This window comes from Corvus hawaiiensis, chromosome 2 (assembly GCF_020740725.1).
Source record: "Corvus hawaiiensis isolate bCorHaw1 chromosome 2, bCorHaw1.pri.cur, whole genome shotgun sequence".
Lineage (NCBI taxonomy): Eukaryota > Metazoa > Chordata > Aves > Passeriformes > Corvidae > Corvus > Corvus hawaiiensis.
Genome location: NC_063214.1, coordinates 5,310,053 through 5,553,845, shown reverse-complemented (window position 1 = coordinate 5,553,845; position 243,793 = coordinate 5,310,053). Strand labels below are relative to the sequence as shown.

At 49.9% G+C, this 243,793-nt stretch overlaps 3 protein-coding genes and 2 long non-coding RNA genes across 7 annotated transcripts; 1 reads left to right on the top strand and 4 right to left on the bottom strand.

Annotated features, from left to right (window-relative positions):
- The first annotated feature begins 7,334 nt into the window (after window positions 1–7,334).
- On the top strand, window positions 7,335–16,579 carry ADPRH (ADP-ribosylarginine hydrolase). Its single transcript, XM_048293660.1, has 4 exons — window positions 7,335–7,834; window positions 8,577–8,923; window positions 14,311–14,671; window positions 15,362–16,579. Exons 1-4 carry the CDS (start codon window positions 7,419–7,421, stop codon window positions 15,747–15,749), a joined length of 1,512 nt encoding a protein of 503 aa, XP_048149617.1. The 5' UTR covers window positions 7,335–7,418; the 3' UTR covers window positions 15,750–16,579.
- A 252-nt stretch (window positions 16,580–16,831) lies between these two features.
- Window positions 16,832–111,583, bottom strand: IGSF3 (immunoglobulin superfamily member 3). Of its 2 annotated transcripts, XM_048293657.1 has the most exons (10): window positions 111,484–111,583; window positions 83,891–84,268; window positions 49,882–50,292; window positions 48,692–49,081; window positions 46,596–46,997; window positions 42,659–43,063; window positions 26,519–26,929; window positions 24,488–24,895; window positions 20,522–20,950; window positions 16,832–19,804 (listed from the first exon to the last, which is right to left on the bottom strand). In XM_048293657.1, the coding sequence occupies exons 1-10, from the start codon at window positions 111,524–111,526 to the stop codon at window positions 19,554–19,556; spliced, it is 3,528 nt and encodes a 1,175-aa protein (XP_048149614.1). In that variant the 5' UTR covers window positions 111,527–111,583; the 3' UTR covers window positions 16,832–19,553. The 2 variants fall into 2 exon arrangements, with proteins under 2 accessions (XP_048149614.1, XP_048149615.1); XM_048293658.1 differs by lacking the exon at window positions 46,596–46,997.
- A 36,265-nt stretch (window positions 111,584–147,848) lies between these two features.
- LOC125321742 lies at window positions 147,849–168,985 on the bottom strand. The gene is made up of 4 exons (XR_007201665.1): window positions 168,860–168,985; window positions 151,536–151,644; window positions 151,220–151,442; window positions 147,849–148,723 (listed from the first exon to the last, which is right to left on the bottom strand). It is a non-coding gene; the product is annotated as an uncharacterized LOC125321742 (long non-coding RNA).
- A 6,182-nt stretch (window positions 168,986–175,167) lies between these two features.
- LOC125322133 lies at window positions 175,168–176,370 on the bottom strand. The gene is made up of 3 exons (XR_007201859.1): window positions 175,945–176,370; window positions 175,558–175,620; window positions 175,168–175,463 (listed from the first exon to the last, which is right to left on the bottom strand). It is a non-coding gene; the product is annotated as an uncharacterized LOC125322133 (long non-coding RNA).
- A 44,766-nt stretch (window positions 176,371–221,136) lies between these two features.
- CD101 (CD101 molecule) lies at window positions 221,137–237,298 on the bottom strand. Of its 2 annotated transcripts, XM_048295489.1 has the most exons (9): window positions 237,142–237,298; window positions 235,831–236,208; window positions 234,580–234,996; window positions 231,514–231,897; window positions 230,364–230,747; window positions 229,027–229,428; window positions 224,252–224,653; window positions 223,021–223,416; window positions 221,137–221,469 (listed from the first exon to the last, which is right to left on the bottom strand). In XM_048295489.1, exons 1-9 carry the CDS (start codon window positions 237,191–237,193, stop codon window positions 221,273–221,275), a joined length of 3,012 nt encoding a protein of 1,003 aa, XP_048151446.1. In that variant the 5' UTR covers window positions 237,194–237,298; the 3' UTR covers window positions 221,137–221,272. The 2 variants fall into 2 exon arrangements, with proteins under 2 accessions (XP_048151446.1, XP_048151447.1); XM_048295490.1 differs by lacking the exon at window positions 223,021–223,416.
- Between the last annotated feature and the right edge of the window lie 6,495 nt (window positions 237,299–243,793).

Here is a 243,793-nt window from a genome sequence, read left to right as displayed (position 1 = left end):
ATAGTCAATTATCTTATCAAAATAAACCTACTAAGATATCCAGGCATGAGATAGCCTTGGTAAACTCATTTTGCACTTGATCTCATTTCCCATTTACTGAAGTCAGCTAGTTGGCTGCTTGGGGATCCCAGCTTACACGGCTCTCCAGCCTTAATTTCTTAATGATGGCAATGACCTTTGTTACTTGTAGAAAGTCTCACCACTGGACTGTGTTTCCACATGCCAGTTCCTGAAAGGGGCAATTATGTTGCCCCTCATTTCCCCTTACCACCACCCACATCCTTTTCAGCAAGGAGCACGAGCAGCTCTTCTGGTTTGCTTCCTCCTGACCACAGCCCAAGGCTCTGAGGGGTTCCTCATACCCAGCCTTGTTTACGGCTGGACACAGTAATGCCAGTCCAAGCGTGGCCTCACAGGTTTCACTATCATAGCCAAAACAACTCCAGCCACGCATGAGTAGGTTACATCAAAGTGGTCAGCATGTCAGGGATACTCAGTGGAAGAAAATGAGAAGGCTCTGGGGACTGAGGACAGGATAAGCAACATTTCACTTCCTAAGCGCTGGTCCCAGTGCAAGCAGGTGACTGAACAGCATGAACAGCATGCAAAAAGATCTCACACTCCTCTGCCTCTTACAGCTCCCCAGCTACTCCGGTGTGGTGGCGGTGCTGACAGACCGGAGACCAACACACTGCCCACACCCAGCAAATGCCTGTGCTGACACAAAGCCGGAGCCCTGGGCTCATGCTCTTGTCACATCCATGTCAAACAAGGAGCTGTCCTGTGCTCCTGCTGCTCTGGGGCTGGGGTAGAGCACAGGGATGGGGTCTTTGATACAGGATGAAAGCGCCAGTGTGATTTTCTCCTCTGCTCCAAGCAGAAGTGACAGCTCAGAGGTGGGGCAGAGCTACTGCCATCGGAGAGGTAGGGATCACAGCAATTCTGAACCTACAAGAAGGGCAGCATCCACATTTCCCATGCCTCTCTCTGTCTCCTGGAGTTATTTTCTTAACTTTCGACAACATGTGGTCTGACACCACATCAAATATGCTTGTTTTTTTCCCCAAACCAGATTCTCTTACACTGTCTTGCAGCTTTGTGCAGCCACATATGTGGCAGATCAGTGATGGACCATGTCCTCCTAGACCTCAAGCGCTGTCTCAGTTTTAAGAACAAGAGGTTCACAGTAAGCAGCTTCCTTCGCTTAGTGATTGCTGTCGGGAGCTTGCCTGTCCCTTCTGCTGGGCCAGGCTCATCCTGGGAACACACCAGGGGACTGACCACAGCACCAGTGTCTTTGGTGGCCTCCTCTAAAGCCTTCATTGCCCTGCGGGTTCGGGGACGTGCACAGGGTGAGGGTTAAGCTGGAAGAGCGGATGCCACTGTCAGTGTCCTTGCTCCTCCTTCCAGGAGGACTTTTCCATGCATCAAAACAATGTCACCATTGAATTGCATCACACAAAGCACATAAATACAGAAAGGAAACATAACCAGATATTTTTAAGCCTTGTCAGACCAATGGATGAAACAGAACATTCAGTGATGTTGCTCCCATGTTCCCCTTCCGTCACAAACCTGTACTTCCCAATTCTCTGAAATTCAACTCATGAAGAACCAAATGCAGAAGTAACTTTTCAAATGTTGAGTTTTTTGCTATTCCTAAGCCCTTTCTCATGAATTCTCATACTCCTTTGTTCTTTTGGTGTATGTTCAAAAACAGGAGTCATTCCCAAGAACAGCACTGTTACAGAGGGAGCTGGTGAAGCAATAGCCACAAGAGAAAGACAAGAAAGAAGGCCCTGGTCACAACCCAGCATCAAAGAAATCCCTCATGGTGGAATATAACCACCCCATCAAGTAACTCAAAGCTACCACAGGGCTTTTCCTAACCTATCATAGCTACAATTTTGCCTACTCTCAGTTTAAATCATTCAAGCTGAGGAAAGTCATCCTGCAGCCTGGCAGGTCCTGGTACTATAAGCCCTCCCCAATAAGCTAATAGGAATTTCTGAGTATCATTCCCATCCACCTGCTTTCCCAGACTTCAACTACTGCCTCCAACTCTCCCTCTGTCAAGCTTAGCTCTTGTGCCTGTACACAACCCATGATTTCCTTAGACATCTTGAACACACTTGCAACTTGCTGGCAGAAGGGAAGCCCTTACTCACCAACCTTGTTCCTTTCTCATCCTTATTTTTATACTACTTCTATCCTTGCAAAACCAGGAGCCTCAGCAGAGCTTTGGCTGGGATTGTGCTTTCTGTCCTAGGAGACTGAGCTCCCTCTCCTGCAGCTGTTCTTCATATTCCTCACACTTGGCACATCTTTTGTACACTGTGGACTGCAATTATGTTTCCCAGACTGTCTCTTTTCCCACAGAAAGGAGAAACCTGCTCTCAAAGCGGAAAGCACATTTAACACTTCAAACCTCACTGCTTGCACAATGCAGGAAGAGCATCACTGTTTCAAAACCTACAGCATGACGAAACCTTCTCCCCTCCCATTGCTAAGCACCACATCCCATTAGGGTTTATTTTCATTGGCAAGCACCAAGGACCTCCAAGTTTAGCCTGCTGGTGCTGTAGGGTGAGTTGAGAGGGGTTGTAAGGCAGGATTGATGGGCCCCTCTGCTTGCAGGCACGGCACACCTCTGATGGGCTCCCCTCCACCCTGATACTCTCAGAAAGGATGGGGACACAATTGCCAGCAGCTCCTGCAAAGAAAGCACCTGAAGGGACAACAATGAAGGCACTCAGACACTGCCACCATGCAAGTGGGGAACACAGTGCCAGCACACAATCCAAAATGAAAATGTCACTTGATTCACAGCAAGGAACAACCAGCCTGTCAGCCTTGGAGCTTCAGATCCACCACTGGAGCCAAATACCAGCTCCAAAAGAGCTGTCTGGGATTGCTTCACTGATCAGTCACTGATCAAGTCCCCAGGCTTGAAAGCAGGATTTGGAGTGTACTAGGGGGGTCTCTGCCCACACTCTCCCATTTACCAACATGTCAGTTATGAACCTGATGAAGGGGCAGTAAAGATGAGTTTGCAGTTCCCTTTCCTCGATGGGGACTATGGGAAAGGTGATCACACCCCAGGAGATGTTCCCCGTGTCCCTGACCTTGCTGGTTGTCCCAAGCTGGCATTGCAGTGCCTCTCTCTGTGGTAAAGCAATTACCCTGCTTATCTTCTACCCTGCAGAATTATGGTGATTTGAAACAGTTAGACTCTGTTGTATTTATAAAATTTTTGTTTTTAAATCCGTGTTAAAGATGGCTTTTGGAAGCATCCCAAGGAGAGCGGTAGGCGCCACAATGAACGGCTCACACTGATTTTCCACCATTTCTCTTTCGCCCTGGAGAGTGAGCTGGGCCTCCTCTTGGACAGTTTGTGGAAGAAGACAAACCTGGAAAGAACAAGACTGATATTTCTGCAAAGAACTCTGGTTTCTTCAATAAGAGACCAAAATCCAGTATTCCCTAGAGCCCAGTTTCCCAGAGGGACCTCTTCTTCTGCTGCCATGTCCAGAATTTGCTTCAGCCAAGCACTCCAAAACCTCTATTACTATTCCCCACACAATCCCATGTGTAGGCAAAACCTTCTGGCATCGTCCAGGCATAGGCTGTGCTTGCAGCCAAGGCTCCCAGCACCTGTTTCAGCTGTGCTACCCAAGACAGCACAGAGGGAGGCGAGCCCCCCCTTCATTACCACAGGAAGTCAGGCAAGAAGTGAGGGTCACCACCCCACCAGGTGGAGAAAGCAAAGCCCTGTCCTGCCCGGGGCAAAGGAAGCACAGAGCCAGCCTGCTGCCCGTTCCCTGCTGCAAACATCCAGCCCGAGGGAGCACAGGAGCCCTGAGGATCGTGCCAGGGCATCCTGCAAGGGTGAGTGCTTCCCTCGCACAGGCAGGCGGGGTCACGCACCGCTGCCCTGCCGGGACTCTGCCCGGGCTCACCACAGACATCCAGATGGGTCCCCAGAAGACCTCACATGGCACTTGCTGCCCCTGCTTTGAATGCCCCTGTCACAGAGCATTGTTATGTACCGGCCAGTGACTGAAATGCACGTGGGGACTGCGAACTTGGGCAAGCCCAGAAATATTCCCCACTCAAAAACAAAATGGAAAAAAAAAAGCCTGCTGTTGTTACAGAGAAAAAGGTGCTATTAAAAGAATGAGAGACTGGTAAGAGTTTGATGCTGGTCCAAAATGAACATATTTTTAGGGCTCCAAAAGATCCTGTGGAAAGTCTGGGGGGGGAGAAAGCGAAGATGGATAGGGGAGGTGAAAAACGAGAATTCCAGACGTGCCTTTGCAGTCCCGTTTTGGGAAGAGCTGTAGGATCGAGAACAGGGACACTTCTGTGTTTAAAAGCACCACACATTTTTAATGGTCACCTTTTTTCCAACTCTGGGCCTGAAGGCCTCATGTAGTTCTGAGGAAATGTCCTAAAGGCTCTCAACCAGTTTGCAGCTCCAGGGCTGCAGTGCTACCCTTCACAGCCCCATCGAACAGGAGCCCTCAACCCTGAGCTCATCTAGAAAGGCCAATTTTTTTAGTCAGAAAGAATTACCCTTTTTTTCCAGATGAAGGTGAAGGAAAATTCTGAGTCTAAGTGAGTGCTAACCACAGTGTCCAACACACAGCAGGGGCAGGTCCACAAGCTGCTCCAACATGGTACTTTCCAGAAGGCATAACCTGGCTGTAGGTCCACAGAAGCCTAAATTTTCATTAATACAAGATACAACAAACCCCCCAGAATGGTGCAGCATGGTGAGTCTTTAACTCTTTGCAGTGCTCAGCATCAGAAGGCCATTGTTGCAAAGGAGGAGAATTGTGCCCACCTCCCCATGCCGCAGTCTGAGCCAGGGCAATGCTTCCCTGCAACATCTTGGAGATGGAGGTGCTCCCTGATGGAGAATGCTCTCCTCACCCACTTGTGGACATCCCATGGGACTCACACACAGAGATCCCTCTGGGATCAATGCATCCCTCTGAGCCTGAAGACTGCTGCTCCCCCCACCCTTGGTTTGCAGCCTCCTGCTGATGTCCTGCAGGTTCCTCCTGCTGTCGTCATCTGCTTTCTGTCTGCAAGGAGTCCTCAACACTTTTCTCTGACATCTCTTGGATGTCACTTAACTGCATTACACATCCTGTTTTCATTTTTTAGGGAGCTGAGAATTCAGGGAACTGGAAGAAATTATGAGAACCAAACATCTCAGTGCCACGGGCAATTTTTTGCCAACCTAGAGATGTTGTCCCATCTTCCTTCTCTGTTTGAGGAGCCCTGCGACTTTCCACTCCTCTGCCCTTCAGGCTGGAGCAGAAGCCATTCCTCACAGACTGCAAGACAAAAGCAGGAGGGGTTTTCCCTCTCACAGGCTCAAACCTTAGGAGAGAAAAACCCCACTTTGCTTTTGAGCACTGCACCAACCTGGGTAAATTCAGAGCTGTTCTACAGAAAACAAAATGAAGCAGAGAAGCAGAAAAGGTCAGCAGGCACTGCTGGCAGTGTTGGAACATTGGCAGCTTCTTTTACCACTTCCTTTTCTTTTGCTATTTTCTGTGCTCAATGCTTCTCAAACTCCACATTTGCAGCGGGGCACAGAGGAGGAGTAGATCTAGGAATGGGCATGGCTTGATGAACCACCAAGGCCACCAGAGCTGATGTTCCCACGCAGCCCTGCACTCTCACGGCTACCTGAATTCCCCCAGGGCCCCCTCCAGCCCCCCACTCTGACTTGCCCCCAAATTCCCCAGGGACTCTGCTCTGACCCAGAGCTACATTTGTGATTGCCCTGAAATCCCCCAGGGCTGCAGCTCAAAAACTACCACTGCTTTCTCCCATAAGCATCAAGGGGGGAATTTTTGTTTTCCCTCCATGTAAGAGGTGCTGGTACCTTCTGGGGTGAACGAGGGCTCTGGAGACCTGGTGTGCAGGTGACCGCCAGCTGGTAAAAATGTTCAGCTTCCACAAAGTGCAATCCCAGCCATGCTCAGTCCTGTTTCTTGCTCCTGTGTCACGCTCCTATCCCTTCCTCATCCACTGACTAGACTCCTTCAGCTGCCTAACCACTACCAAAAAATAAAAGTAAAGGATAAAGCAAGGCAATGGGATCACCAGGCACCTCAGGACACTAGGTAAAACAGCACTGCTGGACAAAGCAAAGGTCAGCCCTGGATTGGGAGGGGTTGAGGTCACCAGGGAGCTGATCTGGGCCATGCTGGGGCTGTGAGGAAAGCTTTGTCCCGAAATATTGAAGGAAGTTGTCTAGAGAAGAGGAGGCTCAGGGGTGACCTCACTGGTCTCCACAGCTACCTCTTCCACAGTCTCTTCTACCATGCCTACAGGAAACAGCCTTAATCTGAGACAGGGGAGATTTAGACTAGGTATCAGAAAGGGTTCTTCACTATTAGGATGGTCAGGCACTGGAATAGGTTGCCCAGGGAGGTGGTGGAGTCACCACCGCTGGCAGTGTTCAAGAGGTGTCTGGATGTGGTGCTGGATGCTGGTTCAGTGGTTTAGGGGTTAAAGTGATAGTGCTGGGTGAATGGTTGGACTTGGTGATCTTGAAAGTCTCTTCCAACCCTGATGATTCTGTTGGAAATTATACAACTTAAAGTTTTTTTAATGTAACTTTAGTCAGGGATTTGTTTGCCTTTGCCCAGGGAGAGGGAATTGAAGCTCCTCTTCAAAAGACTCTGTTCACTGAAGTTGGGTGAGGCATGATGAGTTAACATCTACAGATTGGGAGTAGCCAGAAGATATAGAGGACATAAACGAGCATTAACGAAAATTATGCCCTGGTGTGGTTGGAGACACCTGGTCTGGGAAAAAAACCAGAGGGAGGACCTAATTAGCATCGAAGGCAAAGAGATCAATAACCAACAGGAGATCGAATACTAAGAATTTTGTAATTTAGGACCAATGAACATGAATGTCTTTAGAGATTTTTATGTATAAATAGGTGAAAAGTCTAGTAAAGAACCATGTATGGTGGAATGATTTTCACTGCACAACACAGGAAAGTGTGGATGAAATAATTTCTATTGCACATCCTGGCTGAAATAACATCCCAGCCAGAATAAAGGAATGCCGTGATTCTCTAACATTGAAAAGATGTTGTTGGAAGTTTCTGTTTTTCCTGCAGTTTCAGTGTCAATTCTATGGTTCTTTAAGGGGGCAGGCAGATGGGAGAAAGGTCCCCGGAAAAGGCTGGAGCCTCTCCTCAGGCTGCAGCAAGGAGGGGAAATATAAACCAAGGCTAAGCAAAACTCTCCCAAGATCTGTCTGCAGCGCAGACACTGAGTGGGACCCTGCTCAGCCAGGAGGAGGGCAGGGGCGGTTGTTCACGCAAAGGAACTGCTGAAAGCGCCTTTTTTTTCCCTCTTTTTTTTAGGAAACATTTCGTTTCCATGCGTCGCCTTCATTTCCCACGTGCCCGTTTCGATTCCGAGGGTTCCCCCCGGCGCTCCCTGCCCCAAGGCAGCCCCGAAAATGAAAGCAAGCCCGAGCCGCCTCCGCCTGCGCCACGCCGAGCCGGCCGCGGCCGGGGGGCTGCCAGGGAGGGCTCGGGGGCTGCCAGGGAGGGCCCACCAAAGAGGGCCCGGGGGGCTGGCGAGGAGGAGCCGTGCCCGGTGACACCGCCCCGGGAGGCCGCGGGAGGACGGGCCGAGGGCAGCGGCCCGGGACGGGTTAAACAGGCCGGGCCTCCGGCTGCGGAGGCCCAGCCGCGCCCCATGGCGTGGGGCGGGCCCCTGTGGGCTCCTCGCAGTCTGCTCGAGGTGGTGGCCGTGCTCGCCGGGCTGGCAGCCGTCGGGGGGCTCGCCGTGTAAGTACCCGCGGGGCCCCGGCTCGGGTAGGCCCGCCGGCCTTCCCCGCTTCCGCTTCTCACAAGCGAAAGGGAAACGCACACCCAGAGTTGGGGAGGGTTTTTGGGCGAGGGCGTGGTTGATATTTCATGGTTGAAGTAGCCGCGGGGTGGGAGCGCTGCCTGTGCGAGCACACGCTGTTGTAGCCTGCCCGAGAAGCAGGGCCAGGTGTCACCGCCATTGCCTGGCCCTGCCAAAGCTGAGCAGCTCAGCCAAACCTTACCCCATACCCCTTACTTCTGTACCTCTGAGGGTCAGCCTCGCCTTAGCCCAGGGTACAAAAGCCTCTGGGCGCTGATCTGAGCTTGTTCATGCACTCAGAAGGGTGGAGAACATGGCTGTGGTCACATACCCTGCACATGGTTCAGCCCTTGGGTTTTGGTCTTTGAACCGGGTACAGTATGCAGCGTTGTCCCGGGCTGCTGCCAGTGTCCCAGCAGGACATGTCCAGCTGCCCCTGGCCCGGGGCTGGGCTGCACGGGAGCTGCCACACACTTACTCATGGTAGGTGCACAGGGTCCATGCGCTATGAAGAAACACATCGTCTGAGTGAGACTCGTGTGCCAGGCAGGGTGTCCAGCCTGCTGGAGCTTAGCAGTACAAGCCCATACTGGACTGGGAAAAATTTAATTTTTATTCTCCTTCTCTTTTTTTTTTTTTTTTTTTTTTTTTTTTTTGTTTTTTGTTTTTTGTTTTTTGTAGTGTCTTCTACATTGAAGTAGTCATGGGACAAAAAATATGTCCTAAGGAGAGAGAAAACTATGTGGCATCCTTAGTGCTGAGTGCAGTTGGTGACACGCTGGGCTATTACAATGGGAGGTGGGAGTTCCAGAAGAGTGGCCCAGTCATCCACAAGGAGCTGGCAGAGATGGGGGGACTGGGCAACTTCAGCATCCAAGGCTGGAGAGTCAGCGATGATACCGTGATGCACTTGGCCACGGCCGAAGCCCTGGTAGCTGCCGGGAAAAACCCAAGCTTACCACATCTCTACACTCTGCTTGCAAAGAACTACAAGGAGTGCATGAATGACATGGAGGGCAGAGCTCCAGGTAACCCCTCCATCCATCGTACTGTTTGGGTAGAGCTGTGCTGGCGCTCGTGTCTCTCTTGCAGCTTGCAGCTGGGGTTGGCCCTGGCTCTGCTTTTGGCTGTTCAGAGTGTTAACTGTGTTTTATGTAAAAGCAAAACCACACTCAGTGCCTGTTTCAGGATGAGCTAAAGAGAACAGAAGGCGGCAAGGTGAAGTGGTTTGGGCTTCTCTGAACTAGATGAAAAAGATACTGTTTTGCCCACATTTAGAAAACACTCTTACAGGTGTTTTTGAGGCCTGGCCTTGAACTCGGGAAGGGTGATGGGTTTTGCACTTGGGATTCCTACATTCAGTGCATAAAAAATGCACATTCAATCAGTATAATGCACTGATTATAATGCACTGAGATGCTGTGTTAAAGCAACACATTTAAACAGAATTAATACAGAATTTCTCATCATAAATGCAACAAATTACATGTAAAATATATTTAAAGGCACAGAGATCCTTGCTTGGAATAATCACATATTAAATATTAAACCCAAAGTCTGCTTGTGGTTAGCTCTGCATGCCTGCTTTCTGCAACAGGACAGTCAGGCCACAATCTTCTATTCTGAACCCTGTACTTCCACCATCTCTCTTTTCTCTGCACAGACACAGTGGTGCTGAGTTTGTGTCACAGGCAGTGGGCCTGGCAGTATTCAGGAAGGGCACCTTGATGCCTACAGTAGCCAAGACATGTACAACATATCCCTTTGGTTCCTAGTTCACCCAGCCCTCCTCACCCAGCTCTTCCCCGAGGATTCCATCTGTCTCTGTGCTCGTGGCCCAGGCCATTCTGGATGCTTGGATTACATTTAAACTGGAGCTGCTTTGGCTGGGCCTCTAATTTGACCAGTGCAGGAAGTTTGAAGTATCCAGGAAACACTCAAATTCAGCAGTCTTGTGCAAAGTTTATACATTAAAATTGTATGTAGGCTTAGACATGCTTATTTGGAGTGGCCAGAGTATGTCAGGAGTGTTCTGTCTTGACATTAAACATGGGAAAGGCCAAGTCTTGCCACTGAGCATAGTGTATTAGAGCTGTGCATTTCCAAAAGAAACCAGGTTGGAAACCTGAACAGGAATTTATTCTACATACCTTTCCATAGTGGTCTCCTATCCTTGTGTCAAGAACTAAATTACCAGTCTTCTTTAACACCCGTAAATCCCAGTTGTTGAAGTGGCCTAATCAATAAAATATTTAGGAAGGAGTAATGATACTTGTCAGGATAGCAAAAGCTGGCAGATCACACTTCCAAGAGATTCACTGCAGTTTTGGTGAAGCAGCATCGTTTAGTTCCCCCAGCCAAGGTGGACTAACCACAGCTGGCAGTGAGACAGTACCTGGAAGGTATTTTCACCCTCTAAGCTTGGTGACGAAAACCTAAGATGAAAAGGAGAAGAACCTAAATTTTAAATGTTAGTAAATTTAAATGTTAGTGCTGCATTCCTTCTGTGACTGAGCTGTAATATGCCCACAAGAAGTTCCCATTTTGAAGTGAAGAATTTGAAAGCAAATTTGCTATGGACGCCAAGAGGAGTGACAAGGAAAGGTCAGATTGTCTAGGTAAAAAAAGAAACACCCATTGTTTAGAGGGTCCAAAACCAATTTAACGTCGAAAAATCTGAATTGCTCCTGCTGCAGCCACAGGAAAGGTATTCTAGCTCTGAGAGCTTAAATCCTGACCCTTAGCAGTTTAATTCTCACTGAAGGGAATACCTAATCCATACCCTGAAAAGCTGTCTGCTGTCTGGAGTCTCCATGCCATATTGGTAAGTCCTAATGATAAAAGCTGCATGCCACTAACTTCTTTTGGCAGTTCAGAGTAAGTGGATTTTAACTGAGAACATAACCCAGGGTCGTGCTGTTCTGGCCTAAGTACTCACCAGGGAATTGCAGCCCTGAAGGCTGAGAATGGAAAGTTATTGTTGGAACTTTTCACCCAACACAGAAGAGATTTCCTTAGAACAGTGGGGGAAAGTCACATTGATGGCTCACATGAAGGAGTCCAGACCTGAAAGCGCAAAGGTGCGGTAACAAAGGGATTCCCACAACGTTCTGAGTCACAGGACAGCCGCAGCAGGGTCCCTCAGGGACGCAGCCCCAGGAGAGAACTCACCGCGGTAATTCAATGACAAGGTAACCCCTACATCTATTATTGCTATTCGTGATGTGCCACAGCCCCAAATTCATTGTTCTTTGCAGATTACAAAGCCACTGAATTAAGCTACTCAAGCTTAGACACGCGTCTTTTTTCACAGTATAACTACAGTGCCTCTCCAGGAAATCTGTTTCAAAACTCTTTTGGTCCAAGTTCTCTCCCTTTGGAATTATTTACCACTATGTAGTTTTTTTATCTCACCTTTTTTTATATGTACTGATTGATCCCAAGCAACTGTTACTGTCTGTGCTCATGAAGAGTCTAGAGAAGTGGAATATTCCAAAAATAGGGTCCAGCTGTTCTTGAAACTTTTTCAGGTTGCCTGAATTCACACACGACTTTTTCCTTGTATTTGTTCTTCCCTTAGACTGTCGGGCTCTCGTCGCCCCGCCATGGCGCAGCCCCGGGCGAGGGGCCGTGAGGGCGGCACGGGGTTTCCCCAGCCCCTGCTCAGCCTCGCTCCCATTGGCTGCTCTGTGCTCCCTGCGCGGGAAGGAGCCTCGGGCCGGGACTGGGAGAGTTCCTGGGCAGAGCCCCGGCCGCGGCTGGGGAAATGAGCAGCTCTCAAACACCTACCAACAGTCCCTCCCTAGAGATTGCCTTTCCACCGAACTCCTGGTTTGGTATAGGTGTGTTACAGTATCCCCACTGTAACATTAGACCAGTACCATGGTTAGGTGACTTCTAGTTTCCTGTAGTACAAAGGATTCCTAACCAGGATGTGAAGGATTTCCAAAACAATTTCCTAATTCAGAAACTCCCTACAGCAGTTTTTTAAAAAAAAGACCTGGTGTGATTCCAGCTTTGTCTTCCTAAATTGGCTTTCCAATGTTTTAATATTTTAATTGTTTCAAAGCCTGAGGATAATACTTACAATACTTCATAAATGCTAGGAGTCTTAGCTGTTATACACTGGTTTGTTTTACACAATTTTTTCCACTTCCAAGTTATCAGTAGTCATCTCCTAAAATAATACGCACAGGCGTAAAGCTGCAAGCAAATTGTATTGCAAAATAACCAGTCTTTCTTTCCATTTAAAGCCTTGTCATCTTCCTTTTTCTTTTAACTACAATTAGTGCAAGAACAACCTCACTTTTTAATGAAGAACTGAGGTGTGTGGTCTCATCCTGCCCATACATGTCCTGCAGAAATGTTTTTCTCGAAGTTTCAGCAAGAGTAATCTTTGGTTTTGTTATGCAGATTTTGATTTTAAGCTACCTTAGTCCCTGTGCTCTCTCCCCTCCTCCCTGTCTTCCTGGAAGTTCTCTTTTACCAGAATATACAAATAGAGTAGTTAGCACATCTTTTTAAGAATGTGGCTTTGTTTGACAGGTTCATTTTAATGTCCTGTTACAGGTCATTAAGTACAATGCTTGGTGAGATTTTTAGAAAATTGCCTCAATTTTCTTTTAGTCATCATGAAGCTGGAAATGATACTGATATCCCTCTTAACAATTTTGATACACAGCAGCCAGCGCCGAATTAGTAAACTACACAAAAAGCAGATTTAGAAGCCTGAACATGTTCCCACGTTGAGACATCCTAAAAGCAAACTCACAGGCACTTCAGTCAGAGACTAGTCCCAGTAGAGCTAAAGACACTTGGCCCAGCACGTGACATTATTCCTGACAGAGGCCAGCTGCTAGTTATTTTCAGTGTATGTCCAGAAGCTAGTCTTAAAGCTGTGCATGGATCTGGAGATATTTCACTTACAAGGGTGCTGTACATGCAGGTAAAACAGGCTGCCATAAACCAAACCCTACTGCCAAACATGTACACGAAAGTGCAGAAGCCAAGAGCTCTGCAGGGGACTTAGTGCAGTGCCTTGCTGTGATTAGCAAGGTAACGGATCATGGTGACTGAGTTGCACCAAAGTGAGGTGAAGTTGCTTGACCAGGCTTCCTCCTTGCTACTCTGTTCTATTTAGTTTGACTTCCCAAGTAACAGAGCACCTGCAAGTTCATCAGCTACCTGTGCCAGTGAGGGAACAAAGTGTAGGAGCAACAGTCTAGTTTTGGGGGTGTGGTAACAGCCAGCTGCTGGTTGACCCTGTGTGTCTGAGAGAGGACTGAGCACACTGGGGTTTGTGGGGTCCACCTTTGCCGTTGTCCAACACGTCAAAACTTTAATGAAGCTGCTTGAAACCTGCCTTGATTTACCCTCCTGTTGGAAAAGAAGTATTTCAGATTGGGCCAGAAGGGAAGACTAGGAGAAAAAGGCAAGGTAGAAGAGAATCAAAGGTAATTTAATATTCCAAATCTGTTTCTTCTTCACACACGAGAATTTGGGCTTAACTCTCAAAACATTCCACTGTCTTGGCTGGGCTCTGAAATTTGGGTGTGTTTTTTTGTCCTATGAATGTGTTGGACAAGTGTTAGTCTGAAGCAGCAGCACTGGAAGAAGCAGAGTAATTTCTTCAAAAAGTAAATAGCAGAAATATGAAAGAGATGGAGGTGGGCTTGCCTCATTTTGTATAGTCTTTCTGTAGTTACCCTTTAGTGGCAGTGTTTGGAGATGAACTAATGGGCTGGACAAACCTTTGGTGTCACCTAGTACGCTTGTTCTTCAGCTTATGGAAGAGGAGTACAGTAAAGCCAGTTATGCAGACCATGTTGAGGTGAGGGAGGTGCTACACTCGAGGCTTTCTGACAAACGTAAACTGCAGCAAGGGAGAGCTGGAAAACATTTTCTGTCAGTACATTTTCTATTAGTGAGGCAATAGAAAGATTCCTGAGGAGTTTGTGGGGTCTCTGCCTTTGAAAGTCCTGTAAAAAGGCTAAACTGAAAAAGCAGTTACCTAGACTTGCCTTTTGTCAGAGATCCTACAAACCTTTCTGTTTACAGGGACACATATCTAAGTATATGTGTATATATCTATTAGTATATATGTTTTATGGATAACATGAAATGTAAATATAAATAATGTCAGTAACTCAGCAGCAAAGTGTTTCCTACCCCCTAGACCTTTTAATTACTTTCACAAACAAAAATTATCAGGTCTGCTGGGGAGGATGCAGGATGCTCCAGCAGTTTCAGGCAGGATATGTATGTGAGCAGACAACTTATGCTTTTAAAGGGAAGCTCCAATGCAGAGCAGTGCTTTCTTCCCCACTGCCCTGCCTGTCTTCCCCTGTTCCCGAGCTGTCTCCTGCTGATGTTTCTGTTTCTTCTTTCTCTTGGGCTTTGTGGCTGCTGTCTCCAGGCGCCATGTCTCTGGAAAGCACCATGAAGCTGGACCCGGGGCGGCCGGACGGCTGGAGGATCCCGTTCAGCCCCCGGGCGGGAGGCTGCGGGGGTGCCATGCGCGCCATGTGCATCGGGCTGCGTTTCTACGACCCCGCTCAGCTGGAAACCCTTGTGAAAGTCAGCATCGAGAGCGGCCGCATGACCCACCACCACCCCACCGGCTACCTGGGGGCCCTGGCCTCGGCCCTCTTCACGGCTTATGCAGTGAACAGCGTACCCCCCCCGGCCTGGGGGAAGGGGCTGATGGACGTGCTGCCCCAGGCAAAAGCCTACGTGCAGGACTCCGGCTTCTTCGTGAAGGAGAACATGGAGCACTGGTGAGCTGCACTCCCTGCACTGCCATTTCTTAAAGCCGTCGTACGACAGGGCGAGCTCTGCTCATACTAAAGTTTCAGTAATCACATTATGGTAAACTCCTAGGGCAGCACTCGCCTGCCATAGGATTAAATCAATTCAGAATACCTTAGCTTGGGTGAAAAAAAAAAGGCAAGTTGTGTTTGGGTCTTGTAGTTGTGACCGTTTTTTGGATCCACTATGAAGTGGGTGGACTGGTCATCTCACACAACTTTGATCTTATGAAAGATGGGAAGCAGGGCTGGGGAACAGTACTAGGCTTAGGGCTGAGCTCAGTTTGAAAGTTATAACCAAATGTGACTGCATATTCACTGCAGCTCTGTGTGCAGGGGCACACACAGAGAGGTAGAACTGCTCTGAATTTGGGAGGATGACTCAGTTCTCACTCTGAGCCTTTGAATCCTGCAGGTGTTGGGCTGCCTTCTCCCATGTGGCTGGAGGGAGGGGAAATCTAACTCACTGAAACATGTCCCTGTGCCTCTTACTGTAAATCATGTCCCTTTTGACAAATGGGGGCCGCCTGCCATTTTGCTGAGCCCTCGCTTCGGGCTCTTGACGTGGCGCGTTTTCCGCTGGTGCCTGCGTGGCGCTCGGGTGTGTGCTGCTGCCCTGGGACAACTTAGAGCCGCTCCATCCCATCCCCTGTTTGGCAGGTATTACTTCGAAGAGCAGTGGAGAAAATACCTGGAGGAGAGAGGCATCGCGGACGGGGTCTCGCCGCCCACGTTCCCGCCCAAGTACGGCGTGGAAGAGAGAGACTCGTTCTACACCTCGCTCAGCTACAGCGGCTGGGCGGGCAGCAGCGGGCACGACGCGCCCATGATCGCCTACGACGCCCTGCTGGGCGCGGGGGACTCCTGGACGGAGCTGGCCCACCGCGCCTTCTTCCACGGGGGCGACAGCGACTCCACTGCTGCCATCGCCGCCAGCTGGTGGGGCGTCATTCACGGCTTCCAGGGCGTTCCCCCCTCCCTCTACGCCCACCTGGAGTACAAGGACCGCCTGGAGAAGGTAGCCAAGGGCTTGTACAGCATCATCTAGGCAGGAGATGGCAGGGCAGCCCACGGGCACACTTACCACCGGCTGTGCCATGCTCTCTCGCTTGGATTGCAAACCCACTGGATTAAATCTCATGAGTGTGAGCCAGAACCTTTTCTCTGTGTGTTGGCTTCAGGGGAAGCCACATTGGCGTTAGTTTGGGGCTGGTGGTTTGATGGGAGCACACAATGGTCCCCTGAGGCATCCCTCCTGTGCTGCAGGGTGGCTGCACATTGTCTGGTCCTCAAGTGGAGCAGGAGCACACCCACTGCAGCCCTGCTAGTCAGGCAGCAAACCCCACTCAGGCTGCCCCAAACTAGCATCCTGCCCCTGCAAGGGGATCAGGGGGCACAAGCAGCCCGTTGTGTTTGGGGACAACAAACCTTTCTTACAAAATTATTTTAGCAGAGGATATTTTTTTGTTTTAAATCAATGTGGAAAAAAACCCCAAATCCAGCCTCAAAGGTGTGTAAGCAGCACATTTCACCCAGTTCCACACCACTTCTGCGATACAGGTAGGAATGCAGCATGCTACTTCCCTATTCCAGGGAATGTGGGAATTCTAGACTCCTGATCAAATCCTTACTTAAAGCAAAAGTGGGTAATGAGAATTAACAGGTTGCATTTTACATCAGCTTCAGTAGTGAATTATATTCTGCTTTCATCAAGGTTACTAAAGGTAATTTGCTTAACATTTGCTATGCATAATTCTATTAAAATAAGGGTTTTCTTCAAATCCAGACGATGACACAGTAAAGTACTTACTGCTTGCAGAACAATTTCAAAAACAGTGTTTCCCATTCAATAAAAAGACCTGACAGGCCTCTGTTAAATGTGATATTCTATTATGGCATGGGTTAAGGGATGGAAGGGCTATGAAATCAGAGAGTGCCAGGTGTCTACAAGCTCCAGCTGCAAGAAAGACGAGATGTGCTACCAATGGTAGGGAAAGAAGTTACTGCATCCAGGAATAGGGGCAGTGGGAGAGGCTTCCCAAGAAGAGGGCCTCAGCACACCCTTATGCAGGGAGTGCAGATAAAGGCAAAATAAAAGCCCAAATCTGACAAAAACCAGCAGCAATAGGATTCACAATTTCAACACAGTTTACTACAGCTCTTGGGTGTGTTGTATAAAACATGTTTTAGTGCAACATAGTACAAAGTTTTTGTTGGTTTTTTTTTTCTTTTTTCTTTTTTTAAAAATCCCAAACATTATTTCCACATCATGCATGGACAGGGTCTCTCTCTTTCTTCTTGGATTCATTACAGAAAGTTACCGCAGAGAGAGTGGTTTGAAAAGCTTTGTGTTAAAACTCGTTACAGGAAGAGTCTGCCTTATAAAAACAGAGAGAAGTTTGAGACTGGGCAACACACTGCCAGAGCAATGGAGAAATGTCACCAGCAAAGTACATTCAGGGACCACCACGGGAGCCACTTCCCAGGAAAGCCTGGGCTCTGTGCAGGAACCGCAGGGCTGGGAAGGGACCCCATCCACCCAGAGGGACAGGGCCATGGGGCAGGCCTCCAGGAGAGCCCTGCTCTGAGGCAGACAGGGTGGTGAGGAGGAGGGTGGCTCAGGTGCAGAGCAGAGCTCTCCCAGGAAAGAACGGCTCCCGCTGACTTCATTTTCTCTTCTTCCTTAAAGCTGAAGTGAGTCGTGGTTCCTGCCCGGGAGCAGTACATACAGGAGATAGCACAGTCAGGAAACAATACCCACTGGCTGCAGCTGCAGCTGTTTGCACCTCGATTCTTCATTTCCATTCACTCGTCATCCCACTCCTCTCTTTGCAGACGTCTTAGCCAGAAAGGGAAGACAAGTGTGCGGGTGTGCGATACATACAGATATAGGAGTGTGGTTTTATGCATATGCTGGGGCCAGTAAGCAGTTATGTCTTGAGGAGGCAGACTTCACAGAGGGACGAGTGAAACTGGGGCTTCCCAGCAAAAGAAGAAACCAGTGCTGTTCTGGTGGAGGTGCAGAGGTGGCCAACTTCAAATGCCTTAGCACGAGACTATCTGCAGCCATGTGGGTCCTCTCCCAGACAGGAGCAAGGCTTCATGGTGCAGATCTCCTACCTGAAGCTTCACCACCTCTGAAACATCAAGGCATCAGGGTCTAACTGACTGAGTGCTACAGAGCATCTGCTGAGGTCCCCTCTGCTCCCAAAGAGCAGTCTGACCCTCCGGAGAGGACAACGGCTGTGGGTATGGCACCTCTCACACGTGAGGCAGGGGGGTCTTGCGGCTGTGCCCATCCGCCCCGGTTGGCTTCAGCCACGCTGCAAAAAAAGAAATGGCCGGATTTGCCAGGAAGACATCAAGGAAGACAACAAAAGGCCATTTTTGGCAAACATTTTCTTCCGCCAGACATAACACTTGTGGGGGAGGAGGCGGTTTCCTCCCACAGGACAGGGCAGGGGTTCTTGGCATTAGGGGGTGCAGGAGGTCAGGTGCCCCACGTGGCAAGAGCCCTGGTTTGGTTCACGAGAGCCATATCTTTCACAGAAAGAACAGCATTTCCTGCCACAGCGACTCTTACAAGAGCAGGTGACTTTGCCAGGAGTGGGAGTTTCTGGAGAAATGGATTCTCTTCCTCAAGTCTCAGAAACAAAAGGCAGATGCACATACACACACGCAGGGGGAAGATTTCTCCTGGCCAAGGGGACAGGAAGTCCCCAGGGTGCTGATGTCCAGCAGGTTCCTTGCTTTGTCCAGGCTCACACTGGGAAGTAGTGCAGCCACAGGAAAACTCGTGACACGTGGTGGTTATAACTGCACATTCCCCCTATGTGGCATGTTTGCTACTGGGCTCTGTGGCTGAACCATCCAGGGACTGTGAACCCGACCTGTGGAGCTTATCCTTTCCTCCTTCTTAGAGTCATTACTTTGGTCATGTTGAAGCCTTCAGAGACTGGATCAAGCCTCCCATTCCCAAATGACTGGGGCACAGAGGAGATCCGCCTTGTCAGAGGTGGCAGCATGGACACCAGGGAGGAGCATGACTCTGGTGAGACCACACAAGGACCCTCTTTGCTACAACATAGGGCTTTCAGGTGTCCTCCTTCCTTTCCCCCCTTCAGTTCCTTGAGACAAACTAAACTGCTTTTGTCCTGACCACAAACATGCTCAATATTCAATCTCTCCAAGACCTGGGAACACTCCCAAAAGGTGAATTGCTCCCTCCTGAGAAAACAAGATGGAGGCAAGAAGATGCTGAGGCTACAGCCAGTCTTTGAAATGGACCTCCTGAGAGACAGCCCAGTTAACCCCTCTGGGGACAGACCTGGCTTTGTCTGGTTTGGAAGAGGAAGGAGCTAGCTCAGTGCACCTTAGGAAAAGACCTTCTTCACTCTGGCACTGAGTCCAAGAAGGAAAACCAGTTTGTTTTGGAAAACATATACATTTACTTCCAAAGAGATCATCCCAGGACCAGCTACCCCCTGGGAACTCCACACTGTGTGGAGGGCAGGGGAAGTCTACAGTTCTTTGAGTGACCAAAAAAGAAACAATAAAAAAGTAACAGCCCAAAAGACAGGAACTGATGTGAGTCAAATTAGTCCAAGAGGAACATCCGCTATGTACAGCAAGTGCCTCTGTCCATGGGGGGTGAGGGGGAACGTTCCCACAGGTGCTGGAAGAAGCCTTGAACCTTCCTGCTCCCGCTGGCTGGGCAGAGCTCAGCCACTGCATCAAAGCACAGAACACTGAAACAAAAGAAACAAGAACAACAAACCCCACTGTGTTCCTCAGGGTTCCCGGTGTATCTGCTTCTCTCCCTCTGTGCGTCCCTACAGGTGTCTCTGCCTCTTTAGTCTATGGTTCCTGGGTGGATGCTGAGGACTGGTGGCTCTAGGCAAGTGGGAGAGTAGTTGAGGTGAGGCTCTTTGATCCACAGCAAGGGGACCCCGTTCTTGCCCTCCGAGTTCTTGCTGGAGTTTCGGCTCTTGAACCGCACCAGGAGGATGGTGATGATCAAGATGCCAAAGATGGGGAAGGGGTAGAAGAACACAAAGTAGAAGAGGGCATCATTGGAGCAGATGACAGACTGCAGGGTGGAGCCTGGAAAGAGACACAGGGTGGTCACATTTCATGGCTTCTCTGTAATCAGGGCATGCAAACTCCGTCAGAAACATAAAAAACCTCAGATGCTCATTATTCTATGTCAGTGCAGGAGGTGGAGCTCTGGGAAAAATGTACCAGTGTTAGAACAGAAGAAAGTTGTAACAGGGCACATTTCAGCTTTATCCCCCCAAGAGTTACATGAGTGATAAGAGTCCTCCCTGGTGGAGATTTTATAGTATCTTATAAAGCAGGGAGACTTGCAAAGCCTGCATTCTCTCAGTGGTGCTACACAAAGGCAGCAGCACCCCAGAATCTCTATCTCCCTTAGATCTCATGATCTCAGTTACCTTCGGGGCCTCTAAACCATCCAACAGCTTCAAGAGTTGTGAGGAGACCTGCCTGCCACAGCCTGCACCCTTGTGCAGAGCTAATCCAACTTACTCCCAAATGGGAGGGTTAAATCCCAGTGGGTGGCAAGGTCTGTCCTCACTGACTTGAGACACACCAGCTGGTAAATGCTGTGGGTGAGCAGCCCCAGCACAGAGCTGAGTGCAGTGTAGATACTCCAGCAAAGCAAGAGCTGGCAAGAGCCATTGAGCTGACTGGAAAAGTACCAGCACCACAGACTCGCCCCAGTGCCATGCACTCCTTGGTTAAACCAAAGACACAGGGAATGCCAGGCCATGGCCCCAGACAGTCGTCACCTCTCCTCACCTGCATCCTGCACGTGCACAGCGACCACCCCCGACTCCTCCTCGGCCAGCCGGTACCAGAGGCCGTTGGGATCTGCCAGCCACTCCTCCACTCGGCACGAGTAGTTGCCCGTGTCGGCACCGCCAGCCTGCAGCACCGTCAGCCGGAAAAGCACCGCCGAGAGCCTCTGGAAGCGCAGGCGGCCCTCCCAGCGACCAGCCTCGGGGCTGAAGATGGCGTCAGGGCCCACACTCAGCACTGCTTCCCTCTCCTCCTCCTCCTCCCCCTCCTCCGCGCGGTCGCCCGCCTCTTTGGCCCGCAGGCTGTACCACGTCACTGCAAAGTGGGACTCGGGGCTGGAGCGGGACAGGATGCTGCAGTCCAGCGGGAAGGACTCCTTCTCCTGCACCGTGAGGTTGGCGGTGGCGGTGTCCACCTGCAAGGTAGGATCTGAGATGACAAAAATTAAGAGGTGAGCGCTGAGCAAAATGCTATGATCAAAACCATCCTGCTTCAGCACAGTCTGTCGTGACTCTGGTGCTGGGCATGATCCAAGCAAAACGCAAAGCTTGATGCAGCCTGACAAGACTCACAGGTACCTCTGTGGCCAACCCTGCAGGCACAGCATCCACACCTCACCACACACTGTCTAGCACAGGGTCAAACAGGCGCTGGCCGCAAGCACCACCCTACCTGTGCCCACCCTCACCCCAACTAAGGGACGAGAGGAGAAAGCTGCTGCAGCTCATCCAGATGTGCTACGGGAATGTGTCAGGATACCAAGGTTTGGTGCATGTGCTGAGGAGCAATGTGCTACTCTTCCTCAGCTAGTGCTGTACGGAACATTGCATTCCCTGCTTTTTATTTCTTTGAGAGTGCTCAAAGGACTTGAAAATCATTATGACAGAAGAGAAGAAGACCTTTTCCAGCAGCTTGGAAAGTTATTTAGATAAGAGATTCCTCCATGGAGGTGGCCTCAACACTGATTCAGCAATGACACTCCAAGTCTTCCTCTTAAATTTTTTTTTCCCTCTAGTGCTTGCTGCAAGGCTAAAGAGATGTTTTTACCTAACTGAGACAGAGTGGCCAGAACCCACGATGAGTTGATTAAAGGCTGACTTCAAGAGCAATTAACATTTGGTTTAGTCATCTTGCCAGGGAGCACATACTCCAGGCATCACAATCAATCTGGGTCTAAGCTTTCCTTTAAAGATTAAAAAGCCCTTTCCAAGGCAGGAGCTGAGCAGGAAGGGCAAGTCGATAGCTCACCAAAGAAAGAAGCACTTTCTCCTCCAGCAAGGAGAGCTGGGCAAGCCCTCCCTTGTGCAGACCCTGGGTCTCCCTGCAGGAGGGGGCTGCTGTCCCCCAGCTCTTGTTAGCCATAGGGCTGCTGTGCCTAGTGGGCTTCTCATTACAGCACCAGCCCAACACTTTTTAAATGGTCCCATGAGGAAAACCTTCATTAAGGCCAGAGCTCTTCAGGCCATAAGCAATGTAAGTATTTTCAGTTCACATCGTCCCAAGGAAGACTCCTGAGCAGAAACAGGAATGAGTTAAGTCCTGAGATTTTGGGGACTACTAAGGTAAGAAGAAGGAAGGGAAGGAAATGGCTGGTCAAAACTAACACAAAGCCTCCCTCACCTTCAGCAGGTTAAGCAGAAAGAGGAGAACTGATGTCTGAAGGTGCTAAGAGGTTCCCCCCCCACCCTTGCTGATGATTATAGCCCTGACAGATGAGGCTGGAGATCCTCACTAATGAGACATGAGTCACAAGCATGATTAGTCATTTTGTTAAGTACTGACTGCTATGAAACAAAAACAAACAACAACAAAGCACTTTTAGAAAAAAAAATTATCTTCAATTAGCGCACTCCCAAATCCCTCTCTTCTTCCCACTCCACATTCTTCTGCAATTCAAGAGGAGCCTCAGAGATTTTTCCTGCTGTTCATTATCCCCTCCATCAGGCCTGGCAATTAGCACAATGGATGGAGAGCTGTACTGACAACCCAGCAGGGCACAGGGATTGCCTGGGGAGATGTCTTTGCTCAAGCCACTTTGGCCAGCAAAACTTCCCAAGCAAAGACGTGGCAGATAAGAGCTCTGCTGTCTCCTGAGAATGCTCCTCCTCCACAGTACAAATCTCTGCCAGGAATGACCACTAAAATCTTTCCAGGACGTCATGCTTTTGCCAGCTCCACTGCAGTTACGAAGCTGACAACTTGCTGGAATGGGCAGGCATGAAGCACTGCAGAACATGCAGAGGGATTGCTTTAGAAGCTGGAAAGTACTCAGTGGAGTACTGTACAGTTTTTTGACCTACAGCCTTTAAGACATTTAATCTTGAGCCACATGCCTCAAAAAATAGGGAATCTGTATTTGCCAAGGTAAACTGCCTTTGCATCCTATCTGTTGTTAAAACAGGCAAAACTTAGCAGAGTACTCTGGGAATCCGCTTTTGAGGGTTTAGGAGTCCATCAGTGCTGGTCAGTCTTAAGAACCACCTTTTGGGAGCACAGGAGCAGGCAACTCCACTGTGTCCTAAGTCAAGCAACGTTGGCTGAACAGCAACTCCTTGTGGAGCTCAAGAGGAGAAAGAAATTGTATGATCAAAGTCAGGCTCTGCAGGAAGATTACAGAGCTGTAGTTCATATATACAGGGAGAAGAAACAAAAGGTCAAAGCTCAATTCGAGGTGAAATTGGCCAGTGTTGTGTCAGCTAACAAGAAGGGCTTTTTAAAGGATGGTAACAGCAAGATGTCTGAAGAAAATGTTGGGAGTGATACTTGTTGAAGATTGTCACCTGATTAATAGGGATGAAGAAAATGCAGAGGCATTCGATGGTTTTTTGCCTCAGTCTTTAATAATACTATATAATAATAAATTATATATATATAAAATATATATATAATAAATAATAGACCTTGGACTGCCCAGTCCTGTGAGTCAGAGGACTACGACTGCAGAACAGTCACTTTCCATCCACAGACATTGGGAGGCATCAGCTGTCTCAGCTGAGTATCCACAAATCCATGGGGCCTGATGGGATTCATCCCAGCATACTGATGGAGCTGGCAGGTGTTATGGCAGGACCCCTCTTGAACATCATCCAAAGGCCCTGGGAGTCTGGGAAGGCGCCTGCTGGCTGGAAGCTGGCCAGTATTATTCCAATTTACAAGAAGGGCGTGAGGGAAGACCCAGGAAACTACAGACCCGTTAGTCTAACCTCAGTTCCTGGAAAAGTTACAGAGAAGATTATCCTGGGTACTACTGAAAGGCATTTAAAGAAAAATGGAAGATCTGGATACAGGAGTTGAACGCACCATTAGCAAGTTTGCTGACCATAGCAAACTGGGAGCTCCCGCTGACTCTCTTGAGGGACAAGAGGCCTCACAAAGTGATCTAGATAGATTGGAGCTCTGGACTTTGATTAATGGAATGAAAATTCACAAGTTGAAACGCCTGGATTTTGCACCTAGGTCAAAGTAACACCATGCACAAGAACTGGGAGAGGAGTGGCTGGAGAGCAGCCCTGCAGAAAGGGATCTATCTGGGGGTGCTGCTGGTTGATAGCAAGCTCGGTAAGAATCAGCAGTGTGCCTCTGCTGCCCTCTTTTCATGAAAGGACCTTGCCCCTGGGGCACACACCTGGGAATCACAGGTAGCTTCTTCCATCCTGTTCTCAATGAAAATGTGAGTAAAATCAGGAGCCTGTGCTATTCAATCTGCCAAAAGTGATGAAAAAAAGTAAATTGCAGATGCAAGATGCAGTGACAAAATCCCAGGCCCATCTAGTTGTGTTTGCAGGACTTGCTCTACACTCCTTCCAGAAAAGCAAGGGTGCAATCAAGAAGACAAGGAAAAAGGAATCAGCATGGTCTGTCCTGTGATCCTGCCCTCCGCCCACACCCTCACAGACAAATGGTGACTCATGTTTGCCCCAGAGGGCACAAGGCTGCTCAAGGCAGATGGCACCAGACCCTCCTCACCTGGCTGCTTGACCGTGAGGGTGATGAGCCCGGAGAGGTCCTCTGCCCGCTTGTACCAGCGGTCGCTGGGGTCCAGCAGCCACTCCTCCACGCGGCAGCTGTAGGCCCCGCTGTCCCGCACGGTGGAGTTCTGGATGGAGAGCAGGTAGAGGCCCGGGGCCGGGCTCTCCAGGTGCAGCCGGCTCCGCAGGTCGCCCAGCGCCGCTGGCTCCCCGTAGTGCAGCGTGCTCTGCCGGCTCAGCCAGGCCACCACCTCCTTGTCGGCGCGGCCCGGCCGCCACACCGACCACTCCACCGACAGCTGGGATGAGGGGCTGGTCCGGTTGCTCACCAGGCACTCCAGGGTCACCCACTCGTTCTCCAGCACCGTGATGTTCTTGTGGGTCTGGTTGACCTGCAGGCGGTTATCTATGAGAAAAGGCCATTAGAAATGCAACGTGACCGAGGGCTGCAAGGGTCCTTTTGTCTCCCCAAAAGCCTTTCCTACATGGCCACAATCCTGGGGTGTGACAAAAGAAATAAGGAAGTAGAGGAAAAAATAAGGGAGAAAGGAGAGGACAAAAAAAAAGGGGAGGAGAAGAAAATAGGGCTTGTGTTTTTTAGGGTCTTCTGAAAATCTCAGGCTAGCCACCAACAATGACCCATTCAGTGCAGGGAACTGCAAACCCACAATCTCCCGGTAGGACCTGGGAGGTCCTAAGTGCACACACACCTAATCAAGGGAGATCACACCTCAATCTTTTCTTGTTCTCCTCCTAGGATGAGGCAGTAGCCTGATCACACCCCAAGCACTAAGCCTCCCTGTTATGGAAAAAGGAAAAAAAAAAGCAAGGTGGAGAACAGACAGCTGATTACAGGGAACCCCCACTGCAAAACGAGAAGTGGCATGAGGGCAAAATCACATGCAGTGTTTTGCTGCCTTGGGAATGTCCCTGGTTTTTGCTCCACAATTTCATTGATACAGGAGGGTGACTGGAATCAGCTCTTTTATGCGAAATGACGTGTTGTACACTCCTAAATCCCTCACGATTCTTTCCAGGGGCAGCCTGGACTTCCCTGGTACTGCTGCTGCAGCAAGCACTGTACTTCCCAGAGAGAGGTGGGCAGTGCAAAGGAGGGGGCAGTCAGAGCTCCCCCGTCCCTGGCCACCCCTCAGCCACCTCGGGACTTTGCTGACAGAAACGAGGAGCTGGCACTGGCAGCAGGCCATGGCCTGCTGCGCTGTCTGCGTGCGTGGCCAGGCAAAGCTGCACTGGGGACCATATCCAATATCCCTCTTGCACCCTCGTCCACAGAACTTGTGCCTAGCCAGCCAAATCCAGACAGAGAAAATGCACTGAGCACCCTACTCCAGCCCTGATATCCAACTGCATCCATCCTGCCTGAGGGATTTTATCTTCCAGACACAGGCAGCTGGAGCAAGCAAGGACAAGGCAGGCTTCCCCATGAAGTACCAATGCTGTGGGACAGTACTTGCCTGCCTGCCTCTCCCCTTTGCCCTTTGTCCCAGGTTGGGGGGCCATATTTAGCTCCTCCACCACCTCACCTTCATCAGTGTCGTCCACTGCCTCAGAAACCACCCACAGAGAAGATTCCTCCTTTCCTGGCAGCCAGCTCCCCACCTCATTAAACTTGTTATTCCCATCTCATGTGCATAGGGAAAAGAGACAAGACTTCCTGTGCCTGTCAGGATACAGGCAGAGAGTAAAATTAAACTGTGTGCAAGACATAAAAATGCTTTCCCAGGCAGGCACACAGGGGTTCTCTCTCAGCAGGCCGCTAGTTGACACTCTTGCTACGTGATGCTCTCAAGGAGAATGAAACCTGGCTGGATGCAGGGGCCCTACGGACTATGTGGGATGGACAACCTTCATGTGGGGACACTGAAAGGCACCCAGGCTCAGCCTGGAGAGAGACAAGAGTCACATCAAAGGAGCGAAAACCCTCTTTCCACACAGGGATGTGCAGGCATGAGGACGGGGTGGCAATCTCACAGGCCGAGCACAGGAGGCAATGCCAAGAGGACCCCACCTGGCTGCTTGACGGTGACCTCGGTGCGCCCTGACACCTCCTCTGCCAGCTTGTACCAGGCATGGTTGGGGCTGAGCAGCCACTCCTCCACGTGGCAGTAGTAGCTGCCGCTGTCCCGCACCTCTGCCCGCTGCACCGTGAGGCTGAAGAGCCCGCCCGAGGCGGAGCGCTCGAACTGCAGCCGGCCCCGCAGCCCCTCCTCCTCCGCGTAGGTGCCGTACTCGAAGGCCGAGCTGTGGGTGGTCTTCAGGATGAGCTTTCCGTCAGCGTCCGAGGGCTTGTGCACGTACCACAGCACGGCGAAGTGGGAGTCGGGGCTGGTCTGGGATTTCACCGAGCAGTTCAGGGGGATGGGCCGGTTCTCCACCAGAGTGATGCTCCGCTTCGACTTGCTCACCTGCAGCTTGGTCACTGGGGGGGGGAATGGAGAAGGATGAAGAGAGGTGGGTCGTTAACACAGGAAAGAAACTCACCTGATTGGGGGTGGACCGGAGAGTCCCCTCTTGCCTGGGTCCCACTTGTCTTTAAGACATTTAGATATTCTACCAAATCTCTCCTTTCAAAGCCTATCTACTCCTGGATCCTCCTACTGTGTCCCTCAGCAACAGAGGTGGCTTTTTCACAGTCTGACCTTTAAAAGACTTTTTAATTCATAGTGGTCTAAGGCACCAGACTTAGCAAGAAGACTACACCCAAACTCAGTGGTTTTTCTCATGGTGACATCACACCACTTGCACCTCAGGGCAATGAACTGTTGACCAGTTCCAGAGAAAACCACTTCTGAGAAAGTGAATTAAGCAAGACCCCACTGCTGTCACATGCCAGCCATCTCAGAGAGATGTAACCCATAGCTAGGGGAGGAAATGCAGGCACAACTGGAAAAGGAGAAGGAGCACCAGACTGGAAGGGATCAGTAGGGAGCAAGCTCTGCTCCCACAGAAAGGAGATCTGGCTCCAAGTCCATCACAAACTGCACAGCCTAGAACAAGCCACAGGCACACCACCTCCCTTGGCTTCCCAGGCACAAGTGCAGTTCCCACGCTGTAGCCAGGCGGTCACACGGTGTTGAGGATGATACAGCAGAATCATTAGCTCTAGTTCCTGTAAGGAGAGACACACGGATCCTAATTCCCCTCTCCCTGTACGATCACAAGACACAGCCTCCGCTGCTGCAGCGTGCGCTCAGACTGTGCTGTCACCTGAGCCCTGAGCCAGGCCATTCCTGTGGGCAGGGAGGACACAAAGCGCCCTCCTGTGACACTTGTGCTTGGTGTGCCCCGGAGCCCCTCTGGCTACAGACGGGGGAGAGGGGCAGCTCCCACCCAGCCGGACACACCACTCCTCCCAGCAGCTCTGCCACCATGGCCCTCCCCTCCTTCACCTCTCCTCACACAGCTGCTCCCCTCTGAAAGGGGGAATGCTGCCTTGCTGCCAGGTGAAGGGACTTCGCTCACAAGCTACAAATCTCTTCAATAAAACCTAAAGAGCGCATGGGTACAAGTAGCACGACAAAAGTGTGGCACCACAGGCATGAACAGCTGAGGGCTGCCAGGGGACCTGTGCCCATCCACACCCTGCAAACACATCCCACGCATCCTGTGTTTGTGAGGAAGCAGTGTTGTCTTCTCTCTCTCACCAAGGCATGGGCTCCTTGCTTTGCATCACACTTTGCTTCCAGCTTCCCTTGGGCACCAGGGCCTCGGATGCCTGTCGGCACAAGCGATGAGTGACAGTGCCCAGGGAGAGGATGGGCACAAACAACTTCAAATGGGAGGAACTCCCACCACAGCAGCGCTTTCTGCTCTATCACATCTGAGATAGGCATCCTGGTATCACATCAGACATTCCCCTGGAGCCTGGATTGCCCGTGGCTTTGATCAGTATGCTAATAAAGGCTCAGTGGCTGTGGTATGGCATGCAGCCACTGGAGGAAGGAAAGGACGGAAATTGTGCTTGTTTTTCCTCCCTAGGGACTTTAACCTAATGGAAAGAGTCAGTGTCACCCTGTTGTGTTTCTGTCAGAAGCATTCCTTCCCCTTTGTCTCACTTCAGGACAACAGCCTTAGCCACCACACCCACCCTCATCCCACCTTTTTGGCTCACGATTGGTTAAGAATGGTTATTTCGAGTATTAATCAATCTTCCAAGTCCCTGGGAGATGAACCAATAAAGGAGAAGGTGGTTCTCAGCAGTTTCTTTTCTCCCCAGCCCCCTTTCCAAACAGTTTATTTTTAATTGGTACTGGATTATTTTCTGCAACCGTTACTACGGAAACCTCGGTTACTATAGCAACCGTGTATGTTAAGTCAGTAGCCCTATATCTATTAAAATGCAGTATATACACACGCTGCGTGTGGTGGGTTGCTCGATATCAACACACACACACAGACAAAGGCAGGGTACACGCAGACCAGAGCTGTTGAGAGGCAAGCACCCCTCTCAGTGCTCTTCCCACACCGTGGCACCTCCAGGAGATGAAAATGAGGATGACTGACACGGAGTAATTTTAACCTTAGTGTTTGGGGCAACAGACCTGCACCTTGTACATGACAGATGTTTTCCACTGAAGCAGTGAGGGCTTGTTCCCAGACAGTAATCACAGTAATTGTCACTGTGTACAAACAGCACAGACCCCTGAGGTCATCCAAGGACTCTTAGATGGCCTCTTTGCAGCTTTACCTGCTTTTATTCTTTTTTGAGAGTGATGGGGATGCAAACTTATTAACTCTGGCAAAAATGAGATCTTAAATTACACGCATACATGCCCCTCCAGCCCTCCAAGCTGTCCTTGGCAGCCACTGCAGCCAGCAGTCAGGGATGTGCCCACATTTGCACTGAGTCCCCAAGATATTGATGAGATGAGCGCTTCTACAGTTGCTACCAGCTGGAGCAGCAAGCCCTGGCAGGGAATTACAGGTCTTCCCTTTGCCAGACAGCACTCTTGCAGAGGTTCGTAACACTGTGCACGAAGTTTCCTCTAGATTAGAGGTATCAGTGATATGTAATGACATACCTGCCAATGCACTTTTCATCAAACATGAATTATTTTCCTAAGGGAGGCACACCACAGAAGATGCAAGTGCAGGTTTTGTTTCCCTCCCACAGAATTAGACAGGACATTCTCAGTCTTTTCCAATTCTGTGAATGCCAAACACTTCCACGTCCTGGTACTGGCTCCTGCATAGTATACACGCACCCACCTCTTCTTCATAACCTTTTGCAGATCCTGTAGGAATAACTCACGGCTTTTACGGACCACAGGCTGATAACTGCTAAGCTGGAAATGCTGTGGCAATCAGGTTACCTTGGGGCAGCTTCACCCTCAGGCTGGTGGCTGGTTTGCTTGTCTGTGCATGGCAGAGATCCTGGTTAAGACACGGGAAGCTTTGTGGGATAACTCATACTTCTGCTCTCCCATGGGGCTGACCATCAGCCACTGTTCACAGATAAGCAAACGAATCCACAAAGCTCATTTTGCATTTCGGAAAAATTACTTAATAAGGGGAAAACAGATTAATATTGAAGTTCGTGGTCCAGGGTAATGGGAAAGGTATGGTAAAACACCAGGGAGTCCATCTATCTCTTCTCCCATTCTGGTGGTATAAGCCTATTCCAGCGCAAACTTGAGTCTCTCCATGCCATGTACAGCTTGCCAGGTCATGTTTAAAGATGCTGCCATGACATGGAAATGGTTGTAGCTCCTGGTGCACGAGTGAGGTTGCGAGAAGTCTGACACCCGAGGCACCGAGCCAGCAAAACCTCCGCCCTATTGACAAGGGGGAAACTCCCTTTCCTGGCTTGAGGATTTGCCTGGGCAGAGAGCCAGGAAAGGGCTCGGCCTTCAAACGGTGAATTGATCCGGTGTGCCCCAGGGGCTGGGGCTTCGGTGAGGCAGGGCAGGGCAGCTCCAGCCCTGTGCCAGGCAGTGGAGGTGGTGGGTGCAGTGCTGTGAACAGACACGGTTACACGGCGTTTTCTGCTGCGCTGTCAAGAGGCTGATGTTCTCTTAACAGCCTCCCGAACAGCTGCTCAGTGAGAGGAACAGGTGCCTGTGTCTAGGTGAAGTTATCGTGCGTATCATCTGCAAACCATAATCCTGTTGCCACAATGTCTCCTGGCTCCCTGGAGAGTGCCAGTAAAGAGGATTTCATACCTTAATGTACTGTAATTGGCCCTACACAGGCTATTAAGGCTTTCAATTTACACTGGCAACAAGTCATGGTTAAAACCCTCTTAGTTTTTTTTAAGGCAGCATGGTCTCCCAGCCCCTGTGAAGCCACACAACCTCTGTGTGAATAGTGTAGGTGCTGAGCCCTGTAAGTGGTGCTTGGGCAGGGCCCTGCAGGCAGCACCAGAACAGGGACAGCCCTCTGAGGGCATCCTAATCCAACTGCTGGAGGAGCTCCAGGAGGTTCAGTGGGTGGTGGCTCAAGCCAGAGCCTGACCAGGACATGAGGGATGGATATTACATGCTTGTTGGGGTGGAGAGGCTGGCAAAGATATTCAGTGTCCTCAACAAGCTCACACACGTACTAGACACCTCACCTCACCTCAGAGACAGTCCTCCAGCATCACATCCCTCTGCACTAACTCCCAGGCCAAGGAAAATGTCCCCGCTCACTTTCAGGGACATGCATTACCTCAGGATGCCTGTGGCAACTTCTGGTCCTCAAAGCTTGCATGTCTGGTCCTCCCAGCTTGCTCCCTGGCTGGGAGCTCAGGTCAGACACACCTTACAACCACAGCAGGCTATGACACAGCCAGGTCCTCTACAAGCTGATATATCTAAGTAGGGATTTTCTACACACCATCAAGCAGGCAGTCAGTCTCCTCAAGCTGAGCATGTGGTAAGCACAGTTATACAAATATTTGGGGGAAGGGAAAGCAGTCATCAGAGGAGGAGGACAGAGACAGTGATATGATTCATGGCTTTTCTGCTGACTTGCTGCCTCTTGGCTCCCTCCCCTCTGTTTCCTAATCACCAAGCTGGGGTTACAACACTTAACTTTAGCAAAGCACTTTGCAACCTGTACCTAAAAATGCTGTGATAAGAAGATGCTCCGTCTCAGACACCTTACATCATTTTTGCCTTGTAGGCAGCAAGAAAATACAACAGCAGGAGTTTACTTCCCACCTGGGAGCCACCATTACCAAGTCCTGGGAATGGCAACGTTTAATTGCAGCTGAAGATACTGTTTTCCCAAAACAGCCCCATACAAAACCCCAGAACGTTGCTCCTGCAGCAAAGGAGGAGGGGGTCATCCGCTGGGGAAAGAGCCAGCTCCGCATGAGCCAGCAGCTGTGGCACAGAAGGGGGGGCAGGAGGATGGACACTACCACCCCAGAGAGTCCCCAGAAAGCCCTGTCACCGCAGCAGGGAGGTAGTGTCCCACTTTGGAGGCTGCTGCTCTCTGGGGAGAGCTCCTCCAGAGAACGCTCTTGCTTGGAGAGAACTGGTGAAGTGTTGCAAAAAGTTTTCTGGGGGAATGTCCTACTTTTAAAAGCCTCCACTGAGATTTGATTGTGCTGAAGTGTGTGTGCAGGGGGAGCAGAAACGAGGCCAGCCCAACCTGAATCCAGCCCTGGTTTAACACCATACAGTGGGTTTAGCAGGCCGATCAGGAGAGATTCTTTTCCTGGAGCATAACCCCATGGTGACTTCCTACAAGGAACCCATCTCTCCCAGCACACTCAGTGTACAACCCTGAAGGGCACTGGCCAGGCCTTTGGCACAAACTCAGCCATCCCCTCAGCCTGTGGTCACAGCCCAGAGGTGCTTCATCATTCCCTCACCAGGGCCTGAAAAGCACTCAGTGCCTGAATTCCTCCCGGGGATGTTTGCCTGGGATTCAAGAGACAAGTGTCCACGTTACTGGCACAGGCTTAGACACGTACTAGCATTCAGACCTCTGCCAGCTCTTCTCCCGTCCACAAAGCAGGGCTGAGGAGCCTCGTCCACCTCCCCAGACACTGCAAGGACTCCTGCTTTAATGACTGAAGGAGTCAAGCAAGTACACGCCAGCCTTCTGACTCAGCATGGCAAGAGCTGGATGACTCACGTTTATAAGGTTAGTTGAAAGCAAACCAGTGCTCAAAAGGGAAAGATGTGCAAGCCCTTTTGGAGAAGAGGCATCAGAAGAAAGGTATTTGCAGAAGGGAAGAAAACGAGATGCTCCTAGGAGGACTGTGCTCATTAAGCTTAACCATGGCATAGAAATCACAGCAAAGTAAAGACAAAGGCTTCCAGCACCGGGGCAACCTCCCCAGAGAAGGCGGGAACATGGCAGCACAGCTCCCGACTCCGGCTATTCTCTTTTAACTGAACACAATTCCTCCTGAAACTGGATTAGTGAGGTTGCAAATTGCATTAGCCAACATGGGAGGCTGCTGGTGCAACAGGAGCAGCAGAAAGGGAAATAGCATTAGACTTTGCCTGCCATTATTACTGCCATTATTAACTTGTCACTTTACTGTAGTGTTCCTATAACAATGAATTATTGCCTGCAAACAGGCTGACATGATTGAATTACTGGGAGAGCAGCTCTATGGGAAGGAAAGACAATGTTAACCCTTTCCTGAGGAAGGCTCAGCTTCAGCCCCCTCCCACGTGGCCAGACAAAAGAGCGAGGCTGTGACTGAACACCACCAAGTGACCTGCATTTCAACGTGTTCAGCAAGTTGCTGCAAAGTCCACAGCCCAGCAGGCAGCCCAGACACTCCCCAGCCTCACAGCTGCTGCTGCAGCAAAACCAGCCAGGTATTTAAGTAGCCATGCCTGTCCATGCTGACCATCTCCCATCCAACAGCCCTGCCCAGCACTCAGCCCCGAACACAGGCACAGGACTGAAGGACACTGTGCTACTGCAGTCTGGGGAGCAGAGTTTGATGCTCTCAAAATGGTGCCAGAGGGTGCTGTGGCAAAGCAAAACAGGAACTTCTCCTCAAACCCTGTGGTGGATCCACTTGCTCATCCACACCCACTCCAGCCCCACAGAAAGTGAGTGTGGCATCATCCCAATGTACCTACAAGTGGCCCCATGCCCTGCCCCTCCCCAAAAGCAGCACAGCCAGACTGCAGACCCACCAAACACCAGGGGAGCGGGTCAAGCCCATGGCTGCATGTGAAGACTGCAGGCAGTGACAAGGACATCTGCTCGGCCAGGGAACAGCCTGGGATTACCAGCCGTGCTGGAGGCCTGTGGAGCAGCTAACAAAGTAGCAGGTAACCAAGTGGGGCCTCGGGGAGGAATGCATGTGTGACCCAGAAAGGCTCTTTGAAGCCCAGAAGCCATGCATCTGCCAGCACATACAGAAAAGGCCGTGTGTGTAGCTGCAAGGATGGAAAAAGCTGGGAAGCTCACAGCCTCCCAGGTCCAGTCAAGGATAAGGCAGAGACCACCAGCTGGGATGTGCCACTGGCCTGAAAAAAGCAGGACTTTCCCCAAGAAACAGAAACCATGTTACTGTAAAGAACAGCAAGAAACAAATATACCTCAAAGCAAAATGCCTCACAAACCTAAAACCAGAAACTTTCCTGCAAAACCCTGAAATGCACGTAAAAGTTCTGCATGAGAGAGAGGAGGGGAGGGAGGAATAAAAGATTCCCAGCATGAGTTGTGCCTGCTGTCAGAAAACAACATACGGCCCACTGATCACTTGTAAATTAAAATATGGAGATAGGATCACTGGAAGATAAATTCAGTACCAAGCTACAGCCACTGAGGATAAAGAAAGAAAAAATAACATACCGAGATATTTAATCAACTCCTCGTCAGAAAGATTTCAAACAAAGGAGCGCTCCGTCAATTAGGAAAAAAAAGTAATTAAAGGCACCTGAAGAGCAAGTTGTAACACACACAGCAGCACCACTCACCAACTCCCATGCCATGCTGGAGGCTGGATTTCCTGAGACATTTTCTCCCTCACAAAAATACCCGTCAGTTTTGTGCAGCTGCATGCTCAGAGCACAAATGCACCCTGTAGTGCACGGCTGACTTTCGCACGCGCTGTGTTTGACTCGGGCATTTTCAGCAGCTCCTGCTGAAAAACTGAGTGCTGGGCAGACAGAGATGAGCTGCTTAGGGTGGTGTGAAATGTCATTTTCCTGCCATCCAGAGAGCAAGCTCTCCAGACAGACCTCAAGCACGATCAGGAGATCTTCTGGATACTGCCCACACCAGCCCTGAGAGTGTCAGGTGCTGCTCTCCATGCAAAGAGAAGTCCCCTGAGAAGGACCCAGCCGAATCCATCCAAGATTAGCTCACTCCACTCACCTTTAACTGTTCCTTTCCACAGGGCTAGCTTTCTGCAGGTGTATTAAACTGAGCTGGTGCACAGCAGGATCACTGCTGGCACAAGGAAAGGGACGGGACCATGCAACCAGCAGCATGCACTGGGGATGAGGATCACCTCCTTCTGTGCAGCCAAGTGCTAGATCAGCTCCACCTGCACCCTGAGTGCTCAGGGATGATGCTGCTTCCATAACTAGTGAGTACAACTACTGCTGGAAGAACAACCAAGTGAAATGAGCCCTCTGTCATTTCTTAAGGAATTGTATTCTTGAACTTCTTAAGGAGTGAGGAAGTGATTTCAGCACGATGGACTACAGATCCATCATTACCTGCACTCCCCGCTTCTCTGTTAATTGGGACAAGGAAAATTATAGTAATTTTCTTTAGCAGCATCCCAAATGCCTATTTAAGAAAGTAAGATGGCCTTGAGAGAAAACTTTTATGTATACATGTTAAAATAAAAGACTCTAAGCCACAGGTTCAGCATGTTTGGAGCCATTTTGGTGTAAGGAAGCAGATCTCAGATTCAGTGAACCCAGGAATTCAGTCTTTGACCAATGTCAGAACATGCAGTTTCTCATGCAGGAGAAGCATTCTGCAGGATACAGAAGACAGAAAAATGGTGCAGGTCTCATGCACAGGGATGGACTGCCAAAGGTGCTGCTTGGGCATACAGGGATATGATGCCTTTTCCTGGTCTTAAAATCAAGAGTCAAACACGGTTAGAAGGGGAAAAGGGATTTTACCTTGGTATTTATTTTACGGATCCTTAGGTGCACACATCCTGGTCGAATGCACTGAAATGCACACCGCAATGCACACCCCTAAAAGATCTGGTATAACATTATAGGTGTTACTAATTAGCATATCTATCAAAGATTCCCCAATGAGAGGCTCGAATGAGTCCCCCTCCCCAAGGAAGCTTCCCCTGGATGGTTCTATCTCAGTTTACAGAATGTGTTCTGGAGAGGACCTTGGGGTCTGGGGCACACTGATCCCTAACTACGAAGCTTCTAAAATGTTTAGTCTCTTAGCTTGACAAACAAGTCCAAGAATGCAGGCAAAAAGCACTAGGAATACAGAAGTTGTAAAGAGGTATAACAGGGGTATAAAAGAAAAGGCAAAAAATCATCATGGCATCAGAGGGACCCCTGGGCTGGGCACTGCTCTGACTGGAGGGCTGAGAATGCAGCAAGAGAAAAATTGTGCTGCTGCAGCACTGAGCCTGCTGGCCCCAAGGCCACTCAACTCATGGAGATCAGCAGGGCTGAGGCTCCATGCAGAGACTAGGACAGGAGAACAGTGGTCAACACCTGGCTGGAAAGCTGCTCATCATCAGTCTCCCTCTCCCTCAAGGGCTGCCCCTTCTGACTCTGGTTTTGAAGTCTTCAAGGACAGGAGGAGGTACAAAGCTTTAGAGCTGGACACCATCTAAGTACTGCTCACTGCAGAGTATTTTAGTCCAACAAGAGCAACCAGGGAATCGATGAGAAGCTAAAGTATGTGGAGAGAAGCTGTTCAAGACAACATCAAAGAAGGTGCATGTGCAGCACAGCCTGCAAACAGGCTGACACCATGGTTTTGTATATCCACACTGCAAACGGGAGTGGAAAACTGCTCAGGAGATATCAAAGAGAGAAAGCAGAGAGTACTTTGAAACGGAAGTGAAAAAATTGAACCTAAAAAGCAACCATGGAGAGAGCTAATTTGAGGAGAGCAGCATGTCCTGGATACAGCCCAGGTCTCCTGGCATTGTCAGTCTTGCTGGGGGGCTGAAAAGAAAGACTGCCTGCACTAACATCAGTGGGCAGACACAGAGCAGGCTGAGTCAGGTTAAGGTCCCACTAGGTGCAAGGATGTATACCCACACCCTTCACCCTTGTGAAATGCATCCAAGATGCTTCATGCACTTGAAGTTCTACTTCTCAGGTCACACCCCTGGGTGCATTTCTCAGGCTGAAGCCCCAAGAGAAACCTTGAACATAACTGACTGCAATCAGCTCAACACACCTGGCTCTTACCGAAGGCTCTCATAGGCAAACCTGCAGAGGATCCAAGTAGCATCATTCCCAGAAGGAAAACCAAATGCAGGAAGAGGTGAATCATAGCTCTGACCCCACAAGGCCAGTGTCATTATCCCCAGTACAGTATCAGGAATGCAGCAGAACATCCAGCATGAGCTCCCTCCCCTGCTGCTTACATTCAGGAGGACAGGGATGTTTGGAGCAGGGGGTGATGGCCAAGTGTGGAGAAAAAGCACCCTGGGGTGCTGGCCTGGGATAAGGAACTGTGCCAAGGAGGTGACAGCAAGTCTATGTAGGGAATCTGTCCCAGAGGACCTGGTAAGTGTGGCAACAGAGCTCCCCAGGGCAAATGGGCTGGACTAGGAGACTATCAGGAATACAAGGTGGGAGAATCGAGCACGCCTCTGCTATTTTCAGAAGAAAAAAGGCTCCAGCTGGGTCACTAATGCAGGTCTGTGCAAGGGGACAGCTCTGGGCCATGCAACACTGAGCCAGTGTTGTCATTTCATGTGTTCAGTGTGCTGGAAGGAAGGAGCAGCACCTCTGAGGCAGAACAGCAGTGAAGGGAAAGGAGTGAGTCCCTGAGCATACAGGAAAGAGGAGACTGCTCTGCACCACAGCCACAGCTGCTGAGAAACAGTCTGAACTCTTCTGAGCACTTCTTGGACTCCTTCATCACTCAAGCAGGAGTACAACCATTTGCCAGATGGAGCAGGCAGCTCCAAAGCAGGGAAGCGGCGCCGTCCTACAGAGCAAAACCACTCTGGGATCAAGCAAGCAGCAAACTTCAGTTTCCAGACTTCACTTCTGTAAGGAAGTTTCTAGCTCATTAACTTTCCTTGTTTAACTTTATTGCAGGATGCTGCCAGAAGCAAGAAGTGTCAGGTTAAAGTAGACTCTTTGTGGCCTTTGAAAACACTTGTTGGAGCCTCTACTCAAGAGTCTGGTCAGTACCCCACTGGCCACCTGTAGAAGAAAAGGCATCTTTCACATCCATCCATGAGAGGATTCCTTGCACACTGAAATTACTAAGAATTACTAAGATGAGATGGAATAAAGGCATTAACAGTAATATCTGAGCTTCATTTGCTAAGGAAAGCTTCTCACTATACTCCACAAATGTCTTGGTAATTAATTATTTGGAAATCAGTCCTCCTCTCCCAGCATTAAGTGTGCCATAGAACAGCCTCCTTTTCCAGTTCTCTTCTGCCTCGTGCCCTCCTCATCCTTCCAGCATCCACAGTCACAACCATCCACTGCCTGGCTGCTCAGTCAGTCTTCAGAGAGAAGGAGGAGCATGAGAGTGAATAGTCTCTATGTGGCTGCCATGGATGGGCTTGGACAGAGGTAAGTGTCCTTCATTTTCCACTCATTAGGTTTCTCAGGCCATTGCTAGCCCAGCCAGGGCACTCTCAGTGGTTTTCTGTGGACAGCAGAAAAGCAGCAGAGTGCTCTGCACCCACCACAATGAAAGGTTTCATGGAGAGCACCGCTCTAGCTCACCCTACTCTCCAAGTAAGGTTCAGGCAAAGGCCACCTCCAGCTCCTCCAAGGCCAGCTTGATGAGCCTCCACCCTCCCCCTCCACGATGGTTTCAACTTGACAGCTCCTAATAAACCAAACTTTAAGAAGCGGCCCCTGGAGAGCCTCTGGAAGCTAATTAATGCTCTAATGAAGAGCATGACTGCCTTGTTTGCTCGATGGCTCCAGGTCAATCAATCTGCTGTAGACTGCCTTGCAGAAAAGCAGCAAGGAGCCAGCACCCCAGCGCCTGCTCAGTTATCATCCCCTGCCGTCCCTCCCCACCCCTCCTCCAATGTTCATTACTGTCAAAAAGTCAGCACCAAGGAGACAGATTTCTAGAGGCCACTGCAGCTTCTCCCCGAACACCCCATCCAGGATTAGTCACCAAGGAACAGGACAAGGGACAACGCAAGGATAGAGGGGTGGGGAGCAGCATGGGGAGGTGCATGAGTATGAAAGGGGTGAAAAGGTGTTGTCAGGGTGGGGATGTTATGTGAAAGCCCTGCTTTTTTATTCTGTTACTGCCAGAGAGACTCCCCAGTGTTCAGACCCCAGGACTTTGCCGAACCACCCCTCACTTGTGCTGCAGGGGGATGATAAGTGCAGTAACTCACACAATGACAACAGCAGTACTAATACACCAGCACAAATCTGCTCAAGCCTCCTTGCCAAAAGAGAGCCCTCTGCAGACACCCAAGCCTGCCCAGATTGTAGCACGGCCCCCGTCATGCACTGTCTGCTGCCCTTGTCTGAGTCCTGCAGACCACATGGACACGCACTGCTCCCAGACAGCACCTGCTTTCTCAGTGCTCCATCCCTGGAAACCTGGCAGGGAGAAGCAAGATCCAAGGAGGAGATGGGAACAGAGCCTGCCTGACAGCCTTTGGGTTTCCCCTTGACCTGTCTGGATCTATCTACCACCTTCCTCTCTCAGGCAGGACCCAGAGGTTTCCCCTCCATGCTGTGCAAGGAAGGGGACATGGAACAGTGATGTCAGCTGGCATCTCAGTGAGAGTACTGAGAGATCAGCTTGAATCCAAACTGTTCCAGGGTCACCTGGATTCAAAAGGAACCACCTGTACCTCTGCTTCCCCTAAAACCCACAAAACCTTCAAGTGCCAGGGAATCACCACATGGCTATTCCATACCAGCCCACTAAGTCTTGCATGCTGGATGCTCTTCTCCACCTGGAAAGGGGGAAGGCAAAAGGCAGGCAATGTCTCTAGATGGGAAAATGGTGGTGAACCCTCAGGGGAAAGGGATGATGGCCTTGGGAATGAAAGAGGGTGTCTTGATGGAGGGAGAGATAGGCTTTTTTTTCATCAGAAGCAGAACAATCATTGTATATTCTTCTGTCTTTATTAAAAATAAGACGGAAGACCCAGGTTTGCAGAGGCAGGCCAGATACTGCAGCGGAAGGGGAGCCCCAAACACAAAAGAGATCTCCACCCCTGCACTTGGGGCTCACTGCAAAGTTCAGGCTGCACTACTGTGCATGGTCTCCTGCCAGCTTTGCTTTCAGGGAAGCAGCTGGCATGAGCCGAGACTTTTATTATTCCTCCCCTTCTGCGGCAGCATGAGCTCACCCAGAAAGAATCAACAGGCAGCTTGAGATATGGAAGTAAAAAGGAGAGCACTGCATTGTAGGCAAATGAAATAACCACAGGCAATCTGGCCAGTCTGGTCCCCAGTCACATCCAACAGCCCCCCACACACCAGCCTGAACTTCTGCCCCAGCCTGCACAAGTTAGAACTCAGCACTGGCCCTAAAGCAGTGCAGGTCTCTGTCCCTGCAAAGCACACATGAGCTTTCAACCCAAGGTGTGCAGGCTTGCGTGACACTGAGCAGCAGGCCAGGAACGGGAGCTTCGGATCCCACTGCTACTGCTGGAGAACTTTAGTGATACCTAAATTCTTTATAAGCTCTCACACAGCCAGCACCCTTTCTAGGGACCTTCCTCACACTGCCAGTCCTTAAAACAGCTTCCTGCCCGAGGGATCAGAACGTCACACTCAAAGGTCAAATCTGGCTCAGATGCCACGCAGGACACTTGTGCCTTCCTGCCTGCAGACCTTGTACTCAGAGCTGGGTTAATGCTGCCATTGCCTACCTTTCTTACTCCCTCCTTCAGGCCCTACATGTTTCATTTCTCAAAATACTGCTCATTTCTTCTGGGAGTAGGGAAGGACTGGATGTTTCAAGCTGCTGGCACTCCCTCAGCATTACCTGTTTGCCACAAGATAGCCATAGGTGAAATTACTTTGCAGCCACATTAACACATGCAATTCAAAATCAGCACTGCCATCTCTGCAGTGACTAAACCACCCAGCACAGATGACATCTAGAAACACCACCCCACTGCAAGAGTGCCAAGGAGAGGCAGTCTGAGCGCTGAAATGGCAAACCAACACCAGGAGAAGCTCTGGCACCCTATTCCTTAGGGATGCAGGAATTCACAAAGCAAGGAGGTCACCACTAATCTACCTTTCTCTCCTCAACACACTTCAAAGGCTGACATATACTTATTTTCATGTCTGCACCTGGAACCTGTCAAATAGAAAAGTCACTCAAACAAGGAGCAGGGGTTTAAGAGGGAACTAGAATCCCAACGTTATCTTACAATTTAGAAACACATGCTGGCTCCATTTGCCAAAAGACCTCAAGACAAGCCTTCTTTGTGGTGTCCCTTAGTGGATTGGTAGTGGAGATAGCTGACCCAAGCATATTGGTCAAGGCAGATACTCATGGCTAATGGGAAAGGAAAAGCTAGGAGCGAGACAGCAAACAGCAACCTGAAGTTACCTCACATGACGGTGACTGTAGAGGCACAGAATTAGACAGACAGTGCTCTCAGTGCTTAATCGTTCTGGGGTCCTGAATGATCCCTTTGGAAGAAGCCCTGGATATTTATCTGAAACCCAGCTCCCGCTTCAACAGCACAGGTTTGACTGGGAAGGCTCTAGGACATTCATTCAGAAGTGTCTGGGGAAGTTGTGTCTCACATCATCCTGGATCCTCTCTGGAGATTATCCAGCCAAAGACCCAGGAATGACACAACACGACCCTCTGCCACCTGCAAAACCAGAGAGAACCAGAGCAGTCCCTGGTCCGACTGCCAATACCACATTCATGGAGAACATCAACCACCTGCTCCCAGAGGCCGCCTGGGACATGGAAACAAACACAGAGAGGGTGCAGCCACGGTGCTGAGAGAGCTTTGGGGAGTCCCTCTTCTCTTCCATCCCAGCTAGTGAGCTGTAAAGCCTCAAACATTATGCAGGGCTCATTGAACTGACAGCTAAGATTTGTGTTGCAGTCGTTCGCTGAGCAGCTGTGAGACAGGGAGAGGTGAAAACCATGGAGACCTAGACAACTTGTTCTGTTAAGGCATCACTTGAGGGTTACTGCTCCAGGAAAGAACAACAGGCTGCCAGAGCACAGTTTAATTGTCCTGCCTGCCACCCTGAGCTGTGACACACAGGCTCTCTTCCGGATGCTGTTATCAAGGATTTCTCTTTCCCTCTCTGTCTCACACACAGATATACATGCACAGGGCTGTGAAGAAGCATATTACTCCAGGGACCACATCCATTCAACACTGTTTCCTAGGGAAGTAAGCTAAAATGATGAACATCACCAACTCGACCTTGCAAGCAGTAAAACATGTATTACAAGGCAGCATAATCAAGATAAATGGAGAAGATTAACCAGGAGATGAGGGCAAGGGAGAGAGAGGGGAGGAAAATGATGGAGAGCTCGTGAGGTGGCTGGAGCTCACAGCATCCCCTAAGCTGTCTAAAGACAGGGTTGGGGAAGGTGGAGAGAGTATGAAGAGGGATACTGACAGGAAAAACACAAAGCCCAACCAGGAGAGACCCTAGGAAGGAGTCCTAGAACGAGAGATGCACCCAGTTACTAGACCAGAGCTGCAGCACCCCACCTGTGGTGCATGTGCAGCTTTGGTTGGAACACGTCTCTCTCCCTGATCCTGTCTGCGCCATTCTTCTCTCTTTTCAGAGTCTGCCCTGATGAATGGAGGTGGCAACCTGAAAACCACCTGTCTCACAGGAACAGTCCGGAGACTGGACTGTGCTCAGCCACCTCACTTCCCAGAAGAAAACCCCACGGATAGCATACAAGAGGCAAAGAGAGGGCCCAGTTCCCCAGAGGTGGACAAAGGAGCTCCAACATGATCACAGTCAAAGAGCAGTCCTAACTCAGGGGAGACCACTGCAGCACCAGCACACGCCCTGTCCCCCCGACGCGCCCCTCAGCCCCTGCACGCGCCCTTGGCGCTCACCTGGCCGCAGGACCCTGATTTCCAGCAGGTTGGAGGTCCTGTCCGCCAGCCTCGTCCAGCTGCTGTTGTAGTTCTTCCTCCAGAGCTCAGCCACGCACTGGTACTTGCCGGCCTCGGTGTCGCTGGCCCTGCTGATGCTCAGGCGCACGTTGTTGCTGGACTCGGCCTTCTCGATGGCGGTGCGGGTGCGGAACCCTGCGTACCTGTCGCCCCACTGGACGCCGCCGTCGCGCGTGAAGGTCACCAGGTCGTGGAACTCGGTGCTGCCCGCCGGCTGGAAGCGCCACGTCACCGACACCGGCACCCACGACGGGTAGTGGGGCTTGATGATGCACTGGAGGTCGAAGGACTCGTTGTAGGTCACCCCCGGGGTGCGGGAGATGGCTGTGACAGCAAATCCGGCCTCTGTGGGAAGAGAGGAGAGGGCGTTGAGAGACGCCTGCCTGAGGAGGCCCTGCTGTCAGCATGCAAAAGCCAGAGCGTGGTCATACAGTGGTACAACCAGCCACTCGAGCTGTGTCGGCTTCTCGTTTGCTACGGCCAAGTGAAAAGCAGAGGCAAGAACACACGAGTGGTGACTGCCTGAGCAGCAGTGACTGCCTGAGTGAGCACGGGCTGCAGCCACAGCAGGATTGCCCTTGATTTCTGCCCAGAGGAGTGAGACCCCCTGAGATCCAGAGGGCAGGAAGCCTCTGCGGGCTGCCAAAACCCTGTATGGAAATGCAGCAGCACAACGGCAAGGGAGCAGCACCTGGCAGAGCAGCTACTCAGCACCAGCCCCCTGGGATTCACATCCACCTCCTGGGCAGGGGGTCCCACCCTGTCCCCCACCCCAGGTCTGTGTCTGGTTGCTGCAGCTGGAGGAAGAAGGAAGAAAGCAACTAGTAGCAGCCTTCAAAACATGCACCATAGAGGTGGCAATAGTTACAAAACCCCAGGATGGAGGCAAACTGAAAGAGAAGCTGGTTGCTCCTGTTCTTCACACAGCACAGCTTTTGTTCTCTTCCAGGTCACAACTCCAGGACAGCTTTATGCAGTTGTTCTCGCATGTCTGCCACTCTGCAAGCTGGTCAATACACTTTGACTTGTCTACCCCCAGCACTTTGTTTGTTTAGAGGAGTTGAAATCAGCAGTCTCTTAGTAATTAAAAGATAACATATTCCAGTTAGTCAACCGTAAGCCAGTGAGGCTTACATGTTCAGTCAGAGTATTTCCATTGTTCATTTGTGCCAAGCTGCACAGAGAAATATTTTCTTCTCTTCCAATCACTTCAGTGTGGGCCAGCAGACTTAGCAGGGACCTTGTTTTCTTCTGCCAACATCCCCAAGAAGCGCTCCCCTCCTCAGAGGCTCCATGGGGCATCCCACATGGACTGACAGTTCTCCCTCTCCCTGCAGTGCTGACCACCCCAGCTCTCAGCAGAGCTGCCACTGCTTGAAGAGACCCCAGACAGTGCCCAGGCAAAAAAGGAACATCTTCTGGGTCAGCATGGAGCTTCAGCCTGCCACTGGCTTGAAGAGATGAGCCAGGAGCTCCCTGCTGCTGCAGGCAGACCGGGCACAGCATGGGGCCCACCAAATCTGCACACTTCCACCAGCAAGTGCGTCTGCGACCCCACGGCATCACCGTGCCCGAGCTCTGGGATGTGTAATTACTGAGGAAACAGGTCAATCTTCGGGATTAAAGCCTCTCACAGCATGTTCAGTGATTACCCAGGAGTGCAGCGTGAGACGCAGGCTGCCTCCCCTGCAGAGCTGCTGCATCTCAGCCCCACATAAGCCCTCACCTTCGGCCCTCCTGCTCCCAGCAAGTGTGTTACCAGGCCCAGCTCAGAGAAACCCTGAGCCAGAGAAGGCCCTAGAAAGCCAACCTAATTTCACCAAGACCAGCTGACTGCATCAAGTTTACTCTCCAGCTGGCCTGGGCAAGGAAGCCTCATGAAGCCATGCAGATACCAGGTGCGTTTCTCAGGTCTTCAACTCCACCTGCATGGTCATGGCACTTAGGTTAACAAACAAAAGCCCTTCTTTTGGGGTTTGGTACAAAAAGCACAAAAGTGGACTGATTTTCTGCAAATCCTCCCTACAAAAATACAGCACTCCCTCCCCCCCATCCTTCTGTGGCCAGCCAGGGACTTAAGTCCCTGCCACGCATTCAGCAGCCTCAGAAGTTCAGGAACATCTGGTCTCTTCTGACAGCACATCTCTCACTTCTGGCTGTTGTTTCTGAACCGCCCTGTGGTTAGATTTATGGGTTTGAACATCATCTGTGTGGTTCAGCTAGAGTTTCTTACCCCAGCAGGCTGGCAAACGATGAGACCTTAACTTGAAATGTGTCACTAAATTTACTGCATTTTTTTTAAAACAGCAGTTTCTGAAGCCATAAACCTCTCTTGCTCTTTCTTGGCACCCTGCATTTGAGTTTCTCAGGACATTTCAAAAACATTAGGCTGAACAAAAAAATACCAGATTCAGCAGTAAAGCAATACTCAACAGTTTCTCTACTATATTTTTATGAGCTACTTCAGCTTTGCTAGTTAAAGGAAGAGACCTAGGAATTTCTTAGGACTTGATAGAACATGCTCAACAGCCGGTGACTGAGGAGCAGAGGAGGTGGGACAACCACCTTTCCATCACATCTTCTGCAACTGCTGTGCACTTCTGAGCATCTTAAATTTTAACAAGAGTAGAAGTGACACATTTTAAAATCCCAGTGCTTAATCACAACGCTTTTACAAGTGGCAGAGTAAAGGGAAGGGTTGATACTTGGGACTTGTAGCAGGCCAAATGCTGCTGACCTCATGAGGAAGACACTATTGAAACTAGATGAGAATTTGCCTTTAGTTCTTTACAAAAGAACATCCGTACCTGCTTTTGGAAGCTATACAGGAAAGATTTCTAACTCCAGACAAAACAGCCTCTGAAAGGAGGTCAACAGTAAAGGAGAGGAAAGGAGGAAAAAAGCAAGATTTTCATCAGAATACAAAATGACTTTTAAGTATGGTCTCACACACATCTTGTCAAAGCTTAAGATGAACACTGCAAAGTACCAAGAAAAGCCACACGATCCCCACCCTCCTGCCAAAATTCCTATCTCGACCTTTCAATAGAGCCGCCTGATTGTCTCAGCCTTGGCATTCTGAAAACCAGTGGCCTCACAGAAGCACTCATCCCTTCTCCAGCCTTCTGCAGATCACTTTTGGAACCAGACCAAGAGGACCAAAGTAACTCACAATCCATGCAAAATACCAAACTCCCTACCTGCCCCTCTCCTAAAGTGATGTGGTTTCATTGTGTTTGAACAGAGGAGCCCCTTGGCAGAGCAGAGTACCAGCTGCGATGATCCCAGCCACTGGTTTAGCTTGGTTGTAGACAACACTGTGGTTCTGGGGCAGCAGCTCAGTGCCTCCCTGCAGAGGCAGCGAGGACCATTCCTGACTCATGCTTTCTGTCAGAGATGCTCACCATTTCTGCTGGCTGGGCCAACAGATGCCCAGCATTTTGTGCTCCTGATCCGGTGAGCAGAGATAAGGTTTACCCACGGCAGGCAAGGAGGCTTCGACGCCCACAGGCTGCCAATGGAGCACCACCACTGCACTGACCAAAACCCAGCTCCAGTACTGGCAGGAGACATCATGGGATGGGCAGCCTCTCTCCTCTGAAGGACTCTGGAAGCCCTATCCCTCTCCTCAGCCATCCCCTGCTTTGCTCCTGCCACAGCCACCCCTCAGACTTTGCCCACATACACAACGGCGCATGCAGGCGTTTTGCACCAACCTACGAGGAGCTGTGGGCAGGCTGCTGGGTGCCTCCATTTTGCTGGCAAGCAAAGGCAGGAACGCTGAGAACAGCCTCAGTGATTTGCAGGTGACCTTCTGCGGGCCGGCCAGGCACATGGGGACCGTGGCCCCAGGGCCCCCCACGCCTCAAGTACTCACCCAGAGCAGTGATGGACACCGGGGTGCTCGTGTGCCGCTCCCCAACCATCTGCCACTCCCCATCCAGTGTCTGTGTCCACTCAGCCACCCGGCACTCATAGTGGCCCTCGTCCGCCTTGACGCTGTTGAAGATCTCCAAGGTGAAGGAGCCGGGCCGGACCTGCTCCACCTGGATGCCCCCGTAGCTGCTGCGCTCCGCGTACGCGGGGCCGGGGTGCAGGGTGCCCTCGCGGTCCAGACGCACGATTTCGCTGCGCCGGTTCAGCTTGTCCACCAGCTGCCAGGTGACCGACAGGCGGCTCTGCGGCCCGAGGCCCGAGCGCACGTTGCAGCCAAAGCGCAGGCTCTCTCCCTCCAAGACATTGCTGGCGTTGTTGATTATCTCCAAGGAGATGCTGGTCTCTAAGGAGAGAAACGCATACACACAGGGCAGATGATACACACTCGCCACTGCTCGGGCTGCAAGAAGGACGCTGCTGGCCAGAGACGCTTTCTACCAGGTGCAGGAAACTGCCCACGCATTTGGGTCCAGGCACGTCTTAATCTCATGCGTGACCACATCCAAAAACAGCTGGTGGGCAGCGAGCTGCTCCTGGTGACTTGCACACTCAAGGCAGGTGTAGGCCAAAGCTGGGAGAAATCTCTCTGCCTACGGCTCGGGAGACATTGCCGTGTCTTCTGGTCACAGGTCCGGGATGGGATCTCAGCAAAACTTGAGGGAATTTCTGTTGCTACAATACGCACTGTGTGCAACTGGCTCTGCCAAAAAAAAAAAAGCTTCCAGCGCCCTGTGGCTTTTTCAGTTCACGTCATCCTGATCACCATCTTGCCACTTCCATTCCTACCAACACCTTTTGGGAGAAGCTCTCCCACACTCCCACTGCTAGTGATACTATAGGTAGCTATCGCTGTTGGGTAACATTGAAAAAAAAATATGGTATCTTGAGCTTTCCAGAGAAGTAAGGCTTTGTGGCTGGCTTCTCAGAGATACTGAGTGCTGGTTACTCCTGCTGCCTTCCATCAGAGTTATGGACACTTAGCACCCTTGAAAAATCATCACATTTGTTCCTGCAGCTGGTGATTTATCAAAGGCAAGAATCAAATCTGTCTGAAAGGTGGCTGGATCTAGAAACATTACATTTGAGATGTTTGTCCAATGCAAGATTTCTAGCTAGAGTAATTTTCAAAGCCAAACAAATGAGACCAAATATCGGTAGGAGAGAAAAGAAATAGAATTTCTTTTGGAGAAATGAGGAGGGAAAAAAAAGCTAGAGGAAAGGGCTGCATTTCCCTACCAATCTAGGAGATAGGAGGCAAATATAGCACAAAATCCTCTTGCAGCTACCCTCTGCTTGGTCAAAGCCCATTGCCATGGTAGCCTAGGCAACCCATGCATGGTTCACCATGCCACAGCTACCAGAGTTTCAGAGAGCAAAACAAGGAATGAGTCAGTGGACTCTCTCCTCTCAACCTGTTATTTCTGTATCATGTTTATCTGACACATATAGAAGACATGCAAGGCAAGCCTTCAGTTGTTTTCACCAGAGCTGGCTGACACCTGACACACAGTGACCAGGACAGAGCTCCGTGCTGAAGAGCACTGGGGCTCCAGCAGTACACCTGGTTTCTCCCAGTACAGCTGTCTTGCAAGACAGCTGAATCACCATCACATAACAGCCTGCAGGAACCTAGCAGCTTTTAGGATACACCAAGGCCAAGCTGCTCTCCCCATTATGCCTGCTGAATAGTTTACAGAGCACCCAGCTCCCTGCAGAGCAAGGCCAGGAGAGAGGTGTGAGGAGCAAGTCAGAGGCTGTCACATGTACCTTTAGCTCAGGAACAGAACTGCCAGCTTGGTGTCATTAGCAAGGTGGGGGCATGACTCCCCACCTATGAACCTGACACACATCCCTCCTTTTCATCCCTTTCCCAACAACAAAAATACATCTTGCCACTTGGGATTCCAAGCCTCCACAGCATGTGTACTCTTATCCTCCCTCTCCTGTACCACCACGCTCCAGGTACATCACAGCTTCCCCAGCTAGCTGCCCAGTACAGCAATGCCCCCAGGAGGGGATGGGCACGTCTCTACTTACTGAGTGGCATGACAGTGATGGGGATGTTCTTTGGCCGCTTGCTCTCCTTGTCAATGAAGTCTCCCGTCACGGTCTTCTCCCGCTCGGTCACCCGGCAGTTGTACTTGCCGCTGTCCTCCAGGCGCAGCCGGTAGATCTTCAGCACAAAAACGTTGTCACTTTCTTTGGCCACCTTGAGCTGGCCCAGGGCCTCGCGCTGGGCAAACTCGTTGTTGAGCACCGGCACAGCGTTGGGTCCCAGGCTGGCGATGAGGGAGCTGTTGAAGGCCCAGGAGATGGAGAAGTAGCGGTCAGGGATGTTCTGCGCCTCCAGGATGCACCGGAACTCCACCGGCTCCCCCACGATGTACATCCGCTTCTCTGTCTCCAGCCGGACACTGAACTCCTTATCTGGGGAGAGAGAGACACACCGACTCGTGTCAGGATGGCCAAGCCCACCAGGAGAGCCAGCACAGCTCATGTGAGGCGTTTACAACTTGCTACTCCCTCCATGGCCAACATCACTCAGACAAGCACATCCAGAGGTGAAAGGTTAGGGACTTGCTTTTGCTGTGGGAGACCAGATGGGCTGTGCTGCCAGAGAGGCACCCTCTTGCCCATCAAGCAAAGAGCAATCAAAGGCTTCCTCAGTCACAGCCCTTTCCTCCAGGGAGCAGCTCTGATGTGACACCAGCATCCAGTACCACTGTGGAATATGACCTGGAGCCTAGTCCTACTCATGCCCTGCTCAGCTGGAGTCAAGAGGCAGAACCTTTGGAGATATCAGAGAGGAAGAAAGAGCTCAGATGGGTCTTTAGATCCTTGGCAGGAACCTGTGCTGTGGGCTAGGAGGAGAATTTTGACTTGTAAATGGATCTTGTGTGATACAAAAGTGCTCGCTGAAACTTTTAGTTTTATTCTCTGCTGTGTCACTCTTACCTCCTCACATAACAAAATCCTCACTGTCTGTGCCAGCATCAAGTGCTTAAGACCTATGTTTTAGCTTCTGTGTCAGCCCCAAATCTTACCATGCCAGGAGACAGCGCCTGCCACCCAAGCCCCCTTGATGCCCTGGTGTCCCCTGGTTGCTCTTTGCTGACACTTCCCTTGGCTGCAGGGAGCCAAACCCCAGCCACCTAACAATGCACAGCCCCATTTCCCATCTCCTCCCACTGCCCAGCCAAGGGAGAAAAGGCAGAGGAGACACTGACCTGTGGCTTGCACGTTGACGATGGCGCCCTGGGAGCGCTTGCGGGTCATGGCATACCAAGAATTGTCCGGGTCCTGGATCCACTCCGCCGCCTCGCAGTAAAACTCGCCCTGGTCTGACGGGTGGAGGTTGTAGATGGTGAGCTTGGAGGTGGTCTCCCCAACCTTGTCCAAGCGCACGTCCCCCGTGGCCTGTCGCTGGGCGTAGGCGCTGCCGGCGCGCAGGACGAAGTCGCGGCTCAGGGAGATGACCTCCACGGGCGCCTCGCTGCCTCGCTGCCGGTACCACGCGATGGACACGTGGCTGTGCTGGGCTGTGCTCTTGGACACCTCGCACTTCAGCTCCAGGGAGTCGTGCTCCACCTTGCTCAGCGTCTGCGGGACCGCTGTCACCCGCAGCGAGTCGGGGATCACTGCAGCAGAGAGGGACACAAACGGCCCAGAGTTAGCAATGCTGAAATGCTGAGTGTAAAGGCCAAACGTCTTAAAAGAGAGCTGGGGGAGAGGTTTCTTTTTACAGCTGCAATTAAACATTAAGTATTATTAGCAAGGCTGTGTTAACTCACATTTAGCCCCTAAGAAAAGGAAAATTGGCTGGGAAAGACCATGACCTGCAGCACAAACTCCAGTGTGGTGCTTAAATTCCTGCTGCTCAGTGGGCCTCAGCAACTGAACAAGATTTTCCATCACGCTGCAGAGCAGCATGATTTAATTTAATTTCCCAACAAGGCATTTTGTCACAAGGAGCCTCTCCTCCATCACATGCCCCCCAGCATGCTCCGTGACCCCCCTCCTGCCCACATCCTTCAGCCACTCCTTAGCCCTGGCAGGGTCTTCACACCTCCTCAGTCACTGATGGGGCCAAGACAAACATACTCAGTTCCTTTAATCTTCCCTCATAAAAAAAGTCAGGAGATCCAATTCCCTTCTCCTTTGTTTATATAATTTCATCTGTTAATGACCCCCTCAGGCCAAAGGAAGGGGTTTCTGCATTCAGAGGGAACTGTCTCCTCTAAGGGCAGCAATACAATTGCATCCCAACCAGTGCTGGCTCCCAGGACACAGCCATGCCAAGGCACTTGGTAATAAAACTGCTGGCTACTTTTCCAGATGATTAACCAGAGGAAAGGAAGTATAGCTGCTAAAATCAGGAAGAAAACGAAAAAGTGCAGCCCCCTCAACCTTGCTTGGATTTAGCAATAGGTTCTACCACCAGAAGATAAGACTTTTTAATAAAGAAGCCTTTCTAGACTTTGCTGTCTCAAGAAACATCACGTGGAAAGAAGAAAGTAAACCTTCTCCCCAGCTCTGCACACAAGGCAGTGTTAGCGAGCCTGTTAATGCCCACGGTTTTGCCACGTACCAGTGGAATATAATTAACATATCTCAGTTTGGTTTCATTGACAGCACTGGATGGTTTGACAAAATTAGCTGAGCTGCCAGAAGCTGCATCTGTTTCATTCAGGCACTGCTACAGAGAGCAATGAGCTGCAGCGAAGACAACCACTGGGATTATTTATGGCAGGAAAGTCAAAATCAGAAGAGGGCAAAGAAAAAAAGGAACAAGTTGGGAGTAAATGAGAGGAAAACCTTCCCACATCCAGTCCAGATAGGAGCATTTTCTTTTACTACACCTTCACCACCCAGGTTACTGCCCAACAGGAAAAGTACCTTGTAAGGCTGCTTATATTGAGACATTGTCTCTGTCCCTGTGGCCACCACATCTTCTGCTCCCTCCCTTTCCCTCATCTTTCTCACTGGAGCTCCCATCCCCTGCTCACTGGCAATAGCTTCTGGCAGACCACGGCCAGGATTCTGCTTGCTTCACCTTTCCCCTTACCCTTGACTCCCAAACAGTGGTGACAGCCACAACTAACCTTGCCAGTTCACGCTGCCGGCACAAGCAGCTTTAAACTTCTCATTTCAACCCTTACTGAGTAATTTCCACAGATGCACAGCTCCTTTCTCTTCGCCCTCCAGCCATGGGCTCTTACAACTTCTCTTATGTTATTTAAATAAATTAAGCCTCATCATCATCTTGCTGGAGTGACTTTCCCGCGGAGATGCTTTGAATGCAGAGCCTTTGTGTACCACCTTCTGGGGTGAAAGCAGGTAACTGAGAAGGAAATGTGCCTGTCCTCTCTCCCCGGATCTGAGAGCCCTGCGCACCCCACCAGATCCTTTGTGTGCCCCCCAGCCCTGCTCAGCAGCACAGCCACTCTCTGGGTAAGCTCAGGGAGCTGCTGACCCCAGGAGCCTGTGTGGCTTTGCAGGACAAGCCAGGTCATGCTCCAAGAGGGGACAGGCACTTGGCCTGCCAGACGTGGAGCTGCCCACTTCCTGGGAGTAATGCTGGGAAGCCTGTCTGAAGGCTGGGCCTCAGGCAAGCACTTGCGACACCATTCCCTGAGCAGGTTGGAGGCTAGCACAGACTTAATTTTGCCAGTTGGAACCATGACTTTGTACTTCCAGGTCATAACCCGGCTGGAGGGTTAGCATCCTTTATCCCATGTAGGCAGGTTTCTGCAAAGTGCACTCCTGGAGGAAAATCAGGAGGTGTCGGCATGTGGTTGAAGCTGTAATTTAACTGTGGTAACACCTGACACACTGTGCTGCATTCCTCCTGCTACTTCAGTTGAAAGAGCCAACCAAGATCCTCCAGTGAGAGGAACTGGTGAGACCTTTTGGGTTGCACACAGCCTTTAGGCTGTTGTCTTACATCGGCATGGCAGAGACATATATTCCCAGATAGTCAGCACCGCCTTCCTAACCAGGAGGACTTGAGACCTGTTTGATAAATGAAAGCCCAGTTTTTGAAGGATTAGATGATCAGGGAGGAACAAGCCAGAGCCCTGAGGTGGCTGGGCCAGCGGGGAGGCTCTGTGCTTCACACCACCACTCTCACGCTTGGCCAGCAATGCACAAACAGCTGTTTTATTTACCCTGCAAGACGTGCCTCAGGTACTATGTTCAGGGAGGGGGGAACTTGGTAGGAGAAGAGAAAATGCCATTCTCAAGAGGCAGCTGAACATGGCAGCAGGTCACAACTCCTTTCAAGAGCACACTGAGCACTGGGGACTCCCACAGTGGGGGAAAAAGTCTGCTGGGGCTCATGCACCGCTCCAAGGCACAGACTCCACTGGCCTGCACCAGTCAGGGGTGACTGAGAGAGGACCTCATCAGTGTATACAAGTATCCAAAGGGCAGGTGTCAGGAGGATGCAGCCAGGCAGTGCTGAACAGTAGGAGGAGAGAAACATGAGGAAAAACTTCTTTTCTGTGAGGATGACAAGAGCACTGGAACAGGCTGCCCAGAGAGGCTGTGGAGGCTCCTTCTCTGGAGATACTCAAGAGCCTTCTGGACACAATCCTGAGTAATGTGCTCAAGCAGGGAGATGGAACTAGAAACCTTCAGTGATCCCTTCCAATCTCACCCATTCTGTGACTCTGTGTAACAGGAGGGCTTAGCTTAGCCCTTAGGCATGGCTTAGCCCATCAAGCTGGAGCAGACTAGGGCTGGAAGTCACAGCCAGAAAAGAAAGCAGGGAATACTGCAGAGGTGCTTGCCAGGGCAGGACAGAGCACACAGGGAGGTGCATTCTTGGAAGAGAAGTTCCTCCCAAGCCAGTCACCCTGCTCAGGCTTCAGAGACATCAGTTTGCTTACCAGGACACAAGTGAGTCTGCACAGTGCTCACCTGGGAGCCCTGGCTTCACTGCCAGCCATCACGCTGCCAGCCGCCCACGCTCATCCTGCAGCCACCTGCCACGGGAAGCAGCAGGACTTCTGGGGACACTCTGCCAGCTGAGCTTCACTTGAAAGCAAGGACAAGCTTAGATGAGAGTCATCTCCCTGTGTGAAAGGGAGCAGAGCCACATCTGAATCAGAGCCAAGTGGGATGCTGCAGGACACATCCTTTTGCTCTCTCTTTCTCACCCAGCTCCTGCCTGTTTCTCCTCTCTTCCCAATGTGCCATCCAGGCAGCCTTCTCTGCACCTCCCCCAGCATCCACCAGCCTTGCCTCCTCCTCATCCCCCAACACAAGCCCATCTCTGCAGCTGTCACAACCCTCTGCAAGTGTCAGCACAACTCCCTTCTCTCCAGCACCAAGGTTAGGTTTGGCAGCAAGAGGCTGGACAAGGAGAGGAGTGACTGAAAAGCAATTCCTGGGAGCAAATCTAGTGTGCTACCGCCATCCCTGAGCCAGTCACAGCTGACAGCTTCGAGCTTGTACTTACAACACTTCAGAGCAAGGAATACAGCATTTCCTATGAGTCCCCAAGCCACAGGTCACTGCAGAGGGCACTGGATGGGTACTCAGTGATGGGTGGGCTGCTGAGCACAGAGTGCTCACAACCACCATCAAGTTTTGGAAGCTCCTGAAATATTAAATATAAGTATTTCCACTAGAGGGTGTCAGGGACCCAGCCAGCGAGAGTCCCAGGGCCCAGCTGCCAGGACCAGGAGGAGGAGCTCAGAGCTGCTCCCCACTGGCCCAGGCACCCCTCCTCAGGAAGCCTGCACACCCAGCTCCAGTAAAACTCACCTCAAATGCACACACCTCAATAACACGAAATCAACGAGGACTCGGTGAGCTAATTATGGCTAACTTCAGGACAAGGAACTGGCTTGCAGTATCCCAGAAAACAGGCAGGGAGCAGAGACTGGAGTTCCCAGGTGTGCACATCTCAACACACTTTTCTCCAAGCCCCAGGACAGGCTCCATTTCCAGCAGCTCCCAGTGCTGTGCTGAACTCTGCCCACACACAGAAGGATGATCCAGGTGTCTCGCTTTTCCCCAGGCTGGCTCTGGTTCATCCTTGGGTCTCCAAAACCCCAAACACCTCCAAGGGGTAGGCTATCAAAGCTTTTATGAGCCAAAACAAAGCAGAGATCTACCAAGGTTTTCTCTACTCCCAGGCAAGGCAGCAAACCTGCCTGAGACTCCCTTTCCTTGCTAAGCGATGTAGGAGGAGCATCAGGCTGGGAGCCAGAGGCTCTCTAGCTCAAGCTGGTGAAACAATGCCGTGAAAATCACTTAGCACCACAGCAGCTTTACACTTCAGGCTGATCAGGAGTAAAACAACTTAGATAGGCTCCCCAATACAGCTGGGCCATCTCAGGGCCACAGCAGAGCAAGCAAAACCCACCAATCTCTTCTTCCCTTGGATTTCCCCGTAGCTTTTACCCACTGATACACTTTAGAGACATTCTATGGTGCTACCCTGTGTCCCCAGCTGCCTGCTTCATACCACCTGGAGAAAGCTAAGCTTACCAAGTATCAGGTGTGAACTATTTAGGAAGAACAAATACATGTATTCCATGCTCCTAAGAAGCTGTTTCTGGCTAAGACATACTCCCTGGATTTTGCAAGGATTTAGAGCAAGAGTTATGTTTCCATCTGCCCCACAATATCTCATTGCCCCGCAGGGATCACAGCTCAGCACCAATAAACCTCCTTCCAAAACCCCTCTGGATGTGTGTTCAACATAGAAACAAGTTGCTCAAGGAGAACAGCAATGCCAGAGCCACCCTGGGGAACCCAGAGGTGAGCACTGGGAGGCACCTGGACGGCAGCAAGGGTGGGAATGTGAGGAACACGAACAAAGCGCTTTGTTACTAGACTCTGCAAAATCTGCTAACCCTCCTGTGGCCACCCATGCCATCCCAGAGAAGGAGGGAGGGTCTGCCACCAGAGACACTCCAATGCCACAGGAAGAGCTGGAAGGGACCTGTTGTCTCCCAGTTACTGGAAGCTCTCAGGGATCCATGTTCCTTCCATCCCTCCCCCACAGCACTATTGATTCCCATTCCGTACAGGATCCAAGTACGTGTGCAGGCGTGCGGCGGGAGGGAGGGGGAGGTGATAAGACAGGAGCGGTATCTAGATTAGCAGTGTAATCCTCTGGAGCCCTCGTGCCTGGCAATTAGCTGTACATGCTGATCCATACCTGCTGCAGCACACCAGGCACTCCTCCCTGTCAGTCACGAGCACGTGTAGCGCCTTCAGCAGGGAGGAAACACACACCGTGATATGCTGCAAAACTGATGGAGACCCTCAATGTCACCTCTGCAAGTGGAAAAATACCTGAGCTGATCATGCCACTGGTAGCATCTCTTTAGCTCATCTAATTTGTAAGTAGCAGCCAGAAACTCGCAGGTGGCTGCAGGCAGAGAAAAGGAAAAGCTTTGTTTCTATTGTTGCTGCTTGTAAGTTCCCTTCGCTGCCCAAGGTCCGACCTTGGGCAGCGAAGGGAACTTACAAGCAGCAACAATAGAAACAAAGCTTTTCTCCTACTTGAGACCAGAATATGAGAAGGAAAACCTACCAACCCAAGAGGTATTTTCACCGTGACTGAGGGCACAGGGCCTCTGTGCAGAACTTTTCCTCTTCTCTTCCTTGCCTACCAACATATAGCCACAGGCTCTGGGTACCACGGGGAAAAACAAGTATTAATAGTCTGGTTGTTTGGGGATTACTTTCCTTCAGCAAAGCCCCATCTGCACTGAAAAATAAGGATGGTTAAAGACAGATAAAAGACTAGCAATTGTTTAACTAAGCTGAAAAAGAAATCATACACTTTTCTGAAACAGTGGATTCCCTTCCAGGTCCTGCAGGGGTAAGCGGTACTACTGCTGTGGTCCAAAGAAAAGCAGTTAAAATATACTTTTCATCTTCATGGAAATATTTAAGTCTTACTTTAAATGAGAAGTTTAACAACAAAGTCACTTTCAGTTGGAACACAATCAAGAAATGGATGGTGAAGCACTGAACTCACTTGCACTCGTACCACTGAAGCATTCTGTGGTAAGAGCAGGAAAAAAACAGAATAAAATAACACATCCCCAGGTTGTGTGCTTGCAGCTTTTTTAAAAGGGCAGTTTGCTACCGATTCAGCTGCTGGCAGAAGGCAGGCAGGGAGCTGAAGAGTTAAGTTATACAGCATGGCAGTTGTTTCACAGCAGTAGTAATAAATCCTCCGATTACAATGGTATCCTTGTTGGTACATTAACGACTGCCCGGAATGATTATGCCAATAGAAATGCATCTCCCAATGCAACTGGGTGAGTTCAAGCAGCAAGTGAGAAAGGGCACAAGAAAAAAAAAAAGGAAACAGAAGTAACTAATGTAGGAGAAAGGGGAGAAGAGAATCAGACAGAAGATGCAAAAAGTGGAAAATAGGTCAGCTTTCCGACTCAGGGCCTGAACTTCTCCATGCTTGCTTTGGGCTCCGCTAGTCACGTGGCCAGTCTACCCGGCTGAGGCCGTGCTCCCTCCCAGGCAGTGGCAGAGGATCCCACTGCACAACCTGCTCCGTGTCTCCAGGATGCGCCTTGCAGGAGGCGCTTCCCGAACAAAGCCGCACATCCAACCTGTGTGAGACCCCTCCGATGTCACGGACAGAAGCCAGCGCATCGACCCCAGGCACACGGGACAGCAACGCTCTCCTGCAGCTTCCCAAGCCCCACACAAACCCACAGGGGCTGGCAGCAGGTACCTCAGGACCCCATCAGAAACCCCCTCCCTGTGTACCCAGGGCACATGTGCAGGGAGAGTAGACATGCTCAGCCCCAGTTCTGGCTGGTGCTTGATGGACCTGGGAGACTTGAAGCTTTCTGAACTTCTCACAAGTGCTTCAGCTCCAGGAAAAAGGACACCTGCCCTCCCCTTTTCCCTTGGGCTTTGCTCTGGCACTCCAGCCCCACCAGCACAGTGCTGTTCAGATCATTTCTCTGAGTGGATGCTCCTCCAAAAATGCTGGCCCCCTTCCCTTGACTGCTTTGGGTGCAGCTCAGCAGGTGCTGGGAGCACACTCCCAGCCCCTGCCCTCAACTAAAGCTGCTCTGGGCAACAGCAGACTCCAGGCTTCTACTAACAAGCTCCTTCTCCTCTATCCACCCGTGTCCCAAAGCATCCCAAGGAGCATCTGGTTATTAGGACAGCTAATTTAGGTGGAAAAGTTCAAGTGACCTCATTAAAATTTAAAAAAAAAAAGAAAAGAGAAGACACCAGAAAGGGGTGGTAAAAGGACAAGGCAGCACCCAGCAGTGAGAGTCATCATTTGTTCATTAAGCAAAAATTATCTGGAGTGTCAGTGGAGCGAACCCTGACGACAGCAGCCCAAAGGGCAGAGACGCTGGGGACGGAGAGGCAGCCGAGGAGTGCCATGAGCTGGGTGCACGGCAGAGAGCACAGGATTCATCCCTGCTGCCATCTCCCAGCCAGCTCAGGAAGGAAAACCTTTACTTCCTCACACATGCACGCTTTTTTTGCAATCCTGCTCTGAGAGGTAGACGCTCTCTGCAGGGACTGTGCAAATCAGGCTGTAAGTAAAAAATAGGTTTGAGGAGGTGGCAGAGATGACATCCAAAAGGACATGGATGTTTGCGTCTCTGCAACAAGGAAACTTGCGCTTGGTGACAGGCTGAATGTCCCTGCTCTGCTACCCAGCACTTGACAGGAGGTGGTTCCTGGATGGGCTCTGTGGTCACAGCACACCCGGACACGACCCAGGCACACTGTGGCGCTGCCCAGCTCTCACAGCTCTCCCGAAGGTAACGCTCACACCCTGGCTCTGCCTTGGGTGACGCTGGCCCTGGGACTTGTCCCTGCCCCAGCTGCTGTGTTCAGTGACACCTGGCCAGGCTACCGGCCCAGCCCAGTCCCACCAAGCACCCCACAGACCCCTCCAAAGCAGCGCCCAGGGCAGACACCCAGGGAGGGCAGTGGAGGGCTGCAGACCACTGTGCACCACACGGCCTCTCACCTGTGGAGGCAATAACCTCCAGCAGCAAGCCAAGGTGAGACAGACCACAAATCCCTCCTCTGCCTCCCTCCCTCTTCCACAATCTCACCTCTGTGAGGGTTTAGCTCTCCCGCTGATCCCGAGCACCAGCAGCGAGCTACCGCAGCTTAAGGCAAGCCTAAGCCACTGCAAACACGAGGGCAGAGCGCATCAGCACGCAACTCTTCCACCGAGGGTTAAGCTGATGTGTTTTACTTAACAGCACTTGTGAGCTAAGAGCAGACATGTGGGAATTTGCTGTGGCTTAAACCGGCACAGGGCAACCTGCTAAGCCACCGCCTCCTGGAGCCCACAGGACAGGCAGGGAAAGCAGAAAGGAGCAAACACGGAGCTGACTCAGCTTGGGCTCCTCCGAAGCTGTGCAGGCAATGCTGTCTTAATGTTTTACACCTCTGAAGCTGAAGTTAAGAAACGACAGAAATAGGAAGCTTAGAAAATCCTCTTTTCTCCAATTTTTTGAAAAGCCTGATTTCATTCCACCTAGTGCACTTAGGCAGGCAGGCAATACCAACAGCTGAACAGGGAGAGTCGTGTAGTATCATTTCAAAACACATTTCAGGCCACATTCCCCCTGGACTATAATAATGTTTGTGGTGCTTTGTAGTCAGGTAAGTCACCCCTCTCAAAAATCAATTTTCAAGGAGGATTCATTCTCCTCTACCTCGACTATACAAGCAACACCAGGAGATAAGAGTGCAAGAGCTGCTTTCAGAGATTAGTGCCCCCGCTTCAAGAACTCGGCAGAGATCACACAGGAGGTCAAGGTGTGCACATGAGAGCTGTTTTTCCTTCACTTATTCAATAATGAAGGTTTTGAGACCTGCAAGCACTTTTCTCCCATCTGCCTTTGGGCACCTAACCTGTCCCTAGAGATGCAAAGCCCATGACCACAACTTCAATATCCCCTTCTGGCCCGCTCCTTAGGCTCAGCAGTGATTTATTTTTGCCTCCAGGGCAAGACAACACAGACCAAGACACACTTGGGAGATGGTCTTTGCAAGCAGAATCTGAGTCCAAACCCCACTTTTCTGCTGAACACACAGGAACAGGGCATTTCAACCCTCACAAGCAATGTACCAAAGAAAGCAGAGAATTAGGCTTTACTCCCTATTATTATAGTCAAAATTCCTGTTCAGCCCAAGTCTGGGTCTTAAGTTCCCATGGAAAGACAAAGAGAAAACACCAGCATCCTGATGCACAGACAGGGAAGGAGAGAATCACATCTTTCATATGTGGATTACTGAGAGACACAGGATGGCTAATAAGCAGATGAAAAGAAGTTTTGAAATCTAAGGAAAAAAATCAGACCCATACAAACTAAGTGGAAATCTTTTCTTCATCTATCAGTCCTCTTTAAAGCATGGAAATTATTCATAAAATGTTATACAAACATACATCTTCAGCAGACAATAACCATCTAGTGAGCCACAAAGTCAGCATGAGCTGGAGGGATTTCTGGAAGCTGGAAGGAAGGGTGGTGGCTCTTTTGCATATTTCCAAGCTACTTTCTTCCAACAAGGTTTTGGCAGGTCAGAACTGTTACTCTGAAGCTGGCACTCTCATGATGAATGAAAGGGACAGTCTGGCTCTTGCAGGATGGAGTCCAAGTTCCCCAGCCACAAGGACCACCTGCTCTCCTCCTTTACTAGAGACTGAGGAAAGCAGAATTAAGATGAATAAAGCAAATTCAGCCAAACAGTTGACAGTCTTCTGCCATCTGGTCAAGGTAACATAGATAAAACAAGGTAACATCGACTTCTGCAAATCTGTTTTCTTGAGGAGTTTATTTTCTACAATACTTCTGCAATTTTGCCTCTTACTTACATGGCTATGGTCATCTCTCCAAGTTTCTTCTAGTTCAGGTGGTGGTAATTTGAGGGACAGAGGGTAAGTAAAAGGCAGGTGAAATGCTCTCCTTGAAACTTCTGGGCTTTGCAGACTGCAAAAAGTGCAATTGTGTAGCAATGAGCTAGTCTGGAGAAGCTAATGTGACATGCACAACCAGCTGAGATACCAGCATGAGAGTGCCTGGTATCTCTGTATTAAAATCTTTTAATAAATGTATTTATTTTTATATGTGCTGATCTCAGCAGCACAGACACACCACTGGTGGTTACAGTCAGAAGGGAAAGCTCAGACTCCTCCAAAATACAGGCAGGTCTCCTATAATGCTGTCCGTGTCATTAATTGTTGTCTTCCCTGATGGGGGAGACGTGTAGATTTTTGCCAGGAGAGAAAAGGAGGCAAATGGGACTTCATGCTTCTCAGTGTCCAGATAGGTGTTTATTCATTCTTATCTAAGGAGTACAAGCCACTGGCATGGCTTAGACATAGCACAGAGCAGAGGATGCAGCAAGAAGATGACTTATCAAGATCTCACAGCCTTTTTAAAGGTAAATTACCCAATGAAAGCTTAAAACACAAGATATTTTCACCTTTTTACCAGTGTCCAACAAGTTCCTAAATCACATAGACAGGAACTGCGGAATTCTGTATCCAATCATCCCAAAACACTATTGCTGCAAAATATGGAGTTAGTGAAGAAGGAGAAAGAAGATTTTAACTACAACTTAGCCTCCATTTTGAGGTTTTATACTTCTATCTATTTACTATGCAAATAGACCTAAAAACTCCAGATTTTTCACCCTGTGATAATCTCACATAATATTCTATCACCTAATTCCCACCATTGTAGATTCAAATTCTTCCCAGAGGCTAGGCAAATTTTCCCATGCACAAAGGTCAAAAACAGTACTGTCCAGGGGGGTAAAACCTTTCAAAACAGGCAGAGAAATATTTTCTGCATTCTAGGTTCCCACACTCCTAGGGCAAAGTGCTCCAAGTTTTGCAGGATACCCCAAATCCTTTGCAGAAGAGTGTGGGCATTTAAAAATAACTGTTCAGGAAATAAATATCTCATTAAAGTAGGGAGAAGATGCTTTTGGAGCACCTATCATTAACCCAAAGGCACACAGTACATCAAAGCAGTGCATTAAGAAACCCACTCAAAACAGTAAAGAAAATAAGTCACAAAATCTAGTAAATAGGAAGTTTCCACAATGTCTCCAGTGCAGGATCAATAGCACTGACTCCAGCAGAATTCAGCATTTTATTTATAGGGTCTGCAGCCCTTCTACTGGTGAAGCCTCTGAGTGAGAGCCAAGCCCAGTGGACACACTCCCACCCCCAGAGCCACGGACAGCTCCAGTTTTCCCACTCTGTCCTTGTTTCACCATGGCACCTGAGTACAAAAGGCTCTGCAAGCTGCCGGCTTCCCAGCTGCTGCTCCCTACCCGGTAGGTAAATGGCAAAACCGCCAGCATGAAGCATTTCACTTAGGCTGCTTCCCAGGAATGCCCTGGGCAGAGGTGGGCTCTGGAATTTAACTGGCTGAGACACCCAGAGAGAAATGCCTGGGAACAGCAGCAAGTACTCTGCTGGTTGCTGTCAGCTCAGCAGATGGAGGAAAGCACAGCATAATGGAAACACCACCAACTCATATCAGCCTGAAATGACTCTTGAGCAGAAGGAGGGTGAGGGAAGTTCTCAGCAGTTACAGAAAGAGGGATCTCTAAATGTCCTGGGCTGCTATGAAAGAAAAATCAGGGAGCAAGACAGAAGGTAATGCTTTTAAGACTGATGAAAGACAAGAGTCTTCAGGAGGGGCTTCTCAGCACTGCAAGATTCTTGGACAGTATCTTCTTCCATCTTCACCTTTTGTACCAGCCTCTAGCTGGTAAATGTTCTCAGGCTGACCTCCTTCTACAGATTTTCAGGCTTCCAGAGGAGACAGCACCTCCTGACAGGGTAGTGTGTGCACCTGTTTCCCACCTAACTTTAGCAAGTGGCCTCTGCTTTGAGAGTGGCTAAAGTTCTCGAAGTGAGAGATAAGACAGCAGTTCAAGAATAAGTTTCACAGGTTTCATTAAACAGCTGGAGAAGCAGAAGAGACACCCACCACATACTAGTATTTCTCTGTGGGAAACAATCAAATGTTTGGTCAACCCTCAGACACCAAAGAAGTTGCCTGAAAGATAAGCAGGGGGGTATGGCAATCAAGGATAAGCAGTGACTGCACTTTATTAGATACTTAGCAACTCAACCATGAAGCAAAACCCACAGGAAACCAAACTTCACTAGTTCTTCTGCCCACATGTCTTCTTCCTTTTACAAAAATCTCCATCAAAGTTAGCACTGGCATCAACATTCCGTCCTGTCTAAAACAGGGGACCCACTCACCCACTCAAACAAAAAATCCCACTGAAGGTAGACTCAAGAGCCTTGTTTTGTGCCATAGCTAGGACACGTCCTCCCTTCTTATCACTGCTTTGTTCCCTGTAACAAAGCAGGACAGTTTTAAAGGCTATCATATTTCAGATCAGAGCTAAATTCCTATAAACACAGCTTTCAAAAAGGAAGAAAAGAGGGTATGAAGGTTTTTTTCTTTTTCCACGTAATTATTCTGATGGGGTTTTTCTGTGTTCTAAAACCCTTGCTTGAACACATTAAGCACTCATGTCTCCTGTGCCCTGGCAAACTCAAGGGTGACTGAAGAACTAGTGGAATCATGACAGCACAGATGGGAGAGGGGGGAAATCAATACATAAGGGAAGGGAGCTTCAGCTGGACTCTTACAGCTCCCATTAACAGGCACACCTGGGAAAGAAATTCCTTGGGAAGGACTCTCTCTCTACCTGGGGCCTGTTAGCAGAGACAGCCACACCTGAGGCTCCACAAGCAGCTCTTTTAGCCTAGTTCTTTGAAATGCCACCCCTCTATAGCAAAACAGACCATACAGCAACATTGTACACTGCTGCCCCAAAATAAATAAGCAGGGAAGTGATTGAAAAAAGAAAAAAGCCCAAACATCCTTGTTTTAAAAAAATGTTCATTCTTCTAGCCATCTCTAGAAAAAAACCCCCAAAACCACAACATAAAAGAGACAGAAAGCTATTTTCCCATAAAATTCATTGCAAGTTTATTTGAGTACTCAATCATCCTCAGACATTCTGGATCTATTAAGGTCTGGTTTATGCCAGAAAAATTTACACAAAGTGATTTCAGTTAAACTAATGCAGCCTCTTATCCTTGCTGTTAAAACAGATATTTGTAGCAGACTCTAATCCATGCAGTTCTCCTTGATAATTTCAGGAATTTAAGGGTATCCACAAAGGGGTGGGGGTAATGAGATTGTGGAAAAGACACACAGGCAAAATGCAAAACTCACTACCTCACACGTTTCAAGTGAAAAGCCAATTCCTTTCATGCCACCAATGCAAATTCAGCCCCCAAGAGTACCCAGAAACGATATGAGAAAAAATGTGAAGATTAAATTCCTAGGAGGCTGACAAATGCTCCTCCTTTATCCACAGAGCTGCTGAGGTGCATGCCACCACACTGAGAACATTGAGAGCACGGCCTTCCACTGGCTTTGGGTAAGTCTGGCTTGGGAACTCTTTCCTATGGCCCACAAGATTTTGCCTGGGGAAACACAGCCTGAGAGTGGGTAAGAAGCAGCCACATCCCCGAGAAATGTGTCATGTTCACCCTGAACACAGCAGTAGAGACATAGTGGGTGGATGTGCAGCATAACAGGGGCTACCAGCACTGGCTTGCTGAGTTTCACCTCCACCAGTCTTCTCCTACCTTTTTTTTTTTCCCTGCATTTATTTCAAGCAGTTAGGTCCCTCTGATTCAATGTTTTTCCTTTAAGGGAAAGAGTCATATATCTGTTTTCCACCTCTAGAGATCATGGTGACTGCTGTGGTTTTGCCCTAGGTGCTGACCAATACACTGTAGAGAGAGGTTTTGAGGTAGGACTTTCCATGTAATTATGCAGCACTGGCTCCCTCCTGGAAATGTTATTTCCACAGAAGGATTGACACATGGATGGCTGGTGGATGGCAGCAAGACTGTCCCTGGTGGGAGTCAGGCACACCTTAAAGAAATTCCTCCGCTGGGAAAGGAGGAAAAGCAAGGTCAATGAACTCAGTCTCCCCATTTTGTGTGCACAGCTACTCCCAGAGATGGGCAGCACCGAAGATCCCAGGCTGCTTTGGAACAACCTTATTCCTCCCCAGGTCTGTGGGTCAGACCTGACGTCCCAGAAATGCACACATCATCACAACTCCCCGGAGCAGAGTCTGACATCTTTATCCATCAGAGGCATGTCCTACCAAGCCAAGAAACCCCCCACAGTGACAAGGACCTACAGAGAAAGAAGTGGCCACCTTACAAACCCTCACAGTAGCCCAACAGGAGGTTGGCTCCTCCTTAGCAAGCGGGGTGCCATGATCCTCCTATCCCAAAATCACCAACCACCTCCACTGACACAGCAAAACAAACCAAAACAGGGCAACAGCCCTCTGCAGCACAACGTTTTGGGTGGAAAATGGCAGGATTTTCCAAAGTATGATCAAAGTCCCTTTCCTTCGCTGTCTGGTGGCGGGAGCACCTTGTCGGCTGTGCAACCCCAGGCAAGCACTGAATCACTGCCTCTCCAGCCTCCCTGCACCTGAACAAAAGCCAGCAGTGCCCTGGGAGAGGCTTTGCTTACTGTCCATGCAGCAGCTCCAGACACATCCCAGAAAGGAAAGGCTGGATAATAACCTGCAGCCCCAGAGAGGCACAAAAGGAGGACACCATCAGCTTTACACACTCAGGAAACTTCACCTAACCTGAAAAATAATTGCAAGGTTTGGGCTATGTTTGTTTTTCCAAAGCCCCCAGTAGCTGTCACATTATTAGATTAGAGCAGATTATGGAGCATCTCTGCTGACATGCTCAATCGCACACACCCGTGAAAACCTCTCATTTTCCTTTTAAATATTTCCCTCCTTCCCGTCCTCCACTTTTTGTTATTTTCATTGTTTCTTTGCAAGCTCATTTATCTTCAGAGTCAGCCATTTAGAGTTTAATAAAAGGCTTCACTGTCTATCCCCTTTTTCTTCAAAGGCCCCGATTTATTTTTCTGCCTCTTCTTGGTTCCCCCTAGCCTAATTGTTATTATTTTTAACCTTCAGTAGTTTCCTTTGCTTTCTTCTCCATTCTAATCACTCCCTGCTCCTGTTTTCCTCTCTCTGTACTAAGTCCCTTTCATCCCTCACCTCCCTCTCTGCCCATGGCCAAGCATCCAAATACAAGCGGAGCAAGCGTAACCAAACATAAATATCAAAGGGATCATCCAATTTCAGCAAAATGCTTGCCCATACCTATTCAAATATTTACCTTGCAATGACTAAGCCCAAGAAGGGCATAAATTTTTTTTTTTTTTTACAGACCTCTTCAGATCTTTAATAAACCTCAGCCTGCACCTCCACCACAGCCAGAGCTGCAGTTGCTGAGCTGTTTCCTATGCATTACAGCAGATTTGCTCCAAGGTAAGCAAGAGGGACGCCTGGGTTGGAATTAGAAGCAAGGAGATTTCATTCCCCAGTTGCTGGTTTATTGAAATTCAATGCCTCCCTCTCACCTGACACTTTGTTATGCTAACCCCTACCAGCCAGCAAAGATTTCCAGTCCATGGGGAAGGCAAGCAGCCACACTCCCATGAAGCCAGGGAATTGTGTCCTGCAGGTCACATTCCCATCAAACCTGGGGAACTGCGCCCTGCAGCAACACCTGCGGGTGGAGGCATTGACAGGGACTCTTGTGGAGCACATCTCTGTCCCACCGCCCAACAGAGGGGACACTCCTCCTAAAGGAAGGTGTCACAAAAGGCACTCCATGCCAGGGGACACCCGATTGTGGCAAGGGCTGCGGGGGGCTCCTCTTGCCTTAGAGCAGCAGGACCCCGTGGGGTTCTGAACCCCGTGCACAGAGCACCCATCAGGGTCCTGCACTGCTATTGCATGAAACCTTGCTCTCCTTTAGACACTACACAACCACTTCATCCCTGTGGGCAAGGGGGAGGAGAGGAAGCTGTCTCCTGCTGGGAACATACAGCTCCCACTGCATTTCCACCTTCTAGAAAGTGCACAGGCTTGCAGACCTGAGAGAGCGGCTGAGCTGGGGGAGTTCAGGGCTGAGCAGCCAGCTGGGATGCTAGCTACCCCAGTCCATCTCCCCAGAGCCCTCTGCTGCACAGTGATGGCTGAGAAGAAAGATTAAACCCCCAGGCAGCTCATAATGCCCTGGGATAAGCACAGGTGGGAGATGCTGGCCCCTTTACCTCGCTCCTCTGCCTAGGGAAAAACGCAGAGGCACAAGGAGGGCGTGACAAAGATACAGACAAGGAAACCACGCTTGGAGTGCAACAGAGCCCTCACTGGGGGGTTATACTCCACTTTGCAAACGTTTCATTAAAACTAAACCCTCCTGAAGGGAAGGAAACAGCATCTTCCTTTTCCGAAACGGGAAAATATGCAAAAGCTTAACCGGGCATGCCCCTGGGTGAGGCAGTAAGACAGCCTATCCTATAGATGCCCACCAAGGAGTTTTGACATAGCACTGCTACAGCATTGGCAAAAATACTGCATTTACAGAAGGGAATAGGACTGCAGAACAAAGTAATCTAACTCTCCCCATTTCTAGAGGAGACAGAAGGCTGCTTCAAATGGTAATGAAGACTTTACTTGTGGCCAGTCTGGGTGCACAAACCTGGCTGAAAAAGAATTAAACTATTTTTGCTTCATCTACACTGTGAACCAATTCCTGTATTTCATGCTGGCTGTTTACACCCACCCTCAGCCTTGGAGGTGCCCTCAGTAACGTGGACAGCCCTGGGTGAAGTTTTGCTGGAGCAACCCTACTGCACCCTTCCAGATGCTGCTGCCCTACAGCACCGCTGGAAGGGGCTCCTGCCTGCCCAGCACACACGCAGGCACCACCAGCAAGGACCTGAGGCTCTGCTGGGAAGAAGGTGCTTGTGTTTAGCATCCCACAGGAAAAGCAGGTCTCACCAGTACAACCAGCCCCACAGCAGCTGGCTGTGAGCTCCTCAGAGAGATAGTTTTTTAAAACACCCCAAGTTCCCCAGCATCCCTCCAGCTGCTTTCCCACAAAGCAGACCTCAAACCAGCCTCTCACTAGGAGGAGATAAATAAAAAAAATAAAATAAAATACACCCGTGTGTGGGCTCATGCAATTTTAATCAAACTAATGTCTGCAAAAAGGGGGGCAGAGGGGCGGGGGCAGGGAGGGATTACGGTGCCACTTGTTCAAAGCGCTCCCGTTCATTCCACATCTGCGATCCCTTTTGAGCTCCCGGCGGCTGCAAGGAGTACGAGAGGTACAAAGCGAGCGCGGCGCGCGCTGAGCTGCCTCTGTTTTAGTCACCGTCTGCTGCTCATGTCAGCGAGGGAGCACCCCGGGGAACCACTCCTCGCTGCTGCGCCAGCTAATAACACAACGACAGAAGCACCTGGAGGGGGGAAAGCCAATGGGAGAGGAAACCAAGCATCCTAAAAAACAATGGATAACTTACAGCAGGGGGCAGGAGCTAGGGAGAGCAGACCTGCTTCTCATGGGGTTGGGGGAGAAGGGGTAGCACATGGGCAGGGAGAGAGAGCACCCTGAGCTCCACTGGGAATGGTCTTGCCCCAAAGAAGCAAGGACACTGGAAGAGGGGAAGGGGACAGTGTGACAGCCTGGACCAGGCATCAAGACAAATGGGTGGCAGAGGAACACTGGAAAGGTAATTGTGGGCAGCTCTGAGGTGGAAGGAGAAGGCAGCAAGATGGAGCAATGGCTTGAAATGTTTTGGGGACAATTACCTGCAGAAGTGCCAGGCAAAATGCTGGAGCTGCAGGAGGGTGAGAGAAGCTGGTGGCTTGTGGGAATATAGTGCTGTGTGCCAGCTGTGTCAATGCCTGATGTGCTTCAGATGTGAAGGGAGAGGAGCTCATGGCAAGAGCAGAAAGGGAGCTCCATCTCTCGCCTGACCACGCAGCCCTGCAAGCCCCCATCCCTGGCTCTCAGCAGGCCGGCTGCTAAGCCAGCAATACCAATGCTCATCAGCCTCACAAAGCAACACAAAATGCTTAATAACCATTTGGGAAGTGGTCCATTCACCTCAATACCTCCCTCGGGGATACCTGAGGGCCACCAGCTGTGGGGAGAGGCAGAGGCGACTGAGCTGCTCGGGGGGGGGGCAGGTATTAACCCGCCCCCAGCCCCTGAGACCTGGACACAGTTCCCAGATGGGGATTAAAGCCAGCAAAATGAGAATTTCAAAGACACATCCTGCAGCAGCAAATAATCAGGTGCCAAGAAGGAGATTAACCCTGTGGGGCTGAAGGAAACAAAGGCGTAAGAGCTGGTCTGTTTAAGAAGCTGCTGCTGCTGCTGCTTCTCCTAGACGAACACAAATCCGACCAGGAGGAATCCGAGGGCAGAGCCTGCGTGAGAAATACAGATTGCTAGGAAATAGAAGCCTCTGATTTCATGCAGATCCACAACAAGTGGCACGAAGATCCCTGCAATAGCTGCGAGGCAGAGGCAGTGAATCAGGTAGTCTCCCACCCAGGTTTTACCACAGGATGCACTGCTTCAGAGCTTATTTTAGCTGATGGTGAGCAGACCACAGAGCCTCCTGCAGCAGTCCCTGCTCTGCCAGCTCCCAGACCTACAGAAGGCAGCACACAGCACCCTCAGGCACCGACTGCTATGCCCTGACAGATGGGCAACAGCTCCTCGTTTGGGGTCAAAGTGACACAGGTCATTGATAGAGCAGCAGGGTTATGGCGATATCCTTCACAGGTCAAAAAGCCTGATGATTCTGGGGACATACACACTAGCCAAGCTGGAGGGGTCACTGTACCTGCAGAGCTGAAAGAGCAGTGCCCTGGTCAGCATTTGCTTCAGGGGACCATCCATTCAAAGCCAAGATGGGGTATCCCCCAGCACAGAATGAGGAACTGCTCCTCATTTGCAAGCAGATGCAGCCAGTGCTCCTTTTGGGAGGAGGCTCTTCCTGCACTGTGCTGGCAGGAGAACAGCTGTGAGAGACATTCACAGGCTCCCTGCTCAGGGGCTAGCTGTGTGTCATGACAGGCTTCAAGAGACATATCCCTAATGCTTGTGCCGCTGCAACAGGAACATGGTTCCCAGTCAAGCAGCCTCCAGCAATACCACCTTGGGCTGTGATCTTGTCAGGTTTCGCAAGCTTAATCAGGCTCTGCTCTGGCTGGTGTACAGGGGTTTCACAGACAGGCTGGCTGGCTGTCCTACTGCTCCAGACAGCATCTCTGAACGCTCAACAGCAGTGCTAAGTCCTGGCAGTCAATGGGAGGACTCACATTTTGGTCTTGTCAACTTCAACCAGAAGATAGTAAGGGACAGGATGGGTGGCCCTGTGGACCAGTAATAGGACTGGGACTGTGGTGCCTGGCTCAAACTCATGACACTTTAGCAGTGATGGAAAGCACCTTCTAGCCTTTCAGTGAGAGATTCAAGGAGAGGAGAGTTCCAGCTCCTGGGGGCACATGTGTCATCTAAAACATCTCATTAGTGCAAACTGTCCACAGTTACCCAGCTTGACTTAGCCCTACCAGAGCATCCTGTGGCCTGAACATACCACAGGAGACAGCAAGTCCATCTTGCTGTACTGATGGTCTGTGACAGGGCTGCCTGCAGAAACTCATCCCACTGCTGCCACGGGGCAGCTCAGCACCCATGCAGCGCCCTGAGCCGGCGCTGCGCTTTTCACAGCAAGAGGCTCCAGCTAAGCCCAGCCCCACGGGCACAACCCAAACCCACAGCACTGCTGCCCAGCCCAGCACGCCTCCGGTGTCCTGGTTCCTTCTCTCCCCTTCCTCCCATCCACATCAAACCCTCACCACGAGCCCCGCTAAGCAGATGAGATCTGAGGAGCCTGGTGTCTCCGAGGATGGGCATGCAGGACACGCTGCTCTGGCCACAGACACAAGGGAGCTGAAACGATCTGAGAGTGCTGGGCACCAGCAGCTCACTCCCCACTGCTCACCAGTCCCTGTGACTCACAAAGTCACTTCAAAAGGAGCTCCTCAAAGCACCATCACTGCCTCTGACATCCCAGTCACAAAGGGAGAGGAATAAAGGGTAGGATGCAGCAGTGCAAAGGTAATTACTGCATCCTGACAGCCCTGATGGAAGACAGCACTGAAACCCTCATTGTCTGCTCTGGAGTCAAAAGCCTGAAACAGCATCTAGGGCACTCAAAGGACACATGGAAAGGGTAGGGGAAGAGCCCCCACAAAGCCCTGGAGAAGGAGGCCAGACGGAGAAGGACCCATGTCTCTGGCAGCTCTGAGGCCTCCTCCCATTGCAGGAGGGAGCAGGGACTGCTCCTTCCACCCCAACCACAGTCCCTCTTCTGGGCATCCCCATTCCAGCTCTCCCTGCTTCAATACCTCCAAGATGCCAACCTACACACCCCACTGCTCTTAACAGCACAGAAACTCCCATCCAAGGTCTTACACCTGCCACTTCCACACTCCCTCCTCCTCTTGCCATCCCAGTGCTGCTGTTCCCGCTTTTCTTCCTGCTCCCTTTTCAGCTCTCTTTCTTCCCTCCTCTCACCTTTTGCTTGTTTTTAGCTCCCTTGCCTCCATCTCCCTCAGCCCCCTCCCTCTCTGCCTTGCAAACCTTCATTAGCTCTCCTTCACACTGCCCAGCACTGGGATGACCAGCACCTTCCCTCTCCCCAGTAAGGGCAGGGTTGCCATAATCCCCTATCTCACAGCAGCCAAAGGGCTCCATCTTTGGCTCAGCTCACCCTGCACCCCAGGACTCTGCCTGGAGGCAGGAACCCCTCATGCAAAGGGATGCTTTTCCCTGTACCAGTCCTCTGGATATGCTCATACACTCATCTGGCTGCTGTACTTGCGAGGGGCTGTTTGGATGTTGCGCAGCACTCCTAACTTTACTCATGAGATAAGCTCTGCAGAGCCAGCACACAGGTGAGGCCTGAGTAGCAGCCCCGGATAGTGACACACCAGCCCAGGACATGACTGCAGAAGGGAAGACACTGGAAGCACCCCTGTGGCCACAGCCCATCTTTCACACTGTGCCAAAGCACCTGCCACTCTCAGGGCAGCCCTTCTGGCCTGCACCCACAACAAAGGAGCTCCTTCAAAGCATCTCTCCAAATTATGGACTCATGCCTCTGGTAACGCCACCTCTCCACCCACTTTCCCCTCCCCATAGGTGAACATTGCTGTGCCAGCGCTCCCCCCTTCCAGCCGCAGCGCCAGGTGGGCCACCCGTCAGGCACAACCATCACCTGCAGCTTTGCAAGGAGTCCTGTCTGTGGACAGGTGGCATCACTACACCTGAGAGAGCTCAAAAGGTGACAACAGACTGCCAGAGCACCTGTGGTCATCTGTGGCATGCTGATGAAATTTTTCTGCAATTTTTCAGTGGACAGAGAGCCCAACGTTAACCCTCTGATAAGTAACCTGCTGCTTTGGGATGTCTTCGCTTCCATACAGCAGCACAATGCCATAAAGAAAACTGATCTCTCTAAACCTTCTCACCCCCTCAGTGTGTTCGGCATTACAAGTTACAATCAGGAAATGCTTTTGGTAAGAAATGGCTTTATAAAAATCTTGCTCTCTTGAATAGGCAGCTAAAAATGAAGGATGACAGGGTCTGAGCAAGTTAAGTGCTCAGAGCACATCGTGCCTAGGACTGAGGCATTCCTGTCCAGAAAACCCTGCCTGCCATGACACACTTCCCCAGGGCAGGCATCCCTAGCTCCACATTTCCTTGGAGAGCCCTAAGTTATCATTTTAACTCGCAAGTAGTAAGGAATATAGCCCTGAAGGGCGCAATATGTTGAAACACAATGTCAAGGAACCGGAGCTGGGCAGAGCAGGGGCACTGAAGGGCATCCAGCCCATTAGTACCAACTCAGTCATCCACGATCCCTTAAGGCAGAGGCTCATTCAGACTTCAAATGGGGAGCAAAGCAGCCCCACCTCTTGCCTCCTCAGGGTAAAAATCACGCTTCTCTCTGCATTCTGAAGTGCCTTTGTTTGGGTTTGCCCTGTTAGCTCCGGCTTTTCTTTGTAGGCTCTCCAGAAACATCTCTTGTTGATGGCAAGGGCAAGTGGGGCGGCTAATCCCATTCCATTAACATCCTCTGAAATACTCCAAGGACTAGGAAGCTGCCTGGGTGCAGGTGGCCAGAAGGCGGCTCTCACTAAGCATGACTTCTGGATGTGTGCACACACATCCAGCCCCAGAGCCGTCTGCCATCAATAAAGCTTGCCAGAGGGAGGGAAGAGGATAAAGAAACAGCCCACATGTGGCTCAAAAAGAGATTTTTCTCCTACAAGCACAACTTTCTCAATGCCAAAGGTTGCCACTGCCCCTCTTTTCTGAAGGTGACACAAAACTCCTAAACTGGGGGGGAGCATGTTATGCGTAAGAACAGCTGAGCACCATCCCCACAAGGGCCGGGGAGGGTGGATGGGACACCCCCAGCCCCCCATGCTCCTGGGGGCTGCAGCAGCACAGCCCCTGATACCGCAGGGGGCAGATATAAGGTTGACAGAAGCCATCCCCTCCTCATATGATGACCCAGCAGTGCCTGCAGCACTCTCATGTTCCTTGCAGCCCTCCTTCCCATTACGTTTCCCATTTATAAACAGCTGTTTGGCAGTATTACTAATCAGTGCTGCATGGAATAATGTTACATTTCCCACCACATTACTATTTTATCTTCTATCCTCCCCACCTCCAGCTGCTGCTTTCCTTCCACCACCCCCAGCCTGGAAAGCAATAATACATTTCTTCATTTTATTCAGGCTCTACTTCTCTGATGACACAAACAATTTACTTACAACTCATGCAAAAAAAAAAAAAACAACAAAAAACCAAAAAAACCGGAAAGGTTTTTTTTAAATTAAATACTGTTAAACCCACTTAAAATAAATACTTGCTGAAGGAATATCAGCTGGAGACTGCTCTCTGACTTATAATAATTCCACTGCGCCCAGGGAAATCCTCTTAAACCTATATCAGATGAAGATTGTAAAACTGTTAGAGGGCTAAACTGACAGGGCAGCCACAGAATCAAGATGGAAAATTTCTCTCCCCAGCTTCTCCCTACCAAGGGGGCAGCTCTGTCCCAGTGCAGGTCAGGTTTCCTTCTCAGCACATAAAGCAAAGCCCTGCACCACCTGGAGCTGAAGGGAGAAAGGCCAGTCCTGCCAGGGCTTTGGGCTGAAGAAGGAGGAATAGGCTGCTGTGGGACCCAAAGCCTACCTCTGAGAAGCACCAAAGAACTGCTTTCCCTCTCCTGTGGGCCACAGAAGCAGGGCAGAGACCCTCTGGAGCTTTAAACCTGAATAAATCTCCGCATCTCCCCCTCCCCCCAACCCTTCTCCCCCAGACGCTCAATAGCAACATCGCTAAATTAGAGATAAGGATTCCAAATCATCGGAGCTAAGGGTGGGACAGAAGCAGTGCGCTTTCAAGTTTAGTGCCATCTTATCTGAGATGACAAAAAGGATGTGATGTAGATTGGTAATGCTGCTAGGAGGTACTGGGCTTGTGCTGCTCCGCAGTTTCCCTGAGCACTGGTCACCAGTTTGACTCTGTTGGTTTTGTAATTTTTCAACAAGAAGACATGCATCCACACACAGGGAGCATTTCGTGGCACAGAGCTGAGCAATGGGCACTGCACTTCTCCTCTGCTTCGTGGGGACTCCACTGTTCATCACCAGACCTACTTGTTCTCCCAGAGAATCCAAGGAAAGCATTGGCATTAACAGCAGAAACAGCTACCCCTGCCTCTCAGGGCAGCAGAGCGACGGAAGTGCAGAGCAACCAAGTCTGAGGAGCTGGAACTAAAGAACAAATAAAGCAATCCTCCAGGGAAAACAAATTAAAAAAAAAAAAAACCAAACAGAAAGAGGAGTGGGAGGAAGAGTAAGCACAGCAAAAACCTCCGCAGGGAAGCACAGCAGGAAAAATAGGCAACGTGGAAGGCGAAGTTTTCGGTGGTAATCAAATAAGGCGCCGCTCCATCGCAGGATTTCTCAGCGCTGCAGCTGGCTGGAGCCACGGGGACTGTACGCCACTTTCAGAGTTCACTGAGCAATTGCTAAGGCAGGGGACGGGTGCCATATGTTACCAGCTGCGCTCACAGCCATCACTTTCCCCATTTAACGCTGAGAGACTCTGTGGAGGCACACGAGCACAGAAACCTGCACACTCCGTGCCTCTCCCCCGCCAGCCGGTGCTCCGGCAAGGCTGCCAGAAATGCCAGCGGGCTCTGCCAGTGGCACTGGCAGCGGGTCCCCGAGCCAGGGAGCCACCAGGCCGTGCTGGCTGCTCAGCACCCATCACTGGCGGGGAGGTGCAGGTGGAAGAAGAGATGGGTGTCCCTGAGCTCCCCTCCAGCGAGGAGGAAGCAGCCCCTGGAAAGCTGCTGAGTGCACAGGAGGGAGGAGGCCGGTACCAGGCTCTGCCCATCCCACATTACAGCCTGCTGGCTCCACCACCTGCTCGCCTGACCTAGTCCAGCTCCTTCTGGCTCTCCTTTTGTGCGCAGTAATTTTTTTTTTTTTGTCTTCCAGAGCTTCTCTTAGTTGTGCATATAGTGAAAAAGTAATCATCTGGGGGAGGATGGGGGGGGGAAAGAGGTTCAGGGTGCCAGAGGGCATTAGGAGAATATGTTAAATTCAGGATGGGAGATATCATTAGGTTGTTGTCAACACCAGGCAACCTTTTGCCCAAGGCTTGAACCTAGGATGCTGAGCAACCCACTTGTGGTAGAGCTGGTATTCAAATGCACCAGGATCTCTAACTAAAGATTTTTCTCTCCTCCTTAGAAACCTTTGCATCGTTTACCTCTTCTCAGCACATTATGTCAATATACACCAACAGCTTATGCCACCAATCCCTCTACTCAGAGGGACAGACTGAGAGGCATCTTATAAAACAATTATGACAATTATGATTACCACATTTTACCAGGAATTGGGAAGAGTCAGCAGGAGAAGCAAAAAGGGCACATGGTCTGAGCAGAGTTGCTGTTTTCAGCAACTCCCTTCAGGGCAGCAAAGGACCCCAAGCCTTGCAAGCCTCATTGACACTGAGGAGGCAAAGGGCTCAGCAAAGAGCAAGTGCCACATTCCTATCAACCTGAGGGATGCCTGAGAGGAGCCAGACATGGCTAGAGAGCAGACCGGAGGGCACGACTCTGAGCCTTCAGGAAAGAGGCTTTTTCAGGAAAGACTGCTTTAGTTTCCAAAGATCATTTTAGCTGACTGTACTGATATTACTGTTCAGGCTCAGCACTGCACAGAAACCCACCCAAGCAAAACACTGCAGCTCTTCACAGTCTGAAGGCAAGTCAGCATTCGGGATTCCACGCCTGCCTTCCTGACAAGGAAGGGACATAGAAAGTCTGGAAGCGAGAGGGCTCATTTTAAAGACAAGCCTAGATCTGCGAGCAGAGGGCTGTGCAATTGCCTGAGGCTACATTAATTTACATTTTTAGAAATGCCTTTTAGAATACATTCTTTCTTACAATGCATCGGTACAAGTGTACAGATAAGTCCAAAAAAGGACACATATTCTTATCATAATTGTTCTCCACACACTAGCTAAATTTAAAAAAGTACCTCTGCCTCAAAGGGGACAATACAGGAAAAACATATGGAATACAGCAATGTGTTCCAAATGTGTCTAATGCCAGGTTTCTGAGAAATGGGTAGGTGGATGGCATAAAAAAAAGAATCAGTTCTCCAGCTGAGAGCCCTTCCCACAAAGCATGTCATGCCACCAAGTTGCTCATGGTTTTGAGGGACAGGGCAGAAAGGCGAGGGAGGGGGAAAAAAAACCCAAAGAAAGAAACAAAAGAGTGGATACAATGGATTATCCATTTTTTAGGCATAGTCTGCCCACAGTTTGTTCCACTTCTCCTGCACAGACAGAGGTACAGAAGTGATGCCATGTAATACTACAATAAGAAAGTGAAAATCAGGCAAGCAATTCTAACAGGAAAGAATAGGAGATGGCATACTGCAACAAAACAGGAGTAACTGGAAGTGTTCATCAGGAAAATACAGTACCAGGGGATGAGATAAAGACACACACAAAACGAGTGAGCCCTGCCCCGCTATGCGAGGACACGCACAGAGACTTCTGTTGAAAGCCATCAGTTCTAACCTGACTGCTATCTACTGAAGAGTGGTTTAGGAAGCACAAGGAATAACCAGCCCATGCAATTCACTGCCAGATTGTTCATGACTAAAGCACAGGGTTGCCTGTGCCGCGCTCCCACGCCCCTGCCCACGGCACTGCGGATCACCGGCCCCCCAGTCTGGCAGTGCCTATCAGCCTCACAGCTTCTGAGAGGGGAAAATTGGGTGAGCTTAGGCAGCTACACTTCTAAGATAGCAGAAATGACTAAGCAGGACAGGAGATGAATCCTATTCTGCATTATTACCAGGCAGAGCTGAAATATAAGCCTTTGTTTTTAACTCCCGCTATCTGAGGAGCTCAAAGCACATCACAATTATTTAGCTTAGACTTTGTGAAAGGCTTGTGTGCTATTATCCCTAATTTTACCAGCTGGAAAATGGTGAGGGAGATGGAGCCCGCCATATCCAGGGACATGCAGCAAGTTGGCAGCACAATAGGGCCCAATGCCTGCAGCATCACAAACCGGGTGCAATTCCCCAGGCTGTGGCCATAGGAACTGCTAGAGGTAAATATGTTTACCTCTCCTCACTCCTCCCCCATTAACAGACAAACACTTCCTTTCCATCCACAGCAGGAACAGAAAGGAGAAGCAGAGGAGCATAGGTCAATTTTTTTGTGAAGGTTACTACAGAGAGAATTAAGCACGTAAAGGAGGACAGTAAGAACAAAATACCCTGTGTCTCGTTGCAAAGGACCACCTATAAGAAGGCATTTGATTTTTTGTTTTTTAAAAATCCCTTTTTAATGTCAACTAAAGGGTAATTTGAAAGTGAAGGACATTTTACTCCTCTGGGGAGCTAATTACTGCAACAAGCACAGCCCAAACAGGCAGAGATGAATGTAACTCACACAGCACAACACCAATCCTGCAGCTCACTTTGGTTAACTCACACAGCTTGGCCAGATAAGGCATACACATATTTCATGGAGGTAGCCAAGCCGCTGAGACACTCAGAGAGATCAGGACATCTGTGCTTAGGATTTCCAAGTTCCACCTTCATACACCAGAGCAATAGAGACAAACTCCTCCAACCTCACTAGAGAAATAAGAACAGTAAGAAATACAAAAAATATGCCAGAAAAAAATAGAATTTGGGGATGTAAAATGGGTCCTTGCTGTTCCCACCTGGTTGAGATCATCAGTGTTATGCCATTATTTAGCTCTGAGCCTCCAAACTTCTTTATTTAGCACCAACCCTCCAAAATGCTGCCTAAGAGCAGTTCCTTTCTGCAATGCAGCCAAGTAGCTCATCACAGGATCATAGGACAATTCAGGGTGGAAGGGACCTTGGGGGTCTATAGTGCAGCTATAGGGTCAAGCAGGGTCAGCTATAAGGTCAGACAAGGCCGTTCAGAGCTTGATCCTGTCAGGTCTTGAAACCCTCCAGAGATGAAGCCTTTGCAACCTTTCAGGACAGGCTGAACTGCTTATTTCGATTTTTGCCCTGTTGTTGCTCATCTGCAAAAAGCCTGGTCTCCCCAGGACACAAGCTGCCCACTCAAGTGCAGTGACAAACACTTTTCCCTGTCTCTCAGGTGAAGACAAAGAAGAAAAAGCACATAAAGAAGAACCCCCAAAGACTTCTATCAGAACTGGTAGGTCCTTGTCTCTGAGATTGCCATCTCTCTCTTTGACACCTGCCTCAAGCAAAGCCACCTTCAGCCCTGTTGACAGCTGGAATAAACCAGCAGCCACTGAGGTCCACGTGCCCCACACGGAGAGAAGTGACTGTTCTCATCCAGGTTCCCAGGAGCAGACTGTGCTCTCCCAAATCCAAACTGTGACGTGACTTTGTGCACAGACAGATCACGTATGGCAGCACTTGACAAAGAAGAAGGGAAGCTGCTGGCAACAAGCAGCAGCAGCTGGTATGAGATAATAAAAGTTCTTTTTTTTTCTTGCCTGCTACACAATTTCAATCTCAGCAGAGAGATACCGGAGGTTTTTGGTGGCAAGTGCAGCAAGAGAGACCTGCTTTCTTCTCTTGAATGCTTGTCTGAGACACATGCAGCCCCCTTCCTTCCAGTGCTAAGTGTCTGGCCTGCATAAATCTTTCTTCCACCTCCAGTGCCACCAAAGCCTCTCAGACACACCCTACAGATGTCCTCCCTGTCCCAGCTACGGGCTTGCAGGTGGCCACATAATTAAATGTCACAGCTGCAGGGCACAGAGGATCCTGAAGACAAACTCCTAAAGGCATGGTCTAAGTGCCCATGGACTGAGTACAGGTCTGCAGAGAGCTGCAAGTGCCTTGGGCAGCTCAGCATTAGGAGATGAGACCCCACCACGCAGAGCCACAGCCAGCCCTGACATCAGGCAGAGAGGCAGATGGCTCTTCACCCCAAAAACGCCCTTGCCCACCACCACTCCTAAGCATGGCACAACGTAGAAACTTCACCACAATGGGGCTACCAGCCAAAAAACCACACAGAACCCCTGGGAGCCATCCCAGGTAATGCAGGACACAGGAGAACAGGGCAGAGGCCAAGGCACCAACCCACCTGGGCAGGATGAGACCAGGGAGAAACGGCAGAGAGAAGTGTGGCCATGCTGACAGAGCAGCCACTGAATAGCACCTAGCTAGCACAAAGCTTCTCTGCCCTCTGTGACCTAAGCCTGGCTGGAAGAAGGTCCTGGTGACCATCCCTGCAGGCACTACCAGCTCCACAGCAGCTCCTGCCCACTGCAAAGGCAGCTGTGTTTGAGTGCTCCTTGTTTCTCAAGTCTGCACTGACATTGCTTCTTCCCAGCCTGTGATACCGTGGAGACTGGTCTTCTCCCATCCAAACCCCTTTCATTTTTTTGCTTTAACTTGTTTAGGATTGATGCTGTACAGCTGCTTCCCCCAAAATAAAGACTAAAAGAGCTGCCACCCCCTCAAGAGCTTTGAAACCTTTCCTCCCGCTCTATCACTACCTGTTTAAGAAAAACCTCAAAGCTTGATTTCTTCCCTCAAATCACTTACTCTGAAGAAGATCTCAACGTTTTTGGGAGCACAGATGAAAAAACACTGAGATAAAAGTCTGAAGCTTCTGAAGAGGTTAGACCTGGGCCTCTTCACTGTTATCTAAGTAAGGGTACAGGCACACAAACAACTCATTGCAGAGATATAGTGGAGTACAAATTTGCTGTGACTCACGCTCCTTGAAGGAACTGCCACGTGCTCAGTTCTACCCTGCAGCAAAACACAAGTTTGCCCATCAAAAGAAGAACAAACCAGCACCTCAGTTTGCACTCCTGCAGCTTCACCACCTAAACTGCTGTGCAGAAACCTCCTCTTCTGCCCGTATTTTAAGAGTTACTAAGAAAAGGGTAATTCCAGTGACAATCTGGAAAATACTGCTGTCCTGCCAGTGGTGATGCTGTGCTTCTGGGATGCTGCTTTCCTTCACCTGCAAAGCCTTTGCTGTCCTTAACTTCTTAGAAAAGTGAAGGAACAGCCCACACTACTTCTCACAGCCAGCAACAGGCAGGACCCCAATACAATTGTGTGCATAGTCCCCAGACCCACAATTTAATCAGTCCAATTTAAGTTTTGTAACTCCCCTCTTCAGTACGCTCAAGTGTCTTCCCAATTCAACCACAAAGCCAAAATTCCTATCAGTTGCTTAGAAGCCTGATAGGGGAAGTTTCCAAAAGCAGCCAAGTCTTCAGCCACTAGCTAGTTACGAGTGTAACACGTAGGATCTCTCTTTAGTCACCATAGAGAACGATGCACTTGATTTAAACAAAGATGGACTGCTCTCCAGATTTGTCCTTTTCTGTCTTCTGATGGCAGGTATTGCCTGAACATCTACCTTGGGCAGTGAGCCTGGTGTTAAATGTGTGGGAGATGAGATCTTCTAAAATCTTTTCCCCTCACCCTAAGTAAGAGAGCATGAACTAGCCTCAGCAATTTTTGTCCGCCTCAGGGAACTGAAATCTGAAGGCAAACAACAGAGTTGCAGACTTTGTACATGGGCTGATCTCTTCTCATAAATCAATCACAAGGTTGTGGTTCCACAACATCCTGAAAAGCAGCACCCCACTTTTTTTTTTTTTTTTTTTTTACCCCACCTCCCTCAGCACCTGAAACTCAGTCTGACACATCCTAAATTCTTCTCCTAACACACCTTGCAGCCCAGGTATAACTCCATCTTCTCAAAGGTGCAGCTCAGAGGGGGATGATAAGAGGAGCAGCACGATACAGAAGGGCTTGTTTTTGAAGCAACTGAAGGAAACTGAAGAGTGGTGAAGAAGATTAGGCCTTGATACACATGTTCGCATGGCAGAAGGCCTTTGAACCACATGACTGGCCTCATTCCTAGCTTCAGTGAGATTAGCACTTGTGGTGCATGCCTAAATTCAGGTAAGAGTCCCACAGAGTGCCTGGGGAGTACTTCTTACTCCAGGCCATCAGAGACATCAGGTCTTCAAAGTGCTACTAGACCATGGCCAAAGTCTCAGTGAAGGAAAAGGCATCTGGAGCAGTGACACTAAAAATGGGAGAGGGACAACCAACCACGCCTGCTGTTCATGAGGTAGATAGAAGTGTACTTTCAAGCCAAACTGGCATGTCTCTGAAGCTGACAAGATAATTTTTCAGCAGCCTTGGAGCCCTGGAGATACAGCCTTCAACAATGCTCAGATGGCAGGAGCAGAACACATCCCAGCTGCTCTGCTGTAAGCTGAGCTGTCCCGGGGCAGACAGCAGCCCCATGTGCTGCTGCACCAGTGTCCATCCAGCTCCCCCGTCACAGGACTGTATCATGCAGGTGGAAAAGAGGAGAAACTCCTCCTCCAGCTCTTTCCTCAAACCATGGGACACAACAATTCCAAGGTCCCAGAGCAGCAAGCCTAAAATCAACACTGCTTCAAACCCATCCACTTCACACGTAAGTGGAGAGAATAGAGATGCTAACAAACCTGTCTCCCTTCAGGCTTTGCTGCTGCCAAAAAAGAGCCACTCAATCTAATGAGTCAATTAAAAATTCATAACTGGATGAACAAAAAAAGATAAAAGTTTGGTTCTTTTTCTGAGAAAATGAGAACAGTAACTCTCCTCTGTACCTCTTCTTGCACATACTCTCTGCAGAAAGAAAACCAGCCTGAAAATCCCCAGCCTGTAGTTGAGAGCTAAAACAACAGGAAAATAAAGGACACGTGATCTGCCCAGCTCTGCAGAGAGGAGCCCATTTCCCCAGCAGGACTTCGGGGTCCAACAAGGCTGAAGTCAGCACCAGTTCCCACGAATGGGAGGCAGAGGGAAGGCTCTCTGTAAGGGCCTGTTGTCTACAGCTCACTGTAGGAAGCACTCTGAAAAACTCAGTTTCTGTCAGAGTTTGGCTAACCCACAGAAAGCACTTTACACAGATGCACACGTTCAAAATGCAAGTGACCCTAAGTCATTTCTGAAGTGAATTTTCAGTAATGAATTAAGCTAAACCAAATCAGGGCCCAAAATCCTGAGCGCGAGCATCCACGAAGGGGCATAATGTGATTTAACTAATCCACTAGAAGTTAGTTCAGATCAATTTTCTTGAGTATCTCCGACACATGTAAGCCCCAAAGCCAATGTCCTCAAAGCACTGCTCACGGGTGCCTAGGGACTCCCAAATCTTACTGTGGTTTGTAGCTGTGGAAAGGGTAGGACAGAGCAAAACAGACCAACCCAGCTCTGACTCCCCAGACCCTTGGAGAGCAGTTGAGGAGCTTCGCACTGCCCAGCCACTGGATGTGCTGACTGTGCCCAGCTGCAGCTCCCTGGCAGAGCAACCCAACTTCCAACCCCACCCTGCTCCCAGGCATGTTTTTTCAGCAGGTGTCGGTTTCAATGGGTTTCACTCCCCGAGGTGACTGTAACAGCAGCAGCGCTGACTCAGTCTTGTTTGAACTGCAGTGGGAACTGCAAATCTGGGCACCTAAAACAAATCACAGAACTACAAATAAAAAATAGAATACTCAAGGCATCTGCCTCCCGACTGCTCATGGACACCACATGGGAAAACAGGCACCTAAATAAGCACCTGCACCCATGCTGCGGAGCTTCACCTGGGAGAGTGGCTGGGCTGGCACCCCTGAAGGAAAGAAGCCAAGGCCACAAAAGCTGGAGGCAAGAAGCTCAACCCAAAGGAAGGCTATTGTGATTTAAATCACATCCTGGCTCCTTTCTCACTGGAACTTCTTGTGTCAACACAGCCTGAACCAGCAACTCCACCACGCCTGGGTAATGTCAAAGTGGTTTCCAAGCTGCAGGCTCACACACACCACCTAAGGAAAGCAAGCCTGCTTGCTGTCTGTGGGCTTAAATTTGCTAGAGGCATGTCTGTGTTGGGAAGGAGCTCTTTTAGGGGTCTTTCAGCCAAAGAGTTGGATGGAAGCCATTTGACTGCTGTTAGCTGAGTTAGACACTTGGAATACAATCCTGTTTTGAGATACAGAAAGCAAGCTGAAGCTTGAGAAGGTCAAATCTTCTAGTCAGAGAAGTGCCATGGAAATAATCCAGATTTTAAAGAACCTATTTTTGATTTTTCTAAAGCAAAGCAAAAAAAAAATCCCAAACCAACTTCTCCACACTCATCTACAGCCAGCTCAATGTGATCGGTGTGCTGGTTTCGGGATGCATTCAGCACTGCTGTAAGAGTCTGAAGATGACCATCTCTCCTGTTCACTTTTATGTGTTGCTCATTATTACTCCTCTCTTCCCTGCTCAGCTATTTCACCACCTTTGGCACACAGCTCTCTCGTCTGTGACTTACGCCATCTGATACAGACTCCCTGCTCCTTTCCCTCCGCGTAAATCAGTTCCACATCCATCTTGCTTTCAGCTATGGCTTCAAACATTCCTCTGCCTGGCCGTGCTGCCTGATGCCTCGTTTTCAGAAGGGCCTTATTACTGAAGAAAGCTTGCTGCTTCCTGTGCCTCTATACTGTGATTTCCTGCAACTCCTACCACTGTGCCACCTGCTCTCCGCTCCAGTTCTCCCTCACAGGATTTTCATCTAACAGCCTATACAGACCACAGTGCACACAGGGGTTCAAGGGTTTGTCACCCCACTGGCCCAGCGCCGAGAGCAGGACAGCTTACCCACGAGGTTCATCTTGGCGCTGTAGCTGCCGAAGTACCTCTCGTCGGTGTTGGGCGTGTGGCACTCGTACTCGCCGGCGTCGCGCTCCTGCAGCTCGGTGATGTGCAGCAGGACGGCGTCCCCCTGCAGCCGCTCCACGAAGATGCCCCGGCTGCGCACACGCTGCGTGTAGATGGCGTAGGGGAAGGAGGGGTCCACGGTGCTGACGATCTGCACCTCCCGCTCGGGGGCCGAGGGCAGGTAGATGGACCACTGGAAGTTCTGCTCCGCCGGGCCCTGGTAGCCGCTCACCTTGCACCACAGGGTGACGTGGGATCCCTCTGTGCGGTACAGGGGTCCCTCCTGCACCGTCACTTGCCGCTGGGCCAATGCCATGCCTGTGGGGAGAGGAGCCCAGGGTTACTGACCAGCAGGCAATCCCCACACGTACACCCAGATACACCCATCCTACCACCCCTTTTCTATGGCCATGCTGGACCAGGCAAGTCCTCACACCCCATTTTACAGCTAGCACATCGGGCTCTGGCGCAGCACCCTCCCGAGTCACACTGGAGAATTCTTGCTGACTCAATGGATGTGTTTTAAAAACACCCCATGAAAGAAGCAGCAATGAGGTAACATAAACCCCTTGTTTGGAAGCAGTAAGAACCCAGGCGTGAAAGGGCAATGCACCACACAGTAACAAATCAGAAATTCAAGGTGACAGGTCTTTGTTTTCAGTACTCTTACTTTCCAACTCTTACCACCCCATGGAGAGAGGCCCCTGTGCAAGCCAGGGGGCTGCACTCCCTCCCTTCGGTTGCTGGGCCACCCAACTCCAATGCCCCAGGCACTCGTCCTCCATCAGCAAACCCACCAGAGGCCTCAGCTGGTACAAAAATCCCATTCTTTTTCCCCAAACCCAGCACACCTTCTCCGTTCTCTCTTACACTTGTAAAGGCACACAGAGAAATATCAGGTTTCCAGCACTGCCTTCCCAAGCCTGTCTGAAAGGTGTGCACTTAGTACATAACAAAACCAATTAAAGTTAATGGAGGGAGTGGGCACTTTACACTAGAGCTCAGTGCCCCGGCTGCTGATGTCAGGGCCCAGCACCGTGCACCGTACACAGGCAAACGTGCGCAGCACAAAACAAAGACAGCCGCGCAGTACGGTGACTGCGATCCGCTGTATTTTTACACAGATTATGGATGGCTGGCCCTTGGGCTCATGGCACATTACCAACACAGCCCTCCAGGGGCCAGATAAATTACAGCAATCTATCTTGTTTGCTGCTACATCAAAGGCTCGAGGTCTGGAGACCACGGTGGGTGTTCATCGGTTATTGAGTTACCAGCAGCACGCACACATGGCAAGGCCAATCCTGGCTTCTGTGACTGCTTGCTTGCCATCATAAAACAGCAATAAGCCGATTTAAAGCAGGTCCTGCATAATCACGTTTGCAAATTTCATCCTCTCTGTGTGTGTGTATGTTGGGGGCTTCCCCCTCTCCTCTAATTTTCAATAACAATGCTCAAGTCCAGAGAAGAATTTAACCTTTCAAAAACTGGTATCTTGCAGGGAAAGAGGTAGCCTTGAATCTGGGGTTTATTGATTCAATAAACCTCTGGACATCGATGTCCAGATATGAAGTTTTTTCTCCACAGCCAGCCTGGACTGGAGCCAGGAGAGATGGTTCTTAGCAGCTTAAAACAAATTGTGAAAAATAGGTTCAGCACATCCATCAGGGCATGCAGCTGAACAGATGGAGTGCAATTCAAACTATTAACTTGGGCTCAGCTTGCTGCTGCTCCAAATTATGTTTCTTTTTACTCTTTATGAAATAATGTGATTTAAGGGGAGGACAGGGAAAGCTAGCACATTTGAAACAAGCAGGGAGAGGAACAACAGAGGCAAACACTCCCCCACTGTTTGCTGTACCAATCTCTTCATCCTGGGGAAAGATACTGCTAGAGACAACTAACACATCTAAGGTGCAGACAGCCTCTTCTCTCACCCCACAAATGCCAAAGGACAAAGCAAATACTACAGCCTTTGAAGGAAACTGTTTTCAAAGCAGCAGGAAGGACAAGATCTTTATTACATACCTAAAGACAGCTCATAATCCAATTTTTGTATGCACATGTAGTCTTGCTACAGCATACAGATATCCCACATGCAATGACAATTAAAATTGCACCACAAGGCAAATATGCACTGGGAGGAATTAAAAGTTGCACACATGACACTCATTCAAGCATTTCTCAGCTAAGTGCACAACTTTGTTTATCAGGCTTTTAATCCTGATAAAAATCCATGGTGCTGGATTTTTTACATAGGAGTTTTCCAACTATCCGGTTGAAAAAAAGCATTTTATCAGAGATGTGTATCGGACTTTCCAAAGCTCACTGGAAGTTCACAACACTGGGGACCCACAGCACAGATTTTTGGTAGATGTCAAATCTCACCACCCTCATGGCCAGCACTAATGTGGGCTTCCTTCTTCCCTTGTCAATAGCTTTTAGGACCTTGATTGTAACTCTACCTGGAGTCCTCCATCAAGTTCTGAAGAGACCCACTTTCTACATTCCTCCTCTTCTATTCCCTCTTGCACTGGACTGCTGCACCTTCCTAATGCAGCCAAAAGTGAGAGAGAGTTAAGAGCCAAAGAGCTCCTGGTTTCCCTTTCTGGCTCCAGGAGCCTAAGAAGCTGAGGGACAGAAGGAAGACAGTGCAGAGAAAGTCCTGCCCAGCTCCAGTATGGATAGAAGACAAAACAGTCAGGCTTTTGTTACCACTTGCAGCAGGTTTCTGTCCCAGAGGTGAGACACAAAGGCTCAGAAGTTGGATGAACAGGCTAGATCTCCAGAGGGGCAAGGAGCAGCACATCCACAGTGCTGTTCCCTGTGCCTGGCCGTGAACTCCTGCTCCAACACAGCTGGGCACAAATGCTTTTCAACACCTTTAAAAAAACCCAAACAGCAGAAGCAGAAATACTTCTCTGAAACTATTTTAATCAAGAAAGGAAACAAGAAAAACAATCAGCCTGAGGCAGACATCCACCAGTACATGTTGTCCTCAAACAGTTACCCTTTGCATGATGTTTGGCATTTTGCAAGCTCTGGGAATTGCTACATCCACAACACACAGGAACTGCATTTCTTAGCGAGCAAGAGCTCTGATTAACAAAACTAATGTGTCTGAGATCCCATTTAAACTCTTCTCATTCCCTCCTAAAGTGAGAGAAGAGCTCACTGCAGGAAGAACTGTGTGCTCCACACCTTCCTTAGGATGCCCAGGAGACAGTGATGGTGGCATTTGGCTGGTACTGCACTGACACAGCTGGCTTTTAATTGCAAATCCAATATAATTTACTGACAATGCAAGGGCTGATAGGGAGGAGGTAGCAAGCCAAGTGCTACTTTAAAATTAATAAGAAATTATAGGTTTGTGCATCTGTTTTTTTCCAAAAGACAGCAAATCCCATGCAATAAGGAGGAAGCCATTCCCTGATCCTTATCCCCTACAGATCTGGGCTGTTGTTGACAGCCTTTTGAGCTAGGAGCAAGCCAAACAACAGCCAGGCAGCTCTCAGCTCACCCATCTCCCAGGCCCCGGAGGTACACAGGGGGATAAGAGCAGTGGCAAGAGGGGACATGCAGCCAGGTGGTTGGACTCAAGCAGCAAGGGACAGTGCAGGACCCAGGGACCTCAGATGCCCAGTACCTGCACCTCCCCTATGCCAACCCACCCAGCAGGCTCCAGGGCCACTGCAAATGTCATGGGAAACAGCTCCAAAAAGCCAGGAAAAGGAAAGAGAAAAATGCAATGTCAGAGTCACATACTCACTCAAGTCTCCCTTGTCACACCACAGCCAGGATTTCAATGCCTCTCCAAGAAAGAAAGGAGCAAGAAAGGAGCATCAAGCATCCCTGCCAGCCAGGCATCTCCCCCAGCAGTGCTGCAGCTCAGCTTCTGAGTACACTGTGTCTTTGCAAAACCTGTATCCTCACAGCAACCTCAGATAATTTGGGCAAGATCTGACCTTTCCACAGAGACACACACAGAGCTCAGAGCTCAGGTTTTTCACATGCAACTGGTCATTTCAGGTGCCTGAGCTGAAGTACTTTGAAGATGTACTATTTCAGAAAGTGCCAAACACTTACCCTCTGGGAAGAAGGTGGACCTTCAGGTCCCTTTCAGAAGAACAGGCATGCAAAATCTTCCTGAGAACATTGACTCATGGCTTATTGCAAGGGACAGGTGGGTGTAATGGAAGAGGGGATGCCTGAGCACACAGAAACTCTGCCACAGCATTGACAGATTAAAAGAATAAATAAAAACGCATGACAGACTGACGAAGAGCCTTCTTGCACAAATATTCTCCCCATCTCAGACCATACGGGTCATGTCTGCACCACATCCAAAGGCACTACAGCCACTGTAGTTATCTTAGATATCAATAATCATTGCCAGTAGTTGTTTAATCCAAAGGAGAAACTTGAGCTCTTATGAGTATTATCGTGCGTTTCTAATCACTAGAGAGCAACTAAAAAGGTCTTCATATAAATATCTTCTATAAGCACAGGGCTAATAGTGCTAAACACCAAATGGATTACGTAGTTTGAGGGGATGTTTCTACCCCTGCAGCTTTACAGCAGCTTTCCCTCACTGAGAAGCTCTGAAGTACTATTTGTCAATAACTGACAGTACTAATCCTAAATTTCCTTTAAAAATTACTTTGTGCCTTTGACTACAGTTACTAGACAGAACACACTTCCAAAGAGATCTCTCTCCCTTTCACAAATACACAGCAACACATCTGGGTTTTGTTGTTGTCGCTTTTGTTTGTTCAACTCACAGGCGCTCCTGAGAAAGTGTCAAGAGAAGAGCAACAATGAGGATAAACACTAGGGAATGGCTTCTCTGTCAAAAAATAATGGAGTCTGGGAAAAAAAAAGGTGACTTGAAGGGGATCTGGTAAAGGTTTTTTCACAAATACATAACCATAGCAAGGACAGTCAAGAATTTGACCCTTTATCATCTCTTCTAGTTTAAAAACCAAAGGCCATCAACTAAGACTGGCCAGATCCAGATTTATAACAAGCGAGGCAATTTTTGCAGCTGCACACAGCAGATCTGTGGATGCCCTTGCCAAAGGATATTGGGGGTATGGAAAAAGTTTACATGGGTCAAAATGTGAGTGGGACAAGCACTTGAAGGAGGGCTACTAAATAGGTAAATGACATCAGGTTCATAAGGCTCCCAAAACAAGCTGCAAGTGCATAGCTGCCTGCTTACAGCTTTTTGAGGCATGATGCTGAGCAAGGTGCAGGATTTACTCTGAAGTGGTACAGCTGTCCTTGTGCCCCTTCATGACCCATGTCATTACAGACTGTACTCTTCAACAACGTGGGTCACATCTGGTCTGCACACTATGCCTTGGTTATGCTACAACAGAAGCTAAAAACCTTAGCATTTCAGCTTCTTCTCGAAAAGCATGACTATTTCTGCTCTGAACAACTGAATGGGTTCCTTCAAAACATCCTCAGAACTGACATGGGAGCTTGTGCCCCTATGCAGAGAAGGGAAGGGGAGCATGCATAAATCCTACTTGGCTATGACAAATTAGCATCTGTGGCAGACCACAGGACCTGGCAGAAAGTCCCCAGTAATGAAGACAATTCAGACATAAGTGCTAAAGGGCAGTTATGCTAAAGTGTCTAATTCCAAGCTTGAGGGATGCTCCAGGCAAGCTCAACACAAGAGCAGGTGCAAGTGCACCACAGGCTGTGGCCACTGCTGCCCTCCTGCTGGTCCTGGGGGGGGCAGGGGATATGCAGGAGCCCAGGCTGACCACCCGGCCAGCCCCTGCACTCCAATGCATGGGATGGTGCCATCTGAGGTGAGGCAAGTGCCAGCAGACTTCCTCCTGCTGTTCCCCATGTCCTGCTGCTCCCTGTGTCCTGCAGGCTGTGGCATCACCCCTCCTCAGCGCTCCCACTCCCCTGCCCCAAAGCAGGAGCACTGCACCCTGCACAGGCCTTTGCTTCCAGTGGATTACTCAGGGACAGTTAACATCCTCCGAGCTCATATTCCATCTTAATTCAGATTAATTTTTCAGTCTCACTTATGCATGAGGCCTCCCAGGGGATGGCCCTTCCTCTCTCCCTTCTGTCACCCAAGGAGGATGCAGACAGGTCTTGCCAAACCCAGCCCATTACTTAGTCCCTGCTTTTTCTCTGGCCTCCACAGCAGGGTTGATACCCACAAAACAGTAATTCATTTCAAGAAGGCTCTTCCAAGCTCACCGTTGTCCTGCCACTGAGAACGCTCTCCCAGGAAGCCATCATTATTTTTTTCCCATAGGCTGAAGACTAATAAAATCTTTGAGGGAGACTCTGCCCCACCAGGCAATGCCAAAACAGAGACAATCTTTAAGCAACATATACCTGCTATTCTGTGAAGTCTCCTGTTAAGGCACGCAACTGAAAATTAGGTTTGAGCTTAATTTTTGCATAAATGAGTCACAGCAGGAACAATCTTCCCTACACTGCAACCTGCTGCCAGATGGAAAAAAACAATGCTATCAGAAGAAAACATGTGGTAAGCCCCCCCACCCCCCCAAGACTGTAAAGCCTCATTCTGGGAAAATACAGTGTTTTGTTTGGTGTATTTTTTGTCATGCCAAGAGAGCTTAGTGTACTGAAAGGCTGGCTGGAGCCACCTGCAGAACAACTCTGTCCCTATTCTCCACCCTTTTGCTTTAATGTTTAAATGGTACCACCAAAAGGATACCCGATCCCCTATCCTCTTCCTCATCCATTCCTGCCACCATCCTGCCACTCCCAGTACACGGACCATCCTTCCTAAACCAACTCATAAAGCTATTTATTCCTCATTCAAATTCCTCCCACTACTGGGCCAACTAAGGATGGCTAAGTGGCAAGGTCAGCCAGGAGCAATTTATACAATAATTGGTATGGAAATATCACAATCAGTGGGGGAATATCAAAGCATGGGCAAACTAGACAGGAGCCGCCAAAGCAGCTCTTTGTTCTTCCAACAACACTGCCTCCCCTCAGCTCTGCTCGCTGCTCTGTCTCACAGCCGCTCACTTCCACAGCAGATGTTTACTGTCTTTTAAGAAAAATGTTTTCAATAAATATGAAAGAGGTGACATTTCTTTTAATCACCATAGATTGTTGTGGCCTGTGACTAGCTTCCCAAGTTCTGACTGTAAAAGAGGTCTTGTACCTCTGCTATAATTATGCATCCAGCCAGACATCCAACCCCCTCGCCAAGATCAGAGCCATTTTACATCCTTTGGTTCTTCTCAGATCTGGCCCTTATAGTGACAGAAGACTTCCTTATTTTCCCCACTATGGCATTGGTATTCTGCAGATGCACAGTGTGAATTGTGATTTCTTCCCCCCGTTTTTTAAGCAAACTACATCCTATATGGGTGTCACATTCCTCTAACTGCTCCTTCCCTGTTCTACAATTAGGCACGCTAAAATGTGCTAGTTTTAACATCACAGCATATTCTTGAGCCACAGATCATCTGTATTACTACAACCTTTAAACTTCTAAAAATGCTGAAAGGATGAAAGAATAATTCGTTATCTACACTGGACTCTGTGAAGACAAGAAACAATAGGCTTGGACTTGAAAGCAGAGACTCAGACTGGTCATGGGAGCTAGCTACATGCCCATTTCCCAGGAGCTAGGAAAGCAAGGCACCAGAAAGACTGCTTTGTGAGACTGAGGCATCTCACACTACAGCTTCCTCTAATAGACATTTACTTTCTTCGAGGATACCATAAGGCAGAGATGAACCTGTCCCAGAGGATGCATGATACAAGATCTCCCTGCTCTTACAGTTCTATCATTCTCAATTATCCACCAGAAAGTATATTTAAAGTTACTTTGCTGCACCGAAGCCTGAAACTACTCTTTAATCTAGTACAGCTTTACTTTGAAAAGTCCAAGTACTCTGTGTCCAGAAGCTAGCCAGCCACGCCTGCGGTCAGAAAAAAGGAGCAATACCCATAATAACCAGAGGAAGGAGGATGGCTGGGCAGTCCTTCTGCACACAGATCCCTGAGCTCTGGAGCTCGTGGTGCTCAGCCTCCCTACTTCACAAGGGCTTTGAAGCACATTTAAAAGGTGAGTAACAACACATGCTGGTGCACAAGGGACAGACTGAGCTGGCTGCCCTGCTGGTTCAGATTCATAATGGTAAATGACTGTTGGGGGCTCAAATACCTTTGTGCGACACACCTACTGCTTATTGCAGTTTTACTGTTTTCCTGCAAAGATGCCGAGAAAAAAAGAATCCCTTATAACCTGCAATCCTTGTACTCACTTAAGTTTTGACTTAACCCCCCAGAATGGCACAAAGCTCCAACAGCACTACAGGCTCTTTTCTGTACTTAAAGTAGAGCTTGTCCTGTGAATCATTTAATCAACTATTTCTCTTCCTCCAAGGTCAGAACATGACCTTTGCAGCCCTTTTTCACCTCTCAGATCAGCATGTTCTTCACATACTCTATCCTTATCACTTTGGGAAGAACACGCGAGCAGAAGCTCCCTGGCAGATTATGCTTATATTGGGAGTATGCAGGCAGGAAGTGTTGGAGTGCCCACGCAGTACTTCTAACTTGCACTGCTCCTCGTCCCTTATCCTTAGGAGTTTCTTCTTCCTTACAGCCCTTACTGAATACATGCCCTAGTGACTTGTATCACTGCTGCTGGTTCCAGGTCTGGTTAAGCACTACAATACACAGCACCATTTACAGTGGTCTGCTGGAATGCCCAAGGCAATGCCTACGTTTATAATTTCCAATGAAAAGCAGTGATGGCTTCATTACTACCTCCCCAGCCTGAGTTTTGAAACTGCCACCACAGGTACGCCCTGTAAGATTTAGTGCAGACCTGCACAAAAAGTGAAGTCTCCTAAGATTCCTATGTGTGCTTTTTCTTGTGTTCTTTTAGCTCTTAAAATACATGTAAGGACACACCATTTATCCTGGTGTCTCCAGTACTGCTCCCAGACCTCTAAAAGATTCAGCACTGCCATTCTAGTACCAAAGCTATGAAGCACCAACACGCATTTTGGACTGCTGAACCCTTAGCTGGTATGTGTTCCCAGCCTATCACGAGGAGGGGGTGAAATGAAATTGTTTGGAGCTTCAAAGCTAGGTAGGAAATTTCTGACATAGTTCATTATGCCCTCCAGCCCCTGTATTTCTTTTTATTATCCTTTAGTCTTCAAGTCCTATATGTTCAACATCCAGGGTCACTCTAAGAATTGTCAAACATTATTCCCCGTGCTATCACTCACTCTCAGACAATAAGAAACTTCATTTTGTTTCACAGTCAATAACGTTTTAATGTCACTTCTTTTTTCATTTTCCTGCACGCTCTGCAATCCCTTCCAATATTAAAGAACAGAATGTCCCTATTATTGCTGTAATTCACCTCATAACATCCCAGATGCTTAAAATACTCTCCCAGGAGAAAAGAGTGTAGAGTCCCAAATCTCACCTTCACATTATCCTTGCCAAGAGGAAACAGCATTTACTATCCAGCCTTTCATTAAAGGAATTCCTTCTCTTTCATGAGATCTCTTAAAATATTTCTGATGCATGGAGAGCCTGGTTTCTTACCCTCCCTGAAGTTTATTTTTCCTCACGAAAGCCAAGGCTTCTCGTTCTCTTTATTTAAAACACAGGGAGGAAGGACAGACATAAAGCACCTCCCTCCACCTCCAAAGAGTGTTTTGGCCCATCTTTCCACACTCATTGAAGTTGTTTATTTGGTTTCTTGCCCTTCCCCTTGCTCCAAGTGACTCCAGATTTTCCCTTGCTTTGGTACAGATGACACTTAGGAGTCCAGCATCCTTATTTTCTCTACAACCTTGACCTGCATCTTTGTTCTTCCAGGCATGGCCAGAGCATCTCTTTTTCACCTCCAAACTGGAAGCCTCAGGCAGCCATTTATTAATTGCTTAACCCCGAATTGATTACCTTCCAGAGAGAGAACCTAACAACAATCTGTTAAATATTGACAAGCTGGAAGAGCTGGTGACAAAGTGCCCTGCTGCACATTTCCTCCTACCTCCCAGAGAACACCATTTCTCCAGCACTCCAGCTGTATCCTTAGCCATGGGTCTGCACCTGCTCCTCACCTCCTTTGGAGCACACAGCTCTGCAGAAATGACACTAAAAAAAAAGCTCACAAGTGTAATATCTAGGAGAGAATGCAGCCGGGGCAATCTCTTCCTCTTCCTTCTGGCATGCTAAAGAAGCATTTGTGCCCCTCAGCCGTGACCATTAGCACGAGAGAACACTCAATTTGCAAGGCAAAGCTGCCATCTTGTACTCACTCCTTCAGCAGAAAGAGCTTTCAAGTAAGCAGCAAATTGACTCATCCCCAAAGTCAAGTGTACTGGCTAAAAGCATGCATTTCTCCAAGATAAGTTTTCCCACTGTAGTGGTTTTGGTTCAAAATACTCATTACTTACTTATTTACCTTCTGTGAGATAAAAATTGCCCGGTTACAAACTGAACCCACTACACCCATCCCACCATAAAGGATCACAGGAATATGAAGTACAGCCATATAACAGCAGACAGTTTCCATTTCCTCCCCACAAACTCATCTGGATTCTTCCCTGTTCACTAACCAGCAGCAACATGCTGCCTCTCAAAACTTCAGTGATTCAGTCAAGACAGCATCCCTGAAAGACAGACAAAGATACAGGGAGATTCTTCAGCTACCTGCTGCCTTTTTATTGCTAATTAAGATGTTAGAACTCCTTGTCTGCATACACTGTAATTTATTAGTTTGACATGCTACACAGACTATCAGCAGTTGTCACCAAGGCTCTCATTTCAAATGGGAGGACAGGAGCTTTCTGGCATTTGGAAAGGAAAACAGAGCAAAACAAAACAAAAAAGGGGATGCAGAAGCATTTATGTTACTATTTCTTCCAGGCTGGGAGGGAGAAAGGTACAGTCATTCCCTCCTAAGCACAGTACTACTACCAGTGAGTAAAAAGGACAATCAGATGAGATTCTCCTCCCTGAGGAGGAACAAGCCCACGCACCAGAGGGAACTGACCAGCTGGAAAGCACAGGAAAACACTTTTTATACTAAACAAACAAACAAAACCAACCCACAACTGTGAGGGGTAACTGCACACAGGCTGCCCAAAGAGACTGCGGAGCCTCCATCCCTGGAGATATTCAAAACTGTCTGGACATGATCCTGAGCAACCTGCAGGAGGCTCGGACCAGATGATCTCCAAAGGTCCCTTCCAACCTCAACTGTTCCATGAAGGACTCTCCATAAGGACTGCATTCATTCACCACTGCTGTAGGCTCAGTTACCTTAGCTCAGCACCAAGCACCTGCTCAGAGCAGCCTCACTGCAACAGATTCTCTACAGAGAGAAGAGTGGCAAAAACACCCTCATCCCAGGAGATTCAGTTTAAAAATGTGGTTTCACAATGCAGTTAAGCGGATCTAGTTACCAGCTGCCATGGCAAAAAAAGCAGTCTTGCTTCCCCACTCACTTTATTCCTAGCAACATACACACACTCCTCTCCCCATGCTTGACCTCCACATGAGCTGAAAAAAGAATGACCCAAGGAAAGAGTTACTGGTTTTCACCAATAGAGCACGAACACTTTTTTCTTTGGGGGACAGGAGCAAACAACCCTTCCATTTAGCAGCAGGGAAACTCCACCAGCTCAGCCACATTGTGAGAGACAGCACCTTCAGAATGCCAGCAGATGGGTCAAGAGAGGGCAGGGAAGGAGAGCAGGGAAGCGTGTGAGGAAGCGCCAAGGTCTCTCTCTGCTGGGAGACCCTGATGGCAGGTCTCTTAACAGGCCTTGTGCAAAGGCAGCAAGTGAAAAAGTGCTGCAGGTGCTTGCTGCAGGTTACTCCCCATCACACAGAGTAAAATTAAGGTTTTCCAAGCCACCACTTTTAGCAAACAACCCTAAGAGCAGGAGACTTAATGAAGCCTAGCCTCCCATGCCTTCAGGAGGGAGGCTGTCTCTGAGACTAATGACTTGACTGCAAGCTCCAGCTGGAGCTTCTCCTACAGCTGGCACAGTCATTTGGAGGCTCTGCTGAAGCCCTTGAAGAAAAGGGTCTCCTTCAGTCCCGTCACTGCCCTGACTCAGCTACCTACTCTTCACAAGGCTTGCAGGAACTCGTTTGTTTCCAAGCTCTCTACGCCTGTCAAATTTGCGTAAAATTGGCCAAAGGGCTTCCAGGTTATCCGGAAAGGGGTGGCAGAGGCAGTATGATCAGATAAGCCCTCTTTCTCTGAGAACCCAGCCTGAGGAAACACAATGAGAGGCACAGGCTGGGAATCAAAAACCACGGAGGGAAGAAGCACTAAAAAGACAAGGTAGAACAAGGCTAAGAATGGCTTTAAAAGGGAAGACACACATCTTGCATTTGGCACAGCAGAGGAGGAGGAACTAATTTGAGAGTTCAGGGGAATCGGCAGACAACAAAAAACCTGAATGAATTTCAGAGGCAGAGATGGATAGGAAATGCTGTAGCTTACACTCCAGAAAGACCCAGGTGCGTGCCTGTGCATGTAAGTAAGCACCAGAGACAAAGGTTAAAATTTTGAAGTGAACAGAAATACGAGATCTCTCAGCAGAGAGAGGCCACTCCAGTTTTTATGAGTGGACAAAACTACAAAGAGGCAGGGACTGCAGGAAGAGGTGGACAGGGTGACAGAATAGGCCCCTTGCAGCCACACAAACACAAGCCCTGAAGCTGGTATACAGGGTAAACTCATGAGATCATAAGAAAAGCTCTGTCAGCAAGGCAGGAAAAGACAGACAATAGAACTTAGAGGATCTCTCCAGAAAGAGACCAAAACTGGTTATTGCAAGGTCAATTACAAAATCAAGAAAGGTAACATTTCATCACAACCCAGATGTAGAGCAGTGGGGGCTATTAAGAAAGCCCTTGTGAAGTAAATCACAGGGACAGACTAAACTGGCAGAGGGCTGGGAGAAAAAAGCTCCAGACAGTGCATCCCATGGGGCTTGCAAAGGACACAGCAGCTGCTGGAGGAGGAGGGGATAAAGCAGCTTTGCATTGAGGGAGAGAGGCTATGAGTAGGAAAACAAATTACAGAGACAAGGGAAAACGAGTTGGGACCCTTAAGACAAGGAAAAAAGGTTAGAAATTCTACCTTCATGAAAAGCGTGGAGAAGGAAAGCAGGACAGGGCAAACCAACAGGTAAAGACAGACTCTCATTTGTGTGCCAGTTCTCTTCATAAAGTTGCTACAGTTTGAGAAGCAAATCTGAAGGTGGAGAAGGGGCTATCCAAGCTTGGGGGGAATATCACCATCAGCATTCAGTGGAGAAAAAGTTAAAAGTACTTACAAGGGACAAGGTAGAGGGAAGAGGCCAAGCTCTGAGTGGAGAGGTCAGAATGGGCAGAGGACTCATGATGCCCCCACACCACTGCATGACAGCAGGAGCAGAAGCAGCAGATGGTGGAGATGGGAGAGAGGGCAGAAAAAGTGTCCCAGGGATGGGGGGAGATGCCACTGTATTGGTGGTGTAAACAGCTATGGGGCAGAAATACTGATAGAAGAGAAGTGGGGGGAAATCCAAGTCCAGGATGCAGAACCAGGAGTGGCAGGGGAGGAGAAAAACAGAAAGACCCTGAAGGGGTGGAGCAGTGCTGGCTGAAAATCAAGACATGCAAAAGCCTGGCTGGCAAAGCCAGGTACCTTGTTACAGCATAGGTGATCCAGGCACAGGGAGGAATGACTCTGGACTAACCAACAACATCTGCTGAACAAGAGGGGCCCCAGCCTTCAGCACCAAGACAGGAACAACACACGAGAGACACAAGAGAGCAAAGGGACACAACCTTAATGACTGCAAGTCTCATTTGATGTATGGAGTCTGGGAAAAGCTGCAAGTTGGATTTTTTCAGGATTACAGAATCAGCTCAGCAACACCACACGTCGGGCACCAGCCCCAACGCCTTTCTACCTCCCAGAGCAACCCATCTCAGCATCCACAGGATGAGATGGGGCAGCATGGCCCAAGAGATGCTCCAAAGGCGATGCACCCTGACTTCAGCAAGAGCAGACTTGCCACTGTGCAGGGCTGCAGGTTTATCTGAAAGTCTGAAAGAAAGCAGAGTCCCAGCTTCTAGACACAGACAACATGTTTGAGGGTGACTAAACAGCATTTGTCACTAAACAAAAAAACCTCTCCTAATCAACTGAGAAAAGGAAAGGTGGGGGATGAGGTAAATCTTTCCTCTGCTGATACACCACTCTGAGCATCCTCCTGCCTACACTCCCCAATGAGCAGATGTATGCAGAAGTTTTCATCTGCAGCTACTTACTTAGCAAAGCCTAGACCCCTCTGATCAGGGAGTTAAGGAAAGGCTTACGCAGCTACCAGAGAGGGAGGGTTTTATTTATCTGATTTCAACATGCCCAAGTCATCAGACTCTAGAGGAATTCAATTAATGAGAATAAAACTCTTGTTTGATGCAAGTCTGGAAGGGTGCAGTAGGTTGTTTTTTTTCTGTAAATAGCTGCACCCCCGAGATTTTACACTGATTATAAGACTTAACAGCGACCAAGTGATGCAAGCTGAACAGATACAGCAGCTGCACCAAAACACCACACACGTTCCAGATCTGTCGGAGACTGATAGAGCTGGAGGAGACCAGCACAAAGACAGGGAGAAGGGAGGGCTGCAGGGCCAGGAAGCTGGGACAGCAGTCCCAAAGGAGCTGCTGAGGCCATCCCCATCCTCATCTCATGGCAGCAGACTGCAGGTGGTGAGGGTTGACACAGGTTGCACCCACTAGCACAGCTTTTTGAGTACCTGCCTAGAGCAGCTGTGAAACGCCACCTCCCAAGACGAAGGCAAAATCAAATGTCCTGCACAAGCTGGTGAGGCAAGGCTTGGGTACCACAGGCACTTGGCTGCTCCTGGTCAATGTCCCAAAGCACAGAAGCCAGCCCTGGAGCCCAAGCCAAGCCATCCCTGGCTGGGAAGGTGCCCCCATGCCCACACAGCTGCCTGCTCCCCGCCAGGCCCTGGGGCGCCTGTCACTTGGTCAGGGCTTCCTGCCACCACAGCATCCCCTGGATCCTCCAGTGAGGAGGGAGGATGACCCGTGGGGGCAGCAGGGGTGAGGGGACCATGGCGATTCCCATCTTAGGCCAGGTCACGCTGGGTAAAGGTGCTGAGCTGTCACCACCTGTGACAGAGCTCCTGCCCTTCCTGGCAGTGTCTGTCCCCGCTGGCTCTGCCCGGGGCATGCCCTCTCACCCACAGCCACCCAGCGAAGTGGCACGGATGGGGCACAGCCCATCTCCCAAGGGGCTCCAGCAATCCCAAGGGCTGGCCCCAACATTTTAAATGTGGCAATGGTCAGGCCTGGGCTTGGGCTATGCTTCCGGCACTGTGAAAGAGCAGGAAACAAAGAATTCTGACGGCAATATAGGCTTTGGAGAATTTTACTGAGATAATCCTCTCCTAAGGTTGGCCAGCTGGCTTTAAAGGGAACAGACGGAGGAACATTAAAAATCACTGAACCAACGGGAACCAAACACGGGGCACAAAACTCTTCCCATACAAACGTTTCTTTTTAAATCCTGCCATGAAGAAAAGCACAGCTCCCAACACTGCTCCCAGGGGGTGCTAGTCCTAGGAGATTTACCCAATGTTTATTCAATGCACATTTCTCCAAAACCCACATAGTATATCCAGCCAGGAAACCGAACAAACATCCCTAATTTCCTTTGACACCTCCTAGCTACACTGCTCTGACAAAAGCAACCAGAGCCATCCAGTATCACTGCATGCCAAAACCAAAACAAAACAAAAAAAAAGAAAAAAAAAAAAAAAAAAAAAAAAAAAAAAAAAAGAAAAAAGAATCCCTGTTATCCCTGTTTCCTTACTAAACCCCTTCAACACAGCGAGCCAGCAAGAGGGAGGAATCACAGGCCAAACCAGCCAGATTCCATCAGCTGGTCAAGACAGCACCAATAATACCTCCTGGCTGTATACTTGGGAAAGACATGTAGGTGTTTCTATAGTCTACTTAAACAGAAACCTCAGAAACTCTCCCCTCTCTTCCCTAAGGGAGATTCAAGACATTTGAGGTTTAACAGCTGCAACAAACAGTGTCCTCTTACTAGAGAAAATATTCAGGAACAAGATAACAAGAGACACGGTTACTGAAACAGGATGAAAACATGGAAAAAGCCTCTGGGGTCTAAGTGCTGCCCTAATGACTGCAGACTGCTACTCAGAAAATCTGAATTCAAGTATACAGCTCTCATCACCACTTGCAGATCAAACAGGAATGGCAAGATGCAAACCTTGCTGCCTGCAGAAGAAGTAATCTAAGACACCATTTGTGAGCAACCCACTAGCAGTGCCACAGCCCCTGCAAACACAGAGAAATAAAAACCTGCAAATGCCCTTGATCTTGCATTCATTCCCCAGCACATTACTGTGCTGAACCCAAACATCACCACTTTAATGTCTGGAGCAGTTGAGGGCACAGTTATTATTACACATGAAACAGCAAGGGTATATATTCTCTATTGAAATTCAATTGCAGACATGGCAGATGGGTCAAAAAGATGGGTTAGAAGGAAAATAATGCCAACTATTCTCCTTTAAAATAGTTTTAAGACCAGTATCTTATTTATTTCACAGCCAAGAGTTAAAGCAATTCTACAAAGCCAACTCAAAATTAGCAGATATATTTTCCCTTTACACTAGAAAAGAATGCAGATGCTAAACCTATTATATAGACAGTGAAGTGTCATCAGAGCAAAGAAGGCAAAAATAGCTAAGTTATCTGTAAGATGACTAAGCAAATAGATTTTCAAAAATATGCTTTCAAAAACGACACCCTTTTCTTAGAGCTGCATACATCCGTTTAGCTTTGTTAATTTCTCAATTCTTTCTTTTGATAATTTATTTTTGGCCTCCCACTAGCATACTTCCCCAGAAGCCTCACTTCACCCTACCCACACTCAAGATTCGCATCCACATACGGAGGATGATTTAGAAAACGATGCTGATCACCCCAGTAACTATGGAGAATCTCTACTGCAGCACTTTCAGGATCATGTACATGCATTTCTTTTACATCTGTCCATCCATCCACTGGAAAACTGGACTGCTGCTGTCTCCCACCCTGATTTCTACCCCCTCTTCATCATCCCCACCTATATCTCAGGGGCCTTCATGGCTCCACTGGTACCTTCCAGGACTGATGAACCCTCCTTTCTCACATGACCCTTGCTCCCATCATTTCTGCAGGTAAGAAACAGCCCACCTCTTTCCCAGGCCACCACCAGTGCCAGGAGAAGGAGGTTGCATGATGCCACCTGAGGAACAGCAGTGGTTAGAGAAATGGGAGCAGCAGAGCTGGGTGCTGCTCCTGCAGCTGGGGTGGGAGCCACATTCCCCAGCACATCTCTTTACCACATGTGCTGCCAGCAGCCAGGTTTAGAGGCTGCTGGTATCAGCTATAGTCATGCTCCTCTGCACATCTTGCCCTTCCACCAACACCCAGATATCTCTGTAGGGAAAATTACTTTCCTCAGATTACATCTCTTTAGGGACTTAGTTGGCACCCACACAACTGCAGCCTCTGGTAATCTACATTTCTGAGGTAACAGCAGTAGTTGGTGCTTGGCCAAGCCTCCCACTGAGTCATTTTTCTGCCACGCCAAAGCCCTGCATATGGCTCCCCTCTGACACTTCCTCTCGGAAGGATGGGTACCCTAAAGAGGCTGATTAAACATTGGAATGGGCTTCCCAGGGAGGTGGTGGAGTCACCACCCCTGAGAGTGTCTAAGAGCCACTGGACACAGCACTCAGTGCCATGGTCTGGTGGACGTGGTGGTGGTTGGTCACAGGTTGGACTTGATGACTTCAGAGGGTTTTTCCAGCCTAATCAATTCTGTGATTCTGAGGCAGCTCCTGCTGCCTGCCCTGTCTGCTGCCAGGAACCCTGCCCTCATCCTCCAGGAGCCAAGCACAAGGCCCTGGGATCCCCTTCCCAGCAAGCAGGCTTCCAAGGCTCAAACCCATTACACTGAGATCATTAGGATGCTTTTAGTAACGTATCCCAGTGGATCTGCTAGAGCAGCTATTAGGCATTTGACACACAGCAAATCTTTCCTCACACTCACCCCTCTCCTCCCTACACTCTCCTCCAAAATGAGCCAGTCTAAAAAATCCAATGGGATCCAGGCAAGAGCCAGAAGAAGGGTGACAACAGCTTCTACACTACCCCATGCGGCTCAGGGCAGTCTCAGAGAGCTTTCCCCACTGCTCCAGAGCTTCCCCCACTGCTCCTTCCCACCACACATTTGCAGACACATTCTTCCCTGCAAAGACTAAAAGAAAAAAAATTTGTCCAAACACCAGAGCCAGGCACAAATCAGAATAACCACTGAGTCAGTGCTAGCCTTCCTTCGCTTGGCAGCCACAGGGTAGCATCTGCAGAGGGACCCTGCAGGCACAGCTGGAAAATTCAAGAGTGGATGAGGTGTAAGAGTGGCAGAAAATAGGAAATAAAAACTAGCCCTCTCAGGCAAGACTCATACATATAAAAGAACCAAGACAAGGTCCCTCCATGCTCTCATGATGACAGCAGTATCTGAGAGGTCACCTCTGAACACACCTCTCCTCACATCTAGGCAAAGGGAAGAGGTGGGAGATAAAGCAACGTGAGATGAGAAAAGCATGCTTTGATATCTAAATATGAAGACGAGCAGGTAGATTTACACCCTCCTTGTAGCCCTTTGGACTCTGGACAACTTTTGCCCCTCTGCAGTACAGGTATGTGAGGGTGAACTCTGAGTCCTACTCGCAGGAAAGGCACCTGAAACTGATCTTGTTCAAGTCCAACTCATTACAGCAGAAAGGAGTAAGTGCTTGGCGAACTTCAAGCATTTGGCAGCTACACACTCTAGATTAGATTTAACTGCCAACTAGCTCATGGCATGGGATTGATTGGATGTAACAGCTCCTGGCATGCCAGCGACCCATAGATTAACTGTGCTGCTGTAGCACTAATGGCTGGGATGAATCACAGCAGCTCCACGCTACAGTCACATGGGCTGTGCCCCACCAGCCTAATGGGGTGGGCAAGGAGAGCTCTCATTCAAGTAGGATAAGCAAGAGAGCTTGTGCAGGTATGTAGCACCATAGAGCTCAAAGTAAAAATCAATTTTCTTCTTTTTCTAACACCAAGAGTGAAATCAATCAGGGCACAACAATCTTTTCCGTTTTCTTCCATGTATAAGAAAAAAAAGCAGCCTGTTTGCTTACAGACAGCAAGCGAGACCTCAGCCCTAACACTGCGTATTTCCTCCCCTAAAGATCCCATGACACCTTTTTCAGCCACTCTCTCTACTTCAAGGAGTCAAGAACAGAGACAGAGTGACTTGCCTACAATTATATCACAAGTTAGAAGAAAGCACTGGAATTTGCACGCTGTGACTCCTGCTGTAGGCGCCGGATAACACTGCAGGCATAAAGGTCAAACCCTTCAGCAGGAGCTCTCAAGATACTGTCTGCAGGCCACAAGCAGCCAGCAGAAAGCTGGGAGATGGCACCATGCCAGCCCAGTTTCTCTTGGTATCCGTGTCCTTCCTTGGAAAGCGCCTTAGCGCCTGGCAGGGTGGTTAAGCAATCATCCCCCACAAGAAGGACCAAACATCCCTCCTCCCTAATGGGATCAGACAGCAGAGCGGGAAAATGGGCTATGGGAACCTCCAGGAGGGGAAAGCAAAGCCTGACAGCGTATTCAGGAGGGTGGAAGAAGCTGAGGGCCAAGGACTGTATGAGAAGGGAAGGAGCAGAAAGCACTGAGTCAGGGAGATGAGATGAAATGAAATGATATGGTGAGAGGGGGGCAGAGCACTTTGAAAGCACACCGGAGATAAAGGCATTCAGATAATTGCTCAGAACGGAATAAATACTAGTAAGTACTATAATTACCTCAAATACTTTACAAAGCTGTAAGGAGAAATATGACTAGAAGAGAGGCTGGCACACACATGCTTGTTGGGAAGCTCCTACTTCAAGCTATCAAGAAGGAACCAACAAGGCCTGACACCTAGGTTGGTAATTTCAGTTTGGCAGCCAGCCAGAGCCCTTTGGCTGGATCCTAGGTACTGGGTAACTCGAGTTAATAAGTGCCAGCTTCCAGAAGTATGATTTTCCAGAGTACTGAGCTTCTGCATGACTTCTGGCAACAAACGGCTGCCTTCTCATACTCATACTCAAGGTCCAGCTTCCCTTTCAGAGTTTTGGAGGATTCCTATGTTCATGGTGCTGATGCTGAATGGAGACAAAATGATTAATCCAAGATGACAAAAGCTCAATTTATCTAAGCAGCCAAATCTTAATAACCTTGCTGTCATGAGACATCAGAGCCCTTTTTTCCCAAAGAAGCAACCAAAAACTCTGCTATTTTGGGGCTCAGTATCTCATCTTCAAGCCTCCATTTCTCTAAAAGCTTCAGAAACCACCCATTTCACAGCAGCCTGGGTCAGTGCTGAGCACCTCTCAAACACAGAACAGACATTTAGCTCTACAGAGTCTGTTGAAAAATAGATCTACCTCACTCCCTGCTCCCATCTCCCTTTGACAAGCTTATCAACTTCCATACAAAGCCCAAAAGCCATAAAAGTGACAGCAGGCCTCAGGCAGACACATCAGGAACGCAACGCAGGACGAACGACCAAGAAAACCACCCCAAAAAACCCCCAGATGCACCACCACTCCCTGTTATTCCCCCTGTAATCACAGGGACTCCAGAGGGCAATTCTTCCCATATTTGCTGGGAAGCAGAACTGTCAGCTTCCGTGAGCAGAGCAGGGAACACCAGGCAAATGACAGCAATTCCAGACTCATGCCACTAGCTAAAAAAAACCCCAAAACTTAGCAGTGCTACAACAGCTATCAAAAATCACCTCCAAACATACCAGAGCTTGATGAGCTGTTTTGCAAGGGGCAGAAAAACAATACCCAGAACACCAAAGCAAACAACTGGCAATAGTGAAATGCTTGGCAGTGCTAATGCCTGTGCAGCTGCCCCAGATGCTGCTCTGGATCCCAACAGGGCCAACCTTGTCACCAGAAACTGCACTGGAATCTCCTTATTCCTGTATTTCGGCAGCAACCTCATCCCCTCCTGACCAGCAACGTCTTAAGTCTTGCCAAAATCAGAAGAGACAGGAGAAGTGCTAGATGATTTTTCAAGTCCAGATGGAATCAGTATCTTGTTTGGAAAGAAGTCAGCTAAGAGGAGTAGTAAGTACACTGCCCAGGAACAAGACAAATACAGACAGATCCTCACTGTCTGAGTTTCTTTTGTACTCAGGATTCTTTGACACTTGAAAAGCAATGGGCATGTTGTAAAGCCTGGCATTTGGCAAGATCGATCCTTCAGAGCCTGTTCTCCTCTATCTTTCTTACCAGTTGGGTTCTTCACCTTCCTTCTCCTCCTAATGCCTTCCCTTGGCTCATCTTTTTTACAGCCTGGAGAAGAGAGGGCTCCAGGGAAACATCACTGCAGCCTATCAGTACTCAAAGGGGACTTAAAGAAACGATGGAGAACAACTTTACAGACAGCCAGATAATGATAGGACAAGGGGGAACAGTTTTAAACAAAAAAAGGGGAGACTTAGATTAGATGTTAGGAGGAAATTCTTTACTCAGAGGGTGCAGGGGCACTGGAACAGGCTGCCTAGAGAAGCTGTGGATGCCCCATCCCTGGAAGCACTCAAGGCCAGGTTGGATGTGCCCAGAGCAACCTGGTGTAGTGGGTGGCATCCCTGCCCATGACAGGCAGGGAGTGTGGAAGTAGATGATCTTTAAGGTCCCTTCCAATCCAAATCATTCCATCAGGCTGTGATCCTTTTCCCACTCCTCCACTTTACAGTGCACCACGCCTTGCTTCCCTGTGGATCGTTGCCCACTAAGAGCTGGAAATGGACCTAGAAACACCAAGGAACTACCAGCACCAGAATAAAAATCAAAAAGGAGGAGCCATAGGAGGGCTCAGGCAGTGGTTTCTGCCAGAAACTACAGATTAAACACCAAGCAGCACAGAGCAGGCAGCCTCTGCCAGGAGCTGGTAACACTTAAGGGAGTGGGTGGATCAAGCACTGGACTCACTGGAGGACTGAGAACTGGTCACACATCCTTGGACTCACAGTAATGAGGCCCTGGGACACGGAGCATGCACACCCCAGCAAACTGGGGTAACCCAGCCAGATGACCTTGCCATGCCCTCTAGCCACCTGCCTCCTCAGCACCCCGTTCCCTTGGGACCCCACAAATATCTGCAGGACCAAGTGAAAAACAGATCTACTTTCATGTCAGACACGCATACACACAGTCCCTCTAGGTGTTTATCGGGTTTGCCACGTCAGCTTTGAGATCAATCAAGTCCCTCCAATGGGTCCTCACGAGAGCAGCCTGACGTGCACCCTCCCCTGCCTGCCACACCAGGCAGGAACCAGGCTGGAACATCTCCTTTCAGGAGCACCCCTGCTTTTTGGCATTTGTGTAAGTACTGTACAGCAATGGTACAAGTCCTCAGTGTCAAAGCCTCTCCCTTTCCAAGAAGGGCTTCCCATCACTTAGCTGAGATGGTCTGGTTTTGTGCTCATGTCCAATTACTTACTGAAATGCGACTTTAGCAACAGCCAGAAAGGCAAGACTTCCTCTAGTCCCATTGCCATTCATTAATTAAACCTAACAAGAAAAAGCTTACTGGCTTACATCATCTGAAACATGCTCCTGATGGAGACAGGGTGAGCAAGAGGTTAGAGCTGGACATGACAGAGATGCACAGAGATGCCCCAGACCCACCAAAAGCAGCTGCAGGCTCCATTTCTTTGCCTTGCAATGTGATCAAACCCAGCTCTGTCAGGAAAGGCTCCATTTTAGCCTCTCCATGGCTGATAAGAAACAGATGCTAAACGTCCCCATATATTCTAATGCAGAGAACTATTCCTTAAGAAGATTTTATTCGACTAGGAAAGAAATGCCAATATAAAAATGGAGTCAAAACCAATTTAGAAGGTTATCATTAAGAAGTATTTAGGAACTTCAAAGCCAGAGGCAAATCACAATACAGTTTTCCAGACACTGGCTGGAGGGCCTAAACACCCTTGATACCAGTTGACAAGTCAAATCATGAGCTGAGGAACGCTAGCAACAATAAGAAAACCCTATTGTGCCGAAAAATCCTCCTCTTCCTTTCAGGTGATTTTTCTAGTGCTTGAAGTTCCTGGGCAGGGTATGCACATTGCTAACTATCAGACAGCAAAGAGCACTCTTTCAGGTTACAGCACTCTGATTCACCTAAGGTAAACCAATGAAAACACCTCTGGCTTCAAACTAGACTGTATAACCTTTAAATCAATGACAGAACCCATGACTAGTTTTGTAAGGGTAAGAAAGAAACCAAGAGAGACCAAAAGAAAAAACTTTAAAAAGATTTTTTTTTTTCCAAAAAAGGCAATTTCCTGGTTAAAAAAAACACCTCAACAAACCTCCCAACACTGAGCAATGTTCTCCCTATGACCATCTCTCTCCCCACCCCCTTCCCTGTGGTGTGCAGCACTGTTTATTCTGCCTTTCACTTTATATAATGGGTCTGGTAGAAGTGTTCTAAGTACACATTCGATTTGCAATAAAGACTGCTTTAATAAAGACATCTAACTTGACGGAAGGTCAACTAAAAGACAACAATTCGCATAAACCAAAACCTCCTGTGTAAATAAACAGGATTTGCAGGAGCCTCAGGATGTCAGACAGTCTGGCCAAGACTGCAAGAGGGAGTCTACCTATGCAGAATTATGTTTGGGGATGAGCAGGAGCAGAGCCTGCCAGCCTGGCTCCTACGGCCACAGCAGCCTCCCACCTTAGGGAAACCCAGTGAGCCACCTCAGCCCCACGCAGAAATGAGGCAATGGCCAGGGCTGTGTGCAGAGCCCTCGTCCAGCACATTCCCCAAGTGAAGCAGAGTCACAGCCCACCCCGGCACGCTCGGGATCAGTCCCGGTCCGGCACTGCGCGCCACAGCAATCCCGAGGCAGCAAGCACAGGCACGAGGGCAGTGGAATTGGCTCGCAAAACGAAGCTCGCGGCGGAGGACTTCGGGCAGACACAGATGGAGAGAGCACGATCTTGGCCACTGCTGCTAACAATGCACTGAGGAGCAGATGAGGCGCCAGCAACATCCCTGGGCCGCTAGCTGTGGTAAACAAAAACAACCCCAAACCCCCTGTGTGCAAACACCCACTGCGCTGTTTCATCCATATGTTCCCCTCCAGCCAAGCAGCCCTCAGGCCCTACTGCACCTAGATTTGTGTGTCAGCCACTGGCCCCCTCAGCCTGTGTGCCTGGGCAAGCAGCAGGAGAGCAGGAGGGTGCAGGAGCAGAACTCTTGAGTGGCAGCCAAGTGCACACTGCTGCTTCCCAGCCAACCCCTTCCCCTCCAGGGGACAGGCCTGGAAGATCATCCCTTCATTCTCCAAGAGTCACCTCGGCATGGGTATTTCACTCCAACGTGCCATTTACAAGTGAGCTGCAGCTTCAAGACCTTACGCACGCTCTGCTCCCCTCTAGGAATCGCAAATAAATCACCAATTACTATGCATGAATAGAGAGAGGAACAGGGTAATGAGTCTATGTACATATATACATATGCAATGTTTGAACACAAAGAGTCATAAATTGCATTCACAGGTGGTATTCTGGAGACTGCAAGAGACTCAAAAGCAGAACTATTCATAAACCAGTCACTGACATGAATGAGTTCAGCGTTCCCTAGAAGCCTATTGTGTTTCCTATATATTACACTATAAATATGAGGAGTATCAGACTTTGCATCCCTGCAAAAAAAAAAAAAAGGAGGTAAATCTTGCAACTACACATAGGATTAGCACTGGCTGGCACAAGTATTAATGGTCTCATTGCTGCATGAGGATTATTTACAGCACTTGCTCTATTTTCCCATTTTGTACTTGCTGTGATGAAGTGCCACTTGTTTAAAGAACCCTGTAACAAACACTGCAGCAAGAGGGGGGCGAAAAAACAGCAGAGTTCTACGAATGTTACACCCACACGCCAGATGTGGGTTTTCAGACCCTGGTTTCACAGTTAACTTGGATTTTGGTAGGTAGTTAACACTTGATATATTATATTAAATCACCCACCATCTCTTTCCATACCACAATTCCTCCTTCAGTGATTTTAAATGAGTTTGCAGAAGGGAAAGGAAAGAATGAGTTGCATTTCTTTTTCTGCATATTTGACCCATAGTATTTGACTCATATTCTAGCATTAATCTTACTTGTTTAACAGCAAACAACACTCCTTTTCTAGTCTGTCAGATTTATGTTACAAAAGAGGCATTTTTACTCCACTAAGTCAAATGATGTCTCAGTTTTACAAGGGGTTACCTTGTCACACTTCTGTGTGACTCGTGGCTTTGAGGCACTATTACACATCCCCAGCTTTATCAAAACTGGCAGCTTGGCAAGCGTGGACCAACCGGCTAAAGAAGTCCAGGTGAAAAGAAGGAAAAGAAAAGTAACTCCAGGCATACAGTGGTACACATCCTGCCCTTAAAAACAGCCTCACAATCAGCACAAGGAGCTCAGCACGATGTTTTTACGAACTAGATACGTCCATGGGATTTGGGAACCACTAAAAAGCAACCGATCCTCCAAAGCGACAGATGACACCTCGCAGCTCGTCCCTCGGGGAGGATGAAGGCAGGTTAGAGCCAGTTTTAGGTCAAAGGCAGAAAGCTAATTCCTGCAAGCAGGGGGTCGGGGCGGCCTCGGCAGCGGGCCGGGCGCCGGGTGAGCTCCAGCACGGGGTGTGGAGCGCAGGGCTGGCGGGTCCCAGCGACGGGGAGCCCTCGGCAGGAGGAGGGATGCCCTCGGCAGGAGGAGGGATGCCCTCGGCAGGAGGAGGGATGCCCTCTGCTGCTCCTCCGCCGCAGCAGCTGGGCGTGCTCCGGAGCGCGCACCGACCCACAGACCCGAGCGCTCCATATTAGGAATCCCTAATCCAGAATGGTGTTATTGTTCTTCAACAGCAGGGATGGAGCGTGTGAAGCCAAGGCAGCAAGCGCTGTGCCCTCTGCCTACACCCACCTTGCGGGCTACGACAGCCTCCCTGCACTCACGGAGCAAAGGCACCCTGGATAAACTTAGCTCGGAGATGGCTTTTTTTTCCAGGGAACCCAAGGAAGCAAGCTAGTGGTTAGAGGAAGTTTGAACCACCTCCAAAACCATTTCAGAGTTCGCTCTCTCTTTGCTAAAGACAGGCAGAGCACATGAAAAAAAAAACCACACACACACAAATTACAGACGTGGAAGCATGACTGCAATTCTAGTACAGATCTTGTTTCCAAATTGGCAGAGCAGGTATGTATGTGACAATTCTCAAGATAGTAAAATTGCCAGCCTTGCCGCTTCTTCTCTCAATAGTATTAATGCCAGCAGAAAATCATAGCAATGAAAAGGCAAATCAAAACAGCTCCGAGGTTGCTCTGTACATACACAGGCAGAAAGCAGCATGAAGGTGCCGAGCTGTATTTTCCACAAATGTTCCTATCAACTCATCAGTACTTAAGCCTCGCACATGGTCTGCAGCAAAAAGCCTAAGAGGCATTTCAATTGTCTTGTATTCTGCTTTTCCCAAATTTGTAGGAAGGAATCCCGCATTCCTGCAGCCTCTCTCACCCAGCACTGGGATCCCAAAGGGCTTTGCAGAACTGCATACAGTCATCCCTGGGGCAGGCACTTGTGGGACGGGACAAAACCCCACGTTTAACGGTTCACAGGGTACAAAACGCCGGCAGAGAGAAGGGACTACAGGAGGACTTTGAGAGGCAGCACAAAGCAATCAAATTGCATTTCACGGCAGCACGGACTGCCTTCCCTCTACATTTCAACGCGCTCTTCGAGAGCCAAGCAGAGCACTTTGTTTCTGCAGCCTACCTTACCCCAGGCATTTTCTCTGCTTTCATTGTGCAAGCTCAGCACAGACCCGTGTAACTCCCTACCCTTACGATTGCCGTCCGAGACACTCCCCGGCCCCAGCAGCAGCAGCCCCTGGACGGCCGCTTTCCTTCCCAAGTTGCAGCCGGTGCCCGGCGCGGAGCCGCCCGTCCCCTCTGCTCCCACCGCCCCCACGCCCCGGCCGGACCCCGCGCCGCGCCCCGGGGCACGGCAAGGAATGGTCACCGGGGTGCTGCGGGTGGAGGTGAAACCCTGATTTACTTTATACATATATATATATATATATATATATATATATATATATATACACACACACATATTTACGGGGGATTTCTTCCGCCACTCCTCCCTCCGACCACAGGAGCAGCGCGGGCAGTGACAACTCCTGAGGACAGGCGCTTGGCACTGGCAAGGGGTGATCCTCCCGGACGCCCTGCGAGGGACGGCGCCCACCGGGGGTCCCGTCCCGTCCCGCCCGTCCCCGCCGGCGCCGGGCACTTACCGAGGAGCAGCAGGGAGGCGAGCTGCGGCCGCAGGGTCCGCATGGCTGCCGGGGCGCGGGGCGGCGGCCGCCCTTACCTCCCGCCGCGGGGCGCCGCGGGGCGCCGGCTCCCGGGGCAGGCGTCGCGCCGGGCCCGGCGGCACAAAGGGAAGGCGGCGGGGCCGGCACGGGGAGGCGCCAAGGCAGGCGAGGGCATCGCCCCCGCAGCGGGGCGGCCGCCGCGCCTCCCCCCCGCGCCGACGGCTCCCGCGGGAGAGGCAGGAGGAAAGCGAGAAAAAAACGTCTCCTCCAAGGGGCGGAAAAAAAAGAGCACGGGGAAGGTGCGGGAGGGGGGAGTGGGGGGGCCACAAAGCGACAACAAAAAGACCCCACCCCGCAAAGTTACAAAAATAAGCGGGGCGCCGCGCCCCACGGCTTGCCCCGGCCCGCCACCCTCACCTGCCCGCCCGCCCTCCCGTTCAGCGCTGCCGCCGCCGCCGCCGCGGGGTGCCCGGCGCTTCCTCCGCGCCGCCAGACCCCGCCCCCGGCCCGCCCCGGCCCGCCCCGCCGCCGCCCGCTCCCCCCGGCCCGGCGCGCACGGCCCGGGGCTGCCCCCGGCGAGCGGCGCTGCTGGGACGGGCTGCGGAGCGCGGCGGCTTTGGAAAGGTTGCGGCGTGGGGCTCGGGGGTGAAGCCGAGGTCGTGAAAGAGCTGTAGGGGTAAACCGGGTTCCTTTGTTTTAAGGGGGGGGAAAAAAAAGAGAGAGTCCTCGGGCGCTCCTCGGAAACCCGGCGTCTTGGGACATGGTATAAATGCGCCCTTTTGTTCCCGTGCAAATCAGAAATAACAGCCGAGCTTTGCAAGTTTCTATCAACTCGTGACCGTCCCGCTGCGATGCGCTGTTGCCGAGACCCGAATCCAGGGCTGGTATTAATGCCAGGTAGCCAGATGTGAGCCCTCCCCATGTGCAAGCACTGCTGCACTTGGGATGCTGCCCAGTCAATCAACACCACAGTGTGTCAATGGCAGAACTGCATTAAAAGTACATCCAGGAAACTCTGAAATGCATAAATATGGCAACACTGGACTGGGGTTGAGGTTGTTTGTAAATAAAACGAGAATGAGAAAGCCCTTCTCAAGGGGTTCAAATTTCCTTCCAAATGAAACTCCCAGTTGCTTGTTTGCTTACAAAAATAAGAAAGAGGCCAGAAGTGACAGCACTAGCAGAATGAGGTACACTCCTAGTGCTCCCATCCTGCAAGGATCCTCTACAAGAGACCCTTCTGCCTACGGAGTATCCCCCAGTGAAGTGTTGGTGATGCAAATGTAGGAACCCAACCCTTTTATGCCACAGAAAGGCAGAAAACAGCACAAACCCAAACTGTCTAATAAAAGATGCCAAGTCCTTAGAAGCTGTACCCAGCAGAAGTCAGAAGCTGTCTGGATTACCATATGGACTTGCTTCCCAACGTGGCTGTCGTGGCAGATGCATTGGTAGCCAGCTCCTAGTGACCCAGCAAATTCTGTTTCTGCAGGCTAATAATGTTAAGCATGCCATTTTCAGAGTGGGAGGCTTAATTTGCAGCTTTGCCACTCTCTCTGAGCAGAGGAACCAAAGAACAGAATAACCAGAGATCTGGGAGAGAAAGGGTTAGTGTTGTACTTGCACTGAAAACGAAGCTCACGCTTTGGCCCTTAAGCTTTAATTGCATCAACACTGCCTTCAAGTGAGACTTGGAAAAGGAACAGAGGTGTTGATAAGAGTTCATAGAAAATACTAGTCTATTTGGCTTTTCTCTTAGGTGATTTGAGGACTGAAATGTCATCCACTGTAATATTGCTCAGCTTACCCAATATTTGTCACATTTGTCCTATTATAAGTCCTCATGGACAAGTCCATGAGTATTCAGAGCAAGAACAGTGGAGCTACTTTGAAGTAAACGTCCAACATCTTTAAATTGGTGCAGGATAAAGATCATTTCCTCTATTGCTCCAAAAGATGTATAACTAGAAAAATGAATAATAGCAAAAGAAAAAAAGGCAAATTAAGAAATACAGGGCACAGGCAGGTTAAACTCAACAAAAAAAGGAAGTATTAAAGCTTGGTGATACACAAGGTAGTTTTTCTAGATGGCAAGGGATATAGACCTCAGATTCATGACATTCCTATATGGACACATTATTTCCATCTTCAGATGAAGAAACAGAGATGAAAACACTGGCATGATTCAGGTGAGCTCCCGGGACAGGTCAGGGACAAGCCTCGTGTCTTGGCTCTGAATACATTGCTTTTGGCAGTGGAGCCTGTTGGAAGATAATTCAAGATGCATTTATGTGAATTCTTGCTATTTTCCAGGCACTATGTGACTTTATAGCATACAAGCCTAACAGGAGCATAAGCATGCCCTGCAAAAATGTTATCAGAGATTCACTAAACTCACATCCTCTTCTCAGAGCTCTTGCAGAGTACTGCATTAATGCATAGTAACAATAAAAATATAAAAAGACCGTGGAAATGACATTATAGCATTATAAGATTAATCCAATTCCAGTCAAATTAGATTATAATAAGGACTGTGTGTCCTGAAGACTATTAATGGGAACCTGTGTTTCGAGAGCTTCATCACCTTTGCGTGTGTTCTCCTCCCTGACCCCAATAATAAAAATAGCTTGGTGCTCACGAGAGCGCCCTTCTTCAGAGGACTTCACAAACACCTTCTGGTCTTCTGGGGAAAACATCAGCCTCACTTCTGCATCAGTGGAGAAACTGAGGCTCGGGCAGGACACTTTCTCCAGCCTAAGGAGGCAGCCAGCCCTCCCTCAGGCTTGGCTCTGGTGTTTCAGGCTCACGTGGTGGGGCTGTGGCTCCCTGTGGATGTCTGTCAGTCCGCGTGGTTTATTCATGTGGCTGAATGGAAACGAGCACCACAGTCCCCTCAAAGACAAAACTGTTTCAAGCACAAGGTTACTGTGAAGCAGCTTTCCAGGAAGACAGATCTGGGCTGCCTTGTACTCCCAGCACAACTGAGTCATTCAGGAGCGCCGTCCTCAGCAGCAGCAGGATCATTTTGGTCAGGCCACGCGGCTGCTCTTTGGCAGGGGGCAGCTGTAATAGCTGGAGGCAGACGGCCATGACTCAGGCCATGCTGATGATACACTCATTAGGTCGCAACCCACACCGCCGTCTTTCTTGTTGCTCGGTCACTGCCAGCAGTGTGCTTGGACTTGCTTCCCCATGGCTCGCCTTGGCAGGCAGGGCTTGAGACTGGGCAGCGGGAGAAGGAGAAGTGATCCCACGTGCTGCTGTTTGCTGGGCTGCTCCGTGCTCGTACCAAGTCACAGGCACTTGCCATGCTCCTGCCTTTTCTGGAAGAAGCACAACGGGTGCCTGAGCGAGACGCAAGACTGGGCGGCTGCTGTGTGGCCGAGGGCCATCAGGGTAGATGCATCCCAAACCTCTGGCTTGCCAGAGGCTGCTGTAATACAACAGCTGTGACTGAGAGCTGCGTCCTTCGCCTGAGGGAAGCAGAGTGACATCAACATCCAAACTCTGAACATGCTGCTTGCCCGATGTGCACAGGCTCCCCGTGACCCACAGATGAACAGTGGAGTTAAGCTATCGTCTGGCCCTCAGAGAAAAGAGGTTTGGCAGAAATGCAACTTATGTACGTTATGAAATAAGAAAGCTGGTCCTTTTTCAGGACAAAACACTGCACACCCTCAAGTTCTGGACCTAGTGGGGATTTACCCCACTCGTCTGATTAGCAGGTAGGAGAGGGAACAAGGTACAGAACAGATTTGCAACCTTTAGATTTTAGAGCAGGCACCAACCTGCGTGCTAATGGTAACAAACTAAAGCAACAAAAGGGACTGGACTCAACAGAGCAAGGCAGGCCCCTGTCTTGTTTTCAGCAAGGCAGGAGACTCCTGACTCCTCCATAAATTAGCAGAAATTATTTCCTTCCTGTAGGGGAGGGAAAGAGATGGTGGAGGGAGGAGAGGAGGGGGAGATTTAACCACAGTTGCGGGAGTGACTGTCTCCCTGAGGTCAGTGACTTGGGCCAGAGCTGGAGAACAGAAAAGACTGTATGGCTCAAAGAGAGGGGGCTGTATCCACATCCTCCTCTTCTCAGAGGCCGCCTGAGCATTTCAGATTGAGCAGAGTCAAACCATCCAGAAACAGAAAGCACTTTAAAAAAAATCATCCTATGTGATTTGCCCAAGATCACGCAACACAATCCACAGAACTCAGGGTCTTAAGCCTGAAGGTGTGCTTGGGGGAACATCACAATTAGGTCAAAGCTCCTCTGCCACATTGTGAAAGGGAGAGGAGATACACCCAGAGCTCTGGTCTGAAGTGGGGAGGAATGGCCAGAGCCATTTATTTTCACAGAATCATTGCCTAAAACATTTTCTCCAGACCTTATTTACACCGCGAAGTTTTGAACATCAGTTTCACCCAGAGGAAAAAGAAGATATTTATATTTAATGGCCAACATTTAAGCTCCTTTAAAATGAGCTGAGAGGTTGCAGTTGGAACAGAAAGAAAACCCTAACTGCCCTGGCACAAAGCAGCACTGCTGCCTTTGCAGGAAAGCTGGCATCTAACGAGAGTGAGGTTTTGGGTTTAACTGAGCCCAGATTGCACCCTAGGACCTGTATGCCAATCCGTGAATTGCATCTAGGCACTTCCCAGGAAGCTCCGTGGATTTGAAGGAATTCCCATTTGTGTGCCCTGGGAAGATGGATGAGGAGAGGGAGAAGGAGAGAGAACTAGAAAAAAAACCAAAAACCCTGTGTAAAGATAGATCGACACATTTCCAGATTTTCAGGACATCTGTCAGCAAGCCCCAGAGTGTATGGCAGCTAATCCCTTTGCAGATTTTCTTTTAACTGTTGCTTGACAGAAGAGTATGCCAATTTTTTTCATAAATGTACCCACGTCTGATGTTGCACTCCGCCTGAGGTTGTGATCTATCTGCGAGGAAAAATATTATACTACCACCTTGGGAAATAGCATTAGGGAAACATCTCTCTGAGAAACACACAGCAGCTTCAAGCTTTGGAGTATGTGCAGAGTGAAAGATGTTTCCTGAAGATGAAGAAGGCCAGGGGCGAGGTGGCAACCTGACTGGATACCTGCAGTCCTCCAACACCTGTGCTGGCTGCTGGACTTCTCCCAGGCTGAGCCAAGCCAGTGCAGGGGAGAGGGCTGGTGCTGCCCAGCTGGGCTGACAGTCAGCTCTGGCTTCGAACCCCGGCTGGACAGCTGCAGGAGTCCTCCCACATGTCCCCTCCAGACTCAGCTGGAGCATTAGTGCAGCTTGGTGAGCACTCTGCGAGAGCAAAGAGCTACAATAAGGCAAAGCTTTGCTTGTTCCTGATTTAACTCTCAGCCGCCGTGTTCTGCGGCGTTCAGCTGTTGCCTTGTTCATCTCTGAGGACAGGCAGAAAGCAGCCCATGGGGCTGTTCTGTGCTGCAGTGGGAAAATATCTTGGTCCTGACATGGGCACGCACAAATTACAGGGGCAGAGCCCTTCAGGGCCAAGAAGACTGGGCTCATTAAGCACAGATGACAGAGGCGAGGCCCCAGGTAACTCCTTGGCAAGCTGCTGTAAGCTCTGCTCCATGGCCAGCCAGACCTGCAGCTGCTGCTGGGACTTTCCAAGCTTCTCTAGGCTCTGCCTGAAGTACATACAGGAATGAACACACTGCTTTTCTGCTTTCTAACTCTACCTACCAAAATCAAGCTCAAGTCCTGCTTTTGTGCTGTTTTGCCAGTTAATTCAGACCTCCCCACGCTTACAGTGAGTGCCAGAATCAGGCATGTGACTAAAAGGTTGACTCCAAACCTCATGATCACTGATGGAGCAGGGGTTTATCTTTGTTTTCTTTCCACCCTGGGAAGAAAATGACATAGAAAAAGGGGCAAATGGACATTTCCATTATCAATTTTTTCATTTTCAACCAGCAAAAAAATGGGTGTTTCAGCAGTAAAAAGCAAAAGAAGAAATCACCTTTGCCAAGTATACTTTCAGCCTCTCATCTCCCAAGACTTTCAGCTCCTGGTTGCACTTCCCATTATTCCACAGAATCATTTTTAGTGAAGAAAATCTATTTCTTGGCCCAATCTAACATCTAACAATGAGACTCTTTGGGTGTGTCTGAATTCTTTCTAAACAGTTCTGGGCAACTGTACAAAAAAAAAAAAAAAAAAAGGAAAAAAAAGAAAAAAGCAGTCTCTCAGCTGCTGTCATTTATCTTAAAACATTTCTTTCATCCAGTTAGCTGTGATAAGCACTTTCATTGTTACTCTGGAAGAAATATGTTATCATTAGGTTTCAGAGTCCACACCTTCATTTCTGTGACTGCAGCCAATTCGTACCTCTCTCAATATTGGCCTGACAGCAAGGTAGCAGCCGATACTGGAAGATATCAGCATTTCTGCTTGCATTTTGCTGTGGGTGTTGGTCACCTTTATGTAATAATGAAATGGTCTGGGATTCATCTCAGAGGGAGAAGTCCAGGACACCATGCCCTTACTCCCACAACTGTTTTGCATTTTACATTCAAGAATCATTATAGAAACCTTGAAATATTCATGACAGCAGGAATGAAAGCCTAGGAGTCTCACTTTCTACTGAGGTTCCTGAATGCTACATTACGAGACTTGGTCACCTGTTTATCCCTCCACCACCTTCTTCTCTTTCTCCCTTAGCATTTCATCTCCTGCTCCAAGGGGTTGCCATTCCCAAACACAGCAGGCTTTGCTATCTCACTTCCAGCCTGAACTGAAAGCACACAGCACAGGCAGCCAGATATCTTTCAATGCAGGCAGGCAACGAATGGCTTCTCTGCTACACTGCAAATGACTCATTGCCTCCAACTTCTCAGCTCCCAGAGTCTCCCAAAGGAAGCAACAGGTTTTGTGCATTAGTGCTGCAACCAGGTAATTTAATTTAGTGCACTGGCAGGGTAAGCACTGCCCCTTCTCCTTGTGGTGAGCTATAGTAGGAGCTTGTCCAAGCATCCCCGTGTCACCTTTACAATGTTAGAGCAGGGCAGGCTGTGGATGGAACAGCAAACTTACACCTCCAGAACAAAATGTAGTCAAAAACCCTCTCCAGAGGACCAGGAACAGCTTTTACCCCCTACACTTTAGTGTCACCTCCTTAAATTCTGTGCCAACAGGAAACCGTGCTGGGGACAAGGCACCAGTTTCCATATGGAGCAGGGGTGACTTTGGTCCACAGCTTTCTGTCTTGCTCACATGACAATATCTTGCACCCCCAGAGGCACCATGCTGGGGGAGGCAAAGGGGCTGTCCTGCTCCAGGGTCTCCTCAGCTCTCTCAGCTGAGCCTGTTGGCAATGTGCTCATGAAATGTCAACTGCCAACACAGTTTTGTGCCGACTCTTCACTTCTCAATGCTGTTCAACGTGTGCTGAGAAGAGCTTTTCCATTGCACAGGTCATGTGATATTTGCTTCTCAAGAATGAGGAAAAAATAACTTCCTGACTCTGGAAGCTTCTTTGGTGTGATCCCCCTCTCTGCACCCTGTCACTTCTTCACGGAGGCCCCGCCGGGGGAGGAGGGAGCCCAGGGAAGCTTTCTGCTGCTGCCTTCTCCGCATTCCTGCCTCCTGCACCGGCAGCGGCTGCGTAGATGGAGATGAAGCAGGCGCAGGGTGAAGCTCGAGGAAGAGGCAACAGGTTTGTGGGATGCTTATTGTCAGGATGATTTGCTGTCCTCAGCAATTTCCTGCCTGAAAGCAACTGCTGTGACTAAAGCTGGCCCTGACACAGATGGTTACCAAATCCTAGGGATATTATCTTACTCCCACTTTACCTTGATGGAAAAGACAGATCAGGGGACACAGCCGGAGAGAGCTGAGGTCATGGGTTCCCCTGAGGCAGGACCCAGCAATGGCCCCCTCACAAACACCCAAGGGATGCCGACTTTGACTTGCAATTGGCCAAATTACCCTGGCCAGCCAGCACGGACAGGTTTTCTTCGGCAGTGCTGGAGCTGTCCGGATCATCCCACCCACATGGAAATGTGATTTACAGCAGGGCTGCAAACCAAAAATCTGAGTCGTTACTCAGGTAAAATGTACACCAGATTCCTTTGCTAACCTCCCATGACAGAGGAGCCTCTGTTGTAGCAGATCCCTCTTCCCTAAGGGAGAAGGGGAACCGTCACTTGCCCTAAAAGGCCTTCTGGCTCCAGCCACTGGAGTTTGCCAGCTGCTTTTCAAGAAAAGCCGTTTGCTCTGCTTTGTTTTCTTGCAAGTACTGTTTGAATTCCTCTGCAGACACACATGCCAGCCACGGCTAACGCTGCAATGGGCAGTTGGAGCTGAGGAAAGAGGGTCATCTGCTGCCTGTCCACCAGCCCCCATCCCAGGGGAGACAACAGAAATGGCAGCAGTCAGCCCCAGCATGTGGGAAGAGGTCAGCCTAGCCCCTGTGCTCTAACTGTACCTTTCCTCCTGGCTTGCTTTGGGATAATCAGCTGGCTACTGCACCCCTCTTTGCCTTCATTTCCACCCCAGTAGGAAAAAGTAATGCTCTCTGCAGTGTCTCATGAATTTTCTGGCAAGCACCCCTACCAGAAGGGGAAGAGCTGCCAGCACCTGTACTAGCACTTGATCTGGGACACATGGATGCAGACAGGCCTCACTTCAGAGGTCTGGACCATGAAAGCCATGAAAGACCAGATCTGATATCTTCATACTCCCAAGACAAAAAACAAAACAAAACAAAACAAAACAAAACAAACAAACAAAAAAAACCAAACAAACAAACAAACAAAAAAACCCCACAAAAAAAACCCCAAACAAACAAACAAAAAAAAAAAACACAAACCACACAAAAACCCCCCTACTCCCCAAAAAAGCTAAACAGAAAAAATACCCAAAGCCCTCTGCCAGAAATGGGATTTCGGAAGTGTGTCACAGACCAGTGACAGCGCCTGAGAAGGAACAAGGCAAGAGTTTTGCAACCTAAGCCAGCTCCACTTTCACCTCAGCAGCCAAATACAATGGCATTATAACACAAGCATGGTGTCATCTTGTTGTTTCACAACTGACATGGATGGGATGGTCCTTAATAGTCATAAAAGGAAGCTTCCTTGTACCAAGAGGACGTGAGTTGCCTTGCCTGTGGGTAATGGGGTGACATTGGAAGCTGTCATAGCCCCCAGGAGAAAGAGGCAGAGATTAGGGTGGGGTGGAGATGGGAAGAGGAGATGCCCTGATTCACAGTTATCAATTGGTAAGCAAAGCAACAGCAGATGGTTGTGGATAGAGGAGCATAAAGAAGCCATGAGGCAATGTTAGTCATTGTGATTAAGCCCCAAGAGTGTCTACATTGGCAGTTCTTTAGTTTACTTGTTTGTAGACACAAATGACAGGAACTTAGAGGAGATGTGAAAAGGGATGATAACAGATGATTGTGGATGTCCTCAGCGGGCTCCTCCCTGGCAAGGACGGTCCTACAGGTACAGCCCAACAATGGCTGTCTGAGCAACTGTGAAGGGAAGGCTGGCACAGGCCTCCATGCCTCGCACGTCACTTGGAACAGGGAAACTCGGGAACTGCTGAAGAGCTGTGAAGGCACGGGAAGTCAAGGCAAATGAGAGGAAGCCAAAAAGCCAAGCATGAGGAGGATGACCAGTCCAGCATCGTTTTGAGGGGTTTCTTCAAAGCTTTCCTGTGAAGGATGGAGGAAAGGGCATGGGCCAGTATGAGATGTCAGGTGTCTGGATGAGACAGGACTGCACATCAGCAGCACAGGACAAGGTTGTGGGGATGGAATGACAGCTAGGCAGCCAGGGTGGAAGGACCAGGTGCCTGGTAGCCCTGAGTGCAGGCCATGTGGGGAGACCAAAATCCCCCACAATCAATGGGGATTGTGGGCAAGAACAGGCTGGGGTTAGCATTGCTGAGCTTGAGCTTTTGGGAGCCGTCCATAAAGAAACAACACAGAAACAAAATTAAATTTTAATTTGGACTAGAGAGCATGGATGTAAAGGTGAGACACAGGTTGATTTGTGTTCAGCATAAAGGTAGTGGTTGGACTTTTGTTGGCAGATGAGGCTGGGGACCTCAGAGAGGCCCTGTTCTACCCTCTGAAAGAGGCAAGAGAATTGTTGAGGAAGGAAGGCAGCAACCTGAAGGATAGCAGGTTTACTTAATCTCCACAACCATATTTCCACCTGAGGTGCTCTGCAGGGCCTATGCTGAGAGAGAGAAGGAGAAACTAAGAGTGGGATCTGTGGCTCCGTATTTTGTGGATCTTTCCCTCTATTTCAGGGCAGTCAGGAGCAGCCCTGCAGCAGACACATCCTGAAAAGAACAGCAGCTAACCATCACCTTCAGCAGTCCTACACCTGCTTGGTGAAACTACCAGCCCCCTTGCAGGGTAGCACACGCATAGAGCTTTGCAGGATGGGGCTTGGAACAGGATGTAGTGGGATACATGTTAGGATACATCACACTGAGCTATCCCATTTCCAGCATGGACCTCACAGTCCTGCCAGACAGAAAGCAGCATAACTAGGTAGAGCTTCCCAGAAGGGAAATTACAGTCCAAATACGTTTTCTGTATAGGAAATCCAAAAGAAGAAGGAAAAAAAAGAAGCCCTTATCTATATTTATAAGATGAAGCTTTTCCTACACGAATAAACCTCTTAACACATTTTTCTGGGCACTGAGGTTATATATTTAATAGGTTTTTCTGGTATCACTTGAAAGTAGATCACCACCATGCAATGACGCCTGCTGCACTCTTTTTCTGGCATCCTCACTAGCTCCCTTCACCCATGCCCCCAGTAACTAGAGCACCGTGTGTTATTCTCACCAGACTGAGAGAGAGGATTTTTCCTTTGCTTAGGAACTTCTCCTACAGAACTGCTCGGTCAACACCCTTTTTTTGGCCCTCCATGCTTTCTTCTTTCCAACTTAACGAAGAATAGAGGAGGCACTCTCCAGAAGAGGAAGGAAAGCACATACCCAACTGAAATCCTCCTCTTAGCTCTTCATTAGCATCCTGGGGGTGCAGACCATGGATAGCAGAAACACGCACAGGCCTCCAGTCAGCCTCTCTGCAAATGAGAACCTGGCCTCTTATGCCGTGGGCAGTGTGGCTAGTACCTGTATTGAACCTTTATAGAAGTTTATAGAGCAATGAAAAAAGAAGCAGCTGCCTTATCAGCATTCCCAGGTTCCTTTGACTACCTCCTTATCCAGAGAATAGCTCTGAAGGCCTGAGGAGCCTCTCCTGTGCATTGCTTTGGTGTCCTGGTGCCCTGGAGAGCTGCAGCACAAGCTTCCTTTCGAGCCAGGCGCTATAAATTAGTGATGGACATATTAAAGTACACAAACCAGTCCTTAAGAACTAAACCCTGCAGGGCTGTCTCACCCCTCAGCCAAAGCTACTTTGGTTTCCTTCTTCCTAGTGCCTGCAGTTCTGCACTGCAATGCAAAGAGCACAGCTCTTCTGCCATGGCAGAAAATGTTGATGGGAGCGATGTTAGCTGTAGGCAACCAAAAAGAGAGTGCATCCATCGTGTTCAGGGCCAGCTCTGTGGAGTAAGTGTTTTGTAACCAGTACACCCCTGCTTTCCACTTTTCAGACTTGGCATTTGGACTTTTGTCTAACCTCTTTCCCCTTCTTGCTACGTGATGGGCAGAAGTTTCATTTTGTTGCTTTATTGTCTCTCAGCTCCTTATTAAATACAAGAAGTTAAAACCACTGCCTTTACAGCCATCCCTCAAGAGGGAAGAAGTGAGTTACTGTGGTGTTGCTCCTGTGTTCCTGACCTAGGAGAAGAAAAATTGTGGGACTCTTCTGTTGTAATCACTAGATGCCTCTGCAGAAAATAAATATCTTGAACTGATTCTTGAGCTGTAGCTCACTGTAGTCTTCTCGCTGTTTCCTCCATTCACTTCCCACTCTTTAGGACAAAATAACTGCCTCTTCATCTAAAGAGATTTAGCTATTCACTTCTGTGCATGGACAGAAAAAAACTATTTCTTCCCCCGCAACAATGCAGCTAACTCTGGGGTAGAGCTTGACAGCTATTTCACAGCACAGAAGGAGTGGCAGGGAAAATGCAGTTGTTTTTGCCTGCAGAGATGGAACAGTGGATTGGAATGGCAAAAACTGCAATTTAACTGGAACCTTGAGAAATCCTTCACAGTTTTCATAACCTAGCCCAAAGAAAAAAAAAAAAAAAAGAGCTGCCTGTAAAGGCTGAATCTCCAAAGCAGAGGCTGATTCAAAGGGAAGGGCTCTGTTCAGTGAAGTGCAACACTACCTACCAGAGCACCCACATATTCCTTAGAAGTCCTTTCATCTACCTAGTGAGTAAGCCCATTTCTGCTTACTTGTGAAAATGGGCAATCTCAGGGGCAGGAGCACCAGGGTTGTAGGTGAAATAGGAAAGGTGTGGGTCACTGCTCCTTCACAGGACCCAGATGCACCTCACACAGCAGCCATCTCGTCTTACCTGATTAGAGGGTGTGATACTCATGTGAGAACTGATCACAAGCACTTTTTCTCCGGGTATCATATCTAACATATGCATTAACCAACATTTCCCCTTCCCCCCTCCCACCATTTCCCTGCCCAAACCTGCTCCAAAAAAATGAAAGCTTCAGCAGAACTGGATCTCCACCAGAGCTGGTTCAGGGACTGCGCCTCACTGAGGGCACAGTAAGGTGAAAGTGCCGAGGAATCACAGAGATAAGCTCAATATAATTATGTGCTCAAGACATTACAGATAATTTGGGGTTTCTGAGCTTCTGACTATGCAAAAACAAATCATCTCTACACTGTTAAGAGTGGAAGGTCAGAAGACAGGAGAGGTAGGCAAGTTAAGCAAAAATCAGCCTTCAGTGGGACCTCATATATCAATGTCATTCACATATAAAGTAGTAAACAGAGTAGATGTTCTATGCATATCCTCAAGGAGAAATCCAGCTAACAGCCCTGTGTCATCCCTGTCTGCCAGCCTCCTTCTCTGCTCCTTCAGTAGGAGGCACACCAGGAATTACACACACAAACATCCCTGCATGATGCTGTGAGTCAGAAGGGGAGATATTCTCAATTTCTCAAAACACCAGGAATCCCAGCCCCTCTGAGTGCTGGATGTCCTTGCTCTTGCTGATAATATCTCTGTGGTCCCAGCTTCCTCCAGAGGCCTCCAGGAGCAGGGTTTGGCTGGAAGTATTTGGCAGCAAGGTCCCTGAGCAAAAGAGGGTGGATCAGAAGTGAGAGAGTGACTGTTGCATTATGCAGCATCCAGTCACAACAAGGGAGTTAGTTAGATTTTGATCTGCTTGCTGAAGTTTGCTATTTCTACTCTGGTACCTGGTGGTCAGCTTGGTGCCAACATCTGTATAACATCAAACATTTGCATCCATATGGAGGATGTATAATTAAAGCTTTCTGCAGACAACTGTGAAAACTTCCTCATATTCTCCCTAAATTGCATTGCAACCCCCAGATGAGGGCTGGGAGCCAAAATGTAAAAAGTCTGGCATAAATATTTAACTAACTTCAGATACGTATTCTTCAACTATTAGCTAATTATTTTGTGCCAGCCGTAAATGGCATCTGGTTCGTTAGCACAGGACACACAAGGATGCTGCAGGTTGGGCACATAAGTGGGAAATGAAACGCGACTTCATGCTAATTAATATTAATGAATGGATGGAGAACCAACATCTCTTTGAAAATATGATCTCAACAGGAGCCCAAGTGTGATTCATTATGATTATTGCTGGGGTGACAGCCATTACCAATCTCAGAAAAGCCTCTGTTTCATGTAGCATCTCTTGGGGAAGGACTTAATTGGCTTCCAGAAGAAGTGAGGATGAGCAGGGGAGGTGGTTTCAGACCAACCTGAAGGTATGTGTTTTATTACTGCCCTGGAATAGGAATAATATTAACCATTCCTTTAGTGTGTGTGCTGTGGTTACCTTTCTTTGGTTGGTTTGCTGAGGTAAGAGCTGTAGCCTGCTGTCAAAATCCTGCCATATTTACTCCCATCCCTAAAAATTAAGTCCTTTCTTTCATCTCTCAGTCCCTCTCCCACCAAACTAAGTCCTTTATCCTCTAGACACCACCCACTTTGCTGCTGTTCCAGACTGCCTTGGCAACCAGCTAGCTCAGCTCTGAAGCCTTGTACCTGAAGTGTGTTTTGCCTGGGAAGGAGGAAGTTTGTTCTCTTATTCCACACACCACGTCTCGGGGATGTGCTCACCATGATGCCAGGGGAAAGCCTGGATGGTTACCAGGGCAGTTTTCTTCCTTAGCTAATACACAGCCATGTGATGGGAATTGCCAAACATTTCTGGTCTCTTCTTTCAAGCCTATGTGGGTTGCTCTCCATTCCTGAAGCACACTCAGTTCTCACCTGGGAATGTTTGCCCTCATATGGAGATCTTGGACAATTATCAGTTGGTAGCCAGTGGCTTTGCTTAGCTGTCGTGTTTGTACACCACACGGAGCACCTGTGCTGATAGATCTGCCGCTTTAAGTAGGGCTCAAAAGGAAATGCGGGACTCTCTTCCTTTGTTTAAGCCTGTTCAATCGAGGAAAAGGTCTCCAAGTTGGTTTCTGCCCTTGAAGCAGCTCTTGAACTTCCATTATTATATACATTTAGGAAGTATCTTGGGTTTTTGGATCGCATCAATCTTTCTGCTACCTAGGAATTACCACTCATCCCATTATTCGCCAACTGTTTCTCTGCTGTGTTCTCTATTTCTCAGTCAATTTTCTACTAACAGCTGACTAGTCCACCAGCTAATTTCCCTCTGGTCTTGAACAAACATCAGCAAAAATCAGCTGAAGCTGAAAGCCTAGTGCAGCTTTACACTATAATTTTCCTGAATCAGGCAAGTACAAAGACGCAGTAGGACCAAACACAGATCTCCAGAAAGGGTAGGAGACCACCACATCTGAATCATTGCTGCAATTCCCACTTGTGCAGCTTTAACACTGCCACTCCTGCATTATCTTCACCACTCCCTTAAGTCTTTGTAGAATCAGTCATGTCACTGATGACTAACAGATGAAGAGAGGACAATTGGTGTGCAGCTCGTGCTATGGGCTTATGACAGGAATTGGAAACTGGATCAAGAAATTCTTCCCCAAGATAGTTCATCATGTCTTGTGATTTCATGTAAACCCCTTATATTTCCTCCCATCTTGCTTAAGACTGGATGGGAAATTGGGTTAACAAAAATGTAAGGAATCTCTCAATGCAGCAGAGACTGCTTCAGAGCCAAGTTTCCCAGGGGAAATAAATGATGAACAAAAACAAACAACAGCACAGCTCAAACGATTCCTCCCCTCACCACAGTCCTGAGATTTCATAATTGCTCCCTTCATGGCCATTTTGGTTTGTAATATGCAGAGTAAAGATTTCCATTATAGCTGTGTTTACTTAATCACTATAATTTTTTTAAGTGAAGTTCAGGCTGTTGAAAGCACCAGGCTGCCAGCCCCAAGCCAATTAGCCATCAGCTAGTTGCACTAGAAGCTGTTCTGCTGTGATCCTGAGCAAAGGGTTTGCTCCCCAGCAGTCTTGCCATTCTCAGACGGATCACCCACCTCTGGGAGTGAGAAGGATATTTAGCATGTTACATCCTTTGCCTTATCAGGCAAAAAAAGGGAGGTTTTTTGTGTTTGTGTGCAAAAAAATCAGTCTCTTGGAATGGGATGATCATGTGGACATTTGGGACTAGTCTGACATCCATCAGAGAGAAGCTAGAGCATGGACAAATGCAGAATTCATTTCAGAAAGCAGCAGGACATTGACTACATCTGCAGCATAGTTTTTCCAGTGAGGTTACATTGAATATTCTGATCGTGCATGGCACAATATCCCAGCATGAATATTTAATCATGCAGGGCAAATACAAGTAGACTGAAATTCTAAGTGATGACAACTTTCAGATGACCTAGGCCCAGACTAGAATTTGTGATTTCAGATGGGAAGGTTCCCCCTCCCATTCCTGTCCTCCCAAGACATTGATGTCCTTTCATGGGAGCTGGGAAACACCTTAGCCTTTATAAAAGCACAGAGGGCTTCAGCCAAATGAGACAAACACATGGAAACAGTCAGTACCTGCAGCTGCTGGAATGGAGGCACTTCCCTAGCCAGCATGTATGAGATTTGCTGTCATCTGAAGCAGTCAGCAACACCAACATTTTCTTGGCACTCTCATGGTTTCCAGTGCCCCAAATCAAAACCAGGCACAAAACCAAACCAGATTTCCATTGCCATTGTCAAGCTGGATTGGCCTGAGCTGCTGGGCAAAGCCACCCCACTCTGTGTGCTTGTAAGGCTTTGGAAATAAAAGATCCAGCTTCTGAAACAAAACTCAGGAGTGCAGTAGATGCTCTTCCTTGGCCCTAGTGGATCTCCAGCAGAGATCTCAGATTATTCTAGTAGGTGCTCCTGTAGGTGCTCCACCCTCACGTGCCACATCTCCTAAAGTCTTCCCAGACGACAAAGATCAGAGAAAAAAAAAGAAGTGGATGCACACAGAATCATAGAATCAGGGTTGGAAAAACCCCCCAAGATCATAAAGTCCAGCCTTTGACCGATCAACACCTAAAGCACCTAGACTCAACTACACCATGGCACTAAGTGGCATGTCCAGTCATTTCTTGTACACTTCTAGGGATGGTAACTTTCCCATCTTCCCAGGCAGCCCATTCCAATGGTTAACCACTGTTTCCATTAATAAATTCTTCCTGATGTCCAACCTGAACCTCCTCTGGCACAGCTTGAGGCCATGTCCTCTTGTCCTGTCACTTGTGGTCTGGGAGAAGAGGACAAACCCCACCTGGCTACAACCTCCTTTCAGGCAGTAGAGAGTGAAAATGTCACCCCTGAGCCACCTCCTCTCCAGGCTGAACACCCCCAGATCACTCAGCCGCTCCTTAGACTTGTCCTCCAGATCCTTCCACAGCTCCATCACTCTTCTCTGGACTCACTCCAACACTTCAATGTTTTTCTTGAAGTGAGGGGCTCACTGGTTTTGGGAGAGACCACAGATCAGCTCTATCAGGTGCACAGATCCCATAGAAACAACAGAAAGGAGAAAGTTCAGTTCTCCTGGCCAGAAGTTACCACAGCACTGGGACTCAGTGCATGATCAGACCAAAAATATACATATTATAAAGAAATAAGTTAACAAGCTTATTCCTTTCCGTAGTTAGAAGGTCAAATTTCTCTAGTCCCATGTTTAAAATCACTGTAACTCATTTCCTACTTTCTGCTGATAGGAATATAATTCAGTCACTTCAGCAAATTTGTCAGGCACTGGTGAATGGTCCTTGCACTGATAGCTCCAAGCATTATCCCCATTTCATAGTGGGAGAGATCCAGAAAGTTCAGTATCACCTCTCTTTGCAGAAGCAAATCCACATGAAGTGAAGCTATCATAGCAAATTTTAGTGCACATGTTTGCATCACGGAGAGGGATACAGGAGAAATTTCACTGTACAGGCAACAGGCAGAAATTAAAAGAGCACCAAGTGGCCAGGTGGTGAGGGAACTCACTTCTGATTTACAATTGCAATGATTGGGATGAATAGGGAGAGGCTGTGATTAAAGACATGTCTGAAAATAACAGTAATGATTTCCACTTGTATGCCTTTGATCAGGCAATCTCACAGTATTGTATAAATGAAACCTCCCAATATCTCTGTGAGCTTGGAAAGCCTTCTACTGACACGAGCATGTCAGAAATAAATACCAGCTGAATGGTGTTAGACAGGTGATGGCTTAGATATTTCATCCTCTCTCGGAAGAAGAGCTTCTAGAGATGGAATTTGTCCCAATGATAAAAGAGGAATAGATCCTCTGTATGAGCTGTATTGGACTACACGCATAAATTACGGTGCAAAATGATCAGTCGGCCCATTCAGTTCTCATTTCTGCAGGTGAAAATGCCAGTAAGGGAACTAATCACCTGTCTGTGAGGATTATTTTAAAAGATGGAGACATTGCCCATCAAGAACACCACTGGGAGTCATCAGCTCTGTTCAAACAGGCTGCTGGTAACCACCAGGAGGTAAGAACTGTACTTCCAGTCTCTGTGTCCGGAGGATTAATTGGAGTTAGCCATCTGGAGTGGAAAAAATGTATATTCATTACCATGCCCTTGTGCACTACATTCCCCAGCACAAAATTGTGCAGGACCATCACATCCAGCCATAAGCCTGATGTGGTCCTGGACACATCACCCCACCTGGCTCCCTGTAAACCAGGAAGCATCTAGACAGCTTTTCCAGCTAAATCCCATCCAAGGGCAGGAGACATCACTGAATATTTCCCTCCCAATAGCAGAGTGGACCCAAAACTGAACAGAACGTGTAGTTTTCCATGGTCAGGCAATTTTCTGATGTTTGGAAAGATTGACATAGTTACGTTTGGTCTTGATGGGGTGTTGAGAGGGTTAAATATGGCTCAGCACTTACTGCACTTATAATGATGTTCATCTTCCTGCCACCAAGAAAAAAACCAAAATATACTCTGATATTCAGATCTGGCTATTTTAGTTTGCACTCTTCTCTGTTATTCAGTGAATATGAAATTACTTTTCACCAGTTCAGAAGATATTTGTATAGTATTTTTCAAGGATAAGTTGTAGAGCCAGACACCCCAAATTCCCTGTTATGGTTGATAACCATAATTCCTGGCCTTCCTCAAGAGCCAGTAATAAGCTGCCTGCATTAATCCTATTTAGATGTTTGATTTGGCTATATCTGTCAGCAGACAGATTATATAAATACAAGATTTGAAGGAAAAAAATCCTCATGTTGCGTATAACTAAGAGCAGTTTTACCTTGGTCAGGAGAAGGAAAACATTACCCAGCTATTCAAATGCCAGAGATGATCTCCAGGTGGCCAGAGGAACCTCCCTCCAAAAGATAAGGCAGTCCTTAAGCTATTTAGGGCAATGTCAAACCACCACCCTTAAAAACTGAGAATTTAAATATGTTTTGTGAGGGAAGATGAAATCTGCCTGAACTCCCCAAAAGCCTTCACAAAGGAGACCAGGTCTAAAGCCAGTGTGTTGTTCTGCCCTCACTGCTGCTGTCCCATGCCCTGGGGACACTCTCCTCCGAAGAGGCACAATGACACAGATAAAGCCCAAAGCTGTTCTCACTCACATGCCACCAGCTGCAGTTTTTAGCATTCACACACGAAACAGTTCAAGCCCCAGGTCCCCCAACCCTGCCTGGCACGTCGTTGTCACCTTCCTTGACTTGTTTCACTACAAGGAACCCCAGGAACACATGGACTTGCTTTTGGAGGGGTGTTTATCAGCTATATTAAAGCCCCAAGCAGGTCAGACGTGAGCCAGGTGGTTTAGGCAGCAGGTGAGCCTCTGCCTGGAGCTCTGCTCTTGGTGGTCTTTGGGAGAGGAGGGCTGGTGGGTGCATAACCCTGTCCCCCAGGGACAGGGAGGGACAGAGCAGATGGTGGCACTGGCCACAGGTAGGGCTGTTTGAAGAAGCAGGTGTTGGTTTGGCCACAGCAGTGGAAGTGCTGAGACATTGCAGAGCCCAGAGCACGGTCAGGGCTGCAAGGACCAGGCTGAGCCAGGAGGGGAGAGAGGGATGGGCCACATGGCCCTAAACCCACTGCCACCCTGCATCTGCAGAAGAAGGACATGCAGGCAGGCCCAGAATTTTGGGGGCTGTGTGGGCTGGCTGGACACGGCACCCCTGTGCACACAGAAGGAATGAGCTCAGAGCAAGCTGCTCCCTGCTCACCTGAAGCAAAGGCTCTCCACCAACAGCAGCAAGGTATCAGCTGTGTGAGCCCTCCAGCCACCCAGCCCAGAGCATCCAAACACCCTTGAGTTCTTCTCTGCCAGCCTCCCTCCCTGCCCAGCTTCCCACGCTCCTGCTTGAGCCTAGCCAGGGTTTGTTAGAAAGAGTAAGGTCGTGCAGGTATTGCTCTGTCTGCCTGTTCCCCTAACTGGTGCTCTGTTAAGTGGATCCTGCTGTGTTTAACAGCCTCCCCCACCCCCCTGTAACCTACTTACATATTTTCTGTGAGTCTGCTGGCCTGGTGATCTTGGACTAGCACAGCCTCTGGCAGCTGCTCCAGGAACGGTGATATGGCTCCTGTAATTAAAACAGGGTGGGAAAAGGCAATTTCTCTGCTTACTCAAAGGAAAAAAAATATGGGGATCGGGGCAAGGATACCCTTAGCTGCTGACATGAGGGATAACAACACAAGGCTTGAAGATAAGTTGCCTCAAAGCTCCTTTTTGGTTGTTAATACAGAGTTTCACCAGAAGCCATCAGGCCCTGTGCTATCAGCAGATCACTCAAGTAACATTAACAACTATGGTCACATGTGGAAAAAGTGTGGTCACGTTTGATTTCTTCTGGCCTTCTTCCTTCTCCTTCTCTTCCCTGGAATAACTCACCAAGGCACACCAAGTAGAGACCTCAATTACACGCGTCATTGGCACCCCCAGTTCTGCAACCAGCAGAAGCAGTACTCCTTAGAAACATCATTAAGCACAAAACTCAGTTGAGTTTGTCCAGCCAATTCATTATCTGTGATTTTTATATCTATGTGTATACGAATATGTACATGGTACTACCAACCCTCTGCACTTCTTCTAGTGTACAACCACGCCTGATCCTGGTGTATTTCAAGTGGAAACTTCTCAAGGCAGATACTCCTGGGTAGCACATGCACACAAGAAAGGGGCTGTGAGCTGAAATTTCAGTCCAGGCTGATGCTGACAGCTGGGCCAATGTGAGGGAAATATGTTCCTTATAACCTGGCAGTGGGGAAGACAGTTCTATGCCAGGGGCTGAATCAGTGAGAGGCATCGTTAATACATCTGATACAGCCTCCGTGGGAGTGCTATAGGGTAATTCAGGTTGTGGGTGTCAGAAATAGTGCATTAGTTATGGGGAGGTGGGGGTTGTAATCAGAAAAAAAGTACAGGATTTTTTCTGCAGGTTGTTATGAAATCACTTAAGAGAGCATGTTGCAAGTCATTCTGCTGAGAAACAGAGCATCCAAAAGAGAAACTGCTGTAGGATGCTGAGGAACCCATACACTCAGTAATTTGGAGACTGGTGCAATGGAAGTTTAACAACTGACTGAGAAGAGATGGAAGCAGAGGCTGGAGAATAAGGATTATGGAGTCCTTCTCCTCAGCAGAGCTCTCTGTTTTCAAATCAGCTTGCAAGCACTGCATGAGTAGTGTCACAAATGCTGGGCGGCTGAAGCCACAGCCCTCTATAAAGAGAGACCCTATATTAGCATAAAATAAGGGGATTCTGGAGACCTGCACTGAAACATCACAAGCTGGATGTGATGTTCAGTGATGCCCTTCAGCACTCTATTTTCACTCTTCAACTCACCTGAAAAGATAGGGACATAAATAATGGACTGTAAGGAAAGGAGGGGTGGCTTCTTGAGACTTCCCTTTGCAGGGAGAGTGTTCCTCAGTTTGGGCACTGAATGAAAGAAATCTGGATCTGGTGGGCAGGATGGTGTTAAGGTTGCAGGCAGATGCTGGTGGAGCCTTCTGCTGTTTCCTCTCTCCCTAACATTGTTTCCAGAGACAGTAATTGGACATTTAACTTTTATGTTGGTGCAGTAAACTAACCTTGCTGTTAACTCTGTCTGGTAATAAAATATGGTCTCTCTATAAAGAAGATTTTCAAGACCTTTTTTTTTTTTACATGGCTTGGAGATTTTTTTCAGAAAGAGTAAAGCGTTTTCAAAGTCTTTCCCAGCCACAGCTAATTGTGTCATTACCAAGAGCTGGGACACAAGTTTCACATTTTCCCCACAGGGGTTGTGGCCCAGTAACACTCTCTGCTTCACCATGAGAAAGGAATTTCCTTTCAGTGTGTAGCAGGAGAGGCAGGATCATGGATTCTCATGCTGAGAATAATCTGTTCACAGAAAGGGGCTGTAAAGGATCCTCCAGGCTGGTGGAGCTGAAGGTACTGTTAAGTGCTGGAACAGGCTGGCCCCTATACGTTAGTCCAATGGGCCATGAGGCTCGGAAGGAAATTTGGCCATTATTTCTTCTGACAGGGATGGAGGTAGCATGAGGCCCTAGACACTGAGTTACCCATCCTGCCACAATAATTCTTCCCTGAATGTCATCATTCCTGAGACCATTTAGCATTTCGGTGGTTGCTCTGATCTACTCTAGGCTAACACTTGCTCAATAAACTATAATAAACCTATTAGATAGGTTTGCTGGAGTGTACTGCCAGACTGGGACAGAGTCATTTTTCACTGCATTCGGTTACATCCAAAGTAATGGACCAACAGGAATTAATGTTGATGTGATGGAGTGGCGCAGTCTGAAAACGACCTTTTCCTTTTATCCTCACACTCTTTTTTAAAAGCCCTTCTTCTGTGGGGCAGAGCAGGTCTGTGTGCCACTGCAGAGGGGTCTCCTCCCCACATGTAGCATGTGGCTGCTGTCATCTAGGTCTAGGGAACCATGCTCTGGCAGTCTATAAATTATGGGCAAAAGAGATTTTTTCTCCTCAGTATCTGAGGGCTTTTAGTATCTACAGCATACCCTTTTCTTTATTAATTAATGTTATGTTTAAAACATAAGTAGGTTCTTATTTCTGCTCAGTACTTATTATAATGCCTCGTCAGCCCTTCAGTGCCTTTCCTTTCCCATCAGCCTCGGAGCTGGGTTCAACCCCTGATGTGTCACCCTAGTCAGAACTGTGGTTTGCAACACCAGCACCTGTAACACAAGGGTGGGGGTAACTCACAACCTGGAAAGGGAAGCCCTGCATTTACCTGCAGGAGTACAGATGAGGAGTGCCAGGCCATGCCCCCTTACCTGGTCCCATGGCTGCTGCAGGGCCCCTGTCCCAGGCTGGGAGGTGCCCACCCAAGCCGTCCCCACTGGGGTGCTCCACAGCCTGTCCCTGTGTCTGCAGCAGGTGGCCTGGGCCACGCTGTGCTCCCTGGCGAGGCTGGCACCTGCAGCAGGGGGATAAACAAGGGCATATTTGGTTTTAGCATGCGAACTAGCTGAGGTGATGTCCACAGGCAATCTTTTACTCCAATCTTGGTGTTACAGCTCTGTTAGGATTAATGCAATTACTGCACTTTTTGCTAAAAGCAAAAAAAAAAAAAAAGCACGGAGAGAAACCCTCCCATGAGAGCTCATTCTCTGGGAAGTGGTCGGGCGCAGCGCACCCAGGCGAGCTGCCAGTCTCAGCTGGGCAGGACGCTGTCGCCAGACTGGGCTGGCGTTTAACCACCAGCCCAAGACATTTGTGTCTCATCACTGCCCTTTTCCAGTGAGGCAGGGCGTGTGTGGGATGGAGAAGGTGCCACATGGGCGATGCCCCATCTCCCCTTGGTGCGGAGAGACCCCTCATTAGCGAGGAGGAGACGCGGGCAGACAGCGGGCAGGAGCTCGCCTTCCTCTCTTAGAACACGGCTATATTTAGAGGCAAATTGCAAACAAAGTGACGGTGAGCTGCTGCTGCTGCTGCTGCTGCCCATAAATTATCCAGCTGCGTGGGATGCGAATAGGCTCACCGACACCTCCCGCCGCTCCTCCGCCAGTGGGGGCAGGAGAGGCACCCGGAGGGAGGAGATGTTGCCTTCCCAATACTTGCAAGGTTCCCCCCACACTGCTCCTGGCCCCCATCTCACCCCCACTGCCTCTCCCCAGCCAGCAGGAACGCCACTTCCACAGATGGTTGCCATGGGTTACACCGGCACCGTAGATAGTCCCTTCCGAAATAGCAGCGCTAATTGAAAACAGGGGCTCCGCGCTGTCACGTCAAGGTCTGCTCCAGCAGGCTCACGGTGCCTGGGGCAAGGCACAGCTGGAGCTCACTCACCAGCACCACTGGGACCTGTGGGCCCCAAAACCTCCCCACGGCTCGGGTGGCCTCACAGCATCCGCGCAGCTGCTGTGCTGGGCACCAGGGCTGCTTGCTCACAACTCGGCTCAACAGAGAGGCCCATCCTAGTGCAAAGCCTGGGAAATAGTGCCAAAAGATGGGGAAGATGATGGAGGGACAGTGACCCTTGGCAGGCAGCAGCCCCACTGCACAGGATGCACAAGTTGCAATATCCAAAATACAGAGGTGAAGGCCACCCAGTGGGTGACCCGTGTGGTCAGCAGCAGAGTTGGGAGTACATCCCAGCTCTCCTGGGCAAGGCTCTGTACTCGTGTTCCCTCTGGTGAAACAGTGCTTTCAAGATGAATTTAGTGGGGCTTTTCCAGATGCTTTGCCACACAGACAGAAAGCCAGTGGGATGACTGCAGCATGAGGGGATGGTAATTGGAGAGGCGGGGTACTGAGGAGGTGCGTGGTGGGGCCCTTCAGGGATCAGTGGCAGGCCTCGTTGTAACCTATTCCTTTTTAAAGATGATTAGAGCACGATCAATAGGCTTGCAAAACTTAGATAGCATAACCTGCTGCCACCAATTAAGCGAGGTATTTCGGTCCTGCAGAGGACTCAACACGTAGCACAGACTGTCAGTACAGTTACAGCTTCTGCAGGCAAGAAGGAAAGCTGGGCTCCTGCCCGGGGGAGACTGCTTCAGTGCCATTCCCCATCCCACCCTCAGGGACTTCCTGGCTCTTTTTCAGGCTATCTTTCCCCTGCACTGCCCGGGGCTGCTCTGAAAATGAACTCACCTCTGCTTGGGAGACATGGGGTACAGTGGGGGCGAGCACAGGAGGGTCTGTGCAGTGCTGTTCTTGCAGCCTGAGCATTAGCAGTGTTGTTTCTGCGTTGTTACACATCTGATCTGTTCAACTCCTACACCAGCAGTGTTTCACCCAGGGCTGCACCACTTTGCATACAGATAAGACTCTCATAAGATTGCCTCTCAGGTGGCAGAGAGCCCGTTCAGCGTATCTCTCCTTTTGTGATCCCTTCCAAATGTTCAGCTCTGCCTTCCTTGATGCCAAAACAAACGATGTCACCTCCCACTGGTTCAGTCCAAAGCACCTCTGGGTTTGGTCATCAGTGCTGCAGGCTTCTCCAAGGTCTTGTCAGGGTTTCTTGGTGTTTTATGTGAGCTTAGAGGGACATTTGCGAAACTCTGCTGCCAAAATCAGGGCCTCAAGGCTACCTTGCATCCCTTCTTGCCACATACCTAAAATCTGAAAGTATAAAGGAGGTAACCTCAGTATTTTTAATTTATCAATCATTTTGCTGTTGCACAATCTTGTTGGGAGATTGGTGTCCTTCCAGCACCACTCCTTTCATTTCATTACCCCAACTCTGCAGGCTCCACATTGCCCTTACTCCATAGACTCCTTACAAGATTTGCAAGAAGTTCTGCTTCAAAACATGAAAAAAACTCCACCAACAAAAAAGTGCTGCTCAAATTACTCCTGTGCAATCTTAACCAGTCTCTTAGCTCCTGAAGGGTTTGTTTTGCCCTCCCACTTGCCCAGACAAACTTTGGAGGTCAACACTGTTCACATTACAGAAACCCATCAACAGACAGAAAGGTATAGCACAAACAGGTTATGTTATCAGATTTGTTCTGCATAAGGCAACAATGACATCAGGAATGTGACATCATCTGTGACATCTGGAAGGCATCAGGGTGTCTGCAGTGCAGAGGGAAGTATCTTGGCAGCACTGCAGGGGAATTAACACTGATGACAGTGTGATCAGAACAGGCGACGGCGTGCCGGCTCCTAGAGGCATTGTGTGAGGCACTGGAGGTTGACCAGTCTGTATCACACAGGCTCCTAAATACCATCCCATGTGCTAAACCGTCAAAAAAGTATTATGCGGCTAGGAAAGCTCAGAGGAGGCTTGACTTAGCAAAAACTGAAAGAGTTTGAGATGTCTTTCCTGGCCAAGCGTCAGCTAAAAAAAAAAAAAAAAAAATAAAAAATCCTCTTCTATCAGTATCCTAGGAGGTATAATGACCACAGTGGGAGAGTAATTGCATCCAGGAACCAAAAGGAGAATTGATAAGTGGAGCAAGATGAAATTGAGGTTAAAAAAAAAAAAAAAAAAAAAGAAAAAAAAAAAAGGGTAAAGATTTTCCTAACATGAGAATCTGTTGAACCAGAGAAGAAGGAAGCTTCCCTGGCTGAGCCATTTAAGAATAGACTAGAGAATATGGCCTACATTGCTCTCTAGAGCAGAGCAGAGAGTACACACCAAGACACAGGTCTTTTTCTTTAGTCACAAGCCCATGGGGATTGCAGCCTTTTACCTTGCTTTTCACAGCCACCAAAGAGCCAACACTGATTTCCGTGTCTACCTAGCTCAAGTCTGGCAGGACATGTGCAAATTTTAGGGAAAGTAGCCAAATCTTACAGCACAGCCTCGCCAATTGCTCCCCAGAGCAATCATCTCTTGCTCTCCAAGGCACAGGCTGCAGTGGGGAGCTGAGAGCAGCATGGCCGCGGCCTCGCGGCTGGCTGGCTGCGCGAGCACGTCTCATTAACAGGGATTCATCAGCACCGTTGTTAATAATGCAGGAGCTGTCTGTCTCTGGGGGAGTTCCTCAGCAAAAACCGCACTGCTTCTGTATTTCAGACACAGCCTCTGCTGGTGTGATGGGCTGCCACGCTGACAAAGCATTTTGGTTATTTGTTATTCTCAGGAGGCATCTCGGTGCTGAGCAGTGGCCGAGCCAAGTGGTGCATCCAGAGCAGAGGAGAGCACAGCCATTCCTGTGCCTGTCTGGGACCCTGCCTTGTCTCAGCATCAGCAGGGACCAGTGTGATTGCTGATGAGAGTGCTCTGGTCCCGAGGTCATCTTTGGAGAAGGCAGGATAGGAGGTCAGCCTGTCCTGGCATTATCCTCTGTCCAGTCACTCCACTGTAGGGAGAGGGGATTAGCACACAGTGGTCCTGCTATGTCCAATCTCCTGCCCTTTTAGGATGAACTCCCTGAAGGTTTCATCGTGGCCTTCACATCTCTGTCAGCACAGGAGTAACTGCAGCTGGGGTCAGACTCACATGAAATCACTTCATCCTTCCAGTATTGCAGCCCCTATAATGGATGGAGCAGATGTTGTAATTCCCCGTTAAAGTCACTTGCAAGCATTATTTTGTCAATGCCCACCCGTGTGTGGCAGCATGTGGGATAAGGGATAATTTCATGATGCATCACGGGGATGCAGTACCATGCTGTCTCTAGGGACGGGCTGCCCACTGCCAGCCTGTGAGCTCTGGAGCCTCCTGATGGAAGAGGTGCCCTTTAACATTCACCCTGAGAAAAAGCCTAATAAGAAGAGACTTCAAGTGAGTGACCTTGCAAAACAGCCTTTAACATCCCCCCCCCCCCCCCCCCCCAACCCTAAGAGAAACTCCCCCCAAACTGGCCTTTGGCAGCTCCAGGCTGTTCTCCAGCCAGGCATCTTTGGGCACGCATAGAAGCAGCAATCTCAAAGAAGTAACAGCCAGGGCCTGTACAGAGGTGTTCTCCAGGAAAGCGTGAACCTCCAGCCAGGATAGCATGCCCATCAAAAGCAAATGATTGAGGTGAGATCAAACCCACCAGCATCCCATGGGAGGAGCGAGCATCTCCAGGCCTCTCGCATCCAGGCCTGGAAGGTGGAAACAGCTACACTTCCCTGCTCATCTGCGTGGACATCGCATGCTGGGGTGGGTCTGGGGGAGGACAGCTTTCCTGTCCAAGGTGGGCAGGTGCTCCACCTGAATTACCAGGGGCACCCAGCACAGCATCCAACTCACATGCAAGAGGTGAGTTGCTCTGCTCAAGCTCTGGCACCAGCACAGAGGTGACATCTCCATGCCCTGAGCCATGACACAGAGCGATGATGGCTGCACGGATCAGCCTGCTGTCTGGGACTTTGTCATACCTCCCACCCTGCCACAGACAGATCCTTGCTGGTGGCACCAGTGGGGCAAAGCCAAGAAACATATGCAGCTTCAGGGTCAGCTTAGCCTCTTTGTGCAGTGCAAGTTCTTGGGACCACCCTCATTTCAAAGCACGATTTACAGGTCATGCATAGCAAGATGAGACCTCCCTTTCCAATACACAGTGCACATAGATGGGCAGCCCTAGTGGGAAGTGGTGTGATCCCCTGCCTCAAGAGTAAAGGCTGGGCCATCCTGGTCACACACAGATGAGCATCTCTCTCCTTTTTGCAGTTAGACCAGCAAAAGAAGGGGGAAGCATTGCTCACAGCTGTCTCTGAAAGCTCTGGGGAAACTAACAATGTGATTGTGAAGCCCTGCAAAAATTCAAAATATTGTGATGACTTCAGTGGGAAAGGAAAAAAGCCCTTACCTCTAAGTCTGGTAAACGCCCAGCCAGCTGCTGAGAGGGACAATGGCCCTGAGGCACATCTTGGAGGACACAGGGAGGATGTCAGAACAACTGTGGGGCTAAGCTGACCCAGCTGCCTGGGAGGAGATTCATCAGCTGATTGAATATTTCTGTAAGGAGCCAAGAGCAGTGCGGATGGGAGCTTTGTGCACCATTTGTCTGAGGAGCTGGGAAGTTCACCCTCTTCTATCCCAGGGCCCCACCACTGGCTGGGGCAGGGAACAGTCTCGGGCTGCCTCAGCAGGCATTGTTGGTGCCTGAAAACCCTCAGCTCTCCACTCTAGCAGCGCTGCTAAGTAAACCGTATCTAAACATAGAAAACTGGCTAGCTTGGGTTTGGGAAAGCACCCAAGAACTCAGATCGTTTCCATTCTCTCATCACACCCACAGAAAACTCACAAGCTCTCCTTCTCAGTGCACCAGGCACTTTACATTGCCAGGCTTTGAGAAATTGCCATGCGTTCTCATTTTGGCTAGGTGATAGCACAACAGTGCTAGCCTTTCACCAATGGAAAAAGAGAAATACAAGGAAACCACAAAAAAGAGTGATGTGAAAAAAAAAATCAGAATCTTCCTAAAAAGGTTCAAACATAGGCACCAGTCTCAGCAGATCTTATTTTCTAACCTCTACCCACTAATGTAGCAACTTAGACTCCTTGAACTCTTTATCTGTGCCTGGCAGCCCACAAGAGTCGTGCCTTGTTCCCACAGGGACTTTCCAGTTCAGTGCTTGGAAGAGCATCCATTAAAACCCTCAATTTCTGTGGAACCTTTGAATTTGCATGCTCCCAGCTGCCGGGCTCTCGTCGCCCCGCCATGGCGCAGCCCCGGGCGAGGGGCCGTGAGGGCGGCACGGGGTTTCCCCAGCCCCTGCTCAGCCTCGCTCCCATTGGCTGCTCTGTGCTCCCTGCGCGGGAAGGAGCCTCGGGCCGGGACTGGGAGAGTTCCTGGGCAGAGCCCCGGCCGCGGCTGGGGAAATGAGCAGCTCTCAAACACCTACCAACAGTCCCTCCCTAGAGATTGCCTTTCCACCGAACTCCTGGTTTGGTATAGGCGTGTTACAGTAATCCCCGCTGTAACACCCAGGCACTGCCTGAGGCTCCCTGGGAATGCTTGTGGGTCAGTGGCGGCAGAAGGACTCGGCTGATCCCATTTCCCAGGCGGAGGTGGTGCAGGAAGACAATGAACAATTGTTCTTTCCCCATCAAAGCTGTGAAAGCCAGGACTTCATAAAGTAACAGTGAAAGCAGTAAAAGATCTTCCTAGGCACTTAGGAGAACACTTGCCAGGTGCCCACCGTTGATTCAAGCTCTGGAAAGACCCGTTTTCTCTAGTAGTTTCCTGAAACAGGAAGAGGGAGAGCAAGGCTCATCCTGCCAGAGGTTAAAGTTGGGAGAAAGGAGGCAGAGAACAAGCCCTCGCTATCAGCCCTGCTGCTGGGACTGTACGTGCCTGCTTTCAGAGGCCAGATGCTGCCAGGCAAATGAAGATCTCCTTATGTTTGTTTTAAAGCTGGAAGAATCTCTTGAGATAAACATTCTAAATTAAAGATAAAAGTGCTGTGGGTTTGCTGGCAGCCTCTGTCCCCCTCCCCAGGGATAAGCTCTTGTGGGAGGCTCACATGCATCTTTCAGCCACGTACCCTGACCAAGGGTTGCACACAAGGTTCCCTCTCTTTCGGGGGCCTGGGAGGTAACAAAATCCCTCTGCCCCGCTGCCTCGGCTCCCTCTGATGGCAGGTTCACCCAGAGCAGCACAGTGTCCCAGTTTTCATTTTCAGGATCTCTTGGGAGGATGTTAAATCCCAGCTAGTCCTGGCTGTATTTAAAATGATTGTAATTCACATGGATTGGGCTGTGGTTATAAGCTGAATTACATTCTGATTTAGCAGCAGGGATTAGGGCTCTGCATTTTAACTTATTAACCCAATCCAAGTTAGGAGATTCCCTCTTGCCGCCCTGCTAAGCTCCTGCATGAGGAAAGGCGAGGCTACAGAGGGGATGGAGCAGTGTGGGAGGGCTGTGCCCAGGCTGTGTCACAGCTCCTGGGGCAGGGGAAAAGAAAGAACCAAAAAAAGAAGCTACAGCAGTTGTTTAGTATTCCCTACGCACAGGGAATTCACTCTGTGTTAAACCTGGTGGAAAGGGGGTACGTGAGCGGTGAATTCCCCATCCCCAGCCAGCCACCAGCAGGTGTCTGCTGCTTGCCATTGCTGCTCCAGCCTGGGCCAGCTCTGCTCCAGTTGTCTTCCTCCCCTGACCTCTTGCTGGAGACACCTGCAAGAGTTAACTCCTCTCTCTGGGCCGTACCAGTGGTGGGACAACTGGAGGAGATTTGCTGCTCTGGTTGAAAGGAGCTGCTGGGGCAGCCTGCACACAAATGCTTCCCCTCACCGTGGCTCCTGAGCAGGAAACCCTGCACCTCCAGACCCACGGTTCACCCACTCGGCTTCTCTCTCATGCCATCAGACAGACAATTGAAAACAGCCCAGGCACACTCTAGAAAACTTCACTCCATTTAATATTTAATGAAAACCCAGTGTAACTGTCATGTCCTTTTCTGTTTTCTCTCACTAACACTGCTGGCTGCACAGGTATCTGTGTGTAAACAGAGCCTGTCTCCTTTCCACTCCATTGCATCTCTCCAGCTTGGGGCACAGCTTGTGATACCCGTACTCACCTTCAGAGGAACTCCTGGAGCAGCCCTGCCATACACACACAGCACAACTCACTGCACGGTCACCTCACCAGTTCAGGCATCTGAGGGCATCCCAGTGCAGCCCAGAGAGACCAAGGGATGGTAGGCTCTGGAAATCCCACCCACTGCCAGGGAATTGCAGGATTGCAGTGATGATGTGGCATCCCACTTACCCCTGTGCCGCGAGCCTGATGCTGCACCCCCTGAGTGCTTTCACCTCCAGGTCCTGCAATTACTGGCAAGGAGGGAGGGAAGGCATTGCACTTTCATTCCCTGCCTGTGCTGAACCACTGGGTTGTAACACATCCTAGTTGTTCCCAAGAGTGAGTTGCAGCCAGAGCTGAGTAGATGATAACAGAAGAAAAAAGTGGGATGTGTTTTTATGAAAGAGTTTTTCATCATGCAGCAAATAGCAGGGGGAGACCACATCCAGAGGGTGGTGGTCAATGGCCCAGAGTCCAGATGGACATCAGTGACCTGTGGTGTCCCTAAGGGGTCCATACTGGGACAGGTACTGTTTAATATCTTCATCAATGACATAGACAAAGTGATCGAGTGCACCCTCAGCAAGTTCGCAAGTGACACCAAGCTGACCTGAAGATGTGTGTCAAAGATGCCATCCAGAGGGACCTGGACAAGCTTGAGAAGTGGCCCCATGGGAACCTCATGATCTTCAACGAGGCCAAGTGCTGGTGCTGTACCTGGGTTGGGCTGACTCCCGGTATCAGCACAGGTTGGGGCATGAAGGAGTCAACAACAGCCCCACTGAGGATGACTTGGGGGTGCTGGTGGCTGAGAGGCTGGACATGAGCCAGCCACATGCTCTGGCAGCCCAGAAAGCCAAACACATCCTGGGCTACATGCAGAGCAGTGTGGGCAGGGGGTTGAGGGAGGGGATTCTGCCCCTTTGCTCTCATGAGATCCCACCTGAAGTCCTGCATGCAGCTCTGGGGTCCCCAACACAAGATGGACAGGGACCTGTTGGAGTGAGTCCAGAGGAGGTCACAAAGATGATCAGAGTGCTGGAGCACCTCTCCTGGAGAACCTGGATGGTTCAGCCTGGAGAAGAGAAGGCTCTGGAGAGACCTTATTGCAGCCTGTCAGCACTTAAAGGGAACCTCCAAGAAAGATGGGGACAAAATTTAGCAGGGCCTGTAGTGATAGGACAAGGGGTTTTAAACTGAAGGAGTGTCAATTTAGGTTGGATAAAAGGAAGAAAGCTTTTACAAGAGGGTAGTGAAACACAGGAACAGGTTGCCCAAAGAGCTAGATGCCTTATCCCTGGAAACATCCATGGTCACGTTGGACAGGGCTCTGAGAAACCTGATCAAGTTGAAGCTGTCCCTGCTGATGGCAGGGGGGTTGGAGTAGATGACCTTTAAAGGTCCTTTCCAACCCAAACTACTCTATGATTCTAGTAATACAAAAGTTTGATGTTTGTCACAACTTTCAATTTCGTTTAAAATAATTTTCCTTTCAAAAAACCCACCAACACCCAAACCCCCAGCATGTTCAGAGAATGTTAAAAAAGCAGTTTCCTTCCATTCTTGCAGCTGCTGCACAGAGACATCTCTGAACGATTGCTCTGAGACAAGGGGAGACCTTTGAAGCAGGGCTTACCCTGTAATTTGGAAGCTGGCACCAGACTGAGGCCCAAGAGCGCAATTGCTGTTCTTCATATGAATGCAAGGCTGAGTTACTGGGCTCTGTGAGGAGCAGGGGGCTCTGTGGGGAACTGAGGGCACGCCCAGGAAGGCAGGAGAGGATGTGTTTTCCTCTGCACTAAGGTTTTCTCTGCCCAGCATACAGCAGCGAACTCAGTCCGGGACAGGGAATACACTTAATTGCTCACCAACAAAACCTGCTTTTGTCCACTCCCCACGCACAAGGGCAGGGCTTCAGAAACTCTAAGGCTCGGTCTAGAAATCCTAAATCTGTTCTTTGCTCCTTGAACTCAGTGCTTTGGGGGTAACTCCTGGCATTAGGGAAGAAAGAGAAGACCTCATTTCACGCCACCCTTCCTTTTTTCCCTGGCCCCAGAAGAACTGAATGCATGAATCCTAGTGTGGGATGCTCCTGCCAGCATCCCCCTCTGCAGGGCAAGCAGGAGCTGTGGGAAGGAGCCTCTGCCACGCAGTGTATAACCCTCTCAGGGGAAGCAGACCTGACAATCACAACTGCCAGGGAAAAGCAGAAGGGAAATCCACACCTGGGAAGTGCTTTAAAAGGACAGGGCTACACCCTGTGGCCCCCATCCTCTTGAACTCAGTGGCAGAACATCCCCATCCCAAAGCATTAAAAAATGCCAGGAAACCATGCTCAACCCAAGCCCTAATGGGTAGGGGTGGCCACAGACCAGGAGAGGGGCTCTTACCCACAGAGGCAGCTGCCACTGATGGAATGCCAAGGCATGCTGCTGGATCTGCTGGCTGGCAAGCGCTCCCTGCTGAGGTCTAGCACACCTCAACAACAGCAAATTTACTTAAAGAAGAAGAAAATGGCTTAACTAATCTTTGGTCACCCAGCTTTACTTCTGCCGCTGACACAGCAGGAGGTACTTGCAAGCCCAATGGCTTTATTTATTTAAGTGTATTGATTTTAGGCTAGATTGGAAGAAAACAGGCGGATAAAGGGCAGGAAATTCCTCAGCTGTGAGAACCACACAGAGTACTAGAAATCAAATTTAAACTAGCAGATGAAAATACATTTGCCAGAACAAGGTAATGAATCATTCTGCCAGGAGCACAGAGATCTGGCCAGAAGCCAAACCCTGCCCACCTAAAAGCAGCAATTTGGGGTATTAAGCGATGACTGCATTCCTGTCACTGACCATCATTTAATATAGCAGCAGTGCTCAGTGGCTCCCACCCAGAACTCAAAGCCTGCTGCACAAAACCAGAGCAAAACCCTCAGACCTTCCCCCAAGACCTTATTTAAAATCAATGGCCCCAGAGTCAATCAGATGCAATGAAGGAGGGCTGAGCAAGAAGAATGGAGGAGGACAAACCACACCAGAAGATGTGCACTCAGCTATCAGGGCTGCTGTGCATGAGCCGTGCGTGATGGCAGAAAACCACAAAATGCACAGAGACGTGCAGGAAAATGACAAGGGGAAGATTATTGGAGGGCAATATTTTGTTCTTGTGTCAGCTCTGATTATCTCATTAACTTCTTCTCAATAGCCCAGTATCTGGGACTCTACAAGAGAGGTCTCCGGCTCTGTTGCCACGGATCTTGCTGTAGCTGCTGGTGCAGTGTGACACTGGCCTGGGCAGGCAAAGCCAGGTACCTGAAGGGAATCCTAAAGTTAAATCCCAGGGTTAGTCTCTGAAACCAGTTCCTACCTTCTCCACCAGCAAGAAGACCTTGAGCAGTCCAAAATGAGAACCCAGGCTCCAGGTGCAAACCCTTTCCTTCCACAGAAACCTCCCAAGAGGCTCTGAAGGTGCGCTAATGTACCCACCCTGTGAACAGAAAGGTGCTGTAGAAGCTCACCCCATGGTGGAGAGTCTGTCCCCAAAAGCTGAGGGCCTCAAGTTTCCTGCTTGCAGGGATGACAAGAGGCTCACCAAAGCCAGGAGAGGGGCAGCATTCAGCAGGAAAAGGGAGCAGAAGGAGCGTCGAGACAGGCACCAACGAGGAGAATGTTTGAAAGCAGGTAGCTTGGGTAGTGTTGCAACAGAACAGAGCGTTTTCCCAGCTGTACAGGGAAATTTCTCTGTTTTAAGGTAAAGTTTTGCATGGCTGTGGACTGTTCATGCACACACTCAGAGCTGTATGTGAGCAGCTAGCAAGCCCACCAGAGCCTGCAATTCTGCACGCTCAGAGGGCACCGAGGCAGGCAGGGAGAGCCTCCCCCACCCAACACCATCTCCCTGGGCCCTCTGCTGTGAAATGCCCTGAAGGCAGGTGACTCCCAGCTACAGAGGGAGACTCACTTCTGTCTCACAAGGGCAGAAGGGATTCTCCCCAGCAAGGTCGGGCAGGTTATTAGCCCAGCTCACCGATATTCCCGCAAACACTCATTACTCACCGCTCTGCAGGCACTGCAAAGGGCAAAGTTTGTCCCTTTGTAGAAAACAGAGATAGCCACATCTGATCTGATTTTTGCAATCTGAAGCCCCAGTGACCAATCTAAGCCCGAGGCAAACACACAGCAGGAAGCAGCTCTGGGAAAACCATATAATGTCTGTGGAGCCAGAATTCAAGCCGAGATATGCAAAACCAAGGCACCTTTCAAGCACCTATTTGTTACATATTTGATAATTGATGTGAATTGTAAAGATCTTTTCTTAAGCGAATTGTTGATTTGCCTCCCTGGTAAGCCACAGGTGAAAGACACCCAGTCTGCAGTTTGCAAGAGCCTCCACTTAACCCAGAGCTGCAGGACTAGGTGTTTTCACAGGAGCTCCAGCTTCCCCACACACCTGAGCATGGCTGGGGAGGAAAGCTCCGTTCTCAGAGCCAGGGGGAGCTGCCTTATCACTTGGCAGGGGTTTGCACAAACCTTATTCTCAGTCAACACAGGTTTCAGGCTCTCAGGCTTTGTTTTGAATTCTGTATTCAGGACAGGTCCAAAACTTCAGAGCAGCTGCAATCTAAAGGGGCAGATTGATCTACTCTTGCATCACAGTTGCACTCAAGCAGTAGTTTCTCATAAGGAAAGGCACTCTGATGCAGTTCATCCAGCACGGTGGGAACTTGGTTAAAATGCTAATCTGCAGGCAGGGTTAAGGTTGAGCTGTATTTTAATCTGCCATTTTTCAGATGTCACCAGACGTGATAAAAATCCCCCAAACTGTGGATCTAACCTGTCAAATCCACGGCTTGCCCACAAAGAAGTCAGTGGGAATTGTACATGCTCAGCACTTCTGGAGAAAGACAGACAGGCCATGCAAGTCCCTGAGCAGGCAGCAGGTCAGCCTGTGTTGAAATGGGCAGCTGTTTTCCTTACACAGAGGGACCACCCCGTTGCAAATGGTGCCCCTGAAATGTATGCCCTGGTGGCATGGGGAGGATTTTTATCCTGCCAGCACCGCTTGGATTGGGGCCCAGGTTGTGCACCTTAACAAATCCTCAAAATTAACCATGGGCAAATTTCACTTTGTTACAAAGCCTAATGCTGGCAGAGTTTTGCTTCATTTTGAATGCTGCTGATTTCACTCTTCAAGGCCTGACCAATTGGGAGAAATTGGCAAAGGGCTCCATTTAGTACTGCACACAGAACTGTGCTCAGCAAGGATGTGACGCAATGACCACGAATGGAGAAAAGCACTTTTTAATTATTTAAATGCACCCTCTCACCCAGTACCTTTGCCTAAGAGGACATAAGAGTCTTATTTGCAACAAAAGTGCTGTGAAAAGGGCCACCAGAGATGAGTACCATGCCCAGCACTCAAAGCCTGGAAGAGAAAGTCCTTTCAGGATGCTGCTAAAAAGCACGTTACTGGAGCATTTCACTGGTGTACCTCCTGCTCTGCATGTCACAGCTGGGTTTTTTAGAGTTGCTGGATAACCAGAGCACCCCAAACTCCTCTGCCTCTGAGTGGTATTCCCAGATTTCTGCAAATCTGGCCTCTTTTCCTAAGTACTTTATATATTTCTGGACTCTTGGGAGGCTCTGAAGTGCTGCTGAGAGAAAGCTCCTTTAACAAAAAGCATGGCACACAACTGAGAGCCTGCATGGCTTCCAGAGGCGTAGGAAAGGCACTTCCAAACTGTCCAACACCAGCAGTGTCTCAAAACCAAGCAACATCTGAAAAATACAGGAAAATCGCAAGTTCTTGCCAACTTACTTATCAATGTTGCTGAGCTGCCCTGAACAGCCTCTTCAGACACCTTGCAAGGGCTCCTGAGAAGAACCCTCCTTGCTGCTGATGGACACAGCTGGTTGTTCCCACACCAGCAGGCAGCAGTTCTGCCACGGGGTCTCAGGTCAATGTGAGCTCTGCCGTCCTGCCCCAGAGTGTTCCTGCCGGCTGCAGGCGCTGGGGAGGCTCGAGCACCTCCAGAGGTGGGAGGATTGGGAACAAGTACAGCAGCCTGCATGAAAAAAGATTGTGGGACTGAATCCAAAACTTGAGGAGGGTGGTCTGTACCCGCCTTTGCTTTAAGCAGCCTGGAAGTGAGCAAAGAATGGGGTTTTGCTAAATGCTGAGGTGGCTGGCAGCAGAGAAACAAATTCTGGCAGGGGAGAATTTATCCTCTAAGCTTGTTATCCTGTCAAAAGAAGAAATGAGGTTAGTTGAGGCTCATTTGTTTGCAACGAACTCCTGTCTCTTACTATTTATCACCGCATGTGATTACCAGCTGACTCAAACCAAGTGCATTGGAGTTACAACAGCAGTGCAGAGAGGGGATAGAGCATCACCTGTCCCCTGCCCCCTTCTGCACCTCCAGAGCCCCCAGAACATGGTCTCTCCAGTCTCCACCAAGGGCTGTGGAAGCACATGGCATCACTGGTCTTTTCAGAGGGGAAATGTTTGGTTGGGCCCACCAGTCTCAGGTTTGGCTCTGGCATGAGTGAACACCTCCTGCAAGACTGAGTCCTCTTCAGCATCCTCTCTGCTTCCGCAGAGCCCGGGTTTCTAGCCTGTGCACACCAGAAGGAGCAGGGGATTAGATGAATAATTACACCTTCAACTGCCTTTGGAGAATGAGGTTATTGAGGACCACAGGTCACACATCCCGTTTTCCTTGGGGGCTGCCCAGTGCTGAGCATCAGGTACACTCCCTGACCGAGGAGAGGCCCACACTAATGCTGTGTGGAAGAAGGATGCAGCAAAACTCCTGCTCCAAAGGATGTGGGGGCACACAGTGAGACAGCAATAAGCTCGGAGAGACTGGAACGAAATTCCCAAGAGTTTCACGGTGGTAAGCAAGGGCAGAGGATGGGAATATATTTAACAACTGGCTCAGCTAGTTTTGTGGGCCTTCCCTGATGAGATGACACAATTATTTGACACATATCACACCTACCACTTGACTCCAAGGCTGGCTCCAAGTCAGCTTTAGGGAGGACTGTTGTAAGGCATTTGACATTCGACTGTACAACACTCTGATTAAAAAATCAGCAGTATATAATATCAATAAACCACACGTTAACTACATTAAGAGCTGGCTGACAGATCTCAACAAGTAATTGTCAGTGGTGAATCATCTACAGATGGGAGTGTTTCAAGCAGGGTTCTTTGGGGAGCTGCTTGAGGCCTGACACTTTCCAGCATTTTCATCGCTGGGAAGCAGATGCAAATCTCAGTGCTGTTACAGTGCATAAATGACAAAGAGATTCAAAGTGATGAATAATGAGGAGCACAGGGCAGCCATGCAAAGCAGTTCTCTACAGTTCAGTGAGCAAAGGCTGCTTAAACGGCATTTTACTACAAAAAGTTGTTCCTGGAATAAGAAATTCCAAGCGGGCTCCCAGGGTGCTATAACTGGAAAGGAGAGGCTCTGGAAGGGGTTTTGGAGCTCATGACAGCACATGAACTAACAGCATAAAGCTGTGGCAAGAGGTAATGGGCATTCCACTGGGAATAATGAGGAAGCAAGTCGTAGACACCTGTGATCCGTGCTGGTAACATGAATCCCAGCTCACTGCCTCCAGTGTGGTAACGACACTCTGAAGGTGTTGCTGGAAGAAGAGGATGTAGAAAGGAGCCAAATTATCTCAGTGCTCCAGGGGGAAAACCCCCAAAGCTTCCCAGCAGGCACATAAAGGACTCAAATTATTTTGTTTGCCAAAAGGAGAATTGAGAGTTGACCTTAAAGGACAGAGACAGCAGGTCGAGCTCTTAGTGAGGAGGAGGATCAGGAATGAAAGAGGAAAGGTACAAAGGTTGATAGGGAGGAGGACTTGGATATGGACATTTCAAACAAAAGATTGATGTGCTTTAACGGGGTGAAGGAGGCAGTGAGACAAACTCCAAATCCAAGCTCAGAGGGAGACACCAGAGTAAAGCAAAGGGCTGGTAGCAGGGGTTTCTCAAGGATCTAGAAAGCAGGGGAGTAAGAAGAAATGTGGGACTAGAAGACTGAAGAACAGCATATGATGGATACACAGATGTGAGCACACAGGCAAGACATAAGCCTTGCATACCTCCTGAGGAGGGAAGGGCTAGATGGAAGGCAAAGGTAAATAAAACGCAGAGGCAAGGTGGGTTTTACAACAGGTAAGTCATGTTCTTACACAGATGGCACTGGTGAAATACATCCCTAGACAAAGGCATGGCAGCAGCTCTCATCTGTCTGGACTCCACAGAAAATGCCTGCTAGTGGAAAATTAACAGTTAAGCCAACAAAGCTGAGGATTAGTGCAAGCACTGGAAGATGAGTAGCAACCTGACTAGAAAGGAGCTGGTAGCAGGCAGCATTGAAAGGAGGATGGGATGAAACTCCTTTCAGTCTGCTGGTTTTCTTGTTTCTTGGTTTTTTAAACAAACTCAGTGCAGAAAAAACAGATGAATACTAATGCAATATTTTGGTGACAAAGGGGAAATCATTGCCCATAGGGTGGAATACACAGGAAGAAATAGATCACTGCGAGGAGCCAGGCAACTAAAAACAAATAAGAGGCAACAGCCTAGAAGCTAAGGTCTGACAGCCAGGAACAAATAGCTTGAATTCCTCTCACTCACTACAAGAAAAACAGCTGAAACTGGAGGTAGAAAAAAAGATTCAGGTTCTTTAGCATGCTTTTCCCTGCTGGTTTCCTACCTGACTTAGTGCTGGGCTGGATGGGACTGCCTGACAAGAACAGGTATGATCTTGCATGGGTTTAGCCTTGCTCTTCAGAGTGAGGCTGTGTCCCTTGCCATCTGTGTGCTGCCCAGCAGTCTCCCCAGTGACAGCTCTCTTCCCAGGCTCTTCTCCTGAGGTCATGCTTACAGCGCCAGGGTTCATGTCACATGTTAAAAGGAGTTGATTTTTCACTGCAGCCCTGTGGAGCAGAGGGAAAGAGGAGTGAGACCAAGACACAGAGATACCCATTAGTCCTGGTAGTACAAAATGCAGAAGTAGTGAGTTTTGTTACCTTGATGTTCTCACACAGCTCTGTACCCCTCCAAAGGAGACCCCAGTATCCAGAACATGAGGAACAGCACGTGGAGCAGAGGTGGCCAACTGGGCATCACTTCATGAATCTGTGTGGGAAGTAAGCAGAGTGCAGACTGCAGGTGTCCACTGAGGCCAGAGGCGTTGCATTTCTCCAGCATAGAAAGACTTTTTTATGAACATATTTTTCCTTAGTCTCACTCTAAGAAACAACAGATCCAATTATTGCTGAAGCTTCTGTTTAAAGGAAAAAAGATAAATCAGCCTGGGGCAGACACTTGGCATTGAAATATTCAGCTGCAATGCTTGGGGTCTGGCAGTACAATAAGCAGCTGAGAGGAAGGCCTCAGTCAGCAGTGTCTGACTGGTGTTAGTGGAGGCACCCCCAGACCTGCCCAGAGGAGCAGCTTGGTGCCACCAGGACTGTGTGGACACCACAAGCCCAGAGGCTCACTGGCTCTTCCATGCCCCTTGGCTGAAACCAGAGCTCTCAGAGTCAGTGTTGCCTTCCAGAATAATGGCATTTCCAGCAACAGGGCTGGGAGGGGGCAGAGGTCTGGCATTGATTGGGAGGTAAGAGCTGATTATTGAATTAAGGCTGTTTCCTAGAGTAGTTCGCTCCAGCGATCCCTGCCCATGAGCTAGCTCTCCATAATGGACCTGTCCTACGGCAAGGGCCTCCCACCAAGAACCTCTCAGCTCCAGGCACAGCTACCAGGATCTGAATTTCCAGAGTGTGAACTGAGCTGAAATAGGGAAGCCTGCCCAAAACAGACTTTAGAGCAGCTCAGCAGAGCACGCTGCCCCAGCATACCGGGGTCAAGGATGCTGCGCACAGCTGTGGCAGCCCAGGAGCACTGCTCTCATCCCTGTCTCCTGGGCATGCAGGAGCTGGGGGAGAGCCAGGAGGGTGCTTGTGCATGCCCAGAGGCAGCCAAGCTCAGCAGCCTCTGCTGCTGGGGGCAGGAATGGCTGAGCGAGCCCTTTTGGAAAGATTTCCAAGGCAGGATGCTGCTTTGTTTTCTTCATAATCCACATGTGGTTGTGACTCAGAGTCATGCCTGGTCTCCCTTTCGGCAGGTGTGTGGTCAAAGCTTGGAGATCAAGAGCTTCACTCAGCCACTGCTGTGTTTGGGGGAGTTCTTCCTCTACTCAGCAGAGGTGGGAAAGCCAGGAGGGCAGTACATGCCCAGGAACTCACCTGGATTGCTGCCTCCTGAGCCAAAGCCTCCAACCACATGTCTACAACACAACTGTCTCTCTACACATGCTGCATCTGGATGAGGCAGGATGTCAAGGAGGTCAAGTGAGACAACAGGCGAAGCCAGCCCTGGTGCTTCTTTTTTTTCCCCTTTTGGAAGCAGGATCAGGACCTTTCCCTCCAAATCTAGCCTGCACAAGTGTGACAAATCTCCCTCTTTCACCCAAACTTCAAAAAAAGGAAAAAAATAAAGCAAAAAAAAAAAAAAATAGCCCTCCATACCAACTGTAACACTTTGTTTTGGTAGAAATCAAAATAATTTGCAGCTGAAGTTGCAATTTTCTGTGAATAAATACATTCCACTTCCCTGCATCCTACCAAAGATCTGTTATGATCTATCCAGGACTTCTGATGTGAGGGTTTGCAGACGTGTTTCCCTGTTGAAAAGCAAATGAAAGTCATGAGTTCTGGCCACAGAGTTTCACACTCTTATGAGCAGTGTACACCTCAGGTCTCCAGGTTTTGAAAAGCTGAAGGCAAAAGCTCAAAACCTCTGTAAAAGCAAGGCTGTCTAGACTAGGTGAGTAGAAGAAGGAGGCTGGGGCCTTTAGGGAGAGAGAAAGAGTTGATGGAGAGCTTTCCAGCTCTCCTCACAGATGGAGGGGAGTAGAGCAAAGAATAGAAGCTGTAGGTAGGTGATTAGGATCTGACATCAGCCCATGTCCTCTCCACTTCAGCTGGACAACAAATAAGGTGCACCAGCAAAGCAGGGCTGCCCAAAACATCAGCACAAGGCTTGCTGCCAACAGTGGGACAAGCCAGCTGTGCCAGGTCCTTGCCTCTCTCCTTGGAAGGACACGGGAGAGGACAAAGACAGCACTGGAGAAAGCGCAGGCAGGAGCAGCTGTTTAACCATGTGCTTTGATATTGTGTCACCAAGGAGATGTCTGCCTCCAAGCCCTGGGCTTGCTGTCAGGAATGCCCTGGGGAGGAAGGTAGCCAGACCTTGTCCAGACGTCCTGAGGTGCAGGGCAGGTGAGAATGTTGCCAAGTCATGACAGGGTGTTAATTAACAGTAGTAATGAAGGTGGCAGCACTAACACCCACTGCTCAGAGCGGATGGCATCACTCAGCTCGTGGGACAGCTCCCTCAGTCCAGCCAGAGTGCTCCCATCTGAGCAGAGGGACAGGTAATGTCCCCTTCGACCATGGTAAAGGAGTGCATGAAAGATCCACAGAGGTCTCACAGCCAGCAGAGCTGCCAATTCTCCACATTTCCTAAGACCTTTCATATGAGCCAAAATTCACCTCTATAATCTGACCCCGAAAACTGTTGTTCCCTCTCTTCCTTCACACAGCTATGCAGCTGCCTGCCCTCCTGGAGGCAAGCAGGTTTCTGTGCCAGAGCTGCCTCCTGCTCCTTCTGGACCTTGCATGATGGAGTGAGAGTTCAGGGCTGGAAAACCTGTGCTCGAACCAACCATTTGTGCTGTACCTCTGTTTCTCCATGCAGGGGTAATATTTACATCCCTTTGTGAAACATGCAGACCCTCTAGAAGAAGTCGTGCTGCACAGGGCTGAGACATTAAAATAAATAGGTAAGGAGAACAGTGAACTAGCCTGGAGAAATGTTGACATTCCCAAGTGCTCATTCAGACAAAGGAACACCTCCTGCCAACGGCTAGCACAGCCCTTCTCCCAGGTGAGGGAAGTGCCAACCAGCCAGGCGGCTGCACAGAGCAAAACCGAGGCAGATGCTCCAGCTGTGGGCTCCAGGGACCACCTGCATGTGCCCACTGCAAGTGTGGCTGGCTATTTTGGGGAGATACAACCCTTCCCTTGCTGGGTGACCCTCACTGCGGGCCAGGCAGGCGCTGCAGCAGCGGCCTGTGTGCACAGACATGCACAGCCTGCTCTCCAGCTGTGAGGGATCACCCTGGGCTCCTCGTTACCTCCACAGGCCAGGCTCTCCCAGCATGGATGCTGTCGCTATCTGTTTCCCTACCAAGATGGACAGGATCTGCATAGCTCTGATGTGGCAGCTCTTGGACCTGCTTCCCCACAGAACTGAGCCGGGAATGAGGTGTAGGGAGCCCCACAATGCCAGGGGCTGATGCTGGTGAAATGCTTGGTGCTGTGGGAACAGCCTCTTTATTAATGAGGGAGTGAGCTGCCCCACGCAAACCTGTCTGCATCACATGGACACCCCTCCCTGCAGAGACAGCTGCCTGTGCATCCCCTTGCCATGTCATTGTCCTCCTCTTCTCTGGGCCCATGGCAGCCCACAAAGAATCTGTCAGACAGCTGGGGCCAGCACCCACCTCAACTCATTACTCATTTTCCCATCAAAACCAAGAGGACCAGCTTGGTAACTGGAAAGGCCAAGTTTCCCAGTCCACACTGGTTTTTCCATGTGACCTGCCCTGCTCTTTCTCACAGGGATGGAGGTCCCACATCCAGCCCTTTTTGAACAGCTCATCTCTCATCAGGTTCTGGGTGGTGCAGCCAGCAGCCACCAGGTGCCCCTCTGGCAGTGGGGCAGCTCCCCGTGGCTCTCCTCAGGCAGACACTGCTGGAGACGCAGGGACCCGCTGTCCCCAGAGTGGATCAGCCCCGCTAGTCCTTCAGCATGGATGTGCTTCCTTGCTCAGTGCCGGGCCAGCTGTGTGCCCTCCAGATCAGGGAGCAGCAGGTTCCCACTGCTCTTATCCCTGCACGACTCCAACTCTACACTTCAGCGCTAGGACCCTCCACAACCCTCCCTGACAAAGAAACACAGCTCTTGGCAGGCCCTTGTTATTTCAGCTAAGGCTCATCAACCATCCTTCTGTCACTAAATGCCTTATTATGTGCAATTAATGGACTGACTGAGAGCAGCTACAAAGTCCTTCTCCCCGTGAACCCACGGAGGCAGCTGGGTTACTTCTAGTGACTTTCTAATGCTGCCAGCTTCATTACTAAATGCAGCTGTGCAAGGGGAGAGAGGGAGGGAAGATGAAGCAAACGAGAGAGCTCCAATCCAGCAGTCCTGCCTTTCAAACACCCGCAGGCAGCGTGGCAAAGAGCTGCTTGCCATCCCCAGGGCCGGCACGTCCCTTTGAGGGGCACTCAAACGCCGGTCACCATCCACAATTACTCAGAGGCAGTCGCTGGCTCCAGCCCTGCCCCATGCAGATAGGTCTTTACTGCTGTCTTTAACTTTTTTTCATTATTATTAATAATACAACAAGAGGAAAGGGAGATAAGAGCAAACTGACAGTGTAGGCTGAAACAGCTAATTTGACTGTAGCCAAACTGCACTCAGATGTGCAAAGCAAGAGAATAATTTCCACTCTCTGATCTCTCAAAGATCATCCTCTTAGATGTCACGATTACATTGGAAAACAGTCTGATGGTACTTGAAGTCGGTTTCCCTTGACAATTAACCTATATGTGCACACCCTTCAAGACTTCTTGCTGCAATAACAGATGTGTGTTTTGAACCACTACTACAGTCCCCGCATACACGGCTGAAAGCAAAAACCAGGTAGCAGAGGGCTCCAAAGCCAGTCCCAGACAAAAGGACACTGGTCTCATTGGAGCGTGGCACTGAATTAATCTGCCTTTCTGCCTTTAGTAATGCCTTGTTACCAAAAATAAGAGAGTTACAGCTGGCATTTATGCAATCAATTCTTCCACTGTGCTAAGGCAGTTCCTAAGGACTGGGTGATAAGGAATTTGATGTAGCTTATTTAAGACAACAACAACAAAAAAAAGGCAAAAATCAGCATTTCATGAGTTTCACATCCCTCTGCCTTATTTGCTCTGTGCAGAAACTATGGTGCCCTTTTACCAAAAGATATCTGATTGTTTTAGGGTTTTTTTGAGGATGGGAAGTACAAAAGAAGTAGATACTTAAATTCTGGGGCCAAATTCATCATGGAGTGAAACGGGCCTAAGCGCTTTGAAGCAAAGGGCGAGGCAATTGCTTAGATTAATCCTAATGACCCAAGCCAGAACTCATGGACAAACCCTTGCAGGGTTTTCAGCTCTCGAGCAAATGTAGCCCAAGCAGCTGTTACACTTTGGAAAGCAAAATGAAACCCCAAGGATTTGCCTTAAAACAAATTACATCCATCCTAAGAGTAAAACACCCTGCTTTGAATACTAAGAGAGGACTGAGCAGCCTGTCATGGTTACAGCTCTGGGGGACACGAGCAGGCTGAGCTTAGACTAAAGACCTCAAAGTAGGGAAAGCCGCTTCTGAAAACCCTTATTGAAGCCTGACAAGAGTTAGGATGGCAAAGACGGGCTCTTAGAGTAAAAGTTTCTAACAAAATCAAATCATGGAGACTTTCCTTAGAGAGGCAAAAGAGTGCATGACAGCAGGAGCCCTGCAGCCACACGTCGAATCCAGCAGCAGGTGATGAGAAGCACCAGCTGCACTGCACAAAGCCGGTGAGAAGCTGCAGCCTTCTTGCTCCTTCCCTCACCCTGTGCTCCCAGGAAATCTACCCCTGTTTATGGGAGTGAGGAGAGAAACCACCAATGAACCACAGTCAACCACCTAAGGAAAATGCCTGGGGCAAACAGGAGGTGTCAGTGGTAATTACAACATCAAGGGCCAGGCTTCACTCTTGTGCCCAAGTGCACAGCAGCTCTCCAGCACTGTCAGTCCCACTCCCAGGTTTGCCCACAGTTATTTTGGCATGACCCAGGGCACGAGCTGTCTGCCTGAGAGGTAGTTTTATAACCAGAGCCCTCTTCTCCCTCCTCCACCTGCAGTTTACCTTTCCTCATCAGAGAGGACTTTTCACAGCACCAGCTAACAGAACAGCAGAGGGGCTTTCTGCACATGTAACCCAAAAAAAAACCATGAGATGCTATTTTCCATTTCAGCCACCATGTCTTTTTAATCCCATGCAAGCTGGGAGCATCTTCAAGGCTTTGTTGTTCCTTTAGCAGAGGGGGAAGAACTAAAGTTTGAACATTAAAAACATTTCTTTGAACCGGCGAGATTTACCGATGTGCACATGGCTCCCAATACAGATGCACACTAGGAAAAAAAAAGTAGAAAGAAAGAAAGAAAACACAGCTATTCCCCCACTGGTTTCTGTCACCATTTGATTCCACCGCACTGCAGTTTTACCAGGGAAATTGTTGGGGGAAAGGGAGTTAGACAACATTTCCCTGACAGCAGCTTGTCAACTGGCTCTTTGAGTGTCAGGAAAAAGAGCTGCATCTCACATCTTTAAAGTGCCATTCTGCCACACCAGAAAGGGAAGGCACACATCAGGCTTCCCTGGGGCCACGTGCCCAACCCCTCTTCTCCCTCACCAGAGCTGCTGCTGGCACACGTGGCACACCCATGGCCTGTGTCCCCCCCAGCCCCAACCCAGAGCTCACCACCATCTGTGTCTAGGGGTGCTGCACCCTCTTCAGGGGATGGAGGAACAGGCAGAGATGCTTGGGGCTATCATCACTTACAAGGCGGGATGTGGTTCTGCCTTCCCGACTGGCTTGGCCCTGCCTGGCACAGAGGGAAAATCGGAGTAGATTCCCTGACATCCCACCTCCACCTGACAGCACACAGCACCATGTATCAGGGGAGAACAGTAACGTTTCTGATGAGAACAGCTCAAGGTTCCCTCCCTGCAAGAGGCACTCGGTGCCTGACAGCCTCTGGGACAGCTCAGCACAGCCCTTTTTATGCCAGGTCATAGACAGGAGACTCCATCCATCTTACCTGGATCTCCAGCACTGACTCCAGCCTGCAATTCTCTGATAGCTCCAGGGAGGCCGAGTTTTTCAAACCCCAGGCTGGCACTGTGCAACCTCCCATTGACTCTATGCCACATTATCTGAACAGGGTTGTGGCTGTACCAGCAGACACCGATATTATCGGAGTGCAACAAACCCCTCTGCTGCTGAGCCATTACCCCACACGTGCTTTGAGCCCAAGGAGCAAGCCCTCCAGAGAGCTCCATTTCAGAAGGAAATGCCTTCTGGACTGCAAATAACCTTATTTTTCAAGCCTCTGCTTTCTAAAGATGAAATACCCCAAGACAAGAGCGGGCATTTCTGAAAGTGCGGGTTTCACACCAGGAAAGGAAAGGATGCAGTTCACAGCTGCGATCAGGTTATCTCCCATGATGTTTCCTTGGCAACCACAAAGCTCAATGTCTGGGTGATATTTGCAAAGTGTAATAGTTTTTGAAAGCCAAAATATACATATTTTGTCAGTTAGTGTTGTGTTTCCCTTGAGACAGGCCAAAGGATCAAACGAAATTCCATGGAGAGCTGATTAGTCTCTGTGTAAATAGGGCAGACAAGCAACTCAACAACACACCCCAGCACCTGGCACTGTTTCCATACTGCTTTCACACTCAGCCACTGCTTATTGAGGACCTCCAGGTATCATTTAAAAAGTGCAGTTAGGGGAAACAAAATACATCCCAGTGCTTGGGAACTACTGTACAAACACCAGGCTAGAAAGCCAGGAAGAGTGCAAGATGCAGTGGGGGAGAAAAGAGGGGAGAGAGAAGACTTGCCTGCAGCAATGGAGAGAGTGAGCAGCAGCTTCTTGGTTAGGACTGCAGGTTTCTTCAACTCCTCCCACCCTGCAGCCAGTCCAACCAGTTAATGTCATGTTTTTACCAAAAGAATTCAGTGCTCACCCCCAAGTGCTCTTGCAGGACCACACCAGAAACCCCAGCAAGGCATTTATACACAACCTTTACCTTGCCCTTCTCTATCCTACCTTGTGACTGGTTACAGCTGCTGTGGGAGGGGGATCAAGGAGGGCACAAGCCAAATCAACTTATGTTCCCACCCCTTCCCTTTGCTGCAAGGGATTCATTAAGTTATAGGAAAGATATTTCTTTTCTTTTTTCTTCCTTCTCTTAGTCTTTCTGCTGGGATTGTGTGTAAGTCAGCAGCTCCAAGTGGTTTCTACCTTGTTTGTACAGGCACTAAGAGCCACCACGCTTTGGGTCTTCTGCATCAGGGCTAGGTCAGCTTTTCTTCACATGATCATTTCTCTCTGTTTTTATGCCTCATATTCCACTGGAGCTGCTGTCCTTTGAAAATTATTTTGCAGTACAAAGTTTCCCATCTATTTCTGAAGAGTGGCAGGTGTGTGAAGAATCACCCTCCAGGTGATGCTGCCCACAGCTTAATAACAGGGTTACTCATTTCTCCTCAGATGAGGTACTGAGGTGTGAGTTGTAGCTTTCAATACAAGAAGGCTTTGTGAAAACAAACTTCTGGTGGTGGTTACATCAAGGGCAAGAAGCTCAAAGCTCTCCTGCAGCGTGGGCAGAAGTTGGCTGCAGCAACCTAAACATCTGAGCATGTGTTTCTTTCCCCTCCCCTCCCTGCCCCTCTTGCCTGGCTCCTTTTTGTTCTGGAGGATCTGTCAACAGGAGCTCCCAGATGCTCAACAACCTGATCAGGTGTTGTTCTGCCCCACAAACATTTGCCTCTGGGAGGATAAACAAGCACATGTCTGGCTCCACGCTTCAAGTCAGTGTCTGTGGCTGTGCTGGGTGAGGCCTCAGGTTGGGAGATGCTGAGGATGTGCAGATAAGGGATGCTATGCCCGCCTGCCTCCTTGGCTTTGAGCAGCTGCTCACCAGCAAAGTGGAGACCACGCTCCTCCCCAGCAGTACGCTGGTGTTGAATGGCAGAGTGACGGGCCTGACGCCAGGGCTGCGCAGCTCCCGGTGCTCGCAACAGGAGAAAGCAAAGCAGATGGTGCTGGCTTCCTCCTCAGGCACGTGGCTCAGGTGCCAGCCACGCAGTCTGGAGAGGACAGCGGTGCCTCGGGAGAAGGGCTCTGCACGTGCATGGGAGAGGCTGTGTGGCCCCTTTAAGGCAGTTTTGCTGCTGTGGAAATATTTATAGGGAAGCTCATCACCATGGTATCTGAGCACTACTGACTAATGGAGCGGATGGAATGTGCCTGCTTGTATTTGTTATTAATTTCTTTAAGGGTGGCTTTGCTGACATTTTGTTTTTGTTCTCTGCTTCGATTTGGATGTAGTGCTTGTGTGTGTATAGAACCTTTCACAGTGGTGTCCCTTGAAGGCACCATGGAAGAGATGAGTGTTGGGAGCGAGGATAATTAAAGGAATCCTGTCAGCCAGTTCCATCCCCAAGGTTTTGAGGTGGTTTAAAAAGGGAAGGAGGCAGGGAGGCAGGGAGTTATTACAGCCATCAGGAATTAAATTGTTTTTAACATTTAAAAATAAGAATTCAATGAAATGGGGTAAGTTACCATTTCTCTCCACTTCTGGGCTGAAAGAAAGTGGCATTGCAAAGGCATTGACCACTTGGATCAAAAAGAGCATAGATGGGAATCAGAAGTGGTATCAGCCAGGATGAGGGATGCTTTCTAAGTGTATGGCCTCAACATGCCAGGATTTTTATTATTTTTATTTTTTTAGCTAAAAAAAAATGATATTGGCAGTGGTCCTGGAGTAATAAACCCTGATGAAAAAAACAGTGTCAAAACTATGACTTTTCTTTGAATAGACAATTTTGCTGGCGTTAACTGTGTAGAGCTGAATACTTTTGTTAGCCCCTTGGCCAGATCTGGCCAGCTGGCAGCTCCCTTTTGCCAAGGAAGCCTTTTGTGAAGACAAAAAAAGCACACTGCAAAAGGGAAGTGGTGTAGAGCAAATCCTTGCTGCAAGATCACAGTCACCGAGAAGTGTTTTATGGTTTTGGCCTTTCCATAAAGGGACTGCTAGAAAAGACTCTTGATAGGCATCTGTGTTCTGGGCTATTTTGTGTGATGGTCCCCGAGGGCTGTTCCACTAAGGGCCTGGATCAAAGCATCCCAGCCATGTCCACAGTTCTGGTCTTTCCAGCTGTTCCCAAACACATCCACCTTGCCCCTTCCAGCATTTCCCATGACCCTGACCCACCCACGCGACACACATTTCTGGATGCAATGTGGCTGTCACTGGAGTGACAGTGCTCCTGTCAAGAAGCAATGGAGTCAGAAATCCTTGGGACTGCCCCACAATTTTGACATATTCTATCTGCAGTAGGACGTAGTAGACAACAGAGGGGTAAATGCCTGCTGTCCTAAGCTTGCTTGAAAGCTGCAGGGCTGGAGCACAGATCCCACGCTATTCCTGGTGAATGATGTAGGGAGGAGGCACCTTCTTTCCAGACTGCCTGCCCTCTTCCTTGCCTGGACTCAGCAGATCCCACAAGTCTCCACTGTTAACAGCAGCCCACATTTTGCAAGCCTCACTCCCTTTGGGTTTGTCTCTCCTGGTGAGAAAACAAGGGGGCCAAGCACCCAGCAGTTTGGGGATGGAAGAACCTGTGTGAGCATGGCAGCCTGCAGCAGAGAGCAGCTTATTCCACTCATCCCTTCTCCATCCTTGAACTGCCTAAACCCCAGCTCTGCTTGTTTCTTCCTCTGCCTGTGAGCACAGGCCTGACTCTGGCTTGGCTTTACTTTGCAGGTGCTACCAAAGTCACAAACTTATCAGATCCTGGGGAAATGCCAAGCAATTCCACCTTACTGCAACTGTGGGAGACCTGCAGATTTGCCTCTGCTGAGAGCCATCTTCCAAGCTTTCCATAATGGAGTCTTTGATGTTGTGTCTGAAAGGTGCACGAAAGTCAGTCCAGATTGTGAGAAAAGCCTGATGAGTCTCTTGCTGAGCCATGTGAACATCCACACTCCCTTAGCTTTTAACAGCAGAAATCAGATCCTGAAATAGACAGGATGAACATAATCCATCGTTTTCACAGGTCTATCTAAGCCACAGGACTCCTTGCACAAATCTTTACAGAGAGGTCAGGTTGCTGCCAGAGTCAAAAACTGCCTTGCAAAAGGGTACAGTTCCAGAAATAAGGATACAGTGGCACACCTGCGACACCGACACTTTTGGAAGAAACCAGTGTGGTCTCCTTGCCCTGGAACAACCATGTCTGGGGCTCCTGCTTACAACACCGACCTGAAGTATGCCCTCAGCTCATCACTGCTCACCTGGAGGACCTGCTGGCCAGCAGGACCCCTCAGGTAGCTCCAGGACAGCCAGGTGACAGGGACATGGCAGAGCACTTGCAGAAGCAGTGACTGCTGAGGACTGGTGAGAGCATTCGAAGTGGGAAACCAGTAGGTGAACGTGGGTTACCCCATCTTTTCCTGGCTCCTCAGCGTGCAGTGAAGCAGCTGAAATGAGAGGAGACAGCTCTGACCTGGAGCAGCTGAGGAGCACATGGGCATGGGGGAGGCTGCTGGGTCGCAGCTGCTGGCACTGTGGGCAGTGCCCCCGCTGGGCAGTGCCCACGCCACAAGAGTGCCCAGAGCACGCAGTGCCCACAATGACCTACTGCCCAGTGCCGGGGGGCTGAACCCTGCAAAGGCAGGCACCAAGGAGTTTCTCCCATCTCCAGCATCACCCCAAAGATTGGCACTCACAGCTTCAGGGGAAAGGAGACTGATGATGATCTCTGCCCGAGCAAAGGTGTTGGGATGATTTCCATGCTCCTGGGACCAGGGATTACACCCCACTTTTTTGCCCTGTAAGAAGTCATCATTGACTGTGGTCTGATCCTCCACCAGCTCCTTCTTGCATGTTTCCCCTGCTCTTATCTTTATAATCCTCGGCTGCCGGTCTTCACCAGTTACAGTTTGAGATTGTGAGCCTTGCAAGGCTCAAACTTGTTTTAACTCTTTCTTCCCAACAGAAGGCTCATTTTAAGTTGTCTGTGTGACAGTGCTAAAGACATCCAATCTCTCCTAGAAGGTACGCAGCCTCTCCTGCCCTCTGTTAGCTTGGCTCCTCCAGCACTTCCAGATTCCTTTTCCACTCTCCCTGTCCTTTCAATTTGGTTTAATCTTCAGACCTACAGTCCTCCTTTCCCTCACTTTTCCCCCCTTTCCCAACTGTCTACACCCCAGACCCCCACCAGGGGCCAGCTCACGCCCCCTCCCAGCAGCCACACACCCCATGGAGAGCAGGGCTGACACCAGGCAGATCGGAGTGCCAGAGGGTCCTGCCAGCCCCGTAGGGATGACAGCAGGCAGGCCCACCAGCCCCAGAGAGAAAGCCTGCCACATTTTCTCCCAGCTCCCTGCTGAGCCCCTGCCTCCCTGTCCCCTCCTGGAGCCAGGGAGGAGGGCAGTGGTTGTGCCACAGGGGGCTGAGGTCTCACTCTCCATCTAATCAAATTCATGTTTTCTTTTCTAACACACAATTCTCCAAGGAGCTCATAACCTGGGAAGGGCTACATTCCTCAGGCAGATGGGTTATTCCATTTGGAGAGGGTGGGGGAGGCAATAAAATTCCATTTTGCAGCAACTATTCTAACGCAGCAGGTTATTGGTAAAATATTTTCAGATTTGTTTAGTTGTTTCCTGAACATCTTGAAGTGGTGGTTCAAGATGAAGTTATGTTCTGAAAGAGAGAGTCATCCAAAGAATGCAAACAAAATGTTATTTTAAAACTCAGATATCCGTTTTTCTTCGTTCCAAATTTTTCATTTTGTCGCCAAGCAGAAAAAAATAGCCCACAGATTTTCACACAGCCTTATTCTGTGAAAGGTAAGATATTAACAGGAGCAAGAAAATTCTGTGCAACTCACATCCTCACCTTAGTGCAATTGTTTCTAAAAGCACCCGGGACAGATTAAACATGTGAATGCTCACAGCACCTCAAACTAGGAACGCAATTAGTAATTGATTTATGTCTTCTGGTAGCAGGGGCAAAAGCAACTTAAGCAGCAAATAAAAGCAGATAAAATTCTGTTTCCTAGATTTGTTATCTGCTCTTCTTCACACTTAGCAAGATCTAATAGCAGAGAATTTTAACAATCTCGTGTTCATTAAAATAATCATTTTCCTACCATTTGTTACACGTAATTTCACAACGCTTTTAGTCCAGCCACACGGAGAGGGGACACTGGTGACCCCACTACTGCTTTTATTGGGGATGACATCTTGCTTGGCTCTGCTCCCCATCTGGCTACCTTGTTTGGTGAGAGAAAAGTCCTTCTGTGGAGGCACATGCCTGAAATCACTTTCAGTGCCTGGATATGGACTTCTCCTATTCCTCCCAAGGTCTGAGGTAATACCTAGAGTTCAGCGCCTGTGGGAAAAAAAGAGAAGGTGCCACATCCATCACAGGCTAACCTGACAACCTTTCCTATTGTTAAACGCATGAAAATGTTTTCACCACCCTTTTTCAAGCCTCTTCCTGAAGCACCCACTCTGCTGCATGGATTTTGCCTGCACAAGCATACCCACCTGAATAGGAGAGACTTAGTTACAGGAGGACAATTGCTGTGTGGATGTGATTTGAATTCCTTTGCTGCCAATCATCACAGGCAAAACAACAGGAACAGCATTTGCGTATTGACATCAGGGATTTTGCAGCATAATGCATAATTCAGTCGCTGAGGTGTGTGATATTTCCCTCCTGACACTGCTAATTCTCACCAGCAAGACTCACCTTCTCACCCTGTGATTTGCTTTTAGCTGCTGCTTCCATCAGACTGTGTCCACGAGGACACAAAGAACATATTAAAGAGCTTACAGTTAAATCGGATCCCACAGAAACAGGCGTGCCCCACCCCAAAGGTGTATTTCATAAGAGGGAATGGTATTTATAAGGATTTTTTACATTTACTGCTCCCCATTAGGAACCCCTTTAGGTTTCTTTGAAGCATTTTCGGGGGGGTTTGAATCCCAGCACACCAGCAGGAGCACATGCCCTGCCAATTCAGTGGCCCCTCTTTCTGAAGCATTTGGTTGCTTAACAGGGAAGGATGTTCAGATGACCTGGGAGCCCACTCTGGTGTGAACTCACCTGAAAGGAGAGTTTATCTGTCTCCTAAGCTGTGTTTGCCTAGCTCCAGACATTAGTTATCAAAAGTGGTTTCTTTGCTGTGGAAGGAGGGAGAGGAGGAAAGGAGGAGGAGGAGGGAAATCAATATGGATATCATTTGTCAAAACATTAGTCCAGCTGATGCAGTCTGAAGCACTTGGGAATGCAGGCAGGCAATTGAAAGGTGTAGTTTTGCAGGACTTGATGATTTCAATCTGAACAAGACACAGCTATGAAATGTGGCAAACCACAAGCTTATGCCTAGACAAGCACAACCCTCCCTAGATGGGTGACATTCCTCCTCAGCAACCTCGCTGGCACCCAGAGCACACAAGAAATCCAAGAGATATTTGCCTGACAAGCCTCAGGCTCCACTAAGCTCCACCAAAACACAAAGATAAGAGGCACAGGATGCCCTTTTGTGATGGAATGCCACCAGTAATACCTGTCTTGCCCTCTGCTCCCCACCAGCCAAGGCTCAGGGGCATTGGGGTGTATCACCCCTATATCTGCAGCTATCTCTGCTCGCCGGTCATGCGGGGAGGGCAGGTGACCCATTCACCCTCAGGTGCCAACTTGATCCCTCAGTTATGACTTGCTCCTGATGCTTTGTCTTCACTCTGGCTGCAAGAAGCTTCACACAAGGCCAAGTTTGTCCCCAGGGCCTGTGAAGGACAAGCTGTCCTCTCCCCCCTGCCCCAGCATGGTGAGCCCTTGCCATGCCCACCCCGTGCAGCTCGGCTCTGCCCCTCTGATTTCAGGGAGACAGCTCCTGCTCTGCCTGCTCCAGTCACCAGGTAGCATCCTGTGGCTGACATGAGCAATAACAGCCCAGCCTGCAAGCTGGTGCATTATAAATGATTTATTGGTCTAATAAAGAGCCTCAAATTATCCGCCGCCTCCTTCCTTTCTCCCCTCGCCCCAAGGACCGATACAGCTACCGTGCAAACATTTTCTACCTCGCATTATGTAATGTCACAGGGAAGAAAAACAAGTATACAGCCCCCCAGAGAGCCACATGGCTGGCAGCCCCCCCATCCCCTCCAGCAGCCTCTGCATAGGCATCACTGCAGGCAGCTGGGGCAGAAACTGAGGTCTCCATGCTCTGTCAGAGGATCCATTATGCTCCTCTTCCCATCCACAGCACCTCTTGCCTCCAGCATCCCAGAGGAAATATGAGTGACCTGCCCTCTTCCCACAGCCTCGCCATTCCCTTCAGGCTGACAGCAGCCTGGGGCATCCTCTCCTGCCTGATCCCTGCCTCTCTACCCCACACAGAGATGGGGCTCTTCGGGTCTAAGGGTTGCAGCCAACACGAGCTGGGCTGCACTGGAGGGGTGTCCAGGGCAGCAACTGGAAGATGGCATTAATTTTAGGAATGGAGGATTTTGCCCCCCCCCCAGTATATGAGCCCTGGTAGCCCACCCAGCCTCCCACTTACCATCCTCATCTCTAATCCATATACTACTGCTCCATCACCATCCTTCTTGCAGCAGTCGATACAAATCTCCAGTTGATAAAGTCTGGGAGCTTGTTATCTACTGTTATACACGTAGCTTTTTTGTTCCGCTCCTCAGGGACCTTTCCTCCTCCCCAGTTAGCCTCACCTCCCACATGCCCTCATGCCAATGGCTCCAGGAAGAGCCCTTCCTCGGGACACGGAGCTGTGCGAGCCACGCTACGTACTGAGAGCACACAGGGTCGTTCCTGCCCCTCGGTTCAAGCCCGCAAGTCCTTCCAGCTCACTTGAAGAGGTCACAACTTCTCACGATACACAGAGCAGGACTAATAAATTAACCTACTTTAGACAGCTTGCAGGCCTTAACAAGAAAATGTTGCTGAAGGGCTCGTGGAGTCTTAGGAAGTGGCACTGTGAAACCGCGGAGTATTATCCTCCTCCTCATCATCTGCTATTACCCTGAAGATCGTGAGGTCAGATGAGGTGAACTGAAGACAACAAAACAATCTTAAATATTCAACATCAAATTATTTGAAGTGTGGCAAAGGGAAAAAAAAAAAAAAAGGATAAAGAAAAGGTACAGCTAAGTTGTCCTTCCAGGCATTTTAGCTTCAGCGTGTGACAGGAGCCCCACAACTGCGAGGCTGCCCACTCCTCTCTGCATTTGGCAAGGAGCACAGGAACTCTCCTGGGCATCCCCCAGTCTCCATAACTCCCATCAGGACCCTCACCAGGGTTGACAGATTTCCAGGCACAAAGCTGCTGTACCTGAACCCACGAGGTCTCCACACGTTGTGCTGGTCCGGTGGGACCCAAAAATGCTGTTTCACCAGACAGAAAAAATAGGACCGGGGGAGAGATGCAAAGATGTGGGAATGGAGTGGCACCTATCTGGGGCCTGAACTGTTTGGCCAAGGTAAATAAGAGAACAAAAATTCTGGGAATGATGTTATAAAAGGTGTATTTTGAGTGCTTGCATTCCTTGCAAGGCTGACCTATTTTAGCAGAGGGACTTTAGCCCCTAGGAAGAATTAAATAATGTTAGGAAAGAGGGACCATGGGGACTGAAGAGCCCCAAGGTCTTTGCTGCTCTGTGGGTGCCCAGACAACCCCAGGCTACCACACTCAACCACCCCAGCAGCTGACAGTCTTCTCTTACCTTACCCCAAAGGCACAGCTACACCTCAGCCCATGCTAGAGCCAAGCTCAGTAAGTGGGACTGCCCTTAGGGATGAGACACAGTCAAAGAGGAGGCTTCAAAGCCTCCTCCCCAGTGCCTCCAGCAGACCCAGCCCTCCCCATCTGGATTACACTTGGTTAGTGCAAAGGCACCTTGTTCCCAGACTCTGGGTAACAGCAGGTCTCTACGGAGAGATTTTGTGTCTCCATGTGTTTTCTCTATTTAAATGCGAAGATGCCTGAGATACATTTTACCCATCACGATACTTTATGGCTCCTGATGGCAACGATAGGCAGGTCCCAGGACTGAAATCCCCAGCCTGGGGGCAAGCGAAGACCTCAAATGAAGCTGTGCCTGAGCAGCAGGGGCTGAGTCAGAGCAGCCCCACCGGGAGCGGGAGTCAGCTGAATCCCAGAAGGAGCACCCAGCTCACACCTCTCCCTGCCTTCTCAGACATCCAGCCTGGACCTGCCACCACACTGCTCCAGTGCCTCGGCCCTGCCATGTGGTTGCTCCAAATGAGATGCTTCCTTCGTGATTTATCTAAATGAGCTTCACACCTCAACCTGGTTTCAGACGTAAAGGGTCCCGTTCAATTGTGTACAACGAAATACAAAGGAAGCCTACTTACCTTTGCTGGGAGGCCTCAGGGTGTGGGGTTGGGTGCTGGTGGAAGGAGAAGCAACTTAATGTTGTAGTTCTCTCCTATCCACTCCCCAAAGCACTTGATTCTTTCCCAGGAGGGATAAATGCTTACATCCACACAGTTGCCAAAAAATTCTCCCCTGGGTGTCTGAGATAAGAGGGAATCTACACCTCCTCTGCTCCTATGTCTCATCTCTTTCACCAGAGAAGTGCCAACTCCTACAGCTCACGTGTTGCATTTTCAGACAAGCTCACTAGTGCTTTCTGCCTTGTTGTCCCTCACACTGGAGAAGACTTCCCATAAACAGCTGAAACACCGCCTCCCCCTTCTCCTCTAAACCCCTACTACAGCATATCTGAGGACTGCAGAATACTTCACAAGCCCCAGGCTGCTGCTGTGACAAGGCTACCACAGCCTGGTGGTGACCACTACAGTCCCCTTGCCCTCTTGTGCTCCTCCTTCTCTGCCTGGAGTCATCTCCTACGTCTCCTATGTATTGTGAGGGCACCGTGTGGCAGAAACACCTCAGGTTTTGAGTACCTTGCAGAAATAATCCAGTTTCACATTCTGAAACACAAATGGGCTCAAAGGCACTGGACAAATGCACAGAAGCTGGGCCAGGGTGTAGCTGTTCCAGCAGGGAGTCTAGGCACGTCCATTTGCTCCGGAAGCCTTTGAACTGGCTATTGCCTGGAGACGGGAAGGTTTGCCCAAGGACACATCAGCCTGCTTTAACCCTCTCAATATGTTCCTTCCCTGAGCAATTCCTATCATTCCCTGACACTACACCACACCTAGTGCAGGATAATGGTTCTGTGCGTCCCACGCTGCCCATTTGCATGCTCTTTTAAGTGGGGCTGTAACAAACTGCAAGCAGGAAGGAGAAGTCTGATTATTAATAATTGTCTGTGCCCGCCTGCTCCCTTCTGCTGCTCTCCACTGGATAGGTGGAAGAAGGCTGACCAAAGCTGTAGCAGCAGATTTCAGTGGCCAAAGGGCAAAATTTTAGAACGCTAATCTCTCTTAGTCTAACCATTTCTCTCAAGGAGAGAAACTCCTATGGGAAGCACCCAGACAGCAGAGCATGACTTCTTATTACTTTATACTTGACAGGCAAGACAGAGTAACTGCTAAAAGCAACAGAGATAAGGAGAATAGAACAACGCTACCAAATAAAAACACTTACCTCTGTACACTCATCAGCTCAGTGTGAAGGACTGGGTCTGAAGAGCACAGGATCAGGGTCTGTGACTCCAGGGAAGGAAAGGTACCACAGAGGGATGCTTCCACCGACAGCCATGAACTCCTGAATACCTGGGAGGTGGCTCTTGCAGCACCTCTAACCTCAGTCAGCTGCTGCACTGACCTTCCTTCTCCAGGTGCAGCCAGCCCAACAAAGAGCCCAAGGCATGGTAGCAGTGCTTGTGCAAAGCCCAGGGACAGCCTGGGTGTGCAGCACAGGTCACAGCACCCATAGCTCCTGTGCCAGTCTGCCTGCTGACTCCAACCTCCACATCAGCACCAGGGAGGCCCTCCTGCTCTCCCACACGCTCCAGCCACTGCTGCCAGCCCTTGCTGCACTCAGCAGCCCCCTTCACATTGCTCATGGAGAGATGGCTGTCAAAAAAATACCCCCCACGCTGTCCCCAGACTCCCCTCCCCGTGGTGGTTGGGGGCAACCACTTGAACACAATCCCAAGCACTGGGCAGAGCAGCCCTGGGAGCCAGTGCAGGAGCCCTGTGCCTGAACACATCCCGGCCTCAGTGGCCACCCACACGCCACAGGCAGATTTGCTGCCTGCAGGAGGCAGCTACATGGGCTAATTGGTCACCTCCCTGACAGCTCCAGTCATATTGCTCACGCTCCTTTATATAACCTGGCTGATATGGAGCTTGCTATGGCTGGTTTGGGATTGCTAGGGAGCTGGTGCAAGTGCTGGTGGAGTTTTATTATTGCTGTTATTTAAAATTATTTGCATTACAATAGTGCCCTGGGGCCTCTGTTAGGATTAGGATGCAGTTGTCCGGGGTGTGGGGAATATTTAGCTGGAGACTCACAGCCGGGAACAAGGTGTGTGCTTAAACTCCCTTGGAAAAGCATTGTTGTGCATACAAAAGAGTCTCTAGCCCAGTGGGTTTTAGTCTTTCCTAGTGCCTGAACGCTACCACTTCTGAACACTGCTCCTTCTGAGATCCACCAGCCTCTGGAAAGGCTTGGAGGCATAGCAGGGCTGCTTTTATTTCTGATTAATGGAGGATTCTGGCCATTCCCTCACTGCCCACAAGATCAAAAGGCAATCCAGAAATGAAGGAGACACATCATAAAGTCCACCAGGACCCCCGGCACAAAGAAGAGCCTCACCTGTGTTTGGTTTGCAGCCCCCCTCTGCCCTGGCATCCCTGAAGGGAGGTGGTGGGCATGGCTGGTGAGGAACAGCTCTCCTCTTGCAGGACAGCCTGAGCTCCTGCCCAAGCTGCTCAGCTCTCAGCAAGGCCATGGGGAGGGAGAACAGTGTGGCTGAACACGATCTGTGTTGGCTGCTGCCCATCTCCTGAGCCTCTGCGTGAGTTGCGCAGACAAAACTGAAGCCAGGAGAGCTTGGCAGTTGTTCTCATTTCTGCAAAGCAAACACCCCAAAGACCCAGGAGCTCCTAGGACATAATTTAGCAAACACCTAATGGCACACAGCAGCACCAGGCAACAGCTTAAGAAATGCAGTAATGAGTGCCCTGTTACATTATGACCGCTTTTTGCTATTTATTTAGCCCCATTAGCATTTGTCAGAGCAAATGGAAACCGGCTACTGTCCCAAGGAATTCAGCCTCTTTCAATTGTCAAAGCCATAAAAATTCAAGGCGTGGGATGTGGGGATAAGAGCTGAAATCTCAGCCGAGGGGGTGAGGAGATTCAGTGTAACACAAATGTCACTACACACAGAATGATTGTCATTCCATCTGACCAGGACATCAGGCTGGACACCACTGTGCTTTGGACATCGACAAGACCGGCTCAGGTGACCAGGTCTCATTCAGCTCATCGCTTCTCTACACCACTACACCCTTCATTTGGTCAGCAGCACTGCCACTCCTCACAGGGGACAGGACCTCAGCTGGACAGAGCAGCAAAAAGAACCCTTTGTGGGACAACTACAGCAACAAGGAACTCAGAGTCTGCCTCCCACCCAAACGCTGTGCCTGGCCAACCCCTGTGAGCTATTAAAAAACCTGCCAAAATTATGCCTACAGGAGGTAAGAAGCCAAACCAGGCAAAGACTGGTCCCAAGTTACAGTCAGATCAACATCTGCACTGTGAACATCCTGCAGCTGCCCTCGAGCAGAACGAAGCAGTCAGGGGTCTAGCTAGAGGGGCTGGATACCTCACTCCCCTCTGCACAGAAGCACTCTGTCCCCTGGCTCTGAAAGTAATCTTCCACGATATCTGCCATGGGCAATGCTTTCAGATTCTGGTTTTTCCCCTTCCACATGTAGATTTCCTCCCTGCCTTTGGGACCAGCAAGGGAACACTCTCCACACAAGAGAAGCTGCACCCAGATACCCCACACTGCACTCCCAGACACATGGTACCAGGTCTGATGTGCCTGTATGCCTCTGGATAAAAAGATCATTTAACATGCTCAGGGCAGATGGGCAGTCAAGTAAAAAGCTTCTCCACTAGGCTCACTCTGCAGTAAATTTATTAGCAATGGGACTTCCTAAATAACACAGGTGGAAGAGGGCAGCTTGGTGGTATACTGGGAGAGACAGATTTCCACTGCTCCATCAGCTGGCAAACCTCAGTGGGACTGTGCCTCCAGCATTCAACAAGCCTGGCTCAGCGTGGAGTAAGTGAATCTTGCTGTATTTAAAGAGAGAGTCTCAAGGGTTCCCTTTTAATCTCATCTCTGTTTGCAATTCCCCCTTCTGAGCCTATGAGCAACACTTCTTTCCCCTTCAAGTGCTACTCTGCTCTGTTCAATTTTCTCTTCATCCCTCCCTGCCCTCTCCTTCCCTCTGCTATCCCCATGTTTCTTTAATGGAGCTTGAAATTATAATATGGTGATTCAGCTTCCTTTCATGTCTGCCAAGAGTCAGTGGCACAACCCTGGAAGTAGGGTTTGCTGGTCTCCTCAGCCTGGGCTGCAGCAACCTCTGCACCTTGAGACTTGGGGGTCTTCTTCCTGTCACAGGTGGCAAGGAGAGGAACTTCTCCAGGAGCTCCAGAGTTGGCCATGGACCACTGTGAAACCACAGGACACCATGCACAATGTCCAGAGCATGTTATTCCTTGCCAGGCATATACATCTGGATTTGCTGGGTGTGTTTGAAATGAAGGGCCTGGGAGATGCCAGGCAATGTGCCATGGCCTATGGAAGAAATGTCTGCCAAACACCCTCTCTGCCACCAGCCCAGTCTTGCTCTACACTTTTTTATTTCCTTCCTCCCTTCCAAGCAATGTTCCTCCTCCTGAACAGACAAATTCTTGTGCCACCAAAGAAATTCTTGTGCCACCACCTCTTTGTTCCTTTCGTTCACCAGCTTCCAGGTATTCTAGCTTTGGAGCCACAGTGTTGACACTCTCCCGGATAAAGCACGTGCAGGCAGTCCAGCTCCTACCAGTAATCCCTGCTTGTCTTCATGCTTTCTAGATGACCATTTTGTCTTGGCTTCATTTTGGCCCCTTCTATCCCACCTGCTTCTCTCCTCAGTCCTTCCTCTTGCCTTTCCACAGCCATGCTCTGAAAGCTTCCTTTGTACTTCATAACACCCACCAGTCTATTTTCTCTCTTGCATATTCTTCATTTGCAGTCTGTTGGCATTTCTCAACCCCTTCCACCACAGCACCCATGCTCTCTCACCCCCTCCCAGGAGGTGCAGGGGCCTGAGGGGACAAATGTCCTGCCCCACTTCTTCCCGAAGCGCAGTTGTTGTGCTGGCCCTGCCTGTGCTCGGTGCTGGAGGCTCTCCTGGCTTGCTGAGGGCAGCACTGTGGTCAGGTGTGCTCCCCTGCAGTCCAATGCCCCTGTCTCACCCCAGGATGAATGCCAACAATTAGCACTAATGACTTCTGCCAAATTCCCCTCTACTTTCCCTGCCAGTGACGCCTGTCAGCACGCAGGCAGCCTTTTCCTGCATGCAGCGAGCAGGAACAAAGAGGCTTTACATGGATACGTGTGCACACGAGCTGACTGTTACCTTGAGGACTTCTAGAGTCAAACAACACAGAGTTTTTATGGCTCGAGCCTGAGAGCTGGGCTGCCTGCTAGAGAACAGGCACACGTCCCCTGTGGGTCAGCGGCAGGCAGGGGACCAGCAGCTGCTGAGCCGCGAGTTATGAGCGCACGTGCAGCAGCAGGGATGTGTGGAATGAGTGTTTATGTAGCAATATACATTTCTGAGTAGGAAATGTCATTCAGCAGACTGCCAGCATGGCTGGGACCACATGGGGAGCAGTGAGTGTGTCTGTGGGTACCGTGCCACCGCCACAGCACAGACCACTGCGGTGTGTGAACGTGAGCATGGGGAGAGCAGCCTGACGTGTCTTCTGGCCTTTTGGGCTAATTGATTTAGGAAGTAGTTAGGCTTTTCCTCCATTAGTGAGGCAACTGTGCCTCCCTAGAGCTTACCCAGGAACACTTTCCAGTAACTGTTCAGATACCAATAAATGATGCATAAGCTAAAGATGCTACGTCAATAAGGAGAGGTTGTGTAATAAACAAGAATTATATGAAGGGAAGGGAAAATAAAATCCCTAGTTCAAGTCAAAAAGGGGAAATCCTCTGTATGAAAGCTAGAAAACTGGACTCTTTCAAAGAACCAGCCATTTTTTAAAATCACCAGTAATCCATCCCTTCCATCATTTCTTAAAAATCCTATGTAGTGGTAGCTCAGCTAAGGCAAGACTGCTCTTGGTCCCCTGTGTGTGCCCTGAAGGGGTGAGTCCTCTGTGTGCACTCGGGATTTCCAGGCCTATAACAGCTGCATCAGGTCTGGGTTGTAGCTGAAACCAACCCCAAACTAACACACAACTGCAGGACATGTCCCCAGGACATACCAAAGCCATGGCATGGAAAGCACAGCCATGTCTGTAATTACCACCTCTGTGCCTCCCTGGCTCCCCTTTACTACACAACACAGGGAGCAAGGACCATGGCAGTACACAGAAATCCAGAGATGGGGATTAATGGTTATGATACAATAGAAACAGAAAGGTAACACTATCTAAAAGTGCATTTCTTCTCCTCCTTCAGTCTCATGCAGAATCCTTCTTTATAGGGGACACAAAAGGCAGCAAGAAGGGGAAACCATATACATTTATTAGTCCCTCTGGAGCTGCAGTCTTGGTGCCAGCAGTTCAAAGCCCTCATTTCAGATGATTTTAGTTGGAGGTAGAGTTGTTTTAGCAGAGAGTGTCAAATGAATGCTGGACATGAAGGTCATGTTTACACAAGATAAGTGCTCTGATTTAGTTTAGTTTCTTTGCTGCAATGCACAAGTTGCTTTATATTAAAGTGTCAGCTTCAGCAACGTTGGTGCAATCCAGGGCTGGAGTGACAGTGTCAGAAACGGGAGTCATTGTCCCTCAGATAGTCTGCAGGACCAGAGATGGAAGAGTCCATTCAGCCTCATTTCTCATGCAAGCCCAGCTAGCCTGCAAAACAAAAGGAACCCTCCCTGCCACTTACTTCTTACTCCACTTCTTTGCAGCTGCTGAGAAGAGAGCCCTGCTCCTGCAGACCTGTGGACATCTGCCAGAGCAATGTCAAAAAGGAATTAATTATGATGACAACAATTCTTACCACCATATGGCTGTCAGACTCGCTCAGGGAGGGAGAACACCTCTGTTTTCCCACCTTTCTTTCGCCCCAGGAGAAGTTTCATTTCTGGATAGTTCATGACAGCCTGTCCTTTCACACAGCCTCTCCTCTTCACCCCTTAACATCAGGCTGCTGCTTTCCAGCCCTCTAGGTGCTAAAATTCCTCAACACCTCACTCAGGAGAAGACTCAGATCATGGGTTGGCCAGAGGTTCATTCCTGCTTGCAGTCCCTGCCTAGGAGGACTTTCCCTTACCATTGCACTGGTTGCTTTCCTCTTCCTCTCTCCTCCACTGTTGTGTCAATGCTCTCTCCTGTGGTCCTCTCCCAGAAGGAAGTGGGGGAGTCTGGATGGATTGAACCTCATCTCCTCCTCAGCAAACCTGCAAGAAGTCTTGGCTGTGGCCAGAAATGCTCTCGCAGGTCTGTGGTGTGCCGGGCTCTCGTCGCCCCGCCATGGCGCAGCCCCGGGCGAGGGGCCGTGAGGGCGGCACGGGGTTTCCCCAGCCCCTGCTCAGCCTCGCTCCCATTGGCTGCTCTGTGCTCCCTGCGCGGGAAGGAGCCTCGGGCCGGGACTGGGAGAGTTCCTGGGCAGAGCCCCGGCCGCGGCTGGGGAAATGAGCAGCTCTCAGACACCTACCAACAGTCCCTCCCTAGAGATTGCCTTTCCACCGGACTCCTGGTTTGGTATAGGCGTGTTACAGTAATCCCCGCTGTAACAGTGGTGATGGACCAGCCCCTGATGACATGGCTGGTCTTTGCCTGAGCAACCCATCTCAAGGAGCGGGAGAGAAATTCATGTCTGCTTTAGTTGTGCAGTGCTATAAGTGTCTCCCTAAAATCAGCCTAAAATTTAGATGAGCAGGGAGGTCATGCTCCTACATCACCTTCTGCCACACACTAAAAGGCCCTCACTGGTTTTTCTAACCTGCTTTTCTGAGCTCTAGCTAGCCCAAGAAGCTCCCTTTAACGCATTCCTCCCTGGTTTCTCACAACCTGCAGCTCAGAAAGCCCTGAGCTGAAATACCTCTCGGAGCAAGAAGGTATGTTCTTGGTTTTAATAGCCCTAGGAGATTTTTACCCATGAATTTGTCCAAATGCTTTTTGAACCATGTAAACACAAGCCCATAGCATACTGTGGCAAGGAGTCCCCAGATGAACAGTGCCCTGTATTGGGAATTTCTCCCTGTTGTTTTGAGCAATCCAGCATGCCAGCTGTGGCTGGTGCCCCTATATTCTTCTAGAGCATCAACTAGGCAATGGTGTTCCTTGCTTGCCCTCTGGCTGATGCTGTTTCTGATTTTAAAGACCCCTAGCAAAAACAAAGCAAATTCTCAGCTGAAGAATTCATCCCTTCTCAGGCAGACTACGCTGATTTACACCAAGGGCCTGGCCCTCTACCCTTTCTCAAAATGCAGGATGACCCCTAAAGTTTATGTTTGTAAAGCTTTATAAAAACACTTTATGTAGTGAAGGTCAGTGTGCATCTCAGGCATTTTCTGCTCCTGCAACACACACACAGCTACAGTTTTAGCATAAAAATTTCCTTTCAAGACAAGAACGGCAAGACGAAGCAGGCATGAATCCACTGACCAAGAGCTTCTTACAGAAGCTCTTGTTCCATGGCATTCAAGGGATGTTTTGAATGAGGTGATCAGAGTAGCTCAAGCTTAATACAGCTTGACATCAATTAACTGTTAGTGTTGAACCAGAACAGTAGAGTAAGCTGTACTTATTGCTAGCCAGATAGTCTCCAATGGCCAAGGAGAAAATAATCACTAAAGGCAAGGGGAGATTAAAGTGAGGTGACAATGTCAGAGTGCTCTTTTTCTACAAATTATAGATTTTCTTGGCAGTGCTCACAGCCTGTTCGTTCACTAGTACTCACAAGAAGTCTAACTCTATTTTTTCCTTCACCAACATGTTTATACCAAACCATCTCCCTTCCTTAACCTCAGCTGGAGTGGCTGTGGTAACAAGAATTGTCGGACACACATCAGGAAGGAACAATCCTTCTACTTCACAGGTGACACCAGAGGCCCAGGACACAGAGGTTCATTTCCCTCGAGGGTACAACTTCCCAATCTTCTGCAACCCAGAGGAAGAGAGGATGAGCCACAGCGAAAACATAAGAAGAGCAAGGAAGCAGCAGTGTTGTGGCTCCCTCCTACTGCTGCAAGCTCATTGGACATGCTGCCACAAACCCCTGTCCAAGGGAGACCCTTGCCAGGCCACCGACGGGGCATTTGTGAGAAATGGTGTCCCCACAGTCCCCCCAGGGCACTGCTCCCCACACAAACCTGCACACAGATGGTGTCATTTGGCCCTGAGGCATCTTGGTAGGAATAAGAGATGCTGTGTTATAGTGCTGCAGCTTGTCTTTGTTCTCCAAGGCCAGACTCTGCCCTCATCATGCCCCAAGACCACAGCAGAGAAAATCAAGCCACTGAGACTGTTGCCTTATGCAAGAGAAACCAAGTCTGCTTCCCCTGCTCCTGGCTGCTCTGCCACGTGAATCTCTGTTCTGCTGGAGAGCAGCTTACCTGGGGGGCAGGCTGGAGTTAATTTGCAGTGCTGGTAGCAGATGGAGGGTCCCTAACCCTCAGGTGAAACCTGACATGGTTTTCCATGAAAGTGGACTCTGAGCACGGCAGGGTTTTGTGCTAATGATGACAGCCACACACCTGAACAACTGCCACCCCCTTTTCTTGCAACAATCCTTATTTAGAAAATAAAAAGGAGACCCAAAGAGCTCAAAGCCTGCTGATTGTTGGTGCCTGTGCTCCTCGCCCACATCCGTGTCTGACCTCCACAGTGCCTGGCTGTACCACATGTGGTCAGGCAGCACTTTTTTGTGCCAGAAGAACGATTCAGAACGGGAATCAGCCCTTCTGCTGCATTTGCAAGCAGAGCTTAGCCAATAAACTACACAAACCTGGGGCTGAGAAATAGCAATGCCCCCCAGCTGCATGGCTAACAGCAGGGAATACAGCCAGAGCATGCAGAATGCAGCTGGGGTTTTATCCCTCCAAGCTGGTGAACTCTGGGCTGTTCTGCAACCAGAGAAGCTGCTTACAGCAGAGAGCAGAAACAAAAATCCTGCTTGCAAGAGTATTTGGGGAGGGAGATGAGACATGGACTGCCTCCACTTGGCTCTGTTCACAGTGAGGGATCTGTGTTCCCAAGTCCTCTGCACAGGGCTGAGATCCTTGCTTAAAAACTACAGGCTGTTCACAACATTTCCTGACACTGCCCAGTGCTTCCAAAGGCAGTCTCTGGGTTGGGGCAACTCATCTGCAAAGGATGCAGATGAATTTTCTGAGAGCTATGAAATAGCTCTCTCCTGCCTGAGGAACTAAAACAACTTCAATCCATAGAGCGGCCCTAGAAAGACAGAGCTCACTTTTGCAAATTTGGGCTGTATTGCCAAAAAAGACTGAGGCTCTTCACAGGGATGCAAGGAGACACACTCTCTCCTAGGCAGGAGGATATTTGGGCTTAATTGGCACCATCCGATTGGCACCAGAAATAGAAACTCTTGCTTAGTGCCTGCAGTCAAAACATCTGCTTCACACCTCTTGGCCCTGGGACCTTGAGCCAAAATTCAAGTGCAGCTCTCAAGGGCAACATAGACCCAAGTACCTCTAAAAGTAGTAGACTGAATTAGGATTTCTGCGTGCACAGTGCCTACACCATGATGATTTTTAATTCCAAAGCACAAGCCTTGCAAAGTATCTTACAGGTGAGATATCCAGCAACATGAGATTTGTATGTTCATGCTTCTGTGACAGTAGTTTGCTCTCCAGCTCTACCCATTAGGTGATCCTCACATGTAACACACCACTGGGCTATGAAGTTCACACATAAGAGATCTCCTTTATACATAAAGAGTTATGTTGAGGCCCCTTTACTCCTTCACCAGTGGAAGTGGTGAAACTAAAGCACTGCTTTTATGTCTTTCAGCTTTTATCCCTTACTAAGAACCTGAAGAGACACTAATTCTGGTATTAGAGTGCCTTTTTTGTTGTTGTTTATCTTATGCAGCTTGTGAAGATATTTTTGCTAAACTGAAGAAACCCAAGCCCTCAGTCACTGGCACCCCAGGATGGAAGAGCTCAGGGCAGGAGGTGGGTTGCAGCAGGCAGACTTACCTCCTCCAACCCGCCTTCCCCTCTCTCTTTGCCTGTGCCTCCTTCACGCAGAGTCCTCTGATCTGGCCCTTGCTGCTGTGACAGGCTGCTCGGTGTCTGCTGCTGCTCACAAGAGCCTCTGGACTGTTTCACCAAGTGTCCTGTAACTTCAACCACCCCAAAGCATATTTCTCACATGAATCTTTTCTTCCTTTTCCCTTCCTTACCCAGGGACTTTAACCTACCAGAGACAGAGGGGAAGCGAGAGGTGCCACACGAGCTGGAATACTGGGAAGCCCACAGTGCCCTTGAGGGGTTGGAGAACCAGGAATTCCTGGGCTCTGGCCCCCTACTCACCTTTGGGTTTTTGTACCTTTGGGCTGATCCCCCATCAGATGGCATCACAGGGATTGAAAGCTGCTTGGCATCACTGCTGTTATTGTTTCACATTGCCCTCTTTGCTGGTGCATCAGACCTCACGCAGAACAAACGCCTCAGCGCCTGCCGAAGCCGCTGCCCCTCCCCACAGCCCCCTGCCAGCGCTGGCTTTCAGGGTGCCAGCTGTCACCCGCTCCACATCCTTCCTGCCGGGATGCAGGCGCAGCAGCCAGCGCAGGCACACGGGCAGAGAGACGGGGAAAGGCATTCGGAGAGCTGGAGCGGCACCAAGGGAGCACGGACTAGCAAGCGAGGAGAGCTCTTCAAAGAGGAACATCAAAGCGTCAGAGACGGGGAGAGAGCTGGGAATGACAGATCTGGTTTAAAGAGCCATCTATCTCCCAGCTCTTACTATGTAAATTACTCCTGCTCACTGGCAGCCGCTGCTGCGGAGGTAATTGCTGATATTTTTTGTAAGCACCTCCTCCACGCCAAGACACCAGGCCTCGTGCCCTGCTCTCGCAGAGGTCTTGGTGGCAGAGATGTTCCCCACTGCGTGCCAGGGCAGTGAGCCCTCCTCGCAATGGGACAACTGTGCTGGTAAGGGTGGAAGGCTGGCAGCCTGCTCTTTGGTTGGCCCATTCTCCATCTGCCCTCCCTGGCTTCCACAGCCTTCTCCACAGCCTTCTCACTGTGCTGTTACCCTCAGACCTCTCATCCCATCTGCCCACATTATTGCATTCACTCCTTCCCATCCTACTCCTCCTTGACTTCCTGCTCCTCATTGTCTTCTTCTGGGGCTCCTCCCAGCCTCGCCCCTTTCTGCCTGCCCAGCTGGGTACAGGGCTGCCAGGAAGGCACCTTCCTCCACAGCCTGACCAGCACAGTGGGGGAAAGCGGATGCTGGAGCCAGAATCATTAGAATGGAGCAGCTGAGGAAACCCTCCCTGCTGTCCCTTGTCAGGTGTACAGCACTTGAATCTCCCAGTTGAAATGGGGTTAGAACACAGCACCCAGCTCCAGACCAAGGAGGTGAATATTGCATTCTGGAGTCTCTCAGGCAGCCTGTTTACCAAAGTCAGAGCTTCTTTCTTTGGAGAAACAGAACTGAGCACTTTGCCAATGTCACTGCTTTGAAGTGAGCCAAGCCCAAGCTGTTCAACAGACCTCCCCTTTCCCTCTCAAGATCTGACTCCAAGGCCAACCACACTGGCCCTTAATGATTCCTTCCTTTCTCTCCACACACCCATTTACCCTCTTTCAGCTCCAGTGCCTTTAATGAAAACTAGATAACTTCCACCTCCTCACAAGGGCATGTTCCTGTGGTCACTTTGCCCCCTTCCACATCTCAAGTGCCCCCAGGCTCAGCATGAACTATGGGGTTAGAGGGGAAAAGCAGAAGAATCTCTGGGGAGGGTGGAAGGCAGGGGGTTCCTGCAGGAGGAGGTGGAAGGACACACGTCTACTCGTCTCTGGCAGTCTTCCTCCCCCTTGATAAAAAATCAGGGATAATGGCTCACCCCAACCCCTACGGAGAGTGGTGAGTTTGGATGCACAGCTCTCCCAAGGGTTAAGATGTAACACATTTCCTTCCCTAACTTCATCTAGCTCCGTGGAGGGAACGAGGTCCTGAAATTCACCTTATGGGCTGAAAACGAGCATGAGAAATTGCAGCCCAAAGGGTCAATTTTCCAGAAATATCTAAGTACCCAGGAACAGGGGCTCGAAATGAAAGTGTCTCTTGAGCCATCTCTTTCCTCCACTGCTGTGGTGTGATAATAAGGTGCTTTTTATGTAAGTGACCTATTTTCCAGGGAAGCCAGTTTTCCAAGTGGGGAATTGGAAAATGACTAGTGCAGCAGTTTTGTACTTTAATACGTTTTCATTCTCTGTGAGCAACAAGCAGCTACTGTACCCAGAGGACAGGGGAACTGTCTGCTCTCATCAGGGATGCTCCCTGGTGCCCAGCCCAGACAGGAGGTGGGAGGAGGCCTATGCCATGTGCCGTGCAAGCCTCTGGCAGGCAGAGCTTTGCCCTCATACCTGCTGACAGAAAAGCCTTTCCTCCCTTCCCAGGTGTTTTTCTGTGAAAGCCATGAGGCTTTCACAGAACATGAGGCTGGGGGAAGAAACTGAGGAGACAAAGTTGCACGGAAGGGGAGTGGGTTGCTGGCTGTGGGCTTTGGGCTGAGCTGGGGAGGAAGGGGTCGTGGCTGGTGGTGAGCCCTGGCCATCCACCAACAGTAGAGTCACTGTCAGGGAGGGGGCCAGGAATGCTGAATGGAAACAGGGGGGCTGAGAAAGGGAGGGAGGTATGGACACCTCAGTAGGAAGCTGAGCACCAAACAGACACAGCCTGCTGGGAGACAGGTAGGTGTGCTTCCAATTTGGTATAAGCCCAGAGCATGGCTTTAGGGCACAGAAAGGGTTACTTTCCCATATCTCCCAGGAACCAAACCGAACTCACTGCCCTCATCTCCCAGCATTCCTGTGTGATGTGAGGGCCACGGAACACCAGAAATCAGCACTCTCACGTCCAATCTCCTAACTAAAAACTTCTGTAGTCAGAACACTGCCCATGAACCAGCCAGGTGGCACAACCACATGATGCTCACCGGGAAGATGAAGCCAAATTTCCAGGACATGAGAAGCCCTGTTAAGGCTTGGGGCCATCCCATAACTGCTGGCAAGAAGGGAAGCGTAAAGTGGAGGGATTGGCACAAATCCTCCCTGCTGAACACCTGCAGTTCTGGCTGGGATATGGCTGTGTTCTCACACTTCCCCATGTGGTGCCTCTGCTTCCAATGCTTTGGCAAACACAGCAGAGCCCCTCTGCTTAGGAGGGGCCTCACACGAAGGAAGAGGCATTGGCGGTTCCCCAGCACCATCCACCACCCCAGCAGCATTCCTTATGGATTTTGGAGAGGTGTGAAGCCCCCTGGGAGGAGCCTTGACCTTCCTTGCCCTGCACAACCCCTGTGGTTCGTGCCCACTTCTGTCAGGTCGGCATGGGAGCTGCAGGATTCCTGGCACTGTCCTCTTCCCCTCCACGCCAGCCAGGCAGGAAAGTGCAATTAGATTTTGCCCAGCAGTGAAGTAGTGCCAGAATTATAATTCAGTGCACCCCAAGGAGAAGGGGGAGAAGCATGAGTCTCTCTCCCAGGGGAGCTCCCTTCGTATCCAGGCACGCGGCACTCATGCCCCGCTCACATGCTAAGGGTTCTCCCTTTGCTAAAAACTTACATTTTTAAAAATTAAAAGCCGTGATTCTGGCATGAGAGATGCATTCACCAGGGACAAGTTTCAGCTCACCAAGCTGCTGTGAATCAGTAGACCCCTTCGCCCCTAGGCATCAAGAGAGATTAAAAACCATTAGTACACTAGAAAGACAACTGTGGTTTAATCAAAACATCTTGGGAGCAGCTTATGAATACTGTTAGCAGGCAATATTTTCTAGTGTATTTGTCTCTCATTAAGAAGAGCCTAACTTAAGCAGCTTCCTTTTGAGTTTCTGCTTTCTTAGACTTGAATTTGTTTTAATTGCTAGCACACAGGCCTGGCTGACCACTCACCACCTTCTGTTCCTCCTGTATCCATCACTGCCATCCAGCATTCCAGAATTTTAGCCCCGATGCCGATTGTGGCCTCTTTTGTTTACTGGTTTCCTTCCCCTGGTATTTGCAATTCTAAATAAATTGAATATTTATTACCAGCTCATCACTTTATCCCGAGGACTGAGCTTCCCCCAACATGCACACCCAGCCAGGCTTCCTGGGGTGAGGGGCACCTTCCTCTGCTCTGCTGTGGCCCCACAGGCAGCCCCTGGGATGGTACCTTTGGATTCACAGGGAGGAAAAAAGCATTTGTCCAAAAGAGAGGGACAAAACTGCACTGGCTGTGCATGCCCTGTCAGGGCTGGCCCCTTCCTGACCAGCTGCCACTGCACAGGTCTCAGGTACCACCACTGATGCAAACAGGCATGTAGGGCCAGGGGCTGGTCCCTGCAGCCCACAGAGGGCACAGTGCCATTGCTGGGCTTGGTAGAGCTGGCTGCTGTGGCAGGGTGACCAAAAATACAGGGGCTTGCTGCTGTTACACAGGAGAGGAGAATCAGGAACTGGCTGTGGGCTGAAGGAGGCTGTTGCTGGAGAGGAAGACCCTTCATTTCCAGCACTGGAGTAAGGGCTGCCTTTGCTCACTGGCCAAATGCTTCCTGCTGGCCTCTCCTCCTGGCCGAGCTGACACCAGCTGGCAGCACCATGCACAGGCTGGGAAAAGCCATGCTGGGACTATCTGAGAAACAGGGACAGGCAGGAAGGGTAAGGATGTGCTCAGGGATGGCTTCACAAGGGAACAGGGCTGGGAGATCACTGGGTTGTTGCTTCCCTTGTCCGCCGTGCTGCAGCTTTGCTGTACGTCCATGCACGGAGAAAACTGGGCAGCCCAAAAGGAAGCTGCCACGGAGCAGCATCCAGCAAAGGGGCACCACACTTGTGCTGTGCACCAGCTGATGGGAATCCAACCTGGGCCAGTCTCCCCCTCCCATTCCTGCATCTGACAGCTGCAGAGAGGCATCCTTTAGTACAACCAGCAGGGACCATGTCCAAACCTCCGCTGGGGGAGGTTGTCCCAGTGGGGTGCAAGTTACCTTCCTCCAGTCCCTCTCCACTCCACAAGAAAGTGCACAAGCTAAATACTTCAGAATTACAATATCTCTTTTTTTTTTTTCCTGTAAGATTGATGACTAAAGAAACCTCCTCTTCCCAAACAAAAAATAATGAAGCAACCTGCTTCCTAACTCTCCAAAGGAAAGTAAACAGCATTCAGAGTAACGCTGCTGAAAAAGGAACAGCATACCCTTCTGTCATCCTTTTTCTGACAAAAATTGCCATGATTTTCACACCACTAGGCTAATATACACCATCTAACATTTGTCCAATCTTTTTTTTTAAATAACCCAATCATGGACAAGCTTCCATCAGTTCCCCCAGAAGCTATTTTACAGCCCTGATCTCACCACTATGAAATTCTCCCATTCTTCAGTCTGCATGTTGTTATGCTTTATTTCATTGCTCCGGTTAGTCCCCCGCCAGATGTCCAACACACCATCAGAGGGCTGCTCACTTGCAGCACCTTGATATGCCACTGTGTGACTTCTGTGAAATATAGGACTGAAATTTAATCTATATGCCTGTAGCCCCAAGCCATTAAGAGCAGGTTGTAGATTTATAACAACACACTTTTTCTCCTTGTCGTTGGCCCAAGGACTCGGCAGCTGCACCTGCACTGCTGTGACCCCTGGGCTGTTGCTGCCCGTGCTGCCTGCCTGCTAAGTGCTGGCCAGGATGGCTTTGGGTTCATTGACTGGGATACAGGAGGGGAATAAGAACCCTTGTAGGTGCCACCTATACCCCAGCAGGCCTGTCCTACTCTCCCACACAGTGGTATCAGTCTGGAGTCCCTCCCAGGCAGGCAACAGAGGAATTTGGGCTCAGGCTGACCCAAATGGAACAGCACAGGAGTCATGTCTCAGATCACACCGAGACCGAGTCTGGAAGTATAGTGGTGCAGATGTCTGCGTGCTCTGGGTGATTAACAGCAAGACAGGTTCACACTGACCCTCCTTCCCTGCTGAGAGACTCACCAAGCTCAACACTTACATCTCCAGATAGGTCCCAGCTCTATGTGTGCATCCTCCTTAAAGTCACAAGACGATGAGAGGTTTGAGAGTCGCTGCAGCAGCACTTTGGAGCACCCCAGCAAGTGGTAAATGTACAGGAAGTCAAATCTATGACTGCTCATCAAAGAGGCTCTGGGTATTCAAGGCTCTCAGAGGATAATCTGGGTGACATTCTCCCATCACCTAAACCACAGAAGCCTTTTTCCTGCACCTCCCAGCCTGGCATGCTGTAGGAGAGGTTGATCATCGCACAGAAAACCCAAGTAAATGTATTTATCAAGCAGTAACCCATGTTCTTGCTCCTTCAGTAGATCCCAGCTCAGAAAGTCCTCAAAATCCAGATCAGGGTAAGTCCCTGGGTAGTAGTGATGCTCCTGAGGTCTTTGTACTTCCTCCCAGCAGAAAAAAACCTCTTCTCTTAAGGAAACTGCTTTTGTGCCAGTTTGCATTTTCCAATCTCCCAAAGAGCCATGTGCTAGGAAGGAATTCAATCATCCAGAAACTGAGCATCTTGGGCATCAGTCAGGGCACATGGAAGCTACTGAAGAAAAGAGAGGATGTCTCATGTGTCCAAAAGACTTTAAATTAATGCCAATGTGGAAGATCAGGATGCAGGAGTGGTGGATCCCAGATTACACCATGGCATGCCTTGGCATTCACAAAACTGACTCAAGCTTGTAGGGCACAGCATGCCACTGCCCTGCCTGCACACCCCAGGCCCACTGCACAAGGTAGCACTGGCTGTGCAGATGAGCCTGAAAGGCTTGGAAACCTCTGGTGGCCTTAGAGCCTGGGATTAGCCACCCCTGCCTCACAACACAAAGCATTTTGTCTAGGAATTAGGAGTGGTGTGGGGAATTTCCAAACACATGAAAGAGCCCAGCTCCTTGGAGGCACCATATAATCTGCTGCTTGGCTGCAGCTCTGGCACTGGTGGGGCAACTCCACCCTGCAGACCTCTCCTAATGAGAAAGCCTTCTGCACATTTCACAGATCTGCCACACATAAACAAGTAGGTCATTCCTGTAATCTCTTCATCTGGGTATTAAAAAGCTTGTCCAAGTTTAAGCTTGGGGTGTGTCAGTCTTAATATTCCCAAGGGCTGCTGTTGAGTTTGGCAGGAGAAGCACCAAGGCTGCCAAGGTTAATGAGAGCATTCCCAATGGCAGGTGAGTGCCCTGCTTTCCCAGACTCTCCAGCCAAGACGTGCTTGCAACAGAGCCCAGCTGCCCCAGTCCCAAATTGGGAAGCAGGGATTTGGGGACTGGACAAGCAGGCTGCTTTTTTCCAAAGCACAGAGTGCTCTGAGTCTACTGTGAGGGACTCCCAGGCTCCTGCCAGGAAGACTGGGATTTTTCTGAAAGAAATACTACCTGGCATTTAGCTGCAAAGACCCTGATTTTATCAGAGAATATAGATGTGTGTGAATGTGCGGTGAGTGATGGCGTGTGAAAGCAAGAGGGCACTTTGTTAGCAGCCCAGCCTCTGGAAACCAGAGCCTGTAAGGGAGCTGACTCTAGCTTAATATTGCACAGCAAATTGAGGGTGCTTGTTGCACACGAAGCAATAATTGTATCTGGTCCAAATGAACTCAGCCATCACTCCAGGATATAGTTATTATTACTGTTAACGGGAAGCTAACACCAGTTACTGCTCCGAAATGAACTCTTTCCTTGTCTCCTGATTGGATGCCATCACTCTCTTGCTCCTAACAGTGATTGCTTTCTGCAGTCTCCATCAGTTTTCTTTGCAACAAATACAGCTGCCTTGGTTTTTTGACTCCTTCCTCACTGCACTGATAAAGCTCACATTTCTCTCCCTCCATCCCACAGGCACCCATGGCCTCCAAAATGTGAAGCCCAGCCTAAAATCAAAGCAGTGAATTTTTGCCAGGCAAATGTACATCCAGATGCTGTCACTCAAACACAAGGAACATCAAGCCATTGTCAAAAACCCACCTACAAGCCAGTAAGTGCTTATATCCAAAGACTGGCCTCAGAACATTTTTCCCTACATAAATCCCGTGTTCTAGTGTTTGAAATTATATTGCCATAACACTGCCTATTGTGGTCTGCTAGACTGAGTCCAGAGATTTGCCTGCTCTCCCATTCTTCCCCAGCACATAGGTCAGTATTAATGTCACCTCTTAACAAAGAGGAGAGCAGAGCCCCAGAGTTTAGAGGCCCCTGAGCTCAGTGGCTTTCTGGGGGATGCAGAACGAGTTGGTGTTGCAAACTCTGTGTTGGTTTTTCCCAAATGGAAAGCCTCGCTTTCTACTTTTGGCTTTCAAATGCAGTATTCTCTCTCAAGGAAAAGACACTAAAAGATTTCAGAAACCAACATGAAATCCTTTTCATGCTCTGGCTAAGATTCTCCTCCGAGGTACACACTGACCCTGGCTTCACCTTAAATAATATATACATTTCCATAAACGTTGCTGTTCATCTCAGTGGTGCACATAGCTGTTTAAAGAGCAGCTGGCTGGTTTGCTCCATCAGGGAGCAACACCAGTGTGGCTGATGCAAGCCTAGAGGGTGGATGGGTGCTTTGGCTGGTGACAGTCCCTGCCCTGCCCCTTGAAGGTGCAGGTGGAACTGGCACAGGGCTTGCCTCCACAGAGAGGAAGCTGGTATGGACATTCCCTGCCATGGCTCACGACCAGAGGGCAGATTAGGACACAGACATCCCCTGTCTCTGAGGCTGGGGGAGAGAAAAGCAAGGAGAGCCCTGCCCTGTCATCATCTACTTATACACAACACGGTCTGTTGTCCCCAAACCCCGCTCCTGCACTCATAGGGTAAGAAAGCCACCAGGGAGCATGGGAGGATAACCACTCTTCTGGCCCCTCCACCCGGAGCCTGCTCCGCACACCCGCAGCGTTTGGGATGTATGGAGAAACAGAGCAGGTGCTTCTCCATCATTCCAGGCACACGTAGGCAGGCTCCCAGGCGAGATGCTGGAGCAGACCAGGCTGTGCAGCCGTCGCAGCCACAAAGCACTGCTCAGCCCTTCTCAAAAGCACCAACCCTTTCCCCATGCCTACACACAGAAATGAGAGGCAGAACCACCAGCCCCGTGTGTCGGAGCAGCTCTGACCCTGCGCCGGAGCCCCTCGGGCTCGTCCCCAGCCCTCCTCGCCAGTGACAGTGCCTCTGCGCCATCTCTTGGCAGCTGTATTTGCATTTCCAGCCTCACTCCTCTGACTGCAGCAGCCACCAGCTTTCACAATAAGAGACGGCCAGGGATGCTGACCGGGACCAGCAGCAAGGGCCAGAGAAGAGCAAGGAAACAAGCATGAAACCGGCCATCCAGAGCATGGAAAGATACGGGGCCCTTTTCTGTCAGCTGATGGATGAGTGTCAGCAGCAAAGAGAAGAGGACACGGAGCTGCGTTTTCCCCCGCTGTATGCGTGGAACAGGACATTTGCATTTGTACGGGATGCAGGACATCAGATACCCAGCCGCACCAGGCAGAGGAGCTGGGCAGTGGGTGCTTGTCAGCAAAGGGTCAGACCCGCACAGCTGGTTCAGCAGCCTCTGAGGGAAACATCTAGAAAGGGGAAGACTTCTCTTTCTGAAATCAGGGAAGGGTCTCCTAAGCTACTTGCCCTGTAAAGCAGAGCTAATGCACCGTGGTCCTGGCTGACAGGTACCCCCTGGAACAGCCTGCAGGCTACAATTCAAACCCCAGGCTGCCCAAGCAAAGCCCCGGCCTGGGACATGCCGGCCCCTGGCTCAAGAGCTGCACAGCAGCTCGCTGGTGGCTGGGCTTCATCTGTGATTTTTCCTGGGCAGTCCTCTGCCTCCCCCAGGCTTGCAAGGGATACAACAAACGAAAGTACCTTGTGTCATCGGCTCCCTCTGTCAGCTGGCAAGACAGCCCTGCATTCCAGCCAAGTAAGTTAATCAAGCAATGCTTAGGGGACCATAAATAGTTAGCACCAGTGTGCTTTGTCTGACTGCACGGGATAGATATGCCATCAGCCAATTTGCCCACGGAGTCAGAAAGGAACCAGGCAGCGATGGCTGGAAAAGCCCAAGTGCAAAGTGAGGCTGAGAGAGAGGAAAAAAAAAAAAAACCTAGAGAAAAGACTGCATACTGACAGATGAGGATTTTGGCAGCAATCACTGTGTGTTCTTTGCATATCTCGGAGCATCATTGCAAGGCTTAATTAAACAATAAAGGTCCTGGGAAGTTCAGGTGCTATGGGAGAACAAGGTGGTGGCACTGATCCTGTGACCACCACAAGCATGAGCTGCCCTGGGGAGAAAGGGGGGGGAAAAGATCCATCTTATTTAGATCAGAGCAATGCCAATGGGCTTGACTGACATAGGAAGAGGAATTGCACCTCTGCTTCAAGAATATTCTTTATCTGCCCGTTTTGGGTACAAATAAGAGGAGAGAGATCATTTTGACAGCAGCAATGAGATTGCTCAGAAAATGAACCCGTGAAAATTGATTTCTGAGCTCTCTGTTAGGAGTGGAAAAGAAGAATAATTTCAGGTTGTCCAGAAATGCAGATTTTCCAGATTGCTTGCTGACACCTACCATGGAAAAAATAAACACAGTGGGTTGGCTAAATCCTTGCTTTTGACACAAAAATTCAGTGCCATTTACTTCATTTTGAGGGCTTGCGTTTTGTTTTATGCTTTTTTTTTTTAAAATCATTTTTCAAAATAGAACATTATTTCAAAATGAAAAAGGGAAATGTTTTGTTTAGGAACTGTAGGAATAAAACATTCAGATTGAAAAAAGGCCACCCTCCATTATTTAAGCCCAAACTATTTGTCGCACTTGACATGCATTTGCAAATGGATTCAGTTGCCCTGAAAATTGAGGGTTTTTTTCCTTGCTGATAGCTGCTTCAGGGGGGTGGAGGGAAAATAGCCTATTTCTGCCGTGGAGTTCATTTGTTCTCGAAGCTCTTTAACTCAGCTGGAGTCAGAAATGTTCATCTTCACTGTGGGAATGACCAGGCTGTGCAAACAGCCTGGAAGCAAGGGGTGGCAAAGGTGCACTGCTCTACACAAGGAAGGCTGCAGTCCCTGCTTTTGCTCTGGTATCCTAACATTCCAGGACATTAAAAAATTTGGGACTGCACACAGAGACCTGTTGGGAAAGCCTCTGGCAGCCTGGGAATGCTGTTTGGCCACAGAGCAGCTCATCAGAGCTCCCCTCAGCACAGGCCCCTGCACCACACCATTGCTGGGTGGCTTTGTCAGGAGAAGCAACAGCAGCCAGGTGTGAAGCCCAGCTGCAGGACACAGCGACGCAATCCCTTGACCCAACACCCCTTCCTACCAGGAGGGTGGCATTTCTCCTTATGGAAATGGTCTTCAGCACTTACCCAACATTTCTGCTGCTTTTCCTACTTCTGCACTTCTAATTAAGCTCCTTATTAAAGCAATTAATTCTCCAAACACAAAACTGCAGTGAGCGAAAATTATTACCAACCGAAGGCGGTTTGGTGGAGTGTGGTAAATGAGTCGTGGAGTACTGTAGCTTAATCCTGGTCCCCACGGAAAAGGATTGTTGGAAGAAAGCCTTCCCTCACTGCTGGAGGGGTTTTTTGCTGGTGACAGAGGCAAAGAGAAGCATAGACACACCCCTCCCCTGGGAGCAGCACTACAGGAGCCTCCCAAACTCAACCCTGACAACGCAGCCTAGGCATCCTCCTATTTTGTGAGGTGCTGTGTACATTAGGGTTTAATAACAAGCTCAAGATTTAGGACTCCAGGGCCTGAGGGCTGCTCTTCTATATTAGCATAACAGCCATGCAAAAACAGACAGGAGGCCATTCCTCCCTCCAGGAGCCATCTCTTCCTCTCCACACCTTTCTCTCCCCAGGCTGTCAGCTCTTCTAGACCTTACCCTGCTGGGAAGAGCTAAAGCTTCTTCTTTCTCTATTTAGGTGTGATTACCTTCTAGAGCATAAGGAGTCTTTGCCCTACAAATCTACCATTCCCAAAGGCAGGCTGTTATAAACCCTACCCTTAATTCTGGTCTGCTTCAAAAGAAAAGGGGTGGGGAAGAAACAGCAATACAAGAAGGATAAGAAGTAGCTGGGGCCAACAAGCAGCTCACCTGGCACAAGAAGGGCAGGCACAACACTGACTGCCCTGCTTGGAGCATCCCATGATTTGCCTGAGCCACAGGGCAGTATGAAACATTTATAATACCTGAGTGAAAACTGTAAGAAAAGCCTTCTTCCCATCCTCACCTTGTTGACACCCATTATGTGGTATTCAAAGAGTACCTGCTCTTTTTTTAGGGCAGACCCACTTGGCCATCTAAAACTTTCTTTCTCTCCCTTAAGCACCTTCACTCCTCACACCTGTTGGAGTGAGCAAAACACCTTTCCAGGCACCCACAGCAAGCATTTAGCAACCACAGGGCCTATCAACAAAAAGGGGTGAGGATGAGCTCCAGCACTGCAGAGACAAAAGCAATGCCAGCAGCTTTCCTTTACCTTCATCCATCCTCTCCCCAAAGCTTTTGTTCTCTGCCCCTACTACAGTGTAACCTCCAGTTGGCAAAAATCCCTTTCCCACCACACAGCTCCATTTCTCAGGGGGACATTCCCTGCCGTGGTTTGGCAGAGAAGGCAGTCCCTGAACTGGAAGCTGACTCAAGGCTGATTTGTTGCTAGTCCAGGGCAGTGTTTCCTATTCCTGTCTCTAAGCTTCCTCCCCAGCTTTACTTTCTCCAGCACCTGAACACAAGCAGCCTATAAAGGTACCACCACCCACATGATTTACCTTGTCACAGCCCTGCTTCTGCACCAGCTCAGGCGTTGGAGAGGGGTGGATGCCATATGGGATGGCCAGCAAGCAAATCCTTGCACCAGCCCGGGGGTGCTATTTTGATTATTGGTACACAAGACCACAGTGGAAAATGTGTGTCTTCTGCCAGGGGGGAGCCACTGCTCTCTCTGTGCATGAGCACATTAGAATAGAGTATTTCAGTTGTAAGAGACATAAAAGGATCACCTAGTCCAACTGCCTGACCACTCTGGGGCTCACCAAAGGTTAAAGCATCATCAAAGCATATCAAGGGCATTGTCTACATGCCTCTTAAACACCGACAGGGATGGGGCATCAACCACTCTATGGAGCCTATTCCAGTGCTTAACTGCCCCCTCTGTAAAGAAATGCTTCCCCATACCCAGTCTAAATTTCCCCTGGCACAGCTTTGAACCCCCACCAGGCATGTGCTCTGCTCCCAATCAGGCTACAGCCCCACATGCCTTATAATTATAAATATAAAGCCTTATACTGATTAAAGGATTTACACTGATTAGTGCCCTCACCTGTCAGTACTGCCACACCCAGCACCCACATGTGAGGTAGAGATTTGTTTGCCCTACCTCCCTATCAGTATTTCATGAGATCTGGGGGTTTCTCCCTTCTCCTGCTTTTAGCCCAGTTGCAAACACAAAGCACTGCCTTTACCCCACAGCCCAGCCCAGCTACACTGCCACTATCCCACCAGGGCATACCAAAGGGGACATATCTCCAGGGATTAAAAGGCTCCCTGGCCAGTCAGGAGCAGCTACAGCTCCTAAACCCTGTGCAAAAAGCCCCAGAAAGACCCTGTCAGCAGGTGAAATTCTCCTCTGGATTTCTGCTGTCTGAGCACTGTCATTCAGAGGGAAACCAGGCTGACACACAGCACGGCATGGGCAGACAGCCACGTATGACACAGTGTGCCACGTGCTCCCTGGAAAGGGCCCTGCCTCTTGCTCCAAGCCGAGAAACAACACATCCTATCCAATTTTATGGCCATTTCTGGGTGCCAGCCGTGGAGCAGTGGTGCGAGGGAAAGGCTGCAGAGGAGCAGGCTGCAGCAGGGCCAAGCTGGTGTCCATCCTCCAGCATTCATCACTGGAGGCTTGTCTAGGGGGAGCTAAGCTGCAGAGAGCCTGCCTGCTGCTATTAGTGTTGCTGCTTTCCACTTGCATTTGAGACCAAAAACTCTGGGCTGTTCTGCTGTTTGTTCTACTCACATGCTTTGGGCTCCTCAGGTAAACACAAGATGGGCAAAGCTCTGTGGAGCTGCAGAAGAGAAGCCTGTCAGGCAGCTGTGGCTGGAGCATGGGGAAGGGGAGGCTTTACAAAGCGTTGAAAACGTGTTAAAACCTGTCCAGTCTGTGGCCATTTGGATCCACTTGTGACACGCCGGCACTGTCCTCCAGGCACTGCAAGCAAAAGCAGGAGGGAGGTGCCAAGCCCTGGAGCCCTGCAGTCCCCCTGTGCCAGGAGGCTGAGGTGACAAAAAGCCAGCTCGGGGCAGAGTCATTAGTTAAATTCCCTACTGGCATTCCCTGCCGTGCACCACGGATGGCTCACAGCTGCAGTCGGCTCTTCCTTGACTTGCAGGGCCCCTTTCTCCCAGGGGCTCATGTCACAGGGCCAGTGATGAGGAGCACAGCCCCTGCCAGTGCTGTGTGTGCAGGAAAAGGGCTTTGCCCTCCTTCCGTGCCTGCAGATACCACAGCTGCTAAACTTGTGAACAGAATAGGACAAAACCTGCCTAAAGTGCTCCCGAACGACACAGACATTCCCTCCTGTCTCTTAGGTTCAACAGTAGCAGCTGCAGCTCCAGATTTCCATACATGGCTCTAGCCAAAGCCAGACCTCCAGACTTTCCTTGCACGGTAACAAGTAGAGGAACTTCTCTGAAATGCATTGCAAGTGTTAAGTCCATCCACAGTTGATTCTGGCATGATGGGGACCCCTTTCCCATCGAGGTTTGAGTAATCCTTGCTTTCTCACCCCAGGCAGACCCTAAGCACAGCAGCAGGGGGCCTGCCTCTCCCAGGCGCCCAAGAAGTTCTGCATTCCAGAACTGGCAGGGGATCCCCACGTGTCCTTGAGCAGAAAGGTGGCAGATTCCAACCTTGACATCAGTCCAGGGGTCTCTCCAATTTTGGAGGAATTCAGGAGGTTGATGCCAGCCAAGGGACTGCCATGTTGGATGTGTCAGTGCTAGGGAAGGCAGAACCAGAGAGGCTGGTGCTAGAAAAAACCTTCTCCAGCCAAATAATTCCACTCATCTATCTGTCAGGAGAGGAAAGAAAGCAGCAAAACACTTTGGGATGTCAGCCAGGCACTGTCATAAAGCAAACAGCTGCCTGGCTCTCCCCCAGTGACAAAAACACAGCAGCCTTGGCACAGGGAGCAGGAGGATGTGGTGTGAGCCAAGCAACAAGCATTGCTTGGTCCTTGGTGTTCGAGGGGAGGACTGTGCTCTTCCAGGTGCTGCTGTACCCCCAGGAACCCTCAGCCCTCTGTACCTCCCAGCCCTCTGGGACGCGCTGCTGCGTAGGGAATGGGGTGGAGGAAAGGTGGCCAACCAAACCAGCTGCCATCCCTTTGTCTTCCTTCAGCTGGTTGCCTCCTTGCCCTGGGGAAGAGGCAGGAGCAGACAAGAGTTCTTCAGGTGACTCCCAAGTAAGTGCTTTACTATAACTCAGAAAACAAAGAATCACTGCTTTGAGAGGCAAGACAATAGCAAGGCACTCATCTTTCATCAGCCTCTGATTTCCCACAGCTCTAATTGACCTCAGCAGAAAACAGGGATGCGCTGCACTTTAAAGAAAAAACCATGCCTCTGTGTTATCTCAGCTATTCCCAGGAGACGTTATAGCCAGAGAAATTTGGTTGTTCACATGTATCCACAGGAGGTTTGCACCCACAAAGACATTTCTGTTGGGTTTCTGGCTGATACCAAACGCATCCTCTTTGATGTGCACTTTTGGGTCAATGCACACCAACATCCTCCAGGTCCCCTTTCATCCTGCAGGAGCCAGGGAACCACTTCTGATGAGAGAACTCATTTAAAAATTACTCCAGAAAGCTGATGTGTCTCTGCACTCTGTACCCCCTGGGAAAATGGGACCCAGGAGACATCCCTGGAGGTTTGCTGCTGCTCCTGGCTCTTACTCTTCACTTGGCATTTCTTCCCATTGCCTAAAACCTCCCTGTTGCAGAGGAGGTTTGAAGCCCTTCGGCTTTGAGCAATGCCAGCTGAATATTGAGGCTGATTTTCTTTACATAGATGCCATTTTTCTCTTTCTATTAGTGGTCTCTGGAAGCTCCCAGGCCAATTGTTTGAGAGCAGATTTTATAGCTGCATGTGACAGTAAGGAGAGAAAATATGCTAATACATTCCCAACACGGGAAGAGAAATGCCAGGCCAGGCTGTGGGAAAGGCAGCAGCTTCCCTGAGGCAGCAGCCCCACAAGGAGAAGCAGCTTTGCACAGGCAAGGACAGCGGGTCACCACCATGCCCGTGGCACACCTGGCTAGGAAGGGGCCAGGCTTGCTAAACTTTTAAGAAGAGTGTGGCTTTCCCTCGTGCAAAGAGTGGATTTACCATAGAATGAGTGTGGAGGAATGAGGGAACAGTAGACCCTCCTGGTGAGCTTGCTTGGTCTCCATCCCTCTTGGCTGTAGGCACTGGAGTGAGACACGGCTGGTGACAGGACAGAGTGAACACCTCGCGTGTACAGCTGGGGATGGCACCTGACATCATTCCAGACTCAAAGGAGAGAAATGCTTACTCCCTGCACCTCAGAAAGGAGCACTGAGGTGGAGGCCAGCTGTTAGGAGAGGATGAAATCAGACAAGAGGTTTCTGGACAGCTTTGGGGGTCAGATGGCTGAAGGGAGAAGGAAAATTGTAGGCTAAACTTTCCCCACACCTCCTGGCTGCACAGAATTCAGAGAAAGCTGAATCTTCACATGCTTCCCAATCACATAATCCACAGGTTACATGCATGGAGGCACGCCAACTTCTCTGGTTTCAAGGAATTCAAGAGGTGAAATCGATTCTGCATGTGTTAGGGAGTACCGAGTGCAGGATGTCGTATTTTCAATCACTGCCTATGTCTTGTTTACCATTCCAGCCCTGGGAAGCACACAGCCTCCTCATTGAAAAGCTCTTCTTCCCTCATATCTTCATTCATCAAGTAAGCTGTCGACAGAAGCCTATAAGCACAAAGCTCAACCACAGCAGTGGGCTTGGGAGACTGCTTTATTTTTAGAAAAAACACTTAAAACAACCATATTCCTCTGGAGAACTGACTCTAGAAGCATTACTTGTAAAAGCTGCCTTGAAAGAAAACCATTTCTAATGACGGCATTTAGCAGCAGTTTCAAGAGCCCAGTTCTCTCACAATTTTATCAGAGGGGAATGCATTTTGGGGAAGGCATTCAGGGCCAGTGAAGGACTCCAGGGTAGGCAGCATAACTGGCCTGAGCTTGCCTGTCACTGCTCACAGCAATCTGTGATGCCTTTGCTCACAGGACCCAGCATTTCCCCTCTGGCTCCGCATAATGCACCGAGATCTCCGATTCCTAAGTGGTTTGCAGTGCACAGTTCTTTTTTCTCAGTAACTCCCTCATTATAGGCCAATTTCAACTTATAAATTCATTTATAAGCCAGTCCATTTGTGCAGACCGTCTTGCTGGAGGCAGACTTCTGCCTTTCTCCATCTCACTCCCTCCCTGCTTCGCTGGAGCTTCTAATAAGGACAAGCACATGTGAATCCGGGACATCTCTTGTCTGCTGCTTGTGTGGAGCAGAGACTGGGGCCAGGCACAGCTTCATCCAGGAGATGTGGACGAATTCGGGAAGGGGCAGTGTAGCTGCAGCTGGGAGGTGTTCTTGCTGACCAGCTACCTCAGGGTACAGGCAGTAGAGAAGATGGTGGTTTCTGCAAACACAGCCCTGCCCAGCCCCTGCTGCCACATCACGAGTCAGGGATGTGTTCCTCAATGTGTGCTCACCTTGCTGCTGCTCCTCCCAGGGAGCAATGCCAGCCCCGGGACACCCCCTCAGCAGAGGCCCATCTGGCAGAGGAAGAACTTGCCTCAGGTCACTCCATCATTCCCAGGACCATCCCTATCCCAGTGGCCCTGGGATGCCTTCCCCTTGTTAACACAGCTTCAGAGCACAGATCAAGAGTGCGTGGGCAGCAAACCAGGGTCTGGGACAGGAGTGGCCACCACTTTTGGGCAAGGAGGGACAGGAGAAAGGGAAAGGATATGAAGGACACCCAGCAGCAAGAAAGTTGACCTTTTCAGGCCCAAGAAAAGGCAAATTCTCCAAATGTGAATGGCCTCAGCCCCTTGGCTAAACCAGGTCAACCAGTGAGGGGTCACCAGGTTGACCAAAGCTGGAAACTAGCCCTGGGTCCATTAAAATGGGCCATAATTCACCTTTGCCACTGTGCTACTGAGGACACACTGACTGCAAGGCAGTGACCAGGAGGAGGAGGAGAGGGTGAAGTAACAAGCGACAGGACAAGAGGAAATGGTTGCAGGGGGGAGCTTTACTGAGAGAGTCAAGAAGACTAAAAAGTCTTGCCTGGGTGTCGAGGGAAAGCCTGGTTCAGAGGGGTGAATTAATGCTATGGACAAAGGCACAAAACCTGGCGAGCCCCACGGAAGGTGCCAGTGCCAGGCCAGTCTTGTGGCTATCATATAGCAATCACGCACTTATCAGAAGCTCATCGAGCACCAGTGATGTGATGATCACGAGTTGATCATGGGATGATCACAAGCCAGTCGTGTCCACAGCAGGTGCCAATCACACACTGATCACTCACCCATCATGTGTCAATCATGGACCATGCACACGCCCATCATATAATGATCATGAAACAGTCACATGGCCATCACATCCATCACGCATTGACTGCAGGATCATTACGTGACTATTGTATATCGATCATGCTGTTAGCACATGCCAACCAAGGGCCAATCAGGCGTCGATCCCGCGCCAATTGCACGGTGATCGCTGTGTTACCATGGCTCGGTTGGCCGCTGGTGCCCCAGCTGTGCTCGGGCCCTTCCCGGGCAGGGGGAACCGGGCGAGCGAAGCCGGTCCCGGCCCGGGAGCAGCTTCCGAGCGGGGCCTCTCGGCACCGACAGCGGCTGCCGGGACCGCCCCGCCGGGCTGCGGCTGTGCCCGGCCTCCCGCAGCGGGCCTGCCCGGCCTGGGCACCGGGACAACTCTTCGCCGAATGGCTGGTTAGACACCGGAACGGGGTTAGACACCGGAACGGGGTTAGACACTGGAACGGGCTCCCCCGGGAGTCACAGAATCACCATCCCTGGAATTGTTCCAAAGGCGTGTGGATGTGGCACTCGGTTTAGCGCTGAGCACGGCGGCGCTGGGTCGGCGGCTGGGCTCGGGGACCTTATCGGTCCTTTCCAGCCTAAAGGACTCCGTGATTTTGGGATCTGCGGCTCCCCGGCGGATCCAGCACGGGCACAGCCCCAGGAGCCGCCGCGGCACCAGGGCTCCTGTCCCGGGGCACCGCCGCTCCCAGAGCCCGCTCCGTGTCTCGGGAAGCCCCAGCAGATGGTGCCAGACTGTCAGAAACCCTCCGGGAGCCCGGCCCGGCTCTGCCGGGAGCTGCCGCCCGCCGCCTCTGCCTACCAGCGCGGGTGCGAGGGGCAAGGAGGGGTGCCAGATTTTGGGAGGCTCTGCACCAAGCGGTAGGAATTCCTCGGAGGCTGTGAGAAGGTCGGCATCCACCTCCTTCACTTCAGCCAGCGCTCCTTGGCCAGCATCTCGTTGTTTCCAACGTTTTTATTTTCCACTGCGATGTTTTCTCATCGGGGTGACCAGAGCAATGCAATTCCCCCCTCCCTTCTCTTGGCTGACTTTGCTTTGGGCAATTTATCTCGATCCTTAGTGTAAAATTTTCCTTTGCACCATTTCATCCTATTATTCCAGAATAAATCAGGATCATTTCCATGTCAAATGCCAGCAGAGGAGGGAGAAGGAGAGTTTCACTGCTGAGGCAGTGCAGACTTTCCCCTGCACTCAGGCACGGGGACAACAGGCCCTTCCTGCTGACCACAGGGCTCCCTGGGCTTTTTAGAGATGCCTCAGTGATGCTTTCCCAAACTTCTCTGTGAGCAGGACTGTGCCAGAGGCTGGTGAAGATGCAGGAAGCTGTGCCATCTCAAGGAGCAGCTGCCTGGGAAGCCACTCAGGGGTGTTTCAGGGACAGCCAGAGGGGATAACTCAATAGCCAGCACTGGTCCAGAAGGACTGCCAGCAGACAGCAAACTCAGGGGCCTCCAACCCCAAAGATCAGGACAGGTGTCCCCAGGGAACTGCACACCAGGGACAGAAAACTGCTGACCTCGAGCATCCACATGGGCTTTGGTGCTCGCAGCTGGTGGTGATGCAGTCACAGCTGAACAGAAGTCAGCTTTTAAATTACAGAGCAGAGAGCCCACCCATTCCTCATCTACGCCCAACAGCTGAGCTCACCCACGGGTTATTAAAACCATGACACCACTGTTCCAGGCACGCCCCTGTGACCAGGAGCCTGGGATAGCTGAGTGAGCAGAGCCCCCCTTGGAAAGCAGAGTTGGGACCAAGAGGCAAAGCTCCAGGAGGGGACTGCGTGCTGGAGCCTGAATGTGGGAGCTGTCTGGCACAGAGCTGCCTGCCTAGCTTTGCCTTCTCTGGCAAGTGCCCTCACCTTCCCCTCCACTCCAGGTCCTCACACAGGGAATTGTATCACCAAATTGTATCACCAAACCCTACTCTCTGCTCTGAGGGCTTTTCCCAAGCCTGCCAGCAGCTGGCTTTGCATGCTGAGGACCTTCCCCAGTCTAACAACCAAGCTGCTGCTGCCGGAATGGCCGAGGAGCACAACAGCCCCAGCCCTCTCACACACACGGCAGCCATGCCCCTCTCTTCTCTCTGTGCACACTCCCAAGCAGCACCATCCCAACCCTCTCCTCCAGCAGACAACTCAGCTCTGTGTCCCCAGCCCCTCCAGCCTTGGCCTCAGGATGCAGCCACCTCACCTCTCCCCGGCCTTGCCTCTACAGTCACGAGCATCCAGAATGCTTTCCTGCTTTTTGCAGGAATACAGGTGCTTCAGCCTTGCTTTGTAAACATCCCTGTCTCTCCATGAGGTTGGGCCAGTGGTGCCTCTGGCTGCCAGGGCTCTCTGCCCCATGGCTGGGGTTTCTCCCTCCCCTCCAGCCCCTCCCGGCTGACACATCTGATCAAGCGCTTGGCAGCTGCAGCCTGTGCACGTTTGTGTGTCAGTGCAGGCACCAGCCTGGCTGGCAGCAGGCAGGCAGTGCCAGCCCAGCAGTGCTGTGAGGTGTTGGCAGCCCCTCTGCAGCTGCCAGCCTCAAAAGCAGCCATGGATGAAGCCTCGCTCCAGACAAGGTTTACTTCCAGGCTGGTTTCATCAGTAAGGAGGCCTAAGAGAGCGTTTTGCCCCTCTCTATGGATGTGTTCTCACTGCCCTTTCGTCAAGTTGCAATGAAATTTGATTGAAAGGGTTGCAGTCTCAGCTATATTAAGATCCCCCTGACTTATATACTATATTTCCACAAATGTGGGTAAACAGATAGAGGACTGAGACCCCCGCCATCACACTGGCCTTTGCTCAGCTGCCACCAGGCAGTTACAGCCCTCCAGGGCACAGTTAAGTATGTCCTCCCTCCCCACAGGGGCATTTTTAATCAAAGGCTTCAGCTTGTTCGTTCCTCTCTGGGTCACTGCTACCAGTGGGGCCCTCAACCACAAACCATGACCTCCATGTTGTGGTGAGAAAAGGTGAGACATCACCCTGCAGGAAAACGCTCAAGCTTGAACACTGCCACAGCAGAGAAATCAGGAGCAGAAAAATTGAGGACACCAGTGTGATTTCACATATTTAACCTCCTGATAATTCCCTCTGTCTGTATTACCTCTCAGCTTCCAAATCCTCAGTTCTGCTCAGAGAGAGGGAGATTTCTCTCAAGGCTTTAAGTCTTGGGATTAGATGCCTAGGAAATGCCTGTCCAAGTCACACTGATGGGCTGTCTAGCCTGATCTCCCACTGTAGCCATGGGAAAGAGCACATAGGGTTGACCTCTCCTGGGTTCTGTCCCCACCATCCTCTCACAGCTCCCATCCTCTCACAGCCACAGTTGTGGGAGGGCACTTCCCATCCCTTGGAGTACCCCAGTCCTGAGCCTGTTGTCCTCAAATGCCTCTCACCCAGTCCAAACCTGCTGGGTCTGCCTGCCTCTGAGGGGCAGAGGGCCAGGTGTCCAGGACCTGCTGCACGAAAATGTGCTTCCTCTTGTAGCTTCTTCCAAAGAAGAGTAGGAGTTTCAGTGAGTGTCTCACAGTGGCTGTGCTGCAGGGTTGAGTGAACAACTCCCTGTTTGCTGCCTGTGTGGCTTAGCAAACCTCTTTTGTATTCCTTGACAGCCTCCTCCTCTTCAAAAACTGAAGTATTTTCACATCCCTCAGCTTTCAAAGGACACAGTTAGGGTTATGGGAGCCTAAGCTGCATCTCTGAAAGTGCCAATGTAATCATATCTAATTCCAAACCTGTGCCTTAGTATTCAGGTAGTTGTCCCAGGTTGAAGGCAAAGAACATATCCAAGGTGACCAATGAGACACATCTGTGGAGCTGAGAAATGATTCAGCCTGAAAATCGCTGTATAAACTGGCATGCCCCCATCAGCATTAACCAGGAGACAGCTCTAGGTCTAGCACGTGAGTCTTTGACTGTGAGGACATAGAAGGTTTTAGAAGAAGTGAGAGAAAGCCATTCTGAACACTGCTGCAGGACTGGAAGTGTGACAGGAACAGCTTGAGCTGGTGCAGCGTGGTTTCAGTTGCTCGCAGTTTGTGTCGAGGTTTCGTATCACACCACAGGGCTCTCATCGTGTGTAGCCTGACATTTCTAGAGCAGGCAAAGGCAGCAGTGAACATTAGTGCATACATAATGTGCTGGAGATTTTGTCTGGAGCTCCAGACGGGTTACATGAGGCAATTTTGAAGCTCTGAGCTGGCTGGACTTCTGTGACAATGACAAGCAAGACAAAACATCAGTAGCTTGTTGGCTTTTCCCTACACCTCAGGCCTTTGAAGGGACAGAGGTCACTTCACAGTGATCCTCTCCTGGACAGTCTTCAAAAGATTTTGTCCCTCCTTGATGAGTTCAGCCCTGCTGCGATGATATTCTTGATAAGGAGACAACCCTATCATCAGGAAACCTCTTTCTCCAGGCTGATATTTAAACAGACGTGTTTCAAGTGTATGCAGGGCGTGGAAGAGAAGTGGCGGGGGGGGGGGGGGGGGCAAGGAGAGGTGTTTATGCAGGCCTGGTATGAGAGATTTACCCTGGCAATGCAAAGTAAATGTGCACGGCACAGCTGAAGGCAAGCATGTGTGCTGACAGACAAACAGGAACACAAAATGAGATGAAAAGTGAGCTGAAGCATCTAAACACCAGGGAGTTCACAGCACTCCAAGATGTGGTGTGATCCTACAGCAACCACTCTGCCATCTGTGGCCGTGCTGTGTGCTGCTGTGCTTGGCCTTGCTGGGACAAACGTGCCATAATGGGGAACACCCTACATTCCCTTGCCTCTTGTAGTGCTTTTGTCTGTGTGACATGGAGGTGCTGCAGGAGCTGGGACCCAGCATCAAGTTCCAGGAGTTGTGGCCAGCAGAACCCCCCTACACCTGCTGGCACCATGTGGATTCCCTGGGAACTCACAAGGGCCTGGTCCTGAGGATCTGAGTGGCTCTAACAGTGAAAGGTTCTAAAAACACTTGCAGCCAGAACTGTGGCCAGGATGCTGCACTTGAGAAAGCTTGGGAAAAAAAACCATCCCAGAGTCGCATCAAAATTATATTAAAAACCCCCAAACTTTTGTAACATGTCAAGCTCCAAATTAGCCATGTCTCCAGCTCAAAGCATGTGAAATCCTCTCCTGTCCTTGGAAGGGGAGCACCCCAAGGAGAAGCAGATCAAGAAATCCTTAGAAGCAGTAAGGAAGCCTCAGCAGGCTGCCAGCAGCAAGGATCTACCTTCAAGGGCATGAAACTTTACTGCCTGGGGTAAACCAGCAGGTGTCTCAGCCTGGGGGTAGTGGACAAAATGAGTAATGTTCTCTGAGGCCCAGAAGAGGGATGTGAGCTGTCAGTGTGTGCTATGCTTGCCATGACCATCAACCTGCCCAGGATAAGCCCAGGCTCCTCTCAGGTTTTGGACAAAGGGCACCAGTGAGGTAATGAGCTGCTGAGCACTCATCACTGCTGGCCCAGCTCCCAGTGTCATCAGTGGAGAGAAGTTTTCTTTATAGGCACACGGCATTCCCAGTTCATAACCACAGACATGCATCCCTTTCCTTGAAATAGGTTTGCATCCTGAAGCTGAGGAGATTTGCAAATCAAAACACCCAGGGCACCTCTGGCCTTGGTGAAGCACGTGGCCGATGGCCAGCAGTATATCAGACTGGCAGAGGAGTGAAAAGCTGTCAATACCTGATATTTGAACAGCTCATGATTCAGCTTGCTTGTGCTCACCTGAATTCAGTCTGCTGCAAATCATAAACCCACAACCTCAGCCAAAACCGAGGAATTTGAAGGAACTTCAAGTTGGGAAACTCGTGAGCAGCAGAAAACCTGGGGCAAGAGCAGAAGCATTGCATAGAGCTCACCTTGCCCATGTGCAAAGTCAGCCATACCCCAAGTGTCCCTGCAGAAGCCCAGGGGTCCTGATGAGCAGCTCAAGGTCCACGTGCAGCTGCAAAGGCAAGAGAGACAACACCACCACAGCAGAGGTAGCAGGAATAAGGTGGAAAAACCATTTTTCATGGCCTTGACAGTGACCCAGAGTCCCACCACAAGAGGAATTGCATTGGAAAGCACTCTCACTGGGGATTTATGGGCGAACATGACTGTATATTTTACAGTACATTCTTATGGCCTCATCGGTCAATAATCTGCATTTAACTCAGTACCTTCAGAGTGTGATGGGCCATAACGCTTGTGAAACAGCTGCTACATGCTGAAATAATAATCAAGGAAGCAGAGGGCAGAGCTGATAATTGACTGCTAATGTGCAAGTCGGGACTTTGAGTTATTGATCAGATGTGCTTCAGTGGCTCAGCAAGAGCCCGGTCCTCTCTGCCTGGAGGTTATAAACTCAGATGTTACCAAGAAGGGGGTACTCTCTTCCCCCTACGTACTGCTTTTTTGGGTTGTCTCCTATTCTGGATTTCTTTCAGCATTTCCCTTGGGACTGGTCTAACACAGCCCCCTGAAATTGCCTGGCAAAGCAGTTTTGTCCCTGCTGCCAGCCTGCTGGTGTCCCACACCCCCAGATCTTCAGCATCAGGGACATAAACACACAATGCTGAGGAGACAACAACTTTCACCCCTCAGTACCTCTTTATGGCACCATCCTGGGCACAGGTACCCCTTTGAATTTGCTTCCTCCTTCAAGTCTTCCACCTACCTCTCCTCTTTCTTGAGTGACCTTCTTGAGTTTCACTGCAGCTTTGGCATGTTTCTCCCTGTCCCCAGAGATTGCAATGGCTGATCAAAGCGTGTCACTGACACCTCATCCCACGCCAGCACTGATCACCTGCTCGCCCATGTTCTGGCCGGTATCAGAGCCACAGTGATAAGCCACTTCCTCTGATGTTGGCCAGATGTCTGCGGGCACATCTTGAATGTGTACTTGCAAAAAGCCTGCCAAAAAAGGTAACCAAGTTATGTCAGGTGGTTCTTTTTCAGCTGGTTCACTGGTTTGTTCAAAGACTTGACAAGTGCAGGAAATGTGGTTTCCTTTTGGATCTCTGCGGGTTGCACCTCCAAGCAGTCTTACCCATGTAAGCTTCATGGCCAGTTCTCCTAATTTGCTAGGCATTGCATTCATTTGCATGCATGTCAAACAGGCCTGTAATTCTCCAGATCAGCCCAAGAGCTGATAAAAATGTGAGTAAAATATTCTCCATCCTTGTCAAACACTGCTTTTTTTCTTCTTTCTTTTTTTTTTTTTAAGTGTGTGTGGGGCTCTTTTCTTCTTCAATGAGAGAAATATTTCTGAGATGTGGCCTTTTCATCCTCATGTTCCCCAAGACCTCTTGGCTGTACACCATAATGACCTGGAAGCTTAATGATACTTACTGGTTGTTCCAACTCCTCCTCTCTCATTCTCTGATGCTATTTGCTCTTGGTGCAGAAAAGGGCAAGATCTGCGTAAGCACCTCCAGAGCCATCTTTGTAGTGGAGACTGATGTGAAGGAATTATTCAGCCCTTCAAGAACATATTTAGTTTCCTTAATTGCTCCCTTTTAAGTACAGGTGACTCAAACCTCAAATATTTAAGCAGACTTCCCGGTATGGCTTACTTGGGAAATCAATGTTTTTACACCTCTAGGCTTCCGCATGCTTAAACTCATTTTGATCTTCTAAGACTGGGAAAAAGTGTTGCCCAGTGAAGAGCATGAAAAGCCCAGTCTGAGTTGTCCAAAACCAGTTGTGAGACACTTTGAGCAAGTGCTTTCAAAACAGTGTAAGAGTTTGGTGGAGAAAAGTAAAAGAAGATTCAATGACTGAAAGTTAGTCAGAAAAGCCATGTGCTCTTAGCTGGGGAAGGTAATTTTCCACTGTAGTTCGCTCCAAGGGGAGGGCTGGACAGTCTCCATCTTAACTTCTTCATCACTGCAACATTATTGAGATCTAACACAAGGTATCCAAGTGAAAGGCCAAAACATGATGACTCCACATCCCACACATGGTTCCCTCTGACTCACATCACCATGCCTGGCCCCCACTTCCTCCTAGATCCCAGCCAGACCAGCCTCTGTGAGCAGCCGTGCAATGGGGTTAATGGCCACGCATGGCCTCTCCTACACCACCCGAAAGGAACTGGAGTGAGCAAGGCATCCCTTGCCACCGTCCCAGCTCAGGGAGTCTCTCACAGGTCCCCATCATCAGTGGCCAGATGATGTGCAGGCAGGGCTAACCAAGACCCAAAAGCTGCGAGCCCTCAGTAAAAGCTGTTAGAAGGTGACAAAGAGATACGTGATGTTTGGCCTGGTAACAGGGTGGGGAAACCACAGCGCTGAGCTGTCTGTCAGGCAGCAGCTGCAAGTCACACCACCAGTGACAGCCAGTGGCCGTGGCACGGGCTGCAAGTCTTAGCTGCTCTTCAGCTCCCAGTACAGGCAGCTGCCAAGGCTGGTCAGCCCAGTGGCCGGGTGACAAGCCCCTGAGCAGCGCTGTGGTGCCCAGACATGTCCAGAGGTAAGAGGTGTCGGGCACTGGCCCAGGGGACACAGGACCTCTGCCTGGCAGGGCAACAACCGTGTGTGTTGTGAATCCAGCCACAGTGAGAGCCAGGGGCTGTGCTGCAGGACAGACACTGTGCCTCACACTGTGCCCCTCCTGACCTAGTGGCACTTGTCTGAGCTCTGGGTTGAGCAGATACTCTTCCAGGCCTAGACAGAGCTTTGCCCAAGGCCAGCAAAATACTTCACTCTAGCGATTGCTCATGAGGCTGGAGGGAACACTGATTTTCAGATAGGAACCCCTTCAGCCTGTCAGGTTCCTGCTGATAATACTGTTGGTTTTGACCACCAGACCAAAAGCCCACTGATTCTTTCAGATGGTGATTTCTTCCAGTTCTGCCATGGTTTGGTGATTCTCCGCATTGTGAAGCAACAAACTGTCGGGCTCTCGTCGCCCCGCCATGGCGCAGCCCCGGGCGAGGGGCCGTGAGGGCGGCACGGGGTTTCCCCAGCCCCTGCTCAGCCTCGCTCCCATTGGCTGCTCTGTGCTCCCTGCGCGGGAAGGAGCCTCGGGCCGGGACTGGGAGAGTTCCTGGGCAGAGCCCCGGCCGCGGCTGGGGAAATGAGCAGCTCTCAGACACCTACCAACAGTCCCTCCCTAGAGATTGCCTTTCCACCGGACTCCTGGTTTGGTGCACTGTGTTACAGAATCCCCGCTGTAAACAACAAACCATGGTTTTAATCTGACTTTCTTGTAGATCTCCCTGCAGCCTTCCTGTCTGTTTCTTAACCAGCCTCCACAAAAAGGCCCTCACTTCCTTGGATCACTCCTCACTGCTCTGTGGGTCATGGCTCTGGGGCCACTGCCACAGGTCTCCAAGCCACCCTTCTTCGATTCCTCCTGAACAAGATTCAAAAACAGAGGCTCATCCTCTTTCATTTCAAAGGAAAAGATGGGATTCCAGAGCCAAGTGAGCTGATAACAGCCACTGGACTTCAGGTGGAAGTCTGGCACTCCTCCCTGCCCACCATCCTACCTCTTTGTGGGGAGGGTGACACAGGTTGCATTCCCTAAAATCTAGCTGCAGAGTCCAAGCATTGCTTCCATCGGGTGATAGGTGTCCAGTGGACTCTGCTTCCCCTCTGTCTGCAGAAGAAGAGCAGGATGGCTCCCGATTCAACCACAGCCTGCCGGATGCTGTGGGATGTGCCCATGTTCCCAACAGCACTTCTCATTTTCCATGTTGTCTTTCCAGCCAAATTTATCTAGTGCCAGATGTTGCTCACCTTGCTGAGTCCGCAGCTGATGCAGATGCCAGATTTTCACATGGATTTGGGTTTTATCAAGAGTAGCAAAAAGTCATCAAGCCTCTTGCAGGTTTGCTGTGTCTGGCAGGGTGCTGAGTTGCAGCAAGGGAAACAGGAAGGCTCTTGTTCTGCTCACTCCCATGATGCATGGAAAGCTAAGAAACAGCCAGGCAGGCAGGAAAGTGATGCTTCCATATGGAGATTCAGGATGCCGAGGGTCAGCTCTGCCACTCAGAGATGTGGAAGATGGGGATTTTGAAAAGGAAAATGGCATTTTACAAGCATCAGGAAAATGCTTTCCAAATGCCCATGCCAGCTGGACAGAGCCTTGCCTCGGAGATGTGTAAATACAGGGCCTGCAGCAGCAGGCAGCAGATTTTCAAGGCAGAAGCCACGGCGTGGGTGTCGTTGGCCTCCCCCAGCCCCACCACTTCCCATGGGAAAGGAGAAGCTGCTTCTCTGCAGGGGTGGGAGGCAACACATCATGGAGCCTTGCGGTTCCTGTGGCATCAAAATCTTCCTGACTTGTTGCAGTTGCTTTGTCCACCTTCATGGGAAAAGGAAGCCCTGCCACCCACAGCCAGTGGCCAGCTCCCCTCTCTGGGGGGGATGTCAAGACCTGCAGCGTGGCAGTGCCCCTGCAGTGACACAGACCCTGCACACAAACCAGCTGCTCCCTGGGGCTCTCCTGACTTTGGCTGCACAGGGACACTCGAGGGCCAGGGGTACAGGCTGAACACGAGCTGGGAATGCACCACTGCAGTGACAAAGGCAAATCGGGCCAGGGGCTGCATCCGCAGGGACACTCCCAGTAGAAATACAAATGTAATTGTCCCAATCTCCTCAATGCTTTTCAGATCACACCTAGCATACTGTATCCTGTTCTGGTCCTCACAATGCAAAAAAAAGATGTTGATAGAGTGGAAAGGGGCCAAAGGAGGACCACAAAGATGATCAAAGAGCTGGAGATCCTGCAGTATGAGGAAAAACTGAAGTACTTAGGTCTCTTCTCCCCGGAGAAGGCTCAGGGGGGAACCTCATCACAGTTTTCCAAGGGTGGCTACAAATTAGACAGAGGTTTTCTCTTCACAAGGAGCCACATGGAGAGGGGCAATGGGTATAAGTTGCAGAAGGAGATATTTCATCTTGATATAACAAATATATTTTTTGCAGCGAGAACAACCTTCCCAGGGATGTGGTGGAGCCTCATCGCTGGAAGTTTTCAAGATGTGGCTGGACAGGGTGCCAGAGAATCTCATCTCCTGTCTCTTTCCCATGAAAAGTTGAACCAGATGATCTTTCAAGGTCTCTTCCAACCTGGGCTGCTCTGTGCTTCTGAGACTGGTCCCATCTCCAGACCCCAGCCTCCTTCCAGGTCCTCGCACCTCCTGACCCCTGTGCAGGCCCCCTGCTACCCAGGGACACTGCCTCCATCCATCCTTCCCAGGGAATTCCCTCCCCTGCCTCCTACTAGAGGGAATCATGACTGTGCCCTTGACAGGAGAAGCATTGTCTCTGCTTGCAGACCCCTTTTCTGGTTCTCTTCATCTGCATAAGGATTTGTTCCTTTGCTTCTCCTCTCACCTCCTCCTGAAAAAGCAGAGAATAAAAGGAGACAAACCTGCCACTTTGTTGTCCCAAATCAGAAGGGTGCAGGGAGTGGAAGAGGATGTATTTAAGAATGCACTTGAAGGATTTTGGATATCCCATCCACATACCCATTCAGGTCTTGGATGCAGAGTGTCATATATCCTAATCTGTCCCTTTGCACTTGACAGCAATCACCCTTCGCATGAGATCACACAGCTCCCACACCCACAGCAGCCCACAAATCACCAGTCCCAACCCTGTCCCAAATAAATCACAGCTAATCTACTTATTGTAGAGGAATGGGCACAAATCATCCGCTGACCAAAGGGAGCCAGGGAAGTGGAAAACACGTCCAACATGGAAACACAGACTGCAGCTACAGGGCAGCTCCCAGGCTTGGAGGGGTGGTGTTGGTGAATGTGCCTGTACACATTCCCACTGCCCAAAATGCCCTGCCTGAATTTGGAAACAGCTCCCCTCCAGCTCAGCAAGGAACGTTTCTACACTGGAGCTTCTGACCTCCATCATATCAACAGGCACCAGATCTGGGGATATTGTTCTGGATCCTTCATCCCACACTAGGGCATCTGTGAATGGGATGGAGGTGGAAATGTCTGATCCAAACCCGAACCAACTGCCTCAAAGGTTCAGAATGAGTTTTTGGTCTTAACCCATTACTAAAAGCTGGAAAGTTCAGAGTGCCTTACGAGCCTGCTAGTGAAGCAAGTGCACCAGAGAGAGAAATGCGAATCCTGTTTTTGTGCCAAAAGTGAATTCAATTTTGCAGAGAAACTGCATAACCAATACAGCGTTCCCAGTGATCTCTCAGCTCCAGTCTGCTCTTTTCCCTCCCTAACAGGATTTTCCCAGCACTATTTACCTCATCAGCCTTTCATTGGGACTAAGCCAGGAATCCCAGACAATCTGTCCCATTGCCTCCAAACAACTTTCTGTCTATCACTCACAGGTCTGCAGCATCCATATGTCCTGCAGCCTTCACTGCTAACAACAGTCTTAATGTTCTTCCTCAGCACCAGTTATCAGAATATCTGAGGCAGAAATAGATGCTAAATTTCAGATCATTAGCAGAAAACAGAACCAATTATGAAAAAAATAGCCAAGAGTAAGAGATCTTACACCGGATTAAAAATAGATTGGTTTTATCTATTCTCATATCCACTCTCAACTGGGCATGCAAACTGCAGGCTTTGCAGGCTCAGAAGGGAAATGTGCCTGGCTTGGGGGCCAGCAGAGCTGGTCTGTGTGGGGATGTACTCACCTGGCTCAGGTCTGAAGCACAGAGCAAGGAAGGTGTGTGCAGCTCCACAGTTTGTTTCCTGGGCCTGGGCCAGGGATGCCTTGCAGGAGGCACCTGGGAAAACCTCTCTGAGGAGTGGGCAGGCTTGGCTTCTGCACTGGGTGTCCATCTCTGCTGGGCACGTGAGACCAAAGGTCTGAGGAGGCAGCAAAAAGGTGGCAAAAGTTGCTTTTCCCATGAAAATCTGTTCAACACTTTGTCCTCTGACATAGGTCACGGCCTCCTCAGAGATTTGGAATCATCTGAGAAGAAAAACTGTCCATTAGGCTCCCCTCAGTGGTTTTGCTGCAGGAATGTAATATCCTTTGACAGCATCCTTTCCTCACACCTTGGAATGCTTGGAGCTGAACACCACCACCAAAGGAGAGGCATTATTTCTGCCACCACTAACGTCCCCTTTTGATGGTAACAGCGTGGCAGGCACTGACTAAACAAAAAATCTGTCCCAAAGCAGGGAGGAGGAGGGGAGGATGCCCGCAAAGCGAGCGTGGCTCTCAGCAAGCACAAGGAGCAACGGAGTCTCCAGGAGATGAAGTGTGTCTTCCATCTCCCAGTCAGGGGGAATTTTGAGAAAGAATCATTTCCAGCTGTAAGGGAAAACTGAAGCCCAGCAGTGCTAGGGGATAGTTTCAGCTGCTGCTGCTGTCCCCCTGCTAAGGACTTGGGCTCCAGCACCAGCTTCACCATCGGTGACCATCACCAGCCCAGGGCAGGCAAGAACCCCCTGCAGCCACAGCACTGGTGGCCTGGTGGGTGACAAGCAGGGGGAATAGTTCATCTGGACCCAAGCAAGTCAAGAGCTTCCATGTTAAGATGGAACACTGACATTAAGTGAAGATGGATTGTTTAAATGTCTTGAGAGTTTATTTTGGCTGGGACAAGCACAAGGGCTCAGAGAAGGGAACAAAAAAACTAGATACAATTTCCATGAGGATTATTTGATTTGCATCATCTCACCAGAGTCCCAAAGCACTATTATCACTAGGCTTAAGTTCATTTTTTGGGCTCTGTAGTGCTGCTGGGAAATGCTTGGAAGGGGGTCTACAATTACACACCTCCCCAGATAAAAAGCTGGAAGACGATGTGAAATAAAGAGGGAGTAATAACATGGAAAGTTTGCTTGAAGAAGAGTAGCTGCAGCTTGGCTGCACAAGAACTTCATCTATTCCAAGTACAGTAAATGGAATAAAACTCTGAGGCAAACCTTATTTGTCCTACTAATTCAGCTAAGAATAAAGTCAAAACAGAGAGGGGGAAAAAGATATACAAAACAGTGTTAAATAGCTTAAACGAAACCAAATAATTTACCAGAACACAGTTACAATAAAAGCAATTAGCATGCAAAATATTAAGAATCTATCCTGTCTTTAAAATATCTACGGGGCACAAATAGAGGTGCACAAAAGACAGATTATGAGCAAATCTCAACCTCTTATACCATCAGTTCTCAAATTAATTATCTGATAACCACCATGGCATTCATTTACAGAATAACTATCCCATTTAAAATTAAAACTGCACGTAAATAGAAAAAAAGTTAATTAACAAAACAATAAAGTACCCAGCAATGTAAAAACTCTGCTGACTCCACTCCCCAGCAGTGGCAAGAGTCTGGTGGAACTTTGTGCTGAACTCTCAAATTGAGGCACTGGGGCCTACACTTTTGGCAGCAAAGCAACACATGCTGTCATAAAAAATAAGTTGCAAGTTTGTCAGTGACAAGGAAGCACAAGAAAACCTGGATCCCACTTCAATGCAGCTTATCCTTACTTCTACCTCCATCAAATAAAGCACATAAGCCTCCATGGAAATCACATGCTTGCATCTTGAGCTGAATAAGGATAAGCAAAGAACATGCTTAAATATTTTGCTGAATTAGATCCTCAATCTTAATTTCATACTGCAGTAATTCATTCTCAGAAAAATCTGTTTCTATGGAAACTTATTTTGGATCTAGCAGAGAGATTTTTCCCTTTGATTCTCACTATTAGAGTCAGTCTCTTCTCTTGTCTCTTTCTCTAGAGATATTCTTAAAAAACAGATCTCCTATTTCTTTGCCTGTTTCACAGCAAACCACTATGTCTAAGTTCCCTTTTCTGTTCAGCAGAAAAATTCTCAACCATCTTATTGTGATAGGGTGAAGTCCTTGAATAGAAGATGCTGTAGAAAAAGAAAGGATAATGGATAATCTAAAAGCTTCATCTTGCCTAGTGGCCTACAGATTACCATGATTTACTGAACTGAAAGGGGATTCTAATGCTTTTAAGAGCATATTTAGGAAAAAACCCAAAACTGTTTTCCAGCCCTCCCTGTGCCCTGGCTAGGTGTGCTGTCCTTTCTGGGGCTGGAGGAACAGCCCTGCACAGAAGGTGTGAGTGCTTCCCAGGTGTACACAGCAGCAAAATTATGTTCTTGTCTTTATTTCCTGATAATTCACTTCTTCTTTTGCTATCTTGGCTGCTCTGATCCTCGTGCAGATGTTACGTACACCTGGCTATTCTCACGTCAAGGTCTTGCTTCTGAATGACAGTGGTCAGCTCAGAGCCCATTGTTTTATACGTGAAGCTGGGACTGATTAATTTTTGCCACCATGTCTCACTTTACAGTCCCCTACACAAATGTCATCTCTTGTGTCCTTACCCAGCTGCTCCATCTCCTCACACCCTGGGCATTTCATCAGTCAGCCCTTGTTGCTAATGCCTTGATTAACTTAATATTATCTTTCTTCGATTTGCAATCATCCTCTTTTCCACACCATTTTTATGTTTGTTGAGCAGCATGGGTCTCATCACTGGTGACCTCCCTTTTCTGTCAGAACCATTTACTTTCTTTTCTGCCTAGTATTTTTAACAAATAGCTCAGCCCTGCAAGGAGCTGCCAGGTTTATCCTATCGTTACTTAGTTTCTGTAATAACAATGGACGTTGTGGAGTCTCTTTTGGCTCCACACAGACTACAACCACGAGATTTTTCCCATTCACAGGCTGACTCCCTCAAAGAACCTAATAGATTTGTGAGCCTTTTTCAACAGCCAGACCATTTCTTCCTTGCTTAGTGCAGAGGTCAATCCTCCCAGGTGCCTGCAGGTCCCTCAGATTTCTCATGTCTGCCTGGTCAAGCACAGCAGCTTACAGAGACATCCAAACCTCTGAATACAGAGAAAGGGCATACAAAAAACTCCAGCCTCATCCTAGGACCCAAAAGCCTTTAGACATTCATTCTTCAAGACAGGTCAGATCCTTGCCCAAAAGAATCTCAAGAAGCTGCCATTGTCCAGTATACAGTCCAGCCTGTACCAGGCTCCCAGGTCACTGCTTCTGGATTAATATCTCCATCCCCAGGAGCCTCTGGGTCTGTCCCAGAACAGCTTCGTCGTTGTCTTGCCGGAGTTCAATTAAATGCCCAAATGATGGCACAAAATGAACAACACCTAACCTCCCATACCTTTACCTCGCCTGGGGAACACCCCAAAGTGATGTTCACGCTCTGAGACCAAAGAGCAGGATGACCTTGCATTGCCTGTACAGGATGTGTGCCTTAAAACACGGGCATATGACACCAGGACAGTCTGTTTAGGCTTTCTCTCCAGCCACCGAGGGGCTGGAGGGGGCTTAGCCACAGGCACAGCTTCCCAAGGAGAGAGAGCAGGGGACACTGTGCCACACTGAGAGTTAGCCTCTGACTTCCCCCCTACCCTTCCTCCCTGTCTCTTTAGACCTTCAGTAATTCCTCTCTGAATTGCCTGCCTCTCCTAACATTACCAGGCAGAAGCGAACGTCCCACTTCATTAAGCCTGTAAGCCACTGGCTGGATGATATCTGACTTGCATCCGTTTGCAATTTAAAGCGGGCATTTGCTTCAGATCAAAGCAGCAGCGGCAGCAGGAACAGAAATTAGCATCTCGCAGTCTCTCTCTCCCTGGTTTCATTGCCACAGTGTGTCTCCCTCATTACCAGGGAAATGAAATGTCTTTACAGTTCAGGCTGCCTCTGCCTTTTATCCCGCGGCCACCGCGTGAGGCATTACTGCCACATTTAACATCGATTGGTCATGGCCCTTCCCTTTCAAACGGGACAGTGGACCTCTCCTCCCTATTAGCATCCCACGAGGGGGCTGGGAGGAGTCACACCCCCTCCTGGTATGCCGTACTGCTTCCAGCATTCACCCATTAGTTCCCTCATGCTTAAAATAATGATAAAACCAGTGTTCTCCCCCCAGCAGGTCAATTTTCACACTTAGTCGACAGCTCTAGAAATGAATATTCCTCTCACCTCTACAAGGAGCAGGTAGAGCGCAGGAAAGGACAGAAACCAGGCCATCCTCTGCTCCACAGCACCATGCTTTGCCTTCCTTGGTCCCCAAGGAGGTCTGAAGGCAGCACCCATGGGGAGGGCAGGCTTTGGGGATGCTGGAAGAGGAGCTCCCTCCCTTTCCCTTCGCTTTGCCCAGCAGCTGGACCTGTACCCAGTGCCTGCAGGGGGAAGAATCTCAGTGTCAATTAAAAGACAAAATACCCTCTGCTCAGATCATTCTGGTTAAATAAAGCTGCTGGTGGAGGTGAGTGGTTTGCCATGGAACTGGCTGCAGAGGAAGGTTCGGCTCCCTGCCAGCATCACATATAAACATTTAACTCTCCTTAGAAACACACAGGAAAAAAATGTAATGAATGAATAAAAGTAAGAGAGCCCAGATGAGCACATGCTTGAATTTGTGGCTTGTGGTATTCTGCTTCCTGTCCAGATTGCAGAAGTAAGGAGCATCTGAACTTTGCTTTCCAGTTCGCATTTCCAAATAGAAGCTGCTAGGGAAATACTCTTGTGTTTGGTTTAAACAATGCCCATGAAAGGATTTTTATTTCTTTGGGCTTTTTTTTTAAATACCCAAGCAAGCAGGGGACCATTAACCTGTCAGTCCCACCCCATCACAACCAGAGTCTTTTCTGGTGAGTGCCGCTGGCTAAAAGGACACCAAGTTGGTCCCTCTTGCCTGCTGTGGCAGCAAGCTGAGCCAGATACCACACTACCACCTCTCATACATCCTTCCCACCTCGAGCCTCACAGCTGTACTGCTTCTGCCCTGTGAAGCCTTACTCCTTTCCTGCCCTGTGCAACTGCCATTAGGTTTTACTGCAACTGTAACAGTAATTATGACTGTAATGCCATATTATCTGCTGGAAGAAAAGAGGGAGGAGCAGATGATTTGAGAAGGACCAAAAAACCCAGCAGCAGGCAGATCCAGTGCAGCAGTTTCTTAATGGTTAAGGAAGGTTCAGAGTTCTGTGAGCAGTTCTGCTTTGTCTGAGGTGCCGAAGACCAAGGCCAAAGACACACGAAACAAGCAGGGGCTGCAGGAACAAGCCAGAATGAAAAATGGCATCAAGTGAGACCAAAGCACATATCAAAACTGCTTCTTTTATTTCCAGTTTTGATGCCATGAAGATTTTTGCCTTTTCTTTTATACCCCTGTTATACCTTTTTACAACTTCTGTATTCCTAGTGCTTTTTGCCTGCATTCTTGGACTTGTTTGTTCAGCTAGGAGACTAAACATTTTAGAAGCTTCATAGCTGGGGATCAGTGTGCCCCAGACCCCAAGGTCCTCTCCAGAACACATTCTGTAAACCAAGATAGAGCCATCCAGGGGAAGCTTCCCTGGGGAGGGGGGCTCACTTGAGCCTCTCATTGGGGAATCTTTGATAGATGTGCTAATTAGTAAAACCTATAATGTTATACCCAATGTTGGGGGGAGACAGAGATAGACTCGGCGGGGTGCATCTCGATGCATATGACCTGGACATGTACACCTAAGGATCCTTACAATAAATACCAAGGTAAAATCCCTTTTCGCCTTCTAACCGTGTATGACTCTTGATTTTAAGACCAGGAAAAGGCATCAGTTTTTAAATGTTTTCTCACAGGAAGAAAACTGAACGTCAAATTTCAAAACCAACTCAAAAGTTCATAGGAAGTAATGAAGAGATGCTGCTTGAGAGGGAGCATCCCAGGAGAACTCCAGGTCATTTGTTTGGAATAATTTATTGAAAGTTTGGCAACCTTCCTCAGCAGCCTTGCCCTGGCAGTCCAGGACAGCACGCTGCTCCTGTGCCCTCTGCTCCAGAGGAGCAGGGCAGGCCAGGAGACCCTGAGACATCAGGCACAAACCATCTCCTTGCTTGCAAATCACTTCCCACCGCTCCTGCACAGCAACCAGCTCATGACCCACCCTCCCTCCTCACCAAAAAAGGTCCTCAGTGCAGGTGAGAGTGACTGGTATGATCCTTTGTCCCACTGCACGTTGGATAAATCACTGAGCGCGGGCCTTACTCCTGCCCAAAGGCAGGTGCCACAGGAGCATTCCAGGAAGGATATGCAATGCAGGGGTTATATTCCCATCCATCCCGCCCTCACATCATCCATCCAAGCTGCAGGAGTGTGCTGGCTTGCCTGGGAGGCAGTGCTGTGCTGCTCTCCCCTTGCCTTACAGTTTCCACACCTTCCTATGAAAACCTTCCACACACAATACAGAACTTCTGTTTTTAAAGCCCCGTGCAACCGCTTCCCAGTGGATTAATTCCTCATGGACCAAGCTCTGCATTGCCCTGTAACCCTTTTAAACTGCTTTAAACCTGTGAAATGACCCTGGATCTCCCTGTCACATGCTGCCCTCACACAGGACATTCATTCCCTGGGCACAGACACATGTCAGGGACAGGGTGCAGCAGGGGCACTGCTGTGCTGCTGCATTGTTTTCTCCCCTTCAGGTGGGGAATAGCTATAACAGCTAAATATATCTTTTATCAGCTGTTCTAATGTATATCACAGGCTAGATTTGAACAAAAGGTGGTGGTGGGGGTGGGTAAGAGTGGTCAAGAGCCCCAGCAGCAAAAGCAACACCCTCTCCCTGACCCACCAAGCACACATATCTCTCTCCCTCTCATACATTTACCTCAGCTGACAGAATTGTTCTCTTTAAAAATAGGACTGTTTTAGAGCTTTTGCTGTGATAAGTTACAACTCTTTCCAAGTTCTCTCATGGAAAAAAATAAATCTTAAAAACACAGCTGAAAGGTTTGGTGGTGACCCAGCAAAGCCAGGAAAAAAAAAAAAAAATAAAGAGGAAAAAGCCCCACCACTGCAAAACCACACATTCTCCTTGCAGACCTTTCATCAAGGCCCTAGACACACTTACAAACTTAAATTAAACCGTCTACACCTGCATGGACAGAAAGTTGCTACTTACATGGGGCTCTGGTTAACTGAGCAAAAATGGGACAGAAGAATAAAGTGCCCTGTTGATGAAGAAACCTCCCTCTGCCTACCTTTTTCCCCCAGTCCACCAGATGCAAAAATCTCATGTTGCAGCAGTCTGCAGCTTTTTGTGTGCAGATCAGATGGCAGGAAAGATGCCTCCACAGACCTGCCAGGGGCTGCTGAGGTGGCTGAGTGAGGGGGACAGCACAAGCCTGGGGGATGCACCAAACCCAGCCAGGCCACTCAGAGCTCACACAGCTTTTGGAGACTGACCCACGCATGTGACTCCTACAGCAGGGTAGGGGCTGTCCCCAGCACTCTGGTAATGAATAGCAGCCTCAGTAATTCAGATTTTTGACTAGAAAGATCATCTTGATGATGTTCATCCTAAGCCATGTAAGGAATGGGCTGTCAAGCCATCTGCTAGTAGTTTGCTGTGGCAATATCTGAGGAGGTCTGAGACACCAAGTGAGAGGAATAGGGCAAAATTATGTTTAAAAAGAAGTGGAAATGAACACCATCTTTTTAACTGTAATTCCCAGGGAGGTACAGGGACAACGTATTTAAAAGTACTAAAAAGAATGCAAGAAAAAAAAACCCACAACTTTTTTGTTTGTTTGAACAAAGCCAAAGCAGACCTACCTATCTCCCCTGCAACAAGACTGAAAACCTTGTGGGAAGGGATAAGCAGCAGGCATCATATATTCTTGATTTTACCAAGGTTTGTGGAGTAGGCTCCTGAGGTATTCTTGGGCAAGCTAAGGAAACAATCCAAATGAAAACATGGATGAACAGCACAAAATCAGCAGATAAGCTATATGCACAGAATTACTGTTAACAGTTGATAGTCAAAAGCAGTTCCTCCTTTGCTTTCCCATGCCTAGCACACCTTCATCTCCTTTCCATATCCCCTAAGCACAAGCCAGGTGCAGCCTTTCCCCTTGGTGGGAAAACTCGCCTGCCTCCTCTCCTTCATCCACCTACCCCTCCATGAAACTTGTAGGAGTTTAATATCCTGGGAGCATCTGCTTCTCTGTCAAACAGACTGAAACTGGCCTGTGAGTTGAAGCTTTACCGAGACAGGGCTCAGACAGACAGCAGGATCTTCCGCAAACTGGTGCAGAAAGCTGTTCAACACCCCCATGCAAACGGGGCTTCAGTTAGATAGGAAAAGTCAACAGCCTGAACTCAGAGGGGAGACACAACTCGCTAGACAGCAAAGCTGCAGGAGAGGAGCCTGACGATCACGAGCCAAGCACAAACGGTGCCGTGCCATCACACGCACACAGAGAAAACCAAACATCCAACTGGGATGTGTAAACGGGGCATAACCCACAAGGCAGGGGGGAAACCTCTGCAGAGAGCCCCACGTGCAGCTCTGAGCACTCACGCTGTGGGAGAGGCAGACAGGGTCAAGGCAGCAAAGGGAAAAGCTGCACGGGGTCCAGAAAACATCCTGCAGGGAAAGACTGAGCAAGCTGGAACCAGCCAGCCCAGACAGAGGTGGCTGAACAGGGAAGCAGGAGCAGCAGTCTTCAGATGTGTGCAAAAACTGCATTTTCAAGGGGCTGAAGTACCTATCCTGTTCTTCAGGATATAGTCAGGCAGCTTTCCTAATTGCAGAGAAAGTGAAAGAACACATCATCTGGAGGGGCTATGGTGTCTCCTAATCTCTCTGTGGTCACAGGAAGCAGGTTCATAAATGTCTGCTGTGGTTTCTATAAAGCTACTTTGGTCTGAGGATAGTGCTCAAAGTGTTGCCCTGATACTTGAACCTTACTCCCTGGGACCACATCCCATTTTGCACAATTAGGGGTTGAGTATCCCTTGGCTTACAGGGACTGGATAGAAATCTCCTTTCTTCTATGCCAGCCTCTCTTCAGGTAGCAGAGCTTCTCAGCCTTGAAAAGGTGAGCCCGAGCTGGATTCCAGAGTATAGAGGAGCTGCCCCACAAACACACACATGGCTTTTTTATTATATGGGACCACCTGGATGTGCCTAATACCAGGTCCCAGCTGTGCAGCTTCCTGACCCACAGACAGCCCAGGTACCAGGGGCTGGATGCTGTCTTCTACAGCAGAAAGCAAAGGAAGGAGCTGGAAAGTTTGTTCACTCATTTCCGAGATGGTTTGGTGTCCACAACTTTCTTCTGGGATCCAAGACTCCATGTGAGTCTTTTACTGGGTCAACAGAAATTGGCTTTTTGTGGATGGCTGCAATTCCTCTGCTCTGGACCTTCTTCAGACCCAGCCAGCCTTTCTCATTCCTCATGTTCCTGTGACAGATTTTGTGATGAAGACCCATTTTATTTTGGAGATGATGATTTTTGGGCACAGGCACTCTCAGAATGTGAAAACAGCAGTGTCCAAGAGCTTCCCAGCAAAGGGTGGACAAAGGCAAGGGTGATGACCTAAATGGGACACCAATATTCCATTTCCAGCTCTACCACTGGTTTTTAGCCTGGATACCACATAGATTTTGTCAAGATGGCCAAAAATAGTAGAAATGTGGTACTTTTGTGAGACAGTGCAGAAAGAGCTGTTTTTTCCTCTAATTCCTGCAGAGGAATAACACCACTTCCATCCACAGTAGGAGATACACACTGCAAGGACCCCAAATATACCACAATGAGCAGAGTGGGAAATGGGTGAGTACCTAACCTAAAAGACAGGAACACTTGTTATGAAAACGCTATTTGCTTAGTAATTCCAAAGCTGCTTCATTCCATCAAAAGCAAACACACAATTTCAAGGATTTGTTGCAAGAGCTACTACAAAACAATAAAAAGCCCCTCTGCAAGTACAGTCCTCAGCTGTCCAGCTCTGCTGCTCCAAGTTACATCTGCCTCTACACACCAGCTAAGTTTTCTTGACCTCTCCATCCCCTTCCAGTTCCATCAGCTGGCTTCCTGTGATGTTGCCCTTCTTGCTTTTCCTGAATTTGCAGTAACAGCAGAAGACAGCAAGGGCCAGGAGAAGGATCAGAACCAGTGGTAAGTATAAGATGAAGTTCAGCAGTGATGGAGATGAGCAGATCCGGGACAAAACAGTTGACTCTGAAGGAAAAGAGAAAGAAAAAATGAGCCCCCAAGCTAGTTTGAGTTTCTCTCTCCTACTGTTTCTCTAAGTTCTATTTTCTTAACACTTTTCCCTCAATCTTCAACAGCTACCAATTTTTAAGAATTCATACAGGCTACCTGAGGAGAAGGGGGAGAGAAACCAGGTAATTTGCCTCAATTTCTTGTCTAGGGAGGTCAGATAAGGTCTTGGCTTGTTCATCTGAAATATCCCAACAGAAACTGCACAGTTCTTTAGCTAACCCATTCCAGACTGGGCTCAGTAAGGAAAAGCAACACACCTTTCACCCCTCTGGGTTCCTGCCTGACACCAGGGACGGCAGGGTGAGGTAGAAGTCTGTCAGAGGCTGCACCATTGAGCAAGAAAGGACAAGAGGAAAGCAAAGGAAACCAGATCAAGAGGTCCCTGTCCCCACCAGACACCTGCCCAGATTACTGCTGATTACTGATCAGATTACTGCTGATCTGCTATGGTATCTCATCCACACTGAGCCGCAGGCAGCTGTGAGCACCATCCTCATCCCTGGAAGCTCCTGCAGAACAGCTCCCCAGCTGAGGTGGAGGCTGCTAGGTACTTCAAAGATAACTGCATCACTGGAGGAACAGACATGCACACACATGGCCACCCCTCCGAAAAGAAAAAAAATATTAGAAAGAGAGGGAGAAGGAAAAACAACCCAGCTAATCTTTTGCCTTTTCTGAAAACCATGAAAACCACTTGGCAAAAACACTTATTCAAAAATTGGAGGAGAATTTACTAGCAGTTACTGAGCAATCTTAGCAATAGTTACTCCATCAGTAATGGGTAACAAGAGACAGAGGGAGCTGATGAAGGAGAAATCTGAGTGCTAGAGGGAGCCGTGATGGACAACAGCAGTAACACAACAGCAGGGGGGATGAAGTGCTGTCAGTCCCTCTCTGTGCAATTAAATCCAGATTAGCTCTGCTGTAGGTGCAAAGTCATGAGAGCAGGCTCCGTGCCTGGCTGTGGGAGTAGCAGGCACTGGGGAGGGCTCTGCAGGGTCACCCTTTCCATGCTGGTCAGCACCAGGGGTTGCTGCAGAAGCCATAACCCATGTAGGCACCCAGGCTGGCCTCAGGCATGGCAGCTCCACAGCTGAAGGCATGAGTATGACTGCAAGATCCTCTCAGCTGGATGCATCATGATTGATTTCACAGTTTATATTTTTTCCTCCACATGGGTCATCTGAGCCTCCTATTTTCCCAAAACAGCAACAATTCCTGCCTATTACCTTCCTAGAGACACTGCGTGCACCTGACTGAAACCTTTGCTTTTATTTATTTAAGTTTGTGCATGCAGAATCCAGTCCTACCTTTGCACCCAGCATGCACACCCAACTCACCCCAAAGAGAACAGAGGCTGTTTTTAGAGACCTCGCTGGAGACAGACTTGCCATGAAATTCCCACCAAGAATTTTTCCCCCAAAACATTTAAGGTTCTGGTCCCAGCATGGCTATGGGGAGACGAGCCATGCAGGGCGAGCAGCCGCTGGCACCCAGCAGAGTTACCTGGCGGGATGGTGGTGAGCTGGGTGTACCCCGAGCATGCAGAGGCTTGCAGAGCCCAGTCCTTCCCCTCGCTCTGCTGCTGCCATTGCTGCAGCTGGCAGTAATACGCCCCGGCATCTCCCCTCTCCACACTGCTCAGCGTCAGGCTGAAGTCGCCAGCGGAGGGGCGGCGGAGGTACAGCCTCCCTGCCAGGCGCTCCTGGGGGTACTCCATGGTGCCATCGTAGCGGAGGGTCAGCAGGGCACTGGCACGGCCACTGCTCTTCGCCTGGAACCAGGTGGCCGAGAGCAGCGTGCCGGGCACCTGGGCCCCCTGCAGCCGGCAGGGCAGCACCACCTCCTCGCCCTCCCTCGCAGAGAGGCTGTGGTTGGTTCTCTCCATCTGCAGCCCGTGCTCTGGGGTAGGGTGCAAGCAGAAAGAGATGTTGTGGTGTTGTACTGCCGGAGAAATACTTCTGCCTGCACCCACAGGCTGATAGAAACCTTCTGGAGCAAAGTGTGAGGGATTGGAGTGGCCTTTGTGGGAGCCTCTGCAGGACACCCACAGGCCCCTTGCTCCTGTGGCTCATTCTCCCTGGGGCATCGTGTCCCCACCTTCCCCATCATCTCTGCCCCCTGTGCTGTAATACTCCCTACCCCCTCCAAATAAGTGATAAAGGCATCCTTTGGACCAAAAGCTATTTAGGAAGCTGAAATTCTCTGATCCACTTTATTTAGGGCTGGAGTGAGGCTGAGAAAGGGAAGAACTGAGCCAGGGAGACCCACCATGCACCCCAGTGGTGCAGTGATTAAGGTGAGAGCAGCTGAACCTTCAGTTTTGTTTCTTAGCAGCAATGTGCTGCAGGGTAAGGAAATCCAAGTGTTTTCCTTCAGGATGCTCAGGAGTACCAGCAAAGGGCAGCTTCTCTATTACAGCACTGTACAACCAACCAAGTGCACCAGGTGTTGGAGGGAAAAGAAAAAGGCCACAATTCACTTTTGTTATGAAGCATTTGACTACATCTACCAGTAGCAAAAATAGCAGCTTGGTTGGTTTGGGAGGATGTGGTAAATCTTCCTAATTTCCCTTTGAGAGGCACTGACAACTCCTGCATCCCTAAGCCTCAGATCCAATGCAGGAGCTGCTGCTTTTCCTAAGCCCTGCCAGCTTAGGAGAGGCCTGGCAGGGGCCTGTCAAACATTGATCCAACCTTCTCCAGCAGTACCTGTACAAGGGATAACACCTGCTCACCTGGGGGTTTGAACTTCACCGTGGTCCTTCCTGATGCTCCCTCTCCGAGCTTGTACCAGCCATCCACCAGCCAGAGCCATTCCTCCACCACACAGTAGTACCTGCCCTCGTCCCTGAAGTCTGCAGACAGAATCTGCAGCTGGAATACGCTGCTGGACACCCTCTGGCTCAGGAACCGGGACTTTTGTTCAGGAGAGCTGAATTTAGACCCATATTCCAGTATGCTACTGTAGTTGGCCCTGATGATTTGCAAGGGGGTTGCATCTGCCAGAGGAGGGAGGCGGTACCAGGTAACAGCAAACTGCGAATTATTCTGGGCAAACACAATCCTGCACTCAATGGCTGTGTTGCTGCTGGCAATTTCCACAGAGCTGTCTTCCGTAGCAACCTGAAGCTTGCTTTCTAAAATGGAGAAACAAAACAATCATGCCAGATGCAGCTGCCAATACAGGGATACTGGCAAGAAGAGGAATAAAGCTTTCCTGAGAGAAACACACTGAAAGAGGAGGGAGGAAGAGGGTGCACAGAGAACAAAGACTCATTAGGGGATGCTGGAGCAGAGGGGTGGAGGAAGGAGGGAAAGAGCAAATCCACACACCCTTGTTTGAACAATGGCAGGGAATCACAGCTGGGTGTCACTGGGAAGAAGAGTAGCAGAGGAAGTGCCTTGGAGACCATGGAGCAGGAATGGGGGACTGAGGCAACCATTGTGTTGGAGCTTGGAGGCAAAGCCTCTGTCTGAAGCAAATGTGTCTGTCTACCACTGCTTCCATCAGCAGGCTCACACATATGTGACAAAACCCACCCACGCCTTTGGAGACTGTGAACAAGTGTCTTTTATCGCAGAGAAGACTACAGAGCCCATGTGGGTTTCACTAACAGTTGCCATCTCAGGTGTTTGCTGTGGTTATTAATCCAAAACCACGTGACAGAGTCCTGCACACCTCTGTGTTCACATCCAGTGATGGTTCAGAGCTGTGCAGTTGAGGAGAGTGGAACTGTGGTGCTGCCTGCGGCTCTGCCCTCCGCCAGCAGGCACTGCTGGTCCTGCTGTGTCTGTGCTGCTCCTGGTTTGAGGGACCCTCTTCCCACAGCACATCACCTGTTGTTGGAACCTCTCCTCCAGCAGTGAAAAGGCTGCAAATCCATATCTTTAAAGGTGTTCCAACTACCTGCATTTCTCCTCCACCCCCCCCTCCACTCTGAGACCCCACCTCTGTTAGATGAAGTCAGCAGTCAGGGGAGGGAGTACACACAGGTATTCGCCCTTGGGTAGGCAGAAATAACTCAGGAGACACCATCACGGTTTTAAGGGACTGTAGCCTGAGTTTCCATTCTTAGCACTTTCCTTGCATATGAGCTGAGCAGCAGGACACCCTCTGCCACAGAGGCTGGGGACAACTGAGCTCCCTTAAGCTCAGCCCCTGGGTGCTGGTTTGGGGACAGGCAACAGAGGACACACCGAGATGGTCCCTCAGAATGTCCCAGACCCCCAGCCTTGGCCACAGGCTCAGGAGGGCACTCTCCTCCACAGCACCTTCCCAAGGGATGTGATGGCAGCAGGTTGTGGAGAGGGCTTTGGGACAGGAGGGAGCTGTGGCTTCTCCCACAGGGGCTGAGGGGGAAGAGGGACACTGCAGGGGAAAGCTTGCATATTTCCCCTTCCTTCAAGCATTTCTTCTCAAAACTCAAGCAATCCACTTCAGAGGCCTTCGCTGCCTCTCTTGAGACTGGTCAAAGCAAAATATCCCAGCCAATGGCTCTCTACATCCCTGTAAGGCCTCTGCCTCTATGTCAAATCTGCCAACAAAATCTCCGTGCTTATGCTGTTTTTTGTACCCCATTGCTCTTCCTCCTTTGTCAACCACATTTTCACCAAAAGGTTGACAGTTCCCTCCTCAGAGGGACTTGCACAAGATCCAGTATCCACTTATTGCCTCACTTCAGTGGTTTGGATTTCCACAGCAACACTCACGAGGATGTCTGGGAGGTGGATGCTTCCAAGGGATCAAAGTGCTGACCTGCATTTCACAGTGCACATTTGCTGCTCTGAAGAAACAGGTATGGGCAAAAAGCAGAAGAGAAGGGACAGCAGTCACCCTAATTAGGACGCTGTGCAAATTCATCAGATCCACCACAAAAATCACACAGACTTGAGCACACCTGGGAACTAGATGGAAGTTGATGTCTTAAACTGCAGTATGTAAAACCATACCCATCCCAGAGCTGGCTCTATGGAAGCACAAATCTTCGGAGGGGCACACTGGAGGTACTCAAGAGCCATCTGGAGATGGCTCTGGGCAGCCTGCTCTAGGTGGCCCTGCTTGCACAGGGAGTTGGACCAGGTGACTTCCAGAGGTCCCTGCCAATCTCCACCATCCTATGTTTCTGTGACAGGTGAACTGATCACACTGGAAAAAATAAGACACTTAATTTTTAACTTCATCTGCTCCGTACCGAGGATACCACTCAGCCAGTCAGTGAACTGCCAGGGGATGAGGGGCAGGTAGGGTCTTGCTTGAGCACGGCCTGGCCTGACATGTGCTGGGGCAGAAAATGCTCCAGAGAAGGAAAAGCTACTGGAGTGCAGAGAGGAGGCACAGGAACCACTGCTTTGAGCACTTCATTTTGATGAGTAGAATTGCGGTTACACTCTCAGAGATCACCTCAAGAGGAAGCAGAGCACTTGCTGCAAAGCCCCTTTGTTTTAGCTCCAGATCTCCTCTCTCTGCTGCTAAAGATCAATTACCAAAAAGGCAGAGCAGCTGCCTGCCTCTGCCTTTCTCACATAAAGCCATGGTGCTGTTTTCCCTTTCATTTTCAATTTAATTAACCAAGCCAAGCATCTCACTGCCCATCTCCCTGTGACCCGTGCCTGCTGATGCTTTGTTTTCTGCCTGGCCCAGTAGCAGTGGAGCAGGCAGAAGGGCATGGCCCATGTGGGCTGCTGGCCTGAGGGACACGAGGTGAAAAAACCCCTGCAGCTCACTCCAGTGTGAGGGAAGCCACAGCAGGCAGCTGCACTGATAGGTTCATGAAACAATAATGATGAGACCCCACCCAAGAAATTGGAAATGGAGAAGATCTGTCCTCCTTCCCTGCCTGTTATAATCTTTCATGGGTGTCCCCCCCATCTGAAGATGATCCATAGACCACAGCAGCATGTGAACTCCTAAAGTACCGACTGACATCGAGTAGTAAACAAAGTGCTGAAGCAAAAAGTCAAGAACGCCAGTATCTCAGCAGGCTTCAGCTATGAGGTTCTACATGAGAAGAAGCAGGCTGGTGATTTTCATGATTTGCAGCTTCATTTTCTGCAGCTTCGCCTCACCCTATTGCCTCCTGAGTCATCTCCCTCCCCAGACTTCTCTACCTTCCCAAACATCCTTCACTGGCTCGTGCTGCCTTTCTGAGAGAGATGGCACTAGAGCCAGCAGCAACCTCCCCCTGTGCATCACCCTCTCCCAGCTCCCACCCTCTTTACAGTGTCTCAGTATCCAACAACAGCTGCAATACGTTTGGAGCCAAATGTTGTAGTCTCTTGCTGCTACCATCTCCTCTGTGTAGATGCTCTGCAGTTACACCTGCTCATCCTAATGCCATTTACACTAGAGATGTGTGCTCAGAGATGCTGATTATCGTCACCCCTCGCCTCAGTGCTACCCTGCCCCAGCTGGCTGGAGCTCAGGTGTCACACAGAGCATCCCAGCAGTCAGCTCCACAGGGGTGAGGAAAGAGTAGCAGTGGAACAGGAGAGAGCACCAGAGCAAAGGGCCCAGACAGGGAAGGAAATACATTCACTTACGGCACAGCAAACCCATCAGTTAAAAAACATGAAAAATGCATAATTTCAGTTCACTGGGTTGTGATTCCAAAAATCCAAGGATTTTAGAGGAAGGAGCACTTGATGCATGAAAAAAAGAGCGAGAACTCTCCTTGGCTGGCAGAACAGACACGAGGGCAAAAAAAAATAAACCAACCCATATTCTCACACCTGCCTCCACAGGCTCAGAGGCTTTGGCCAGGACAAACCTTGCAGTCCCTGCAGCAGCCCCAGCTGTGAGCAGGGCACGCTGACACCCTGGTGCTGCCAGGGGCAGGAAGCAGGATGGCCGGGGGGCTGAGGTCTGTTTGCAACATCTCTCTTCCATAAGAGGACGAGGCTCCCATCGGGATGCTGGCAGGAGGGATGACAGCGCAGACCCTGCCTGCAGGGGTGGCCATAAAAGGGAACCCTGGGCAGGGCAGCCCAGCCGTGCCCAGCAGGAGATACCTCCCCACGGAGTCCCTGGCACCCCGACGCTCAGTGCTGGCTCCCAGCCCGGCAGAGAGCCCTGGTGCTTTCTCAGAAAAACCTTGACTATTCTGGTCAGGAAACACAGCCATATCCCAGCATCAGCTTCAGGGGCTGGTCTCTCTCTGCCTCCCAGAGCCCACATCATGGGGTGCACCTTGCACCCCTAACATTCAGCTGGGCTTCTTGGGGGGCACTCCTTCTTTCCAGAAACCAGGCTTAAAATCCTAGTGGCAAGGCTGATCCCTGTATGCTTGGCATGATCTGCAAACAAATAGGTATGGCCACTTGCCAACACCAAATTTGCCTGCAAGGTTTTGTCAGGTGCTGAGGAAGCAACAGAACAGGCAGCACCATCTCCTTCAGCCCTGGGAGATGACCCTGCTGGGGATACCCCAGACATCAGTGGCCCTGGTTGCCCTGGGTCATGTTTGATGGATTTAAAGTTGCAGGAGAGACCTCTGCTGAAGGCTCTGCTCACCTGGCAGCACCACCTTTATCCCCACGACATTGGACCTGGTGCTGGCTGCTGGCTGCCCCAGGGGCAGGGTGTTCCTCCTCCAGACCTCCACCTCACACTGGTATGTCCCCCCATCGGCAGGCAAGGCACTGTGGATGTGCAGCCTGAAGGAGGTGTCAGCCTTCGACAGCTGGGCTTTCCCCTGGAAGTGTGGCTGCGCAGTCCCCCAGACCACAGTGCCGCTGGGAACGACCCGGACCAGCTCGTGGAGGGGACCGGCGGGGCTGGGCTGGAAAAGCCACCGCACAGACGCTGGCACCTTCTCCAGGGTGTAGCTGGCGTTCACTTGGCAGAAGAGTTCAAAACTCTGCCCGTATCTGATGGTGGCAATTCGGCTCCTCAGCGTGGCATGCAGACCGAGACCTGCTCGGGAGGAGAGAGCCCTTGGTGTCGGGACAGAAGTCCTGCCCTGTGCCACCTCACTGCCACCCTTCTCACACAGCCCTGTCACCACTGCCCCAGGCACTGCAGGGCCGTGGCACCAGCAGTGCTGCTGCTCCTCTGCCACTGCCACTCTCCACTTAGTTGCACTGTGCTCTGCCAGCCCCATTCAGCCCCTGGCCCTCTCCTATCTCACACTTCCCCGCCCCCAGTTTCCCAGAAAACCCTCAGTACCCTCTCATCCAAGTTCCCCCGTGCCACACCAGAGGAGCCAGGGATCCTCCGCTGATGCTGCTGTCCTGTTTGCTGCTTCCCTCCACCCTCCACAAAAGCTGAACAATTCCTGTGGCCTGACTGGTGCTCTCAGGCATCCAGCCCAGCAACAAGAAAGTAAAACCACATTAAATGACAGCCAAAAGCTGCCTCTCCATAAAGGCAGCCAAGAAGAAAGGATGTGGGCACTGCACACCGTGGAGATTAGCAGCTCTGCACTCAGACAAGAGGGCAGGAGAAGCAGTCAGAGGCCAGCACACCAGGATTGTATCTCTGACAAACACCACCAGACAACTCAGCAAGTAGCTTTGTTGAACTTAATTACTGCGAGTAACTGTGCTTCTAGAACAGTTATTTTGTATTTCAGCTTAAGGCAACAGAAAGACCTGCCGAGCAAGATAGTGCCCGTCAGGTCTCTCAGCATTTCAACTGTTGTCTCCCACTGGTCTCTCCCAAAACATCCCATGGATGACTCTAGCATCCTGCTAGAAATGGGGAAGCCATGCAGGGCCAAGTGATCAGCCCTAGGTCACCCTGCAGCAACAGCAGAGCTCAGGGCACAGCAGGCCCATGTCCTACTGAGATGCATCCACCCACTCCTCCATCACTGCCTCCAGCCCAGAAATAGGGGTGGCTGAACTTACCCATGGAGCTGACCGTCACTGCTGCCTCCCCCTTCTCTGTCCAGTTCCAGCCTCGGGGCCACTGCATTGCTTCACACCTGTACTGCCCACCATCATCCTCGTCCAGCGTGCTGGGGATCACCAGGGTGAAAGTGCGAGAGGTGTCCTTCTCCAGCCGAAGGCTCCCCCGAGTCTGGCCATCCTGGTAGGCACTGCCCAGGCTCAAGGTGCCATCCTGCTCCATGGCGGCCACCAGCACCCTGTGCCCTGGGTGCTGCGGTAGCAGGTGCCACCACTGCACGGACACGGGGCCGGTGGCTCCCTGCACCTCACAGTGGAGGATCAGCGAGTCTCCCACTGTGATCCGTGGGGTGCTGGTGGACACAGACAGGCGCATGTGGCTCTCTGCAAACAACAGTTACCACGTTGGGGGGGGATGTGGTGCTCCTTAGGAAAAGCCAGAGGTACTGCAGCATTAAATGGAACTGCTGGATAAGTCTTGACATTGGGAAAGGAAAGGAGTTGGGGAATTGTCTGAAATTTTCAACCAGCCTTTTCCTATAAGTTTGGAGAAGGCTTTGTGGCTGTGGTTTTTTTGTTTTGGTTTGGGTTTTTTCTGTTCAATATCTTTCTTGGGACATTGATATATAAAGAATTAGTTAAGAAACAGAGTCCCAGCTACATCAGAACAACCATTATCTAGCTATGACAAGGAAACCAAGAGCCTCCTACAAACTTTTCTTAGAGTGGTTTCTCACAAATCATCCGTCCAAGGCAGGGAGAGTACCCTGATGGAAGTGGCAATGATCCTCCTCCCGAGACATACCTGCTCTGCTGGGTTTTCCTGTGATTTTCAGACGTAGCAACAGACGTTGCCCACAGTTTTCAGCGTCAAAGACACAGGAGGACTCAGACTCCTCAGAATTCTACCTAAGTTTTGCCCCAAAACTTACTGCGAAGAGACTGAGCTAAAGCTTTACACTTTGTTGACAGCTACTGTGTCTGTCAGGCTAATACTTGCTAAAGCAAATGCTTTTCCCATTATGTATCAAAAACTTTGGCATATTTGCACTCTTGCTGCCCCTGTCAAGATCAGGGCAGACCTAAAGCATCCCCCAGTCAAGGATCCTGCAGACAGTACCCAGAAGAGCAGCTGTTAGGATTTACTCACCTACTGGCTTCACGTTGACTTGTATGCCTGATGACACATTGGTCTGGATGCTGTATGAGTCTCCAGGAGTCTTCATTTCCGACACAGAGCACTGGTAAGTACCCTTGTCCTTCAGCCCCACCTCAGAGATGGTGAGGACATAAACTGTATTGCTCTGCTTGAATCCTCGGAGCTGCCCCAGCTTGGCTCTCTCCTTGTATTCTTCCTCCCAAATAAATACCCCATGGTGGTCAACCATGGCCACTTCCACACTGTTGAGGAGCCAAAGCACTTTAAAGTGCCTGCTGCTGCTCTTTGGGGCTCCCACCACACAATTTAGCTGCAAGGTGTCCCCTTCAGAAAGGGAGCGTTCAGCAGCAGTGATGTCCACGGAGAGGTCTCTGCCTGTGGGCAATCAAAAACAAGGAGGGTGATGGGTGGCCCTGCTTCCTTCCTCCCTGGCAGCACCAGCAGCCTTTCAGAGGGCAACAGGACGGAATTCTCTGTTGAAACGTTTTCTTTCATGAGAAAAGTGATCAGGATGGAAAACTTTGCCCCTGAGGAGAGGGTTGCCAGCTCCAGGCACTAAGCAGCAGTCACAGGTGGAGGAAGTGCCAGAGCCCTGGGGAGCTGGGTTCCCCCCTTAAGAACAGCTAAACCCAACAGAGCAGAGCATTCACTGGGACAGCCTTGGGCCACAGCCACCCCCTGCTCAGCTCAGGCATCTGAACTGAGGGCTGCCCTAACTCAGAGGCATCAGCTTTTGCAGGTGCTGCTCTGGAGCTCCTGAAGCTGTTTTACCTCATGGAACACCTACCCTGTAAGCCAAAAAGGGGCACAAAGGGGTTTTATCACAGTGGTGGTTTTAACTCTGCTGCTTGTGGTGGAAAAAGGTGCATGAAGGGCTGGCTTGTCTGAGTCTGCTGTGGCTGGTCCTGCGTGCTGCAGCTCCCAGTGGCTCCTGTGGGTTGTGGGCAAGAGATGCTCTCCAAGCTGGAGAGGATTTGGGTTAAGTTCCTACAGAAAGCAGAAATGTCAAGACTTGTCACAGCATGGGGAGGTAGGAAGGAAGCAAGATGAGGTGGATCCTGCCCCCCATACCTGTTAGCAGTAGGTGCTGAGCAAAGAGGGCAGTGACAGGGGGAACCTAAAGTCATCTTCCCCTTGGCAGACCCTCTTGGGCAGTCAGCTGTGTCTGAGGTAAGGACCCCATCTCTGCATCCCATGACACCATTCACCTCCCTCGCTGGGCAGTCAAAGCCCCTGGTTCCTGGCATCAGCCTGGCTGGACAGTGGCTGCAAGCAGGAGACACTCTGGGTACCCCAAAACCCTGTGCCATGACCCCACAAGCACTGGCATGGCCAAAAACCTGGAGGTAGGACTGAGCCCCGATTCCCTGGCTCATACCACTCTGTCTCCCTGGGTCACTGTGGTGCCCCCTGAGTCTCGAAACAAGGGAAAGGTTACATGCTTTGGAAGTAAAACAGAGCAGCTCCCAGACCACAACTGGAAGGGCTAAAATAGTTTATTGAAAGCAGAGTACCCTGTGAATTTAAACACTGGTTCATAAACAGTTTGCCAACAGGAATCCCAGCTGCTGCAGATATGTGTGGCATTCCTAAATATTTGCTGGAGAGTTTATAGAAACCAATGGAGCAGTTAGCCATGGTCAGAGTGGTCGCTGGCTCCCGGTGTGATGGGGTGCTCAGCCCTGCAGCCTGGGCTCCGCCACTGGGTGCTGGAGGAAGAAACCAGCCCTGCAGATTTGAGGGCTTGCACGCCCACTGCTGTCCCTCCATGGCAGTACCAGCAGCCCCAATACTGCCACCATAATGCCCTCTCACCACCGTCACTCCCTTCTACCTTTAACAGTTACCACAGGGCAAATTCCAAATTCTGACAAGGTTTCTCTATTTCTAAACCATCCCGAGGCACTGATGCCTGAAGCCACACACTTCCAATCATGACAAGCCCTCTCCAACAAGTGGATGCAAGGAAGTGCATTGACTGCCATTGCTCCCCAAGCAGCAGCAGGCTTGGAAAGCCTTTGCTGCAAACAGTGCACAATGAGGGGAATAAAGCTCTGCCAGTCAGACAGGTTCCAGGAAACAGATTCTGACAAGAGAACACACTTCACTCCCCCTCCTCCTGATACCTTGCTCCCCTGAGCCACATAGGGAGTGCTTAGTTCTCACCCATCTGTTTCTTTGGTTTCCTGCTCTGACTCACCAGCCTCCCACGAGACATCAGTTCCCCTTACTGCCCCAGCTCTGCTCTGTAGCCTCCTCCACCCGCCCTGAGGTGTGGGGACAGGGTACACCACCTCCACAGGCAGGCTCTCAGTGGGAGACTTGCTCCCATTTCACTGCACACTATGTTAAAGGACACCAGCTAGCCACAGCCTTGTCTTGGCTGCTTCGAGGTAAAGCGTACCTCGAAGTACGGGGGGAAGAGCAGAGGGAAGTATGGGGGAAGAGCAGAGGGAGGGACCACAGCCAGCAAAGGCTTGTGGCAGGAGGGATGGCAGGCAGGGTGCTCAGAGGAATGGCCTGATAAACAGCAGCACCAGTTGCTCTGGAAACGAGCGGGCTGGTGGCAGCAGGGACAGACAAGCCACCCCCAACAAGAGCCATGCAGCAGCACATGCAGTCCACCCCCGTGTCGCTCCGTGCCTGTGGCTGAGGCACAGTGACAAGCAGCTGACTGGGGTGCACTTTATTAAGGCCACGAGAGCCTCGAGGCAGTGTAACAACACTGTTTGCCAAACACTGGAGTTTAGCACTGCCAAGGAGCCAGGCTGCTGCAGGCACACACTGCACCCTCTGCTAACACCTCGCATGGTCTGTGAGGTTGGGCTTGCTGCTGGCATTGGAGATTTGGCTGCATGAACAGCCAAAGCATGAAGCACCAAGAGCTCGTAAGTCAGGGACTGCCATGGCCCTGAGCCCAGCCCAGCCCACCCCCTCAGTGCCCAGCGTGTCCCTGGGCTGCAGCAGAGGCAGGTGAAGGGGCACTGAAATCTGCTGTTGTAGAGCCTTGAACGCACAAGGGAGTTGGAGCCGACATGTGAGTTTGCAAAGCCTTACCCTGGCTCACAACTGCCAGTGAAGTCCTCTCTGTTTGCTTGCGGGAGATGTCCTTCCATGTCTCATCAGGATCCTCAATCCACTCAGCTGCCTCGCAGTACAGCTGCCCCTGGTCGGATGGCTCCACTCCCCTGATAAAGAGCTTGTACGTGGTGTTCCCAACCTTGTTCAGCCCCACACTGCCCTCCAGAAACCTCTGCTCATAAGAGGGACCTGGCTTCAGGATGAAGTCCTTGGAGAGGGTGAGGACCTCCTTGGCGCGGTGGTCTCCTGCTCCCTGAAGAAGGAACCAGCCAACTGAGAGATGGGTGTGCTGGTCAGTGGACGTGGACACCTCACAGGTGAGCTCCACCGCATCCCCTTCGGAGAGGGTGAGGGCCTGAGGAGCCATGGAAGCCAGGAGGGTGTCTGCAATCACTGAGCATGGGGGAGAAACAGAAAACCATGGAATATCCTGATTTGAAAGGGACCCACAAGAGTCACTAAGTCCAGCTCCTGTCCCTGCATAGGACAACTCCCAAGAAACTGCGACCAGGGCCTAAGGGATCCAACAGCATAGGAGAAATACCTTCTGTAGCTGACTGACAAGGCTTCCAGCCGCTTATGTTGAGGTGTGAAGTGACTAAAACCTCAGCAAACACGAAAACAGAGAATCTCTTTGCAGTGCCATCTTCAGTCAAACTACAGCCAGTATTAATTAAGCAATGCCAAGGAGATTAAAATCCATCCCCCCCGCTATCCCAAATGTAGACTGGTGCAACACCGAGATACAGGAGAAAACAGGGCTGAACACCAAGTGGAAGTACCATACCACCGTGTAGACTTGGTGGGCTCACAGTAGGGCCTTTCCCTCTGTCTCTCCACCCCATTGCCTTCCCTCCCCAGCGGTCTGCAAGAGCTGCTACCTCCTTCCATCTGTGAGTATCCCACTTGGGACAATTCCCAAACCCTGACCTGAGAAGACAACAACAGTTAATGCGCAGAGCCTGGAAACTCCTGCCTTCCTAAGTGCTCAGCTCTGACATGCTGTGTCTGTGTCAGGAGCTGAAGTCAGGCCATGGGAGAGCAGAGGCCTCCTTTCCCTTCCCTTGCCCTGGCTGGGAGGCAATAACCAGAGAATATGCAAGGGGATATCTGGACATACCTACCTCAGCCCCATTAATTGCCCCTTTCCCCAGCTGTCCCTCTGACAGACGACCACTTCTGTAGAAACCTGCCCCACAGGGAGCATGGCTCTCATTCAGGACCCACCTGAGAGGCTGGTCTTGGCGCTGTAGCTGCCGAAGTACCTCTCGTCGGTGTTGGGCGTGTGGCACTCGTACTCGCCGGCGTCGCGCTCCTGCAGCTCGGTGATGTGCAGCAGGACGGCGTCCCCCTGCAGCCGCTCCACGAAGATGCCCCGGCTGCGCACACGCTGCGTGTAGATGGCGTAGGGGAAGGAGGGGTCCACGGTGCTGACGATCTGCACCTCCCGCTCGGGGGCCGAGGGCAGGTAGATGGACCACTGGAAGTTCTGCTCCGCCGGGCCCTGGTAGCCGCTCACCTTGCACCACAGGGTGACGTGGGACCCCCTCACGCGGTAGAGAGGCCCCTTCTGGACAGTCACTGCCCGCTGGCTAGTGGTCGGACCTGTCAGCACACACGGTGTTTGTAGGGGTACAATCACAAGAACAAGTCGTGTAACAACAGAGCCCTGAGCTTTCTTGTCTCCTGCCACACTGGGGGTCACACGACAGAGACCAGAGCATCATGGCCAGAGGGCTGCCGAGCCCGTTCGTGCCTGAAGAGCCTCTCTCAACCAGCAGCAACCAGGCTGAGATCACTGGAGGAAGCTTGTGGTGTGTTAAAATTAAGAGGGCTAAGCTCTCAGGTCCTGCACAAACTGGGGGGGAAAGGGAGCAGGGGTGCAGAGCTGATCACTGCCAGAGTAGGACATGCAACGCAGAAGCTGAGGGACATGGGACAGGGGAGGTCAGCAGCAGGCTGCCTGCTTCAGGGATGCTCCATAGGCAGAAACGGAGGAGGACACAGGAGAGGGGGTCAGCAAGAGCTCCTCTGAAGGCAGGGGGCACCAGGAAGCATCAAGAGCCCCCCTCCATTTCTGCTTGCAGAGGGTCTGGGGATTGCCACCCACAGACCCTCCCCTTCTGCATAGCTCCCAGTGGTGACACTCGCTCTGTCTGGTGCTCGGCATGCACACCAAGCAGATTGCCCACAGGACACAGGCCTGAGTCAAAAAACCAACCGTGATGCCCAGGGAAGAGAGCTGGTGACAGCACTGCCTAGGAAACCTTCAGAAATTCCTTCCCAGTGGAAAGGGAGCAAGGTAACACCCTCCACACCCCAATCAGCCACTCAACGAGGATGTGTGCATCCCCTCACCAAAAACCCTCCTAGGCTTTGGGCTCTCGTTTTGGAGTGGAAACACAGTGCAAAAGGAGCACATGCTGATGCACCTCTTCCCATGGCCACTGAGCCAGAGCAGCACTGGCTGAGCCCCCTGTGCTCTGCTTTCCCCACAACACTTCCAAGAAAGCTCCAGCCACTGTGCAGGGCACTCACCCAGGAGGAAGAGAAAGAGGAAGGCAGCTGCCAGGCACCGTGCCAGGCCCATGGCAATCCGCTGTGCGTGGATCCTCTCCTCTCCCAGAGGGGTGGTGGTAGGTTCTGCCGGGCGATGGCGACAGCCGCCCCGCTACTTAGAAAGTTGCTGGGAGGAAACTGTCTGTCGGTGGTGGTTTCCTCTGCTTAGAATGGCAGAGAGAAGTTACGGAGCAGGGTGCAAAGTAACACCCTCTGGGAGGTGACAGCCAGCACCCTGTCCCCAGGCCAGCTGGGCAAGTGTGACGATGCCCAAAGCCCCTCTGCCACTGTGTCTGTGCCAGAAGCCCACCTGTGGGTGCCTACTGGCTGTGGCTTTGCTGTCCAACAGCAGCTCATGGGCTAAACCTCTGTATCACTCCTCCCACTTCATTGCATGGAGCAGCTTGCTCCCTGCTAACAGCAAGGAGTGGGCAAGGGACTGGATTCCAGGGAGGGATGGAAGCAGATTTCTAGGGCTGAAGCTTCCTGCAGCTATTTATTTCCCATGGCTGCAGGCAGCAGCATGAGGCCTTAGGTACAGGCTGGGGTGGCCTGTAGTGCACCTTGAAGATGGCTGATCAAGCTCTGCCTCAGGGTGCAGTGGGGCATCCCAAGTGGGGTGTCTCTCCCACAGCACTCCCACCAGCCCATCCACTACATGGGTCAGGAGAATCGTAACAGCCACTCCAGCTGGCTTGTTGGTTCTTGAAGGATCACCACAGAATCTCCAGGAGTTGGCCAAGAACTCTATCCTGTATGCACATCCCGTGGGCAGGCACATGGATGTGGGAGATCCTGGCCCAGCACTCCTTGCAGGAGCAATGAAATCACAGGGAGCTGCACTGGAAGGCCGAGGTCAGGAGGCTCCAGCACAGTCCCAGGGGCTCTGGCACATTCCCAGAGATAAGTGCTGTGGCTGCATTGCCTGGGACATGCTGCTGCTCCTGCTGGCAGGTGCCAGGGGTGTCCTGGGACATGGTGGGAGGCTGATAGGGGCATATCCTGGAGAGGCAAAACCCAGTCTCTGAGGCATGTAGCCAAAACACTAGAGATGGGCTCAGGGACATTCTCTGAAATTATTTGGGCTTTTTGGTTTGGGGTTTTTTTTTGGGGTGGGGTTGTTTTCTTTGTTTTGGGGTTGTCGGGCTTTTTTTCCCCAGGTGGCACAAGTATTTATCCCTGAGCCATGCTGCTCCTGACACTGCCAGCGGGATTGACTGAATGACTTAATTAGCTCAGGGATTCACAAGCAAAAACCAACCATAAAACAACTCCTCTTGCTTGATCCCAGCAGGCTTCCAGAGGGAAAGAGATTCATGTAACAACCCAAAACAAACATGAGGTTCCTCCTTTCCCCATTTATAAAACCAACTCATACGACAGCCTGAGAGGCTGGGAGGTGGAGGCAGAGGCCCCTTGCTGCAAGGCTTGACCCTCCATCAGCCGGCTCCTCATCAGCTCCCACAGCACCACACAGCTCTCCAGAAAGCCAAATCAAGGGGGATAGGCTGTGGCAACAGGCAGAGGTCCCTGTAGGATCCCACCTGTACCCTGAGGAGGGCCGGTGCCCTGTGGCAGCAGGACACAGCCATGCACAGAGAGAGCCATAGCTTGTGGTAGGCTAACGTTCCCTGCTGCAGGATGAAACCTTCCCATTTCAGAAGGAAAGGGACGGAGAGGTTTGCTTTCCAAGAGCAACCCACTCCCAGCAGTGCCCTGGGGGATCATCCTGTTGACAGTAAGCCAACCCACTTACCATTTTGGAGGAGGGAAAAGCATCAAAAGCATCTCTGCTACAGTGACAGAGTAAATGGAAAGGAAACTTGGAGTTCAACCTCAGTGAGCTTCCGACAGTCAGTGTGCAGATAAACACACACTCGGGGACAGTTTAACTCCAAGCTTGCAACTCTAATGATGCATGAGTCGCTGTTTACATTTGCAGTAGAGAAACTGGGGAGAATAGGATTGCCTGGCCCAGCCCTATCCCTGGCAATAATGATGCTCCATGGACAAAACCAACAGCTCCCTCTTCCTGGGACTGCACAGTCTAAAACTCACTCTCTTCCTCCCTGGGAAATCAATGCAACCAGACATACAGCAGGGAAGAGTGAAGGAAGGGGATCGGAGAATTCTTCACAAAGACAGCACTGCCATTAGAAGCTGCATCAGTGACTCCAAATCCATGGGGAGAAAAATTCCCTTGCCCTATTTTTCTGGGGATGACACCAGACAGGAAATGACAAGGAAATACGCTTCTTGGATAGCACAGAGGGTCCCTGTCTGTACCTACATGGAGCAAAGAACTTGCCTCCTCTGAGCCAGGAGGTGCATGCGCCCAGGCACCCCACTTGGTGAAGTGCTGCAGAGGCCCATAGGGACTAAACACTCCCGGCTTCTAGCCCCTGGAACAGCCTGGCTGCTGCCAGCACCATAGCAGGGCCACCTGTCAGCACACCCCAGCAGGGTATCACCATCTCCCACTCCAGAGCATAAAGCTGGAGATTGGGTTGCCCACACCTCTAGCTTTGCCTTTCACACTGGTCATGACCACCTTTAATTGCATGCCTTCATACCTGTTCTCCTTCCTCCTGCCTCTCCCTGGATCCCTTCGAATGCGTCCTTTTTGGATGCTGCTCAGACACTTTGGGTCAAAGCTTTCCAGAAAAACGGCACCAAAAATGCAGCATGGGAAGTTTTACCATGCCCAGTGCAGCCAGGGTGGAGGCTCTGCCTAAAAGAGCAGAGCAGCCATCAGCAACATCCACAGTGACTTGGAAACCTCCTGGCTAGACAAGTGCTGACGCTCACCTTACACACTGCAGTGAGCCTGGGGAGAGATGGGAATAAGGCACAGGGTAGAAATGCTGCGGAGGAAGTTGGTGAGGATGAAGGAGGTGACCCAGTAATCAGTGTTGGGTTTTAGGGGGGAAGAGTCTGTTGAGAACCAAAAGCTATTAGGCAAACATGGGAATGGCTGCAACCCAGATCCCTGTCAGGCTATGTGGCTCCCATGAGTTCCCTCACCCCGTTTGGGCTCCTGGGGTTAGGGAATCTGTGGTTTCCTGAGCCTGCAGCCATCACATTCGTTGCTGGCTTCCACTGAAAAGTCACAACAAACACCACCATCCAAAGGAAATCAGACCTCAAACCATGTCACAGGCAAATCCAGATTTGTACAGGTTGCTTGCTCTGTGAGGAAACAAAGCCCAGCTCATAAAAGGGAGGGTTTCCCCATGAGCTTTTGTCATTGCCATGCAATATCCCAGGTGAAAGCAAACTGCCCTGGGAGAGGTGTGGGTTCCAGGGCCTCTGCTCAGCCCCAAGGCTCTGCCACCTCCTTGCCCCATCCCAGCCAAGCCCTCAGCAATGACCTGCCCATCACATCTCTGCCAGCAGCCTGGGGCTCCCTCAGCACCAGAACAGGTGGCAAAAGGAGCCAGGGACTAATCTGAGGTCCCAGCAGAGAGGCTGAAGAGGAAAAATCCAACACAGGCCTGTCCTTGCAGCCCTCCTGAGCTTGTGCATCATGCCCTGAGGCAGCGTGGGTGGGAGCCCTGCTTCCGAAAGCCTGTTAGGAGGGGAAAGGCAGGGAAAGGCACCTCGTGCTTTCGTGGCTGTAAACACCTCTGTGCCTTGCAAAGAGCAGCTGCACGGAGCTCCCCGCATTTCAGGCTGCTCTTGTGACCAAATGGGGAGGAAGAACACAGCCCAGGGGTGCAGGCTGTAGGCAAGCTCTCCAAAAATGCTGCCTCTGCCTCACAAGTCTCGGGAGCTCTGTCTCCCACCCAGAAATGCCACTGCCGTACACCCACAGTGCCTGGGGAGAGGCAGAAGGACAGGGAGGGATGGAAGCTGCAGCCTTGAAAGCAAGAGGCTGGCGCCAGGCAGGGTGGGGGGGACACGGGGAAGAGCACAGCATTAGCTGGGATAATCTGGCAGTCTTGGGGGACGCGCCAGAAGCCTACAGATAATCAGGGGAGCTGGCGCAACAGACTTTGAAGTCTGCCATCAGGTTTTCTCAGCCCAGCTCAGACATCAAAGGCAGCTGGTTACTGCCCCCAATTACAGAGCGAGCCGGCCTGCTGCCTGGCTTCCTCAAGGCCGGCAGCTCAGCCGTGCTCCCCCGGGCACACTCTCACAGCCAGAAACCTCCTGACGAAGCATAAATGCCCAAATCCCTCTAGCTCCTGCTGGAGGCACGCTCACTTTGCTGGGAGCTCGCCTTGCTGCCACGTGGCTTCCACCTTGGGCTGTCGGAGCCAAGCGAGATCTCGGTGGATGCAGATCTCCCCACACCCAATGTGCTGCAGAGCCAAACTCCTTGTCAGTCCCAGGAAAACCAGAGAGACACAAAAAACAAAGGGGAAGACTAGCAAAGGTGAAGAAAATAACAACCTTTTCTCATGGTGGTGGGAAAGTTTGCTTCCTTTACTCAAATCTTGTGTGGCCTGCATGGGATGTGGCTCCAATGCAGGGCAAGGTCAGGGTCTTCATGAGCAAAACCCCACAGCAGCACAGAAAGGTTGTTGGGTCGGTTTGCACTGAAAAAAACACAATACAGTACAGCAACTGAAAGCAAATAATTAAAAGCACAAACAAAACAATAGAAATTGAAAGCGAAGAGCAGAACTGGCCGAGAAGCAGAGAAACACCTGTCTTGTACAATTGCAGCTTCTAAGGACTCTGGCCACTCTCAGCCGAGGATACCCACAACTCTTCTTTGATGAATGGGTGCTTGCTCATATTTGCACCATCATTTCTACTGGAAAAAAGGTCAAAGAAGAGCACAGTTGGCCAGGGCACTGCAGAGACAACCAACCAGAGAAACCAGGAAAGGGGGATGGGTTATTCCTGCTTCACCACCACAGCAGCAGGCAAAAACACTTGTTCTGAATCTGCTCTGCCAAGGGTACATAAGCAAAGCCTAAACCACATGCCCCAGTCTTGCCCTAGTTAAAAGTGATTTTCCATTTTGTGTGTGTGTTTGCCCTTATTTTCATTTTTTTTAAAACCTTCTACCCACACAAAAGGGCTGAAAACCTCACTTCTCTATAGAGCCATAGTCTTTGTAGTTCAGGCCAGCAGTGCGTTTCTGACGTAAATCTACTGGACATCTCAGCTTTGCTTCAGTCAGTGGAAAGCTGAGAGAGACAACACACTGCTGGAGACCTGGATGGACGCTGCACCAAGGAAGTTAATTCAGCTCCTCCCTGCCAGCTCCTCACAGCACCCCAGAGAGGAGCCAGTGGTGCAGCACCACAGCACAGAGGCCCTGCTCAGCAGCTGCCCTTCCCTGCACCACATCAGGCCACGCTCTGTGGTGCAGCCTGCCCTCCATAAATTCCAGAGATCCCCCTCTGCAGCACACGCAGGGCCTGCTCACGTCACCGTGAAGTCTCCCAGTGCAGCCCCCCTGCCCAGCCTGGCTTCTGTGCAGCACCAGGAGCTGCTCCATGCCGCGCCCGGACTGCTCTGTGCTGGCATTTGAAGCAGCATCAGCATCTTTTACACAAGCAGCATCATGAAAGACTCTTTGAAGCAGAGCAGCAGAGGGATGCGCCTGGTTGTTTCGGTTCCCGATGGACACAGCCAGGGCAGAGGCTGGGGAAGAGAGGAGGGAGGTTAACAGAGGGATAGGAGAGCAATTGCAGTGGGCTGTTGTTCAGGAGGAATTTCTGTGGGGGAATGCAGAACGGTGTTATGTGTTGGGAGAGAAACTAGGTTTTCATATTAAGCTGCTTATTTAGGTCTCTAAGTTATGGAGATTCTACACTTCAAAACTAATTAGATTGACAGAGCTTGGATTTGATTACAGGATTTCCAGAAGCAAGAGGGTTTGAAAAAAATAAAATTAAATAGCTGGCCTGGAAATGCTAGCAAGAGAATTAAACACCCGTTGCTGCAACCAATTGTTAAATATATCTAGGCTGGGAAAATGACAACTCCAATTCCCAAAACCCACTACACCAGTAGCTGCAGTAGGGAGGTGCTCTCCTAACAAACCCAGGTGGAATATGCACAAAACCGTGTTTCCCAGTCCTAGAGGTAGGCAGAGGGTTCCAAGGCACTTCAGGAAGCACGTGCCTCTCCAGTGGCAGTGTGTGAATCTGAAAGTGCGTGGATTTTTCCCTGCCCTGCGGCTGCTGCAGTGAGCAGAGCACCCAGGAGTTGTAGGCAGGCAACCGTGGGGCTGGGGCTGAAGAGGGAGGGGTTGGAGGTCCCACGGAGCCGCACTGGGGCTGCCAGGGGAAACCCCACCACATAAAACCCCACCATCTACACAGACAGAAAGTCCCATCCTTACCAGCCAGGACACTGAAGTGTTTTCTGCACCAGGAGAGTGGGGCCAGCCCTGCACTGCCAGCAGCGTGGGACCATTACACAGTGCTGCTCCTGAAATGACAAAGCAAGGTAGCAATGGCAGAACTGCACTTACAGCTCGCCTACCATCAAAGCCTTTGCTCATCTGCCTGAAAGAACTCCCTCTTTCCCACTCCTCTGAGATCACAGGAGTAGCAGTGGCTTTGCAAGGCCCAACAGCAGAGCTGGAGTGGCCCTTTAAAAAATCCCATAACTGCCAGCTTCAGTTCCTCTTGAAGCTCCTAAAGCATCTTTTCTCTTCAAGTATCCA

What these genes read in the sequence shown, in the direction of transcription:
- ADPRH (XM_048293660.1), top strand. Translation starts at nt 7,419, where the DNA reads ATGCGTCGCCTTCATTTCCCACGTGCCCGTTTCGATTCCGAGGGTTCC. An exon ending in CATGGAGGGCAGAGCTCCAG is followed by an intron (nt 8,924 to 14,310) that starts GTAACCCCTCCA and finishes TGCTGTCTCCAG; the next exon opens with GCGCCATGTCTCTGGAAAGC. An exon ending in AAGGAGAACATGGAGCACTG is followed by an intron (nt 14,672 to 15,361) that starts GTGAGCTGCACT and finishes CCTGTTTGGCAG; the next exon opens with GTATTACTTCGAAGAGCAGT.
- IGSF3 (XM_048293657.1), bottom strand. Translation starts at nt 111,526, where the DNA reads ATGCGGACCCTGCGGCCGCAGCTCGCCTCCCTGCTGCTCCTCG. An exon ending in CGCCTCCCTGCTGCTCCTCG is followed by an intron (nt 84,269 to 111,483) that starts GTAAGTGCCCGG and finishes CTCTCCCCACAG; the next exon opens with GCATGGCATTGGCCCAGCGG. An exon ending in AATCAGGGTCCTGCGGCCAG is followed by an intron (nt 26,930 to 42,658) that starts GTGAGCGCCAAG and finishes TCCCCCCCCCAG; the next exon opens with TGACCAAGCTGCAGGTGAGC.
- CD101 (XM_048295489.1), bottom strand. Translation starts at nt 237,193, where the DNA reads ATGGGCCTGGCACGGTGCCTGGCAGCTGCCTTCCTCTTTCTCTTCCTC. An exon ending in ACTGGCAGTTGTGAGCCAGG is followed by an intron (nt 231,898 to 234,579) that starts GTAAGGCTTTGC and finishes GATTGCCCACAG; the next exon opens with GCAGAGACCTCTCCGTGGAC. An exon ending in GGTGAAGTTCAAACCCCCAG is followed by an intron (nt 223,417 to 224,251) that starts GTGAGCAGGTGT and finishes ACCCTACCCCAG; the next exon opens with AGCACGGGCTGCAGATGGAG.